The 288,358-nt window shown below is 42.5% G+C and overlaps 2 protein-coding genes across 2 annotated transcripts; one reads left to right on the forward strand and one right to left on the reverse strand.

Moving 5' to 3' along the window:
- Positions 1 to 16,594: 16,594 nt before the first annotated feature.
- On the reverse strand, positions 16,595 to 200,198 carry EBF2 (EBF transcription factor 2). The gene is given in 17 exon segments (XM_054690285.1): positions 16,595 to 19,354; positions 23,025 to 23,192; positions 32,607 to 32,738; positions 32,741 to 32,791; positions 34,326 to 34,503; positions 34,603 to 34,668; positions 35,969 to 36,057; positions 53,307 to 53,433; positions 54,278 to 54,408; positions 55,964 to 56,081; positions 70,953 to 71,034; positions 187,669 to 187,737; positions 195,047 to 195,120; positions 195,624 to 195,679; positions 196,014 to 196,077; positions 197,135 to 197,291; positions 199,666 to 200,198. Coding segments are annotated over 17 exon segments (1,725 nt in total). The 5' UTR covers positions 199,797 to 200,198; the 3' UTR covers positions 16,595 to 19,322.
- On the forward strand, positions 176,888 to 177,515 carry LOC119233975 (acyl-coenzyme A thioesterase 13-like). The gene has a single exon (XM_037496704.2). The coding sequence runs from the start codon at positions 176,999 to 177,001 to the stop codon at positions 177,419 to 177,421; it is 423 nt and encodes a 140-aa protein (XP_037352601.1). The 5' UTR covers positions 176,888 to 176,998; the 3' UTR covers positions 177,422 to 177,515.
- Positions 200,199 to 288,358: the final 88,160 nt, after the last annotated feature.

Here is a 288,358-nt window from a genome sequence, read left to right on the forward strand (position 1 = left end):
TATCCAATAAAAGAGGTTAAATCTGAAAGTCCAACAAAACCAATTCTTGGTGAAGATGTAAAAAACTAGAAATTTCATACTGTGCTGGTTAGGTGTGAGTGAAAATGGGAAAATTTGGAAAGTAATAGCTTTTTTTTTTATCCTTACTATATGATTCATCAATTTCATTTTTCAATGTTACCAAAGAAAAATGAAAATATAAGGACATAAAAAGACATTTGTGTTAATTTCATAGCAGCTTCATTGATGGTAACTAAAATTTTGAAAAAAATACAAATGTTCATCAACAAGTAAATGGGTAAATAAACTGTAGTATATTTATTCTATGGAATACTACTGTTCAATAAAAAAAAAATGAAGTACTGCTGACACATGTGACAACGTGGATGAATCTCAAAATCATCATGCTTAATGAAAACAGACATAAAAGATCACATACTGTATAATTCTATTATATGAATTTCTAGGAGGGGCAAACTAATTTATAGAGGCAGAAAGCCAGCAGCAGTTGCTTGCAGGGGTGGGGCGTGCACATGGTCTGCAGGAGCATGTGGATACGTTTAGAGATGATGGAAACATTTTATATCTCAGCAGAGATGGTATCAATTCACTAAAACTCATCACATTATATACTTTAAATGGATGTCTTTTTATATAAGTCATAATTAATTACAATTGATTGTAAAAATAAAAAAATGTTTTAAACTACACAAATTTTGTAAAATATTGAAACTCTAAACTAGAGAACAAATTTCTGAAATTTTCATGAGACTGTAAAGTGAAAGGGTAAAGAAAGGTAATGAGAAAAAAATATATAGGTTTGAAGGCCAGGTTATGGAAACTCAACATATGATAATCCCTGTCCTCAGTAACAAATGGAAATGAAGCAACAGTTTGAAACAGAAAAGTAGTAAAAAATACAGGTGATGGATTATTTAGAGATAAAGATGGATCTATACATTATATAGTTAATAATAAAGTATAAGTAATTTCTCAATCTGTGTGAAAAATAAAATATGTATAAGGTTAAACATAGAAAACAAAGAAAATAACAAAAAAGGCACAAAGTGTAAAATATGGTATATCAGACATGAGACTAAGTATATCATATATAACATTAAAAATAAATGAATTAGTCTTCATTATATAAAATATTCTGAACTTCTAAAATGATGACAATTTATACACAGATGTTTGATCTTTCTTCCAGTTTTGACTGAAGTGGCCTAAGAACATAGACCACAGAATAGTAGAAGGAAACTTGCAGAATTTCTAGATGTTAGGAAAAAATAATTCAATTCTCTTCAACTTTGAAAAATTGGTGCATATAACATAAGACTGTCCTTAGTTCTTAGGAATGATGACTGGCTAGAAGGGGTAACTACAGCATAACATTCCCACAAGAGTCTCTTCAATCACTGCATCTCAGTGATAATCAATGACAATATATTTTGGAATCCAGAATTAGACAGGTACATCCAGTTCAAAGTCAGCACAATAGTAAAAATGGGTTTATTTGGGCCTCCCTGATGGCCTAGGGGTTAAGTCTCAGTGCTATCACTGCAAGGGCCTGAATTCAATCCCTGGCCAGGGAGCTGACCCACATACAGTGCAGCAGAACCTCCTGCCTCCACCCACTGCTCTCCTCAGCAGTGTATTTCAGTAAATCTGCCTGTTCTGCTCCCCACTGTCTCTGATGAATCCTCTCACCCCCCTGCACCTATGGCCTACACCCAAGTTCTTCTATGCAAAAATAAATAAAGGAAACTTAAAAAAAAAAAAAAGATTTATTCCTATCAAACAACAGGGATTCCTCTTGTGGAAAATGGCAGCCTCAGAGTATGAGTGAATATTGAACAAGAATACTTACTGGAGAAAGGGCAGTCTATTAGGTCATGGTGTTGGGAAAGTTGGATAGTCACATGTAAAAGAACAAAACTAGATACCTATCTTACACCACTCACAAAAATTAACTCAAATGGAATAAAGACATCAGTATAAACCCCAAAGCCATAGAACTCCTAGAAGGAAATATAAGGAGAAAGCTCCTTGCCTTGAGCCTTGACAGTGAATTTTTTGGATTTGACACAAGCAACAGAATAAAAAGTAAATAAGTGGGACTACATCAAATAAAAATAGCTTCTGCATTGCAAAAGAAACAATCAACAAAAAGAAAGGAAGAACAGGGAAAATATTTGTAAGCTATATCACTAACAAAGGGTTAATATCCAAAATATAGAAATAACTCATACAATTCAATAGCAAAATAACAATAACAACAACAAAACAAAAAACACACAAATGATCTGATTAAAAAATATAGGCGAAGGACCCAAAAAGACCTTTTTCTAAAGATACATGAATGACCAATAGAGACATGAAAAAAATGTTCAACATTACTAGTCATCAAGGAAATGCAAATCAAAGCCACATGGAGAAATCACCCCGTCCTTTTGAGAATTGCTATCATCCAAAAGTCAAGCGACAGTGTTGGTGAGGATTTGGAGAAAGGGACCCCTTATATATACCATTGGTGGATTTTATAAATTGGTGCAGCCATTATAGAAAACAGTATGGAGATTCCTCAAAAACTCAAAACTAGAACTATCATATGCTCCTGCAACATTATGTTGAAGAGCTATCTGTATTCCATGTTCGTTCCTGCATTATTTATAATAGACAGCATATGAAGGTAACTTAAGTGGCCATCAAATTATATATATATAACATATATATTATGTAAAAGATATATATTTCATTATATAAATATATGTCTAGTAAAAACATAAATAAGCTTAACTTAAGTTGAAGAAACATCCCACCACATTATCACTTGTGAGGTAGGAATAGCCAGGTGCATCCAGTTCATAAGAAAAAATTTAAGTTAAAAAAAAGAAATATCCTCAGAACACTATACCTCTAAAAGAAGAACATAAGAAAAAAATTAAAAAATTTAATAGAGATAATAAAGCTAAGAATTGATCATTTGAAAAAAATTAAGTATCAAATTACTAAAATTCTAACAAAAATACAGCAAATTAGACCACAAGAAAAACAATTTAGGAGTTGTGTGTGATTTTATGTTGATCAGTTTGAAATTCTCAATGCAATGGTCATTTATAGAGAAAAATTTAAAGAAATAAAATCGACATAAGATGAAGTAAAAATCCCTCATTAAGCAATAATTATGGGTAATAGAAAAAGCTGTCAGAAAATTATCTCTGCCAAAAGCTCCAAACCCCAAAGTTTTTTAAAACAAATTTAACTTTTTTCATGAAAAATAATTCTTTCCTGTTATGTAAGTTACAAAATAATGAAAGTATTCCAATTTATTTTATGACTCTACATATCTCTCAAAGCTTGGTACTTCTAAAAATGAAAAATATAAACCAATCTTACTTTCGACTGGACTACAAATCAAATCCAGCAACTGATTTAAATGAAGAACACAGTAGAATCAAAAATGGCTTGTTGATAGAAAATCTATTGATATAATTCATCATCTTTATAAATCAAAGGAGAGTGAGTCAGAAGATTATCCTACTAGATGCCAAAATATGTTGGATATTTTTTGATATCATTCTTGATTTTAAACAAAAATATTTTCAAAGAAACATTTTAGCAACAAAGAATAGAAGACATCTTTAAGCAGATGAAGAATATCATATGGCCAGTATCATATTTAATGGGGAAACCTGGATATTAAAGTCAGACCTAGATATGTGAGCTTGCTATCATCATGACTTTTTAATATTTTCCTGGACTGCTTAGTCAACAGTATGTCAACAGAAAGAAATATGGAGTATAATGATTGGAAAGAAGAGAAAAATTTTTATTTGCCTAAGAGGTGACTACAATAATATCCTTGATGGACTTGGGCTTTTGCAAACCAAACCCTCCTTATTTTCTGCTTTTTGTGCTGTCTCATTTCTCCCCTGGGGCAATGAGTACACTGCCTTCTATCTGCTTGAAGTAAGGAGAGAAGTTAAAGGCAGACGTAATGGGAAGAAAGAAAAGAAAAACTGAGAATAGTTTAATATGACTACACACACACACACACACACACACACCCCGAAAAGAATCTGGAGGGCTATGACAACAGGGTTCAATTCTCAATGGTAAAATAACAAATAGTTTTCCTTTGTTCTTTTCAACAATTTCCAGATTTTCTACAGTGAACATTTATCACTCATTACCGAGGGAGAGCACCAGGGAGGGATTAAAAATCTAGTTAGAGCCACACGGCTTGTTCGCATATTGTATAATTCATCCCAGTTTGGCTCTGGATTTGTTAAATGCAAGATTTTAGATTTCAGGACCCAAGTTGTGGCTTAATCCACAGATTTTTCTCCTTTTTTTCCCCAAATATGGATTACTCTCTGGCAACACTGAATACTGGACTCTGAAATGAATAATTGTGCTCGGATAACTTCTCTGGTGACTGGAGATTTCTTGGAGTGCCAAATTTTGCGGACTATAGGGCTGATACAATAATAATCTTATGTATTCTATTAATTCTTTGAAATCATAAAAAATTGGGGCTCCTGAGAGGCCATGAAGGAAACACACCCATTCCCAGGGAAGAGAAGCAAATCTGCAGCTGCTAAAGGCTAAGACCCTTGGTTGAGCCTGAGCACAACTGGAAATAGAGAAAAGAAATTGGGACACTAATTTCTTTGCATATCAAGTCACAGGAAAAACTAAACATTTGAATTCAACTTTAATTTCTCTGGGCTCTTAATGTCATAAGGAGATTTAACGTTGGACTTTCATTCCTTTGGACTGAAACACTTCTTTGGACTGTCCTTAGAAGAGGATTGTTGGAGTTTTGGATCTTAGTTTCTTCCTTGGAATTTCCTAACGGGAGGGAGTTTATATTCAAATGTGGTCCCTTCCGCATTACTGATATTCTGTAATTGGGTATTTTTATACTCTTATTTAGCCACATTGTATAATCTCTGAGAAGGGTTGTATTTAAGAACATGATGGGGGGTAGGTGTTGGGCAGAGAAAGCCAAATAGGGCTTTTATTTGCTCTTAACTAAATGAATATACTTTTTGGACCCCTTCACAATCCTGTGAGAGCAAATTGTAAACTGCCAACCTGCAGAAGCCTCCTCTGAAGGAACCATGGCTAGCACTGTGGGGCTGACCTTATGAAGATGGGAGCAGCTCTGTTATATGGAAAATCTCTCTCAGGAAAATGGCCACACCTTGGATGACCATAGCTGAACGGTTAAACTGGGTGGGTTAGGAGAACAAAGAGTTGGAACGTGCTAGGAGAAATCACTTCCCTCCTCTTCTTATGTTTCCACGACTAATACTGCTGGCCCTCCTGCCCCTCAGCCCTCATTCCCAGGAGCAGGAGGGAGTTGCTTGCCCGGGAAATGGCCGACTTCAGAGATGCTTCTCAGTTGGGTGGAGCTCTGTGATCAAAGCCTGTAATAGAAGATTCCTCCTCCCTCTCAGCCTCGATTCTTGCTGAGTGCTCTGCTGTGAAAACTCACACTGGTACTTGGATGGGCTGCCCCAGGGTCTTCACTGACATGCGTTTTGTTCCCTTGAGGTGTAAGGTGGGAATGTTAATAGCTCATTGCAGTTATCAGCCATGATCCCCAATAACCTTTAACAGCAATAAAACCAACACCTTCCTCTTCATTTTCGTGGCTCTGGCAGGTTCTTCTCGGGGAAGAACAGGGAAGTTGTTTGTTTACTCAATAGAGCCTCAGATTTAAAGGATGGATAATAAGTACCCTTACCACACAAAGTTGTGTGGAAAAGTTAATGGATATCAGACGTGAGAATATTGTGTAAATGGATAGCCATTACACTCTTTGGCCAGTGATCATTGCTACTTTTGCATGTGCTAAGTTACAAAGAAGTCAGAGGAGCAGCTAGCAGCCCTAGCCTATCAGCAGAGCTACCACTTTGAATGGCCCCCACTCCTTAACACCCTGTTCTGTGCTAGGCCACTCAAGGTAATATCCCACTTTGAGCACCTCTTGCTTTATTCATCCCGCAACTTTACTCAGGGCATTGGGAAGAATGTGAAGTTCCTGGGATGAGGCTGCGATGTGGGATGCCTGGAGGTCATTGTCATAGAGCCATTACAGAGAGAGAGAGAGAGAGAGAGAGAGAGAGAGAGAGAGAGAGAGAGAGAGAGAGAGAGAGAGAGAAAGGAGTAGCATTTGTTACTATAATGACTTACTGAAGAAGAGTTGAACTGGCTGCCCACACTCTGTATTCTTCTTTCAAGGTTGGAAGGGGCCACAGGTTACCCACTTCCTCTCTTCTAAGTTGATATCTTTGTGTGTCAACTTCCCATTAGCTATTCTGTCGACACCCCGTGCAGCCCAGCTGCCCCGCAAACCTTATCCCCCAAGCAGAGATAATGAGACAGTGCTACTTATATAACCTGGTCTGATTAGAGTCTCAGATCTTTGCACCTCAACAGCTGTGTGTTGTCACCAATGGAAATTTTTAACTCGTCTGCCAATTCCCTGGTCGCCCAAATAAGTGGCTGAAAGAGTGGCTGCTGTTTCATCGTTTATTAGAACAGAATTTAGGTTCTGATAAACCCTAATGCTGAAAATTAGCTCCGAGGAAACTGCTGCTGCAGTTCTTGGTCTCTGGCTGATAGGAACAAGTGGAATTTATTCAGGTGGGTTTTTTTTTATCCTGTAGCCAGTTCAGCACACAAATTACTTTAGAGCTATTTTTAAAAACGTAATAGGACCAATACTTTGGAGAGCCAGATGCAGTGTGAGGAGGATCAGAAAGCATCTATTATGGGCTCGACATTCGTTTTCCCACAAAGTCTCCAATGATATTGAAAATTCTTTTCCTGGTCTTCCTGGTGACTTAGCCACGAGGCTGGAATCCTCTGGGTGCTGGCAAGGCTTGCCATAGCTGAAGTCGTTCTTGGATATTACCAAAGTGGGATATTACCTTTACCTGCAAAGCCTTGTTGGAATTAGCCTTTTGAGATGGGCAAAGTCAGGGACATCTCTGACTTTTGAGGCTGTGAGTTACATTGCGAGGTGACCCACCTCTGCCCCTGGCCCCCCTCACAGGCCTGCAATCTACTCATTCAAAACTTTGATCCTTGAACATTCTTTTGAAGTCTGCAAAGAAATAAGCTTTGCATCCTAGATGGTGTGTGTTCAAGTGTCTCATATCCATTTTAGCTGGAACAAGACAGAAATTTTTTTCAAACACACTCTAGAACTTTCCTTCTTGTTTTAACATCATGGAGCATAAACCCTCTTCTTTTCCCTTTTTTTTTTTTAAGATTTATTTATTTATGCATACAAGAGCTGAGGTACAGGACAGAGGTGCGGGGGTGAGAGGATTCACCAGAGACAGAGTAGGGAACAGAACAGGCAGACTGACTGAAGTACACCGCCAAAGAGAGCAGCGGGCAAGTCAGGAGAGGTCTGCTGTGCCATGTGGGTAGCTCCCTGGCCAGGGATCGAACTTGTGCTGCAGAGGCTGCGAACAGCTTCATGAGTTGCACCACCAGGGAGGCCCTAAACCCTCTTCTGATCTCTACTGACTTCTGACTCCTTTATGAACAATTCTTGGAGGTTGTGATAAATTCTACCCCTTGGCCTTTCACTTTTCTGAACAGAATGATCAATAGATGAACAGAAAACACAACATTCCCAGCCTCACAGGGAAAGGAGGAGGAGGCAACTGGGCCAATTTGTAAGACACAGTTCCCGGCCTCACTGGAACTTACCATCTAGTTGAACAGATTCCTTTATTTTCCCCATCAGGAAAAGCTTTCTTGTTTCTCGCCCAAGCTATTGTTCATTTTGGCCACATTCCTTCTAAACCTTTCCAAGTTCTCCCAAATCTTTCTTTGTTTCCAAGGCCCTGCTTGAATCTCATACAGGAAAACAATAATCTCATTTTAAAGATTTTTAAATTAAAAAGAAATAACATCTTGCTTATATTATTTTAAAATTCAAATGGGAAATCAAGGGAATTCAAGGCAGGGTGAGACTCTGCCTCTGCCACGGCCAAGCTGTTAGACTGCTGGCCAGGCCCTAACTCATTTCAATCTCGGTGAAGGCACTTCTCAAATGTGGACAGCTGCAGGCGAGTAGGCCTATCAGAGACCCAGTATAGAAAACACTTTGTACTGATTTTCTTAAAGTGAAAAGTTAAAAACATCTGAACCCTGTTGTCTTTTTATGGATGATAACAAAAAGGCCTATCATTCTCAGACATAGCAGCAGAGCTCACCATCACCTGAGGCCTCTCCTTAGAACCTGGCCTGCCGGCAACCCAGGTCCACGTCCACCCCTTTCCTACCTGAAGATGACCTGTGGGCCTATAAACTCTCCTTTTCTGTGAGTTCCCCACCTCCGTGAGGAGTAAACAGCTCTTTCTGTTTCCAGACCCTGGAATTTCAGATCTCAGCTGATCCTGGAAGCTCTGTGTCCTCTGCCCAGCTGTGCTTGTGTTACACAGAGAGAACAGGTGCCCTGCATTGCATCTATTTTGGACAAGGCATGGCTTCCAAGATAAAAATGGATTCTCCGGTGGACACAAACCAGGACACTCTATCAACATTCTTTCTGATAACGGCAGACTGGACTTTCTCCCTTCAATTTATCTTTCTATATCTTTTTTTTGTCATCAAAATCACCAGAGGAGAAGGGGCCAATGCTAAATCTAGTTTAATTCTTCAGATCTTCTAATCTAAGAAACTTTAGCAAGCCTTTTCAATCATTCCCTGCTGACGATCACCTATTAACATTTTGTAACTGGAAAGCATTCCCTTTCTCTCAGGGCTGACCCCCTAATGCCTGATCAAGAGCACTAAATTCTGCTAAGTAGCAAGCTCTGCTCTGTTCAGTGCATTCACAGGTGTCATCTCACAAGCTTCTCTCACACCCCCTCATGGTGAGCAGGAGTCAGCCCATTTTGCAGATTAGAGAATGGAGACTCGGAGCAGCCAAGCACTGATGCCATCAAACTGAGATAGAAGAGTCCTTCAAAGTCCTTCCATTGCAGCCCAGCTGCCTGCTGTAGACATCACCAACCCTGCATTCTTTGGAGGCTGACATAGCACCCAGTGCACGTGACCCACTGCGCTGGCACTTGCCAGGATGAAGAAGCACCTTGTGCAGGTCCTAAATGCAAGAAGTTGATTCTGGGACTTAGGCATCAGCAGGCAGTTTCACTTGGCATTTCTATCCTTACTTGAGAAAGGACAGCACGAAGGGACAGTAGCATGTTGATGGGGTTTTCTCAGTTACAATGGAAGACTTTGCTTTTTAGAAAACTAGGTTAGGACATGTTGGGGAAAGCATGCTTCCCAGACTTGCTCCTTTTCTCGTTTCTAGTGCAAACACAGCCCTCTGTTGGGCTGAAAGAATCCAGTGCTTATTAGAGGAACCTGGAGCACTTTGCCTAAGGCTTTGTGTCTGCTTTGCTCCTTTCACGCCTCCTCCAGCTGCTGCCTCTGCCACGGGCTCCTTCTCCTCTGCCACCCTGATGAATGTCAAGGTGAGGCTCCGCATTCTGCTGTCATTTCCCAGGAATGGATGCCATCAATCATCTGTCCTGTGTTCCCACAAAGGAACAGCCTCCTCTTCGCTCACCACATCAAAATATGTCCTGCAGGACAGAATGTTGGTGTTACTTCCTATTTCTCTTTGACTTCTCCTCCTTATGCCTAAGGCCATTGAGAATTCACTTAACTGAACTTTTCTTTGGCATGTTCCATGACAGTATACACTGCCACACTAGAAACTTCTTCTGTTCTCTGTTTCAGGATCACATACATACTGTGTTCTTTCTTTGTTTCATCTCTTCTCCCTTTGACTTTCCTACTGAACAGAGAAGGGTCAAACAATTAAGAAGGAGAGTGGTTATTAGCATGGAAACTATTCTTGTAAATTACTGTAGGCCCATGGCCAGTATAATCAGAGTCAAAATAGAGGAAATATTTAGCTTAATGCATGATCATTTCCCCAGGCCACTGGACATACCAACTCCGCTAAAGCAGACGAAAGGACCAGTTTCTATTGTAGAAGGCTTATTTTATACAAAGAGATTTCTTTTGGGTTTCCCTGCAAAGCCAGAGTAAGTTTCCCAGAACTGGTTCGATGTCTGTTCTCACCTCTTGAGTGAAAGCTAAGTATTTCTCTCTTGCTCTCACTGAGTAAACTCAGCAAACTTAGGGAGGTGATAGGTTCTTGAGTCTCAGCCCACACATACAAAGAATGGTGGAGACAACAACCAGTTGCTCTATATTCTCAAAATAAAAAAGGGAAGGTATCAGAGCATCACGTAGTAGCTGATTTGGGGGCTGATGTCATGGAAATCTCGATGTCCTGGATTTTTCAGGACAACCTCAATTTCAGATATACTTATACTTGACAAGTTATGCATTCTGATTTTTGGCTTACAAAATATGATCACCTTGGTTATAGGTTAGCTGTGCTATGTGAGGTCATTTTGGTAATTTGATTTTTCTTGGACAGTGTCAAATATGACTCTGAATCCTTCAAAACTGCATGTTAAATGAATCATATTATTGAGAAGATACAGTACAGTTACCAGGTGGTTCCACTAATAATTAGAAACACATTTCTATATTTCATAGAACCAAGGAGAGGAAAACATCACCAGGAAAATGTTACATGTGGGGACAATTATTCAATAGGTCCTTGGCTGGGATTTGTGGCTATGAACATAATTCAGAGGCAAAATGAAACACTGGAATAATAATACATGGAGATTTCTTTCATTGATGCTGAATTATAGAACATAGGAATTAACGTTTAGCAAAGCCTTGATTATTTAAGGAATGATGACCCAATTTGTAGAGTACCAAGACTTTTCCTCCCTTTTCTCATTCCCATAGTCCAGTGTTGCTCGAATTTAGAAAGTAGGACTATAAAGGGGGAAAAAAAAATGAAGAAAAAAATCCTTAAAAATCCACAGACTTTCTTAAATCTTTGCACTAAGATTTGCATCGAACTAAAATATTAGATTAAACTTTTTTTTAATATCCAAAAGGGCATGTTTATTATATAAAAAAAGGAATGGAGAAGATGCTTGCACAGACACAAGTGGACAGGAAGAGCTGAAAGGGACAGGCTTGTTAAGAGACGACTACGTAGTCACACAGGTGGGCAGGAGAGTTGCCTAGATTAAATTCTTATGTTTTCATACATGCCTATTTAAAATGAAAACAGTAAAATAAAAGCAATCAAAAATCATAGCATCAACAGATTGAATATTAACCACATTCCTTTGCAGTGAGGGATGTTGTCATTTTGTTGAAACAACTTGGCGCTGTGCAGTTAAGCGGCGGCGAACCAAATATTAGCGATCACAGTGAGAAACCCACACCTCACCACTCCTCCCACAGGACCTCGTGCTCCTCCCCCCGAGCTCTATGAACCCTCACCTGAGGAAAATTGCCTTTCTCCATGTAAATTGATTTTTTTTTTTTCTGCTCCATGTTCTGCAAGTGCAAGAAGACATGTGAAACCACAGTGGGTCAGATACGTTTCTTGCTGGAAAGAGTTGTCGCTAAAAGGACTTAGGGTATTCATTCAGTTAGATCAACTTTTGACCTCCTTTCACTGGTTTCTCATCAGCTATTAGAGGGTTCTTTAAAATATTGCATTTCTAGAAGTGTCTGTATACTGCACAAGTGACACAACCTCTCCCAAAGACTCCCACTTTGGTCTCTGAATGCCTGGAGCACGTCTATTAGGAATCCCTGCCATTGTAAGTGGATCCACTGGAAGGAGCAGCCAACTCACGTATTGTGATGTAAATGGTGCTGTTCCACACCCAGCACTTTCCTCCTCTTAAGTGTTTCACAAACACTGACTAATTAATAAAATCCTCTATTCAGTGCTGCTGGGGGGAAGTTGTAAGGGAGGAGCATGAGTGGTTTTTCACATAAACACATGTTAATTTTTATCCAAAGCTAAGAAGAAAGAAACAAAAATGTCAAGAGTTGAATACTTACTGTGTCTGCCGCTTTCACATTATTTTATTTAAACTTCACAAAATATTTGGCAGGAGAAGAACCTTGGCTAAAAGATCTTCTTATCATTTTTACAGATGGTGAAATTTCAGCTCCTGAAGATAGTTTTCTGATAGTTATAAGGAGTGGGGAGAGGATTAGAACTCAGGCCTGCTGATTCCCAGGGCTCACCCTTTTCCTGCTACTCTGCAGTGCATAGAGTAGAAATTTAGTCTTTTTACTGTATTACTCGTTATCATTTTTATTGGTAACAGCAAGTATTAATTTTTATGACCATAATATTTCAAACATACAAATGTCTCAATCTTTGAGGCAATTCGAGTTCTATGCAGCCATTCTACTCTTCCTTGGGTCAGAAATGGTAAATATTTGGATTTGCTATTAGAAGTCATTCTGGTCTCATTTTGGTCTTAAAAGCAATTTTTCATGGGTTCACACTCTTGGTCTGGTGAAAATATGGAACTGAAAACAATGCTTTCTTTATCCTCAAAAGTCTTACTCATGACACATGACATGCCAGATGTTCTGGTCCATGATAAAAAACATTCTTAATTTTGAATGGAAGAAAGCCGGTCTGGTGATTGGGACACATCCTTTACTCTTTCTTTTCTTCTATTAATGTCATTTTCACTTACAAAGAAATGGGACTGTGGCTTCTCATCCGTATACCATTCCCCAAAAGGAAGAGCACTGAAGAGATATTTCCTGGGCACAAGACCTATGGCTCTATCTTAATTTTCACTGTTGATTCAAAGCATTTCCCTGGGCAAATATGGTTCCCATTGCTGTTCAATATTTTATACACAAAACAGACTGGGATGGGTCTCATTCACTCACTGCTTCCCTTCTGAGCCGCTGGCTGGGAAGCAGCTGGGACAATGAAAGGAAGGTGTTAACTGACCCCCAGGTAAGACCAGGTACTATAGTTCTGCCTTTTTAATTGTAACATGCTAAACTTGAGGTTTAAATAGACGTTGAAATAACCAAAACAAAACAGCAACAGTGATGATCCAGAGGATACTGAGGTTCAGAGCCTGTCCCCACCGTGCCCCGGAAGGGGCAGGGGTGGGGTGCACACCCACTCTGTGGGGCTTGGAAGCACAAGCCATTGTTGAATCCAGTGAGCCTCTGTCACATGTAGGCAAAATACAGACTCGTTCAATTGTTAATTTTTTATAGAGTAACTGACTGATCTGTACCAAGTACTGGTCTAGCTTAAGACTGGAGTAGTGAGGTGAATAGAACAGAAACAAAAGTTCAGCATTTTTGGAGCTTCATACTCTAACGTTCATATGCTTTTTTCCCTTTAATCATATTAACAACAGTATATAACTATATAATAAAGATATATACAAAACACACACACTCTCTGAAATAAGCATTTCTGCTAGCATGGTACATGGTTCTAGACACTCTTCTCAAACTTTTGACAGTTCCAGACGCTGGCCCAGTACCCTGGTACTTATCAGCTGTCTTTTCATTCTTGCCTAATTGGTCTCCTTGCCGCCAATATCCTCTTGCTCCTACCCATAATCCACCCTGTAGTTAGCATGTCTCTCTTTGAATTAAGGCCCTCTGAACAAAGGGTCAAGAAAAAGACAAAACTTACAAGCTAACCATAGATCAAAGGCATGCAAGCAGGGAAGCGGGGGGAGAGCACAAGGGACTATGGTGATGGGTTGCGGGTGCCATGGTGGTGGGGGAACTATGGGGACTACACCTGAGGGGAGAAATCAAATACTGTCCAAAATTAACAGTGTAAGAAAATAAATATAAAGAAATTAATTTTAAAATATCTTGTTACCTGAGGCCTCCCTGGTGGCATAAGGGGTTAAACACAGCACTGTGAAGCTGTCCGCAGCCTCTGCAGCATGAGTTCGGTCCCCAGCCAGCTGGGAGCTACCCACATGGCGCAGCAGACCTCTCCTGACTCGCCCGCTGCTCTCTTTGGCGGTGTACTTCAGTAGTCTGCCTGTTCTGTTCCCCACTCTGTCTCTGGTGAATGCTCTCACCCCCCATACCTCTGGCCTGTACCCCAGCTCTTGTAGACATAAATAAATAAATCTTCAAAAAAAATCTTCTTAACCAATGGCATAGTCTTACAAGTTAAGACTAAACTGTCTGGCATGGTGAGCACAATCCCTTAGGACCTACTTCCATCTAACTCTTAAAGTCTTAAATCTCATCACTCTCTCACATTCAGTGCCTTACAGCCACTCTGAACTTCCTGCAGTTTGGTAAATGTCTAAAGTCTTTGAGATGCACATTTGTGATCAAGAAGTTCAGTGTTGTATCTAGAATAGGAATGGAATGTGTATTCCTGTAAAATCCCCCAATTCCACTTCTGGAATTCCATCTGAATATCATGAAAATCCACAAGGGATAAGGTCCAGAACCAATGAGCAAAACACCCTACCAAGAGATTACACCAGTCAGAGATCTCTTCTTCCTTCATTTCCTCCTATCTTGAGTCTCTTATGTTTATTATATGAGCCATATTATATTATCGACACATTTCATCTTTTTTTTTTTGATTAGTTGACTGACAACATAATCCCTAAGGAGTGGATTCTCAAAGTGATGCTATTTTCTATCATTTGTGACAGATCAGCTACCTCTCCCACATGACAAGGCAGAGCTGCCTCTGGGGATTAGAATTCAGTCTGCTTGTTCACTCCTTCCAGAAGCGTTCGGTGGGCACCTCAGACACTGAACTCGGAGCTCCACAGAGTGTATTGAGATAGATATGGTCCCTGTCCTTAGGAGTTTCATTCTGAAGTGGACAACAAATGCATGCAAATTATGCAAGGACACAAAGGGAGATCAGTTAAAAAAGTAAGTGGGATTGCTTTGAGTTTGATGGCCTGAGTTTGATCCCCAGCCAGGGAGATGACCCACATGGCACAGCAGACCTCCTCCTGTCTCGCCCGCTGCTCCCCTCAGCAGTGTATTTCAGTAGATCCACGTGTTCTGCTCCCCACTCAGTGTCTGTTGAATCCTCTTAACCCCCGCACTTCTGGCCTATACCCCAGTTCTTCTACACAAAATAAACAAAATTTTAAAAAATCTTAAAAGAGTAAGTGGGAAACTTCCATGGTCAGACATCAGCAAAGGCCTATTTGGGTAGATGACAGTTAGCCAGAGGCCTAAAGATGAGAGAGCACCAGGGTGCAAAGATCAAGGAGAACAGCAGTGTTGGGGGGAGCTGGTCATCACACAGAAAAGCATAACCAGGCCTCCCTGGTGGCACAAGGGGTTAAGATGCAAACAATGAAGCTGTCCGCAGCCACTGCAGCACGAGTTCAATCCCGGCCAAGTCACCATTCTCCTGACTTGTCTGTGCTCCCCTCAGCAGTGTTTTTCAGTCACTCCACCTGTTCTGTTCCCCACACTGTCTCTGGTGAATCCGCTCACCCCCACACCTCTGGCCTGTACCCCAGCTCTTGTATGCATAAATAAATAAATCTTTAAAAAAAGAAAAAAAGTAAAGCATGACCACAGTGGCTTTGTGGCTCAGGGATTAGAAAGAGTATCTCACCCACTTGCATAAGGAACACAATTCATGTAGTTTGAAGGCAGAAATGAGATAATCCAATGATAAGTATGCTTATGAGTGTTCTGGTTGAAAATCCCATTTAGGGTCACATTCCTCTAAATATACTCTGTGAATTTCCCTTTATATGTCTTTGTTCACAATGGCCTTCTTATCACCAGTGCTCACCATCAACCTCAATTCCAAAATTCCTTCCATTCTTCAATCTAACCATTCTTTAAAGGCCCAATCCAACACTGCCTCTCCCATGGAACTTTCCCTGACCATCCCAATCCTCCATGTTTCATCTCCTCCAAGCTCCTGGATGAGCTATCTTCTGCGGATTATTTCTTTTAAGGGCATGTGTCTTGCTCTCTTTCTGCGACTTCAGAATAGGCATCAAGTCTTTGTGTTCAGCCTCTAATTCTTTGCCCAGTGTCTGATGGATCAGTTATAACATTTGTTCAACAATTTCCAATCTAAGCAGACCACGCACCTACATCAGAATTCCTTGTAGGCAGCAGCTCTCCTGCCTGCCTGTGACTATGCGGGCATCTCTTAGCAAATCTGTCCCTTTCAAGGGCAGCTCTTGCTGCCCGTTTGTGTCTGTGCAAGTGCCCTTGACCTCCCTCCCTTTTTATAATAAGCCTGCACTTTTGAAAAAAAAAATATATATATATATTTAAAAAGAATTCCTGATGGGTAAAATCCAACACAGAACTAGGCTTCTTTGAGTTTTTATGAAGGAATTTGATCAGATAGCATAGATGTATAGATAAGGACGGAAAGATGCCTAAAGCCAGGCACTCAGACCTTCTCTTCATGAGCATTTTTGAACATTTTTCATGTAAATGAGAAAATCACCAAACTTAAGAATAAATCCCAAATTGAATATTTTCCCCTTCAAAAAAAAACCCATAGTTCCAATCATTTTTACAGTACAAAAATTTTATTTTTTGTTAGGATAATTTAAAGTTTAAAACTGAAGTAGACATATTCATTTTACAAACAAGATATTCTTTCATAAGTAAGACCATTAAAAACAGTAAACAAAAAAAGCTGTCTTTACAAAAAGCTCTGTGCATAGCAACTTTATACTGTATATAACTGACAAAGCAAAACAATAAAATGAAACTATACAGTTTGAAAATGAAACCTTACTGTACAAAAGGTAGAGAAGATAATGGTTTTTAAACCATGCATATTGAAATGTGCAAAGAAAACTGGGAAAAATTACGATGCTATAACCAAAAAATGAGATAAATAATGAAGCAAATTGTTCCTTTAAATGAAAAATCTTACACAGCTCCTCTTACAAAGATAGGATAGAATTTGTCGTTACCTATAGAAATACTTGTATTCCAAGTGGCACAAAATAACCTGGGACAGGGAGGATTCAACAGCAATGACTAAAGAGGAAGAGGACAGAGTTGCTTTGTTTTCAATTTATTAGTACACTAAAAATAATCCTTACACACATTTGTACAATTATATAGATCTGTTGCTGCCAAGGTTCTAGCTGAATGGTCAAGGATGTCTGGTATTTAGTTACACACATTTTTCGGTGTAAAGCTACCAACAAATTCTACAATCATTTTGAAGACAGTACTGCACTCATCTTCATGCAAGAGCAAAATTCACAGGTTCTAAAAGCAATGCTACTTTAAAAAAAACATTTCCTTATGTTGGATTGGCTCAAATCCAGATCTAAACATGCTTAATTTTGTTCTGCCTTCACTTTAGGATGGGAATGTCTATATTCCTCAGATTTCTCCCCACCCCTCAGGTTTTTCACCAGGAACTCCCCTTGTGTGTGTCCCTCTGTTTTGGTGCTTTAAGTCCTGACTCTGAGAATCTGTCACCAATAATTATAAGCAAGTCAGGTTTCCAAAACCTTGGATTCTCGTGTGCATAGAAACAATATTTGGGTCATGTTAGTTGATTCCATAACAGATTAAAGGCAAAATAAGACCAGTGAAGGTTGGATAGGTATGAGCATGTACCCAGGGGCAAACATAAGGGAGGCAGAATTTATGGAGTTGTCCAAAATTGGCCCAGACGCAGCACCAATGTTTTTCCATGACAGCTGCATCAAGAACGCCAAACCCAAGTCTGTGTATAGACTCTACAGTGATGCCAAGGACTCAGCAAGGAGAACCCTGGCCTGGAATAAAATGGCATCCTTATTGGCAGTCCAAATGAGTCTAGATACATCTTCAGGATCACACAGGCTTTCCAAATTCAGCCAATGCTAGCAGATCCTGCAAGGACTTTCCTCCTAAGAGCTAGTCCCAGGACAGAGCCCATCACAGCGCCGGGTGACTGTGCTGCATAAAACACAGATGCCCCTCATCTCTGACCCTGGCAGGATTCTGGAACGCTCTTTCTTCAAACATCAGAAGAGGATGTAGGGCTTTTAACATCCTCTTCCACTTCCTACCCTACTCTTACCTAGAAAATGTGTCAAGTTGGATACATACTATTCCCAAGAGGTTTCAAATGCAATGAAAGAGAAAATCTACAAAGAAGAATGTGGGTATTTTAATATCAATGTTTAAGGGTCCAAGAAACAGAGTTGTCTTCTTCAAACCCTACTTCTGAAGCTCTGCGGTGGGGCAGGTAACCAAAGAAGAGGAGTGTGTGGCTCTGTCAAGGGGGAACTCCAAAGGGGCTGCCTGGATGGGAAAGTCACGTGGCTTTGAATCATCTTTAAGGTGAAATATTTCTTTCTCTGGAATGAAATTTAGAGAGAAATTGTCTGCACTGTTCATGGGGGGATTCTGAGAGCTAATATAACTTAAAAAATAAAATGGTGACTACCAAAGGGGCATAGAGACTATTTAGAAAGCAGACGGAGCTGGGGATGAATTGGTGGACTCGAGTATTCATGTATGTGCATGAACTTGAATCTTTGTTTCTGCATCAGCTTGTCTGTAGGAATTACATGAAGTACATGTTCCATGGATCAATCAAATGATGGAAAAAGAGGGGGATGTAGGGAGGGGGATAAGAGTCTAGTAAGTAACTGTAGTAATAATCACACACTGTTTAAACTTGTTACTACATTTTGCATCATTTTCATTTTACATCAGGAAGAGAAATTTCTTTCTTCTCCAAAAAGGTCTTAATCTCTACTTCTACTTACAATAAGTTACACGTTTATTTATTTAAATAATTGTAAAACATTTTAAAATTTTTCCCTTTTTTGTTTTTTTTTTTAAGAGATTAAACTATAAGCAAACACACATACAACAACATTTTATCATTCAATTCAGGTTTCGTTTTAAGAAAGTCTTCCATGCTGGTACCCTGTTTTGTTCATTTTTTTTTTCTGCATAAACTAAATTGGTATCTGAAAGGCTTCATAGAAAATAGAAACTTTCAACTTTTTTTTCCTACAAAGAAAAACAAATAGTATCCAAAATATTAAGCATGAATTGTTTGCCAATTTTTTTCTTAAATATTTTACAAACATAGGAAGGTGGTTCTCATAATGTTCATAACAAAGAATTGCATTTCTGCTCTTAGCACTGACTACGTCAATGACATCTTTTGTCCTTCCCCACAAAAGGGTGAGTTTGTGTAGCCACCATCAGGGCCACATGAGGAACATGAGACCAGGTGAGATGCAAGCTCCTGGATACCCAAGTCTGTCCATCATGTTCATTTGGGGCCTCAGCTCTCCCTAAGGAGCTCAGAGTGTTTTCCTCATTATTGGTCCATCAAAGTAAGTAGTTTTGTGCTATAAGAAAGCAGTTCTTCCTCTTCTTTACATCGGGGGCACGACTAGTCCAGTCATGGCTGCAAGGAAAAAGGCAGAGAAATGAAATTGGGAGAGACTACACTCAAGCTTATAACCCAGAGAGAGGGACAGGGGGTGGGATTGACAATCTTTACAATCGGAGGAGGTGCTGACCTCAGTGGAGGTGAGAGCCCATTTTCTCCAGATTTGACCTAGCAGACAGGTTATTAGAAGCATCAAAGACCCACCAAGCTCCTGAAATGCAGACAAAGCTCGGTGGATTTTGCTTGAGAGGTCAAGAGTTATGTTTTCTTTTGTTTTATATTAACGGGTTGTATATGTGACATGATAGATATAAACATACAAACTATATTCAATATATGTAGAAATATATTTTTCATCATTATTCAAACAGTGCATAAATGACAGGGTGCCAAATCCCTCAGCTGGAATAGGAAAGAAAACTCCAGAAGCTGATTCCATTGGGCTGCTTACTGGGCATGTATAACAAATCTTACTTTCTTTCCATCCTAAGTTTCAACCCATTCCAGTTGAAATTGGTTTAGCTTACATATTTTTCTGACTAGCTCATCTTCCCTTGGGGCTCGCTGCTGACACGGGGTGTTCATTCACTAGTAGTGAATGCTGAGGCATGGGAATAGAAGGCTTTAGTTCTTAATTTGGGAGTCACCCCCACCTCCATACTTCACCCCTATGCACATACAGTGTCCAATGTCTCCCCATTTGGTCGAAAGAATACAAATAAGGCTATCGGGGGTCATCATGTTCCAGGATTCTCCTTGACAAGGAAAATAAAGCAGGCTCGGCACAATGTGGAAAAATCATGCAGCAAAAGGCACTCCCCTGGCCTTGGCATTTAGGTAAAGAACCCTTAACAATTTTGTCATTTTTGGAAACAGGCAGCATCAAAACTTCAAATCATATCCAGAATTTGATTCCTTGAGTGTTATTATTCGTATGTCATCTAGGGCTTATCAAACATCATGGGGCATTTACTGAGCTGTGATGATTAAACTAATAACCAAATGACCAAAATTCTTCCTGCTGCTCCCCATCTCCACCCTCCCTCGCCCTGCTTTCCTTCCTTCTCTCCGTGCCGCCTACTCTTCCTGGGCAAAATTGTCAGCCATCTATTTCCCTGCCCATACAGCCTTTATTGAATGTTTGTGCGATCTGGATTAAGGTCTTACACAGCAAGCAAAGCCTTAATTATTTTTGCCTGTATTACTATATATTGAATCGATGTAACTTTTCAATAAAGGCAGTTCAATTCTGGACACTCCCTGATGATTTGGAGATATAGCAACCCTGGTAATTATCCCAGAGTGTAGGAGGTTATTTTATTTTACTTTTTTCCTGGAGGGAGCTGAAAAATGAATCAGGCATATAGTATATAATATTATCTTGACAGTCTATACTCATCAACTGTTAATGCCTGATGAGTGAGGTAGAGGGTGGGACAGGGAACACAGCAGACAGCTCCCTGGCAGTGGGGTTCTGAAATTTTCAACTTTATCTCGTCTATTACACTTAAAACTCATCAGCCTCCTATCTAGGGTCCTTAGAGAGATGCCTAAGGAGTTTATTAAAAGGGCAGTGCTGCTGGAAGAACAAGATCTATTGCATGCTAGAAGAACAACATATTTCACAGACTTTCCTTCCTAGTCTCACATTGGGCACAGCGTGGGCTGGATCTAATCACGCTGACCTCAACGTTCTGCCTGTAGAACCTACAGCCAACACACAGAAAGCAGAAGTTGGGCGGGGAAATGGAAGCATTTTCATGGGGTGAGGGGATGCATCGCTGTACTTTGTCCCATTTCTTTTTACATTTGACATTTCATGGGAAAGCAAGACTCTACTCTGGTGAGTTGGAAAGCAGGTATGGGTAAAGGGTGAAGACTCACACTACTCTTGTCCTAAGAGAAATAGCGGCTGTCAGCACACAGGCCCTGGGGTCAAAATGTCTGAGTTCATGTCATGAGTCACTTGCTATGTGGCCTTGGGCAAGACACTTAACGAAGAAATGGCGATCATGGTATGGTCTTCCCCTTCAGAGCACACATGAGGCTGGGACAAGGGCATGTGCTCATGTCCTGCGCATGGTGCTCGCTAATGGTCAGCAAGTATTAGAGATGCTTAGAGTCTTAGAGATGCACCTGGCCTCCCTACCACCTTGGCCCACGTGCTCACCCTCCCATTGTTTCTAAAGAGAAGGAGCTGCCTGCTTACGCACCCCTGTTGTCCAGCATCCTTCCCTCAGTGAGTGGGTACAGAGTTCTGTGTCAGCTGGGATCCCTCCCTCTCAGCATCAACAGACACCTTGGAATGTTGGGCTCTCGGCTCCTGTTCACCTGTTCTGAAATGAGCAGCAACAGGAGACAAGCCCTCTGAAAGGCTCTTTCTGTCAACATCCGCTTCCCTCCTCAGGTTTCCCTCCCAGCAATGGGAAGGAAAGCAATGTCTCTGATGAGAGATGGGGCAGGTGGAGGCCAATGCCTACAGTCAGAGCTACAGTCTGAGCCTGCTTCTCTGTGGACCAGACATCTGGATGAAAACAGAAAATACCCTCAAATGTACGGATGCTTCCAACTAGCCACATGTGGTGGTGGTGTGGAGACCCAGCTGCTTTGTTTAGTGGGAAGTAAAAGAATTCCCAGGGAGAGGTCTTCAGTTCTCCCTTGAAAGAAGCTCTGCCAACTTGCTTGACTTTGAGGAGTCTCATTGTCTCCAAGGACAAGATGGTCACATCGGGGTGCCTACAGGAGCTCGACATGGCCGGAACTGGCAACGGAGCCCTTCCAGGCTTCCCCAGAGGCCAGAGAGCCAAGCACTGTCTCTAGAAGGGATAGGGCCAGCACAGCTCATGCGCTGTGGACCTAGGAGGCTTTTGTTTCACAAGGGGTTAACCAAACCTCTGCCCTTTTTGGTTCTATCCAACTCTATTTGTGGTGGATATTTTCATGTCAAGACTCAGAGGAGCAGCCTAAAAATAATGTGTGTCGTCAGGCACCATAGTGCTCAGCAGTTTCCAATTTGCTCTTTTGCCACCAGCTGCCTCCCATTCACAGTGAGATGATTAGATTCTCATGTACTCATCACATTTGTGTTATGTCATGTCATATTAAATTTTAGGACATTGCTCAAAAATGGGTTTGACAGGTGATATTAATTTTTGTTCTTAGAAACAGTATGTCTTTTTTCCTTTCTTTCTTCCCTACCTCACCTCCCATCAGGCACCTGCTATCAATTTGACTAGCAATGTAGCCAGAATTCTCAGAACTTGCTGGTTGCTCCTGGTGGTTCATGCCCATTTGTGCCACAGGATGTGTGTGCACTGCAGATGGTAAGCTGATGAGGTGCAGGATTCACCAAGTGGCATATGATGTGCCCAGGCACCTTCAGGAAATAGTGGCATGACCTTGTGGGAAGCAGGGGCATCCAGACCCTCCTGGAGGGTATGTCTGGCTCCACAACAGTTAATTCTGGGACCTAGCAGACACGCTGGCCAATTTCTCTGTTTCCCCCCATCTTGCTCTTGGATGAAATACTAGCCCAGTTGTACAAGCTGTTCTTGTCCTACGAGAGAGCACAGCAGAGCATCTCTTTGTAGGCCAGAGACACAAGGGCATGCTGTGCTGTTGCTCCTCCTCTGCCTGCCCATGGCACAGGTGGTGTGCTTACTCCCAGAATGGCACCTTTGCTTACCTCTGAATCCATTTCCATTGCCACTGGAGCAGGCGGGCGAAGGGGAGCCTTGGGGCCTGATGACAGGGGCAAAGGCACTCTTCTGTTTGACAGCAGGAAAAACCGAAGAGGAAAACGGGAGGATGGAGGACGTGCTAGAAGATCCAACAGTGGGGCTTGATGACATGACTGGAAAGCAAATGCACAATCCTTTTAGAAAGGGCACAGCTAGGAGTTAAGTTCTCTAGTACACACGCTGCACACATTAGCTGAGAAATTACTAACTTGTTCCGGACATTGCTCCAGATTCCGGGAATGAAAAAATGTTGATTGAGCAACAGCCCTGCCCTGTCCAGTAGGGGGAGTAGACAAAACAGATAATAGAGTGATAATCCTCCAGGAACCCACACAGGGTGCGGGGGACCCAGCGGTGGAGTGCTCTTCTACCAGGGGGAGCTGGGAGGGCATCGCAGGAGGTGATATTAAAGAGGTCTCAATTCATGAGTAGAAGCCATTGTCTGAACACTCAACACATCTACTCAAACACATCTACTTTTTTTTCACCCTAAAAAGAAGTCCTATCGGGGACTTCCTTGCTTCCTTGGCCACTTTCAGGGCCCTGGAGGTTTGATGTACAGGATTAGTATCTTCTCTGAGAGGCCATCTCTATGGGCCACTTCTTCAAGAAAGAGAAAAGTTTATTACACTAAGGAGATTACCCCTCTGCCTCTGCTTTCAGAGCTCCTGGGAAATGAAGCTGCAATTCAAGCTGCTCTGATGTAATGTGCAGAAAATATCACCAATATTAACAATATTAACACTAAAATTATTTAAAGGAAGCCAAAAACTAAGTGTTTCAATTTCCAAGAAAAATAAAGGCAATTTACACAAAAGTGCTCCACCTTTTAATGTCAGATATGCCACCAAGTTACATCACACAAGAAGATAAATTTATTTTCAATGTTCCACTTGTTCACGAAAGGGGTAAATTAGAGTTCACAGGGTAAAATTATTAGATTAGCACTGTGTAATATAAGGTCAAGTTTCAGGGACTCACTTTTGAATAATCTAGAACTCTAAATTAATTCAGTGACTTGGACAAAGAATTCCTGGAACCGTGATCAAGGCCGGAATGCTTTGTATCCTCAGTGGCCCAGTTACTCCACATAGTAAATTTTGAAAGTGAGGACAGTGAGTGTGACTTATGGTTCAAAGAGCAAGTACAAGGTGAATTAAAGGTCAAATGTTCTGACATCCGGTGTAAAACTCCATCCCGTTCCCCCCTCCATAAAAACATACTTTGGGTTATATATGTTCTATAGAGAGAGCAGTCATACAGCACGCCTTCAACAGGATATCTTTTACAGCTGAATTACACACAAAAAGACTTCAAGAAAAGAACTTAATCTAAAAACTGCTTATCCACGCTTAGTCCTGCTTTAAAGAGCTACGCCTATCTGAGTGAACCTCTGTCTGTCTTCAAGAATATGAATGAAAAGAAAAAAACTGGAAAGAAGGGTAAAGTCCTAGAAGAATCTCACTACCTGAAAATGCAAATAAAGGAGAAACTGGGCTAATTCTAAAAGAAGACAGGTTATAGAGTTACACACTGGGAGTGATTCGTTGTCATAGTTACAAGCAGAACCTGGTCTAGCCTTGACGTCAGCATTAGTGAAATGGAGAGGTGGAGAGGCGCACCCTAACCCTTTCTGTAAGGCACAGAATTAGAGACCAAAGAAAAGCCTAAATATTGCAACCAATTTAAGAAATTAAATGAGATTCCAAAATTTTTTTGTAAAAAAACAGAGACTCAGAAGACAACAGTTCACATCACAGTCTCATCTCTGCCACGCCCCATGAGCCACACAGACACCAAAATGTGCCTTGCTTTCTGAGTCTGCAACAGCAGAACCCTCTTGTACCACAAGTTATGGGGAGGTTTTTATAATGTAAATTAGGAGATACACAAACACTTGATTTCCTGCATCTTTAGTATATGAGTCACTTTTACAAATACTTTTACAAATACTTCTTTTCTAGCAACAGATTCCAACCTAAACAGGCTCATTAGTTCAAATATGTTTGCCTCCCAGTGGAAGCGATGTCACCTCAAGCTTCACTTGTTGCTTTGGGCAACACCACACTGATAAAGACACGGGAGTCGTGGAACAGGCTGCACAGGGCAGGATGCTGCTGAGAGCAAGATCCTGGCCATTTTTATTGATAGCATAATCATAGAGCAGCAGCTACATGCGTTAGGAGGACAAGGAGAAAGGGATGGGTGAAACTCCGGAATGTTATCTCGGGCTTGGGGGACCTGAGTCTGCTGACCATGTTATCAGCTTGATGACCAACTGTTGTAATCGAAACTAGACCCCAGACCCTCGACCACGGTGCTAATCTTATCAACAAGGCATTCCACTGATCAGCTTCTGGGGACCCTTGTCATACTTTGGTCCTTGGCCCCCGCCCCAGGGTGTTCCTGGTCATACTTCATGATGTATGAGTCGGGAGTAAGTTTATGCAACTGTCCTCAGCCCCCCGGCTGTTCCCAGTCATACCTCTTGATGCATACCCTTCCCAGAGTGATCAAGTTTTCTACTCTTGATTGATATGAAAGGTACCTTGTAAGGTTTGGCTCATATGACTGTAACTGGACAGTTCTGACTTTTGTATAGGAATGCAGAACTGCAGGAAACTGTAATGGTGGCTGAACAGGCTGCTTAAGTCTAGCAGACCCACAACTAAGTGACATAAAAGGATTGTTGTAGAGTTAAACAAGCACAAAATCATAGTATGTTTCTTTATAATATTTTTTACAAAATTAAAAAAATAATATATTAGTTTAAGATTTAATGCAACTATAGTAAAAGTCCTATAAGGTATCTTATGTGTAGAAAAAAGATCCAAGGGCATTTTCATAATCATGAAAAATTAAGAAATAACTTAAATAATCAGAAATAAAATTTTCTATGTTTATCCATTTATAGTAACCACACTATCAAAACCAGAAAAATTTGTTAAAAAATTTAAGTTTAAAAAAATTTCTAAGAAGGCACTTAATTTACAACAAATCTACATAAATCAGTTCCTACCAGCATAGAAAGAGGCAGGCAAGTCTTTGGAGAAAAACAGAATTCAAAACAGCCCTGGGTATAGATGAGAATTAATACTTAATAAAGGTGACATTTCAAATTAGTGGACAAGTAAATGCATGAAAACAAGATACTAGCCATTTAGCCACTAAATTTATAATGTTTCCTGATGTTAAACACCAAGGTAAATCTAACTGGATTAGAAGAAATTTATAAAAGTAAAATGATAAAGGTGCTTGTAGAAAAAAATAGGATGGTTATGTAATTTACACAATCTGTGCAACCAAAAAACCTAAACAGAATGTCACAAGATAGACTTGTCACATAGCAAAAACTTCTTGTAGCAGATGCATGTGCACGCTCACACACACATACACACACACACACACACACGGCAAATGGCAGGTTAGAAAAATATTTGCTATCCCAATTTAGATATGTCCATATCCTCGATAGCTAGTACATTTTTGTAAATTGATTAGAAAATGAAAAACATTCCAGCAGAAAACTGAGCGAAGGACATGAAAAGGAAAGTCATAGAAGGAGAAATGGAAATAACCAAAGGACCTTTCTAGACCTATAAACGTTCAAACTGATTAGTAATAAATGCAAATTAAAACAGTAATGAGATGTTATTTTCCACTTACCAAATTGATAAAGATTAAGAAAAAATTAACAGGGCAGGGAAACAGATACTCTTTCTTTTCTAAGGGGAGTAGTAACCTCTCTGGAGGGACTTTGGCAATACATTCCAAAGTGTTATAGAATGTGCATATTTTTGACCTAGTAATTTAATTTGTAGAAATTAATCCCAAAGAGGTAATCATGAATGTGTAGAAAAAAGATCCAAGGGCATTTTCATAATCATGAAAAATTAAGAAATAACTTAAATAACGAGCAATAGGGTAAACTTACATTAAGTCCATACAATGGAACACCAGCAACCATTAAAACTAATGGTAGAGAAGAATATTTAATAACATGGAAGGATATGCCCTTTCAGATGAATAAATCAGATGACATATTAACAGTTTTATTTTTTAAGAAAACATACAAAGCAGAAATTTAGAAGGATGTACTATACAGCCAAAGCTTTCACAAGGTTATCATTGACTGATGAATTATGAATATTCTTAAATTTATTTCTTTTACTTGTCCATGTTCTCAAAAATTCCTAAAATAAACATGTATTACTTTTGATGTAAAAGAAACCAGTAAAAGCTATTAAAATTTAAAAATGGAAAATAAATTTCTTTGGTAAAAAATAACACAATTCTCATCAAAAGGCATAATAGCTTTCGAGAATGTTAATGTCCCTCTTCTATTTTTTAAGACCTTGCTACCTTTAAACAAGGTAGCTACAAAAAAAGCAAAGAAACTAGAAATTCTCAAATTCATGAGAAAAACTTGTTGATTATAGTTAACTTTTAGCAAACACCACAGCTGATAGCTGTTTTCTTAGGATACAAGTCTGCATTGTCGGCAGATTTTTATGGAGCCTAGCTTCCTGCCTATGACTTGATAATTTTGTCACTTCTCTCTTTCATTGATATTATGGCAGAGTCCCATTAGCTGTGCATCAGAGCAGACACTGCAATTTTCAAATGTATCTATCCATGACTGTAAGCCCATACTTTAAAAGTTAACAATGGTTATCTCTGCACAGTAACACAGCCTGTCATCATGTCTTTAATATATAAATACACGCCTTTTAAATTGTCTATAATCAGAATGTTACTATTGTGATAGCATATTTGCTTCTTTTCTGAAGAAAATGACAACAGAAATATATTAAAATATTAAAGAGGTTGCTTTTTATTGTGGGAGTAAGCTTTCCTTGAAAAAAAATAATTTTCTTTGTTTTTTTGGTAATTGACAACGCATGCTTTTATTATACTATTATATACTTAGATATTCAAATAAGTACATAGATAATGTAGGTATTTCCAAATTACATGTATTATCCTCTCTCTGTGCATATAACATAGATTTTTTTTTTTAAGATTTATGTATTTATTTATTTATACAAGCACTGGGTACAGTTAGAAGCACGGGAGGGTGAGAGAATTCACCAGAGCCAGAGCGGGGAACAAAACAGACAGACTGATGAAATACACTGCTGAGGGGAGCAGCGGGCGGCAGGTGAGGTCTGCGCACCATGTGGGACCCTCACCGGCTGCTGGGGATAGAACTGGCGCTGCAGAGGCTGTGGGCAGCTTTGCAGCTCAGTGCTCAACCACTGCGCCACCAGGGGAGGCCCTATAACATAGATATTTTATATATATATATATATAGTCGTGCAATTAAGTTTATTCTAAAGCAGTTTTTTTTTTTGTTTTTGTTAAATAGCTTGTCTTTGGAATTCACGTTGATGCTGAAGCTCTTATTTTTGCAATATAACATATCAATGTAATAATATGGCATCATTTATTTTTCTATTGGTATATTGATTCTTATGTGGCATAGAAGTAGAATTGCTGAATCAGAGAATGCATTCACTAAATAACAAATCATAAAAAATTGTTCTATTGTTGCTGAGTTAAGAGTTTGTTGTATATTTTGGATATAATCCTATATCAGATATGTGTTTTGTAAATATTTGTTTCCAATCTGTGATTTGTCTTTTATTTCTCTTACCAGTTTCTTTGGCAGAGCTTTTTAAAATTTTAATGAAGTTCTACTTATCACAATTTTTTTTCTTTCACAGACTGTGCTTTTGATGTTGCAAATTTACAAAGTCATAACCAAATCCAAGGTCACCTAGAATTAATCCTAAATTATCTTCTAGAAGTTTGATAATTTTGCATCATATGTTCAGATCTATGATCCATTTGGAGTTAATTTTTTTGAAAGGTGTGTGTTCTGCATATTTATATATTTATTTAAATATCTATGTATATAAGAGTAGAATAAAAACATGCATTAAAAATAGAAAAAATATAATCAATTTCCTATCTTCTAAATTTCCTATAAAAATCATTTCACACTCTCAATAGAAAAATGCCTTCATATTTATTTTTGAAAATATAAAAATATTGAAATCTAGGCCATGGTCTAAACTGTGTAAGTGAAGTAGGAATCCCAGAGGACAGGTTGGATCCCTGCCTGTATGGATTCTGTCCCAAACTGTGGATCTGCTTGGTAGCTATTCTGTTGGAGAAGAAGTGGTCCCATGGGTGTTGCAAGCTTGTTGGGTAGACCATCTTTGGGGACACCATTTTAGGAGAGTTAATTACACATGCTCCCAACTGAGAATTTCTCTGGACATCTCTCTCTATGGATAGAGGCCAAAGTACAGGCAAGCACGTCTGGCCCAGAAATCTCAGTGAACATGGGGAGTTAAGGAAAAACCACTTTTCTTCTTATAAGGATTGATTGGCTTGCACAGGCCCAGCTGGAACGCATGGGGCACATATCCTCCTTTGCATCGAGCCATTGCATTTGTTGGCGCTAAGGGGTCTGTCAGCATTTCATTATAACCCCCTATTGTCAGGGGTTTAGAATTCAGCCATAAAAACTTGCACTGAGCTGGAACTTGGCACACACTGCTACCGCCAGGAAGTGAAGTTTGTATGTGAAATTGAAAAAACATCTGTTTGGCCATTTTTGAAGTGGTGTGAGAGCAAAAGCAGTAAAGATGCAGGTTTTTGATACTCTGCATTGGCTGTAATGCAAGTCAACTTGACCGAGAGACTTGGCTTTATTTCTTTTTAATGTCTCTGGCAAGTGATTACTCTATGGCACGGCCTGGCCACATCAGACTAGTTTAAAAAATAAAATGAAAAATCATAGAATGGTGTTTTCAGACACATGCAAGTAAATTGATGAAATGGTTTCCCCTGTTGTTGCTGTTGTTGTTTCTCCCCAGAAAAGTAAAGATTTAGCTGGATGGAAATACAGGTTAGATGCTATTCTAACGGACTCCATGGGGTAGTCAGTATTTTTGCAGTAGGGGAATTTTGTTGTCATGAATGCACAGTTTAGAATCCCATTCTGAGTGTGCAACTCCTTCAGAACCTTCCTCTGAAAATGAAGGTGCAAAGGAGCACAGAGACCCTGTAGCAGCCAAGAGGAATCTCATCACTCTGTTGCTGTTCCCTTTGGGCAAAATGCCTTCCTTTTCCTACAAGAAGTATGCTGGCTTCTTTTAATGGGTGATTTGAGGAGTTGGGGTGTTATTATTTTCCCATGGCAGTGGGACTGAGTGATCAAGAAAGGACAGAGGGAGAAAGCTGTCACCTACTGGAAAGAGAAGGGTCCCTACCTACCAAGGGCATTATCTACTCACAAACACCCAGCAATAAGCACTCAACCAAGCATTTTCATTCATCTTTTCTCTCCTCTCCCCCACAGCTCCTATCACCACACTATACATTTTATTATTATTTATTATTAACCATGTTTGGCCTACAAAAACAAAAAACCATATTACTCAACCTAATACATTTATGAATAAAATTGTGACAATTTTAATCATAGATGTATGCTTGAGTCCTATGAAAATGGCATTTTTGGAAATTGGAAGGTGGTCATATCACATAGTTTAGGCTAATACTATATTAAATATATATTAAATATTTCTATATTTAATATATATTTAAAATAGAACATTTCTATATTTAATATATATTTAAAATAAAATATTTCTATATTTAATATATATTTAAAATAATTTAAAAACATGGTTTTCTGATCTGATGACATGTGTTCTAATCCCAATTTACTTGTATATGACTTACCTAAGTAAGTCATTTCATAATCCTTATATACTCTAAGACAAAATGATAATAACTGTTATTAGTATATCCATGGACAAGGGTACTAGGAGGATCTGACTGGATTCACATGAAAATGCTTTTTTGAGCTGTAGAGTGGAATGCAATTGTGAATGACTCTTGTTGTCATCACATTATGATGCTGGGTTGCCAGAACTGGGGCTCTCCTGAATGCAGACCTCTGGCAGGGACCCTTTTTGCACACAGGGTGCCCTCTCCAGAGGATGCAGGAGACAAACCTTTCCAAGATCTCAGTGGCAGAAAAATCACATTTCTCCTGAGCAACTAAAAATAAAAAAAATGCATAGACATGAAATCTTATAACAAGATTTCTCTCCCTGCCTGACCATCTTGTAATCTTAGAACCAAATTAATGGTTGCCTTGAAAAGATCAAAAGGCATCCATATCAGTCTTGGATTCATCTAATTTTCCTAACCATAGATATTTCTCTCCTCTTGGTTTCCTATACTTTTAACATTCATACTGCCAATCTAACTATTAGAATTCTCCCAAAACATTTTTGGAACAAGGTAAAAGCAAATCATCTAAATAAGCTGCTACTAGATCCCTCATCTAACTGGCCTGGGCCATCCAACAAGACACACACAGAACTCATGTCTCTGAAGCGACAAGATTTTAGCTGGACTAGAAGAGGCATCCTCCACCACCTCTGCTACTGGGTTGCCTCATCCCGCTGCAGAATGTGGGGTGTTGAGAGCATGCGTCAAACAAATAACCCAGAAAGAAGTCACGGGTGAGCATGCTCAGGGACCCACAGACCACGGAGGCTGAGCGAGGCTGCCCGCTCTGCAACTGTGGTGCTCCTGAGCTGCCGTGGAAATGGCCATGTGCTGTCCTTTGACCCGCTCCTGGCACAAGGGACCCACTCTGGGCGCGTCTGCTATAGAGCTTTGCAATAAGATCCAGCATATCAAGAACATTGCACTTGGTCCCTTCAGACTCTCTCTGGCAGCTTCTCCCCTGGCCTGGTGTATTCCCTAGGTAGATTTGAAAAGTACATATTCTCTCTGGCTCCTGGGGCCATTGTGCAAGCCCCCGGGTTTGCCCCCAAAGCAACATGAGTGAGTTTTCATAACTTTCTAGAGCATCTGGCTTGCTGCTAGCTCACAGATTAAGATTAAGAGGTTTCTTCTCTATATATCACACTCCCACAAGATGTCCATTTTCATCTCTCTAGAGGTATAGAAGGGAGGGGAGAGTCATGTAACAAAGTAAGAAGGGAGTATGGGGTCATATACAAAATAACTTGAAGTCATAAATTCTGTGTCTCAACTCTTGCTCTGCTCTACTCTAGCTGTGTGATCTTGGAGAAGTGAGTTAATTGCTGACTTGGAGATAATAACACTGACCTCTGAAGGTCTATGAAGATGAAATAAAACACTACATCTGAAAGCACCTAAGGAAGAGTATATACAATGCTATCTGAAATGGAATCTTAATTCTTTGCCGCCACCTATGCAACCCACATATACTCTTTCTCTGTTAAAAGGGAACGTTTCACTCCTTTTCTTTCTCCCAGAGGCCTTGAATAACCAAAAGAGTCCAAGTCTAGCTAAGGGGAAAGAATGAAAGGCAGCATAGCTGCCAGGACATTGGGTTGCTCTTCCATAAGTGAGTCAAATGTAGGATGCAACTCACCCTCAAAAGGCTGAGTAGTAAAATGCAGAGACAGAGAAGCAGGGAAAGTCGGACAGATTGAGGGAGTACTTACTTCCATAAGGGGAGCCAGTGGGGGAGCCATTGAGAAATCCCGGTGACCCTGGAACGCCCAGGTTGGCCATGGGGACATTGCTGTAGCCGTTCATACTGTTACTGGAGGTGCTGTAGTTGGACTGCTGGGGGTGGAGCTGGAAGAGTAGCCACGTGGAGAGATGCTGCTCGTGTTGCGGATGTATCCTGGACATCAGAGAAAAAGCCCAGATCAATCAGCCAGTGCACACACAGTGCCCCACAGGTACAACTGCATGGGCAGCGTGGTGCCCACACTCTACCATACCACCCACCTGAGCCAGGGCAGCTGACCTGGGGCAGGGGTGGAATGCCCACTGTTCATGTAGCCTTTTGATATCTTCCTCTTTCTTCCCCATCCTCCATAAGGCCACATCCCTGACAAGTCCTCCTTCCTCCTCTTTCAAATTTGTAGCCACTATCTCTAACTCACATCAAAGAGTGAATAACTAATGGCAGAGTGTAGTGACATCTCCAAGTCACATTGCACACAATATTACAGCCCTACAAGATACTAATGGGTATCACTAAAAAAGTTATTCTGTGATCAAATAAAGGTTGGCAGATGTTGCATTCTGATCTAGAGAATAAATAAGCTGGTTTAACTTTGCTAACCTATTGTTTCCAAATTTAAGCCACTGTAGCATCTTTTCTGGGAATGGAGGGGGAAAGGTATCCTAATGACATCTCAAGGGCTGCAAGCGTTCTGCAGATCAGAGCTTTGGGGAGGTTAGTTCAATGTTGTTACCATGCCCTGGGTAAGGATGGGAACATTTTCATTCAAAAAGTGTTGAGAAGCTCATCTAAATGTGCTGTTCTTTGACGGAGGACTTGGAAGCATCAGTAATTGAGTCTGTGAGCAGGATGAAACCCCAGCACAGAGACATCTCCTAATCTATTGTGAAATAACCCACTTCGGATGACTGTCTCCAAAGCTATTTAAGAAATGACCCAAATTTGGAGGAAAAAAAGGTAATAATATGTTCCATCCACACTGCTGCAAGAAGAATTCATCCTGGACATGAGAATGAGGAATTCCCTTCTATTGGATGAATTAAATTAGAAATGAAACTATCCCAAGATTAAGGATATCATTAGAAACAACCACTCCTTTTAGAAAATGAGTTATGACCAATTTAGCATCTTAGTAAAATTAACCTCAGTGACAAAAACCATTAGAAGATACATTTTATGTATAAAAGCACAGTTCACAGTGGAAATATGTTGCTATATATTTATATGTGAGATAATTCACAAATAGAAGTTACCAAATAAAGCCATGCCATTCATACTCAGTTACTAAGAAGAGAAACTGGGTATAATAAATGATAATGACAATAACTCAGCTTCTTGCCGTTATTCAATCTGAGTATCACAGCAGAAAAGTATAAACTTTATTCAAATAATACCAATCAGTCTAGTTTCAGTAAGCCAAAACCTGTCTAAACTCATAATAGTCAACCTTATCCTTAAATATTTCCAATGAATGGAATTCTACCTGGGATGTAAAAAGCTCTAGCTATAATGTATAATACACTACTATGTGTATATTATATGCAACAATGTACTGCCTATAATGCTAAGATAACTCAACATGGATTGTATTGCAGTTCTTGGCCATACATGAATCTAGCTGTCATTTTTTTTCCATTCTGGCAGAAGCAACCTTTTAAATGTATTTTGACTCTGAGAAAGGCTGTACCTTGATTATTTCCCTGTGTTGACTCTGAGATGCTGACCCCGAGCTGGCTGCCATAGGAATTGATTCCCATCATGCCACTGTGAGCTGGAGAGCTGGAGAGAGCTGGGATCTGGCTGGGATTCCTGGGGACACTGTAGAGGGCTTCAGCAATGTCTGCGGCTCGCTTCAAAATGATGTCCTGAAAAACAGTTGAGGTGAGCGTTTTATCCAGCACAAAGAGTCAAATTACAACACAATGTAATACACAATACAGGGTAATAAGATGGGGCCATCTAACCTGATTATTGTGTGGTGTGCCATAGAGGGCCTCCACTAGATCTGCAGCTCTTTTCAACAGCATTTCCTAGAAAAAAGAAAAAAAAAGTGGAAGATAAAGAAAGGGAAAATCCAAAATGGTAAACACTAAGAAAATATATGTATCTGAGTCCAGGCATTCCCCTAAAATGTAAATAGTTAAGAGGTCCTGTTTTTGGTTGAACAGGCAGAATATAAGCATACATATAAATCCCCCTGTAAATATGTGTCTACATGGGATTTATAAATCCCAGCCGGACAAAATGGCAGCATAAATGGTCGTGCTACCAAAACAACCAACCACCAAGTAAGGCTGGAGTTGGTTAAAATGAATAATGTCATCCAAGTTGTATTAAAAACTATTTTCAGATGATTCCACTAAAAAATCTGGTACTCTAATTAACCAAATATTCTTAAAATGATTGATTGACCTGAGTTTAGCTGCTTGCCAAGGAGTTGTCCAGAGTACTGAAATTATCTTGGCAATGCTTTCTGCAAAATTTTACTCTAATAAAGATGAATTCTTTCAATAATATTTCCCCCCCGTTCACTTTAACCAGGGAGAATTAGTAATCAGTAATCCCTTTCCTCTCATTTTGTCTTTTCCACCTCCTGTTTTTTACAGCCTTTTAAATTGCTATTAACCTACTTTCCAGATATCATCTAATTTAATGGTGGGGCTGGGGATTTTTCCAAGAGGAAAATAAAGGTATGATGTAGAAGCAATTGTAGTACTTGGATTTTACTCACCGTACAGAAAAAAGAACATGGTATTTTATAATTCATGTGCTTAGGTGAAAATATAAATGTTCAAATTTAATAATTCCTCATTAATTGAATGTCTAATAAATTGACACATTTTAAAATTTAAAAAGCTAAAATAATGTGCTAGATTCATGATATAACAGTCATAAGCAAGTACATTTAAAAGTGATATATTTCATAGCAATTTTATATGAAGGTGTTTTTCACTTCATTAAATACCTGTGTACATACCAAGTCCTCAATGAATATGTGATTATGGGTTAATGTATCCATGCAATCATGGGTAAATAAAATTGCATTTAAATTCATAGGAGTGAGAACTTACACTTTTAAGCAATTATACTATTATTTATTTTTCATAAAGTTGGTAATGTTTTATAAACTAAATTCTCTTGTAATATGCATGTTTTATAAGCCAATTTTTCATAGATTAATCATAACATTTCTGTGCATCATGTATCCAAAGCTCAGTCAAATTTTAAGGCTTCATGTAATTTTAAGGGGACTAAAATTGTTGAATTTTTCTCAGCTTGCTGAAATCCTACAAGAAGACTTTGATATGTGCATTTCCAAAGCATTTTTACCTTAGCTAATCTCTCAGGATCCCCAGGATGCCGTGGGATGACTTTCTGGAGCCTCTGGAAGCCATAGTCTATGGTGGGTTCATTTAATGCTGAAAAACAAAATTCTTTTCTGAGTATGTATCCTGGTCATAAGGCAAAGATTCTAATTAAGTCTTCCATAGGTAATAGAAAGGCTCTGATATTATCCATCTATGAACATGACAGATACAATCAATTAAGAATTTTTGTTACTGACATGCATTAATTCACACTGATAACTTTAAATTTACAGTAATTTAATGTCTTTCCATTACAATAATATTTCAAAATGTCAAGATTAGTACAATTATTTTATCATTTCTGTCTTAAATACACACACATAATTCTCTGCTCACTTTCATATAATCAGAAATAATGTACTCTCACCAAATCCAAAATTCTTATGAAGAAAATAAAGTTCCTTTATACTCTTTTTCATTCTTTTCCTCTTTTCTTTTCCAAGTATACCTTTATTACCTATTAATTCATCTCCTAAAAGTCACTTTTGCTTAATTATTTTCTTAAATACTTGTGTATATAAATATGCCATCTATGAATTATTCTCATAAGCCCTATTCTTATGCATAATAGACTTTCATAATTTCCAGTTCTATTTCATTAATGTACATTGATTTAATGGCAGGCTCCCCATAAACTCAAATTCCACAGGAGCAGAACTCATATTTCTTTTGTTTTGCCACTGTGTTCTCATTTTGAAGACAGTGCCTAGCACTTAGTAGGCACTTAATATCAGCAATTGTAAAATGAGAGAGTGAGTGAATGGATTGATGACATATTTAAACATTTCCACCATGCTAAAGTGTACTCTTAATTGATTTCTTTCTCTTCCTTTCTCTCTTCCTTCATTTTAAAAATGTTTGTGAGAGAAACCCCACCAACTGGGAGAACATTTTTGCACCCAACACTAATGATAAAGGACTGATCACAAAAATCTGCAAAGAGCTGATGAGACTCAACAACAACAAAGAAAATAATCCAGTCAAAAAATGGGCAGAAGAGCTTAAAAGAAACTTCTCTGAAGAGGAAATGCAAATGGCCAACAGGCATATGAAAAAATGTTCAACATCACTTGTCATCAGGGAAATGCAAATCAAAACTACCATGAGATACCATCTTACACCAGTGAGAATGGCACATATTAAAAAAACTAGCAACAACAAATGTTGGCGAGGGTGTGGAGAAAAAGGAACTCTTCTGCACTGTTGGTGGGAGTGCAAACTGGTCCAACCACTGTGGAAAGCTGTGTGGAGATTTCTGGACCTACTAAACATAGAGCTTCCATATGACCCAGCAATTCCACTCCTAGGTATTTACCCAAAGGACACAGAAACATCAATTCCAAAGAACACCTGCACCCCTATGTTTATAGCAGCACTGTTTACAATAGCTAAGCTTTGGAAACAGCCCAAATGCCCAAAAATAGATGACTGGATCAAGAAGATGTGGTACATATATACAATGGAATATTACTCAGCATTCAAAAAAGATAAACACATGCAATTTGCTGCAACATGGATGGCGCTGGAAGGGATCATGCTCAGCGAAATAAGCCAAAAAGAAAAAGAAAAATACCGGATGGTCTCACTCATAGCAGGAATCTAGAAAACTTAAATAATGGACCAGGAAAATGAAAAACTATAAGAAAGTGAAAATCAAAATCAACAAAAAACTATGAACCAGAGACACTTTTAGGGGGGCGGGGGCGGGAGGGGAGGGATTGGGGTCAGAATGGGGGGCGGCAATTGTATGGGGAATATAACAATAAAATTTATAAAAAAAAAAAAAAAAAAAATAAAAAAATAAAAATGTTTGTGGTTTAAACCTTATGGTTTTAAAATGAGTGCAAAAAGTTAAAAAAAAAAGATACGAAGAATAAATCAGCAACTGCACTCCTGTTAGGCAACAGCAAGCACATGGGTGTCTATTTTCTTTTTTATCCTCCTTTTTACATGTGCTATTGGTCTATCAAAGCTTCACCGTTTGTTTAAAGAAACTATAAAAAATTTTAAATATAGCAGTAAAAATGAAATCATCTGTAATCTCATCATCTGAGAGATGGCCTGGGTTGACATTTTTGCTTATATCCTTTCCAGGTTTAAACACACACATACTTAAAATTATTCAGACATAGTATTTATACTGTTTCATAAGCTACTTTTTATCCATTTCACAATCTATCAAACTTTTCCGCAGGTTATTAAATATTCTTTTATAACATTATTTAAAATCCCTCCATATTTTTCCATGACACGGTCTCTAATTTATTTCAATGACTTCCTAATGTTGAGCATTTAACATGATCTTAATTTCTCACTATTATAAAAATCAGAGCCATAATTATCCTTTGCGCATAACTTTAATTATTTCAATTGGAAAATTGCAAGAATTAGAATTACTGGACCAAAAAATTATGATTTATATTTATAAGGTCTTTCACACATACTATCAAATCAGTCTCAGAAGAATATATAAATTTATACTCCTTTTAGCATGCACTTGGTCATGTTAACTTATATTTCTCTGTTTATCAATGAGGTTGAAGATTTTTTCCTTATACTTGCTGATTATTTTCATTTCTTCTGTTATGAACTGCATATTAATGTTTTTTATACTTTTTTCTATCAGGGGTTAGTCTTATTCTGTTTTTACTTATGAAAGTACTTTATATTTACATTTTTACTACTCTATCATCATGTTATGCTATCATATCCCAATTTGTCCTTAGGTATTATGTGTAACCCAACTGCAAGATCTAGTAAATTCACACAGAAACACACACAGCACACACATGTGTGTGTGCTTATATACACACAGACATGCATATATGAACTCTTAAATTATTTAGCTTATCTGGATTTTCTTTTTATTGAATTGCATCTAGGCATTCTGTTTGTTTCACTGGTCTATGTTTCTATTCTGGGCTGAGAATCACACTCTTGTCATTATAACACATTTAATATTTGATAGTTTAATTGCTCCTTCACAAATAGATTAGTTTTTAAAACCACATTTTTCTGAACTAGACTTAATCTATTTATTCTTCCAAATGAACTTTAGGGAAATTCCTTTTACTTTTTATTTATTTTTATTTTTTACATCATTGTTCATTTTTAAACTATAGTTGCTTCCTCCCCCCAACCCCTCAGGTATAGTCCCCACAGAGTTTCCTTCCCCAAGGCACCCGTGCACCATCATCACAGTCCCCTGTGCTCCTCCCTCCCTCCCTCTGATCCCTCTCCCTCCTCCTCCCCTGCAGGATGTCTCTGATTTATAATTGTCTGTTTTTGTTTTGTTGTGTTTGGTATTGTTATTATTTTTTCACACTGATGTCTTTTTTTTAATTGAGATAACATTGGTTTACAACATAGTATATGATTTAAAGGCACAGGATCACATCCTCCAGGTGTGTGCCACCACAACACACCAAATTTCAAAAACATTTAGCTGCATTAAACCCCTAACCAGAGATACACTGTTTGCTTTATAATATCCCTTCCCTGTCTTTTTAATGTTCTCCTAGTAAAAAACAAAATGTGTTTAAAGAAATTATGGCCTAACAAATTCAATTTTTGCTCTTCATTTCTAGTTTTTTGGAAGATATATATCCCATTTTAATTTAAAGCAATATACCTTTACATATATATTTATGTAAAAATATTTTATTTTTTTCTAGTTACTTGAGTCCTTTGAGTCCCTCATACATAAGGAATTTTGTTCACCTTTAACTTCCCTACCCATTCTCTTTACCTTCCCATGTTTATTGATAGTTTATCAACTTGAGCTATATTACTATTACTATATTTTCTGTGATCTGTAGCTTTTAAACATTTTTATGTTTTCTATTAAGCTGTGTCATCATACTAACAATACTTTAGCTGCTTTATATTTAAATGCTGTCTATTTAATACTGTAGTTTGTTCATTCATCAGTGACTCAGTTCTCCCACAGTCACTTTACATCAGCAAAAATAAGGGTTGAATTCTTCTGGGCTCTTGAAATAAGAGATTGTTTCCCTGACTTCCTCCCACATGAATGACGACTTCTCTGGACACACAACTCTTTGGTAAACATTTTCTATTCAAGGTCAAACTTCTGTCTGTGCTACTTGTTCTCACTTCTCAAGGTGGGGACAGAGGACATCTGGGTGGGGGGCTGCCAGACTCTCTGCCTTTATTTCCTGGTCCTGCTGTTGTTTCCAGGAGGGGAGTGAAGTAGGGTCCAGCCTCTAACACAGCCCAGTCTATACACCAGCACAACAGCATAAAAGTTCTGGCATATTGATGAAGCTTAACTGCAAGCATGAATGTCAGATTTCCTTTATTTTCATGATTTTTTTTTTTTTTTTTTTATAGAGGCATGTTTTATTTATTTATTTATTTGTTTGTTCATTTGTTTTGTTTATACATGCACTGGGTACAGTCAGAAGCGCGGGAGGGTGAGAGAATTCACCAGAGCCAGAGCGGGGAGCAGAACAGGCAGAAGGACCGAAGTACACTGCTGAGGGGAGCAGCGGGTGGCAGGAGAGGTCTGCGCACCATGTGGGACCCTCCTCCGGTGGCCGGGAGCAGCCGGGAATCGAACCGGCGCCGCAGAGGCTGCGGGCAGCTTCGCAACCCAGCGCTCTTACCGCTGCGCCACCGGGGAGGCCCTCATGATTTTTTTTTAAATACACTCTGATATCTTCTGGAGTGGGGGACAAATTAAACACTTGCATTTACATTATCATCTTACTCAGAAACACATGTAAGAATAGCTGTGTGTATAACTGGAATTATTCTATTAACTCCTCCTCCCACCACCTTAGCATTATAATGTCAGAAATTTCTGAAGTTTTTTTCTTTAATAACAGGATGTTTAGTGACTGTAATATTCAATAATGAAAGCCTTTATTACCACGGTTAGTATTTGCTAAAGTTTATTATGCTACGGGCACTACGCTAAGCCTTTTACATGCTTTCACTTATTTCATCCTCATTATAACCCCACAGTGTGAATTTTATCCCCATTTTAAATGCAGTTCCAGCCAGTCAAGGCAGGAGCTATACCCTGGCTTCTCAATCACCAAAACCTGTGCTCTTAACATTTTCAGCTTTAGAACTAGAGATACTGTCCCACACTCCAGCAAGATATGCCAGCTGCCCACCCTGAGTCTCAGGCTACCCTTCTGCGCCCAGAAACTGTACTGGAAAGCAGAAAAAATGTGTTGAAAGTAGTCATGCCACCTCCTGCTTCCTCTCACCCACTCTCTGGATGTCCTTTCACCCCTGCTTGTGCTTCCTCCAAAGCTGCGAGCCAAGGGCTGCAGCTCCAGAGAGAAGTCCAGCCTGGGTTGCCTGACTCCTCAGTCTCCTAGCGTGGGAGCAGGCCCCATCAGCAAACACATACAGCTGCCTTGTGCTGCAGGGCGAACAGATTTGGTGACAAAATGCTCTAAATCAGTCACTACATCATATCTTATTAAACACAGGGTTTCAGTACCTAAGGTGCGGCTGATCTTCCATGGAGAAAGTAAAAGTCCTAGATACGGTTATGGATATCCTCACTCACAGTATGCTGGCGATAAAGTCAGGGCACAGCCCACACGGTAGAAAATCGATGCCCCACCACAGTCTCCACCATGGGCCTTTCTTTCCATTTTCCTGGTTACTCCCCCTTGTGAGTCTCCACTCCCTCTAGCTCTCGAGATCTATTCATCTTTTTCCATGGTCCCTGGTAGCTTGCAGGGTATTTTCCCTGTGGGGCTCTATTCAGTGCTCAGAAGTGAGGTGCAGGTGATGGTTTCTCTCCAGCAGAACCCGTCACACACTGGTACATGTTGTTCTCCTCTACCGCATGGCAGATGGCAAACCAGCAGAACACAGGGTAATGGCTGGTTTCTCCTGCCTGTTCTCACTCCTAGCAGGCTATCTTGACCCCACTGGGTCAGCAATTCATGTTTTAAACTTAGTAAGTGAGGCATGCTCACCTTTTTCCTTGGACTGTTTTGAGGGGAGGCCTCTGCCAGACTTCATGGGCATAAAATTAGTATGGGTTATGTGTGTATCCAATGTGAGAAAGACTTGAATGAAACACACAGTCTTTTATATGCACAGGGTGTAATCACATATACACAATTTCATTTAATTAAGTGTACTTTTGGAGTGAAAATCATTCAGTGGAAACTGTTCAGTTGCCACTAAACCACATAAGGGAGAGTCAGTGGCTCCCCAAGTGTCTTTGGATCATCGAGGTTGAATTGCATCGCCTTCACTTTGGTTCCAAGCTTACTTCCCAACTGACCAGTAGTTGTGCATCCTGGAGATTCAACTTCATTTTGAATCCCAGCTGCCTCCCTTTACCTCCCTGGGTGTGCTCTGACTGTTCAGACCTGGTATGAGCCAAGTAAACCTCATTTAGCTAATGAGGTGCCCAATACCAGCACCAAGACTGTCTCTAAGGGCAACCAGATCGTTAAGCACCATCATCGGTGTGGATTTACAGCCTCTCCGACCACATGGAGTGTGAGGGTGCTGCGAAGTTCTGCCAACCCCTAGGCTGACAGGGACATGAAGAAATGCTGGCGAGGCAAAAACAGAGTAAATTAAAAATATGCTTCAGTCTATAGGCTCTATTTATCTATGTCTTTCTTTAGTAACATAACATTAAGGTAAAAGGTCATATCCCCACTGAAATATAATTTATATTTACCTTTTATTAAATAATTATGGCATGGCATAAAGTTAAATATTACAGAAGCTAATCAAGGGGGAATTCAATAGAGAAAACTCAGACATGAGAATTTCGTCTTTGCTATACATAGAATGTCTTAATCCTCCACTGGGAGTCATTCGGGTTTGCTTAAGGAGTTTAATAATACACATTTCAACTGCCACAGAATCTAAATCCCATTTGGATCAGCCCTGGAAAAAACTTTCATCAATACCTTGAGATTTCATAATATTTCTCCTGAGACCCTGGATCTTATGTGTCATTTCTCATTTTGATTGTGGGGATAATATATGAGGTTACTTACCTATCTTAGACCCAACAAATAGATACAGACAGTAAGCACTGTGTGAAAGGTCTCTTTTATAAGTAAATAGTATTTAACTAAAAATATCTACTGGGAAGCACTCATTAAAAAAGAAAAACTGGCTGGTGTTCAATATTAATTTTCCCAAAGGGTTGATGAGAAGTATAAATTCTATATGATCACTTTCTCTCCTTAACAGGAGGCACAGAGACCAGATAATGCTTACCCCAGCTTATGCTTCTACTTGTTTTCAAAAAATATAGGCTACACTAGCTAACAGTGAAAGAGGACTCTTTGTTAGAATTCTGGTTAACCTTCAACAAAGACAGAATAGACACCGCAAGCAGGAGGTTATTTTTGCCCTTGCCAGTAGAGATAATAAACACAGAGATGGTGATATCAGGGCTGATAGAGTTCCTTTGCCTAAATTAGGGGAGACAAATAAGATGATGGATGAAGGAAGATACCAGTGCTTAATCAGCCTGCAGTGGGGTTGCTGAGGAATCAAACTGCTGACCTGGGTTTCTGCATCACTCATTAGTAGATCTTCAGCTAAAGCCTTGAATGACCATGGAGTCTATGGGGGTGCCATCAAGAGACTAGAAAAGCCTAGAAATCAGAGCCTAGCCTTGTATTTGCATATATGTGCACTTAAGTGCAGCAAAGGATCTCTATTTTTATCAGATGAGCACAGAGCCTGTGGTCCATGGAAGGGGTCTAGCCCACAGAAATGCAAGATCCCTCCAGCCTGACTCTAAATCTAGACCTTATCCCAAAATAAAGCACTGAAAAAGAATCATGCATAAGAAACCTTAAATTGATGTCATGTGATTGCCAGATAAACACCAAAGAGAAAATGGACTTTGACATGTAAGCAGAGGGTATGCTTGTGTAAGGAACACCTTCCCGTGTGGCTCTGGGCAATGAGTTACTCTGTTCACAGGACAGGAAGGCAGGCACAGCAGCTAGTTTTAGGAGGAATTTAGATACACACAGACCAGCTCCTTTCCTCACTTCACCTTTCGGACGCCCCCATTCTCTTCCCTCACAGAATCAATGTCTTCAAAATGCTTTGATTCTACCTTTAAATTCCCACAAAGTCTGCCTTGTGCTATGATGGTGTTCCTTCTCCTACTTCTTTTTCCCAATGTCCTCGACCAATTATCTACCTCCTGCCCTGGTTCTCAACTGCCCAACATTCAAAGAGTGCATTCCATTGGCTTTTTAATGCTTACAAGTTAAAAATTAGTGGAGCCTTTGGTGGAGCTAAAGCCAGCTCTGGCATGGGAACTGTCCTGGTTCCCAACCCCTACCAACTGTGTCACTTTCAAAGCCAAGCGATCTTTATTTCTCTGCAAGGACAAACAGTGTGTTAAATGGCCTCTAGGTCCGCTTGCAAACTCGTGCATTTTATGATTCTATTATTTTATTTCGGGCACTGAAACTCTTCTTTGAGAAATGGAGAGGGGAGGGGTCGTAGCCACAGGCTGTTGAATTAAGTTGTCTTTAACATTTACTACACTGAAATCTCTCCCTTCATCCATTTGTTTCATTGTAGCAAAAGCACCATGTCACCAATTAAAAAAAAGAGAAGAAGAAAGATAATACAGGAACACATTATTAAGAGGTGGGACTGCCTTTGTGGATACAGGAAGAACACAAAGTGAGAACCAGCAGTGCACAAGTGAAAGATTAGATGGAAGCCTTTGATATTTAATTTTAAATGAAATATTAATTTAATATTTAATTACACTTTGGTTTCAAGAAAAACTTCAGCAGCAAGACAGATTGTTTGAAGAAGGGAGTAATATACATGGTTAAGGAGACAACTGTAAAAATTAAAGATAAATTTCAAGGGTAAATCTAAATGCCACAATGGAGCAGTTATGAATATGCTCATGCTCTCTGTAATGTGTATTTAGAATATTATAGCTGAGAGCACCAGGCCATTAAGGGGCTGGGATGTATCTAGTGAAACAACAGCCCCTACTCTGGGGCTTCCAACCGACACATCATTCCTGAGACTCAGCTGAATGACAGATCCAAATTTCACAAGAGGTGGGGTGGAGGCAACTTTTTAAAACCACTAGCTATCAGGAGGGCTATTGATTCAACCTGTTTCCAGTGTGAACAGAGAACAATTGTACTCGGGCCAGTTTTTGATGTTTGAATTGGGTATTTTTAAGTAAAAATCAGATTCATTTCTTAAATGGGATTTTTTTTTCATGATAATGCTATAAGGAAAAAAAAAAGAAAGGCAAAGGGGGTAGGCTATTCACATTCATAGTTCTGCAGGCACATCTGTGCGGTGCGGGCTCTTGAGGGGCCATCATGCCTGGATCTTCCAGGAGGACACTCTGGGAGGCTAGAGATCTGTAGAAAAATCTAGACTTTCCTTTTCTCCTCCCAACTGCTGCCTGTTTTGGCCATTTTCTGTTGATTAACAGATTCTTCCTAAATACTGAACAGTGGTATGTTACCAAGTACATTTTTTTGAGCTAAAATAAAAGACAAAAAGTATCCATGGAGAGGTTGACTGACACGAATTCTTTGGTTTCTCAATGTGTCTCCATTTGCCTACATCTAAATTCAACCTTGGGACACTTTGTCTCCTGCTTCAATCTGTCCGCTGAATACTCACTGCCTTGGCCCTCCACCTGCAGAGCCCACATGCTCAGGCTGCCTCCTCTGTCACCTACAAAAATCTCATTTCTAGCCTAGACCCAGATATTAAGGGCACAATGTGGCAAGTCTTTCCAGAAGAATTCACCTTTACAGAAGGGAAGACATACGAAGAACCCCACCCTCGATCTGTCAGCAGCAAGGATGGTGGCCACATAGAAGTCACCCCAGAAATTCTGTCAAAAGCTTACAACAGTAGATTTTCTTTACGTTCTTTGAGTTTCTATACATAGTACATTTGCTTATGTATGTCACCTCATCTTCTCAAGAAGAGAAATATCTTCCTATTTTTTAAATTAGAGAATAGAAAATTGAGGCTGAAATTCAGGTTTCTAACTCTTGAGGGAATGCAAAGCCCCTCACAAGTTGTCATTCACCATCTATCATTCACCCCAATAGGGACCCCAGAGTACAGGTGTGGCCACTCCGAGCCACCTCCATGCTCACTGACCTGCAGGCCTGTCTGTGCTCCATGGCATTTGCTGAGTAAAACTACTGGGTGAAGCCAAAGAGATGACCTTGGCATAATTTCTTCTAAGAAGCTGCAAGGTACTAGGAAGTAGCTCAGATAAGTGGTTAAGAGTAAAACCTTGGATTGGACCTAGCATGGTGATCCAGGCAATAGGATTCTCATCGAATAAGTGTAGATACTCAGAGACTCACACTCATGGGGAAAGGTGGTTATTGTATAACAGCTTTAAGATACGGGCAGTCCTATGTGCTCCCTAGGTGAGAGATGTGATGACTGAGCCACCAGTTCAACCTGATGATAGAAGTCATAGGAGACTGCTTCACCAGCAATCAAATGTTTAGCCCAGATTCTACAAAGACCCATAGGAACAATAATAAAAAACTGGGCCCAACAAAGCCCATGTCCTCGATGACCCCTATTAGCTCAAACATCATAGCTTTTCCTGGTTTCTGTGGACAGTACAGATTTTATAATTATAGACAATGGCAATTCCACCCCCAAATTTAAGCTCCAGACATTCTCTCCCTTGCATTCTTGCTGCTGCTTAAAGTCAAGATGGTTGAGAAATATCAGCACAACTGACACCCATGATCCCACTGGCTGCCCCGACCTGGCCTATTTTTCTGTATTGCCAATTCTGGGTGGAAACGTCTCTGAGGGAGCAGAGGAAGGGTCTCCCACCCTCAGAGGCTCAGCTAGTGCACTGCTTCCAGCTCTCAAATCTCACTATATCTCATGTTGGTCTCTAAATTCCGCAGAAGCAAGCTACACGTTAGCAACCCGTGGTTGGAGGAAATTAGACCTGCAAAGTCACATGTGTGAAGAAAATGTGTTGTTTTTCAGAGCCCTGATGTTGTTTATGCTGTACTTGGCAGCAACAACCATTGGGAACTGATTACTGAATTTTGGCTCATTACATCAGGTAAGTTACATCTAATAGGCTTGGGTTTATTATGATGGTGCATCCTTGGATACAAGAATCATCAATGGTTGGACCATAGACTAGAGATGTGTGTGGTGGCCAGGAGCTGAATGCCAGGAGGTTCACCAGAAAATCCCTTTCAACCCCCACTATTTGAGTCTCCTTCTAGAAAGTTCTATCTAAGAATAAATACTATTGTGTCATGGTGCAATGACAGTCTCATAAGAACCACCCTATGTGTGGAGTACGTTGCAAGCCAGAAAGTCTCCACAATAGCCTCATGAACAGGACTCAGGTTTCCCAAACTCATTTTTTTGTTGTTTAAAATATAGATTTTCAGACCCTCCCAGAAGATGTGTGACTCAGTATGCCTGGAATGGGGCCAAGTATGATTCTCATGATTAGCCAAATTAGGAGAACACCTATGGGTAATAGTATAATTAGGTCCAAAGGTTTACGGAGGAGGAAAACGAGGTTCAGAGAGGTTAGGTGACTTGATAAAAGGACAAAGAAGTCATCGGTGGCACAGTGGGCACCTGGAAACAGGTCTTCTGAGTGAGTCCAGTGGGTGTCCCCTGAAAACCCTGAAGTCCACTCTGTCCCCACCAAAACACTCTAGGTTTCAAGTGTTTCTTTTCCTCTGGAATCAGGATTGTTTTTTTCTACCTAACCACAGGAACTGAGGTTCTCGTCCAGAGCTATCTTGGCCTCTGAGGCACTGACCTGCAGCTAAGCCTTATATGTGGGCTTGGAGGAGCTGATTCAAGGGGCTCAGTATGGGTGGCTCAGGCTGCCAGGCTGACTGGGGCTCTGCAGGTCTGTCTCCTCACAGGGAAAAGCCACACCTTCCACTCTCCCAGGTGGCAGTCCTCAGCTCTGAAGTAGAGCAGTTCCATCTCAGCCACCTGGGGAAGCCACAGCCTTTCCAATTGTTAAGAGTAAGATTTCCAGTGGGTTATAAATGAGCTTTTCATGTTGTGGCTGCTTGCTCAGTGGGCAAGACAAGAGACCACCAATCCATTTCCTGTGGCGTGTGGAACCCGCCACTGGTAACGCCAGCTACTTGTCTCTACAACCTAAGTCACATGTGGTCCAGGAACTTAAAGGGGGAGGTTTTCATAGTAACCAGCCTCTTGAGTCATCTGGTACAATGTTTTCTGCCCTGATTGTGAATGAATATGCTACCCCATCACCACATTTTCACCCGCTGTGGTCTCCAAGGCTCTTTCTTCTCAAAGGCAGTTTTCTAGAAGTTTCACTGCTTTCCTAACCAGAAGCCGTTTCTCTGTGCCTGAAGAGTTTAGATTACTAATGTGTGCTATTTCAGTATTAAAACATGTATGATATTATTGTGGGTATATCTTATTTTCTTCTAACTTTTAATTAAAAATATGCATTAGGAAATGATAACAGAAAACATACAAATTCAAAATATTGTATATTAGAAGATAGCAGATGAGAAAATATTTGTAAGCAAAATTTGAGAATTAAGATAATTATATCAACACCCAGAAACCACTATGTAATACATGGGTACACTGGCTTCATACCTTACTTGAGTTTTTTTCACACAACTATTCATGTATATATATATGAGAATATACACACACACACCCCTGTATCACAGATATTTGTGACTAAATATATGTCCGCTGTATCACTTTTAAAGTCTTAAAAGTGTTTCAGTTTCAGGATGTTCCATTATTTATTTAATGAGTCCCCTAATAGACACTAAGGATATTTTCATTTCTATAAACAGCTCCAATGAACAGCCTTAAGGCAAACTCAATTATTCCCGAAGTATACATTCCAAGAATTACTGTGTCGAAGGGCAGGTCCACTGTCTCAGCTAAGGTGTTCTCCAGAGCCTCTCTCCTCTCCCCCTCCATTCTACAGGAAGTCCCTACTCTTCTAATTTTGACAACTTGGGTATTTTCATTGGCTTAAAAAAAAAATCTTTGCATACTTGACAGGGAAAAAGTGTTATACTGTGCTTGCCTTAATTTGCATTTATTTGACTATTAATGTAGTTGGGATTTTTAAAAATATGTTTATTATTTAACTGTATTCCTTCCTGAATTAACTCCTGATACTTCTTGCTAGATTTTTTTCCCTCCATTATTTGTAAGATATCTAACATTCCCCTCTTTATCCACAATACATACATAGTAGGAGACAAACACTGGGCGTGACAAACTTTTGCTGATCAAATGGATGAATTCTTTTATATGTAAGATAGAATGCCATCTATAACAAATACGTTGCAGTTTATCATTTTCTTTTTGATTTAATGACTGGCATTTTGAGGTGTAAAAATTTTCCTCTTATGATGTTTTCACATATTTTGCTTGCTGGTTTCTGTTTTTGGTGTTGAAACTAGCAAGCCTCAAGATGATCATAATTTTTTATATATAAAGCTTCTTCAAATAACTACATTTTTAATTAAAATATTTAATAAATATGTTTCAGTTTATGATGTCAAGTTAGAAATTTCACCCTTTTTTGATGCTTAATTAGTCGACCCAATATCATTTGTTAAATATTCTACTTTTCCACATTAACGTGAGATGGTCCTCCCCTATACAAACACTTATGCATTTATTCTTCATCTGTACAAAACCTGCTCATTTGTAAATTTTCTCTTCTGCTGCATGACATTTCTACATGTTCCTACAAAGTCCCATATTCTTTTAATTACTGAAACTTAAAGTAGGTCTTAATGTCTGGTAGGGCGAGGCCCTGTCGTTTTTCAAAATTAAAGGTCCTGTTTTTCTCTTTTTCAGGTGAGTATTTATAATGTTTCCCCAAACATTTTGTTGGTACTTTGATTGGCATTGTGTTAAATTTCTTCATTAATTGACATCTTTACAATATTAAATCTTCCCACCTCTCCGCCAGCTGGAAGTATTTTGTCCTTCCTCTGAACTCCCTTAGCACTTTATACCTTTTTAAAAATCACTTTCCAAACTATACCCACCCAATTTTTCAAACTTGAAACCTGAGAGTCACCCCCTCCCCTTCTCTCCCCAACTTTCACCCTATCTAATCAATCATCAAGTCCCGTCAATGCTACCTCCTAAATTTCATCCACTTCTGCCTGTCCCCACTACCAAGACTCTGGTCTATGCTGCCATCATTTCTGGCCTGGGTCACAACACTGGCCTGCAAATGACCTCCCTGAATCCACCCTGGCTTCCAAATCATTCTTTCTACTGAAACCAGAATGACCTTTTAAGACAGATCCCAGCATTCCCCGGCTGAAAAATATACCAATAGCCTCCATAGTACTTGAGGTAGAGCCCTCAAAACAGGACTTGACATACCCTGGGTCCAATCCGCCCTCCCAGCTTGAATCCAGCCTCTCTATAGCTATTCTTTCTGCCCTGTTCATAATAGCCACCAAATATATCCCATGTTTTTCTTTTCCACCCCAGGGCCTTTGCACATGCTATTTCTTCTGTTTGACCTGTTCTTAGTCTTTCCTATCACCTTAGATTAAGAAAGTCTGATTCACTTGGCATATATCAACAGTATCCTATATAAGTTCTATTTAGTGCTCGTCACATTTGTAATTCTTGTACAAATTAGTCTCTATAATAACAACACTAATAGTAACCATAAGAATATCAATAATAAACAGTTTTGAAATGCTAAAATACAGTCACTCTCTATTCCAAATGTGTTACATGCACAGGTGTTCTAGACCTGGCTTAGACCATTTCATGAGAGCAAGTTTATAAAGTTTTCAGAAATTTTGTGAGCTGGTTGATGTGATATTGATAGTTTGCAATCAGCCATAGCAAGAGTATTTGCACCATGGAAATCAGTAAATGCTACAAACCAGTACTGTCCTGGCCCCTGTCCCTACCCCAGTTTTCCCTGGAGAGTCTGTTGTTAAACCTTTACCAGCATACCACAGTTATCATACACTCTAATATTCAGTTCTCACCACAGCTCTGAGGTAGGTAGCACATTTTATAGATGGGGAAGCTAAGAAATTAAGTCACTTGCTAAAGATGTAAGAGCTACTTAGTGGCAGGTCAAGCTGTGAGTTCAGGCAATCTGACTCTGGAGCAAGAACATTTCAGCTTTACATCACTACACCTGAAGGTCAAGGAGGAAGAATCCCATCAGGCTGTTTTGCGCTCCATGTCCCCAGCACAGAGCAGAGTGATAAGCACTGGCTGTGTTCCATCAACATTTGCTTCATGAAGAAGTCAGTAATGTCTAAGCACATCAAGAAAACAGCTATTGACCAACACTACATAGCTAAATAAGAGGCATCAAGTGGGAGGGCCAGACATTTTGAGTTCTTGTTCTGACTTCCCCTTTAATTCAATAGGCAATTGTGAGCAAATAATTTCTCCCTGAGTGTCAGTTTTTTCATCTGCCAAAGAAGGTGCCTGACCCGGTGAGCCTCAATATCTTGTTATCTCAAAATTCTCTCCTGAATTTACATCTAACATAGCATCTATTATTTCACAGTTTTGTGGACTCTTGTGCCAGCCTCTGTGTTTCCCACTGTGGACCAATGCCTCCTCTGTTTAGTCTAACAAGTTCCTACTTTACTTTTGAAAGGTCACTCTTTTGTCACCTCCTATGGGAAGCCCTCAGTGATTCTCCAAAGTCAGACACTCTTAGCACAGTGTTCCTACAACCCTTTTTGCTTATACCTCTCTTATAGGATTCAATCCAATTACTGTAATCTGTAAGTATCTAGCTCCCCTGCTAGAACTATAAGCTGTTAGAAGCATAATGATATTACATATCTCATCAAAGAAATTTCAAAACATGAAATTCTAAATAAATATACCAAAAAATTACCTTTTTTCCATCTATTCCTAACTAATATCTAACTAACCATCTATACTTAAACAAGCATAGGATGCTGAATCCAAATGAGAGGATATAGTATAGGATGACAGTAATAGAAATTTGTAGCACTTTATTGACATATGTAGCGAGATACAGATATATTGAAAAATATGATATCCTAGTTGAATCATGCCCTCAGTTGTTCCCCTAACTCTGGTTTTCCTAAGATAACACCTTCGAGTTTCTCTCCCTGGCAGAGAGATGTCAGATCAAGTCCAAACGCCCATACAAGACTTTCTTTGTTCAATTGTAAAAAGTGTGGTAAAAGACACATGACAAAACTTAGCATCTTAAACCATTTTTAAGCGCACAGCTCAGCAGCGTTAAGTCCATTTCACATAGTTATACAAACCACCTCCAGGACTCTTTTCATCTTGCAAAACTGAAACTCTACACCCATTAAACAGCTCCCATTCCTCCTCTCGCCAAGCCCTGGTACCATTCAACTTTGTCTCTATGAATTTGGCTACCCTCGTGACCAGACAGCACTTTCAAGCTGTTTTACGATCCCTTCCCTGTGCCCGGCTCATCTGGTAGGCTGGGTTATGGTCAGAACTCCACCCACATGCACTGCCAATCCCTCCTCTTCTGGGAACACGCTCACCTCACTCTCTGAGGCCTCGCACATGACATTTCCGTAACTGGAACATCCTTCTTCTCTTTGACTCTCCAACTCCTCCCCCTCCTTAAAATTGTCAGCAGCTTCTATTTCCTGCTGGAAGCCCCATCTCACCATCTAGTCCATGCTTAACTTTCCTCCTGAAACCTGTGTTCTATTCACTGGAAAATTCAAATATTTTTTAAATTTACTAATTAATTCTCCAGTGCAAAATACCACTTCCTCCCCTCCCCCCACCCCAAAGCTTCTAAACTTCCAAGTAGGGACCATGTCTTACAACTCACCTGTACCTTCCACTGAGCAGTAGATACTAAGTAAGTATTCAACAAATGTTGAACCAATAGATGATTTCTACTTTCATAAAATTTAAAAATAATTTGAATCACTCTGCTGCATCAATGAGCAACATTTCTGAAGGCTTTTCAAGACAGTTTGGTTAGAGCCAGCTACTTGGTATAATTTTACATCTGATTGCTTGGATAAAAGCATTATAACAGAATCCACAGTCATCTCCCAGACCATGCAGAAGTTGCTCAAGTAAAACAGAAATTTTGAATTGAGCTACACTTTTCCCTTCGATGCCTACTACCCAGGCTTTTTTCCCTACACTGGTAAAAAGACCTAGAAAAATTAGAAAGATTATAAAGTGGAGCAAGTGGGAACTACAGCAATGGGAAGCCAGAAGCTAGTGACGTTTGGTATCATTTTCTCACCCACCTGTGTAAATGAACCTCCCCGGAGCACCTTTGCAGAACTGTTTGGATTTATAAGATAATGTCACTTCCACGACTCCAGGGATGTGCCGAGGAGGAGTCTGCACTCTGATGGCATGAGGGGTGATTAGCTGAGGAATGAACAGGCAGGGAAATAAGATACCTATTTCACACGTTATCACAGAAGATACTGAGGACACGCACATCTCCCACTGATACTCCCTGGGGAGGTGGGGCGGACCGGAGCACTCGTGGGGGTCTACACAGTTCTCTGTCCTTTCCTTCCTACCAGCCCAGTTCACGTCTCTCCCACCCCCTGCGCCCACCTCACCCCACCTCTACCATCCCCTCAGCTCCTACACAGCTACACTCTCGCATATCAATTTGGCAATTTCCATACCCAACTTAGTACTGTTATTTATCTTTTTGGAACATATTCTGTTGTTTTTCTCATTATGAAATTGGAACATATCTTCTTTAGAAAATTTAGAAATTACAGGAAAATAATAATGTTGCATAACCCAAAGCCAACTGCTATGAATCTTCGGTGTTTCCAGTACTTTTCTATGGAGTTATGTTATATAATTAGACTTTATATCTGTAGACACTGCCATTCCGATTTATTTTTTCTCTTATCATTGTAGTATAAGCATGCTCCTTATTAAAATTTTTCCAAAACATACTTTTAACAACTTAACAATATTTCATCATTTAGTTAATCATTATTCTATTTTCCAATATCTAGGCTTTGTCAAATTTTTCACAATGATAAATAATACTGAAATGAATATCTGTTTTTTTAACAGGGTCATGCCTGCAATAAGGTAACACTTCTACCTCTTTTAATCCTCAGTGCTCTGCTCATTGTACATACTCAGTAGGATGTGTTCATGCTCCTGCTGCAGGAATAACCGGTTTCCCCAAATCAAAACAATCTTTGGACCAAAGATGGAGAAACAAGCAGCTTTTGCCTACCTCGCTCCACACAAGCATAGTCCCAAACACCACTTGGAGGCCATCAAAAAAGTTGTCTCCGATGATGATGACCATGGCTCCTCCTGTGGTCCAGCCTTCGCTTGGGCTGATGGCTTTGATGCAGGGGGTAGCTGAAAAGATACGAAAGAGCGAGTCAGGTCTGCCCTTTGGTGGCTGAAGTCTGGAGTTTTGGGGAGTGGGATGCCTTGGAAAGCTGTTGGTCATTCTGAGAAGTTCAAGTTGAGTGTTGCTGACTTGCCATCATTCCCTAATTGGTTGTTGGTTTTCACCAGGTCATAAAGCCTAATGAGTTGACCACTATGCATGAAAAAGTGGAACACTTAGCTAATTGTGCAAAGGGTGTTTTTAAAACTGTTGTTTTTTCCCATATTTTTATAAGTTGATCACACTGAAAAATGTGTAAATCCCTTTTCTCTCCCCACCTCCTCTGCCCCAAGATGTCAAGATTTACAAGGCCTGTTAATGTACTAGAGAAAAAGAAAGAGAAAGCAAAATCTCTCATGGTAGAAGGTGTTTTTCAGTTGGATAAAAGACAAATTGATAAAAGACAAAATTGTCAAGAGACAATTTTGAGTCACTTTCCTAACTTTGTAGGAAGGATTTTCCCTCCTTCTTCCATATGTTCGAGGCCTCTGGACTTTACATCCCAACAGGAACCCAATATGGTTTTCAGGCCATAACTAAAGTCAATCCATCACTCCATTTCCAAAGTTGACAGGGTCAAAGGTGGAGGAGAACTTTGGCAGGACTCCAAAAACATGAGCCCCCTTTGAACAGCCGGTCAATCACATCCAATCAGTCAAGAGAAACTGGATGGGTTCCTCGTTCTGAACCCTGGGATTTTCTTCTCCCCTTTCCATGTCCACTGTGGGAGAATTAACACCACTCCAAATTCTTTACTGATTCAATCATATTCTTTCAGTTCATTAATTCCTATTTAAAATGATACAGGACACATTTTAAGGGCCAAATTGGGGTAGGGGCAGGTGGGCAGAACGCAGCAAAAATCACACTAACTTAGTCACCGGTTTAGTCATTCATTTTATATTTCAGGGTCTTCCTACACCAGTGAGTTGAGCAGTGTGGAAGGAAGGAGAAGAAGTTAGATGGAAAGTACTTCGGTTTGTCAGTTATCTTCCTCAATAGACTTTAATTTTTTGGACAACTTGAAGTTTAACAGTTACCAGTATTTCTAATTACTTTAATGCACTTGGAAAACTACCCAGAACAGACCACGATCTCTTCTTGTCCAAGCAAACAAAAATCAATTAGTGTCAGTTTCATTCTGCACATTGTTTTGTTTTGCCTACAATCTGTTTAAGGGCACAGCTGACACTTATTCATACATGTCTGGCACTGTAATGTTCCTGTTTAACTAAGATGTCATAAGACTACATTTGCCTGAAATGCCCATGTAGCAAAAAGGAAAAACACAGAATGGTATGGAAGTGACTGGAAGCACAGGGGCTGGGCCTTGGCCGGGAGGTGTGTGGGGCTGCGGCAGTGAAGGCGCGGTCGGTGTTTACACCTTCATTTTCAAACCCACACGGTTTTGTGTACTTTCTCCACTCCTACTCAGAAGCATAAATTTGAGATCCAAACAAGGAGATCCATGGAGAACTTCATTTGTCTGCCCTTCTCAGCCCAGACGGCAGACAGACCTACCTTCGGATGGGTCCAGTCTTCTGGCTCTCCGTCCATGCTTGGAGTTGTTATGAACAAACATGTTGTCAGAAACAGCCAGCACATGTCCATCCACATTCACTGTTGTTGACAACACAACCTGCATATTTAAAGTAAAAAGACAGAGAGTGGTGTAGCTAGCATCACAGGAAGTAGTAAATGCACCAGAATTCTCTTTTGCCAGACTTCCATATGGCTAATGAGAGGCAGAGCAGAACTTTGGGACAGGGCCATGCTCTTGGCATCTCAACAGGTTATCTTCCTCCTGGAATGATGGCAGAGACTCAAGAAAAAAAGAGGCCCCGCTTTGCCCATGTGTTGTCACCTATTTGTGTTCAAACTATGCGCAGGTGACTAAGTAGGGAAACTGGCCACCTGCCAGTTAGTTCCAGAAATCTAGTCTCCTCTCTAGGACTTGGACATCGTTCCCAGCTGACCCTTGAGCTGTAGGGACCACAAGGAGCCGATTGTGTGTGACCAGGAAGGTAAGGTCTATTCAAACTCCAGCTGGGCGGTCACTTCTCCAAGGCTGGAGTGGACGCTGCACTTGTGATGTGTACTGATGTAATGCTGGGCACAGGCTTGTTCCCGTGGACTAGAGGGAGCAGTGGCAGGGACACTCAGACTGACGGTGAGGAGATAAGGTTGCTGGAATTCAGTGTTGAAACGCAGGACACTTAGTATCTAACCAGAGGAAAAGGAAAAGAGGGGTGTGGAATAGGGGGAGAGCAGGAATTTAGTCAGAACTGAACTCAACTCCCACATCTGTTGCTTCCTACAGTGTGAACTTGAATTAATCTTTTGATCTCCATTTTTCTCAGCTGTATCACATCCACAACAATGCCTATCTTGAAGGGCTAAATATGATAAAATAAGTAAAAGCTGAGATGATACATGTTAAAGCATTTGTGCAGGGCTGGGCATGTGCCAAATTGGGAGAAGTCTGGGCTCTACTTGTCTCCCCCAGTCTTTTTTGACCAGTCAATAGAATAGATGACCTTTCTCATCGAGCACCGCACATAGTCTCAGTTCTGGGGGAGCCTCTACAAGGAGGACCCAGAGGATGGGTATCAAAGTTACAAAGCATGGTCCCCCACCCTCCAAGAGCTTACTTGGAGACTGGAAAACACAGCTAACACATGAAACAAGTTGCACACTGAATGCGATCAGACTGAGTTATCTGTGTGGGTGGCAGATCAGGGGTGGGGGAGAAGTTCAAGGAGGCAGAGACCAGCCAAGGCAGGAGCAGTCGGGAAAGCGTAACAGAAGAAAGTGGACTTGAGCCAACCCACCAACGTTCTTGACCCAGGAAGAGGGGTCATCCCAGATATGAATCTGCTTCTCAGCTATGCATGGCAATTTTTTTTTATGAGAGAGGAACATATATATATATATATATATATATATATATATATACCTCTTGAGGATAGCACTGAGCACGCACAGGATACAGAGCTATGTTTAAAAATGATAATTTTAAAAACAGAAAGTAAACTTTAGGTGGTGATCACATTGTAGTGTATACAGATGTTGAATTATAATGTTGTACACCTAAAACTTATATACTGTCATAAAGCTTGCCTCACTTAAAAAAAAAGACTCTTTCTGTCTACCCCCAAATTAAATTTACCAAAATTCTACCTCTAATTTTTCTATTGGTCCTTCTTTATTTATTAAATGATTTAAGGGGAGGAATGGTGTCCTTGCCTTAGATTCATGAAATGGCATTAAAAATTATTTTATTATAAATAATTTCAAGCAAACAGAGATTAGCAGAGTGAATCTCCAGGTAGTCATCATCCAGTTTCAAGATTTCACAAAATATTGCCTTTTTCATTTCATATATACAACCAACCAATCCCCACAACCTGTTCAGTGGTAGTATTGAAGGTTGTGGGGGTTTGTGAAGTGTACATTCATTGAAAAGCATAATTGTGCATAAAGCAAATGCACAATTTGGACAAATTGATGCACCCAGGCAGTCCATACCTTATCGTGATACAGAGCCTTGCTTTCTCCCAGGAAGTTATCATGTGTTGATTCTCAGCCAACCCAGCCCAGCCCCAACTGCCACACCAAGGCAGTGGGTAGGGCTAAAATTTTTTTTAACCTTAAGTAAGAGTTTTATTTTATTTTTTTTTAAATAATAAATTTTATTGTTATATTCCCCATACAATTGCAGCCCCCCCATCTATTAGAGGAACTATTTCTTTGTTTTTGATGGCATCTTTTAAAATTTGTTGTATATTGTTAATGTACTAGATTTGGAAGAATCCCTAAAACCATGATTCCACAAAGCATTTCACCTAGTCTGGCGCCATCGTCATGCCAGTAGTATATGGGCAATTTTACATGGACACAAATGAGTTTCAAGCATTCAACTCAACAACATCCACTGAACAACTGCTGCATGCTACATATCATGTCAGGGTCTGGGAATTCAAAAACAACAGAAGATTGTGTTCACACGGGCTTCCTGTCTCCCCCGTACTTCAGTTCCTCACTTGTGACTTCATTACATGGGCAGGTGTGTAGTTCTCCATCACCAACTCTTTATGATATCAGAATGAACTTAAAGGAGCCTCAGCTATTGTTCAGGAAATCACCATCAATATAACTGCTCATCATTTAAGGGTGCAGCCTGTCTAGCTTGGAGGGGTTTTTCAACTGTGTCCTTGTAAACATTTCAGAGTCTGGGGAAAGTCCTTCCAGAAAGTTCCCCTTTTGTGGTGGCCACCACAAGACAAAAACCTCCAATACTCTCCTCAAGTGCACACAGGCACAAGTTCTTATCAGGGTGATCTCAGCAAGCACAAGATGGCGTCATAGTCAAAGCGAGATACTGGCTGAGTTTCCTGGTAACAGGGTTAGGGAGAAGGTGGAGGTTGGAAGTGTTCACCTCTGCACATGTGTATCCTCCAAAAATATCAGACAACAGAAAAAAATGATGAATGAACCACTTTTATAAAACCGCGTGTGTGGATTTTCAAAGACGTGACTGTCATCTCTAGGGGAAAAAAAATATAAAACAAAACAAGAGTGGGAACTTCAGGCTTTAATTGCTGATGAACGATAGTGGGGAACCCTGACCCCTCGGAGGATTACGTGGATGCAGAGAGCACTCTAAGACCACTTTAATTCATTTCACAAACTTCTTGTCATACTGTACTTTTATGCTCCTCATGCATTCCTGCCACAAAATCCGGGGTTTTCTCCAGCCAGCTGATTTCATCATTGTCCATTTGGGTGGAGTAAGACTGAGTTCCAAAGTGAACATTTCCCGAATGACATACCCTGATGGTTCAGATGCACTTCATTATTTTCTATTAACAATGGAAATAAATTTTAATCTTTTGCTGGCAAGCACTGGCCTCTCATGACAGCAAGGGAATTAACCTGAATTATTTCAGTGTCTGCAAAATTTATTACAAGATTTTAAATTACGTCCAAATGTATGTGCATGTATACATATATATATACATATATATACATATGAGAGACACACAGAAAAGTTCCAGTTTTTAATATTTCAGGTATCTTAACTTGGGAAACATCTAAAAGAATTTGCTAATCAAACTGAATTTGCAAAATGTAAAGGATTTAATTCATAACCTTCAGCACATGAACTCAGTGTTCTCCACACTGACACACACACAAATGTTGATTTTCACATATATGTACTCTACTTCCATAGTCTACTTCAAACTACATTATAGAGGTAAAGATACATCTGGTGCACTCAAAGTTTCGAATTTAACTTCCTTCACTGTTTTCTGATGAATGATGACAACACTGATATTATTCTATTCAGAAAAGTTAAAGTTTCTGAATGTTTGAAGACTAAAGGAAGCGGAATGTGCATTCCAGCATCGTCTCACTCCCAGGCCTTCCCCTTCCACAAGCCAACTTCTTTCCCCTAGTGAGTATTTCCTGGGTCACAAAGGCTGACCTTTTCCATCTGGAATCAATCAGTCAACCCCTGACAACTTCCTGAAACACCTCACTCCATTTCCTGTTCTCTCCCCCTTCTTTCTTTCCCCCTGGTTTGCTTCACTCTTCAAAACTGCAGGCCACAGCAGCTTAATGTTAGAGGGTCAGACACAGTTAGACTCCAAAACACTACACAAGGACACCTTTGACCTTCAAAAATCTTTACATCTTAGCCAAACAAATCAAGGTCAACATTTCTTACCATTACCTTGTTAACTATTTGTATGCATCTTTGCCAACCATCTTGTAATCATATAGCCATCAATACCATAAACGGGTCTGTTTTAGAAGTAGCAAGCTTAGTATTGACAAAAGGTGCCATGGAAGGTACCCGAAATTAAACTCATCGGTACTGTAACAAACACATGGGGAGTATTCTGTACACAAGAGCTTCCACGCCTCATCAGTGCCTTCTATCCCCTAAACCTGATACCTACTCTTTTCTAAAGCTGTCAGACCCTCTTGGCACTGCCATTCTGCTGGCACAGTCCAAAAGGATGCCAATTAGGAATACAGATGTCCATAATTTGTGTGGGATGGACCCTCAGTTTTTGCTGTGACACTAGTGACAGCTTTCATTTGTTTCTCAGAATTGCTGCATCTGTATTTCAGCTCTAACTTCCAATAGGGGAGCCTGCAGATCTCAAAATTAAGCCATTGTGGAGGATAGCTCCCCTCAACTAATACATTTCAATCCAACACAAAAGCGACAACCAATTATGCTCATGAAAATAATATTTATGATGTGTTACCTTCAAGCCAAGGTTCCAAGAAAGAGAAGTGGGGATCAATTGAAATTACATTTTCTTAAAAATGAAAGTGCTTTCTCACTTTTTGCAATTTCTTATTTTGTTTAGTGTGATCGCTAGTTTGGGGGGGAAGCCAGATCAGTAAACAGAGAACGACTGGAGAGAGACGGTGCAGGTTCCATTGTGAATCATCCGATTAAGCAGCAGTTGTAATTGATAATACAGCACTAACAGCATGAATAAAAAGTGTGTATCCCCCCTTGAAAAATACAAGGTTCTAGGAACAAAATCTACAAATGCGCGAGCAATCTGCTGGAAGTACTCATGAAAACTCATTGGCTTTCTGAAGTTCTCTATTTTTCTTCTCATTATCCAAAAGTGCTCCTGTGCCCCTCACTCTTAATAATTTATACAAAGCAGGAGCTGAGTTGTAAAGAGCTCTTTCCTGCCTGTAAAAGACCACAGTGAGAGTTACCCATAGGTGGACACACCAGTTAATCTAGATGTCTAGATTCAATTTTCCAATCAGGGAACTATTTCTTCCGTATCAGAATGATAGTATGTGGTATACTTTTACCTCAATGACTTCTTCCTGCATTTGGGTTATTTTTCTCTCCACTCTGAATTTTTTTTTTTTTTACTGCCTCTCCTTCTCAAAGATCTCACATCATGAGTTAGTTGTGTTACATAAGTCAGAGGAGGCCCAGCTTGGCTCTTACTCCGGCTAGTCTTTCTCAGCTCAGACCCAGGTGTTCTGACAAAGACCCTGAGTCTCACAGAGGAGGGTAAAAGAAAAAGAGAAGTCAAAATGAAAAATGTGTGGAATGACTAAACGATCAGCTCTTTGAAACAGAAGACAATCCCAATGTCTGTAGTCGCTGGAGAACATTTACATTGGTTTGAAACCTCTCTCTATGGGTAAGTGTTTTTGCTTTGAAAACACACCAAAATTCTACCATTAGTCAGAGACACATTTCCCCTCCATCTCAATGAGGGTCATACGCCTCCTAGCTGAATGTGGGGCCTTTGGTAGTTTAATCTCAGTAAAGCTGCAGTGCAGAGCATTTACAGCACACTCAATGTTAAAGACTCTCTGATACCTACTTACAAACATGCATGCTCCCAGCTAAATAAAATGGTCTCGAAAATTCCTGTTATTTTGCCAAGTATGGAGAAAATATTCTTTATGATATTTTACATCTGGAAATGGAATTAAATTCACAATGTGCTTTTCCTTTATAACTGTTCAGTTGCTATATATGTTATTTCAGCTTTCCCAAAGCATAACTGTTATGTGGGGTTTTATTTTCCACCTGTGGAAGGCGGAAAGGGATACGGAGACTATTAAAGGGACAGAGAAAATCAAGACAGATTTCTGGTTGTGTTGGGCAACCAAGTCTGGGTCTGGATTGTAAGAAGAAACACTATGTTGGTGTTTGTACACAGTGGCTAATTCTCACATTTGACACAGGGAATCTGATGAAACAATGTTGTCTAAGCCTCCATTCATTTAATCCAGGCTGACAACAAACAAACTGGCTACTGCAAATTCTCCACACCACTTTATTCTTGGCACACATCATATTTTCAAACCAGTTTTAAAGCCCAGAGTCTTCTTTATTACTAGACTCCAGAGTCTCCAAAATTACCTTTAAACACCTACCCCACAAGCATGGGTTATGTCTTTTCTTTTTTTAAGGAATTCCCATAATTCTTAGCAATCTCTGTTGTTTCATATTCCCTAAGGCTAAATTTTCTGTTCAGTTGAGTATCAAGTACTTAACAAGAGAACAAAAGTTGACTGCTATTGAGACTGATGTGGGGCATTCTGGGGTTGCTCACATCAAGGGAGGGGGGACTGTGGCACTGATGACCAAACTCCTAAGAAGACACCTAAGTAACCAGACAGGGCTACCTTTTGGCCAACCAGAGATATTTATTGACACTCCCTGGCACAGTGCTACAATGCTATGGAGGCTTACAATAAACATCATCACCAGTCCAAGGAGCTCACCATGCAATTGATAAAGCATAAAAACAATGCATGGAACCAGAAATATCATATATGTAGCACTAAATTCTGTGGTCACTATACACTCTAGGAATCCCGATGGGAAAAATAGTCTGAGCTGAAAGCAATAACAAACATTCTCATCAAGGAAATGAGATTTAGGATAGGCTTTGAAATTAGGATTTTTCTGCCACTTGAAACAATTCTAATTAGCATAAGGGGAGTAGTATGCAAAAGAGCATCTCTGCTAGCATATTTTGGCAAATTTGGCTTAGGATGGATACCTTTTAGAACTTTGGTTTTTTTTTTTTTAAAGATTTATTTTATTTATGCATACAAGAGCTGGGGTAGGCCAGAGATGTGGGTGTGAGAGGATTCACCAGCGACAGAGTAGGGAACAGACAGGGAGATTGACCGAAGCACACTGCTAAGAGGAGCAGTGGGCGAGTCAGGAGAAGTCTGCTGCGCCATGTGGGCTGCTCCCTGGCTAGCCGGGGGATTGAATTCGTGCTGCAGAGGCTGCGGACAGCTTCATAGGTTACATCTTAACCCCTTGCGCCACCAGGGAGGCCCTAGAGCTTTATTTTTAAGAATCAATTCAATGTGCCCAGAAATCACGTGGCAGTATTTTTATATCAGTCTTTCACGTCATCAGAGTCCAAAGATTACAAACCTGCTTTACAGTTAAATTTCTCAAAAGCTGTAGATACTTGCTACGTCTACCTTAGCTCATCTTATTTCATTGAACCCACTGCTTTTCCCATCTAAAATGTATGCCGCACGAGATGGTTATGGTCACGGTCAGTATTTTACTCACAGACAATTTAAAAGGCACAGGGAAGCCTTAACATATTTGAGGCAGTTTCTGATTTGGCGTGGCCATACTCTTCCACCAAACTCTGTCCCCTAAGGACCTCATGAAACACCTGTTGAACTTCAAAAATCAGGAGTAAAAAAAAAAAAAATCAGGAGTAAGTAAGTACCAGAAGTAGCTGAAGCATCTATGCCCTCTTGTTGTATAACTCAGCTTTTCTTCCCAGGAAGTTCTATCTGGTTGTTCTGGAATGTGTTCATAGCTACGGCGGTCCAGAATCTCCTAAACTGTTTGGGCATTTAGTCTTTGTTTCCACCAAACTGAAATCTGCCATATCCTTCCCCAAAAGTGATGTAGGCAATGCCTGCTTTCAGATGCCCCCCTATCTCCCACAAATAACTCAAAACATTTCTTGTTCTGAGTTGGTCAGAAGTGGTCAGAATTTGATCAGAATTTCTCACCATCTTGATCCTTGCCTCCATTTGAGTCATGGAAAGTCAGGGATGGGGTGGCAGACGTTTATCCCATCAAATAGAGAAGAGCTTGAAGTAAACCACAGAAAGGCTTTCCCAAGCTTAAAGCATGAGAATACTCATGCTTGGACCCTCAGAGGGTCTTTGGACCCTCAGAGGTTTCTTTACCTCTCTTCAAATAGACAATATGTCTTTTCTTGGACTCTCTGGTTTGTTTTATCAGATAAGGAACTCACCTGTTGCTCAGAGAGGACATAAGTCAAGTGATTTTCATGAGGTACTTTAAAAACTGCTGCTCAGTAGCCCAGCACCCTTTGAAAAGAGATGAAATCACAGAGCAGCTGGCACAGCTCTTGTACGAAAAGATCTGAGCTGAAGAAACCTGCAGGCAGCTGGAGCTGTATTAAATTTTTACCATTTGGAGTTCATTTAAACTCTTGTTTCCCTCAACGGGTGTGAGAGAAACATTTAACATTTTTTATTTAAGGAAAATAGATGGTGGTGCCATTAAAAGGCTTTATATAAGAGCTGGGGGTTTAAAAACTCATAAGGGGTTGTTGGATGGATCTTGGCCCTGCTCCAAGACATGAGTAGCCCTGCCCTTTGCTCCTGCGCCATTTAGTCATGCAGACTAATGGCTATCGCCCAGCTGGTGGACTAGGTGTCTCTCATCCACATTCATTTCCCCACTGTTCCTGTGTGGCTGCTGCACCCAGCTTGTCCCACTAGCCAGTCCTCAGCCTCTCACCTCCTCCAACTCCCCCGGGATGTCAGTCAGTCCTCACATGGCTCACTTCCTTTCAGGCTGTGGAATGGATCTTTGGATCTTCCCTCGCTTCTCCCCACCCCCAAGCCTGTCTTCTCTCTTGCTCAAAGGTCTGACACACCTGTCAGGTGTGTCCTCATCAAGGGCCAACTCTTCCCACATTCCCTTTCAGTCCTAGAAGATACCTTCCAGAAGGCCCATCCTGAGACTGTGTGCAGACCTTTACAAACACAGGACTTTATTATTTTTAATGATTATAGCATTGGAGATGCTGCCAGCTCTGGAATTCCCTAACACGCAAGTTGATACTGCTGGATAGTAGGAAACCCCAGCCATGCACAGTGGTTGTGTCTGTTTTTAGCTTTTTTACTTATTTATTTTAAGATTTATTTATTTAAGCATACAAGAACTAGGGTACAGGCCAGAGGTGCAAGGGGTGAGAGGATTCACCAGAGGCAGAGTGGGGAGCAGAACAGGCAGATCTACTGAAATACACTGCTGAGGGGAGCAGCGGGCGAGACAGGAGAGGTCTGCTGCGCCATGTGGGTATCTCGCTGGCCAGGGATCAAACTCGTGCTGCAGTGGCTGAGGATAGCTTCATAGTGTTGATGCTTAACCCCTTGTGCCACTGGGGAGACCCTTGCTTATTTTTTTAAAGAGTCCTTTTGGCGGGGTTGAGGAGGGGAAAAGAGAGAGGTAGGAAGGGATCAGCACCTAGACCTCTAATCTTCCCAATCTCAAGTAAATGATTTGCTGACATCAGTGTCCTATTAGAGCTGATGTGTGCAAGACTATTGCATACATCAGAAGACTATTCAGAAGCACATGCACACTTGCTATTATTCAAACGGCGGGGTCTTTCAGCTCCCACATCACTCGCACTTGACCACACTGCTGAGTTCTGGCAGGGAAGACAGACACGGCACTGCGCTGGGCCAGTGCTTCCAAGCAGGTCACTTCCAGAAGCACAGCTAGGCTCTGTAAGTCACTCCTTTCTTTCACTTTTCTTATCTCCCCACCAGGATGTAAATCCCCCAGGGGCAGGGAATTTTACCTGTTTTGCTGGGTGATGTATCTCCAGCACCAGATTAGTGCCTGGCACGCAGAATTCCCTTAATAATGTTGGTTGGGTGAATGAATAAATGAATGCAATGAGTCTCTGTTTTCAGTGTGACTTGGAACAGAGCCAGCTAGCCTATCTATGAGAGTGATTTAGCAACAATAGCCCTGATTGTTGTCAACTTCTACTGTGTTTTAGAATTTGAATGTGGGAAATGACAACATGCCTAACTCCTCCTTTTCTTGGTTTGACTTTCTTGGGGTTTTAAAATTGCTTGCTCTCCACCCACAATACATAGAAATAAAGAATGGGGTTCATTATGTCATAACAGTCCTGTCAGCTTAAAGCAGAAATACATTACCTTTCCTTCTCTAAGCTGTTAATTTGGATGTTACACCTAATTGTTTCATTTCAAGGAGGCAGGAGTGGTTTTCTGCCTGCATGGCCCATGGATTTACATACTTTGGGGGGGGTGGGGGGGTTCCCTGAAATATTTTCTTTTTTCCCCTCTCTCTTAAAAATTCATTGAATAACAATGCATTGAGCATTGTACTAGGCACTAGGGAAATATACAAAATAAAACATATTAATACCCTCAAGCAGCACACTGTCTATTAGAAAGACAAACATTAATCGCAAGACAATGTGATCGATGGCAGAGCAGGGGCTTGTGGAGAATGGCAAGTTGGCACGGATGGAGGAGACAATAACTCTGCCAGGAAGAGTCAGAAAATGGCTCACAAAGGAGGTGACACTCAGGGGTGGTCTTGAAACATGAGGAGGAGTCACACGTTGGATGAGGGTGACGGGTTCTCAGGCAGGGGGGCCAACATGTGGAAAGTTTCCAAGATATAATAGAAATCAAAGAGGTGTGCCTGGTGAGCAGTGGGCATATGGAAACATCAGAAGATGGCGTGGAGAAGAGCCGCCTGGTATGAAGACAGCTCTCAGCCATGCCCTTTTAAATAGAAGCTTCTGGCTATGGATAGCACAAATGTGTAACATGTTAAGCAGAGGGGTGATATGTTTTAAAAGCTAACTTTGGCAGCAGAACTGAGACTGGATGAGACAAGGATGGAGTAGAGGCAAGGGCGGAGCACAGTTTCTCAGCAGAGAGAGATGGCTTTAGCAGATACTTAGAAGGAAGAAGTGACACTTTTAACAATCAACAAGGAGGGGCTGGTTTGGAGTACGGAGTTCAGCTGTGAACATGTGCTCATTAGTCATCCCAGGGAAGATGCCCAGGAGGGAGGTAGAGCTGAATGTCTGCAGCTCCCAAGTAGGGTGGATCTGAGAAAATGGATCCAGGAGTCATCCAGAACAGATGGCATTTAAGCCAAGAAAGAGAGATCTTCAGCAAAAGTTTCAAGTGGGGTGGTCTGCATTGTAATGGTTAGATTCCATGGAAGATGCCCATTCATTGTTAGGTGAATTTCAAGTTTTTAGAACAGAGGTGTATGGAAACCCTTAGAAATGTTTCAAGAGGCCCAACAACCTCTGGAATTTTAAGCAAAACTTAGGTGTAGCCATTTGTTAGGACAAAAACTATAGCTTTTACCAGATTCTCAAGGGAATCTGAGCCAAAAACAGGTTAAATTCATTGTGTTTTGATATTTTATATGACCACGATACTTAGGACGCCACCTTAATTAAAGGAAGGTTTGACTTAGGCTAGGAAATAAGTTGATAAAATATTTTTTTCTCAATTGATCATTTTCAGTAAGACAATTCAGATTCCACCAGCATTTTGGGGGTAGGAGAAAGAGGCAATCAGAGAAAGGAGAGCTTAGGTGGATTCATGATTTGATTAGAGACATTTTATATTTCTATCCATTGAGATCAAAGCCTCACAAAAGAATACTTCAGATAAAATCTCTGATCCTATAATAAAAGTAGAGAATTGAGACAATTCTCTTCATGGTTTACCATCATTACCTTTGTTATTCTGAATGAGATATATATTCCAGGAATTCCTAAGTTACCATCCATTCAGATCACTCTCCCTAGCACCATGATTACCGGCTATCTCTGGTTTTGTTTCATATTTTGAACTTGATCCAAATTTCTCACTTGACTGTTATAGCACATAAGCCTTTCTCCATAATAGCCTTCTCTGTGTAAGAGAGCTTTCATTGATTTTATTATTTCATTTAATATTTCATTTAATAGAATCTGAGTATAGTACAACAGTACAAGAGTTGCCAATTCTTTTGTACACCAAAGGACACTATCAAGAATGTGTGAAAAGTCAATAAGAAAATGAGAAAAAAATGTTTGCAAATCACATTTCTAATAAGGGATAGCATCTCAAAAATATAAAGAACTTTTAAAACTCAACAGTTAAAAAACAACCCAACTTAAAAATAATAAAAGCATTTAAATGAACATTTGTCCAAAGAAGATATATGAATGGTCAATAAATAAATACATGAAAAGATGCTCAACGTCATTAATCATTGGGAAAATGTACATCAAAACCACAATGAGATACCACTTGACACTCACAGAATGGGTAGGCTACAAAAAATAGAAAACAAGTGTTGATAAAGATGTGGAGAAAATGGAACCTTCATACATTGTTGATGGGATTACAAAATGGTGCCACCACTGTGGAAAAATTTGGCAGTTCCTCAAAAAGTTAAAGATAGAGTTTCTGTATGACCCAGAAATTCTACTCTTAGGAATATACCCAAGAGAACTGAAAACATATGTTCATCAAAAGGAAAAAAAGCAAACTTGTACAGAAATGTTCATAGTTGTATTATTTATAATAGCCAAAAAGTAGGAACAACCCAAGTGCTCATCAACACATGCAGAGATAATTAAAACATGGCATAGTCTTACAATGGAATATTATTTGGCCATAAAAACTAACGAAATATTGACACATGCAGTAACATAAATGAACTACAAAAACATTGTGCTAAGTGAAAAAAGCCAGGCATGAAAGGTCACCTATTATAGGACTCCATTTATATTACATGCAACAGACAAATCATAGAGACAGAAAGTAGGATCAGTGGTTGCCAGTGACTGGGGAGAGAAGGGAATTGGAAGTTACAGTATTTCTTTTGGGGGTAATGGAAATGTTCCAGAATTATATAGTGGTGATGGTTGTACAATTCTGCAAATATATTAAAAGCCACTGAACTGCATACTTTAAAATGGTTAGAAATGTGAATGGTATGTTATATGGATATTTCCTAATTTAAAAAATGCCAAAAAATGCTAATTTACTTTAGCTCTGTCCCAGAACTAAGACAATCATAAAGTCTACAAACTTCTTAAAAATCATTTTCCTTGTCTGTGCAAAAGTCAAACATTTTTACATGGGATGACAATTTCACATCATCTTGAGATTAACAATATAATCTGTGAAAAACAGGTACATAGAAAAACCTCACTTAGTAAATAACTGAAGAAGTAAAAGAAATACTAGCATGATTTGCTTAGTGAGCACATCCCTCAAATTTGAGATAAATAAAATGACAAGGCATTCTAATTAAAAGCCTCTTCAGTATGAATGTATTCTCTTTGGAAGTGATGGCAGAAGAGGGGATGTAAGAAAACCAAACTGCCAACTTCCTCACCCTGCCTTGTTCCTTTCGGAAGTGAAAGGGTCATTGGGGTGCTGTGGGATTTTTTTTGAATTTCACTCTTCTTTGGACTGAAAGTACTTGCATTGCATTTGGGGAAACTGGGTGCCACCACATGCAATGTTCCTGCTTGATCTCCAAGCCCACTCATTTTATTTCTACTTGCCTTCCTATCACACAGCGGGGGGTGGGGGGGGGGTGTAGGATGGAAAGGAGCAGCTTCGCTTTGGTAAGGGAGGCCAGTCATAGTGGCACGTAACGAACAAAAATGACCTGATCCCAGCCTGATTATCTGATAACAAGGATGTGGCAAAAAAAAATTACAGAAATCTTTTTTTTTTTCAAAGTAGCTGTCACTGGCCTTCTGAGTGCCCACCACCTCTATTAACTCTTTGGTGACTCCATCCCTACCTTCTTAAACCACAGAAGCTCTTTGAGTGACAGGCAGGAGCAGCTACTTAATTTGTGGGGTCTGGTACAAAAAGAATACATGCAGCCCCTTGATCGGAAATTATTAAGAATACAAAAAGGTAAAGCAAAGCTTATACCTCACAGCTGCATACGGTGAAAACCCATGGCCTGGTGGCAAGAGTTTGTCAGACAGATCCCCAGGTTCCTGGCTCCTCCACCTCTTTCCTGTGATTAGAGGCGAATTTCGCAAACTCCCCAAACCTCGCCTCCCTCACCTGAAACCTGAGGCTGATTACCCCATCTCTCAAGTTGCTGCCTGGATTTTTTTTAAGCCTCAAGCTCAAATACTATGGTTTAACATGTTTTAATTTTCAGGAGGGGGGAAGGGGAAGGGAGCACTGTGTATTTTGATTGGGCATGAACGGCAGGAAAGGCATTTGGTGGATTAAATAGGGGTCCTTAGAAATTAAGGCAAGGGACCATGAGGGGCTGTAGTTGCTCTCATCTCCAGCCTGACACACTTTGCCCGGCTGTGTTTTTATTAGCTCCTATCCCCAGTACATCAGTGGCAAGGGTGATGAAACCGGTGGCAGATTTAACTGCCAGGCAGCTGGGTCACTGTCCCGTGGGTCTTGTTGTCATCTGCAATCTTAAAGTGACCACGGCTGTTTGGGCTGCTGCTTTCCAAAGGACTCGGGGAGAGAGCACTGAATAGTTAATAGGAAGAAAAGGGAAGGAAGAGGCTGTTGCTTGCAGAAAGCACAGAGAAGCTGCTTTGAAAAATCCCAAGGTGGCTGAATATCAAGAACATGGCTCCTGCTGTGGGCAGCTGTGTGTGCGAAGGGCAGCCTGGGGGCTTAAAATCAAATCTCCAGCCTGGGTTGGTGCCCTCCTCTGGGGCACTGGCGATGGCCACAGAAGGCCTAACCACTACAAAATGAAGACCCCTCGATCCTATCAGATGAGGGTTATCATTTAGAGTTGTCTGTTCTGATTGTTAGCAGCAGCAGAGAATAATGTTTTCTAGAGAAAAAGAGAAAGTGCTAAGGAAAGGGAAAACAGGATGACTTATTTAACAGGAAAGAACGGCAGGCCCCTTACCTGAAACCTCCTCATGTCCCTTGGGTTTCCTGCTGTTTTCAAACAATTCTGATTGCACTTGAGGAAAAATTTTAAAAAGAATCTGTGAAGAGAAAGCAATGTGTTACATTTTTAAGTAAACGTTTTTTAAAGAGAGCCTCTATCTGCATTGTATTTGATTTGATTTGAAAGTGATTGGATTTCAGGTCTGGGGAATTTCAGTTGTCCTGCCACGAAAGAGCATGCTGACCCTCTTGCAATTTTGCAAATTCGGATGTTTTCAGTTGCAAGCCCTGCGCAGCCCATGCTCCCTGGCATTTAAGCACTATGAAGTGGTTCCCAAGCAGGGTTCTGGGGTAGACACCCTCTCTGAGTTGTGAGGGTGCTCTCTCCAGCCTCCCACACCCCCCGCCCCCATAAAAAGGCTTCAGAAGCAGCAGTGACTCCTGCCGTGCAAAAATGTCTTGCTTCGGGGTTAAAAATGGCATGGCTTAGGCTAGAGTCCCAGGGTCCCTGCCTTATGTGGCTCTCCACCAGCCACACACACTCACACCTCACACACAAAGGGCGTCTGATATTTTCAACCGATGTGCATAAAATCAAGAAATGACATGTTACCACCCAGTCAGTCTGCGCAAGCACACACTGGGGGTTTTACGGTTCATAACAATTGTGAATATCCTCTCAGATGTTCTATAGGTTACCCAGAAAAAATAAGCAGGCACAGAATAAGAGTCTGAGGTTATCATTCGTAAGACTTATTCTTAAGCCGATATTCTCTTAAATAACCTATTTGTATAATTTTAAAATCAGGCATCTTTCATCAGACAAGTGTATCAGCCAAAAAAAAAGTAGCCTTCTCAGCCATTTACCTATTTAATGTTTGGAATTTTTTTGCAAAATACAATAAGTTTTTCATTTCACTTGCAGAGTCCTTTTCCTTAAAAAAAAAAAAAAAAAAAATCCAGCTTTTGCAGCGTTAAAGTCCCAGGTGAGCTAGGCCTATTTCCCTTTCTGTTACTATGACAACGAAATTTTACCGCAGTCCCAAAGTCCCTTCAGAACTCTCACATCCATGCCTTGAATTAGAACTTTAAAGGAAAAGATAGACATTTTTCCCAGGATTTGCCAACAAAAATAAGTAGAAATCAACAATGCTTCAGAAAATTCTATTTTAAAGCAACGGCTAGTGAGATGCTCTCACTGAGACCTTCTGTTTATTTTTATTTTTTTAATGATCACAAAAGAATTAGCAAGGACGCCAATTAATTGTATTTATCACTTAAAAAAAAAAAACCATGGAAAGATAAACAGTCGCTGATGAAGGAGGGGAGAAGGGGAATCATATTCTTCAGAGTGTTTTCTGTATTCCAGGCTCTTCTGCACTCAATTTGTTAAAAATATTTGACCGAGTGTTCCAGACCCCGTCTATGAGAAAGGTTGGGTGTGAATTTGGAAATAACAGCTAAATATTTTCTCCAATATTTTATATCATCTGCTTTTCACGTCTCCCGGGTGGGAGGTCAGGTGTTGTTTCCTGGGCCCTGAAGGTGGGGGGGGTCTTTATCGGGGTGCCTCTAGGTGACAAAGCAGAGAAAAATGTTTCCTAGTGCTTTACTCACTGTTCACATCCACAACTGGCTTCTGCTTTCTAAAGTGCCCTGAAATGTCTGCCATGGCCTCGGAATGCCTTAGAAAGGCTAGCTGCTTTTAGTTACAAAAAGATTGGTCAGAATTCCAACAGTTTCCCTTTTTAGGGGGAAAGATTCCTCCGTTCATGCATTCCTAGCGGAGTCAGCCACGGCCACTGACAATGCACTGAGGTGCTCTCAGGATGCACTTGAACTTGCCTTTTTCTCGCTGGAGTCTTTCCAAACAATGGCCCCCACCCCATACCACAGGTCCCTCCAACACCCCCATTGTTGATTTATATCTTTTCCCCCACAGAAACCAGCAGAGAGCTTTTTCCTTACTAACTCTTTGATTTGGGGAAAGTTTTGCTACAACTGGGCTCCCTATAAAGCCTGCTGTGTGTTAGTCCTCCCCTTGCTCACCAGCCCCCTTCTCTGAAATATACCTGGTGAAAACATTAATGTTCAGGAAGGTATTATTACATGAATGGTGTGGTAGGTGGAGATAAATGTTTTCATAAAATCAAATTGATTTAGGGAAACAAGGGGCCTGCTGAAAGGCTTTATTCACTTAAAATTAGGACCCTTAACAGTTTTTTGGAAGGAAAACATCCAGCATCGACTCTTTCCCTGGCCTGAGGTCTGAGAGTGCATCCTACACATCAAGGATATAACATTCTAGTTCACAAAGGGGAAGAGGCAGGTCAAGGAAGGAAGGTGAGTGAGTGGGTAGAAATTCTCTACAACAGTATTGTGCTTTCTAAAAGGAGGCTTCTAAATGACCTGGGTATTTGATAAGTAAACCTCAAAATTAATTAAAGGAAGTTTTAGAGCTTACTGACATTCATTTCTCCTCTTCCTTTTACAGATGTCTTCCACCCCTCCCCACGGCCCCCTCCACCCATCATGCTCAGGGTCTTGATACAGACCCTTTACTAACCACACTATCCATTAACCAGAGTAACTTGCAGGGAACAAATCCCCTGGGTCTAGATCCCTCCGAAGTCAAAGCTGCCTGGAAAATGTCAACTCTCTCTATTCCAAAGGGGAAACCAAAGTGAATTACAAGATTCAGGCCAAATGTACAGATCCTCATCAGGATGGAAGTTGTTATTCCACTTTCTCCAAACATTGTTGTCAACATTACTATTATTACCAGCTAGGGTGGTTCGCTCTGCAAGGCTTCTGATTTCATTGTTTAACACTGACCACTGACCACTATTGGTTAATCTTTGTTTTAGAAAGAGGAGTAGAAAGGTGGGGTCAAAATGTGAACTCAAGCCCTCAGATTGCAATTGGATTCCTAGGCCAACTGAGGCAATATAATGTAGCAAAAGACATTCCCTCACACCACAAACATGCACTAAATGCTCCTTGTGTGCCAGACTTGACCTGCCTCAGCTAACCATGTAACCAAGTCACCTCACTTCTCTGTTTGTTCAGAGGAAGGCTTAACTGGATCATTTCCAGCATTAATATTCTACCATTGCAGGGGAAATGCAGAGTCGAAAACCTCCCGAGAGGGCTACTTTGGGGGAAGAAACCACTGAAGACTAAAGACCATGACTTATGGAAGTTCAAGTGGGGTGGGAACGAATAGGTCTGAGAGAAAGGTCAAACCCACTGATTAGACACTGTGAATAAAAAAATTAGTGGGGGCAGTTGATGGGCACTAAATGGGGCATCTTGGCTGACCCCTTGGCCAGAGTTGGTGGTACCCCAAAGGGCAGATTGTCTCTTAGGGCCCTTCCTCTCTGCTTCTGAGGCAGGAGAAGGTAGATTAGGAATATCACAGATCAGAGCCATCTCTGTCCCTGCTCATCATCCTGTGTGGTCCAGCAGCTGAAGGGTCCAGGGGTCACAGTGGGGAGGGAAAGAAGGCTTGCAAAAGTATACTTCTTGCTATGCTCCGAGCTACGTGCTTGAGATACAATGCCTCATTTATTTCTCACAACAACCCTAGGAGTGACAAATCATCTCACAGCCAGGAAAAACAAAGGCACCAAGAATTTCAGAAATTTGCTCAAGATCACACAGCTTGTAAGTGGCAGAAACAAGAATTTTAACCTGAGTCTTCCTGCACCAATTAGATTGTGGTGATGGTTATACAACTCTGTGAATATACTAAAAACCACTACACCGTATACTTTGAATGGGTGAACTTTATAGTATGTAAATTACATGTTTAAAAGAGACTCAGAAAACACAGGCTGAAAAAAGGTGAAGGAGAGCAAGAGGACTGTAACACCCCGAGAGGAAAACATTAAGTCAAAGATAGTCACAAGGAAGCAAGCAAGTGCTTAATACTGAAACCCTCTGCTGAATTCATTGATTCACTCATCTGATCAATAGGCATTCCGTGTGTAGTTTGTGCCATGAGGCAAAAGAGACAGACAAAATCCTTGCCCTCATGAAGCAAATAACCAAGCTGTTTACAATATGTTTATTTGGATTCTGAGATGAGTCTGGAGACCCCTCAATATGGTCTGAGTACCTAGAACCCAGGAAATCACTTCCTCCTCCTCCAATTTCAAAACTCAGCACTTCTCAAGAATGGACCAAACAATGGCAACTCTAGGCATATCCTGAACCCATGACAAATGAAAACCAAGATTCCGACTGGATACACAGTCTAACGCTCAGCAGAGCTAAGGTCCAGCGATGTAGGCAACAGAGAGTCTTTAAACCACAAGAAAAGCAACTACTTAATATTCATGACAGGATCTGAGATTATAACCAATGGCCTGACTCCTCTAAAAGCCAACGTATTTCTCCAGACTTGTGGAAGAATCATTCAACTTGCCTCCAACTTGAAATCCAAAGATCTAGTACCTTCTGAAAAAGAACAATGTAAAAAATCTTTAGGAAAGCATAAAAGCTTCCTTCAAAAAAATATATTAGATAGGGGATGTATATCAGAGGATGTAAACTTAGCATTGGTAACAGCTACCATTATGCCATGCCCTACTCTGTACAAAGTGATCTGTAAATGATCTTTTCACTTTGCAACTTAGTTCCTTATTCCCTTAAAAAGTCTAATTCTTCCTACCCTGGGAACAGCTCTTTTGATGACATGAGCATATCTTCTGAACCATGGAAGTGAAAATACCAAGACTGTCCCAGGGCCACAAGCCATATCTTGTTCTCTGTTTGCAGTGATGGCCACATAAGCACATAAGCAGCTAGAGTCACTGAAGCCTGCGCCATATTGAGAGCTGATGCAGCCTCTCAAACCATATAGGTGCTTAAAGGTCTGTGTCTATTGATTTTTGAGAAAGACACATTTTATCTGGATTAACTGCTAAACCGCTTTTCCTAGAGTCCAATAAATTAAAATATAATTGGTTTCCACTCTGTGTGCATGCTTTTGAAAAGAAAATAACTCTTTTTCCTTAAAACATTCTCCTACCCTTTCCAAGAACTACCAACTACAGGGATAGGTTGGTTACATCAGAAGATCACATTTGAAAGGAATGGTAGTTGCTTCTCTTCTCCCAGGTCCTTGCAAGCTCACATCCTTCAGGGAACAGGACAGAGTAAAAGGCAATTCTGGATGCACATACCTATTTTCTCACACCCTGAGTGAGAAAATAGGGAATATTGAGGCACACTGCTCTGTATGGTAGGGAAACTCCAAGGTGATTGGTTTCTGCCTGAATCAGTGGAAAACATGACAATGACTGTCTTTAGTCTAGGTCTTAACTCTCATATTTTCTTTGAACCCTCTTATCACAGAGTATATATTCTTCCCCCCCACAAAAGCTCCCAATAGAATCCAAATCCAAGCATCTGGAATAAGGTGAAGGGCAACCCTGACTTTAGCTCGAAGATAATACGTCTTGATAAATCTCTTGATTGTTGGGGTGTCAGTTCAGACTAGAAATGGCCCTGAAACTCTGGACCTTGTGAAGACTCTGACTCAATTACACAATAACAGAGAGGCTCTGGAAAGGTCAAACTCCCAACTGACTCCTGCTACACCCTAAAACCTTGACTGCAGAGGGTCTGAGAATGCTTAGTACTTTAGATCTGGTTAAGAAAGATGGCAGCTGACACAGTAATCCAAGAAGATCCATGGAAAGGGAAGATAATTTAAAATTTTTGACTAGTTTCTTTAGGTTTAAGCCAAAACTCATTTTTATAAGCTGACTTTCCATGTATTCCATTTTTTAAAACAACCTCTTAAAATACAAATACATGATAGTGCACGGTGAAGGGTGCATTGGTGAAGGAAATTCTATGGGGACTACACCTGAGGGGGTGGGGGGAAGCAAATATTGTTTAAAAATAAACAATGATGTAAAAAATAAAAAAATAAATTTTAAATAAATTTTTTAAAATACAGACACATGAGCAGGGTAAGGATGGAATCTTTACTCTTCACAAACATTCCTAAGAAAAGGATGTGTGATCATTAAAGTTTATTCATCTAAAATAAATGAATTCACCACAACACAATGAAACGCCATTTCAAATCTGATACTTCAGTCTACAGAAAATTTTTAAGCAATTAACTTTCTCACTTCCAACTAACTACCATCAATCTTTCTAACTCTCCTTACTAAAGACTAATTATAATGATGATTATAATAATAACAAGTAGCCCATACTCACTGACCTGATATTATTTGTCATGTATGATTTCATTTAATTCACTCTAAGAACTAAAGAATTAAAAATCCTCATTTTATAGAGGAGATAAACAAATCTCAAAAAGTTTAGATTAATCACCAAAGGTCAAACAGTGAGTATGTAGAAGAACTAGGAGTAGAACTCAGATTTGTCCAACTCTTAGCAAAACACTGCTTTGGAGGGAATTTGGCCAAACTTCCTTTGAAGGAAAAGGTGAAACACACACCAACCAGCTACCCTTTGTTTCAGGGGACCAGGCCTCCTGGATCTGCATGGGGGAGCGCATTGCATATTCCAGTTACTCTGGAAATGAAAGTGGAGTGTTTCTTCATATTACAAAACATAAAAAACAAACAAAATGCCTATCACTCCTGTCAGGACTGCGCTCTCTAGAAAGTCTGTGGCTATTTGGGAGGTGTGCAGACGATGATTAGTAAGTCGGTCAGATATTCAAAAAACAAGGGATCTCAAGAACCCTAAGGGCGCAGAGATGTCACAGCACAAATGGCTAAAACCCTTCACAGGAAGAATGTTAGAGAGTGCTCAAGTGGATGAGAAGATACAAGGTCACTTGTCTGTCAAGACTATGGAGAAATAAAAGCCAGAAGTCAAATGTGTAACATAAGAAGTTGAATTAAATCTCAGAAAACATTTTTTGGGAATCAAGTCACCAAAGTTAAATTGTGAAAACACTACCCAAGGGACAGAGGAAACTCTCCTACACTGGAGATTTTTAAATAGACCAGCAGGCTAATTCTGTTGGCAGCAGATAATTTCAATTCTATATGGGGCAGCTTACTGGGTGTTCTGACCAAGCCATTTCCACATTTCCATAATTATTATCACCATCATTATCATTATTATTACTATTATTTGCCTGTTTAATACTAATGGTAAAAATGAGGAGCCTTCATTTTCTCCCTCGGTAACATGACCTCCTGGGCCAGTTGTAGGATTAGTTTTCCATGCAAACTATTTGAGTACATGACTGTGCAAAGTCGGCTTTTGCTAGGCAGGCCTATGTTCCCTTCCCCTGAGTACCCCCTTCACCCCAACTGCATTTTTAAATGGCCCATTTCCCAAATAAAATTAAACCAAAGAGAGTTGCCACAAATTCAAATCTGGCTCTCTCTGTACTTTTTCCTCTTGCCAATATTAGCACATCTCCTACTTCAAGAATTTCCCTTAGTTTTTAGGGGAAGATATTTTTAAAACACAAACACACACACACACACACACACACACACACACTCACCATTGACCCATTACAGCAGATTACAGGAAAAGAACAACCATAACAATAAAAACTGGTGGGTCAAATTCTTTATCACTATATTTAGTAAACTATGGCCAAGTAAAAAAAAAAGTTTCAGAACTACATAGATGCACTCTGGTACCTAACTGGCAACAAGCCCCATCCAATCATTTTCTATTCAGTGTTCACTCCAATTACAAGGTCCTGGAAGTGACATTTCAGTTTGGCAATAGATCCTTCGTTACCAAACACACTGCCTCCTGAGTCGGGTCTGCTGTATTCATTTAGGCGCCAGGAGGGAGCTACTTCCCCTACTGTGTAATTCTGACTCTGTATCGACAGATTTCATTTCAAAGTCATTTCTTGATTTCTTCTGAAGTGAATGTCTCCCATAGCTCAAGTGGCAAGCAACTGACGGTAAACAACCACCAAAGTGCAAAAACAGGGGCCACTCTGCTTCTCCACTTATTTCAAATTGCAGTTTCTGAGGACCCGGGGTTAGATGTCGGAATTTTTTTTCTTCTATGTTCAGACACGTCTTCACTCTCCTGAATTCCATTACTTAGCACCATGAGGCTGGTTGGGGAAAAAATCTCTTAGGAAAAGTCCTTGTTTTTGCACTCCGATGAAAATCTGACACCATTAATGAAAATAATAATTGAACTCTTTGGGCTTGAATCACAATCAAACACAACACTAAAAGCGTGTTTGTAATTCCAATTGTTCTCATAAAATATCTTTGGCGGGCTCTTTGCAATGTGTACAATTCCATCTTTTCCTTTTTTTTTTTTTTTTTTTAAAAAAAAAACCCAAATCCTCTCTTTTGTCCTACCACTTCTTCTCCCTTCGGGTCAAGAAAAGGAAAAAAGACTAAAACTGAAAATTTACAGACTCACTTCAGACAACATTTTTCAGCGAGACTTCAGAATTAGCAAGCAAATCTGTGTCCCTTTCTAACGCCATGACTACTCGGGTGAAGTAGAGAAATGAAGTTATTAGTCAGCCATCAGCTTAATGGGTCCTTCCGTCCTATTTCCTTAGCGCCCCTTCTCCCCTTCTGCAGCCTTCCCCGCCCTCCCGGTGCTCTGCCCTCCCCACGAAGCTCATCTATGCTACGCTGAGCAGTGAACACCAATTACACCAAGAGCCCTTTGCTGCTGCCTGGTCCGCTGGTTTTACTGTTTTGCCAGATGGTTGAGGCCAATGTGTAAAACTCTCTACCCTACCATTAATTCATAACTCGGTAATAACTTTCCCACGGCTCCAGGAAATTGAAATGAAGTGCAAATGTGAATATTTGGAAAGGGAATCAAGGTTGGACAACTATTTTACACCTGCCAGAAGAGATGCCAGTCAGACAAAAAGATACCATACTCTATACGGGCTGGAATGTGACTTTCCTAAAACAAAGGTCCCAGACCTAGCATGCAACAGCAGATAAAGAAGAAGAACCAAGTTCAGAGTTGGGGGTCCTCCTAGCATCACTTTCTCTTTGCAGTTTTAAGCTTTATACCTATTGTGCCTATGGGTCTGTCCACTGATGACCTTGAGTTGGAGTATCTTCGTAATGTTATATTCTTATGACAGAGTTGTAGATTAGCAAATATGAGTACATTCTCTTGCTAAGACAGGACACCATCCAATGTTTGTTAGCATCATTAAACTAAAACTGACTTTTCACCTGCTCCCATACCATATGCAGCTGCAAATTTTTAAATTAAACTATGAAGCCATGCATAAATTTACATATATTACAGACTAGCCTCTCCATTTAACATGCAAATGTACTCCAATGTTTCAGAACACCTTCTGTCGCTAATTAATTTGCTGAATTATAATTAGACTAATCCTGCATAATTAATAAGCACAGATTTTTTTTTAATTTGTAAGCAGCTTGAGGAGATCATTCACTTCCTTCTATAAACTGCTAAGTAAGTGTTAAAAAAAAATCTGGAAAGAACATGTGTGAAAAGGTATGTTTGATGTCGCATACAAACTCAAACTAGCGTGGAAGATACAGAAGTCAGTATTGATAAAGGTGCATATTTGAAGCCAACATTCAAACAATCAAAAAAAATTCACATTCAGAGGATGGGGACTAATTCTCCTTTTGTCTCCTTGTATATGGTGTTTTATTCTTTGCCTTCTTTCCGTCGGATCTTCCAAGATCACAGAGGCGGGAGAGGATTAAAGTAACCGTATGTTGTATTAGGAAAGATAATGATATTAACACTCCACTGTATATCAAAACACTCTGTGCATGCTGGGTGCTTATAAGCCCCTTTGATGGTATTTGGAATCATTTTCATTTTGGCTGCCAAAAACACCCGAGATCCATCTAGTGGAAACAATTAAGTTCCATTAGTGCTGTATCCATTCGGTAATGATTACAATGAAGGGTCCCTCTTTAATGCTGAAGAGTAGAGTCTCCAAGAAGCTGTATGCATCTGTGCACTCGGAAATGTAAAACTATATAGTTTTATACCCAAGCTTGATGCTTCATTTTGACCAGGAAAGTGAACCAGGATCAGCATTGCTCAAGCTATGGCTACATGACTTGTTAGAAAATTTCAAGCAGGGCTGGAATATGAAAGGCCAAGGTAAGCTTAATAGATAGTCATGCAAATTGGGAACAAATCTAGAAAGACAAAGTGGGAAATGAGTCTGGCAGAGGAAGTTATTAAACCTTCAAAAAGAGGAGAAAAGTAATTTTAAAGAAAATAGAGAGCTCCTTGGCCCTTCCACTCAACTAAATCATTCATATCAACAGCCAAAAGCTTGTTAGGCCAAAAGGATGGGGCCACTTGAAATGTGCCTGGCTTCCTAGTGCTGCGATTGAGTGTTTTATAGTGACTCTGTCCACAACAGAAACTTCTAAAGAATGAGAAAAGATTTTCTCAGGCTCATCAGCATATCCAATATAATATCTTCCCCCTCGTCAGCCAACAGTTTTTTGGACAACGCTAGGACATAAGCTAGCTTGGGACCTGAGCAAGGAGTTCAAAGTTGCACTAGCCCCTCTGAGGCCAGTGGCCACAGCTGGAGCAGATGCCAGGGACAGGGCGGGGGAGCAGCTTTTGCTTCTAGGGGCATTTCCTTCAGATTCCTTCTCTTCTTATCTGGCGTGAGAACCGAGGGCAACCACCTCACGAGGCTGTTGCATTAACTAACCAGAGTGAGAAAAATATTCTGAAGGCACCTGGAAAAAGACCGCCACAATTTTTCTGAGCTAAGCAATGTTATTACTTGGAGCGTTTGGAAACATAAGACATTTGGACAGTTTTTCTGAGCCAAATCGCAGCCTTTGCCATCAGTCCCCATCTGAAGAGATTAAACGGTTCAGGAAGATTTTGAAAAGCCTTAAAGAAAGGGAGCTTTTTGTGCCTTTGGTAGTTACTCAGAAGGAACATAACAACAGCTGGAATAACAATAGCATTTAAGAGGCTGAAATTATTTTCTTTTAAAAGAAAATATACAAATGGCCACGGAAATCTTTAATAATGTCTTCACCTTTCGAAAAAAATCATTTTAATGAATTGTGCTCGTCTTTCAGGCTCCCCACATCCCGTTTTGAATGTTATAGTAGGAAACCTGGTTCCTCCATAGCTGTCAGAACGTGTGTGGGTCTGTTTTTCTAAAGCAAAAAAGTGCTTCATGGTTAAACTCCCAGTGAAAAGGAGGCTGCCCCCTTCCCCCTATCAAGTGGGGGCGGAGCACTCTACCTGCTACCTGAGGAGGTAAAGTGAGCCAGAGTTCACACACGGGCCAGTCCCATGTATGGATAGGCAAGTGGTTCACTTTTACTTTGGGCTTTTTTGATATTTTCTACTGCTATGCCCAGTCAATTTTAATATACGAGTGGGAGAGAGGAGAGGAAGCAATTGTGATCCATGTGGAGTTAGCTTTTGAGAAATCTCTGAAAAGGAATCAGAAAACTGAGAGAAATAGGGAGCAAGAGGAGGGGCTGGGACATTTAAACACTAAGGTACAAAGCAGTCTGTTAATAAATGTCCATCTTTGGTGGGTGGTTTTTCCCCTCCTATATACATTCCAGGAGATTCCTCTGATTTTATTTTTTGGCAGGAGGATTTTCCTACATGAACATCACTTCTAATTTATTCTTGTGATTTACTCCCTCCTCTCCTTTCTCCTCTCTGTCTCTCTTGGTCCCCAATTCAGGATGATACGTTGTGCTTTCTCGGAGCTACATAAAAGTTAGTGGGGGGCGATGAGTTGGGAAGACGGGGTGACTAAGAAAAGAAACCCTGATATAATTACATCAAAGCTTTCTTTCATCTGAAAAGTGTGCCGGCTTGCCTCCACTCTCACCATGAAGACCCATATTCACAGTTAATATAACCTGCCTGCCAAAAAAGGAAGAAAGGAACAACGTGGACCCTGACAGGTAGCAGGTGGTACATATGGAATTATCATTGGCTATTAACACCAGGTCGGGTATCATATTAGCCACTTCCAGACTGCATTTGCCAAACCCACATAAAAATATAAAACCAGGTATTTCAATACTCTGTCGCTCCCTTAGCAAAACAGATTTTCTTATATTACTCATAGTAGAGTCAGCAGCTTTCATTAGAGTTTTTTTAACTTTTTTTCTTAAAGGAAAAACTAAATCAAACCTAGATGATATAAAAGAGAAACTAGGACAAAAATCAGGTCAAGAATTTGATACAAAAGGCAATCAGATAAGGCTAATAATATTCCAGTGTTGTCGTTTTAGCAGACTATGATTTTATTAGTCTAATCTCAACCAAACATGAGGTTCCAAGAATCTGCCATTATTTTTTTCCATTCAAACTTTATTGATTCTAAAGTCTTTATTAACTCTATGGGAATCACTAACATTTTAGAGATTTTCAAGTCATAGTGCTGAAAATGGAATCTTTCTTTTAAAAGCCAATAAGAGATTTTTATCTGTTCCACTGGTCACTGTTATCTGAAATACCACTGTATTTTGCACTGACTGTGGACATTTCACAAGAGACGGAGGCCACTGACTATTCAATTACCATGAGTAAGATAACCAGAATCTTCTCTTCCTTTCTAATTTTTCTTTTCCACACATAACATACTGTGGCTCAGCAATATGCAGGACTACTAGAACAAATAATTTGATTTTTAAAATGGGGCTGAGATATAAAGTCCTGCACCCCACTAGAATTACTGGGATTTCTCCTCCCAGGTTTAAAGAAATTTTCAAGTGACTGGGGCAGATTCACATAACACCCAAAAGTTAGTACCAGTTTGTTTAAATCAAAGCCCTGAGTTCATTTTAAGGTTTCAGAAACCCTGGGCTGGGAAGACCTAACTCAAACTCTGGCCTTCCGAGAAACTTCCAAACTGAGGAAATATTTTTTTCTTTTTTTAACTTGGTTTTATGTTACACAATGTTTTATAAGCCCAGACTATTTCTAAAGTTCATTTTCAATACTGATTCCTGTCCTCCATTAAATGAGATTTAGCCTTAAAGGCTGCTACAATAGAACATGTGCCTACAGTAGGATCACTTGAGACCATATAACCACGATAACTTAAATAAAGAAAACATTTCTTGGGAAAAATACTGGGAGTTGGGGGGACTTTTCCCTTATCTACTAAGACCTTAAACTTATAAATAATTCAGCCACTTGTTTTCCTTCTTTGGGAGAGAGATCATTCTTATTGCTTCACCACACACACACACACACACCTAGGAGAGAGAGGACGGCACAAAAAATAGATACAAAAGTTGCATCTAGTTCCCAAAATTCAGTTGAAACACTCAGTGCCATTGGCTTTCTGACCTTCCAAAACATCTTTGGAACAACTGCTAAGTCAAATCACCCACCACAAATTCTTTTAGAAATGTGGCAGAAAAGTAAATAAATCACCAAAATGTTAACATCATGGTGGTGAAGAAAGGCCTGGATAACCCACACACTCAATATCGAATAATCTGCAAACACCAGAGACAAGGCTTTACCGAAATCAGCCTTCCTTCATTGGCTTATGGTCTTGGGCTGGTGATTTCTCCCCACACCACACAGAGTGGAACGCAGCCATTAGAGAGAGAAAAAAAATGGCTTCCCTGGGGGACGCCCACAGCTGCCCCGGAAGTGAAACTTCTCACTCTTCTCTCAGAGGCCACGGAATCTGTTCTGCTTTCTCAGGGAGCTGCCAGGACTCGCACAGGCAGCAGGACACGGTCCAGGAGCATGGGAAAGTCACGGCCACGCTCCCTGGGGAGGACGCACAGAAGGTCTCGAGGCCACGCTGGGAGCAGGGCCGCTCCGTCCAGCCCGGCCTTCTCTGCCGACCCGGACGCCACGTCCCAGGCCCGCCTCTCCTGGCAAATCCATCTGCGCTTGCCACCCCCAGAAATAAGGCTGGTCCGACAGCATCACAAGTAACTCATCTTGTCTCATGCATGAGTCAGAATTTATTGACAACTCTTTCGACCTGAATTGAACTACAATTGCACCGTTCCTCCTGGTGGAATCCTGTCTTGAACTAACACCACAAGCTGAAAAATCAGGCCCATTTTTTCATCACTCCTCGGCTTGCCGCGATGACTGCAAAATGGTGCTGAACAAAGACCCAGGCGGCTACCCTGTGTCTAAAGTTCTTTATTTTTAAAGGAAAAACAAAAAGAGATGATTTCACTACTCCCAGTAACATGACTGCTTTAAAGATTTCTTTCTTACTTTTTTTTTTTAATAATTCAAGTTCTAGGCTCATGAAAACGTGTTCCCCTCTCCCTGCTTTGTTATCCAAGGTCTGTAGGAGAGGGGCGAGCAGGGTGTTTGTAGTTCAAACTTGATACAAGTCCCCTGAAAAGCCCAGTGAAGTCTAGTACGTGGTCTTTTGCAGCTTGTCCTAATCTTTATTATTTTGTTAGGAATATATTCTATCTTGAGACTGGCCAAGATTATAATAACAAAGCCTTTTTTGGTGAAGGAAGCTGGTCTTCCCCTTATGCGTGGCTTTGCTTCCTGTGGTTTTAGTTATCCATAGTCAGTTTTGGTCCAAAAATACTACATACATTAATATTGAGAGAGAGAGAGAGAGAGATCACATTCACGTAACTTTTATTACAGTATATTATCATAATTGTTTAACACAATTATTAGTTATTGTTGCTAATCTTTCACTCTGCCTGATTTATAAATCAAGCTTTATGATAGGTATGTATGTATAGCAAAATCTGCATATACATGGGGCTTGGTACTATCTCAGGCATCCACAGGGGGATTTAGAACATCTCCCCTTTGGATTAGGGGAGACTTCTGTATCACAATTTAAAAAGACATCAGCGATAAAGCAGTAAGTGTATTATTTTTGCTCTTAACACTTAACCTGGGCTGAATGTTTACCCTTCTCCTAATGACATGACTCATTGGAAAGTGAAGATAATACCATCAACTTGTCATGGGATCTATAAAACTAATCTCCCATGCTTCTGTTAATACCAATAATGCAATGTAGGAGGCAGTGTGATCCAGAAGAAAAATTTAAGAATGAGAAGATCATGCTCAATCATTGCCTATATTCCTGAAAATATTTTCACCTCTCTGGTTTCAATTGCCCACTTTCCCCACTCCATACACACTCCCTCACATATCTTCCCTGTAAAATTGGGTAATACCTCTGAGAAATAGTGGGAGAATTACTTAGGTGCTTTGGGAAACAACTTAAAACACCTTTTAGAACTTTCTTGTGAAATAGCAGATATTGTTAATGTCCCTACCAGAGAGTAGGCCTTCTGGTAAATAACCATGACACATTTAGCAAATTGTCTTTCTACTCAGTAAAAATGGTCCCCTTGCGAGCTCATGCAGGTGACCCTCTACCCAAAGGGTTCCGTTTATTTCCAGAGAATAAATTACCCAGCAGGAGGGCACGAAGGATAGCAATTAAGTCGCCAAGTCAAGAAGGGATCAATGCTTACACTTCAGGGGTTAAACTAAGAGCTGATTACATCAGGAAGGAATTCATGTTCTGTATTCAGCTGTAAAATAAACTGGGAGTTCTATGTTTGGTGTCTGAAACATCTTTCGAAACACTAAATCAATTTAATATCAATAATTGCCAGATATATGCTAGATTAAATGAACCGACACAGATAGCTTTGTTCAGAGAGAAAACAGGGCCAAATGGCTTTCATTAGCATGACTAATCCCGAAGTTCTGTGGCTCCATAATCAGATGGCTAAGCCTGAATTTCCAATCTTTGCATATATAGTTTGGCACAAGACACTATAATTCCAGCTACCCTATACATCCGTGCCGAACATCAGGGCAGCGAGGTGACATTCAAGTGCCTGTGGTAGCTACAACTGTGCCCCTGGCACTCGGAAACACTCCAGATATACTGAAGATAAGGCGCTTGCCCTTCAATACTGGGCTATGGCTTTTCCCAGGCTGGTTTCTGGGGTGCTTAGAAACACCTGCTTTGCTCTTGGGAGGGGCGGGCAATCTTCACAGTGGTTTCAAAAGCAGGCCTGCTTTCACAGTTCTCAGCAGCCCTGCAATGCTGATCATTTTCCATTTGCTGCCACTGCAGCACCGGACAAAGCCTGTGCCTGGAGGTTTGGGGGCATTTGCACCTCAGCCCCTGAGAATACTTTCCCTTTTTGAAATCCTGACATATCTTTCTTCCTTGTAACTCTCTCAATTTTTAAAAGCTATAATTATGACAAAATTTATCCCTAACCAGTGCTATGAATTTTAGAATTTCTCCAGAGCACTCTTAACTAAAATAAAATGGGCTCAGAAAATCGGGGTGTAGGAAATGAGTGAGGGAAGGTCATGAGTGTGACATGTGAGGCGGAAAAGTCCCACCGTGGGCTCGGGGACTTTCACAGGCATCACGGGAATGCGAAGGAGAAGGTTAGCAGAGTGCTTGGAATCTGCAGAAGGGGGCTCTGTGGACCTTCCCATGTGTTGGCCTGCTTTCTCTAATTCCCAAGTGCACTCCTTCAGCCCCCCACCCACCATTACATCACTTCAGCCTGTCCTTGGGAATATACTTCATCAGGTGCTTCTTAAAGTACGTGTGTGTGTGAACTGCTAGAAGCACAAAATAGTTCTTCAGGGCCTAATCGCTGGGCAGCCAAGCCCCCAGATAGTCTCCTTTGGAGGTCTGTGCAAGGCCCGGGTCAGAGCACTGCCTCTGAATCAAATGGGCTGTGGGGCCCCAAATCCCTTCATAGCTGCTATGGGGGAAGGAGAGAGCACTCAGCTTTTCACTTCCGTGATAGAAAAGAAGGTTGGTGGGGTTTTTTTGTCCATATGGAAAATGCCTTTTAAAGTCACGTATGACTATCCCCACACTTGGATTTTGAAATTCTTAGACACCGATTACAAACGTTCCTAAAGTGCATGTCTGCACTGATATCTGCAGTTAGCAAACAATTCCTTGCAGGCTGGACTCTCCTTTGCCATGTATGTGTGTGTGTGCGTGTGCGTGTGCGTGTGCATGTGCATGTGCGTTGCTGACTTTAATGGTTCTGGTAAATGGCTTCCCAATTTACCATGATTTCAAACTATGCCTCAACCTCCTAATCCAGAAGGTGTTTTAGGGAATACTGACAGTCTGTTAAGAAGGGTGAAGAGAGTTACCAGTCCTTCTACTTCAAAGCAGAACCACCAGTTGAGAGCTCCGTGTCCCCAGGTTTCAACAGACCGCCATGCAATGTGTGTGGAAGACCCCTCATCTTCTCCATATGGTGTCCTGGTGGAGAAGTCGAGTTTTCTGTGAATTCCCTGGACTAAATCAAAGGCAGGTCAATGCACCCGCTGTAGATGCCATTGCAAAAGGAAGCTGTTTAGGAAAATCATGGCTGCCCTATGAAGACTCCTACCTCCCACGCCTTTATTTTAACTCTTACTTAGCTTGCTAATGTTCTTCCTAAATCATACTAAGAAATAAAACACTATTGCTTGGTTTGGATGATGATCAAGTCTCTTAGGAAGTATCCCAGAGAGACAGAGAGATTCTCGTCTCTGGTAGCTGAGCATCAGCCTTTATACCCTGACTTTGACAAAGACGACATATCTTCCTCTCTGTGCATCACCTCCTCCCATTCAGTGTCATATTAAGAGTTTTCCTTTTGGGCCTCCCTGGTGACACAAGGGGTTAAGATGCAACCTATGAAGGTGTCTGCAGCCACTGCAGCACAAATTCGATCCCTGGCCAGGGAGCTACCCACATGGCTCAGCAGACCTCTCCTGACTCGCCCACTGCTCCCCTCAGCAGTGTATTTCAGTTGGTCTGCCTGTTCTGCTCCCCGCTCTGTCTCTGACGAATCCTCTCAACCCCCACACCTCTGGCCTGTACCCCAGGTCTTGTATAAATAAAGAAATCTAAAAAAAAAAAAAAGTTTTCCTTTCATCAGAAAATCTGCATTGGTCCCATGCTCTGTGATGCTCGCTGACTCCTTGCATGTATTCCACTTTGTGAACAACCAGGCTTCAGGCCAATGTCCAGCTCACAGAGCAGTGAGTCCTTTCCACATGTCCAGGCTGTTTCCTCAGAGATATTATCACCACTCAACCCAGACAGGAGTTTATGATTTCGTAGCATGACTTGAAAGCATACTAGAAAGTTGTCTTCATCACTTTTAAAGAAATCTGAATTCGCCAAACCACTCTATCAGCATAAGAAAAGGATCTCCAACAGACCAGAGCAGCTTCTGCGATCAAAAAGGAAGTCCATAATGATCTTTTCAGGTCAGCAAAAGCATTTCAAAGTTCCAGGATTTGGGAAATGGGACCCTTTCAGGCCTGCGATGCTTTTGAGTGTCAACTTGCAGGATTATAAAGTAACTACTTGTTTAATCAACATTGATCTAGGTTTTGCTGGGAGGGCATGTTTGTAAATGTGGTTAACATCTACACTGAGGTGACTTTAAATAATGCAAATTACCCTTGATAATATGGGTGGGCCTCACTCTCTTAGTTGAAGACCTCTTAGTAGTTGAAGACCGTATAGTAGTTGAAGACCTATTTCCTGGTCTGTTAGTAGTTTGGCCAAGCCTGGTCTGTTTCCTGGTGGAAAATGGACATCCACTAGTTCATTTCCATGCCTGATCTCCATGGTGGAATATGTCAGATGGGAGTAAATGAGACACCTGCGTGGATTTTTCTTCCTCTTTTTCTCTGTTAACGCAGATGAGACATAAGCCATTAAAGACTAGGCTTCTAACAGTCTTCCATTCCAGTAGCATGTGGAAAATTTAGTGTGCGCCACCTCAATGCCAATCCCAGGAAAGCAGGATCTATGTTTCAGGAAACCACACTAGCTATGTATTTTCCCCCTATTTGAATCACCCGAAAGAAAAACAGACTCTATCCCTCTTCTTTTCCCTATTAATTATGGGAAACCCCTTTCTGAAAGGTTCTGAAAGTTTGATTATTAGTTGTGTGGAGAAAGAAGGTCAAGTTATGTTTCTATATTTTAATTTTCATTGAGTGGAATAAACATGTTTGGGGTTTATTCTGAGGAGCATAGGCCAGGTTTTATTCGTGAAGGGTTTTTCTAATTATTAGAGTTATGCACCCTTCTGGGAAAGCAGGGGATTTCTGAGAGAAGGAAAAAAGTCCCACAAAACTCAACACACTTCAAATGTAGGTGGGCTGTAATCATAGCAACGCCATGTAAACTCACTCTATTTAGGAGTTAATTCTAATTGAGTACTTTTCAGTCTGATATATTAATATAGGTGTTGTAAGGCCACAGCAGCACAAATAACAGTGGTAATTCCCCATTTCTCACCCTCATCTTCTAATCCAGGAATTTTCCATCCAGGCAGAAAAGTGCCTGTTTTTTGGTACTGTTATATTCTTTTGTGTCTTCAAGTTTTTCTAATGATGGAAGTTCTCTCTAAAGAGAAAATTTCCAGTTGGTTCTTGTATCAGTCCACGAAAGAGTCCACAAACAATTCTATCCATCCATCCATCCATCCATCCATCCATCCATCCATCCATCCATCCTCCAGGAAATTTAAGCAGGAATTAGTGCTGTGATCTTGTCATTTTGATTGGACACACATTTGTGGTTAGAAGAACCTGCGAACCAAAAATCTGCATGAAACAGTCAAGGACACCAACCTCCAGGCCAGCTCTGGACACAAGCAGGCATTTCCGAAAGCATTTGGGATTGGACTTTAATCCAACCATCCATCTGTGGCTGAGGACACTGGACCTCCTATAAGGTTTTTGCGAAATAGCTCAGAACTTGTGTGACCTCATGAAAACAAAAATTACTTGAAATTGAATAGAGTTGAAGCAAATGAAACTTCAAGCTAAATTTTTATTGAAATTCTCTCCATTGTCAGCCGACATTTTCAATTTTCATTTCCCTGCTCATTCCATTTTGCCATAGAAACTTGAATGTTTTCATTGAACAGCAGCCAGCGAGCACTGGACTGAAGGGGCACACTATAAATTTGGAAAAATAAATAAATGCTTCAGAACTTCCACTTGAAAACCACAGCTAAAAATGAAATCAAATCTGACCCACCCCTTTTCTTTTAAATTGTGGGAACAGGCTCAGTCTGCCTCAATTTTTAAACCCATATTAAATTTTACATAAGCACCTTGGAGATCAATGCATGGTCTGGTCTAAAACAATTGTGGAACCTTTGACTCATACTGCAAGGTTTAGACAACTCGCTCCAGAAGGTATCATCTCTTCTACACCATATTCCTTAATAAACATGTGTGCTTAAAAAATAAAAAGGGAAGAAAAATCGGTTTATGGGCAGAGGGAGAATAATTCACTCCAAATTGCTCCTTTGATGAATGTGGACAAAAGAATAAAATTTGTCACCCAGCTAATATTACCATCAATATTTTGTCCAGCTACATTCCTTCCAATTTAAAAACAGTTCAATATCCCTTTTACCTTCAAGTAGCAGCACTTAATAAACAGTGATGGATGGTTTTTATTTTTGTTCGCATTTCAGTCTTCCCTGCTTCTGTTACAAGGGGACTATTTTGCTTGGGGGAAATGTAGATCTTCCGTCTTTCTTGCATTGACATGCATCCCTCAAGGAAAGACGGCCATATTTAATTCATAACCCCCATCGGCTACACAAACATACAACTTCCCATCAATTAGGCAACACAGAGATGTTGTTAAAAATCAATGAGCTTATTATTAAATATATTTTTTTTCATGTAGCAATAATAGTTATTGCCGCACTATTGTTATTACTGCAATGTCAGCTGTTTAGGCAGTTTTCAGAGTGTTTGATTGGTTTTGATGTTGCCAGTGAGGCAGTCTATGAAGCCAGGGATCGAATCAGGTGAGGCCTCCGTTTTCTGTCTCTGCCATGTTTTAGAAGTCATCAAGAGAAGGGGGGAAATGAACGCTGCAATGGAAGAAACCTCGGATTGGAGGCAGAAGACCTGGGTTCTAGTCCCAGCTTTGCACCTCTCTAGGCATGTGATGTTGGGTAAGTCCCTTCTCTATTCTGGGCCTTAGTTTCCTCATTTCTAAAAATCAGAGGGCTCTTCTACATGATGCTGAGGTCCCCCTGCATTCTGGATTTGAGGATTTTTTTCATAACTATCACTTCACTGGCACAGAAAATAGAACAAAATTGGTTCAGTTCAGCAACTCTTAACTGTTCCTTTTCAAAGTATTCTTGATTAAAAAAAAGAAGAAGAAGAAGGGAGTAGAATGGGAGAAACGCTACTAAATCTGGAACAGACGTTAAATTGATCCAAAAACCAAATATGCCCATATTTGTGTTTTCATCCTTGTTGTGTGTTTATTAAAAATAATTTTGATATTTTGACACATGCCACTACTGCGGGAGCCTCCTGCCTACAAACAGAGATGTTAAAACTGTGCCAGCACATGCAAAGGTTAAAAACAACATTGCACAGATTTTGGCAACTACATCATATGCTGTCTGGCCGCAGCTGATCTGAACTGAGTCCCCCGTAATTACAGGAGAAGGTGGAACAGGTTTGCTGCTAATTGGAAAATTCTGCAAATGGCAGCACTGAAGTAAATTGACAGTCGTTAGAATATTAGCAAAATGAGAGTACTGATTAGTAAAAAGCTCAGATGCAGACTTTTTTTTTTTACTGCTGGATTCTACTGGCAAATTGATAATAAAAGCTGAACTTAATAATAACAGCTGTTATTTGACCTGGTAATATTTTTTTTAATCTGTTGCTGTTCCCAGACCAATAACACATAAAGAAGGTCTGTATCCACTGTTGCAAAATTATTTTGAATCCCAAAAGGTATATTCAGACTCAGTGAAGGGAAGCGGTGCTTAAAGGGGCAGCCCACCAACAGTCACGTCCTAACGAAAGCGCATTCGTTGGAGAAGCTCTTCACTGTCCTGTTGTCCCCGCCTTCCCACAAGACACGCTGGCGTGTTCACGTGTCCTGTTCAAAACTGGCCCTGAACTGTGCTTCCAGTTCACTTTAAGTCTGTGACTGGCAAATATGTCAAAGTCAACTTATTTTTACTTTAAAGTGGATAGGAAGGAAAGTTGGGCGGTGCAAGATCTCGGGGCATCTATCACCACTGAGTTGTTTGGTCTGACTAGTTTTTAACCACTGCAGGCAGAGAAATACAGATCAGAAGGGTTTGGGAATGGACATAGTAATTAGACAGGTTGCCATGATTCCAAGGAAAGGGGACTATAATTTCACCATTCACAGTTCCACATTACGCAGACATCCATGCATATGCCCAGGAGAATTCCATTTTGGGCTACTCTGATCCACTGCTGCTGGGAGTATAAATCGGTACAATCTTTCTTGTGGTATGAATCAGAAGTCTTAAAAATGCATGTGACCTTTAACCCAGCGGTTCTATTTTAAGAGTTTGTCCCAAAGACAGAGTCATGGACTTGCCTAACGCTTTACCTACGAAAGATGTTCCTTGCAGCATTGCTTATAATAAACATAATCCCAGAAACCACATCTGTCCTGAAATATATAATTGACTATGTGAGATAAAAGAATATCACTTAATTATTTAAACTCTTGTAGGAAATTTAATGATACCGTAAGATAACTTTAAAAATAATACCAAAAAAAAGTTTTCAAAAAACAGAATGCCAATGAGTAAACATAGGCTAGTAAAGCTTTTAAATATAGAGCAAAGAACAGGTACAAGAGCGGAGGAGGGATGATCAAAAGGATTAGTGGTTTTTCCTGAGTTGAGGGGTTAGGGGGCAGTTTTCATTTTATTCTTTCTTGCTTGACTGTAGTGTCCAAATACACTGTTTCAATCAGAGGAAAATACATAGATCCTTTTTAAAAAAATAAAAATCTCTATTGTTTTAAGTACAAATTCATTTGATGGCGGTGGGAACAGCCGAATTCCTTAAGTCAGGTTCACCTCTTTGACTTAAACTTGTGCTGTCTTACCAAGTCCACCTTCCATCAGTGTCGGAAAAAGACCTGCGGAGAGTAAATCTTTCAATTCTCGGTGAATTCACACACTCTCACACTTTCTTCTGACATCTAGTCTCTGAAAACACAAGGTGAGCGAAACTTTAGGCTCTTGGAGCGAGGGATTTCCTTTTAGGACGTTGGACTTGATACCCTGGCATTGTTGTTTTCTTCTGCCCTTATTGTGATAGCGCAGAACCTCATTTATTTTGACTCTGTGTAGAAGGAAGTCATTGCAATGTTCTTGTCTGCCTGTCCACTAGTCAACTGTAGGGGAGAGAGGGTTGAACCCCAAAAATCCAAGTCCGGCCCCAAGGCCTCACAAAATATACACTGTCCGTGTGTTACAGCAAGTCAAGTTCACTCCTAACTAGATGCTGTCATGCTGCATGAGGCCCTGTTGACAGATCTCTGCATATTTAACTGAAGCAACAAAACGTTAGTGGCTTGTGCTCTCACGACACTCCCTGTACTTGAATATCAGCCAAGAACTTGAGTGAGGTTGCAACATTTCTGAGCTGGCCTTAGAGCACGCCTACGTTTGCTCAGGCAGAGATGGATACACTGCATTTCTTAGCAGGTCTGCTTTTTAAAAAAAAAAAAAAATTGTATTAACAACCTATGGCACCATTGCCAAAAACACAAAATTCCAAAGGCAAATCCCCTAAGTTCCCACACTGCCAGAACTGGTCCAGCGAGGCCCTGCCCGGGGACCGTAAACTGCCACAGTTGCTTCTAGCAGGGAGCACAAAGCCCACCCCATTAGCTTCAGCCAAAGGACCAAGCAACTTCCAAGCTGTTTCTCGCCAGGAGTGTGGGTGGGCAGCGGGCAGGATCCCAGCGCGACAACTACACTCAATTGACTGTAACCCAGAAATTTTTTTAAGTGGCTTTTTTGGACAGTGGTACCCAGAACCCTCCCCCCAGACCCCCATCCTTCATTCTTCCTAACAGTTATGCATCAGGAAAACAAAGCGATGAGAAGGGGGAGGTGGGATGTGGCTGCAGCCGGTGTGTGCCAAATACAGTTAAGGGTGGAGAGGGAGGTAGGATTGGAAAGGGGGGTAAAAATCAAGTCACTTTCAATCAAGTGTCACACCTTTAAATAGTGGTTAAATCTTTGCATTATGCAGCTCATCCCTTTACAACATGGGGTTCCCTTAGAGAATTCCCTGTTTACACTGGGAATTCCTCCAGGGCCGCATCAATAAAGCTGAACAGATGTCAGGGTGGAATGCCAGCGGCAGTGGCTGTTGTCAGGGGTACTGGGGAGGGAGGCACAGAACAATGAGAGAGGCATCTGCTACACAAAGCCCTCACGCGTGGGTCAGGTTCTGCCAGTGTGTAGAGATTCCACCCTACCCTTTGTCTGGGCACATTGCCTTTCTTGTTTCTCTATGACAAGGGTTGACACATGTCACCCGGCCCTATCAGGAGTGTTATTTGTTTGCCACTTGCATATGCACCAGTGTTCCTGACCTCCCCCGCATCTCTGCAAACGCATTGAGCAATGCTGCAACTCTCCAGCGCTGCCCCAATCTACAATTTCATTATGCACTTTGAGTCGAAAGTGGGATGTAGATGTCCTTCTTTTTAATTAAAAACATGATTGATGAGACTTAACTGACAGTAGGAAATGCAATTTAAATATTCCTTAAAGAGGCACTAACCCTGTTTGTGTGGCCAGCGTTGAGTTGTCTCCAAAGTTGTTACCAGCAGGAGAAAGGAAATTAAAATAAAAGCCCATTCAAAGTCGGCTGGGCTAGGGAAGGGTGGTAACGTTAGACAGCATCTGCAGCCCTGTAACCAGAAACTTATGCGCATTAGGAGCTAATGTGAGGTGTTACTCTGTAATGGTAATGTTCACTGCGATGAGAGGCGGCAGATGAGTGGAGAAGAATATGATAGGAAATCTTGTCAAAGCACGAAACAACTGATTCACCTTATTTTTCATGCAACAATCACTTTCTAAAAGACCTTAGACTGAAATTCTGTATTTGCCTGCTCTCCAAAGGTGTTTTTCCCCTTGCTGTTGTGTGGTAGGATTTCTAGTCCTGTCTCTTCTCTGGAGATGCTTCCCGGCGCCTCCTGCCCAAGTTCGCATCATAAGAAATGAGAAAAGTCCTCAGGACCTGCGAAAGACGGCGCCTCTGTGGCCAGGACCTAGGCTGCAGTTCTAAGACACGCAGGAAAATGTTCACAATTTTTTTAGACGGCCTTCTCACATTATTCCCTCAGTGACTGCTAAACTATTAGGGGAAATTATGTGAACCACGACATAGAGACAAATCAGTGAAACCCCAAAATGCAATAGAGACAAGAGTAACTTTTCCTAATTACAGGACCTAACGTTGGTATTTTTAATCTAGAAATAATGGATGAAGTGGAATCTTGGTCTGTACCAAAAAAGTGTACTTAAATAGTACCAATAATAGCAGTTTAAAATTTATTTTCAGGATAACTGGCCCCCCTACTTTGTATCATTCACAAGGGGATTTTCTTGTTGCTGTTTCAGGATGTTTTGTTTTGCTTTCCATGGAAATAGTTATTGTCTGAGAAACAGCAACTTTGAATTTTAAAAAAAGAATATTTTCCTGAATGTATATACGAGAATAGACTAATCTGCACCCTGGAGGCCCACTAAGAGTGTAATCTTCAGGTGTTTTTCTTGCCTAAAGATTTTAGTCTAGGTTTTGGAACTTCCGAAAAGGGCAGTAGATGCCACGGAGTATAGTTCTTTTCCACTTAATTCCTGGTTTAAAACGGATAAAAAGGAAGCTTTTATTGAAATGCTCAGATTAGAGGAAAGGGGTTACAATTGGAGTTGATTTTTTGTGAGTATTTAACTAGCAAAGGTTAATTAGAATCATAGCAATGAAATGTAAAATAACAGATTCTGATCAATTGATGAATGAGGTGTCAGAAGGTACAAGAATTCACCTTTGGGAGAAACATATTAAAAATGAAACATATTCACAAGCCATAATGTCTTCCCTCTTATTTAGTTTATTAACTCTAGCAGCTGTAGATGTTTTTCCATTGATGAAAATGTACAGAAAATGACGGCCCCCAAATCTACCAAAAGGAGCACCAAACGGCTACTCAATTTCCCCGAACACCCATAAAAAAGTTAACAAAGTCTCCAAGACCAGACCCAAATCTTCCACAGTTCTAGCTTCTGTGTCCCTCTCCTGTCCCCCCCTCCCTGCCTTCTTTCCAAATTAAAATTCAGATTCATTTAAAAGATAACTGGTTTTGAAATTCTGGGTTTGCAATGATTAAAACAGGGCTTGTGGTCCCCATTCTGGATTTATCAATTCATTAGCCCTGTATCAATTTCACTGTTGACATGGCTGAGGGAGCCGGGGAAAGACGATCACAAACACTTTTCCTTTCTCATTTGATGGTACCGGTGAACAAACAGATCTCCCTGTTTGTGGCATCGATGTTCTTTGTCACCATCAACCACAGTATATTATGTTTATATGTGTCCTTCAGGCATGTCACAACAGTTTGGCATTCTGAGCGGCTCTACCATTGTGTACATTAAATAGTCATGTAGTTACATTAAACAGTGGGGAGTTCACACTTCACAACCACTCAGTGTTTTAAAACAGATGTGGGCTGTCTGTTGTCAGACTCTAGTGGAAAAGCTCAGAAAGATCTTGGTGGGAATGCAATCTCCAAATGATTGAGGGGCCCCCAAATTTTCCACTCAACTTCCCTCATCCCACCCCCCCCCAATCTACAGGGCGTGGGTAAGAAGAATTAGGGAGAAAGACAGAAACAAGGTGGGGGGAGCAACAACTTTTTATGTCTTATAGTACAGAGAGCTGAAAAAAAGAATTCAGAATTCGGAATAGTTTGTGGCATGGAATATTTTGAGCGGGGTGGGCTTGCAGGGGTATCGTGGGATTTACTGACAGGAGAATTTTTGACAGTTGATGGACAGATGAATTCCGTCATGGAAGCGTTAGTCGAAAGCGGCAAGGCCAGATGGAAACTCACAGCTTGTCTTTAATATTAATTTTCTTTTTTTTCAGGAGATCAGAATTCCCTAATTCCCTAAAATGTTTCAATGCATCTTGAGGTATTATTTTTCAGATGCCTTTCTCCACCTACTCTTAGTAAGAGTGTTCCTTTGTGTTAATGTTATTTTTCCTCCCTTACTTTGAAAAAAAAAAATCTTAGTTCGTCCTCTCTTCTTTCCTTTCTTTTTCTTTCTTTCCTTTTATTTTCTTTCTTTCTCTCATTCATTCATTCGCTTATATTTATTTGCTTGACTTTTAAATTTTTTGATCTAGTTGTACAGTTGCTAACATTATTCCCTCACTTCCAGCAAATACAAACAACAAATATCTTAACCTTGGGAGATACTAAATTCAAGCATGAGAAATGCACATGGAACAATCGTGACTTTGAGCTATGGTCAAAGCTATGGAAGGGGCTAATGATAAGATTTTCTTGATGGCTGAATGAAGGACAAAACTTCATGTTCTCAGGACAGAAGGGGCAATTGCTTGGGGGTGTCCATCCTCCAGACAGTTAAGAATTAAGTCGTCTTGCTCTCTTCGGTGATACTGAGCTAAGACTCTGCCTAGTTCACTGATATAGTTCACTGAGTGGTGCCACACACGTCACCACAATTTCTTGGGACTCAGTTTCCTTACTTGTCAAATATGAATGACAGGGCAGGGAGCCCTCAAGAAGCTCCAGGTCTCCCTTAGGATGCTACGAGATTTCTAAGGGGAGAATTTGCTGAGAATTGACTGCACACACCAAGAAGTCGTGCTGCCTTCTCCCCTCAAGGCAATCTCTGATGGAAACTAAGGGGGGACAGTGTCCCCACCTTTCAGTTTACCTTCTCACTGCTATTCCACACAAAACATAATTACTGTGAATTTTTCTGTTGTAGTGACTTGGTTCTTTTCTTTTTTTTAAAGATTTATTTATGCACACAAGAGCTTGGGTACAGGCCAGAAGTGCGGGGGGTGAGAAGATTTACCAGAGACAGAGTGGGGAACAGAACAGGAAGATTGACTGAAGTACACTGCTGAGGGCAGCAGCAGGCGAGACAGGAGAGGTCTGCTGCACCATGTGGGTATCTCCCTGGCCAGCCGGGGATCAAACTTGTGCTGCAGAGGCTGCAGATTGCTTCATAGTTTGCATCTTAACCCTTGTGCCACCAGGGAGGCCCTGGGTGACTTGGTTCTTAAGACAAATGTCTAAAAATAAAGATGCTAGTAACCAAGGATGATAGTCCATATTCAAACAAAAGCTCAAATGCTCCTAACTCCTCTGTTCTGTGACATTTTCCCCCTATTTCCTCTACCTTACAGCTCTGGATTTATTCAGGTTTAGAGCATTACTTCAAAACTCAGAGCTATTTCTTTCATATCTGTGTATTATCTATTTTTCTAATATGATTTCAAGTTTATTGTAAAGAAAATTAACATAGGACAGTTTTCCCCAGGGTTTCCTTATATACTGCTTTGGTTATATTATAGCCTGATTCTTGTGTGTGTGTGTATGTACATGCACATGCGTGTTAATGAGTTAGTTTCTTGGTCAACCAGAAAAACCTTTTACAATTAATATAATGAAAACACTTAGTGAAGCAAAAGAATTTGAAACAAAGCAATGGATTGTGGTTTGTTGGTGAAATGAAACCGGGGCTTCCCTTATCGGTTGAAGAAGCACTTCTAGCCGCCTTGGAAACTTGTAGGTAAGTGCTTATCGCATTCTGATGTGGCCGCTAGAGAACCAGGACCAGCCACTTCACTCTTATTTCTCTTCTCTGTGAAGCAGAAAAATTATCCACCGAGACGGGAGGAAGGTGACATAGAACGCACACAATAACTTTAGATGGGCTGGGCTTCCAGAGGACAGACCAACGACCAGTGGGAATAGATCTGGCTCAATATATGAAAAACTTGCTAAAGGAAAGCACTGCCCAAAATCAAAATGGACCACCGTGTGAGGCATGATTTCTCCATCATGGCTACTTATCCATGTCAAGGATACCGTAGACAATTGCACGACTAAGCAGGTGGGACTGGACGACATCCAAGCGCCTTCTAATACACATAGCTGTATACTTGAGGATGCCAAGACACAGCACAGGTAGCCAATAGTTCATTTCACAAACACACTTGGAAATGTCCTCATGAAAGAGCAGAACAGGGGAAACCTGAGGGGGGATCCTCTGGACAGCACCTCATTAGACTGAAGAAGGCAGTGGAGTAGGGGTGAGCAATAACTTATGTCTGAAGAATAGTTTACAAAATACTTTTTTATATATGTCTTTTGTGCCTCACAGCAACCTGTGGGAATTACTAGCTGTGCGCTTTACTAGCACAGCAACCAAGGAGGGGGAGATAGGTGACTTGACTGCACGAAGGCCTGGTGGCCAGTACGTGGCGAGTGCAGGCAGGAACCCCAGGCGGGTGCCATCCTGCCCCTTGTTCCCTTGGTGCTGTTCTTTCCAGGATCTCAGCACAGGCCTCTCTTAGACTCCTTATTCCCCCCAGCACCCCATAAATATGCACTATCACTAGCCTCAGAGACTTCCTCAGTTAATTCAAGGGAAAAGAACCTCTGTGGTTGTTCCCCTCCATTCTTTCATTTTACAAAAAGGGAAACTGAGTCTTACAGAAGTCACCCCATAACAGGCCATCTAAACTGAAAGCTGATTTCTTCTTGGTTCCTCAAAGAACTTAAAATAGTTTCCTGCCCACTTCACCAGGCAACTAATGATTCAAACCAGGTGAATGCAAGAATAATTTTATTCATTGCATTTTCCATGTGCCTCTTGAGGGAAGGCATGTGGAATACGTATACGTAGAGTGAGCCCTGCAACCACCTCTGCCTCCCCCTTCTGCACACCGTGGGCTAGTAAACGCTTGCTCGATATTTGTAAGGCTGACAGCGGGGATTATTTTTCCCATGTGCCAAACAACTTCATCCTAAAGGAAATATTTTTACTCTGGCAAGATTTAATAACAATTATAATGATACTTTAAATTTATATAGCACTCTATCTCTAAAACATTTTTTCAAGAATTATTTCATTGGTTAGTTGATAGGGCATGACACAAATCTCATGGGTATAAGGAGTGGACAGGTAGTAATGGCAGGAGGAGAGATTGCTCCTCCCCCGTCCCTAGGGCTCCCCACTATTACTGAAAAGGGTAACTGGAATCCCCAAAGATCCTGGGTCTCCTTCTTTCTGCTCACCTTTCCCATCTGATATTTGGGGGGAGGAGCACTAGAGAAGAAGCAAAGGAGTCTGGGACACAATGAAGACCATGGCTCTTCTCTCAACTGACCTCCTACCCTGTGCCTTGTGCCTTGAAGGAACATAAAAGACACCCAGGTGGGCAGAAGATCCCGCCACAGTCCTGACCACCGGCTGCCCTCAGAGGGACCAGAGGCACGTCCACACTGCGCAAGGCTCCTGTCCTCTTGGTCTCCATCTTCACAAAACTACCCACCCTCCCAAACCATGATTCTAACATTCCAGTAAGTTTGTTAAAATGGATGGAGGGTTCCCATTCCTACAATGGCCTGTGGTTTTAGTCCACTTTCGTCTGCCCTGTGGTTTAATTACATGCCACCGGTTCATTCAGCAAATGTTTCTTGAATGCCTATTATTGCCAAGCACTGTGCTAGAGGATGGAAACAGAAAGGCATGTTCCTGTCCTCAAGGAACTCATGGTCCATTGGAGAGAAAATGGTAAGATGACGTTGGCGCCCTAAGATAGAAGTGAGCCCAGGATGCACTGAAAACTTGTAGAGAGAACGAGGAACCTTCTCAGGGAACGCAGAATGGTCTGCAAGCATACCCGCCCGTGTGAAAACTAGGCCCTTCAGAGCTGCCTCCAGCAACCTGTATTTTAGTGTAGCCTTCCCAGCTGAATTTGGTGTCTGTCTTAGAGAAAGGAGGTCTGGGTAGACGGTAAGCTAAAGCAGGCACTTCCTTTGAAGAAAGTACAGTTAAACTGCCCTCAGTATAATATTTGGTCCATTTTCAGTCCTTCATCTGCAGGGTAAATGAAACCCACAAGAACAGGAGGTGTTTTCAGAGAAGCTAGAAACAGAACATTGGGCGTAAACCTGATTTTGTTGTTAAGCATTTGATTTCTTTAGCCTTTTTAAGAAGTTGTGTGTCTATGTTTGGTTTATTTGTCAGATTATTTTTTTGGAAAATGTTCACAATCTGCAGTTTTGAGAAATGGGCAAAAATTTTTTTTTTCTTTTTCTTTTTGGAGAATGGATAAGTAAAAGCACAAGCAGGGGTCCGGGAAATAGCCACTAGGCATGAGAATGGTGTGGGCTTGTGGGTTCACTGCTCTGCAGTCGCTCTGGGCACCCTGGCACATGTACACTATGCAACCTGACACTACAAAGGGCTCGCATTTCATGTCTGTTAATGTGCACATGTTTCAATCTCGGGATATGTTGAAAGATTCTTCTGAGGGATTTATTATGCTCCAGTGCTTGACATGAGAAAAAAATTATATATATATATATATATATATATATACACACACACACACACAAACACACATATACACACACACATACTCGCATATATATGTAATAATGTGCACTATATAAGCTATATATTAAACCCCATAAATGTTTCTTGGATTAAAATGTTACCAATACATTAATTAATTGCAGCTGTTCCCTTTCCAACACCCTTGAATTAGGGCAGCAGTTCTGACATAGTGAGGGGATTTGAAAACTATTTCCTCTGCTTACTTTCACTTTCTCAATGCTCCCCAAAACCTCTATTCTGAATTCTTCTCCCCCTTCCAGGACTGAACTCTTACCTGCAAGTTCCTAGATCCTGAAACAGGCTGAAAACTTTCCACCTAAGTCTGGCTCAGGACTGCGAAAAGCTGCAGAGTCCTCAGCCCTGTGCCTAGAACGCCTTCCAGCTGCAGTGTCCTGGAAATGCACTGTCCCTTGCCCTTGCAGGGAGCAGCATTCCTCCAGTACTTGGGGTTTTCAAAGCCTTTTACAGTCATTAGTGAACTGACATCCATCCCTGTGGGGACTATCCCCCTTTTAGAGAGGCTCCATGGAGATTAACCCAGGGCAACGTCTAACCCTGGGGAGGAACCCCCTCCCCAGGCCGCCTCAGAGATACATATATGGCAAAGTCACTCTTGAAATGGAATGGAAAGCCTTTCCTAACTTGACCTAAGCCTAAATTGGAGATTCTACACATATCCCCTTTCCTTGATAATTAAGTGAGGAGGTGGGGCTGTGAGACTCAGCACTGTGGCCACGTCCCGGTTCCTCCCACACTTCCCAGGGCCGCGCTGCCTCCCTTCTGGCAACACAGAACTGAACGCCTCGCCTGGACGTGCTACCGCTGGCCACAGGTTGTTCTGTGTGTGTTCAGTGTTCAGAGGACTGAGGGTGTTTTGTAGATGTGTGGGTGTGCTGTGTGTGTGCCTCCTCAGTGAAGGGTAAACTACTACGAGCACGGGATTTTTCTCCTTGGATCTTGTCTGAAAACTAGAGTTCATCCTCATGAGGAGCTTCACAGGGCTCTTTCTCTTCAAGTCCATGCACCTCCTTTCAAGTGTGTAGGGTAACGGCCAAATATTTGTTTCCTCTGTATTGTAAAGTAGGATAGACTTCTGAGACCATCTGGTGGAAACATCTCATTTAACATGGAAATTGCCAGACTCTTACTCTCTCTGTCCTTTCCTCTCTCCCATCTTGCTAGCTCATATTCCTGCACATGGTTGGCCTTCAAAAAAACAGATATTGGCTGCTCTAGTTTTAGAGACCTAGCCTCTGGGTTAGGGGCCAACTCTGCACCTCTTAACACAGTAACCACTGGGTTTAGCTGGGAAGCTAGACAACCTTAGAAAATGACAGTTCTTCTTATGTAATTCCCAACCAAAACATGAAAACACTATGAAAGGGTCCTATTTTGATCTAGAATATTCTTCTCCTCCTTCCCATTTCTTGTTACAATTAAACAAAGCAGAATAAGATGCCAAAGAGTCCTGGCGGCTGCCCCCATATCTTGAGGGGTCACAGATATCCTCGGGAGTTTTCACCCAGAGAAAAGAGACCTAGAGAGGAGAAGGCTCTTAGACTCAGGGCCCCTGGCCACACCCCAAATGAGTTCTTTTTTTTCCCCTTTGGAAAAAATCTGCCTGAAAAAATGAGCTTAAAAAAAGAGGACCTCTCCGTTAAAATAATCATTTTATATAATTTTCTATTTAAGTTATGCTTAGCACCTGTTATTTGCTCATATTGGGTACTGTATGGGGATAAGGGAGAGGCACAGTCAGGATTCCAGTTCTCTGAGAAGCCACAAGCTAATGTGAGCAAAAGACACAGATGACAGAGTACTAGATAGAAACATATAACTTGAAGTTTATAAACAACTGTGTGATCCAGCAGTCAGCTGAAGTCATCATTCTTGTTTTCAAGCTAATAAGAGCATTTACCACCCCTTCTCTCCTTAGAACTCTATTATATTGCCTGGGGTAGCTAGTTCATTCCTCAAGGATGTCTGCCTTCTCCCATTGGCAAGGCTAGACATGGTTTTACAGGCAGAGGTCAAAGTATGCTGTTTGAATCCCCCTCAGCATCCAGCACAGAACTCTGCATGTGGTTGGCTTTCAAATATGGTGGCTCAAATATGATGCGATGGCCCAGCCAGTCAAAGAGCCAGGGCTTTGGTAGTGTTCTGCCAGGCAGCCTCTGTTTGATAAGACAGGATGCAGGTATTAGGGCCTGCTCTTGAGAAATTCTTGAACAACTCGGGCTTCAGATGTCTCCAATGGACTAGATTTTCAGGCCGAGGGTTTAATACCTGTCCACATTGCTTGCAATAATCTTTCAATCATGTGTCGTTCAAACGCACAGCTGCTCTTCCTTTCCTCCCACCACAGACACCTCTGCTCAGAGCTTCCCTGGACCTGTGACCTCGCTTTTGGACCTTGTCACCTGGTTTCAGAGCCTGCACAATTCCAATTGCTCTCTCTGTCTCAAGCCAGTTTGTCAGTTCTCTTCTGCTGTGACCCAAACCTAAACACAATCCTACCTCTTATTTCACATGAGTTTCTTTGGGGCTGTATATCCCTTAGACTATATCTGGATGCTGGTTCAGACCAGGGAGTTTCTAACACTTCTCCCATCAACAATTCTGTGGGTTGTTGACTTCAGGGCAAGCTAAGGGAATTAGGGCAGAGATGCCCTCCTCTTCCTGCATTTTATCCCCATGTAATTCAGATTCTTGGCCTAATAAAGCTTCTTACATGACCTAGCTAGAAAAGCAAGAAGAGCATGCTTAGGTTGACCCAATACTAAAGGTCTCTTATCCCAAAAATGAGATACAGGAGAGTGGCATCATTTATTAGAATCAGCTATTTTGCTATTTCCCTACTTAATATCCCTTTCTGCTTAAGCTGTGTTTGGCTTGAGGGATACAATGAGAGTCTGTGGAGTTTATTTCTGATAATGCAGTCCCTTGAGGGCCCTTGAATAATGGGTCTATAACTGGGGCCATGGCAGGAAATATATAGAGTTGGAGGGAAGGTGGTTCTGATTCCGGCTCTGTTAAAATTTTAATAATGCTGGAGGGTCACTAAATTGATTGGGGGAAAGAGAATTTATATTCCTGGTGTTCTATAAGGATTCAACACTCCTAAGCCTTCTGAAATCATCCTTTTTTCATTCCAATAGTGAGAGAGACTTTTGCCATTAATAAAGAACACTGAAGTGTGGTCTTGGGATGAGCAAGGGGTTGAAACTAGAAGAACTTCCCAAGGTAAGGGAGAGGAGCTTGCCATGTTAGTGGTTTGCCTACTGAGGAAAAGGAAGTCCCCACAGACAGAAAGCATCTCTTCCGCTGTCTGGTATGATGGGGAAATGGTTCCATTAGAATGAATCATTCCTGATAAGGAGTTCTCCAACTTTCAGAATCTACTATTAAAGTGTTCCCACTTAAAACGGCCAACTCTCTTAAACTTTTATTAGCAAACATATTTGGGATGAGGTAGTGGCAAACTAAGAGCAAAATCCCATTGGCAGTGGGACACAGGGCATGTGCGCTTAGGGTGGGGGCATACCAAGGAGAGAGAATATGAAAGAAACCGGTGTAGAAACCCTTGGAAGCAGGGCCTGCCCCTTATTCATGACTATATCTCCAAGGTATGTACAGTACCTTATATTATACTAAATATGCTTGCTGAGAGAGAAGTGACTGGAAAGACATGGAAGAGGACCAAAGACTTTCCAGTTTTCCCAACTGTCACCTGAAATGGTGGATAAGGGGCAGTATCTACTAGTGGGGAAGATTTCTTCTTCTGAATCTTACAGAGATGGCATCATTTTCACATTTCTCTGCCCTAAAACTATCCCATTTCCACTACCTAAGCCAGGCAGAGTCCCATATCTTTTTTATGAACCATGATGTTCTTTATACCCAATATGTCAACCAAAGTAGAAACCGAGAGGCTTATTTTTGCTCTCTGCTTTATTTTCACATCCAAAATTTTGTTCATTATACCTCAAAATAGCTTGTCCTTACTCTCTAGACCCACGGCTATGCCCTCCTTCAAGCCTCCATCACTTCTTGCCTAGATTAGCCAATACTCACCCTAATTGGTAGCCTGGCCTCCAGGCTCTTGCCCCGTGCCCAGTCCACGATCCACGCTCTAGCTCTAGTCAAATGTGCAGTCAGTCAGCTCACAGTCCTGCTTAAGAAATTTTAATTCTTGTCCAGTCGCCCCCAACACCACTGCATTGAGACCAGAGCCCATATTCCTTTACTTGTGATAAGTTTCTTAAAAATCTAGAATTTCCCTTTCCTCTTCTCCAAATGCAATGTGAGCCCTTTGGAAGCTTTGCAAAGTGTTACATACACCCCTTTCTCTTTCACACATGCTGCTGTTCGTTTACCTGGATACTGTTCCTCCTGCCTTGGTGACCCCTGTTCATTGTCCACGCTGTCTGAGCCTCAGCTACTGTAGAAGTTATCTATGATTTACTTTATTCCAAAGCTGAGTAGAGAGAGGCCCTTCCTGCAGATTTGGTACTGAGCTCTGATCTTACATGTTCTTTCACAGTCTTTGTTTCTCTCATCTGTTTCTCCAATGGAGCTGAGACCTTCTGGAGAGCAGGGACTATGACAATCAACTCTATTCATAGAACAGAGAGTCTGTTATATGGGAGGAGTATAATAGATGTTTTTAAAGGGCACAAGCGATGCCAGCAAGTTCTTCCAAAGAGCTTCGTTGGCCAAGCATGCGTGCACACATTCGCTCATGGAGTCATTCCATAGGCCTCCTGCACTTTGCAGGCAGGTTCAGATTAGAAGTTACTCCTCAGGGACCTGGTTTTCTAAGTGGCTTGATTTCTGCTTAGTCTATCTTGAAGAAACCAAAATGACAAGATGCAGTGTCTCTTCTGCCACATGCACTCGCCCCAGCTCAGGGGTTCTGTGGATGAATGAAAACTCTAACGTGTTATTTCTCTGGAGAGCAGGCTTTGTTACTCTGGGGAGACAAACCAATTCCACAACTTGGAGCAGGCAACCACGAAGAGCAGCTTAGAGAGCGACTGGTGAGAGGCGCACCTCTCCCAGCTACCCCTCGGATCCTGAGGAAACAAGCCCCACTCATTGCTTCTCCTTCCCCAGTTACAATGTCTTGTGAGGGATGGGCCCAGAGTCCCACTCTAATTATGCCCTGTTTGACTAGGAATCCAGCTCCTGATAGCATTCCTAAATCTCAAACTGACGAGACATTTACAACTACATTAAAAAGGAAATGCTCTTTGCTGTGTGCCTTCAAGTGAGATAATTGTAAGTGCTTACACTGTTGAGGGGCCTGAGGCCCTTCCCAAAATGACAGCACAGAACCATGACTCATAATGTAAAGGAAATAGTGTTCCCTCCTTGAGTCTCTGAACACAAGGGAAATAAAACGAGCCTTAACTGAAAGATGAACATATCGCATAGAACTCCTGGGTTTGGGACTTGGGAGCTCTGGAGTCTAATGCTGCACTGGCCCTGACTGCTTCCTCCTCCCTGTCTCTGCATCTTCCTTATCTCAGCCAGATTGTGGCTTTAACCCAAACTCCAACTAGACTTGCAGACCCCTGGGCTTCTGGGAGGTAATGGCAAGTGATCCAGGAGTCTAAATACACTCTCCAAACCATGGTTAAATAAATAACAGGTCTTGCACAAATATACCATTCCACTTTTAAATATTTGCCAGCATCATCTTTATCACCATGACGATCAACACTGTTACTGAGTGTTTAGCACATGCCAAGCACTATCCAAATGCTGTGTACACATTAACTTATTTAACACTCCCGACTACCTAATGAGTTACATTAGCATTATTCCTGTTTTTTAGACAAGAAAACTGAGGCACATAGGGGCCCAGAAACTTGCCCATGATCACACAGCAAGAAAGAAGTGGAGCAACCTCTCTCCAGCAAGCTATGTAACTACTACATTATGCTGTCATCACCATTTCTCAACTAACAGTTCTTAAAAGTACCCTTATAGGGGCCTCCCCGGTGGCGCAGCGGTTGAGCGCTGGGTTGCGAAGCTGCCCGCGGCCTCTGCGGCACCGTTTGATCCCCGGCTGCTCCCCGGCCACCGGCCACCGAAGGAGGGTCCCGCATGGCGCATAGACCTCTCCTGCCGCCCGCTGCTCCCCTCAGCAGTGTACCTCGGTCCTTCTGCCTGCTCTGCTCCCTGCTCTGGCTCTGGTGAATTCTCTCACCCTCCCGCGCTTCTGACTGTACCCAGTGCATGTATAAACAAAACAAACAAACAAATAAATAACATGCCTCTATTAAAAAAAAAAAAAGAACCCCTATAATATGTAGAGAATCTGATTTAATATTTTTTCTACTTAACAAAAGTCCTCTGTGGACCCAAAAGTGAGCTAAGTAAAAAGTTTACAAAAGCGACTCCCCAACAAAACATTCCTCCTCTTCATGTTTAAAGGGGGACCTCTTCATGACATCCTTTCAAAATGCAGAAGACACAAGAAGCCACCCGTACCTTAGCGCGAGTGATTTCCATCATTCCTTCATTAGCAGGAAAGAAAAAAATTCAAGGACTTTAGAAGGATACACTCAGAAGGGGGTGGGGGAGGAAGACTTAGGAGTGGGGTGAAGGAGAAAAGGGAGATGATCCTGAAAAAGATGGAAAGTGACCACATTTGGTGACAGTCAGGGAAATCGAAAATAAACTTGGCCTACTTCACAGTTTTGCCCAGAGCTGGCCTGGGGGCATTCATCAGTACCACACAGAGTGACATTTTTGGTGAAATGTTTTCAAATCAGTTAAGGGCTAAATCATTATTTCTAGAAATATTAACCTCATCACCTTTTGAAATAAAAACTGTACCATTAAGCAAGAGGTCAAGCAGATCTGGGATTCTACTCGAGGAAAGCAACAGAGCATAGATTGTCAGTCTAGAAACATATTAATAAATGTCATCTGAACACCAACTTTGATAAAGGGCCGGTTCCCTTAATCAGAGCATTTGAAATAAGCTGTCCCACTGAGCAGGCTGTTTTCCCCTTTCATCACTGACTGATAAATAATAGAGTGCGATGTTCATTACTTTTGCAAAGACCACTTTTTCTTTAACTCATGTAATGGCTTCTCAAATTCCCTAGTTTGCTAAAAAACAAGATGGCTGCCATCACTGATGCCCAGCCCAGGTCAGACTTTTACACTTTTATTACAAAAATAATAGAAATGTACGGTAAAAATGGCCTTTTTAAAATTATAATAAAAGGCCAGACAGCCCATGCAGAGTTTTAAAATATGTTTCTGTAACTTTGGTCCTCGGAAGCTAAATGTACCCATGTTCCAGAAGGTTCCTCGTTGCTGAGACAAGTAGCCAAGTCACCTTTGGCCACTGTCCTAAATATCTCATCTAACTAGGTAAAAGGGGGACAAAAGGAACCATTGATGAAACCGTATCCATTACTGCATCAGAGTATTGATATGCAGGAGTAAAATTTACTGGAGACAAAAGGAGAACTAATAGATTGGGGTTCCTTCATGGAGAAAGTAGTTAAAGTCTGTCTAAACCGTTAACCCAGGGTCAAAGATGTTGCCATAATTGTTCATCATCTGTTTCAAGCATAGAACTCCACAGTTAGATTTGGGCAAACTTTAGGTCATCTTTTAAATAATTTTGGTGCTCCAAAGTATACCAGAAATATCAATTCACAGGCCAGTTACCAAGTGGAGACAATCCTCCAAATTTTAATACAAATTGATAAGCAGAAACCAGAATAAAAATAAGTGTAATTCAAAACTGAAATGAAAGTAAAAGTATTTTTCTCCTACCCCCCCATCATTATCCCAGCCCAAAACAAAGTATTTTTCATAGATTTTCAAAGAACAACAACAACAAATCCTTGAACTCGCTGTATGCCTTTCTCCCCAAATGAAAACCAAAAATAGATGCTGCTTTCCTAATCTATCTGATTTAGAAATTATTTGGCATTTTTAGAAATTAATTTTTCCAGGCAATTAAATTAGCCAGTAATTTGATATCACCATCTTATTTCATTATATAGAACACATGCTGAAATGACACACAACCTCATTCTCATTTATAATTTTTGCAAATTTAGTACTCGTAAAAAGGTGTTGGCTCGACAGTGCCAGCAACTAGAATCTTCCCTGCTGGCTGAGAGAGCCTAAGGAGCTGGAGCCCAGGCCCATCAGGCTGGGATTACCAGCTGTGAGAGCAAGAGCAAGTCCCGCTTCGCACAGTCCTTTATTCTCTGCTCCAGAATCTTAGTTGGCCCATCCAATTGAACATGATAAATGGCGCCACCACTGGATAGAATCCACCCCCTCACTTCCCAATGGCCACCTGGTATTTCTATGATGCCTCTGTCCAAAGAATTTTTAAACACTTTCCAAGTCATCTAACTCAATTCTCCAATCCTTTTACACAAAGACAGATCTCTGCAAACCTGGAAATTCACTTGGGAAGAGCGAGGACACACATGTAGCTAGAACAGAAGATGAGTGAGTTTTTACTTCTCTGCAGCGTCCAAGGATTCATTGTTATATTCTACCAAGGGAAGAATGAAGTTAAAGATTTCTTTGGGTTCCATATGTTCCTGGGAAGAAATGAAAGCACCGAGCATTTCATAAGGAAGCAAAGGCACAGGAAGGAGACGCAATCACTTTAAGCACGTACTTAAGACAAAAAAAAGCAAGATCAAGATTAACATTCAGGGTTCATCTTAAATAGTACCTTTGTTTAATCATATTTAAAAATATGAACAATTTGAAGAGTGTTCAAAGGGTGCCCTCTTAAAAACTACACCAGAACAACAGGCAATTAAATTAGGAGGGTCCAGGACAACTTGGGGTATGCACTTACCCTATATATGGGGGATTTACAAACCAGTCAGGCAGTGGTTGGATTAAGAACCATTACAAGTCATTTTAGTCTTTGGTTGTTCTCCCGCCCTCCTTGCAGACTTTATTAGTCTTTCCCCAACTCCTATGTTTAAAGTATCTTTCCAAACCAGCCCTTCTATGCAAATCATACACTTCATTTAAAACCCAAATGAATGTTCATCACTTCCACACAGTTCTTTCTGCGTAATCCAGTTCTTTCTGCCTAATCCAACTCATTCCATTGTTCACTTCAAACAAAAGCCACCAGTTATTCCAAAAACAAAATAAGGATTATTCAGAAACAACAGAAGAGAGGACATTTTTGGAAATGTGTTGACCCAGATGCGCAGTCCTAAATCCAAGGCTAATCATTCCCTAAATAACCTCTTGGAGGACCTCAGTTCCCTGCATGAGGAAACAGCATCACCTCCCCTGGGAGATACAAGGCACGTTGGGTCCTGTATTTTGCTGATTTGTGCATGCCTGGGCACTCTTTCTAGCTTCTCAACCTCAGTTATAGTAGATATCATATAGCATGGCTCTGACAGAATGTTTTGGATTTTTTATTCTTGTCCTATTAGTATGAAGTTCCTTTCCTAGTTAGGTTTTAATACCCTGGAAAGCTGGTATCTGTCTTGTAGTTTTTGTTTCCACTACAGGACAGCTTCATGCCTAATTGACAGAATTAGGACAAGAAAACAAGCAAGCAAATGCCATAAAGATCACCTAGTCTAGCTGCAGATCAAGAACCTGAGGTCCACAGAAAGTCACCTTTCCCCGAGCTCTCCAGTCCTAACAGAGACTAGAACAAGGTCCCTATTCAGTGCCTCCTTAGCACACACTACTATGTTATTTCTTTACTGCAATGACCGGACCATAAAAATTTGTTTATGAGACTGTCCATCCACCATATTGGAAAGTTTGGGAGGGCAAAAACTCTGTAGGATTGACTGTCACAACCTCAATACATGTCCATAATTCATAATAAATAATATATGTTGGTTTCAATCAACTTAACTGTTGGTTGAATGAATGACTGGAAGACTGAATGAAAGATGGTTTTCCTTGAGATTACTAGATTTAATTGGATGTTTAAGATTTAGTCAGGAGAGAAGAGATAGAATCTTCTCTTACCTAGACAAGTCATGGGAAGTAGATGGGTGGCTGCTTCCTGGCTTCTACTCATTTTACAGACTGATTGTGGAGCCTATTCCCACTGTACTTCCAGCCGCATGCCAGGTAAGGGGGATGGCATGGAATTTAAAGTCAGGGCAAGTGATCCAACTGAGTTGGATCACAGAGTCTCTGCACCACCACAGCAGAACACTGAGCTCTCAGTTTCGATTCCCCATTACAAGTAAGGGAGGGCTGGCCCGAAGGACTGTAGAGACCCCTCCTAACCCCAGTACTCACTGGCCCTGAAGCCCACTCACTGAGCACCCTACAGGTGAACAATGACCCCCCAGGCAGGGTGACATGCCCCGCAGGGCTAGACGAACAAGGGATCCTGCTTTCCACATCAGGGATTGACAGCTCAGCAGACAGCCTCTGATTCTCCCTTCAACTGCTTCCCGGTGGGAAAGTAAGCCTCACAGTAGCACATTAGGTTGAATATTAAACAGATGGGATGCAGATTTGAGACCTCTTAAAGGTTGGGGTTTTTCCTTTTTTTTTAAATAAGCTGCTGTCAAGGTGTGTTAGTATCTCTTTATTTAAACAAGCTCCTTAGTCTTGATACACAGAGCTGGCACTGAAAAAAAATACATCGAGTAGAATAAATAATCTATCATGCTAGCAACATAATTATAAGAACATATGTTAGCTCGAACTAGCTATATTCTAGTCATATTAAGGGTATGTGTGGGAGAGAGAGAGATGGCCCAAAATAGTTCAGGCGGAGGAAGAGTGATAGTGGGCTATGTGGGAACCCAAATTGCTCTCCTGGAGCTTCCATTTTGGCACCTGTAGCTCCCGGAGGGCTGCTGGTGGTGGTTTCCTGCTGTTAAACATGGCCACATGGGCCTGGAGCTCCGGGGGGGGTCTTGCTCAGAGGCCCCATCTAAGCATGCAGGCCAAGAACAGAGATGAGTGTTCCTGCTTCCCCAGGTCTTTCTGTGCCAAGGCCAGAGATAAATGGGTCCAAGGGCAAAGATCCCCAAAAGGCCAGGGCAACAGGTCTTGGTTTTCACAAATGCCTCACACTCTGAGATGCTAAAGAAAAAAAATCCACATATTTCCACGGCCTTTGTCAAAGGGGCCAATAGGGGGGTGGGGGTGGAAATTATATAGTTCCCTCAGCTCCCCTTCTTCTGCTAATGTTAATTTTACCCACATGCGCCAAAGCCCTACTCAAATCTCTCTTCTCACCCCACCCTACCCTTCTGCTAGCCCTGCTCCCTACCCTCCAGGGAACTCCTGCTTACCCCAGGACTCCTACCCCTGTACCTCCCCACAGGAAGCCTTGCCTGGTCCCTATGGGGCTTGCTGTCCCCTGGTTATTTGCTGCCATAGCACCCTGCAGTTCTGGATGATACGAATACTCATCGCACTTTTAATTATACCATGTCTGTCTTCCCCGAATGGATTGCTGCTCCGAAAAGGTAGGAACTGTGCCTAATTTGTTCACCACAGTGATGGCTGCGTTGGCTCTGGGACCTGGGGTCCCTGCTCTGAGGACACAGACACGGCGTGCCAGTGTGTGAGCCAGCTGGAGACAAGGTGCCCTGAGAACTGCCTGGTGCTGGGAGGACCAGAGAAGGCTTGCACAAGAGGGCCCAGTGCACACGTATCTCCAAGGTGTGCACCTGGGGCTGAGGCAGATGGGAGAAGCCAGAGAGCGGGCTCCGAGTTGGAGACCAGGGCCTGGCGGGCACTCAGAGTTGCTGCTAGATCCTTAAGTAAAAGGCAAATGCCGTCCATTGTGTGCTCTAGGAAGTTAATTCCAGGGCAGAAGGGGGCCTGGCTGCAGGAAAGCAGCTGTGAGGCCATTGTATGTGCCATGGTGAGATGGAAGGCCTTGGGAACAGAGAGAAAGGAGACGCCTCAGAGACATGTTGTGGTTAGGATAATGTATTTTTTGAGACTCAAACATTAGACGATGAGGGAGCCTAAAATGTTAAGGACATAATAGAGATTCAGGAAACATTTGCCAATATGTAAGATTGTAAGATACCTAGTCGTGTGTCCGTGAACATGTAAAAATGCCAGTTTTTTAAAAATGTCATTTATTTTAACACATTTTCTATATCTTTGTGGGAGTATATCTTTATTTTTAGATAGTCTATTATGTTTTTAAAGGAAAACAAATAGATATGACAGAAGGAAAAAGGAGAGCACTTTGGGGGGTCCACTGTTAAACCCTCAATAGTTTTATCCACAAACCATGTTCAAGGGCACATTCACCTAACTTTGCATCAGGTTAGAGTCATTTCAAAGCTATCCTTTGGGCTACTCTGAAATGTGACTTTCTGCATTTGGTGAGTATAGATAGGAAATTGAGGCACTGATGTGTCCTTCCTGTGCCCGAGGAGCGTGGCACCAAATGGCAGGATATGCAGGTGGGTCTGCAGGTGGAGGGAAGGAGGGCAGAGCCCCCACCTCTGACCCAGGAACACCAGTGAGGGTGGACAGGCGGGTTGGGGGTGGTGCTGCCATGGCGACAGGGAGGTTAAGCGGTCACCTGCACCCCAATTCTCATATCATTTTCATTGTTAAATGCTAATATTTAAACAGTACTTTTTTCCCAAGATGACACACAATCAGGACTGAATATAATCCAGACCATTATGTCAACAGCATTGACACAGAACATATGATATTTGCGTTTGTCCCCAAGGAGACACGGCTGCTCATGCAGGGAAGGAAAGCGGGAATTGACACGTTACCTCTGCTGTGCGTTTGCCAATGTCCATATTGACAGATTGGAACTATTGGGGGCGGACCACATTTATTGCTACATCTTACATTACTCTTCAAACATGAGACAGGGAGGTCAGAGGACACATCAAGAAGTACTCACTTTTCACTCTTTGAAAGAAAGATGGTGCTGGGGGTTTTGTGGCCAGGCTCTTTCCCTGCCTCATGACTGGAACCCACCTTTGCTAAAACTGCCATTTCACAGGTGGTGGCCCACGGATGAGGATGATGGTACCTTCCATGAGAGCACACAGGATATTCTGCAAAACACTTTTGGGCATATTTCCTCACGATCATCTAACCAAGGGCTCTGAATACACTGACTCATGATTATCTTCCGAGGGGAGGATGAGAAACCCACATCTCAGGATGGCAAAGTGTCTGTCCAGTGTCCCACTCCTAGCTGGAGCCAATGACTTTCCCACTTCTGCCCTCTCAGCTCCCGCTGCCTCCCATCCCCGCCGCCTACAGAACTCCAGGATTTGGCTGGGCCCCTCACATTACTTAACTACACTCAAGGCTGGAAAAGAAATAGAGGGGATCGGGTACAAACACAGAGGCCCACTCCAGCCTTCCTGTTAGTTAAGCCAAATAAGACAGCATTAAACTCAAAGACTGTCCTGTAACTCAAGTTCTGCCTACAGCCAAAGAGGAGACTGCTAGGTGGGGTGAGGAAGAGGAGCAGAAACAAAGCAACTGGGCTGTCCCCTCAGCCAGCGGAGAAGTTGGTTTGAGAGAGGGTGAGGCTGCCTTGCTGTCTGACTTCCTAGGAGCCCCCACAGGGATCACGAGCCAGCACGGTGATTCGGCCTCTTCAGAAATGCCCCAGTCCCTTCTAACTAAACAGCAAACGCCAGCTGGTCACTTGTACCTGGGTCCAGCCTCCCCAGCACCAGTGAGTCTCCTGGCAGAAACAGCCAGTCCGCCCGCAGCAGGAAAAGGTAAAAGTAAATAAACGCTCCCTTAATCTCCCCCGTAGATTGGAACAATCTGAACCAACCTGTAATTTCATCCAGACATGCAGGGAGAATAATTTTTAAAGCTTTGCTAAACACAAATGCACCTCTTCTCATTATGATTTCCCCAGCATTTTTTTTCTTCCTGCCCCCTTCTCCAACTGCACTTTATTCAATGAACACATCTGCATTCCTGCTCTCTCTCTTTTTTTGGCCAGAAACTCTATACAACCTTATCACTGACACCTCTCTGCAGTTTCAAATTCCAACTTTGTGCCAAATCCCCATTTCCTGCTGCTTAATTTCCATTCATTTACTCTTGTTTTTGCTTCTTCTGCCATTCCCAGCATGGACCAGCTCCAGCCCAGCTTCTTCTAATTTTTTAAGGAAGGCTCCCCATCGAGTGCTATTGGAATCTGAGCCTCCACTCCATGCCAGTGACTGGCCATTGTTTACACTACCTAACAACAGTTGCCAATAGGACTGCTTCTTTCCCGTTCTTTGTTTCCCTCCCAGAGTGTGTACACTAAGGCCCAAGAGAACTTTTCCCACATATGGTGACCCAGTAGGTCTAGTTTTATTATTACTTCAGTAGAATCTGAAGTAGCCTCTTTCCATCTCTTTTCTGGGAGGAAAAATAAAATAAAATCAGGTCTGGAAGTTCTGTTTCCCCGACTCTGAGCGCATGGTCCGCCTCCACCCGTGCTATACAGTGGGGGGGCCGCGCCCTTGGGAGCCTCATCAAGTGAGGCAAAGTAAAAGGACAAAGAAGACAGTGCCAGGAGGAGGAAAGATGCTCAGTATTTCTTGGGTTCAGGGATTTGTTGAAATTGTTCTGCAAACCCAAGGTGGATTTTTTGGCTTCCAATGGGAACAACTCATGTTTAAAATATTCTTTTATAAGCAAATAAATTGCAGTATGGAAAGGTAATAGACATTTTTCTTACCAGAGTGGAAGAAAATTCTAGTCTGTTGTTTTGGGGAGGGTTTTGTTTTGTTTGCATTTTGTTCTTCTTAAATCCATAGCTGCCTTTCCTTCCACCATCACCACAGATATCTCTGCCCCCCAAGTCCCAGGATCTCTGTTCCCCAAGTTCTGTTCTCCTTCCTTTCCCTCTGGGTTTCACAACCTAAAATTACATCTCACAGCCCCATCTGAAACGCAGCATCCAAATGGAAGCGTTAGAAGGCAGGCCCAAGGACATCTCAGAAGCAGCAAGAAAAGAAAACCATCAGTTGTCACAAATACTTAAAGGAAGATGGCCACTCCTGGCAGCCCCCCCTCCCATTTCTCTGCCGCAGACCCAAAATTGAGGAGCAGTTTCCCTGGAATCCCACGCTGAGGCCTCTTCGGCCTCGTGATATAAGGTTCTCCTATGATGCCTGCCTTGGCTGAAACTACAGTAGGACATTTTGTGTCCAAGAGGAAACTGCCATCCCACCAAGTCTGAAATGTTCTCAGACTCTCTCTTCCCCAGCCCTCACAGCAACAATATCACTTCTCAGGAGAGCAGAGGGAAGGTGCCTTCTCTCAAGGTGGTAGACACAGTGGTGCCTCCGAATCATTACTTTTGTGTCAATTTACTTTATTCACATTTTAAGAGCAAAGTCATTCTTTCAGTGTAGCTGAGTTGGGTTATCCTCATGACCAAAACAGGCCAGTAGTTTCTCAAGTAATTTAATATGAAGGCCTGGAAGCATTTCACAGATTTTTTTAAGAGAGAGAGACGTGTCATATCTCAAAAACTAGAACAAGAATTAGGTAACAGTGGTCCACTCTGCAGATGAGAACCAAGAATACAGGGCTGTACCGAAGGGCAGGTTTAGGACAAAAGAAACACAAATGATCCAAATCCCAGCCCATTTGACTTTCCTGGTTTCTGGTAGGGCTACTCTTGAACCCGTTTACTAACCAGAAGCATTGAACTTCAAGTGTCTGAGGTAGGAGGACTGCGGAGAAATTCATTGGCCACCCAGGGACTATAACCATCCACCCTCACTCTGTCCCTCAGCCCTGGGGCCTCCACACCCTCACAGGCAGATTCAGCCCTCGTTCCGTGGCGCAGACACACACAATAATATGTTCTCAGTGGAGTTCCTGAGCGAAGGAAAGTCTATCAACACATGGACAGTCTGTTTTTTAAGAAATGGGACTTCAACTGGAAGCACCAATCTGCACCTCAAGGCAAGCTGTGGTTCTCCTCACAGCTGGCACAGGATCCCTGAAGCAAGCTTGTAAAATAAGCAGTGTTGCCCGTTGTTCCAACAATGGAAGGCAAAGCAAACCACTGCCTCTGAAAATACACTTCCCCTACAAATAAACAAATAGATGGCCAAAGTAAATAGCCATCAGATCTCCTCAGTGTAATAAATGAACGAGCAATTGAAATTGGTAGGGGGGGGGGTGCCATTTGTTATATCTGTAGTCAACATGGACACCACTGGAAAAGTTCAATTTATTGTAAATTTTCTGCTTTGCAGGGGGGTACCTGTTGATGCTCATGACACTGGCTGAATCAGTGAGAGAAGGTATGGTCCCCTGAAAGTGGTTTGCATATCCAAGGCCTTTACTCTTGGACACTGTTTCTTCTCTAAAGCATCATCAATAGAGGGAGTTATTCGATTGATCAGAATTGATCTTCCGCCAGTGAAGATTCTTCAGAAAATTAGAATGTAAAACTACTTAAAGCTGTCTTCTCCATCTACTTCAGCTCCCCAGTTTTATACTCTTAAAACTATCAGTGAGGATAATGCTACTGACATATACAACCCCAAACCTCATAATATGTATGGCATATGGTAGAGTCAAGGTGTGTATGTGAATACCCTATTGTACTTTACATACTAAAAAGAAAAATAGCAGAAAATTACAATTAAATTAGAAAAAACTGGAGTATGTATGAAACAAGCTTGGGTGACATGGTCCATGAAGATTCATCATATTATCTCCTCCACTTTCATGTGAGTTTGAAACTTTCCATAGAGAAAGTTTAAAATTTAAACTTAAGGGATGGGAATTCAATTTCCCTGGAGAAATTAAAATAGATTTTATAATTTGCTATTTATGAGACATTTGGAGGAATCAACAACATGGAGACTCCCCTCATTATGATGGCTTTTCTAAACTTTTTGAACAGAAAAGAGTAATTAGTATTTAGGAAGGCACCCATGCGCCAGGGAGTGTACAGCTGAAAATGGATGCAGGTGAACTGCTGTAGGTGTGTGTTCTGCCATTGATGAGCAGATGAAAAATGCACTCACTTTATTCTTATAAAGTTAAAAACTCATGGTTTGTTAGCCCTCTGTAGATCACCACCTCTCCAAACTTCCCTGAGCAAACATATAAAATAAACCATATTTTCTATGATTCGAAAATGGCCTTTCTTCTATTGCCCCCTGACCTGGGTGTAAGAAATACAAATTCACTGGAGTTATCAAATTTCAGCACAATAAAGGGGGGTGGGGGGGGGTTTTCACTCCTAATCCCAAACGCAAATCCTATTTGTTGTCTGCTCCAATCAAATATATATTGTGAGCTAACCTGTTTCTATACCTGAAGTGCACAACAAAGAAACAAGAAGGTGTTCTAAATCTTGATTCCAAACCTTAGGCAAGACACATGTCCTAGAGGACTGTAAGCAATATAAGTGGAGTATTGGTGGTGGTGGCTCTCTGTTACACCTGGACCCCAGTTGTGAAAGGGTGTTCTTGGATAACAAGCTAGTCCCAGGCTAATAGGCCCCTCTAGAAAAATAAGAATTAGTAAATATGCTAAGTCCCAAGAGAGGGCAACTCTTTCGGATCAGCCTCTATTAACCAGACATATCTGACTTTAGCCCCTGAACCTAAGGCTGTCCATCCATCACGGTTAACACCACACACTTTCTTGGATTCACACAGCCTGACCCTCCAAAAAAATCCTGCAAGTGTATGACATCAACATGTTTTCCTCAGCTAACAAGCTTCTCTATTCACCAGCAGCCAAAAATCTTAAGTGGCTCTTAAACAAAGACAGCCCAGTGAAGAATAATGATGTCAAACCCAAGCAATAGTTTCGTGGTGTGAACACAAAATCTACAAGACCCAAGTTAAAAATGATTTACAGACAGTTTGATCAGAGTCAGATGTAAAATGGTGTCTTACTGGAGACAAGCCAGTAGTTATCAGTCTGAATCCCCTACAACAAGTGATGTCATTAGTCAGAATCAATACATTATGGAGACAATTTTTTCTTTTGTCTCTTGGCCCAGGGAATTTTCTGTGTTGAGTTTCATCACTAGATTGCCAGGCACTCATATTACAAAGTGGCTGACAGGAATCACAACCAGAACTCCCTCACGTGGCTTTGGAAAAGCAGGGGGAAAGTATAAAGAACAAATCCAATTAAACACAGGAGACTTGGAGTCACAGGTTCAGCGACTTTGTTAGCAGGATTACTTTGAACTTGGCGATCCCATTTTTGTTGGTTATATCCCTTTTAAGGTCATGATTTTGAGCTCTCAGGTGTAACAGTATCAAGGGAGATGCTTAGTTCCAGGTCTCCTTTGGAAGAAATCACCTGATTCCCTTGGCTTAAGTAACATGGCTGATGTTACTTAATCTGATGAAGGCCCAGACTTCCAGCCTTTAGCCTCAACACCCTCATTTTCATCCTTCCTGACACTGATAGGTCCCATTACCCATAAAATCTTCATGTCCCTGCTCTCCATTTTAATCCCCAAAGAATGAGTAGGATCTGGCCCTGTCATGAGAAGGCAGCTCTGTAAAATTCTTCCCAGGTGCCCAACATGTGAATAGCACTTTTTCTAACATTAATGTTGTCAAGGATATTTTGAATCATAACCTTTGTCTTTTAGGATCCTCCAAAGTGCTCTTAAAGGGTATGATATAGAATAGAGATAAAATCACAGAAAAACCAAAGAAAATGAGGCTTGTTTTCTTATTGCCTTCAAGCTCTTCCTAAAGAAAAATTCTCTATTCAGTCCCATGTGTGACTCCAACACAGGATATTTTTCCAGCTCACTGGTATTTCATAAACACCATTTGTTGTCATGTGGTTAAATTAAAACTGAGGATATCAAACATCAAACAGTATGTTAATGTCAAGTATGCTTGAATAAATAGTAAGAGTTCAACTGAATGGAATATGTGGATTGCTAGCTAATTAAGCAAGAAGCAGGTGTGAAAAAAATCTAATTTAGGCAATTTTTTATAATTAATAATGTTTACTTGTAGTACCCTTCTAATGGGGCTCTAGTTTAGCCTCTTGTGAATTGCTATGAGTTTACTCCAGTATTTTAAAATTATAATTGAATGGAGAATTTTACGAGATATCAGGTTTCTGTACTGGTGATGAAGTGCTATGTACATAGAAGCTTCTTGACAGTACTTTGTATCAATAGGATCAATTAGAAAATCACTCCCAGCAATTAAAATTTAAAACACACACAAGCATACATCCACACCTAAAGGTTTTCTTGCAAAGCCCAGCACGAGTGGAAGAGAAAGTGAGCTTGGATGAACAAATGTCAATGAAAAGACCATATTCAAACCTACCATCGGATGTGGGTGAGGAGGGCTTGGTAAGTATCTGCAAAGAGCAGCAGGGGAACATTTTGTTACAATTAGGAACAAAAAATTAAAATCATATCTAAGCTGCCCTGGCAAATTGCAGACCACCAATCAATTAATCCAAGTATACATTTAAAGTTGGTTTTCCGTCCAAGAAGCCAAATGGAAGTAGAGGAGGAGAAAATGTCCACAGATGTGAAAACAGACCTGGAATATTTCATGGACGTGACATATCTACTGCATTTAATTAAAAGAAGAATGCATGAGAACAATGTATCCTTCTCAATCCGGCTGAGGGAACAAAACAGGACTGGATTAGATAGGACAACTGTAATCTCTAGAGACAGCCCCATGTTTAATGGGAGCGCCACATGTTTGATACGTAGGGAAGTAAGTGGGTGTCCTGGACACAATCCACTATTCATCATAATACCACAGCCCTGTTCATTCCCAGAGAGGAGACTTAAAACCATGAAACCATATGTAGAATATTAAAAATCATTTAACGTTAAAATGCACATTAAGAAAGCATGCACTTTGGTCAAGGCTGCAGTCCAAGAGGGAAATCTCCAGTTCAGTAGATAATGGTTGTAAAGGTAAACTGAGTTGTACACACATGCACACACACACGCACATGCACACACACGTGGACTTTCATAGAAACTGGGTCCTCATCTCTGCAATGCTGCTTTTTATCACTGTTTTCCTTACTGATTTCTATAGTGAGGTCAGTATCAATAATTGATGGAGTGATGATACCTGGATACCAAGGCATCAGTACATGAATTCATAATTAAAGATGAGAAACATACTGTTCTCTCCCACCAACCATCATTTGGTATTAAAATATATATATGTGTGTGTATATATATATATATATATATATCAGATATCAGATATTAAATTGTTTCTCAGAGTCAATAACCTTACTATATGTTCATGGTCTTTTCATTGCCACTGAATTAATCACAGTCCTTCCACTAACCACATGGAATTTTATTTCCCATAAGAGCGATGTTTACTTTGGTTTATTTTGTTGGAACTTAGAGTGCTTATTCAGTCTATAAAGATTTAGTGTAACATATTTTGTTAAGCAACATTAAAAGTGCTCACTGACAGATCTTGTCTTCTATTGCTTTGCTTATATGCAGATTCTCTGGGCTTTTGATCTCGGCTAGCTCACCGACAAGGGCAATGCTGGGTAGCTCTAGTGTGCATGGAAATGTTACTGCCTTTGAGAGTGAGCGCTCTATTTATTTTCCTCAGTTGCCAAAAATAACACATGAAGTGAAAAGTGAATGCCTTGAACTTGGGTGCGCACCCAGGGAGAAAGCCTATGTGTCAACTTCCAGCTAAAGAGGACAGACACCAGTGGTGGCACTTACTTATACTCCTGGGCAGCCTGAGCTTTACCCTTCTGACTTAGAACAGAGACAACTGCTACACAGGCCACCAGAGGACATTAGAGTGACCGATTAAAGTTCTCACCTCCTTCCCCATTCCAACCACAAACTCAGTGTAAGAGCCTAAAGTCATTTCTTGTGCCTGTTGTCTCATTCCCCAGGTGGAGGACGTGGAAAGGATTTACCACAAGGGCAAATGCCCAGTATAACAGAAAGGAAGTCAGAGGTCACTTCTGCCCCAGAGCAGGCTAGGGGTGACTCCCTCTGGCAGGACATTAGCCAAGTGCTGGCCAGTGTGCTGGGTGGACACAGAGTGACTCGCTCAAGAATGACTAGCTGGGGAGGAAGGTCTTTGGGGGTATGCAGAAACAATGCATGGTGAGAGACGCCACGGACAAACAGGGGTGAGGAACTCCCAGCCACCCACACATGGACATATTCTACCACACAATAGATCAGGCTGTGTCCTTCTCAAGAAGAAAGAGAATCTTTGTGCAAATCCTGAGGCCTTTAGAACTCTTTTCAAATCACAAAGGAGCTACATCAGTTCTGGAGAATTTTATTAGTACCTGGCAACATAAAAACATGTAGTAATATGTCCCTGGTCCCAGGGAGATGCAGAAAGGCAGGTGCAGCGATGAGGTGGAGGCCGCAGCTTTCCCTCCACACTCTTCCCACTCCAGCTCCAGCAACTAAAGTCCCTAGGAGACTCTGGGCCACAAAGGAAATCACTTCCTGGACTCTGCCCTTACCATCATGTTTAACAAACAACAATAAAACTTCGATCTAGGCAGAAAGAAAGGGAACAGTAATTTCCAGAAGGTAATTGCAATCTGAGAGGTTTGCTGTAAATTACAGGGAAGTGGGCTGATGTTTCATTATGTAAGTAAGGTATGAATGAGATAGAGGTTTTGAAACTGTCTTTATGAATAAACCTGTGTTCCTGCTCCACATCCTGATGAAAAGTTGCCTTGTTCCATCTCCTCTATGTTCCTGCGTGAGACTGAGCTGCCCTCCACTGTTGCTCCAGCTTCTTGCCATTTGGGTGATAACAGAGTCAATAAAACAAGGTAAATTTGGACAGTGAGCATGTTGCTGCATACTAGATGACAAGGAGATTCTCTAGACCAATACAGCAAGGCTTCAATGAGCTTTGCTGCCCTTCCTGGTGTGTTATTGGCCAGAGATCATTTTCTGTAGCCTGGACTGTCAGGCGATGGCCTGCGAAGACATCACCCTGAGTAGATATAATTTCTTAAGCCAATATCAACAATAGATGGGAGAAATACTAATGGATATGCTGTAGCAGATATACCTCCAACAGATGGGGAAGAGGCTAATCAATAAATTCATCTTCAGTAATGATGCAAGAAAATATGCAGATGAATCTATATATTGGAGGAGGATCATTTAGGTTTCTCGGAATAATAATAATTTAGGTTTCACAGCACATTGCTGGGTGGGAGTTGACATAGAGTGGAGGCTGGAAATGAAAAGATGTTATATATTTATTAAATCATTGCTAAGGACAAAAGCTAGAGGCAAGAACTTGGGACTCTAGTTAGGGCTTAAAAGTGAAACAGAGAACACAACGCTTTTTTGAATAGAGTTGGGACATTGGAACATTTTGTATGCGTGCTAGGGACAAGAGGGAACATTCAATGGCTTAGATTGTCACCCACTTCCTATGAAAGGCAGCAGAATAATGATTCAAGCTGAAGCTCTGGAGTCAGACTACCTGGGTTTGAGTCCTGCTCTACCACTTACTACCTTGAGCACACGTCTTAATTTCTCTAAGCTTTAGTGTACTCACATGTAAAGTATGGGCAACGAGAGAGCCAGCACATAGGTGTGTTACTGTGAAGATTAAATGAGGCGGCTCCGTGAGCACCAAACAGTGTGTGCACTCTCGATGTGCACACACATAGCTTGTAAGCTCACTGTGTGCATACACAAAGAGTGTGCTTACACTGTGTATCTTAACTGAGAGAATCAGGACAAAAGTCTTTTTAAAATATATGTATGAGCTGCAAATACATAGGCTATTCAGGGAAAGAAGGGGCATGTGAGAGCTACTTAAAAATCAGTGAATCGGGCCTCCCTGGTGGCACAGGGGTTAAAGTTAGCACTATCAGGTTATCATTAGCCACTGTGACAGGAGTTCAATCCCCAGCTAGGGAGCTAACCCACATGGTGCAGCAGACCTCTCCTGTCTCGCCTGCTGCTCCCCTCAGCAGTGTATTTCAGTAGATCTGCCTCTTCTGCTCCCCACTCTGTCCCTGGTGAATCCTCTCAACCCCCACACCTCTAGCCTACACCCCAGTGCTTGTATGCATAAATAAATTTTAAAAATCTTTTTTTTCTTATTTAAGATTTATTTATTTATGCATACAAGCGCTGGGGTACAGGCAAGAGATGCAGGGGGCGGTGAGAGGATTCACCAGAAACAAAGCGGGGAGCAGAACAGGCAGACGGACTGAAATACGCTGCTGAGGGGAGCAGCAGGTTGAGACAGGAGAGGTCTTCTGCGCTATGTGTGTTGCTCCCTGGCAGGCTGGGGATCAAACTCGTGCTGCAGAGACTGAAGATTGCTTCATCATGTGGTACTAAGCCCTTGCACCACCAGTGAGGCCCGAATTTTAAAAATCTTTAAAAAAACTAAAATCAGTGAGTCATACAATTTAAAAGTCCTCTTCGCAGGGAGATTAACATCACTGGCCTATGTATTCTCCCTGTATCAGAGACTCCTCCTCTGGACACATCCCCAAATCAAACCTTGGAGAATCAAGAATCACCCAAGAATATTTAAGTTATTTAATATTTAAGAATAGTCAACCAAATCCGTTGCTGGAAGGTAATGAAATCCTCTCCATCCCACATGTGAATTGCTCCAGGGTCGCTACAGCTGGCTGTGCTTCTGGTGGGCAGCCTGGCCTGGGGTAAAGGAATCCATCAAGGGGTGTGAGCTAGAAAGAAGCTCTAAAATCGATCGCCTACTTCAGAATGTGGAGGCCAGATGAGACTCTGGTCTCTGGTGATCTGTCTCCCCAGGCTTCTGAGGGCAGGGCGCTGGGCCTGCAGATCCCCGGAACCCTACCAGGCCTGGGCTTTTTCCTGGTGGGTGCAGGGCATCCATGCTGGGAGATGGGTTCTAAACTGAGACTTTTAAAGGGCAAAAGAAATTTTAAATGAAAGTATTCTTGGTTAAGCAGAATGGAACTTGGGACACAGTAAATCCATGTCGCCATCCTACTATTTGAGAGTTTTTTGTCACCCGTGAGTCTTATTTATTAAGGCTCAGGTTTGGAAATCAGATGCATCTGGGTTGCTGAGTAACCAACAGGAAAGTAATTTCACCTCTCCTGTAGAGATTTCCTCATCTGTTTAGCTTAGATGATGACAGTACCTATTTCTTAGAGTTGTGGCAAAAATTCAGTAGGGTGAGGTACTCAACAAATGTTGGCCATTATTATAAATTATGCACACACAGACTTTTAAAATGGATTTGGGGATCTTATTATCAGGAAGGAAGCAGCCACACAAAGGTGAGATGGGTAAGATAACAACGTCCCATCTGCACCACCCTCTTCTGGCTCTAGTCTTTGGGATCAGATCGCAGAAGAGAACGCTTGGAAACTGGGGTGGGGGTGCCAACGACTTGCTTCACTTTCAGGTAAACCAAGGAGTTGCTGCCAATTTGACTGCTGACTTTCCCATCTAGGGTGGCACCAAAGTCTAAGTGAAATGCAGTCCCCTGCTCTTCCATTTGCCTCGACAGGAGCCTTCATCTGCTCCGCCTTCTGGGAGTACATGTCGGTCTCGGAGCCTGGCGCTGAAGCAGGTGCGGGCATATTTTAAGCTCCAGCAAATAACTTTAATTGAGCTCTCCTTAGACATATGAACCCACAGAGCGATTTTTTTCTCTCTTCTAATAAAAAAAGACCCACAACAAACCAGATGGGTCTCAATCTCTCCCCAACACCCCCCTCCACACTCATCAGGCTCCCCTAATAAATCTTTTAACTCTAAAGAAATTACCTTTCTTGAAGTGGGTATTATACTTAGTGGCAAGTCTGTGGCCCAGAAGGATGCAGGTTGCAGAAATGAGGTCTGCAGGTCCTGGCAAGGTTGGTACCTGTATTATTACAAATCCAGAACTTTGTATTGTCAACTGCTTCCCCTGTGCCTGTTCCCATTACTCCTGATTTGCTGACCACCTCTCTCCTGCCATTTGAAATCCCACCTTTCATCATCCTCACCTAAACTGAAATCTCCACCTTGGTGTGGCCCTTCCAACCCTGCTGGCTAATGTGGAAGGATCGAGATAGAATTCCCTCCACCAGAAGCCAGCTTATTAATTCCTTGGCAATGTGTCCAGGAAAAGTGATGATAAAGGAAGCCAGGCAAGGCAGACCAGAGCACAGAGTTCGGTCTCATTTTGCAGATGTGTGTTCTCTCTAAATGTCCCGTGCGAAGATGGCAGCAGGAGGAAGAGAGAAATACAATGTGAATGGATTCCAGACCCCCCTAAAAAAAAAAAAAAAAAAAAGACTCCAAGAATTGCCCCGGGCAAAAGAGAAGCAACACCCTCTGAGTTCTGATTTATGAGCACTGAATTATTGGTAGGAGGGCCCAGAAGGAGTCGTTTACAACAGAAATTATTGCAGGCAAATGTTGGTTGGTATTTTAAATCACTCACTAATATTGATGGGTTAATGCCTGTCATACTTGCTTAAGGGTCATGGGGGGAAAAAACTATCTTCAACTTGTTACAGGCTGTGTATAGTGATAGATACACCTTTTTGGCTTTTGTGTTCCCCTGCCCCCCCTCCAGCAAAGCCTGCTGTATTATTTATGGTTTTCTGAGTCACTGGCTGTAGCCTGTATCTGGATTTTAAAAGGTTGATTTGCAAAAAAACAAAAACAGGACACCCGTCTAGTGAGGCTGGTGGGAACGCAGCCGCCTCTCACAGTCCCCTCGGAGGACCCTGGGCTATGCTGCGCCAGGGGCCTGGGGCGGCCAGAGCCAGATGGCGAGGGCGTATTGTTCCCTTTTTGGTGATAGTCCTGCTGTGGCAAATAAAGTTAAATCAAAAGGTTAGTGCTCCGCGAGAGGGTGGCGGAGCAGGCTGCAGCTGACAAGGGCCAAGGATGCAGAGCAGTGAGGACGCAGCGGCTGTTCTGCCCCAGTGTGAGGGAAAGGCTCTGCCTGCACAAATAAGGGGTGAGGTGAGCCAGGAAGCGCATGGTTTTTTCCTTCTAATGGGGCCTGAGGAGGAGCCGAAAAACACAGACCCCCGGTCCATCCAAGACCAGGAATTGAAGGGATACCAGCCATTTCCTCTGGTCAGAAAAGCTCCCTCTGACTCTCCCCAACAGTGCATTCCTTGGGGGATGATTTGGAGGTAATTTGAGAATGGGAGGAGCACAGTTTGGGAGGGTTAAATGCTCAACCCCCTGAAGAGCACAGGAGCGTTTCTCATGGCACATAATGCTTTTGACACAGAATTGTGAATTAATTCACAAAATGTCAGAGCTGGAAAGGGTTTAAGAGACTAGGGAAACCTCCCCCAGTCCCCTTTGGATGGACACAAAGGAGGCCAGAGAGGTACAATCATTTGCTCAAAGTTCAAGGTCATACAACATGGAGAGCCAGACCAAGGGTGGACACCAGAGGGACACACCAGAAGGATGCGTGTGCAAGGAAGGAGCCAAAGTGTGCAGGATGTGCAAATTCACAGGCTCCAGAAAGTGTGCACATTTTAAATGATTGGGAGATTTTTTTTTCCAGAAAAATAAACAGATACAATATTAATAGAATGCAATACTGGCATATTTTTAATCACCTTTTTCATGAATCATGTTTGAGCCTGATCTGTTCTCTCCCTTTCCACCTGCAGGGGTGGGTGATTCCCTCTCCTTCCTGGGCTCCACTTTATGTGCCAACTGAAGGCACATCTTGAGTTCCTCTTTTCGTGGCGTTTCCAAAGCATACCATGTACCCATGAGGCCCACAGTTACCAGGGTATGGAACACAATTAGGCGGTCTGCAAAGCATTTGTTATTTACCTGTGAGACCCAGGACGTCCTTCGATGCCAATTGGTCTCTCAGGTAAATATGAACTTGGGCAGACTTTTTAAAAAAAGGTAAAAGCATTTGTGGATTTTAAAATACGCATTCCATCCTTTTTTAGTTAAGTGGCTTTCTCCACCTTTCCCCACATTAGTGCCCTAAATAGACTATTAATTCCACATTTTAAATACTTTTGATACTGTTCTAATCTAGATCCTATTTACCTCCTAAGGGGCAGAATTTTCTCCTTCTGACTTTTACTGGCTTGAGTGCACAGCAGCTACTGTTTTTGTTAGGCAATATTTTGACTTCCCAATGAAAATTTACTTAGGAGGGGGTGTTATTCCAAAGGTCCAGAAAATCATTTCTCTACCATATATAACTTTTTTTTTAAATGCCTGCTATATTCCCACTAAGCAAATTGTCTTTAAACTCTCAAACCACTATATTTCCATCCTCAATGCAGATTGGTTGGCTTACTTTATGTCTTGAGGCCAGTGAAGTTTTCCATTCCTTACCAAAGAATGTGAGGACCGAGGACCACATCTCTGTCTGGTACTCAGGGGAGAATGATAGATTTTTCAATTCTTGCTAAAGATTGGGAAGAGGCAGCTGAAATCACCCGTCAAACTCCAATTTTACCAATGAGCTCACTAGCACCCAGATGACCTGGCCCAGGTCCCAGCTGCAGTGGCCAGGACGGACCCCTCCCCAGGCCGTGCTCCTGCCGGCACCTCCCACTGACTTCCGGTCACACTGCTCCTGCTCTGGGCCACAGTGACTTCATTCTGCAGACCTGTCCAGCACCAGAAAGCAAGAGCAAATGAGAGATTTGATCAAAGTCCAATGCATCCCTTTATACTTAGTATGAGCTGAGAACACCACTAGAGAAATCTAGGCATCAGAATAAAAAAGCTCCACCCTTAAATCTGGGGAAATCCCTGATTTGGAGATTAGTAAGAGGCCTAGAGCCAGAAAATAAATAATCTTGCTTTAACTTTTTACAGGACACGGACTAAACAAATAGCTAAGTTAGAATTTTGCTATCCAACTATATGATTAAAAATAAACATGTTTAATCAATATGACTTTTCTAACAACGCACAAGTATATTCACAGTAAAGTAAGTAGGTTTTGGATTGCAAATTCTCATGAGCCCCTGCCCACCTTCCCACCACCGCTCCACTCTCCACTCCCACTCCAGCCAAAAAATACAGTTTTTCTAGAACTGCATTTTTCTGACATCTTGTGAAGTTTGAGGTCCGGGGAGACTTCCCATTTTCCACACTCAGCACTTTGAGGGCCATCGGGGTCAAGGCACCAGTATTCCCAGAAGATCCCTGATAGTTCATCCAGAACAATCCACTACCGGCCACTCCGCCCCTCTAGTTATACTAGCTGACACCAATTTCTCAAATTAGAATTACCTTTTTTTGTTGCTGTTGTTGTTTTCTACCAGAAATACAAAACAAATGGACTAATCAGAGAGACTACGAGGTTATAGTAGTTCCAGACTCAACTCTAAATCCCATTCCTTAAACACCAGGCACCCGAGTTATAATAAAACGAAACTTTACATCCCAGTCTCAGAAGCTTCTGTTAACACAGGAACTACTGCACTGAACTGAAAATCACATCTTCTGCTCAATCCTGTGAGCAGAGACTACAGGGGAAAATGAAAGAAACGATACATGTTTCAAATTTTACAGCAGTTTACATCATGCAAAACTGAAAGGGCCTTAGAGGTTTCAGTGTCGATAAAGTATAGTTGGTACAGAATCAGCAATCTCAGGGAAACGGGCCATAGGCAAATAATGTTACATAGGCAAACAGTGAAAGCAGAATCGGAGACCTTCCTTATCACTTCTTTTTTTTTTTTTTTTTTTTTTTTTTTTTAAGATTTATTTATTTATTTATTTATTTATACAAGCACTGGGTACAGTCAGAAGCACGGGAGGGTGAGAGAATTCACCAGAGCCAGAGCGGGGAGCAGAGCAGGCAGAAGGACCGAAGGACACTGCTGAGGGGAGCAGCGGGCGGCAGGAGAGGTCTGCGCGCCATGTGGGACCCTCCTCCGGTGGCCGGGGAGCAGCCGGGGATCGAACCGGCGCTGCAGAGGCTGCGGGCAGCTTCATAACCCAGCGCTCAACCGCTGCGCCACCGGGGAGGCCCTCCTTATCACTTCTTCATGATAAAATTCAGATGCAAATTTTTACTGGTTAAATAATGTCATAGAGTTAAATAGACATCCAAGCATTCATAAATTAAGTAATATGCTTTGTGGGTAATTAATGTACTGATCATATACATTGGCTTTATTAAATGAAATGTGTGAAATAACCTGCTTTATATCACTTTTTAAAAAATTGTGCTATACAGTTTTATATAAATAAGATATATAAATAAGATTCCAAGATTATTTCCTCTTAGTGTCTGCCTAACTTAAAACTGCAGGATCATGTTAAAGGAGTAGAATTTTTATATTTCCAAGCACTATTTAAAAAAAAAAAGTTTTCACTTCTCCATAATTCAAACTGATCCTGAGTTGTAGAAATTGGCATTGTGCATACAATTACTGAGGAGGATTAACAGACAGAAAATCATCACAGAATCTGAAAATTCTGTTTAAGCAGACCTGGTGACTGGTGAATTCAGATCTGAATTTGCACAGCTGCCAAAGGAAAGTTAAAAATTACATCTAAAGGATGAACAGCTGTGGTTAAAATTATGCTGCAATGTTAATCTTTACGAGCTTCTTCGATAGGATTCAAACCAATGCCAAAAATTTCCAAAGAGATTCCTTTCACAGAAAGAGTCAGAGTTGCCATGTTCTTAGGTTTTTGTCTTCCTTAAAATAAAATAATAATAAATTGAATTACATTAAAAACTCTCCTCAAATGAAAATTAAAAATCTGACTCTGTTGCATCATGCTTTTTATGAAGATGCATTAAAATGTCTTCATTGCTTTTAAAGGATGTGGTTAAAATTATTAAATTATTATTAAATCTAGTTCTCAAAAGCCACTTGCAGCTTTTTTCCATGTTCTTCCACATGTTATAATGGAGATCCCTAAAATTTTGCCAATTTGGCAACAGGTCTGATAGATGGTTATTAAGCAGTGCTCGACTGTCGAGCTTTCTAACTTCCATAATATTTTGTAGTCCCCTATAGAATCCAAACTACCATTCACCATCTTTAGAATCACTCATAATGTTCTGGGCAAAACCTTAGGAAAATGACACAGAGTTAGTGTTAGCTGCCAAGATACAATATATTTCGACTGAAGACTAATAATATTTGGAAACGATTTCCTGTATTTCTTTCTACTTATTTGTTAATCTGATATAGTTTCCAGGGTTTGGAATGTTGATGCCTTTTGTGTTCTAAAAAGAGATTAGGGGTTTCTTAGAAAAAAAAATCAACTTTCTTTCTCTAGCTTGAGTCTCACTTAATGCAGGTCTTATAAACCTTCTAAGTAAACAAAAATGTGCTTGCATTAGTGGCCCTTGCTTTGAAAAAAAAAAAAAAGAAAGAAAAAGATTGGCCTTTTCCCTGTAAATATGAACTCTTAAGCCTCTAAATGATTTGCCAAACCGAATCGGATAATAAAGGGTTTAAACTTTGCCACTTTGGGGTTAATGTGAAAGGCTTGTCAACATCAGATTGTTTAGACATTAAAAGGAACGCACTGTGCGCCTCCTTTTAAACTCCGTGTTCACTTGAGTTGCGGCTCCCAGTGAATTTACCCAGCTGTAAGTGATTCCAGATGCGCTGCAGTGACAAGCTTCAGTCTCAGGGTACTTATTCATTTCACATTAAAATCTCATGTTCCCAGGTCTGAGCTGTTATCTGACTGAGATCTGATTAGGGAATACAGCAGAGGCATTTCCAAACCCAGAGCCTGCCCTCGCTCCCTGGCACGGATCTCTGACCATCAGGCACCTCAGTGCAAGGGAGGGGCTTGAGGAGGTGCACAAAGCGAGGGCGGGGGCTCAGCTCTGTCATTTCCATGTCACAACATCTGCCCAGTGCCTCCATCAGGCTATCTTACTTAATCCAGGATGGAGCGGGAGATTTTGCAGGCTGGCTACTTCCCCAATTGAACACAACCACCACCCCTCAATTAAAAGAAGGTAGGGCCCCTAATTTGGTGCACTGTCTAGCACAGCACCCAGCATGCAGAAGGGCATCAATCAATGCATGAGTGATGATTGATTTGCCAGATCTCAGCTCCTCAATTCTTTCTCTTGCCCCCAGCTATGTTCAGACCATGACAGAAGAAGGAAAGGAAAGGGGCCAATGGAGGAGAAAGACACAGCAAGGCAGGCAGGGCGAGGAGGAAGCACCCAGTTTCACTGGTCCAGTTGTGCCTTTGTTCTGTGGAAAGGCAGCGAAGGTCCTTGCTGACCTCGAACATGAATAGGGCACGTCCGTTCTGTTTTTACTCCTTTACCCGAAGTGCCAAAGTATAGACGCCATTGGCTGACGGATTCTTCCATGACACATGTCAAAGACACATTAGGGGATACAGAAATCTCAGGTGAGTCAGGGACTGTGGACAGAGACCGAAGATAATGAAGTAGAGGTGACGAGAAGGCTCCCCACCTCTGATACCCACAGAGAGGGAACAAATGAAGGAACTTTATTCTTTTATTATTTTCCCTCTGGTCAAGCTTTTGGTTGGCTTTGGGTTTTTCTGGTTTATTTGTTTGGGGGCTTTTTGTTTTGTTTCGTTTTGTTTTGTTTGCCCCACTGTTGTCACTTTGAAGAGGTCGAGAGAGCACCATAAGCCCTCAGCTGATCGACGGTGGTCACAGGCTGTTGGGCAGCCCCAGAGCCCATCAGAGGCTCCTGTCACTGGACTCTCGTCACACTAGAAGCCCCAGAAAGCATGCGTGGAATATTGCAGCCCCTCCCCATGTGCTCAGTCTCCCCCAAGAGGAACAAAAAAGATTCAAACTCCAGATTCGGGATGGAGAAGATTAAAAAGTCAGGGACGCCCCAAACTCACCTTGTGGGGGGCTCCAGTTGGGGGAAATGAGCGGCCACATGGAAGGATAGCAGCGGCATTTGGTTTGGGGGTGGGCAGATTTTCTTTTATGACTGCTAAATGCCTGCCTTTCTCCCCAAGCAATTACAGTGCTGTTTCCCATCAAGATGGCTGTTAGCAGCAAATCTCCAAGTTGCTGCAAGTAAATTAAGAATGCTATTGGCAGCGGCTGTGGACAGTGGCCTGGATGGTCATCTTGGTCATTCTCTGATGGCAGTGAGGGCCATGGCAGCAGTGCTCTGGGCTGAGCTGGGTCTAAAAACTAAAGAAAAGAAGGCAGCAGCCCTCCTGAGACCAAGTGGGCACAAGAGGGAAGCTGCATCTGCCTGCTCACTACGGGCTCAGAACACGAGGGCACCGAGGAACTTTAACTGTCCCCTATGGCATGTGCTTGCCCAAGGAAACATAGCCCAGGCACCTTCCTCCAGCACCCTGAGTGGTATCAAATGCTTTCATTACAGTTAATTAGGAACAACACAAAGGGGCAATTCGGTGCACAGTGGACACAATTCATGTAGTAATGAAAGCTCTTAAAAGTCGAGGCCAAAGATGCTGGTTTGACAGGGAAGGCAAGACTGGCTCTGACATTATGGGGAATCTCACTCTACAACCTGCATTGGCTTCAGGCTGGAAAACAGACTTGCCACCCTTGTCCCTCCTTGTGGTCCGGAGACTTCCCAGAACACCGGTGCCTATTGTGTGTGGACAGACAAACAAACCTCTCTCTGCTCATTCTGTCATTTTCACACCCATGTCCCACTAAACCATCACTAGCCACTTGCTGTGTGTCCCACAGAAGCAAAAAGCACTTCCTCCATGACAGTGTTTGGGGGTGAAATGAGAGTAAATGATTTGGGAACGTTGCCAGGGTGTTGGGAGGCCAGGTGGGTTCTGTCCTCCGAGGGCAATGTGTGCTGGGCTAAGGAGCACTCCCCGCACCGGACAGGCGCCGTGTGCCAGCTGCAGACCCGAGCCTGCCCCCGGCCCTGGAGTCACATTGTGTCATGCCACACAGCATTTGGATCAGGAGGCGGCTGTGGCGTGCTGCGTAATATTTTTAAAAGCCCATTTCCCTGTTCAAGGGGGAAGCAGGTGGAAAGCAGAACCCCTGAAGGGCAGATACTTTGAAAGGCCCCACAGGCAATTCTCCAATAAAAGAGCGAGCAAAGCTGGCATATATCCCAAACTTTCAAATTGACCTTCTCCCTTGATCTGGGACTTAATGCCTCCAAACCAAACTAATTCCAAAAGTCACCTTCTCAACTTCTCTGCACTATTTTTTTTTAAACAAATGAAAGCTCAGGTACAGGCTCCCCTCGCAGCCCTTCTGACGTCCTTAGCTGCTCAAATTAAATCTGAATGGTTCGTCTCTTTTTATTATATGATGGGCCATATGTCACCAAAATAAAAACCCAGCTGAAATCCCAGTACAGATAAAGGGCATGAAAGGCTGTTCCGGCCACAAAATAGAGACCCTGTTTAAATCGTATTAAACAATAACACCTACCCCACTATCCCCTTCCCCCTCTGGAAAAAAAATTCAGGAAGGAAATTGTGGTTAAATCATCTCATAGTTTGGCAAAAACTTCTACCTCTGAAAAATGAAAAGAAAAAAAAACTTCGTTCTGTGCTGGACTCACACAGGCTAATAAAAAGCAGGACTGTATCACTTTGCGCTGTAGCTGTCAAATTCTCAGGAATGAAAGGCAGATCCTGACTAGCCAGTCCCTGGAGTCCGACCCCCTCAGACCACCAAAACAGGAACTTGGGGTGGGGTGGGGGCATCGTTCATCCCACCCCAGCATGCATCTTGTTGGTTGCTTTGTTTTGTTTTAAATTTTTTTGGTTTTCTCCTGCACTTCTCTTTTTCTGAATAAAGTTTCCACTGTTCTTCTGGGCACAGTGAGAAATGGAAGGGGGTGTCTGGGGCTGCTGCTTTATACAGCTGTGATCCTGCTTTCTGGCAAAGATACTGCTCATGACAGTCACGGAAGTCCAGGCATGGCCACAATGGTATGTGTGTCTTTAAATTAAGAAAGAAAGAGAGAGAGAGATCAAAAAGAAAAAACATTTCCATTTCACAGGGTCCCCCAGTGGCCTCAAATGCTCCTCCTCCACCATCAAAAATTCATAAAGGGGATCAGCATTCTTTACTGAATGGATCCCAGTGGCACCATAGACCTTGTTGGGGAGAGAGGCAATAAATATCAAATTATACACCTCATGGGAAGAAAGGACTGAAGACTCCGCTTCAAGCCCTCCACATGATCCCTGGGGGAGCTGGGTCCAGACTCAAGGTCCAGCACAGAAAGGAAATGGGTCAAGTGTGTCAATTTCTAGACCAATGACCTTTGACTTGCTTAATGACACCAGGAGGCCACCACACACACAAGAAAATGTCAAATGCCTTGAAGAAATATGTGGGGGTTGTGCTGCATTTGGGGGCCACAAGAAAACTTCAGTCACAGCTTTGCAGCAGGGGGGTGATCCCCAAACCTCCTCCACTGCCATTTGTCCTTGGGAAGATTTGATCCAGTGAGTGGTAGAAAGTCCATGAGCTGAGAATTTCAATTACTACCTACTTTGGGTCCCCACCTTCAGGAACCACTCATCTTTAGTCTGAAACTCAAAGAACACTTCTTGACTGCTCCACTCCCCGGCCTTGCCTGCACAGAGCCCTCCATCTCCCCACTAAGCCGCCAACACCTTCTTCCTCACACCCACTGATGACCTTCTCTCTGGCTACCACCATGGGGTGCTCAGCAACTTGTGCACACAACCTCGATGCTTTGCTGTCTTGCATGTGCTCTTGGTATTGCATTTTCCACCACCTCCCGCTACTTCTAACTTCTCACCATCAGGAGCTCCCTGACTCCACTAACCCTCCAGCCTATTGCATTGGATCACAGGGGTTGAGTCCATGCTTTGTCATCGTGCAAATTGCTCCAGAGCAAAAGAAAGAAACTGGGTTCCAAAATGAAGTTTACAGAGCGTAGGGCACTGAGCAGGTTGGTGGGGGAGGGGAGAGATGAACATATGTGTTCAGATAGCATGGACCTGCATTTTCCCACTTTAAAAGTGTGTGCGCTGACTCATTTAGTAAATCACATATAGATGAGGTATTCAGCCCTCCATTCCTTAAATTGAGGATCTTGATTTAAATTCTCACATCAATCTAAAAGCTAAATGCAAATTAAGAGTCTCACAATTGCTTCATAAAATAGAATAGGTGGAGTCTAATACAGCTCATGGACTAAGCTTCAAGTAATAAATAAATAAGTAAAGCACTTGCCTGCACTTGTCCCTGAGGGAGAACTCAGTAGCTCCGGCCCCTCATATTGTAGATGACATTGACCCAATTAGAGTTTGGATGGGCATTTTTAGCTCTGACTCTCAGACACCTGGGCTGAGGTTCCCATTTGTGCTTCAAAACATAAGTTCTTCTTCATACTCTAACTTTCTGAACTCTACTGCCAATTCCATGAGCTAGTTCCTCAGATATTTGCTAACTGGTAAGTGGCAAGAAAAGTGCCCAGAACACCCACACAGAACTGTTCTTTCTCCCAATTCCCAGAAATTAGGCTGGGGGGACTGAGCCTAAGCTCTCCATCCGTTCCACCCCAGAGCAACGGCTCCCCCACAGTTAGCAGGGGACCCACTTCTTCATCCTTCACCCTCTTCCTTGATTCTTGTCCCTCCTTAGTACGTCTGACCCTCCTCCACCAAAAAGTGGGCATGGGAAATAGAAGCTTGCAGGCTCCATGGGTGAGGACACAGAGCCGCATTCTAAATGCAGGCTGGGAAATTGCGTGCAGACCTCATTCATCTGTGTGGCACTGCCCTGCAAGGCCATTAAAAGGCTGACCAGTGACCTTAAATCGTTAAGGGGGTCACACACTGACATTGTAGGATCTAACAAGCACCTTTGCTCTCTCCCATCTACCTGCATAGGGGGGGAAGTTTTCTATTCTTTTTTTTTTTAAATTAAGGTTAGTTTAAATTATTTTGGTTTTTCAGAATATGGAACCAGTGATTAAATGAAACAACACACAAGGATGATGTATGCACAAACCTTTTGTGTTTATAATCTATCACGCTATTATAATATGTAATACTGCATGTAGATCCATAATTACACATCAATATATTTTATATTGTATGTTTCTATTTATAAGCTTAATTTTATAAGCAAGATAGGTACAATAATCCCAAGTGTATAGTGAAAAAAATGATACTCAAAAGGTTCAAGGACTGTTTTACAAATCACCTCACTAATATATAACAAAACAAAACTCACACCCATATCCTCTCCACATGAGTGAATATGTTCACTATGCATTTTTAGAAGCAAGAAAAAAATGTCAGAACTACTCTAGGTTAAAAGTAATTTTGAAATGGTGAAGTAAGTTATGTCAAATTAATTCACTAATATTTACTCATTTAAAAAAGGATGTAGACTATTAAGAGCATGGAAAATGCATATCACTCAATATGAAAGTTAAAATAACAACACAAAATGAGGCATATCCTAACATGCATAAAAATATGCTTATAAACAAACAAAAGTGAATAGCAAAAGAGAAAAAAATTATACTAAAAAGTAGAGTGCTTTAGTGATTTTTTTTCCTTCCGTTTTCCAGGTTTTTCTTTGGTTTTGCTATTTCATTCTATAACTGAAAAAAAAAAAACAAAACTGAAGCACAAGTCTCCTCTGCAAGCTCAGAGCCGCCTCCCTAAGAACACATCTCTCTCTTTCTCCTAGCTTCCCTGCCACTGCCTTCCAGCACCCAAGTTGGGGATGGGACTGTGGGCTCCACACCTCCACACTACCAGGAAGCTGGACTATTCACAAAAATTCTGGGCTCAAAGTTTAATCTCCAGAGCTCACCACAGCCCCAGCTTCCTGAGCCCCGCGCTCAGCTCTCTGTATAGCCCCTGCTTGTCAGGGCCTCCTGGCTTATGAATTATGAAAGCTCACTGGGTGTGCCCACTGGCGCATGGGGATCAGCTGAGGCCGAGTGCTGGAGCACTAACAAAGGATTTCCCCCCTTGGTATCAATGTCAATTTAAAAATCAAAAACTTTGTCAACTTTATTCTTCTGTGTCAGTGGGGTATTGTTTAAAAGTTACCCCAAGATAGCAGTTCAATGATTGTGCAAAGCTGAAATCAAATTTAAGCACTTCTTTAAAGGTGGATGCATTCCTTCAACACTTGCCTCACTGCTGCTGAGCCCTGGGGCTGTCTCCTCCAATAGTGTACGTGGTGGGGCCCAAGGTCCAGGAGAGTGAAGAGGAAACCCCCCCAAGACAGAATGCAACTTGGTGGGTTTGTAGATGTACCTTGATATATGTATCTATGTCAGTATATATTGAGTATAAATTATTTCTAGAAATATGAGATCAAGGAAGAACTGGGTCTCTGAATTTATAAAGGTTGTGAGGCCCAAGTATTTCACAGAAAAGTGCAAAAATGTGGCTGTTCACTGGAACAATCCTGACTAAGTTAATGTGAGTGTCAGATTCACACACCGTTGCATTAAACATAATTAAAAACATATGTAAATGGACCCCAAAATCCAGGTTTACCGACATTTACAAGCAAACAAGGCACAGGGCCTGAGAAAACTCAATGGAACCCATCAAGCCCACTCACACCCCATTTCCAGGCGATGAAATTTGTTTCTTGATGGCTACATTTTGGGAATAGCCCAGGGTTCTTTCTTCGGGCAGAGGCTGTTAGATTTTTACAGAATGAGATCTGCAAAGCCCAGATCTGCAGCGACCCGTCCTGGGTGTTCTCAAAGATTTTTATCCACCCACTCCCTGAAACTGAGAAACTTCTCAAAAAAATGTAACTTCTGCCAAAAAGGAAAAAAAAAAAAGCAGCATGGTTCTACAGTAAGCAAAGGGAAAGGTAGCTTTCTGCTGCCTCCAGACCTCAAGGACAGTAACATCTGCATTTAAGGAGAATTGTTTAATATTTAAAAAGTGATCAAACAAAACTGAGCAAATCTTGGGCTGTGGTGGAAGGAAAGCTACTGAGCTGGGAATCACCCAGTACAAGTCAGGCCTCCAGTGGGTCCTCAACACTTTCTAGGGCTCTATGTGATCATTTCCCCTTCTCTGCCAATTCCATAGAAGATCCTTTATTCATTTGTATTAGTTTTAATTTTTACTATTTTTTTAATTATGTTTATTGTGTTAATGTTGATTTATAACACTGCCTGTTTTAGGTGTACAAGTTCACACATCCACAAATATATGTTGTCACACCACATCCACCACCAAAGCACTAATACTCTTCCACCCCAATCCATTGAAACCCTCCTCTTTTTGCTCTTACCATGCTCTCCTCTTCCTTCTCCTGGAAGCTTCAATTACACAGTCAGATTTCAAGGACTTGTTTTATTGTTGTCTGTTCCTTTTCTTTGTTTTTCATATTCCACATGAGTATCTTTCTCCTTCTGACTTACTTCACTTAGTGCAATTCCCACCAGTTCCATTCATGTTGTTTAAAATGGCAAAAATTCATCTTCTATTTATAATGGAGTTAGTATTCTATTGTGTATCTTACCCAAAGTAAAATACAGATTTAATGCAATCCCTATAGAATTTCCAACAGCTTTCTTCAAAGAAACAGGAGAAACATCACTGAAATTTCTATAGAATCACAAAAAGCCCCAAATAGCCATAGCAATTCTGATTTAAAAAAAAAAAAATCAGAGCTATTATGTTCCCAGACTTCAAATTATATTACAAAGCAATAGTAATCAAAACAGAGTGGCCTTGGAAAAAAAATAGACACACTGAATGCCCAGAAAGAAATCCACACTTATAAGGACAGTTGATTTATGACCAAAAAAAAAAGCCAAGAATACATACTGCGGAAAGGAAAAATGTATTCAACAAATATTACTGTGAAAGGACAGCTGCATGCAAAAGAATGAAACTAGACCACTATCTCACACCATACACAAAAATTAATTCAAAATGGATCAAAGACTTGAATGTAAGACCAGAAACCATAAACTAATAGAAGAAAACACAGGCAAAACACTCCATGACTTTGACTGCAGGGAGGTCTTTGGGGAATTGACTACAATGGCAAGGGAAACAAAAGCAAAAATAAACAAATGGCACTACATCAAATTAAAAAGCATCTGCACAGTGAAAGAAAGTATCATTAGAATGAAAAGACACTTACCAAATAGGAGAAAAATTTTGCACATCAAATATCTGACACAGGGCTAAAATCCAAGCTCTACCAAGGACATACACAACTCAATAAGAAGAAAACAAATACCCAATTAAAATATGGCAGAAGAGCTAAAAACAAATACTTCTCCAAAGAGAACACTCAGAAAGCCAACAGACTCAAAAAAAAAAAAGAAAAAGAAAAAGAAAGAAAGCAAGCCAACAGACTCATCAAAAATGCTCACTATTACTTATGATCAGAGAAATGCAAATCAAATATATCACCTCACACTCGTGAGAATTGCTTATATCAAATAGACCAAGCATTGGTGAAGGTGTGGAGAATAAGGAACACTCATAGACTGTTGGTGGGAATTTAGACTAGTCCAGCCTCTATGGAAAAGAGTAGGGAGGTTTCTCAAAACATTAAAAATAGATCTACCATATAATCCAGCAATTCCTCTCTTAGGCATCTTCCCAAAGAATACAAAAACACTAATTTGAAGGGATATATGCACTCCTATGTTCATTCTAACACTAGTTATGATAACCAAGCTATAGAAACAAAGTATTTAACAACAAAGTGCATAAGACATAGCCTTTAAAGTGTCTAAAATTCAGCCTTCTCTGAAAAAGCTACATGTAAGTAGCTACATATAAACTATATATTTCTTCTATATTCAAATTTCTTCACACATAAAATAGATGTAAAATGTCAGCGCACTCCACCAGTAAACTCAGGTAGTAGACCTCCAGACATCAAGGTAGGACAAAGGTGCAGGGGGTTAGAGAGGTGTCCTGAGTCATCCTGGCCTTAGTGATAATGTCAGGCACCCAATTGAAAAGCTAGACTTCTGAACAGAATAAAATGTTAGAATGTGGCCACAAAGTAGCTGTGTGACCTTGGACAAGTCACTTAAACAATCTGGGCTCACTTTCCTGCTCTGTGAAGATGTACATTAAAGGCCATTCTCAAATCCCTGACATTCACTGAAAGACTATTCTGGTCCAGCCAAGAGAAGAGATGTTAAGGGAGGTGGGAAATACTGGGAGTTTTACACTGAAAACATAGGTAAGGTCTTTGAAAAGTTTCATGTGCTCAGAGGTAACATGTAATACAACCTTAAGCTATACAGTCATTCATACAAATCATATTAATTGAGGAACTACTGACATATGCATGATTCTTGCCCTCAAGAAGCTTATGATTCAGTGTGGCAGTTTATTTCTAAACCTATCAACCACCCTCTCAGAGGCTTACCCATACCAGGTTGGGTCCATCACCTACTTTGCCTTTGTGCATGTTGTCCATGCCCTCTACCTATTTAAATTCTACCTGCATTTCAACTCCCAGATCCTTTGGGAAGCTGTCATGAAGGGTCACACCATAAAGTCAGTCTACTCCAATGTCACTCTTCCCTAGGCTACAGTACATTCAGAAGCTCTGTTGAATATGAATCGTATTAACTTATAAATTGCTGCAAAGTGTCACAAAATTGTCACTGTAACTAAGACAGTATCTCCCTTTTTGCCACGTCCCCCAAGGCACCAAACCTAGCAGTTTCTCAGTCTATATACATTGCTTGATGCTTGACTATCTGAAAATCTCAATTAAACTCAAAGGAGTGGGTTTTTTAATTCACTTTTTATTTATGTTTATTCACTTTTTTAATTATGTTTATTGTGTTAATATTGATTTACTAATGTTAATGTTAATGTTGTTAATTTTGATCTTATTTTTTAATCTTTTTACATGGAATTAATCCACTTTCTTAATGTGGCATATCAACAAAAACAAGTTTATATAAGTAAACATTTACTGATATCTTAACTGTGTGTTCAAACACTGTGGTACTATTATTTTCTCCTTATTTTAGGAAACTAAGGCACAGAATGGTTCAGTAACTTGGCTTGGTCACACAGTTGGCAATTAGTAGAACTGGGAGTTGATCCCAGACCATCTCCAGAGTCCTCCTCTTAATCACTGTATGAGAGCTGGCTCTCCAGGTCATTTAAGCCTTCAGACACCAGCAATTATACTACCTATTATTTGCTAAATACTTCTATTAGAACTTTTATGCATGGTCTCACATCTGAACAATTCAGATAAAATGTATGAGGAGTATTGCCTCTGTTCTTCCTCAGTAACTGAAGAAACCAAGGCACACAAATGTTCATTTTATCAAGCATAACTCAGCCAAACTAGCACCCAGGTCTCCGGGCCTTTGATTCAGTGCTTTTATATCATACTATACTTTTCTATACCAAACTCTGCAAGACTCCTGCCCCCATGCCAAGGCCTTTCAAAAAGCTTCTACTATGTTCCCTAGAAGGCCTTCCTCCTGAGGGGATGTCCCAGCATCAGTATGACCTGCAGGTGGTAGCTGTACTTCTCCAGACACATCATCAACCACACAAGTATATGTTAGTAATACATCAAAAATAATAACAAAATCTCTGGAGGTCATTTACCAATTTACTAGGTTTTTCTTTTCATGGTATAGGGAAACTTATAACTCACTGAATTCTCTTATAACACAGGCACATTCTAAGGTCAGCATCATAATGTCCAAGGGTTTTGCAAGAAATCTACTACCTTAGAATCACCTGCCCCTCCTAGCCTGGCACCTTTTATCTATAAATCCCTCTGGCCAGCCACTGAATAAAAGGTTGGGGAGTGAGCAGATGGGAATATAGGGAGTTAGAAACCGCCCCCAGCCCCCCGACCCTGGGGCCCTTACCACAGTTCTGAGAGCCCTGGACACATCAAAGACCTGCCCATCGAGCAAAAACAACCAGAGACAAGCAGATAAGCTTTGATCTTGCAAAGGCTCCATTAGTCCCTGTGCATCCGTCATTAGGATTTCAGCCACTGATGATGAACTCTCCACACACATGCAAGAAGCATTCTACATAATCACACGTGCATCCATTTAAATGCATTTCACAAGTCCATGTACACACATATGAATGTTGACATATGTATGAAGTCACATTTTCCAATCTGCCAAAAGTTATCTCTGGGGTGTCACCATTTGAATGGAGATATATTATGCACTGGGGAAAAGAAACAAAGGAACGGGAAGGCATGATCTCAGCTTTCAATCAATCAGTAAATCTATCAGCTCATGTTTACTGAGACACTTCTATGTAGCTGGCACTATACTAAGTTACAGAAATAGAAAAGTAATGTGACAGTCCAGCAAGGAATGTCTAATCTATTTTGAGAGAAAATTATAATAATAACCAATTTCAGCTTGATTTATAGTCCATCGATTTCAAAATGCTTTCTCAAACACCGTGGTTTTAAGACATCTACCACTATACCCATTTTGCAGTTGAGAAATCTAAGGCTCAAAATTGATTCTCCCAAAATCGTGTAACTAAAGTATGGAAGAACAAGAACTTCAACTTGGCTTTTCAAAGTCTAAATCCACAGCTCTTTTCAAGAAACCACCTGGGTTCTGCAAAGCAAGATAAATACATGAAAACCAAAATAGCAGCATCATATAATTTAGTTATATCAAATTTACTATATGAGACCCAGTTATGAAGGACAACTGGGATACAGAGGAACCAAAACTGGACTTAGAGTAAGAGAAACTAACTTCAGCTACTTTCTGCTAAAATATATGGCCCTGGGCCTCCCGGGTGGCACAGCGGTTGAGCGCTGGGTTGCGAAGCTGCCCGCAGCCTCTGCAGCGCCGGTTCAATCCCCGGCCGCTCCCAGGCGACCGGCCACGGGAGGAGGGTCCCATATGGCGTGCATACCTCTCCTGCCGCCCGCTGCTCTCCTCAGCAGTGTATTTCATCAGTCTGCCTGCTCTGCTCCCCGCTCTGGCTCTGGTGAATTCTCTCACCCTCCCGTGCTTCTGACTGTACCCAGTCCTTGTATAAATAAATAAAAATAAATCTTAAAAAAAAAATAAAATAAAATAAAATACATGGCCCTGCAAAATCCTTTAGCCTCAGTCTTTTGTAAAATGGGGATCATGGCAGTCAATGTGGTAAGCAGCACCCCAGAGGGCTGTAGCAAAGCATAAAGGCAACATGTGTGTGAAGACACTTTAAGAGGAAAAGGAATACTTGAATGTGACTCATTATGTAAGGGAGGTAGTGCTGGCGGAAGGGGGCTCCCTATGCTGGGGGTGTTGACAGAAAGAGAGTTCATCATACGGGTCAATGCTACATTAGAGCAGGTGTCACTATCTCCCCTGTGGCATACTGGCAAGGCTTTGACTTGTAACACATTCAAATCTAGAGATCTGTGATGCAGCAAACTTGCAAAAGAGCAAAACCTCATCTGATCCATTTCAAATGATGAGATAATACATGATTTACAAACACATTGTTTGGCACATGAAGCTGCAATTCTGCAACAATTCTGTAAACAAACATCCACCTGACCAGGAGGTTCCAGGAGATATAGATAGTATGTAGGTATATCAAATAAAAATGATTCCCACTTATGGCAATCAAGATGTTTGCAGGCAACTCTCTCTTGATTTATAAGGACTTTAAATTTGTGACCCAGTCGCTTTCCAGCACTCCTGCCATAAAAAAGACACAGTATATTCCATGCAGATAATGGGAAGAAGGGCAGGAAAGGCTCGCTTTCCACAAGTTCAGTGGACTTGGCTTTCTGCTTCTAAGAGCCTTGGGGTTGCCTGTTCCTGTACTTAGCAGTAAGTCAATGTGATAAGCAGCACCCAGAATAGACTTGCCAGGAAGCCTCCTACTGAGAGTTAATGGTTTTCCTCTTCTCCAGTTCACTTGCCCTATGGGTCAACTTCTAGAGTGAAAGCTGCATTAGGATTAGCTTGGGAATTCAGCCCCTGGTGGCTTTCTCCTGTCCTCTCCGCCTCCAAAGTTTACAGATAGAAAAAGAAGCACAAGGGACTATGGTGATGGGACTATGGTGATGGTTCACGGCTGAACTGGTGGTGGGAATTTCATGGGGACTACAACTAAGAGGAGAAAGCATACAAGCATACATTGTACAAAAATGAACAATAATGTAATATATATATAAATAATTTTTTAAAAAAAGAAAAAAAGCCCAAGGTCAGAAACAAGATCTAAATATGTCTGAACACAGTAGGAACATAATAACAACTTAACAAAACCAGTTTTACACAGTCAGTCTAATTGTATAAATCAGTATTCATATACATAGGCATGCATATAATACCTACAGTGTGCTGGGGTGTGCATGTGTGCGTGCACGTGCGCACACACACACGCACACACACACAATGACCATCATTCCCAGTGGCACCTTCATCAATAGACCCATGGCTATGCCACTTTGTAAGAGTCTATTCAATAATATCTTTAAAAGAAAGTTTAAAATGCACAATGTGGAAGACATCCAAGAACCCTCCTCACTGTCAATCTGGGATGAAAAATCTAAAGCCAGATTCAATCAGCTTGGGGCTAAGCACCCTGTCCAGTTTCTTGATAACCATGCTGTAAGAAAATAGCCCATAGTTATCCCAACCAAATCTGTCACCTCCAGAACTGAACTCAAACTCTCCACATTTTCAGGCCAAGAAAAGGGAAAAGGACTCTCCTTACCACAACAACAGACTAGCCTGGAAATATTAAATTGACTCAGCCCATGTTTTATTAGACACAGCTTAACAACTCTGAGTTTACAAAACTCAGCCAAACAGCATCAGGCTTCAGCATAAACTTTTGCTAACTAGCCCACATAGTTCCCATATGCTATGAGATGTTGTTTGAGCCAACTCAGTACCTTATAATTATAAACACACGTCTTTCGGCTCTTCTGTGTATTCTTCCCAGGCAGAACGGAAATATGTCACTTAAATTAGCACTTGGAGTATAGAGTGGGTGCCAAATTTGGGTTAGCACAAACAGGGTAAATAAAGCAGCACCAAATTAAAATGGTAAAATAAACTTCTTTATGCTCCAGTGGAAACTGCTAAGTCCTAGCTGAATGGCAGCTAATGGGTCTGGGAAAAGGATATCCCTCAAACTGTAGCTCTTGGCTTTTGAATAAGGTTTTCTCATCCAAGGATCGCAAAGCAATTTCTTGCAAAGCTCAAGTAGTGTGAAATAAAAAAAAAGGAGATGCTATTTCTATTGCAAACTCTTTTGCTATCATTTTCTTTATCATTCCCTTCCAATAAAACCAAGAAGGTTTATATTTTTATCCTTACGTAACTCATGAGAAAACGGAAAGATTTTAAAGGAGTAAATGAAGGTAGAGAGATCTGACATAATTTGGCAAAAGCCAGAGCTAGAAAATGATGCAAAACCCAATCACAAAAAGTCTGTCAGTGAAGAGCCTTTGTACCTACTCTGTATATCACAACCAAGTGCCTGCTGTGTTCCAGGTACTGACCTGGGAGATTTTATATATTTTCTCATTTTTCTCTCCTCCACAAGTCTCTTATAGGAATTGTCTCTATTTTATTTATGAATCTTGAGGGTACTCTGGCACCAAAAATGGGGACAAAGTAATAATGAAGGAACTAATAGTGAAGGACTGTGGAAACGAAAGGGAATATTCCCAACAAATTTATTCATAATGACAAATACTAACTGGAAACAAAAGACTAAATTAACTGTGGTATATATGTGGTATATATATATGGTATATATATGTGGTATATATATGTGGTATATATATATGGTATATATATGTGGTGTATATATGTGGTATATATATGTGGTGTATATATATGGTATATATATGTGGTATATATATAGGGTGTATATATGTGGTATATATATGGTATATATATGTGGTATATATATGGCATATATATGTGGTATATATATGGTATATATATGTGGTGTATATATATGGTATATATATGTGATATATATGGCATATATATGTGGTGTATATATATGGTATATATGTATGTGGTGTGTATATATATATATATATATATATTTATATATATATGGTATATATGTGTCCCGAGTTACACATCTCTTAATGATGGGGGTCTGTTTTCATAGTACGCAAATGTCACAGAGTGTAACTGCACAAACCTAGGTGGTGTAGCCTATTGGGACCGCCATTGTACACGAGATCTGTCATTGACTGAAAGATCTTGAAGTGAGGCGTGACTGCATTCATGCCATGGGATATTACTTGGCACCAAAGAGAAAGAATTATTGATAGTTACATGAATCTTTAAAACATTTTCTGAGTGACACAAACATTCCAGAAAGGAGTACATTCTGTTTGGTTCCATTTTTATAAATTTCTAAAACAGAATAAACTAATCCATGGTGGTTAATTATCAGAACAGTGGTTATTTCTCAAGGGTGAGTGGGGACAGGACTTGGTTGTGAAGGATCATGAAGGAACTTTCTGAAGTGAATGGAAGTTTCTGTATCCTGATAAGGTGTTCTCAATCTCTATCTGATAGAGAACTCTTTTACTAGTGGTTTTTTTCAAAAATAGTTTTTTTCTTATTGTCATCTATGATAAAATGGTTTGCTTCTATTTGACACAAGTAATTTAGCACAATTTTGTCTTCACATCATCCCTTTTCTGCTCTTTTTCTATAGTATTTCCTAGACATTTAAAATAATAAATTCAGCTTTTAACCAGTTTTGTGTAATTATATTACATTTTCATTATATAGCTATCTTCCTTTTAAGTAACTATTTTTAGCATTCATGTTTAAGTTTGAGCCATATTTGTATTGATGTCTCTATTTTGATTGGTTTTAGCATTCGCACAAATTCCTTCATGTCATATTGTCTGCACTTTAGAGATTTTAATTTTGCTTTGTTTTTCAGAAGTTGGATTACATAATCAATAATCTTGTCAGGAAGGGTGCATGGGTGCTATATTTTCTGGCACTTTGCATATTTAAGAGTCCTTTTCTAAGGTCTTCACTTATGAAACAGTGACTCTAAAACCCCCTTCTACCTCCAACTGCTTAGGTGATACCCGGTGGATTTTGGCTGTCGCTGTTGAAATGGGAAAGTCTGGCAATACCTTGGTCTTCATTGATTATTCCTGCAACATAATGAGCTTTTAAGACCTGCATAGGTTTCAATACAGAAAAATATTCATCTGTTACATTTTTTGTCTCTTCTGTTGCATTTCTTTGTCCTTTCCTTCAGGGAGAGCATCTCAAGTTTGTGCTCTATTCTCCTTGGTTACTGTGTGGAGAAGGGATTTGGAGGTGGTTTGGAATGGAGGCAGCAGGGAGAGCAGTTAAGGTGGCTTTTGCAGACTTAGACCAGGGTGGTGGTAATAAAAATGGAAAGAAGCAAATGCATTTGAGATACATTTTAGAAGTAATTTTTCCAAGTTGCCCTGCCCTTTTTTCTTTTCTTTGCTCTGTAGACTTTGTCGTAAAAAGGCAGGAGACATCCTAGGGAGAAGTTAGTCGGCGGCCATTTTGGACCAGAAATCCACTCACAGATTCTCAGTGCATGGAAACAGCAGGAGGGTTCCTAAGGGCGGGCATTTGCAAAGTACTTTAAAATGTATACAGTACTTAATGTCCTACCTGAGTGTCTTACCACAGGGTAGTTTATCGTGCAATAGATGATAAAACTACGATGGTGCGTGATTCAATGGCTTGCTTGAAGTTACCAATACGTGACAGAATCATTGCCATATTCTGTTATTGTGCAGTGGACTTGCTACTTAGCTAGTGTAGTCAAAGCCTTAGGGATCTGCAGAGACTCTGGAGTTATATTGGGGTGTGGTGAGGTGCAATGAGAGGTCGCAGGTACCTCAGCACATTGGTCCTGACCCCCAGGCCCTTTACATTAACCAGAGCACTGTCCTTTTACCGATACTATTCTTTTTAAATTTTAAAAATTTATAAATATGGAAATTTTATTTTAAAAATTCTATTCAAATGGAGAGTGCCGGCAGAATTTTACAATGATACAAATGGAGAATGTTGGCAGAATTTTACAATGATACCTGTACACTCAAATTCTGTCATTAACATTTTACAAAACTTGTTTTGTCGCTATCTATTTATTTCTGCTTCTCCAGCAATCTGTATTTTGTTTGTTGGTTTGTTTGTCGATCTCAAGTTAAGTTTATTACTTGAATGATCTCAGGGTAAGTTTGAGGTATTAGTCATCAGCACACTCCCCAAAGAACTCAGCATGCATAAATTAGAATTTAATATCTGTTTATGGTTCTCATTTTTCTTTTAAGTTACAATTTATATATACAACAAACTGCACAAATATTAAGGATACCATTAACTGAGCTTTGACAAATGGAAACACAACACTTGGGTACCTATCAAGGCTAAAATATTTTTGAAAAAAATTAACCTATAGTAAAATTAAAAGAAGATATATCATGAGAAAAGTTTCGAGATGAAAAGCAAAGGAAACAAGGTCAGTAAAAATGGAGAGCAAGGGAAAGAACAAGGAAACAAAAATGAAGCAAGATGACAGATGTAGGACCAGAGCCATCAGCTCGAACAATAACAGTAAATAAGTTAAAGTCTCCCATTAAAAGGAGATTGAATGAGATATTCATGTTGAATCAAAAATATATTCAACCATATGCTATTTAAAAGAACAGCCACATGTTCCATAACCCCATCAATTCATTATAAATCACAACTTATACACTGAAAATGGATGAATTTTGTAGTATGTCAACTAAGACTCCATAAAATTTTTCAATAAAAAGATCAAGTCAATGATAACAAATAAAAGTATGTGCAAAGAATATAAGGCAAATATGAACCACAGGTCTCAAAACTAACAGTAGACAAAAAAATTAAAGGCAAAAAGCACTAAGCTATACAAAAAAGATATTTTATAAAATAAAAAGAAATAATAATAAGCACTAATATTGACATTGATAATATGTAATGATATGAATGTAAATATCATATATCAAAATATATACATTTTTCAGGTAATAGAATTCCAATAACAAATCAGCAGAAAGATAATTATAACTAGAGATTTTTATAGCCCTCCTCTTTGGCTGATAAAATAGACTAAAAGAAACAAGTTTAGAGAAGTTATGAATAGCATTAATAAAGTTGGGGTCTTTTTTAGGGAGCCGAGAAGCAGAAATTATCCAAACCACATTTTCTACCCAAAATGCAACAATTCAAGGTAATCTCTTCAATTTTACCAAAATAATTGGATCACTTAGAAGTCAAAACTGTAATTTGAGTACTTACAAACAACAATTTGAAAAAATATATATTAAAGCTCATGGAAACTCACAGCCAACACGATAGCCAGAGGAAAATGCATGACTCCAAACGCTTCCTTTGACTCAAAAAAGAGAAAAAAACTAAAAAGAGAAACTAAATATTCAATCAAGAAAACTTGAAAGAAATAAACCCGCAGCAAAGAAGAAGATGGAATTAACAGAGATGAAACAAAACTATAATTAAGTAGAATTAACAAATTTAAATAATTTAAATGCAAATTAGTAAAACTTCTGCCAAGCATGATAATTGGAGGCTTTAAAAATTGAAGGAAAATACTATGTATAACTATGTGCTAATATGTATGAAAATGCTAGCTAAATGCACTATTTTGGTTTTTGGGAAATACTGAATTTCAGGGAAAGAAACTTCTTTGAGAAGTAGAAAATATAAACTGACAACAATTGCTATAAAAATGCACACATTTCCTTGTGACGTCATGTGAGCAGAGATTTTGTGATCATGCAGGAGGAGGTAAAGCCTCATCAGTGATGAGGCTGAGAGGGCCTTACTGGCTGTGTGTGCTTGCCACTCCCTCCTGGCTCCCCTGCTAACACACACACTACTTCATGCTATGGTTTCATTCCTCTGAGGTCGGCAGGTCCCAGAGCTACATTCTCTCAAATTATCACCACTGTTTACGCAATTAAAAACAATATTTTTAATCTAACAGACCAATTCTAATCATCTTCATGTGACATGGGGCATAAAAGAAAGAAGAGCATTCGAAGTTGGGTGTGGAAGCCTGAGACCTAGTCCAGCTATTCCACTAACTGGAGTTGGAGCAGTACCTTGGCCTCAGTGACACATAAGGTCCTGTTTGAATATGCTATGACTCCACGGAGCTGGTTTTCAAACAAACCTGAGAGAAAGAACAGCAACGTTGGCGCCAAGAGCAGTTCCTCTGCATATGTACTTCTACCTTCTTCCCCACCCTTCCTCACCCTCCATCACCATCTCAGGAAAGACTGGACAAAATCTGGAAAAGTCTGTTCGGAAGAAGGACACCTTCTTCCAGTAGGATCTGGACACCTGCTATGCAAAATAAAGGCAACACATAATCCTACTTGCCAGGAGCTCACAATTATCATGAGGGAGATGCAACTGCCAATGTCACACCACACAGAAAGGAAGAGAATTAAGGGACCAAATGCATGGTTCCAGCAATAGGTGTGAGAGCAGACAGACAAGGATATCAGCATAAAGAGGAGTGAGTGAGGCAGAGGCATGCAGAAACAAAACTTGAGTTTCCTTGCACAATTTGAGGAAATACATAAGAATGTCCAGTCGTAAAGGAGACAGGCAAGCTGGAGAATGGTTAAGAAAGTGCATTTCGAGTGGTTATGCTGGAGTCATAATTTGAATAATCTCTGCCTCATGATTCAGAGGATGGATCCTCCCGCATCAGCTCCTCTTGGTGATGTTCTGCTTTCTTCCCATTTATTTGTAGTACTTTCTGGGTTGTGTTTCAGAGTGTCATTTAATGTCATTTTATGACTCCCTGGTTGTAAGTGTCTGAGTATTACAGGGCTTAGAGATTTACAGCCTATTTTAAACTCAGATAATGATGTTTAATTTGTTATTGGCTGTGTAAAGGTTAACAAAGATATAACTCAAATGATCATCTCAGGGATAACACATTACAAGAGGGCAATTAAGCACAGTACCTGGCATTACACAAAAGATTGATATCTCGCTACAGGAGTGCAGATGAGTTCTGATTTCACAATCCAGGAAATACACGCGTCACCACCATCTCTCTTTGAATAAACAAATAGCGAGTCCCACTTATCAGCACCACTGAGTAACCAGTAGGGGAAGAAAACACTTTTCAAGAAAAAGAAAGATTGACATGCAGCCAATTTCTTATGGAAGAGCCGGAGAAGAAAGAAACTCAGTATGCTAGAGAAAATGAAGTTGATGTACTCAAGTCAAAGATTAGGTTCCCTCTTAGTTATAAACAAACAATGCTAAAGGGCAAGCAAAACAGACAGGGATCCTTGAGAAGGGGAAGCAAAATAAATAAAAACATCAAAGCCAAATTGTTATTAAATTGTCTCTGAAATGGAAAATGAAAAGCAATCCATTGCAACTATCATTTTTGTCTATTTTCTTCTCCCCAAAACACCTTTCTATAATGATTCCATCTGCATTCCATAGGTTTTGGTGCCAGTAAAAATATAAATAAATAATATCCTTAAAACTCATCAGATAAAGGGCTATTTGTATTTCTCAGCTAGCTCCTTCTGGAGTCAGCTAACAAATGTAGCATGTTTTATGTGAGGTCTCATCTGACAGATGCCCTTTTTATCTACCTCCTAAGAAGACTTTTTTTTCCCTATATTCATTTTCCATTCCTTTCCTTTCTTCCCTATGCAGTTCTGGTCTCTCTACATCTGAGTTTTTAATTTCCTCTTTTTTTTTCCCTATGTATTTCTGGCTTTTTTGCAGGTTCTCATTCTGGGCCTCATCTTTTTTTTTTCTTTGCCTTTCATTTCCCAAACCTTCCCCCAAGTGCTCACTCACATTCCCTCCTCCATGAGTGTCTGCGTCTCTTATTTCCTCTTCCACCTGTCCTATCCAGTCTGCCCACCCAGGTCTACTTTTAGTTTTTCCACCACCATTTCTTCAGCAATTCTCTATTCCCTCACCTTTTTCTTCACCTCCCACTAAATTACTCCAGTCCCACTGTTTGACTAAAGCCCTCTCTCCATTTGGACCAAGACATCTATATAAAGTCTCTGATATGAATGTTCTCCAGTTCACTTGACCTCATAATTGACAGTGCCAGCATCTCCAAAACAATGAATCTGTCCACCATGGCCAAATACTCTTGAGCAACCAGAAACTCACAAACATAGAAATTACAGATATCAGAATGTTAATTTTCTGGTATGTTTTTAGAGTCCTGGAACCTCTTATATCACAGGCAAGTGATAGCATGGCATTTTGAGTCCTTACTACCCAATCCCACTGGGGATTTGAGAAGGCCCAGCCTTCTGTTTGTCTTTACTTTGTCAAGGGAAAGAAACAAGGGCTGTTGCGTGTGGTTTGCCTTTGGGCATCACATTTTGGGTCAATTGACAAAGAAACACAAGTGCTATCTACACCATTGTTGACATTCATCAAGTAGCATTTATGAAACCCAAACATATTTAGCATCTAGTGCATGCTTTGGAAGATGGAGAGACACGGTCCCTACTGTCTCAGTAGTTACAACCGAGAAATGGGCCCTGCCGGCAATGCCCATCAGTGTTGAGGCCAAATTATATGAGAAAAATCAGAGTCAAATCAATAACTAGCCTCTGTTGACACATAAATAAATGCACTATTCATTTGTCCCTTTAATCAACTGGCTGTACCTTGGTTCTACAAATCCTAATAAATGGACTTGTTAGTGTTGCATAAGGATGTGTATATTCTAGCAGTCTTGAATGTCACACTAGGGAGTCAAGCTCAGACAACACTGTCATATGGAAACACCTGGGATCAAGGATAACGCATTAGTTAAGCAAACTAACCTTGAGCTTTTGGAACTGAAATATCAACAAAAGGATAAAATAAACGTGCAAATTGTTCTTCCCTGTGGACATTAGCCAAGCGTTTGTTCTTTAGCCAACAACAATCAACAGGCGCAACACAACTGTAAAAATGCCAGCCAAGGAGCTAATCCAATAAATAAAGAAAAACCCTTGCACTGTGGATCGGCCACCAGTGGTCACGCTGTGGGAAGCAAGCAGTGAATTCGAAAAGAGGGGGAAAGTGGGAATAAAAGTCAGACCTACCTCAGGGAGGAGCCTGAATTGCTAGCATGAATTCCAGATACATTTTCTTTTGCATATGATTCATAGCATGCAAAGCAGCCATGAGGAATTTGTGGGTGCCTGAAAAGTTGTCATAAAACATAACTCAGTGACTACTCAGTGCCTACCACGTGCCAGGTACAGTGGCTGGAAGGGGCTGGTTTTGCCCTCACTGGTCCAATCCTGCCCAGTCCTGCACAGCCATTTTCCAAGACTGGGGTAAAATGGGTCAGTGTGTGGTAAGACTTGCTCCAATCTTTCAAAAAAACTTAAATATAGAGAGAAACAAGAAGGGAGGAGGAAAGAAGAGAGGAAAGAAGAAAAATAGGTGGATAGAAAGAGCTCTACCTACATATCTAGAAGAATTATTTACCAAACACTACCAGTGGTGAGTCCAAGGTAGTAGGCTTTTTTCCTTATAATACCTGCATTTTTAGATGATCTTTCTCCGTTAAACAGGGAATGTGTATAAGAGAAAGTACATTTTTTGAAAATTTTAAAAAGGAACTGCTTTACTCAATTTCCCTCTCCCAAGCCTGTTCCCCCTGCAGCCTCCAGGTGCTAGAGGTGCTGTTCACCAGGGGACACCAGAAGCAGGAAGGGTGATGCCTAAAAGTCACCTGAAATCAACAGAATTTGCTAAGATTACCATGAAAAATAAGACAGTTGCCCTCTTTGAAGCTAGTAGATAGAAGAACATTTTATCACCCAACTATAGCATTGATGCGGCAAGGAAAGTGTTTAGAAAAAGAAAAATAGGGACACAGAACATGAAAACCGCTTTCATGCCCCAGCCAGCGCCAGCCCAGGAGCCCACTTGGAACCTGGAACTCATGTGCCTGGGGCCACATGAGAAAGTCAGCCCTGGAGGGGTGGGCTTGATGGGAAATGGGTTTTATTTTGTTGTTCAGTTCTTGGATCGGGGTGTTGGGAAAAAAATTATTGATGAACTACTTTGTCATCATTAAGAGTATTGCTGACACGCTCACAGCAGGCCCACTGCGAGGCAGGCAGCGCCAGTCTACCCAAGGCCTTTTGTAGCAGAGACATGTGCTGTGCATTAGGCAAGGTGTGTAAATTATGCCAACCCAAGTTCTCCGGCGCAGGCCGGGTCTGAGAAGGCTGCCTCCTTCTCCCTTCTGTGTCTATTTCCCCACGGCACTTGCTCAAAGCAAGTGGTGCTCCTCGGAGAGAACATTAACAGGCAGAGGCTCTGGCTTGGAGTAAATATTGCAGGATTGAAATGCGGAGGGAATTATACTTCTTTCCCTTGCAGACTTTGGAGTGCTGGGTGAGAAATAAATAATGAGGGTAATAATGGGCCCAATTCTTCCCGGCTGCGCCTCTCCCCCTGGGTGTGCAGCATCTTCTAAAGTCGGAGTGTGGCTGTTGTGGTTATGAATTCAGTCTTGGAGCGACAGGACAGCCAACCGTGTTTGGGGGAGTAGGTGGCTAGAAGCCCGGGACAGCTCTTTGAAAGCTTTCATCTGGGAGGGTCTCTGCCATTGCTCAGCCTCCTCTTGTAGACAAGAAGGCCAGTAAGCAAAGAAAACCCCATTTGTTCCTTCAGAGGGAATATAGAGCTAGCTGACCTCTAGGAGACTATTCTGTGTTCCTTCTTGTCTCCTACTCTGGGAGTCTCTTGAAACTTAAATAGAAAAGGTGCTGGGAGGGTTGGAGTGCCCTGTGATGGATCCCTAAGTGGGGAGCCCATCCATAGGCATGGAGCTCATGGGCAAATCAGCTAAAGGCAGCCAGCAAGTTCAAGCTTCCTTTATGAAGGTTCTGAAAGTCCTACTGCTTCTCTTTCCTCACCTCTATTCAATTACTGTTAGATTATTTAATGTGCTAATTTTCATAATTTCTCTGGTAGCTCTTTCTTCCTCCTACTCCCAATCAGCTCTGCCAGAGAGGGTGCTGAGTGCCTAGGCAGTCAAAACAACAGGTAGGTCAGATCAGTCTCCTGCACTTGAACTTCTGGAATCAGATCCAGCCTCTGGAGGATGGAGCCTGCAGTTGTGTTTCTGGAGTGAGCATGGTGATGGGATGAGCGGGTGGGGGCATCTCTCCCTGGCCAGGGCAGGCTCAGGGTGGAATCTGAAGCAACTCCAGGAGGTGTTCAGGGTGACTCTCACTGCAGGAAGCCTGCAGGTTGATGAGGAGGCAGGACTTAGAACATCGGCCATCAGACCAGGGGGACAGACAGTTTCCCCCGCCTCTGCCCCAGACATGACCCCCAGGAGCAGTTGAGAGTCAGACTTGCTTTGAGCCTTGTCCCGAGAGAGCAAATGTTATGGACCCTTCCCACCACCAAATTCTCCAATCCTCTGATCTGAACCCTACATCTCCTGGCAAATCATCTCTCTGGCGAAGCACCAAGAGAACAATTAGGGATTAACCAAAGTGCTCTCTCTTGCCAGCAAGAGCCTGGACTCTCAGGGGACTGGGGGCCGTTTGTACCCGAGCTCTTTGTCTCTGGAACTCCTCATCTTTGTTTTCCATCTCGTTAGGAGAGGCATTTTCCTCCCACTGTGCAGAAGCCTTTTGCTTCTAGGTGTCATTTAATTATTGAATTAGTATTTTTCCCATGTCTAAAGGCCTTTGGACAATAATGACAAATTAGGGGGGAAAGGATAGTTTTAATGTCTACTCAAAATAAAATCAACATGCAGTTTGTTGTTCCTGCTGGTTTCAATACCTACAACTCCTTTACACACTGGCTTTTCGGGGAGCACAGCTTTTATTCCAGTGTCTTTATACTGGCCCACAGTTGGTAAAATTATTGTAAGCAAAATGAACATGGTCAAATGTTATTCTTTTTAATGACACCAAACTTCCAGCTGTACTCTAAGTATGTATTACTTAACTTTGAGATAGGACTAAGTGCACAGAGGTCCCCTATATATTGCTGTCCACAAAAACTATGCCACTAGAATTAAATAATCATTTCTTAATGATTAGTCCCCTAAAACTCACCACACCCCCTCACCATTGCAAATGGAGTTTCAAACCCGGGGCTGAGCTGTGCCTGTCACAGCTCAAACTGAGCCCCACTTTACCCCACCACATACAGCCTTGTCATAAAAAGTAAAACAGAATCAACTTTAATTTCTGCATTATCTGGAACAATGAGGTCATACGCCACAGTCCCAGGGGGCTGCCAGTATTCCTTTGAGGTGGATAAGAGACATGAAGAAGATAATTGAGGCACGAGAAGAAGACAACCCGCCAGAAACACAAGTTTAATGGCAAAAAATCAAATTAAAGTGCAGGATTTCCTTCTCTTTATCTCTCGCCCCTTTACCAGGTCATGATAAGACCCGTGGAATGTTGCTGAGAAGTTACTTGGATGTCAGAGAACAGCTGGGCTGATTTTTTATAAGCGGGTGTTTCCTACGTCCACTTCCACAGCGACAACTCTGTTATGAGACAGAGTGTCCGGGGTGTTTTTTCTTTTAGTGAAGAGTTTCAAATGTTACTAGGAATACAACCATTGGAAAAACTGGGGCATAAAACATGTCTTTCCCAGTGTAGCCACAATTTAATCTGCCATTTAAAAATGGTCAGAGCCTCTGGATGAAGTATCCTGATTCCTCCTTAACACAAGGAAACATGCCTCCCCCCACCGCCTTCTGCAGAATAAAAACTTGTTTTTACAAAGGGCTACGAAGCTTTGAGTGTAGATGAATTAAAATGTTGAAACATAGTCTAGGGCAGGTGATGAAAAAGCTGGTTCAGGTGATCCTCCTTAGGAACATGGGTTGTAATTTCTTTAAGAAAGTAGAATAAAGGTAGAGAATAATAAAAAGATCTGGAGCCTCAATCTCACAATCTGACCCCTGACTGTTTTATTTCCTCTGCTTGTTGCATGCACACAGACAGGCACATTTTACAGATCAGCAATATGCGGTCTATTTGTTCACTAGACATTTTCCCACATTGTAGGACACCTCCCTAATTTTTTCCACTGGATGCTACCAGTGTAGCAGATTTTGTGTCATCATTGTTTAATCATTCTCCTCTTTGGGAAAAGGTCTAGGCTGCTCAGTTCTTTACTATTCTAGGTAATAAATAAACAATGAAATGAACATCTCAGGGATAGAGGGGTTTCTTTATTTTGTTTTGTTATGATATCCCCTGTGATTCTATTTTTAAATAAATATCCTCCCATGACTGGGGATAAAACTATACTGTCCAGATAATTGCCTTTTTTATTTTTTTATTTTATTTTTAAATAAATTTTTCTTTTTTTTTTTAGATTTTTTTTATACCAAGAACTGGGGTACAGTCAGAGGTGCAAGAGTGTAAGAGAATTCACCAGAGATGGAGTGGGGAGCAGAACAGGCAGATGGACTGAAGACATTGCTGAGGGTAGCGGGCAAGGCAGGAGAGGTCTGCCACGCCATGTGGGTATCTCCCTGGCCAGCCAGGAATTGAACCCTTGCTGCAGAGGCTGTGGACAGCTTCACAGCGCAGTGCTCAACACACTGCACCACCAGGAAGACCCTTTTCTTTAAAAACACCATCTCATTGCCAGTGCTCAGCAAGGGCGCTTTTGCTCAGAAGCTCACTGGCAAGACTGATGTTGGCATGTGTAGGACCTGGCATGCTGCCAAGGGCTCCTGCCTCTGTTTCTAAGAGACTGGAAATAGTATTTTAACATTGGGGTTGTCTCTTCAGAACCAGAATAATTTCTTCTTCCCTTTAGAATTCATAGGACTCAACAATATAAACATAACAGTACCCACTCAGCATGTACTTTGCAAGAAATTGATGCAATCACCACCAGAAAGCATCCTCTGGCCCTTTGCTCTGTTGTCACCTCTTAGGAGTCTGCAATGAGAGCATGGTCTTCCTCAGCAGAAAGGATGGATAACTGAAGCAGCAGGCCTTTCAGAGAAGCCATATTGGCAAAGGAATTGATGGACTTAATGCACAGATGCCTTAAGAAATATCCCCACAAAGGGCCTCCCTGGTGGTGCAAGGGGTTAAGCATCAGCACTATGAAGCTATCTGCAACTACTGAAGCGCAAGTTAGATCCCCAATCAGGGAGGTGACCCACATGGCACAGCAGACCTCTCCTGTCTCACCCACTGCTCCCCTCAGCAGTGTATTTCAGTCAATCTGCCTGTTCTGCTCCCCACTCCGTCTCTGGTGAATCCTCTCACCCCCCGCACCTCTGGCCTATACCCTAGTTCTTGTATGCATAAATAAATAAATCTTTTTAAAAAAAAAAGAAATATCCCCAATGAGAAATGAAGCATAACTTAAAGACAATGCCTTGCTCTTCTGAGCCACACCTCTTCGATGGAGGCAGCTTCTGTGCCGATCATTTTCACATCACCATGTTCTAAATGATTGGGTCAACAGGGAGAGAGCTTGGCCTGTTTGTGAGCTGCCAGGATGTCCTGCCTTCCACACTGACTCACTCGAGATCTTGGGTGAATCCCTGAGCACACCCTGTGGCCTCTGACATTCTCCATTCACAAAATGTGAATCACTTTGGAGTCAGATTCCTTTGGGAAACCAGAGAAGCAATTTGTTTCATCATGTTTTCCTGCCAATATTGTCTTTTACTGTTTGTCCTCCTCTACTTCATTTGAGTTTTGAGTTGTGTTTTAAAAATCATCTAGTCCAGGGTTGACTTATTAAAAAAAAAAAAAAATGGATACTAAAGCAGATCCCTCAGAAAACAAAAGCACAAGTGGAGAGTGCGTGGAGGCCCGGGCTTACAAGGGCTTCCACACCCAGGGGGAGCGGCCAGCTGCAGGGTTGGGATGGTCCTGGATTCCTGAATCTAGACCCCGTTAAGGACCATGGCTTTCCTATGAGCTTGGAATTTTTGCACAATACACATATACATATATTACAGAGAAAGCAGCTCCCTTCCACAACCAAACACAGCCTGGCATAACTTGAAAAGTATGACACACAGGTTTCCTAAAAAATAATTTCACCAGATATCTCAGCATTTTTTTCCCCTGAAAAAAAAAAAAAAAAAGATATCACTGCATAGTTTCCAAGTGAAATAGTTTTAAATGTCCTACATTTGGGCTGTTCACAGAGGCTAATATTTGAATCCACTTGGGAGACTGTGTCCCCAATTCCAATGCAATCATCATGACCAGCAGGGCCTGGGAGATCTTTGAGGTCAATATCAGTTTTCACAAATTACGCACAAGATGGACTTAAGTGATACACGGGTGTGGGTCTGTTTTTACAAAGCAGGGTTTATAGCCCATGGCCAGAGGCAACGAAGCCTTTCTAAGGCCCAATTCTTGGGAAGTACATGGAAAATCACTGTGTTCACGGGCTGCATTCACACATTCACCTGCTTTTTCTGCAGTTACCTTCGCATCCTCCCAGTCTGCATTTGAGCACTAAGACTGCAAAACACATCCTGCCTTTTCACTGGGAGACGCCTCGGCTGAGAAGGACCTGCAAGGTCATGCCCCACCTCTTCTGAACTGATGTTTGAGCTCCTGTTCAAGAGCAAAAAGCCTGCTGTGCCACAGAGTGACAGACAGGGGTGGTGGCCCAGACAGTCGGCACATCAGCCTCACAGTTAACCAGTAAAATACCCACCAAGATAACTACAAATAATTAAATAATAGAGGAAAATCCTCTATTGAAAAAGTATAGTAAGCGCACTGTTAGGATAAGAATTAAGGAATCATAGTTTTTGTATTTTTTTGTGCCTGAAATTCTAATGCTAATATTAAATGAGCCACATTTTATCCTCTTTGCTTTCCATATCCCAAGCATTTGTTTCCTTAGAAACCAAACTGGGGAAAAAAAAAAAAAAACCCTATGTAGAAATGCATAGATAATTGTCTATCCCCAAACAAATTTGTCTTGATTCTATTCATCAATCTCTCAAAATAAAAACTAAAATAAAATAAAAACAAGGCATGATATATGTATAAAATTGTAGGCAAGCGTAGTTAAGTCAAAGAGTTTACAATATTTTATAAAGCGTGCTCAAAAACTGAAAACAAATTTTTGATTGCTTATATATTCTGAAGTGTTTCCTGCCTACATATCCTCAGAAGTCCCAGGAGCTTTCCTGGACACATGGAAAATTTCAAGTTGAGCCATTTTTAAGTTATCCATGAGTGAAAGAGGAGGGGAAAAAAAAAAAAAAAAAACAGCACAAGGAGTGGGAGTTTGAATTTGTCATAAAAAAAAGAAAAAAGTTATTTTGTTCTTTCTTTCTCTTTCCTTGAGTTATTTGACAATGACTGAACATACTTTCCCAAGTTTTTTCTATTTTTCAGAAAGAAGAGAATCACCTTTGTGCTTAAGCCAAGTATGAACATATTCAGTGTGTTCTATACAAGTGAGCACCAGGGAATTCTGAAGGCAGGTCTAGTGGAACTGTACAACAGCATTACCAGACACAAATGATAAATAACTGCAAGGATAGGAAAGCCAGGATGTACTTAGTACCTATCACTCAAAAAAGAATTTTATTTTTTTAATTATGTTAAAGCATTTGTCACAAATAAGCATCTAAAAGGTAGCAACATTTACAGAAATGCAGACACTGTGAAACACTGGCCACTGGGTACTGACTGGGGTTGCCTCTTCCAGCCGTGACTCTCTCTACTGCCCCCAAATTGAAGGTTTCCGAGGTCTTTTGCAAACAGCATCCATGTGGTATCTAGTATAGCCCAGTGACCACGTGCCAGTAACAGGCGGACAGAGAGGTATGGAAATCTTGGGTGTTTAAAGTCAAAGAGTTGAACAAATTAAGTAAGAGGTAGGGGCCAAAGCCATCTTGCAGGGAAACACCCCACTCAGAAATTTAGTTACTGGCTTTATGTGCTGAGTCTCCCATAAATATCCAAGGATTTGCCGACATCCTAGTGCCAAGAGGAAAAACATGCATTGAAAGAGGGAGCAAGAGAGGCCAGAACATGGAATAATCTCTCCACTGGCCGCCCTCCACTTTAGATACTGTTGGCTGAGACTCCTGTTAAGAAGGAATGGAGAAAATGGATGAGTGATCAGCCTAGCCAGGAAGGGGAGAAACTTTGCTTTTATAAATAAACTTGTCAGGGAGATAGGCCACACATCAGAAAAGAAAGTCGGGGTAAACCTGAAAGGACAGGGGGCCTGAGGTAATGGAGCCCTCCTGTCTCCCCTCTCGGCTGGGCCAGAAGGCCAGGGGAAACCGAATATTAGCATTGTCTGGCCGTGGTGATTTTTTCCCTTCTCATAATATAACTTTGTGAATATGTTTAAGAGAGTGTCTGCTGTTATTGGTCTAATGAGCTAACTCTGAAATCTGAGCTAAAGACAGCTCCCTAGTGGCTGCTCACTGTTCCACAGACCGAAAGGAAACTCTTTTCAGGGGCCCATCAGGGCGAACCACTGCTGACAGCTTGGAACGGCACAACACACAGATTTATTTCACAGACAGCCACAGACAGGAATTTAGCACCCTGTGCTGGCCTCCTGCTTAGTGGAGAAGGTGTTAAAATGCAACCATGCAGAGCTCTCCCTTGAACAAAACCCAGTAGCGACTAATCAAGCGGTCACCCGTCCCCGGCAGAAAATTCCGGGCGCCTCGCAGCTGAGCACCGCGCGGGAGCACCGTCCCGACAGCTGCTGCTCCGCACCCGCTGCTCGGGAGAGCTGCCTCCGAAATCGCTAAATATTTTGCATGACCTTTCAACTTACAAATTAATTGATTTATAAACAACGGTAAATGTTATTTATTTATTTATGACATCTTGGAATGCCTTGCCTCGATTTAAGGGCGCAGCGCTGCCGAGAATATTCCCTGAGGCCTGACGCTGCAGCAGACCCAAAGGGCGGCCCTGGCTGTCCCCCCTCCAGCGCCTGCCTGGTGTGAATGTAAAGGGAAAAGCGTGTGGAGACCCGCGTGTGCCCACACTAAGCAAGTCCATAACAGCATGACCTAGGGAAAAGAGGCATGTGAACTTTGTTTGATGCATCTCCATGTGTGTCTATGTGTCTGTGTGTGAATACATGCGTGTACAAATGTGTGTGCAGTATCTGTGCATACACAAGTACATGTGTCTCCAAGGACTGTCCTCTTCATCCTGTAGCAAAAGTTAATAACCCCCCACTGGTGCAGACTGCTAACAAGTGCTCACCAGTTGATTGTGGAAGCTAGTTAGGGATAAAGGCAAACTACATTGAGCAAAGCCATGGAAATTGCATCTTGGTATCTGGAGGAACAAGGAAATTACATATAGCTGGCAATATTGTTCCTATTGATTATTTCACTAATCTTATTCTCACTCACACATGCTGTGGTTTCTTATTTTATGTAGAGTTTATGAAGCAACCAACGTGTGTTCTGATCAAAGGAGGAGAAAAGCATATAAGGAGAAAGAAGAACAAGAGAAGACAAATTTTCCTTTCAGAATTTCTGTGCTGGGGACCAGCCCCTTTTTCCCTCATATGAAATTCCATCCTAAATGCTGCCCTCACCTATCGTATTCCTGATAAACACAGCTCTTCAGATCACCTCTCTTTCTCCCCACCCCAACTCCTAAAGTTCACCAATCAAGAAATGCTAATGAGCAGATACTCCTCAGCCCAAAGCTAGAAACTCAGCCACACGTGAGGCCAAAGGTAGAGCCACATCAGCTTGAACAATGCCTTCCCAAGGGTGTTGACTCAGCGGCTGCAGAAGTACCTAGGAGTGGCACCAGGACCCTGCCCAGGAACCCAAAATACATCTTTACAGAACCCAGTCCACACATGTTGCCTGGGGTTCCCTGGGGTTCCATCCCATCAGCATTCTTGATGTTAACTGGAGGATAACATCTCTTTTGATTTTCTTTTAAACCAATGTGTTGTCAATTTCTGGGATGCTTGCACAGTCACAAATGGCTTAATATCAATAAGAAACTGATGCCCAGCAAAGGCCCTGTCTCAGCGCTCCTCCTGCAAAGCAGCTAACCTTTTCCCACCTCACTGTGGTTAACTTCACAAAGGGAGCCTTGAGAGAACCAGAGCCCCAGAAAAACTGAAGCAGGGAAAGAAATCTCATCACCTTAGGAAGCCAAACCCATATGCTCCCATTCCAAGACAGAAAAGAAAAAATTATGCCCTGTTTATTTTTCTACTTCTCCCACTTCTTTGCAAGCATATCTTTTTCCTACAGCTTGATTGTCATCGATTTTAGTTAAAGAAATGAGATTTCATTTTAGTCCTGCAGTCAAAAGGTGTGTGTATACAGGTAAAGGGGGGAGATAGGAAGCCACAGGTAAGATGTGCGAGAGGAATTTTCTAGGGAAGGTTGCCCTCTATGTATATAAAGAAGTGCATATAAAGTTCATATTATACTGACTAGTAAAGAGAATATTAGGATTCAAAAGGGGGGGAATACTTAGATAAATGTACATCCATTTAAATGAAAATAGTGATTTTAGAAATACTATACAAAGAAAAATATAATAAAAAATAAAATACAAAAAATATAATAAAAAAAGGCTTTGAAATCAATGGAGAAATTTTTCTTAACCCCAAATTGAAAATCATCTTAGGGATTCCTGATGATTTCCTTCTCCCCCTCATCTTCACTCCTGCTGTCTTCCTGAAGTGAGTATCATCAAGCAAACATGCCCTTTAATTTCTGTGCATGTGTTTGCATTCCAAGATAAAATCTATAAAAACAGAGATGAAGTGTGACATTCCAAGATGGACAAATAAGGTTATATTAGAGTTTTTATTCTCAACTTACATATATTCATTCTGCCTTTGAGTTATTTTCCATGTATGTGTCATTTGCCAGATTTCGAGCAGGTTGAACTAATGGGGTACCAGGTAGAAGGAAACATCCCTGTCTCTTTGCTCGTACAGCCTGTAAGCGAGAGCGTCTCACATCTCCACCCTGCTCTGGAAACATTAGACTTGGTCTTCCACGATGAGATCTTCCACCACCCGTTCCTTAAACAAACATTCACTGTTAACTATGTGTTTGGCATTATTCTAGATGTTGGGGCTACACCAATAAACAGACAAAAACCTGTGCCCTAAAACCCAGTTTAGTTGCAGGAATCAGAAGGCAAGGTGGACAATCAGCAAGTACAGAAGTAAAATATGCAGCATGTTAATTGGTGAAAAGTGTGATAAGAAATATCAGCCAGGGCTGGGGTCTGGACTAGGAAAGCGATACTTCACAGAAGTGACATATAAGCAAAGCCCCAAAGGATCTTTGAGCCAAAACTTCACACTGAGATGTAAGTCCCAGTTTAAAAGTGGATGTGAGGGTGGTTTCTCCATTTGTTTTTTTCACTTCAATCACAACCAATGGTAAAACAGCTGTATTTCTCCCAATTTTTCCTCAAGAGAGCAGATTGTGCTTCCCCACACTTATTTCTGCTTCTTTTCCCACTGAACTTGCACCATTTGGTCCCTGCTGTCTTAACAGTAGGTTCCGTCATTCCTTTAAGTAATATTTGCTGACTGTCTGCTGCGTGTCAACATTTTGAGGAAGAATTATCATGCTGGTGTAGAAGCCACATTTATGATGTCACATGGCTTTCTTCTGTTCTAATCAGTGGTCCCTCCCCTCCCCCATCCTACTTACTCTCCTTTCCCTCTTCAAGCAGAAACATTCAGGGATTCCAGTTCAGTCCTTGAGATTTTTCATTTCAGGCACTCCCCCCACCAAATTGTAAAGAGATGTGCTCCAGTCTTGACAATTCTGATTCCCTGGTTTTCTGACACACACCACCTAAAAATCACATTTCTAACTCACTATTAAAAAATCAAGGCAAGTCACAACAAGATGACTCCATGCAATTTTGTATCACAGGTAAAAGAAAACCTTGTCGATATGAAATCAGACAGTGTAAAATTCTCTCCCAGAGGAATCTGGCATTATTACATCCCCCATCAATCATGGTATTATTTCTCCAACAACTGTATCAGATGCAGCATCCAGATATTGCTATGTCATCTTACCAATTCAGCAGGGAAGTCAGAGACCATTATAAATAATTCCAGGCCCACCAAAATCTAAACTCTTGCAGAAGATTTCCAAGTTCTTGTTTGTTTCCACAAGTTCTTATCAACTCTCAAAATTTCAGGACCTCAGTATTGGTTGAATGAAATTTAACTTAAACATTTATGTATGACCTGTACATAAACATTTAAGAGAAAACTCTATGAATTTGACTCAAGCATACATGAAGAAATATTATATACCCTTTGAAATATAATAATACACAATATGATAATAGATTATTGAAGAGACATACTTTAAATGTGAACTTATCCAATATTATTCCTATTTTGAACTTTCAATTTAATGACAGGCAACAATTGCCTCCAGCCATATCATGGAACACTTACAGAGAATGTCTAGGCAATTTTCCAAGTATCCAGGGTATAAAGATAGATGCATACACTGAGGGATTGAGCAAAGCCTCTATCTTCTGATTTTACTGCATTTTTTCTTTTTTTTTTTTTATTGGCAGAGATTTTTGGTTTTTGTTTTATCAGGTAATCCCAGTGTGGGTAAAAATTTTAAAAAACCAAGCTTAAGCTTAAGTATAGATACTGGTTGAACATTGAAATTGCCTTTTCTTTACCCCTTGGCACCATTAGGGGAAAACATCTCCCCCTTTCTACTTCTCCTCTCTCCTGCTCTTCTCCCTCTCCCATTCCTTCCCTCTGTTCCCTGCCCCCTCCCACATACACACACACACACACACACACTAAAAAGTGGACTGAAGGTTTCAATTTCCCTTAACGCTTTCCCTTTGTCCCTGTCATGGACCAAAGCGAGAGATGTAAGGCTCCTGTCTTAGCCCTACGCAGAAAATGCCCTCAGTACATCCACCTTATGGACCTTATTTATAATCCTCTGTAAATTCGCCCAAAAGTCATGAACTACATAATACTAATTCTTATAGGTTGACATATTTCCCTGATCTTTCATGAGCCACATGGGGAAACAGTTTTCTCCTGATCTGAATGAAGAAGAAAAACAGTGATCCTAATCAACCATTTGCCCTTAGTGGCTTCCCTAAACAAATCTGGGAAAGCGCTTAAAGGCTTGGGAATAACCATGACCCTGCTTGATGCACTGTAATAACCCTACCTAATTATACTGATATAAAAACTAATTGGAAAGATAGCAAATGTCAGGGTAAGATGCAAATCGTAGGGTGTTAATTGCTGAACAGGTGCTGGGATAGAATTAAATGAGCATTCTGATTAAAAGAGTGGAGGAAACAAATGTGGACCCCCAATACAAACTTGGCCATGTGACTTCTTCAACAGTCCATTCCACCAGGGAAAGGTCATGGTGCTGTGACCTCTGTTTTGTGATGGGAGGACCAAGAAAATAATAGTGACCACAGAAGAAAAAACAATCTAGCTGCAATAGCAACATGACTTCTAGAACGGACTGCTTAGCTTGAGCCCTAGGGATATACAATGCATTGTAAGAGTTCTTAGCTACCGCGATAAGCCTTGGTAGAATCAAGAAGGCATAAATGCTCACCTCTCCCCAGTCACGAGGCCATGCTCTTCCACCTGAACCAGAAGTTCTCATATCCCACACCACCCACCCCCCACCCCCAGTGTGGCCTCAGTGCTCAGTGCTAGTGGGTGCTCACTACACATTTGTGGGTTGGCCAAGCATGTGATTCATTAACTGAATCAACAGCATTATTTGCCTTCATTAGGTTGAGACATTAGGAGAGCAATGGCATTGGGATGGGGTGGCATGACATGGAGAATGCACGGAGGCTCCAGTTGCCATAAGCTAATTGTTCTTATTGCAAATGGCATTTACTGATACTCTAGAAATCCAAACTTTAAACTTCATTTATAAAAGAGATCCCCTCTTCATCCTGCATATCAATGAAGAATGCTTCTTCACAAGCTTCTGGTGCGTTGGTTAAGCTCTTAACCAACCATCACTGAAATTTCTGGCATGTGGCAAAGCCTGACCCAATGACGCCTGCAGGCCGTGTCCTTCATGTGGGAAGTGCCCCTGAGGGTGGTGGCTCTAGATGGATGCTGGGTGACAGGAGATGGCAGTTCCTTGGCACTAACAACATGGCCCCTTCCCAGCTCCATGACACACTATTCCACCACCATCGAAAGAAGCCTTTTTCTTAAGTCCTTATAAGCCCCTACACGAGAAGAAATGCTCTATGTCAAGTCTCTAATATTTTTTCCAACATTCTACCACAAATAACCTAAAGGGGAATTACTCCATTTCCAGGGAGGATGCTGTAGCTTACATGTTCTTTTCTCCCAATAGCTTGCAGGTCTTTGAGATTTATGATGGCAGAGTCTAAGCCGGTACAGAGGGTGAGGCAGCACAGTCCTGCTCTGTTCCACCGATATTTCTCACTCCACCCTGTCCCAGGATAGAATAGCAATTTATTTACTGGGCTTACTCCACGCGGGGGCCTCTTTCCCCAGTGTCTGCCAATCGCACATCATTTTGCCTACTTATAATTTGGGTTTGGTGATACAGATTAGGGGCAGCAAGCCACAGACAGTAGCAAAGTTAGTTCTTCTAATGCAGACCTATATCTATTAATATTAGAATAGATTGCCAATCAACCCAGTTTGCTTCCTTTTATTTTTTTTTCCTTTGTATTGAATCAGTTTGGCTTCTACTTATATCAAGCAAAAGAAAATGATACAGCAGTTCCATTAGACAATGCTCCAACTCAGCAACCCAATTTCAAAGTACAACAGTGGATCTCCCAAATGCTTTAAGAGGGAAATGTGGCTACAGGGGGCATGGGTGAGATTTCACCTTGTTTATTTATGCTTTTATAAGGACACTGAGAATAATAATAAAACAGGATGGGAAAGAGAAAATTTTTGCTTCAGCATGGAGATGGGTGGGTATAACCTCCTGGCTCTCTCCTTTTCTTTGATCTTAAGAAAAGCTCACTCTCTCTTGTTCACTTTCTCTTTAAGGAACAAAAATAAACTGTCTCCTGAGTAATAAAGTCAAGACACTTGCCAGTAAAAATTGGTTAAGGTCATCACTTCTGAAGGTCAAATGAGTTTTAGACAAGATGTCATGTGGGATCGCCATTCAGCACATTTAGTTAAATGGTTAAAAATAATAAAAATAATGACAGTAGTGGAGTTACTTTAAAAAAAAAAAAAGCACAGAAGTCTGAGAGAAAATGAGAGAACCAGATGTCTTGAAGGAATGCTGGGAAACGGTTAAGAGAAAGATTTCTCCCACCCCAAACAAAAGCTTCCCGGAGGATCTTTTGAGACTTGCTGTCAGTATCTGATGTCGATGCAACATCGTATATCTTTTTTGTGTTTTGCTGTGGGGTTTCTTATTTATTTATTTTATTTTAACAAAGAAGACACGATAGGGAAAACTTTTTTAAAAGGATGGCAATTCAAGTTGACCCCAAAGTGAGCATTTCCCCAGGTCCCTGGTGCATCTGCCTTGTCTAAAGATCCAAAAGACACCAGAAGTTATATTGCTCCAATGCTGGATTGGGATAGAAAGAGCGAGCAGCCTCATGCTCAGCTTTTCTGAAAATGATGCCATCGATTTAAGGGAGAGAAATACCACAATCTCTCAGGCTCCAAAGGAAGATCGCTGCCTTTTATAAAATAGAGCATGAGCAGGTCCAAGCTAAGAGGCTGTTACTGGATGCAAATGAGCTCTCCAGGGATGCCTCCGTGGCTCCAAAAACAAACTCGGAATCCACACGGACATGCAGGCGAAGGTCCAGGTCATGTCACATCCTTTCACAGGGCGAAGTGGGCAGCCGGGCCTGGTGCTTTTCATGATCCATTCTCTTTTCCAGGCCACTGCTCACCCACAGAACCAAAGTCTCTTGTGCCAAGGGATGCTTTAAAACTCCAGTGAGGCCACAGCAAGATTCAAGTTCCAAGTATTGCTCATTGCCAGTGACAATTAGAACAATCTGAAAATGTTCCTCCCAGAAAAAATACTCTTTTTTGTTGTAACAGGGGTGTAAACGCCAGCCAATCTCTTTTGGCACCCAGAGCTGTAAGAAGTGCTTTCACTGTGCCACCTCTCGACAAAAACGCCCTCAATGAGCATCCTCTAAGGACCAGCTTTGAAAAGGGGTTTCGCGTATCAGGTTAATGCATGCACTTGGCACGGCCCAACTTTTGCACCAAGGCTCTGGGGTATGGGGTGATAAGAGCCAGGTTCTGTTTGTTAACGATAAGGCAATTATTTCTTTGGTACTTCATAGGGAAGAAAAAAAAATCTTACAGCAAAGATTCAAACAAGGATCCCAAGGGAGACAACGGAACTCTGTAGGTTGGAAAAGTTTTTTTTTTTTTTTTTCTCCTTCACAGGAGCAAACAAATGGGCCATTGAGAGCAACAGAACAGCTAAGACTAAGTTAGGGACGAACACGCTGGCACTTGGCTCCTGCAGAAGTCCTCGATAACTTAGCGAGGGCAGACTGCCGGTGGAAGGAATGAGAGAGAGAAAAAAAGACAAACAGAAAGTGGGAGGAAAGGAAAAAAAGAAAAGGAAGAAAGTAAAAGAGTGAGATGAAAGCAAAGAGGCAAGAAAGAGAACAAAGGAGTGGGGACCCACAGGAAAAAAATGAACACACTATGTCATGAACGGCACCTCCCATGTGTGAAGAGATGGAAGCAGCCCATGAACTTGCATGGGTAACAGCAGACTCTGCTTTCCCTGACCCTGAACTGAAATTTTCTTCCATTTTAAATCTAGTCAACAAGTCCCAAAGCTATGATAGATCTACAAGATTCCCTGGACTGTCGTTAGGGTCCGAGGAGAAAAAAAAAAAGGTGTGTGTGTGGTGGGGAGTTAGCCTCCCCTTTGCAGGCGTAATGTTTAAGAGGGGAGGACACGTGATTTTTACTTTAGAAAGCAGATCCTACCATTTATTCTCCAGGTTTCACCATTAGCTGGGGTTTCCTAGTGTTCCCTGGAACTCTAACGTGCAACAAGTTCAGGCCTCAGATGCCAGGTAGCTCGCAGGAAGTATTTCTCAAGGTCATCACATCTGATTAACAGCTGAGACTTAGTTCCACTGCCTTGAGGGTCAGGTCCAGCCTGACATTTTTTCTGACACAGTTTTGCCCAGCTGGTTCTCGCTAAGCTCTGTAAAACTTAAAAAATGGTAGGTTGGGACTTCTCAAAGAAGTATGTCACTGAAGCTTCATTTTTAGTTTCCTACTGGGGGGGGACATATATTGAGGAGACCAAGATATTCTACAAGCATCAAGAATCCAAAAAACTGGCTTTCTGCTTGCTCATCCCCCTTGTCCTCAGAATTATTCCACAGAACCCCAGTTCCATGGAACTATAAATCCTGTCATCACAGGAGACTAACTTCCAGAGAGCAGCGGACCGTTGGCCCCATGACCTAAGAGGGAATCTGCTAGTCATGGCCTTGCAGATGTGGGTGGGCGGCAGCTGAGCCCATACTCATGATAATTCCCAACAAGTATGCCAGCATCACAGGTCAGCCTCGTCCAGTGATAGAAATGGTGCGAACTCAAAGAACTCTTCCTCCTGTCACAGTCTCCAGGTGCTTGGGTTTACCGCCAAACCTCGTCTCTGTCAAAAAAAATTTCTAAGCCAACATGTCTCCCTTGCCAGGAAGCAAGGAGACATGCCTCCCTGATTGGGGACTTTCTTTGTGCTAGATGAGGTTGGAAAACTTCAAAATGGTTATCACACTCAAAACCGCCAGCTCGACCAGGGACAAGGGACAGTAGAAGCAGCTGTTTTTAGCAAGACCCAATTTTTACCCTGTCATCCAAGATAGGGGATGTTTCAAAGCGTGGGGGAGGGCTGCAGACCCCCTCCTCTTTAGGAAAGAAGCACTTTTACCCCGCAGGAAGGGCTCAGGGAACTCCAAAAGGCCCAGGCAGGTGCTGAGCATTGGGAGTAGCAGAGTCAGACACACAGGGTGGAGAGAGATGCTGAGCAAGAGGCACCCCAGCCTTCACCATGCACAGGCTTACCTCACAGTCTGGTTAATTTGCTTCCTGTCTCAGTGATAGGAATTAGACAATTGTTTTAAAAACGCAGAAGCCACCGTAAAAATAGAAAATTATTGCTTCCTGTCATGACCAAATATTAAACACAGTGCACACCTAATGGCTCTATCCCTCCCCAGGGAAGAAGCTTTATGAACAATAAAATCCCAACAGACTTCCACTGTTTGGGTTTGGAGGTCTCATTATGGGCTCACTGATCCAGTACAATTTACAAGCTCAATGGACTCCACTCAAAGTGAAAACCGCCAACCCGGAGTTATAAACAGAACACCTACAGTGAAACCAGCATTTCATTCTTCATCAGGGAATGAAAAAAAGAAAGGATTGAGAAGAAAGGTATTAGGGTACAAGATGCTCACAGAAATAGTTCTGACTGCCTGTATTAGAGTCAAGATTAGATACCCAGGCCTCCCTGGTGGCGCAGCGGGTTAAGTGCAGTGCTGTGAAGCTGTCCACAGCCTCCGCTGTGCCGGTTCGATTCCCACCCGGCCAGGGAGATTCCCTCATGGCGCAATAGACCTCAGTCCTGTCTCTCCCGCTGCTCCCTTCAGCAGTGTATTTCAGTTCTTCTGCCTGTTCTGCTCCCCTTTCTGTCTCTGGTGGATTCTCTCACCCTCCTGCGCCTCTGGCCTGTACCCCAGTGCTTGTATAAATAAATAAATGTTAAAAAAAAAAAAAGATTAGATACCCCACTAGAAATGCAGGGCAAGGAGAAGAAAGCAAGGGAGACCCTAAAACCATGGGCAGGAGGAAAAATGAACAAAGGAAACGGGGCGTAATGGGGACAAATAGTGGGGTACAAAGGAAGTGAGGGGAGCAGAGCGGGATTTTAAATCTGCCATTCCTTTATCTGCACAGGTCAACTCAAACGTGACATCAAATTTTCGAAGTTGGATTTTTTTTTAAGTTCACTAAATTACCCAGATATATGTCTAAATGGTGGTTATCCTTCATCTTGCGACTCAACATCTGGATGATAAAATGCATTAGCCACTCTGTATTTACTTGGGCAAGCACCGAGTGGGCTGTTAGCGTTAAATCGAAGTTAAGTCTGGCTCTTGTTCAAACGTCAGCCAAGACCAAGCAGGGAGAGTGGAGCTTCCCCTTTACCTTTAACTCGGTGCAATTTATCACTCAAGCCTAAACAATTCCACATGTTTGAAGAAAGAGACTTCAGGAATGCTGAACAAAGGCTTTCAGGGAAGGAGGGATGAAATTGAACAGGAGAGGGACAGTGGACACTGAGCAAAGCAATCCAGGGGAGGCGACAGGTCCATAAAACCAGGTCTAGACAGAGCATGAGACCAAGGCACTAAGAGGTGACAAAAAATAGAGAGAGAGGAAACAAACGCTGGGGAGGTGGGGTCTGGGTGGAGAAACTGGCAAAGACATGGGGAAAATGCTGATGGTTCCCAGTAATGCTCCCTGCTCGCCTCTCAACCTCCTAAATGAGTCTCCAAAGTGTGAATCAATTTCCACGTGGACCAGATGATGAAGAGGCCCACATGGAGGTATTAAAAAAAAACCTAAAAGGAGGAGCCCAGGCATGTGCTAATGGGCTGTGGAGCCAGCGATGGCACAGGGCAGCTTTGCACATCATAGCTCTCCCTCCCCAGACCTCAGTCTGTCCTTCCAGATTCTTCAGATAAGAAATTGGATTTGGGGCCTCCCTGCTGGCATAAGGGGTTAAGATGCAACCTATGAAGCTATCCGCAGCCACTGCAGCACGAGTTCCATCCCTGGCCAGGGAGCAACCCACATGGCGCAGCAGACCTCTCATGACTCACCCGCTGCTCCTCTCGGCAGTGTATTTCCGTCAATCTGCCTGTTCTGGTCCCCACTCTGTCTCTGGTAAGTCCTCTCACTCCCCACACCTCTGGCCTGTGCCCCAGTTCTTATATGCATAAATAAATAAATCTTTAAGAAAGAAAGAAACTGGATTCGGCAGAGTTGCCAGATAAAATTCAGGATGCCTGATCGCTTTTGAATTTCAGACAAACAAATCATTTCTAGTACAAGGATATCCCAAATATTGTTTGGGAAAGGCTTTATACTGAAAAGGCAGTCACTGCTTATCTGAACTTCAGATTTAACTATGAAATATAATTTTAAAAAACGCATTCGTGTTTACCTGACATTTCGACTTACCTGGGCATTCTCAATTTTTGTTTGTTAAATCTGACAACTCCAGATTCAATGAGAGGGAGGAAGTGAAATGAATGGCAGAGGAGTAGTCAGACCCAGTTCTAATGTCAGATTTTACTACAGTCATTATCATAGTACATGATTAATAGCCGCTTCAAGTACTCAACCCACAGTCGTTAAAACATGTAGTATGTACAACTTTACTCCTTCTGATGTAAGAAAAAACCTTTTGCAGAGGAGAAACCAGCCACGTGAGAAATTAGTGATTATAGTGAAGTAAAATTCACAGTGCTTAGGGGGTGAGGACTCCTCCAAATCATCAGTCTAGTCAGAAGTTTCGCAGTTCAGAAACTACATACACCAAGGGACTGTCACTGTTCCCGCCCCCTCCTTGCAGAGACCACCTCAGTTCATCGTGGGAGCCAGAGTTCTTGTCTCTACTCCCTACTGAGTCTTTGACCTGCTTTCTAGATGGCCTCTGAGCTAGTTGCTCATCAATTGGGTTTTCTCATCTGAAATCTGGGATGACAGCCCACATTATACAGCCCACAGAAATAGCTAAAGGAGTCATGTGGTTAGTTTTAAATTAATCAGGAAAATGCCTTGCACATTTGTGCAAACTGGACCCAATACAAAAAAAAAAGAAAAAGAAAAAGAATGAAAAAGAAAAGGTTCATCCTTTGTCTCCATAGATACCTACCTTGGAGCTTTCTTGGGGGGCTAGATGAGAATAACAGCATTTGGAGGTAGAATGGTACAATAACCCTGAACATACCACCATTTTGTGAGTTCTCTTTTTCTAAAGTCCTAACATCTTATAGGCCTTAAAATATGGAGGTGTTAACCCCAAAATGCTGGCCTAAATCCAATGGTTCCCAAGCCTGCACATTCTTCCATTCCTGCCATCATATCAGTAGGATTAGGAATTTCTCCTTTATTTCCTTCTCAAAAGCTCCTGCTATATGGAAGCAGCTGCAGTGTTTCTCATCATCTCTGGCTCCTAGGTGGTCTTCAGAGGGCTGGGAAAGTTTGCCTTCACTAGAAACTTTGGGTTTCAAACAAAACTTCCTGAAGGACAATCACTGAATTAATTTCCCAATCTAGTTGATGAAATGCTGACTCCTTGTAGCCTTGGGTCTAGGCTGCCTGACATGCTTTAAACCTCTTGTCACTCAACCACTTTCCTTTCTGATCAAATGCCCCCTCCAAATGCAACTCTAGGTCAATATAAAGAACAGAGTAGTGGGGGGGCCTGAGAGCTTTAAGTACTCCCCGCCCTGTGTGTCCTTGCTCTTTTGCAAGCTGCAGGGCTGCTGCTACGTTCATTCTTGTGGAGGGTCCAGACGCCGGAGAGTGATCCACCATGGGCTCCCTTACGCAGAAATTGATGGAGGTGTTGAAGGCCATGAAGCACTTCCAAGGGTTTGATAGAATTTTGGAAAAGATGACTGTCGTCTCTGCTGATCCTGGGAAAGTGATTTGTGAATTGAAAGTAGAAGAGGAACATACCAACAAATTAGGCACGCTCCATGGAGGCCTGACAGCCACCTTGGTGGATGACGTATCAACAATGGCTCTGCTATGCACAGAAAGGGGAGCACCTGGAATCAGTGTGGATATGAACATAACGTACATGGCACCTGCTAAAATAGGAGAAGTTGTTGTGATCACAGCACATGTTCTGAAGCAAGGAAGAACCCTTGCATTTGCCTCTGTGGATCTGACCAACAAGACCACAGGAAAATTAGTAGCACAAGGCAGACACACAAAACACCTTGGAAACTGAGAGAACAGCAGCATGACCAAAAGAAACCCAACAATGAGTAGCAGGTGTAAATTTGATGTGAACAAATGTAGTTTTCAAAATAAATTAGCACAACCAGAAAAAAAAAAAAAAAAAAAAAAAAAAAACAGAGTAGAGCAAAGAACAATTCTTACAAGATTTTAATCAACAAACAATCTAGTTGAGTCCTAATGGGTAGAACTCTAAATCGGCGTATCATCTAAGGCTATGTGTCTTATTTCCCAACCATGTAGTTTGTTTACTTCTTGACTAGGTCTAAAATAAGCCCAGAAGAGCTTATCTGGCACTGTTTGCTCAAGAGTAAGAGAAAGAAAATAACTGAAAGTTCTATAAGATTCTCATTGAGTAACCATGTAATCTTATAGTCTTTTCCAAGCTCCCCATCTTTGTTCCCCAAAAAGCCAGCTAGACAACTTTGTAAAGACATACCTTTCCTAGAAGCCTATCACTTCTTATTTGCAGCACAGAATACTGTTCTACTCTTTTTGCCTCATTCACTTCCTGGTAATTCTGCTATTTAATTGTATCACAGTTTCATAAGGAAGAAGCTATAAGTTTAGCATAGCATACCATTTTCTATTCTGAATAACCCCATATATCCAGTTGACCCTCTGATTTCATTAGGAAATCAGGGAGACCTGATTTCATTAGGATTCAGGGGACCTATGTAAGCACTAAGAATGAGAAAATCCAAGTAAAGCTGAACTAGTTTTGATTTCTCCCCTTTCTAAAGAATTATTCGTAAAAGACTTGGATTCTGGCCTCAGAGTTTCTGTTTTCTCACAAACATCCAGGCTACTAAAAAATTCACAGATTGCCAGATGGTACAACAGCAGTTCTTTGCAAAGGATCTGAGCTTTCCAGTGAACAAAGGATGGGTACTCATGGGGACAAGTGGCAACATCAGCAAAAGCTTTGGAGTGGTGGGTGGACTGGGGGTAGAGTGCAGGGTGTGGAGAGGTGAGAAAAGGGGCCTTCCCCACCGGTGATGGGTATGTGACAGGGAATGTTTGACCCTCGGCCTCTGCTGGCGGTGGGAGGGTGCACGCCCAGAAGAAGTTGAAAGAAATGAAGTCAGAAATGAAGATGCTATTATGAAAGTAACATAACTTGAAGTCTCTGCCCATCTTCCCAATTCCTGCTAGTATAAGGTGATAGAAATAATGTCTAAATTTTGGCAAGTAAACTAATAAATTCCCAGAGACACAAAGAGGAAAGTCTTCATAAAGAAAAGTCACATTTTCCTATAGGGCCCGCTCTCTCCATTCTCCATTTTCCAATTCTTTCTCAGCATTCTCACTCTGAACTATCAACTCAACCATACATTTTACTACTCAAACTCCTTTGATGGTGCCTCCCTGGTGGCGCAGCGGTTGAGCACTGGGCTGCGAAGCTGCCTGCAGCCTCTGCAGTGCCAGTTTGATCCCTGGCCGCCGGCGAGGGTCCTACATGGCGCACAGATCTCTCCTGCTGCTCCCGCTGCTTCCCTCAGCAGTGTACTTTGTCAGTCTGCCTGTTCTGCTCCCCGCTCTGGCTCTGGGGAATTCTCTCACCCTCCTGCACTTCTGACTGTACCCAGTGCTTGTATAAATAAATCTTTTAAAAAAAAAAAACAAACTCCTTTGATGTCTTCCCATTGCCAACAAAATAATGTTAAATATTTTTGTACAGGTTTAGAAAATTTTGCAAAATCTGAACCCAAATAATCTTTCTAACTGCTCTTCCTGTCCCCTTTCACACATATCCATGCTGGTCTAAAACTGTGAGTAAATACAAGAAGTTTGCTCCTTTCCATTTGCCTTTTCCTATACACTCTCCTCCTAATCCCTTCAGCTTCAACTGCATGCGTCCTGCCTACCTGAAAATCATTCCTCTACTTCAGGTCATCTATAATTTTTATCTCTGCCTCCTTTATGACACTTTTTACATTCTATGGTGTGTCCCAATTACTTCTCTGCCCCATGGTGTTTTCATCTAAACTATAAGCTCCTGATGGGGAAGCCTTGTGTCTATTCAATCTTACTATCCCTAAAGACACCTTGCAAAGTCTATGATATAATATTTACTGAATGCCTTGCAACGCTACATATCTGCTCTTGGCACTGTTTTGTATGTATCTGCCACTGGAGGATAAGATTGCTAAGCAGTTGTCAAGTACATGTACTTACAGGAAAAGTGTTATATGTCGTGGCAAAGGACTCAATCATCCAAATTCTATGACAGCTGGCATTCAGGGATTAATCTGTCAACTAATATTTACTGCTGAGTATCTGTAGTACCTAAGCCACTGAACAGACACTGTGGGAGAAACTGGGAAAAAAATTGCTGCAACTTTTTATAAAGCATATATTCTGTCACGTACTCCACGGACAACTTATAAACATAAGTATATTTGATACATCTCAGTGGGAGAGGTAGTATTATTAATACCATCACATACTAATAAATATTAGAGATAAGACTTAAGTGACATATGGTGTCTGACAACCAAGAATAGCTGGAAAGTTATGGCAAGCCCAACTAGGTAAAAATACCACTCGCTCACGCTAACAAGAGCAAGCATAGGTGACCAGTGGCAAATGACAAGACTTTGGCTACAAGAATTGGTATGTTGGAGGAGGTAGACTCTGAACTAGGTCTTAAAAAAGGGATAAGATGGGCCTCCCCGGTGGCGCAGCGGTTGAGCGCTGGGTTGCGAAGCTGCCCGCAGCCTCTGCAGCGCCGGTTCAATTCCCGGCTGCTCCCCGGCCACCGGAGGAGGGTCCCACATGGCGCGCAGACCTCTCCTGCCGCCCGCTGCCCCCCTCAGCAGTGTACTTCGGTCCTTCTGCCTGCTCTGCTCCCCGCTCTGGTTCTGGTGAATTCTCTCACCCTCCCGCGCTTCTGACTGTACCCAGTGCATGTATAAACAAAACAAACGAACAAACAAATAAATAAATAAATAAATAAATAAAAAGGGATAAGATTTAAATTGGGAGGGTGTTTGGGGTGAGTTTGAAGGTGGCAGAGAAATTTTGTGTGCAAAAGAAGAGAGGAGGAAGTATTTAAGGTGTATTTGATGAAACAACCATTTTGATTCTATTTTCAATGATGAAGAAAGGAATAAAGAGACTAGAAAGCTGGGCCCTATCTAACATCTCTTATTTAGTCTTCAGAGCACTTTTCAGTTTGTAAATATATATTTCTTTGTGTGATTACTTAAGCTGTCAGATCCATGAGCATAAGAACTATGCCTACTATTCCCTGGTGGTCTCTTGATGCCAGGAGTTCACAAATATTTGCTTAATAACTGAACAACAGAAAAAATTACTATATGAATGGATGATGGATTGAACCAATGATGAGATGACTAAGCCAGTTTATGTCAAATCCTAAAGCTCTGCCGGTCCAGAAAGATTGGTCAGTCAAGCAGAATATGTATAATTCTTACAAACTAACCCAACTACAGAAATGAACACCATCACTTTTCAGTACCACTTTTTTCATCATCAGGAGCAGAGTGATTTTTTCAAGAGAAATTTTCCTTTTTTACTTCTTGGCTCAGACTATCACCCAGAGAAGTGTTTCAATGCAAAGAGACATTTTTATCTGCAACAGCAAGTAGCAGAGTTCCTTTTCTTACTTGTCTCCTTAAAAATGGCCAAGAAACTAGCAAAGGTTTTACCAGAAGACATAAAAGAATGATGCATTCACTTTAGGTAGATGATCTGTTTCTTTGGGTTATTTTAGTGAGAAAATCTCAACCCTTCCTAAGGGAATGGAATTTTCACTAAAAAAAAAAAAATAGCCTGGGGCCAGACTTTTGTAGGCTCTTCATAGCACTGGGCTCCCCTACACTGGTGATGGGGAGTCTGAACAGAGAAGGCACATATTAATAGCTCCTATAAATTATTAATGAGCAAGGAAGATGCATTAGCATGCCTGACACCCAAACCTGGGCCCTCAGTTAGAATCAGAGAATTTAGAGCTTTTAAAGGTCGTCACTAACCCAAGATACTTTATATTGCAGATAAGGAAACTAGGTCTGAGTGGCATGATCTCTAACATTAGACATCTAGCTAGGGAATTATCTGGATACCCAGAAGTGAGTATCCTGACTCTATATCAGGGCCATTTCTGCCACACTGTGCTGCCTCTTAGTCACACTAGGGATTGATATTCTACCAAATCTGCCACAGCTGAATGTGACTTGTGTACTTGCAGATAAATGGCACTTCAGGAGCCAACAATGTCCACCACTTCACACAGAACAGGTCCCCTCCCTAAGATTCCTATCAGTTCTTCCAGGCTATGCTCACCAGGTCTTCACATTCTTTAATAAATCCAAATTCTGGAGTTCTTCCCCTTCCTCTATGCCAAATCTTTTTTCTGTAACTCTCACCCACAGAGGCACTCCAATTGTACTACTGAAGCAGGCTGTGACCTTGGCCAAGTTATCTGATTCCTTAAAACTAATGTTTTCCTCCATAAAATTGAGACTTTTCTCAACCACTGAAGATTAATTAAGCTGATTTAATTAACAAAAATTGCTAGCACAATGCCCAGCACACAATAAGTGCCAACTAAATGCTAGAGAAGTGTTGAATGTTGGTCTTATCCATCCTTCTCAGAGCCAGAATTGTTCGTTCAAGATGTGTCATTACTGACATATCTGGTTTATCCATTTCTGCGGAATATCCTGAAAGCTGTTCTGAGTGGCCTAGGATTGTAGGAATCTGCTAGATTTTGTGGATATAAATGGAATGAAAAGCCCAACTCCAACTGTTATCCAAATACCTCTTCTATGTCAAAAGGACCAGTGAGGTTAAAAGCAGACTCTACACCACAAATCAAGATAGATTAGTACGGAATTTGTTGGATGAATTCACAAAAAGAAAAACCCCATCATTCAGGATTAATGCAATACCTTCTGGCACATGTGGAAGGTGAGTAACAACTTTACTCCCCACAGTTATTCTGTGAAAGTTCCCATCACACAGATGACACTTTCCTGGAGTTAAGTGATACATCTGAGAGAGGAATAGCAAATACCGTGAGAAGGAAAGCGGATCCAAGCACATGCTCCAATGGAACGAGGTAGTCAGTGAGGTAGAGAGAAGCAAGAATAGGAGACATCAGATGGCAGTGGAAGCCAAACAAGAAGCCTGGGCCAAAGGCGAAAGCAGCCGGCAAAGAAGATGCCAGCAAGATGGCAGAAGGGGAAACTCCATTTAAAAAAAAAAATTGAGCCATACCCATTAGAATGGCAACTTTCCAAAAAAGAAGAAATAGCAAGTGTGTTGGTGCAGATGTAGAGAAATCGGAATCTTTGTGCACTGCTGCTGGGTATGTAAAATGGTGCAGCCACGGTGAATGTGGTATGACAGTTCCTCAAACTACTATATCATCCAGCAACTCCACTTCTGGGTATAGACACAAGAGAACTGAAAGCAAAGACGTGAAGAAATCTTTCTATGCCATGTTGGTAGCAGCACTACTCACAATAGCCAAAAGATCAAAGCAACCCAAGTATCCCTTGACAAATAGCAGTAAATAAGTATGGTATTTGTGGGATATTATTCAACTTAAAAAAGGAAGAAAATACTAACACATGCAACCTAGAGGCACTTCAGGATCTTATGCTAAATAAAGTAAATCAGACATAAAAGTACAAGTGCAATATTATATAAGGCACCTAGAGTCACTAAACTCACAGAAACAGAAAATAGAATGGTGATTGCCAGGGTCTGGGGATGGGGGTGGGGTGGAACAGGAGTTGCTATTTAATGAGGACAGAGTTCCAGTTTTGCAAAATGAGAAGAGCTCTGTAGATGGCTGATGATGAACTTGTTCAACAAAATGAACAAGCTTATATGCTTAAAAATTATAAAGATGATAGCTTTTATGCTGTGTGTATCTTGCCACGGTTTAAAAAAATTTTTTTTTAAGCAAAAGGGAGGATAATACCAGGAAAACCCCTCATGGACAACTAGCCATCAGTTATTTTTGAGTAAACCTTTTAAATGAGGGTCACTCTGTTATTTGTTTGGCTTCTTAAAAAAGAAAATAAACAAAAGCATATCAACATGTAAAATGGTTCTTCTGGGAATAGAGCTCAGAAATGAGAAGACCGAAGTCCCAAGACATGTAATTGCTGTGTTTTGCCAGAATATGTCTGTTTTGGTTATTTATAGTCCACGATAAGTGAAACCACCTAATATCTGCCTTTCACTTTTTGACTTATTTCACTTAGAACAATCAATTCAAAGTCCATTCAGTCTGTCCCAAAAGGCACTAGCTCATCTTTTTAAATAGCTAGTAGTATTCCATTGAGAATGTAGCCACTGTTTCTTCATCCAGCCTCTGTCATTGGGCACTTAGGTTCCATGACTTGGCGATTGTTACTAGTGCTACTGTGAACACAGGAGTACAGAAATCTTTTTCTATTACTGCTTACATGTTTTGAGTAAATACCTAGCAGAGGTGTCGCTGGACAAAAGACTGGGCTATTTAGCATGTGAGAAATAGTTTGGACCTGCCTCTTTAGTAGAAAATATTCTACCTGTGTGCACTGGGTCAGAAGCTGCCTATAAACATTCAAAAAGAAATTGTGCCCTGTCCATTCATCTGACTTTTTAAGGGGTCACAAGAACAGGAGCAGTAAGGAGTCTCTTTATTCTCCCACATCTTCCCAAAGACCACCAGATTATCCTGAGACCCAGAGATTCAGTAGCTATTCAGAGAAGCTTTCAAATAAAGAAGGGAGTCTTAAAAGAGCACAGCCTCTGAAAAGCAAGGTTGAATTAGAGCTTCCCTCTGAAACCACAAAATATAAATCAGTTTGGGCCTTTTTATTTCCACAAACAAGTCTTAATAGACAAGATTTAGGCTGAAGACCACAACAAGGATTATGCTTTTATTGCTGTTCTATCTTATTCTGTTCTTTTGTTTTTGTTTTTTCAGATAGGGACTTTGGAATTTTGCACTAAAAATTAATAAACCTACTCCCACTCTACACACATCTGCACGCAGAAGGAAGGATCTTTTGGAAGCCCATGATTCAGCAGCTGTCTTGCTGGGCTATGTGCTGGCCTGGCTTTTTGGAGAGGGGTGTGTTGCTGGCCAAAAATTCACAAAAACAACTGAAAATCAAAACTAACTTTGTATCTACAGAGATCATGACAGGGAGTAATTAGCAGGGGAAAAAGTCCCAGTCTGGGGCTAAGATTTAGGAAAAAGAGAAGTCCTGATGGGGGATGCCCCTTTGTAAAAACCAATAGTTTTCACTTAAAGGCCCATAAGGCAGTAAAAGCTATTTTTCATATTTCAAGCAGCCTATTGGAAACAGAATATCTGCCCAGGATGTGGTCACATGGGCTAAATGAAAAGTCAAGTTGTTTCATGTTTGAGCTGGAAGTTTATTAAGTCAGTGTGGTAACACTGGTCGTCTCATTGGAATCAAAAATTCCGGCCATTGATGAGATCAAGGGCACTTCTGGGATAAGATTGCCTTCCCGTTCTGTTATGTCTTTTGGTTAATAAAAATAGAATTACAGATGAATTATCACATATTAGTTACAGTTTGGCAGGCAAAATCTTGCAAAATCCTGAATTCACCAAGAAAAAAATAAAAGGGGTGCATGGCATTGAGAAGTTGGGGAGCCACCCTTGCGCATCCCTTTCCCCTCCTCCATTCAAGGTGCCTCGTTCTGAGGGAATACACAGGCTGCTGCAGAGCCAGAGTGGAACGTGCCTGTTGTGTGAGAAAACTCCAAGAGAGACGGTGTAAATTAACTGCATCTGGTTAGATCGAGTGAGGCGGGGGAGGAGATAATTAGTTGGCATTAGAGGAACAAGGGCAAAGAAGAGAGTTCTATATTTACTCAGAGGAAATCCAAAATAGACTACTTTGTACCCGTTTGGTGCTCGTGGGGGATTTTGACATCTCCAAGTCGGCAGACACTGAACCCAGAGACCAGTCCCCTGGATACATCCCCCTCCCAGAAATGGAAACCTGACATCATCCCTTTTTATTTCCATAAATGAAGGTAATGAGGTAGTGAAGGTAAGCCCAAGAAGACATTCAGAAGCAATAAGACAAGGCTTGAGTGAGGGAATGATATCCCCAAACAAAAGCCCTGCAATGAATAAGTTGAACAAATGCATCTGTTTATAATAATGGGTTCTCTTAAAACCTGATATCAGTCAATTTACAGTACCCTTTGGTATGTATGTTTCCATGTGTAGACACATAACATTTCGGAAGTAACACATATTTCAAGTGATGCAGAGACATCACGGGGCTGTTTTATTGTGCACAGGATAGTAAAAATAAATGCCACAGTCACATAAAGCTCCATAATATGCACCAAGATCCAATTTCCACCTTCTCCAAAGAATCTAAGGCATTTCAGCACAAACAGGGAGGCATCTAATAGGAAAATCTTTCTTTCTCCATAGAGCAAGACTACTTTCCTCAGTAGCATATATATTACATAGGAAGAAAGCGTGAAACATCCTGCTTTATCTGTGAGTGCAAGTTATATGCAGTTTTTTTCAAGTAAGAACTGCTTCTGGGTACAGAGCCATTATGATGTAAGGGGCAGGTTAGCAGTCACAGGTTTGCAAATATTTCCAAAGGTGGTTTATGGGGTGTTTATTACAAGAAAAGATGTAACCATCATGTGGTTAGAGGTACCTTCATAAAAGAGAAACTGAAGTTAGTAAAAAAGGTTAGAGGAAGATAGTGAGCTCAGTCTTCACACTGGAAAGGACTGAATCTGCCTCTAGGCTGCTCTCCTATGTTTCAAATCCCTCCCACACCCTCCAAGTCCAGGAGGGCATTTTGGGAAGTTGAAGAACGATGTGATGTGCAATCAGCACATCCAGCTCATGTAAGTTAGGAGGGGGAAGGAAAGAAGTGGAACATGAACCTAGAAGCAGGGACAAGCTCAGCTCCTGCAGCTGCACCACCATGACAAGTCTCTTCACCATTCCCAGGATCAGCCCTCCTATCAAATGAGAAAGACAGCAGACCTCAAAGAGTTCTTGCCACTCTTTCATTTTAAACATCTACGCACTTTCAGAAAAGCCAAAGAAATTCCAAAGAACTCCCTAAAATGGGTCTCACCGAATTCCTAAGATGACAAAGTCACCACACACATTCAGCAAACATTTTATATTTTGTTATCATGCTCTTCCAAGCATTTTGGAGAAGACTGCATAGTCACCATGGATATCTGAGGAGCTTTCTGAAACCCGCAGCTGCAGCAGGCAACATCCTCCAATCCACCAGTACACCATGGAAGAACAGAGATGTTGAGTGCTTTGTTCGAGGTCAGAAGCTAAAACAGGATTGGAATTCCAGCCTCCTCATTCCTAGGGCTATGCTATACTTTCCACGAAGAAACCAAGCTGGCTTTCTGGGAAGAATGCCAGAGGTTCCATTCTCCCAACTGAGAATTCATTGGAATATTGGAATAACAACTTTGGAGACTGTGGTCTCTCCGATCCATTTCAGGACCTGACTACAAACGTGAAAACCCAAGGAAAGGAGCAACAGGGAATTATTCCGTTTTTTAACGAAAGAGAAAAAATTAGGGGTGGGAATTTGGGATTTCTTAAAAATTACATGATTGCTGGAAGTTAATTTGGTATTTCTTCATTGGTTTGTAAGTTCTGTTTCCAATCACAAAAACAGACAGCTGAGAATGCCTAAATCACATTTCAATGAATTAGCATCATGTCCCAAAGAATCTTTCCCACTCTGAATATAACAGAGAACCCAGAATGTAGTCCTCTGTGGTAGAAAGGAATCTCCCTCCATGCAACAGAGAGCTTGGCTTCATCCCCTAAACCGTCATGTAAATTGATTGTCTTCAACTCCAACAGCAGTCACTAAAAATGATAAAGGGATTGCTGCTTAACTTGGGGTACCCTTTCTGTTGCATCACTGATTAAGGCCCGACCCTCCAGATGGGAAAGATGGTATCTTTTACTATCCACACAGCCCTTACCAGGCTGAGGTCAACACACCTGGAAATGAATCCTGTCATAGATTTAAAGACGCAGCCTCAAAAAGGGAGACTCTAACTTCTTTCAAGGGGACTGAACAAGAAAATGCAAGCTGGACTAGCTTGATGATAAGACACGGTCAACCAAGTAGCCAAACCCAAGCCATTACCACTCAGGGTTGAATTTCATCAAGGAAGGAAACCAAACCATGTTTTCAAAATCAATTTTCCCCCTACCTGTCGATGATGACAGGGTCTGAAGGAGTCTCATTTCGGTTTCCACAACTTTTCTTTTCGCAACATCGACTGTAGATTGGGAAGGAAGGAAAAGAATAACAGAAATTTGTTAAAAATCAAGATAGTACAATGCGCATGACAAATGTAAGAATGTTCATTAAAAAAGAAATATTCTGTAGGTAGCCTCTCAACTAGCAGCTGTTCAAGAACAGAATTTAGAGTCATATTTAAGAACAATACTGAACTTGAAGTTGAGCAATACTCATTCAAATTCTCACTCTGTGACTTTTAACCTGGATAATTCTCAGGAAATCACATATTTTTTTATCAGAACCACAGACAGTTGAATTTTAAGATCTATAATTTCACTTTAGCCCCTATTGATTGATTTTATGAGTGTATACTTTAGGTCTTTATGCCTCAATAAATATTTGAAGAAAGAAGGAGAAGGAACATGTATAAAATAGACCCCCAGGTAACTCCCTGGATTAGTATAAACCTTATTTACATAACACTTATTTTCCAGAAAGTTCAATGCAATTTATAAACATTTATAAACATTCATTCATTCATTTCCGTCATTTTCTAAAGATGGAGGACAAAGAAAAGAACTATGATGCACATTGTATTATATGAATAGGAAGGAATGAGTTAGGGAGCTGTCAACCATATCACCAATCATTTTCACCAAGTCCAGAACAGAAAGGGGACCCAACATGGGAGCCCCAGTCTTGAACGTCTGCTTCCCAAGATCACCATGCAGCAAAGTGCTGGGTACTTAGTAGGTGCTCCAAATATGCTTGTGGAATTGACTGAGAGGAAGAGAAAAAGGAGAGCCCTAGAAAAATAACAAAAGAAAGGAAGGATGCAGAAGGACCTAAGCAGAGTGCAAAACATTCCAATCTGAAGGTGGTTGAGTGGTGTAAACCTCCAGTTACAATTCCGAGGGACGTAATATACAGCATGATGATTATAGTTGACACTGTCCCGTATGTAGGAGAGTTAACAGAAGTGTAGGTCGTAAGGGTCCTTATCATCATAAGGGAACAAATTACTTGTGTTTTCTTTTTCCTTTATCTTTTGAGATAATGGCTGCTAACTAATTATTATGGTAATCATTTCATAAAATACGTAAATCAAGTTATTATGCCATGCACCTTATATTTGTACATTGATGTCTGACAACTCTATTGAAATAAGTAGGGATAAGTTATATACCAAAAAAAAAAAAAAGTAAGTAGACTCTAAGTAATCAAAATGTATGAATTAAATAAAAAACACTCCAATCCAAAGGTACCTTATGAAATATGTACATGAATGTGAAAAGGACAAAGGAAGCTCAGGGGCTAGGAAGTACCAGCAGGCACCTCCCTTGTTGCTCGCCTGCCTGTCTGTCAGGACAAGGAATACCTCTCAGCTGGGTGAAAGAAAATGGTCCACAAAAATCTAACTGATTGAGAATATAGCCTTGATCTGGCATATAGGAAAAATATTATCATCCACACTGGCTGGGAAATATCTCTTATAAATGTCAGCAATAAACAAATTATATGTAAGCATAGTCTTTCCCCTGATAGATTCTCTATAGTCAGATCAATCCAGCACAACAGAAAGATCACTAGAGGGGGAACCAGGCCTCTAACATCTGACCCACCACTCTCACTAACTAGCAATATGAATGTCCTCAGATCTCTTTAACCCCTGGGCTTTGCCTTCCTTGTATATAAAATGTAAATGCAGCTCTAGATCATCTCTAGACTTCTTCTAGGTTAAGAAGTACATGGGACTGGGCCTCCCTGGTGGCGCAAGGGGTTAAGACACAACCTACCTATCTGCAGCCACTGCAGTACAAGTTCAATCCCTGACCAGGAAGCTACCCACATGGTGCAACAGACCTCCCCTAACAGGTCCGCTGCTCCCCTCAGGAGTGTACTTCAGTCAATCTGCCTGTTCTGTCTCTGGTGAATCCTCACACCTACCCCCTCTCACCTCCCCCACTTACCTCTTTAAAAAAAAAAAAAAAAGAAAGAAAGAAATACATGGGATTATGAGGTTCCCTAAGCACCATTTAAAAGTAATGACAGGGTAAGTAAAAGAGGAGCCATGTGACAAGACAGGCCCAAAGGCCTGACATCCACCAGTCATAGGTTTCTTTTATGGTTCTCTGCTGTCCACTTGCCCTCTGCTCAACCACAGAATCACAAACAAATATTATTGAAAACTTTTAAAATCTTCATCTCTCACTCAGTGAGCAATTCTACCATTCTCAAAAAGTAAAATTTACTTGAGAGCAGCTGAAGAATTTTCACGAGATGGGTGCAATGAGGTTTTAAGAAATGTAATCAAATTAGTAGGAAGCAAAAGGAAAATTGTCTCAATTTTTTAACACCCAAGTTTGCTACTGGGAATTTCTGAAATAATATTTTGCCTTTGAAATTATATTAGGTCTTAACTTTTAAAATTTCTATCCATCCCAAGATTAACACCAATAAAAATGCTGGCCAGCTGCTCTCCCACCTTTTCTAAAGCACTTGTCTCTCTTCCCAACTCTCTATCCCCACCCACTTCATCTCCACCTCTCCTGTTTCTATTGCTTACTTCGGCAGAATACCTCTGCAGGTCAAGCAAGGCTTTTTTCTTAGCAACACAATTACAAAAACCCCATACATGCTAGTTACACAAAGGCCTTCAAACTCCACTCTCCTAGACATCACCAGCATGTCAACCTAACCCCAAATATGTGCAATGTTGGGTACAATTCAATTACAAGAGCACACACTGTCAGGCAGTGCCAATCTGTTTGGTTTGAGTAGGAATAATTTTGAAGAGACTGAGTAAGTTTGCAAAATTGCTTAGCTGAATTCAGCTGCTTTCCACGGGGATTTTCTCTGGAGGAAAAGAAAAACAGATAAAAATGTAAGCCTGGTGCCAGCACAATACAACGTGGGGAATCGACTCAGGGAAGGAAATGTTATTCAAGGAAAAATGCAGAGAAGCTAGGGCCCAATCTTCCATTGTTTGACAGCAGCTTGCTTAAGCATAATCTCTAATGTAGATGTTCAGTGCAGAAAAGATGTAAGTTTAGAAATAACTGGACTTGGGGCCTCCCTGGTGGCCTAGGGATTAAGCCTTAGCACTATCACTGCTGCAGCCTGAGTTCAATCCCAGGCCAGCGAGCTCACCCACATGGTGCAGCAGACCTCTCCTGTTTGGTGGGCTGCTCCCCTCAGCAGTATATTTCAGTGGATATGCCTGTTCTGCTTCCCATTCTGTCTCTGGTGATCTTCTCACTACCCCCACCACACCTTTGGCCTCCAACCCAGTTTGTCTATGAAAAAATAAATAATTTTTTTTTAAAAGAAATAACTGGACTTGGGCCTCCCCGGTGGCGCAGCGGTTGAGCGCTGGGTTGCGAAGCTGCCCACAGCCTCTGCAGCGCAGGTTCGATCCCCGGCTGCTCCCCGGCCACCAGAGGAGGGTCCCACATGGCGCACAGACCTCTCCTGCCGCCCACTGCTCCCCTCAGCAGTGTACTTCGGTCCTTCTGCCTGCTCTGCTCCCCGCTCTGGCTCTGGTGAATTCTCTCACCCTCCCGCGCTTCTGACTGTACCCAGTGCATGTATAAAACAAACAAACAAACAAACAAATAAATAAATAAAACATGCCTGCATTAAAAAAAAATTAAAAAAAAAAAAAGAAATAACTGGACTTGGTGGTTTTGCCCTATTTGAGCCCTTCTAAAAATTTCTCTGAGTCAAAGCTAATTCTTTTTTTCTTTCTTCCTTCTAAAAGTCTTATCAAGTTGTCCTAGTTAGTATTTATTGGATTCATAAATAGCGCTCAGTCCTCATGCCAGCAATATTAACATAAGCAACGGGAAGTGGAAAGGGGAAGACATTCATGAACCCAGCTGCCAAACCATCACTCTGGAGTCAGGTATGTGGATAAATGACGCAAAGAAACTGGGTCCCTGAATTATTCAGACAGCAGACTCCTCTCTCCCCTTTGCTGTGTGGACAAAGCCTGAGTAACCAACTTCAGGTTCAACTAGTCTAGTTAAAAGATTTGTTCGGGTCACTTTCCAATGAACAATTCTGAAGTTTTTGACAAGTGTTTTTACAAGGGAATAGGACTTCCAATTAGGAAATTAAACAAAGAGAAGAGGAAATGGAAGTTGGTACTGGTTAGCACTGTATTCTTAACTCCCACAGAGAGACTCAGAGGTGCCTTTTTACCTAATGAATGAAAATGAAAGCTCTTCCTCTGCTCCTGTTTGGCTTAGTTAGGTCTGTTTTATTTTTGTACCTAATTTTTAGAGAAACTTTTGTCTCAATTTGCATACCGTTCTCTTGTGCCCTCCACATCTCCACATGGAGCCTTTGGAAAGGGAAACAGAAAAAATAAAACAAGTTGGGGAGGAGAACTGGAGAGGAGGAAATACGACAAATTTTATCCCAATCCTGAATCTTACCTGCATTTTTCAGAAGAAAAAAAAAAGAGAGAGAGAGAGAGAAAGGTGTAAGAGGTGACTGGAGAAGAGAAAAAAACACAGCCCAGGACTGGGTTGTCCAGTCAGCCCAGCTCCTGCTCAACACAGAAAATGTGCCTTTTCCCCTCCAAAATCGGTATTAAAATTCAACCCTCAACTTTCAAAAATCTGTCTCTAATTTCAAACTCAAATAAGCGCACAGCATGGTGGCTTTTGTTTTGTTTTCTTCTCCCCAACTCCTCCCTGCGATTGCATAACAAAAGTGTCTAAATTCACACCATCTGGCCGATAAAGACACTGGCCCCACTGGCCGGCTGGCCCATCTGATTAGGGCCCTGTCTAGCCTGCGCCTTGTGGCGAGAAGTCACAGCTGTGGGGTTTGCTCACGCTCAATACAACTCTGTTATTAGCCAGCTGTAGGCCTTGAGACGACTTCTGTTCAAATTATAATATCTTTTAACCCTCTGAGCATTGAGGGCACAGAGGTGACTGGCAGCGACATAACAACTAGATTTCTCCTTGCTAATAACTGGCAAAATGAACTAAAGCAGGCAAGAAGCAGAGACAACCTGGGAATGGAGAAAAAGTTATTCCTGAAGAGATTTATTTTGTCGCACCCCCCCCCTCCAAGCTAAATACCAATTTATGAGCTTTTCACTAAGGATTACAGAACATAAACCCATTCAAGGAAATTCCCAGGTATGCCCAAGAACACCAAGCAAGTGACTCTAAATACTGTGTGTGCAATAACCATTGAGAATCAGGGCAACTGATCATCTTTCAATTACTGACTGTTATAACTGGCTCTGAAAATGTGGGAGAAGGAACTTTTATCCCTTACTAGGGAAATCAAGCAGCTCTGACTGACAGATTGAATGAGAACTTCCCTTTTAGGTACAGCCAATATTTGCCATCACCCCAGTTCATCTCCCCAAACACACACAAACACACACACACACACACACACACACACACACACCAGACACAGTACCCAGCCAATGGATCATTTATTTACCCACAATTAATATTTACTTTAAATCCTAGTTTGGGAAGAAAAAATAGCAGAGCATCATCCTAAATCTCAAATGCAGAGAAGTTACAGAACATTAAATTTTTATATTGTGTTACTAATACAGACTAAACTAGAGGCTTTAAAAATTGATGCCGCTACTTAAACAGCATAAAATGAGGAGGATTTGATTGGGCTTAAAAATAAAAATGTCAACCTTAACTACAGCTGGATGGGGTGTAGGAGTATTATTTACAGAGATAGGAATAATTTGTTAGACAATGGGCCAGATTTTTGGTTTTCTTTTCAGAAGATAATCTCTCTAAACCAAGATATTTAAAAGTATAAAGAGGAATAAAAATCCACCCTCCTATTAGCCAACCAAATCAAAGTGTCTGGCTATTTAACCTGGGTTGAACATGCAAGTTCATCTTGGAATTGTATTTTCTTTCTGAAGGGCTCTGTCAGGGGCCGTGGGTTAATGAAGTAGCTATTTCACTCACCACATCGCAGAGCGCCTTGCTGGGCTACTCCAGCTCGGCCCAGGAAGCCTCGGGTCCCCTAGCTGAGGCCACTGGCAGAGTTGAACTTTGCATTTGGCAAAGTTTGTTTTTCTAATACTTGGTCAAAACCAAAATAAACACGCCTGATTGTTATGGTTTCTTCTCTACTGGGGAGCGGAGGGGAGGGTTAGACACTGAGGCCGGGAGCTGCCCAAAAAATAGTCTAAACTAAATCAGATGCCCAGCTACCCAATACTAGCAAGTCCGAGGTTGGAGAACGGTCACAAAAGCAATAACAGAGTGAGGAAGAATTGAGATTTTGTTCCAATCATAGATCTTGGAGGAAGAAAAATGAGTATGGGATAAATACTTAAATTTTTATAGTAAAATAACACTCTTTGCCCAGAGTTTCCTTTATATATACTGAGATGCAGTAGGATCCCCAATGCTAAGTCGGGTCCCCAATGCAAAGTCGGGTCCTCAACACTCAATAAACATTCACTGAAAGAATAAGTAAGTATGTATGTGGATGAAGTTCTTCCATTTCTTAAAAAAAAAATTTCTTAGTATAAGAAATAATTCAAAATACAATGGATTGATGGGGGGCGGAGGCAGACGTGGAAAGGTGTAGAAATTCCACTGCGCCTCTGACAACTTGCTTATCCGAATTCCCTGTTGGTCCAGACCCCAGGTCTTCCAGAGGGGGTCCTCAGCTGGCCCTTCTCACTGCTGCTAGTGAAATGGACTGATACATCCATCCGCTGTTCCTCCTGACCTAAGAAACTTTCCTAATCCAAGAGCCTTAGGAGAAGTAACTCCCTGGAGAAAGCGCTCCGGTCACTGACAGGTGCCTGAGCTTTGGCGGGCGAGGGGGTAGATCGCCCACAAACAGGACGCTCAACCCACGGCTGCCCCTCACCCGGACTGCAGTCCACCCGGTGCTTTGATTCCGCAACTCCACAAGTGACCCCTCCAGGAAACAGAGCCAGACGCACGGGACCCGAGCAGTGTGATCCTCTCCGCACAGCCGACACCAGTTCGCGGAAAGCCCGGGATCCCAAACCCGTACCCAGCCCTTAGCTGGCTGCCGCCTACCGCTGGGCAGCTGAGACTTTCCACGTGGCGGGGAAACTCCTCAGACGCCAGGGGGTGGCATCCTGAGTGGAGTTCCTTTTCAGTCCTAACCGACATGCTCTAAAAAACTTTCCTTTAAGGAGTTCTAGTGAACTTGCCCCGGCCACGTGCTCCCGACAGACCTCTCCCCCTGCGCCCCCTCCCTCCTGTGAGTGGGTGCCCGGGGATGGACACCCGCGAGCTCGCCGGCGCGGATCAGCTGCCCAGCTTGTCGGCAAAGCCCGCAACGCAATGCGCTCTTACCTGCACATCACTTCGTGTGTCAGGAGAACTCGGCACATTTCTGGATTCTTATTTTGTCCCTCATAAGCTATGGGCTGCAAGGAGATGGGAGCAGGAAGGGGAGGCGTGGAGGGACAAAGAAAAGGGGACTTTAAATCCAGCACAGAACCATGTTTCCCTCTCACTCCCACTATTTCTGTCCCAGCTCCCGCTGGCAGCCCAGAACCTAAGTTGTGGCCTGGTTAAGTCCAGCGAAATAACAACAGAGGTTTTCTCGGGTGAGGACATACTTCTTGCAGAGGAGAATGTTTGGGGAAACTGAATGTCCCACAATCTCTTCCTCTCCTTAAACCTTTGCTCACCTAACCCAACATCTCCACCCCTTCCCCGTCCCCCCAACCAGAAAGAAACGAGACACCTGGGTAGAGGGAGAAAGGGTATTTTTTCCCCCCAGAGTGGATAAGGTGCGAATTGATGGGGGAGCAGGTGAAGTCTGACCCAGGAGATTGCGTTGGGTGGGGTAGGTCAAGGACAGGCAGAGGATGGAGAGAGAGAAGCAGCCCCAAGGAGGAGTCGTCGAAGGGCCCACCCCGCTCACCTGCTTGGTGACCGAGTCAATAAGTCTGACATACAGGTCCTGCTCGGTGCGGACACCTGCGGGGTAGGGAAATGGATACGAGTCAAGGGTCGCGGAGCCCCCAACCCCAGGCACCCCAAAACCGTCTCCCCCGCGCGGCGCGGAGACCTGGGCAGCGGCTCCAGGCTGCGGCGCGCACGCTGAGCTGTCTCGGCGGGGGTGGGGGGTGGGGAGTTAGACTACCTAGCGCCCCCCGCCCCCGCCGCCCTGCCCGCGCCTCCCAAAAGTCAGCTCCCCACTCCCTTGCCCCCAAACTACAGCGCCCAGGTCTACTGCCTTCCTGGAAAGCGCAAGGTGCCGGCGAGGCGCGGCCCGGCTGCCACGCGCCCGCCCAGTCGGCGCAGCGCTCACCGTTGCTGTAGAGAAGCTGCAACTTGTAGTGGGTGCCGTTGTTGGTCTTCTCGTTGCCTTGTTCCTGAAAAGACAGGCCGCCTTTGAGTTGCTTGTTTACAAACACCCAAAACACCCAAAACGATGGCAAGAAGAGAGCGCGCTTCCCTCCCGCGCTCCCAGAAGCCTTTCTCTGGCTCACCCCGCGGCTTTGAACAGACCTCGGCCCAGCCCCCCAGGGTCTAAGGCAGGAACGTCTGGCGCTGGCCGGCCTCCGACACTTGCCAGGCTCGAGGTCGCTTGACTTGCTCCATCCCTCTGCGCTCCCGCTTTAAAATGCCCGCAGAACGCTGCTCTCCCGCCGCACTAGCGGACACCGCGCCACCACTGCCCTTAAGCCGGCCCCACCCAAGACCGCCACGGCTCTGTCCTCCCTCAGGAAGCTGCCAGGCTTCTCTTGGCAGAAAGGTAAGGGGTCCTGTCTATTGGCAGGACAATATTCCAGCCTCTCGCGCCAGGACCGGGGCCTCCGGGGGCCACCGAGTTCACCGAGTTCGAGGCCCAGGTGGAAGAGGAACTCGGGGAAGCGCAGCTCTAAAGTTTGCATTGTAAAGCTGAGAAGACAGACCCTGGGCGGGCGAGAGACTCTCCCTCCCTAGCTTCTTTTGATATCAAACCTCGCCCTGAGCCCGGGCCTAGGTTGCAGAGAGAAGGCTCAGTCGGGAAAGCGCGGCTAAGGCTGGGCTGTGCGTTTCCGTTCTGTGCCATTTCACCCACCCACCGGCGCTGGAAGGCGCAAAATCATTATCATTTTTTAAATGACTGCCCCGGAGAAGGACAGCGGCGGCTTTGGTTATAGTTTTAAACTATGCTCCAGTGGGAAGGGTATTCGCCCCGAGCGCAGTCCAAGACTCAGAGGCTCCCAGCACAGAGCCCCGAGCGCTCCTGCCGCGGGTGGTGCGCGAGTGGCGACTGGAGGAGGTGCGGGGAAATCGATTGATTTAGAGGTTGAGGTGAGAAGCCTCGATTTATCATCCCTGATGATGTGAGGGGAAATGTGTTGCGAGTGACAGATGGAATCTTTAGTGTTTTGCAAGGAGGTAGTTATTAGACCGCCAGGGGAACAGAGGGACTCCACTTACTTTGTCGTTTTCCACAAAGTCTACGAAGGCTGTGCGCTCAATCTCCACCGGCTGCCCCTGCCTGTCATAGAGCGCCAGCACGAAGTGAAAGAAGTTGGATTTCCTCAAGTTGGAGGGAGGCTGCTTCTCAAAGTGGGCCCGAGAGAGAGCGACTCCACTGCATAAGAAGAGACACGAGGTCACCAGGCACAGGGTTAAGAGAGAAAGATACCTTGTTACCAACGCACCGGACCCTGCAGGGGGTCAAGGGCGCAGGTTCAGAGTCCTGCACTCCACCCCACCTATCTCAGTTCAGATTGAGAAGACCGGACTCCTCGCAGTAGTTGCAGTGGCCTCGGGTGGCAGGTGGCAAGCACAACACCCCCAGCTGCTACTGTCCCTGCGGTCCAGTGTCTGGACATCCCAGCACCAAGAAGCTCACTGTCTGGCCTTTAGTGAAGACTTGAAGGATCCTGACCACAGATGGAGGCCCTGAGCCATTCCCCCAAAGAGCAGCCCAAGTATTATCAGCCCTGTCACCCCTATGATCTCCCTCAAGTGGCACCAGTAACTGGGTCAGGACTTAGACCTGAAATCCAGGGTTAGGACAAAAAGTGCCTAGTTGTCTTATAAGAGGTGACCTTTTTACTTCATCACCATTGAGTTGCCTGTCTGGAGCTAGTGCCCACAATGCCACCCATGCTAACTCAGAAAGGCCAGGGTAAGAATCCCCTGGGGGCAGGATGGAAGACTAGAACCCAAGTCTCTGTCCTACCGGAAGAGGCCTCACCCCGATTCCCTGCTCTCCCCAAAAGTTGCACCTGGGACAGTGGAAGAGAGGAATCCCCGCCACCAGTAATGGGAGTAGGAGTGACACTGGGAACCCCAGTTGAGCCTGGAGAAGCTAAAATGTTATTAAGAGGCTGAGTGAGTCCTTGCCTGGGGCTAAAGGGATCCCCACTCGGATTGTAGCTCCAGGCAGTACCAGCCAAACCCGCTGACCACCAAACCCGTGTTGGAGGCCCTGGGAGATGCAGTCAAGCATAGGGAGCGTGTGCACACATCTCCCCGCCAACCTGTCGGGGCCAGAGACAAACTGGTCGTCAGATCACATTTAACAGGAGACTCAGGGGCCCAGGCCAGCGCACAGATGGCTGGAGCTGCCCTGTGGCGCGGGGGTCTCCTGGCCTCCTGTCCAGCGCGGGAGCACTTTTACTCATTTGAAGAGTGTTAAATATTAGTTACACTCCCCCACTCGAGCGGCCAGCTCCAACTTTAATTATTGATCCGCGGAAAAGGAGGGAGGTGTCTTTAAGTTGCTCGGTTAAGGAAATGCGCCCCGGCGCCTGCCCTTCGGTACTGCCTGATTTCCCTCCGCCGGCAACCCAGCGAGTCCCCGGACGGCAGCGAAAAGCCTCGATCCGGGTTTGCCGGAGGGTGCGGTGCGCCCTGGGTTTGGGCCGGCGGGTGGGAGCCGCAACCTGACCTGGTTCCCAGAGCCGCGCGACTTTTGCTTCCTTCCCTCCAAAGGTGGCGACTGGTTCGTTCTATCCGGGACACCTGGACACGAATTCTGACTGGGGAAGGAAGAACTTCTCCGCCTGGTGTCCGGACTTAGAGGGGGGTGACCAGCAGGACGGATGGGGTGACTGGGGTTGTGGGAAGAAGTTAGTGAGCTCTTTGGGGGGGACAGGAGCTGCCTTTCGGCAAACAAGGACATGACACCACAAATCCCAGCTCAGCAGTGGTGGTGAGCGAGGGGACCAGAATGTCCTCGCAGGGTGGCACCTTGAATAAGGCATTTCCTATCTCAGCTCACCGACGCTAAGAAACAAACTCAACTTTGGAGACCCGCAAAACTCGAGGTTGCCCATCCCTGCCTTTCGGCGCGCCTCCTTCCCGCGCCTTCTTCTGCGGCTTATTCTACTGTTATTCCTTCCTCTTCCCTTTCTCACCCCCTCCTCCAAGCGTCTGGACCACTGTTTTATCTCTGGCCGGAACCCTCCAGCCTGTCTCCTCCTCCCAAAGCTCCGGGCCTCTTTGCCTTCCCAAGCCGCGCTGCGGCCTCTCCATTGACTCCAGCCGCCGCCGCCATCCAGCCGCCGGGCTCCCGGCCTCCAGGAATCTTCCAGCAAGATGCTGGAGCAGAGGCTCTCGGAAGCCGCGTGGCGAAGCCAGGGAGTCGGCGGCTCTCCGCGCGGCTGCGGCTGCCAGCCCTGGTCCTCGCGCTGCGCTCTCAGCCCGGCCCGCCGCGCAGGGCTAGGGGCTGAGCGGGTAGGCGTCGGATGCTGCTTGTAATTTTCCCTCCCAACGAGTTGTCTATAGGGGGCAAACCCAGGCAGTTAAAAAAACTCGAGCGCTTGCTGCGGGGTAAGTGCTCCCTGACTGCAGCGACTTGCCTGCCCGAGGGCGAGCCCCAGCGCGCTGCGCCTGAGCGACAGATGGGGGGAGAGCGAGGGCCAGGGGAGGGGGGAACAGGGAGAGGCAGAGAGATCTGGGGACCGAAAGGGAGAGACTTTGCGAGCATAATGATCGCGCAGTCGAGTCCTTACCTCTGCGCCGCGACATTAGCGTCCACTACGCCGACATTCCGGACCCAGGACCTGACCGAATCCATCTCGGCGCCCAGCGATTTCTCTTTCAGAGTTGGTCCTCTTCCTAAAGTATCTTGAATCCCAAACATTTAAAAAGTCTGCTCTACGGTCGCTTTAAAAATAAGAGTTACAACACAGTCCTCACTGTCCCCAAGGCTGTCACCAAAGCGTCTCCTCCAAAACAATCCAAGGGATCAAGTGCCGAAGTTTGAGCCTCTCTTAGAAAAAGGGGGGGGGTGAAGAGAGAAAAATAACGGTCCTTTGCTTCTGGTCAAGACAGTCGGATGCAAAGTTTGGGTTTTATCCTCCGCAAGTTCAAATCTGCCCCCCCAGGCCCTCTGCCCTAGGTCGCTCGCATCCTTCCAGCGGCAGCGCAGCCTCCGGAAAGTGCACACAATTTAGAAGCATCACCTGTTCTGGGAGAAACAGGAGGAGATTGATGACTACCTAATCTCGCTCCTTCCTCCTGGTCCCCCCGCCCTGCTCCTCCCCACCGCTCCAATTTAGAAAAAAAAAAAAAAAATCCCAGCAGGATCAGTTGTAAAAGGAAGGGGAAGACCCAGCGCCGAGAGGAGGCGGTGGCTGCAAGCGCCGCGGAGCCGGGCTGCAGCCGCGCGCGGGCCCCATGAATGGGTTACTACGGCCCGGGCCTGCGGAGGCGGAGCCGCGGCCAGATAAGGAGCCTCATTTGCATGGACGCTCGGGATTGGCCGGCGCCGAGCCGGCCCGGCCGCCGTCCCCCCGCGGCGCGCGGCGCGCTGGAGGTGGCAGAGAGTCCGCGAGGTGAAAGGGGACGAAGCCGCGGGCGCTGCGCCCTTGCTGCCCCCACCCCCGCGTGCGTGCACGGGATGGGGGGCCCCCAGATCACCCCTGCAGCGGGGTAGCCCGGCCCTGCGGAGGAGACGCGCGCGCTCAGTCTAGCTGAGCGAGCAGGAAGCCTCCATGCATCTTGCTCCTGGAGGTAGATTTTTGCAGCTTGCCAGGAGACAATTTCCTTGCCCGTGCTTGGAGCTGCACGTTTGTGCAGAAGAGGAGCGTGTGATCACATGCACTTCATGTTTTGTGCAAACGTTCCCCAGAGCAACCCAGTGCCCTGAAAGGCTCTCCCCTAGTCTCCTGGAGTTACGTGGTGACACTCATATTTGGTGTGCGGTTTGCAAGTTGTTGAGAGAGGTGAATGTATGAATGAAAGCAGGGGAGGGGTGAGGGTGGAGATGAACAAGGCTCAAGTGCTGTTCAAATAAATAGTGTCGGGGAAAACGGTCGAGAAGCTAAGGAAAATACCCCCAGGCGGACGCGAGCGGGTGTCGCACCAGTGCGGATGAGAGGTTGCTGACAGATCGTGGCAGGCTGGGGGCGAGAGCTGCCCGGTGAAGTCCCAGGGGTCCATTCCTCTTTTTCCTTCCCCACCAGCCCGGGTTCGCCAAGCCCGGGGTAGCGCGCAGGGAGCTGGGGGGTGCAGGGATGGGCAGCGGGAAGTCGCGCAAACTTTGCCCACCGAGCGCGATCGCCGCTGGGCTGGCGGAGGCTGGTGTCCGGGAGGCGTCTGCAGCTCCCCCAAACAGCTGAAACGCTAGACGGCTTTTTAACTACGCCGGGCAGCTCGCGGTGCCTATTAAAAATCCTCCTGGCTGGGTGTTATTTTCTTGCTTCTTCCTTTGTATTCTGATCTGTGCATAGATCTGCTGCTGAAATCTAGAACACCAGCGCGAAAACAGATTTGAAGACAATGAATGCAAATCTGTGCTCAAAGACCATCTGCCATGGAGACAATCAGCTGTTCCACAGTTCCAACGACTGAGCCCGAGCCACTCGGCCTCATTACGCAGAGGGCCTTGGCGAAAGCCTGGATTACATTTAGGAGATTCCTTGCTCCCCTCCCCCACCACCACCACCACCAAAAAAAAAAAAAAAAAAATCTTAGGACTCAAATTTGAACATGATCTGATTCCCGACCATGTCCCATAGGTGTAGTTGAGCGCTCAGGAATGAACTGCGAGAGTTTGCCGCTAGAGGACACAGCACCTTGCAACTCGTTTGCCTGCGCCGACAGGAAATTCACACTTTCAGAAAATCCAGTTCCTTGAGAAAAAGATGGGTCGGTGCCTCCGCTCTATTCCTGGGGCAAACCATGACCCCAGATTTCGCAGGCGAATGTCGCTCAAGAGGAGCCAGTCTTCACTGCCGAGACTAACTTGAAAATTGATGGGAACAGGGAACTGGAAGAGGAGGAAAAGTAACAGTGGGGAGAAAGCACGGACCTTCTCTGCATAAACCTGGGGTCCGGGCATTGGGGTAGTTGATTTAGGGGGGAAGGTTGCAGAGAACGTGAAACCTCCCTCTTCTGGGTGGTGTCCACTGGGGTACCCTTGACCCATGGCTCTGGCTTGGTCCTCCCAGTTCGACAAAAGGGACAGCAAGGAACAATGAAAGCCAATCGAGCATTCGAAAATGGGCCGGGACCATTTTCTAAAAGCCAAGTAAAACAGGAGTTGTCCAAAGAAAGGAAGAGGGTGGGAGAAAAAATTGTAAAACTTACTATCTTGTTTCAACTGAGCAATTCTCTATCATCTGCAGGTTTTATGGATAATTTCGATCACTTGCAAATGCTAAGCATGCGGAGTCTTCCATCCCAGCTCTTTATAAACCTCACTAAACCTCCCGCCCCCATTCCCGCAGGCGATCTGCACCCAGGGAAGCCAATGGCTCCGGCTCCTAGATGGAGAGTCCTGAACAGCCCGTGAGCCTCTCCCGACGTGTCGATGAGCCTGGCGATTCTTTTCTTTCACGGGACCTATCTTCACCCTGATGCTGTCCAGTAGAGGTACCGAGCTTAGCCGGAGGGTCAGCGTGCCATGCGGGCCGGGACCAGGCCTGGTCCATCTGCCCTCAGGTCTGGGCTGGCTGGGGTTAAAGGGCACAACCCGGGTGAAGGACGCTGGCCGCTCTCTCCCACAACAGCTGCCACCCAAATTATGCCCCTCCGGGAACGAGCGAGCTGGTCATTTCTGCTGATTCCCTGCAGCCCGCCCCAACCAGCGTGTTGCGCCCGACGGGTGCCCCCACCCCACCTCCCAGGGACAAGTTTGGGGGTCGTGGTGCCCTGCCTCGGGTAGTTTTGAGGAGCCATAGCCTCGTAACTTTAGCCTTTCGGGAAGAGAGAAGCCACACTGCACCCGGCGCTTCTTCCCCACGGCCGCGCGCGCCGTCGCACTGCTGGGGACCCCAAGGACCGTGAGCTGCGGACACCCAAGTTCCCGAGTGAGCGCGGGGAGGGGGCCCGACGGGGCAGAGAGGTAAGGGAAGCAGGCACGGACCCAGCCAGGCGGCGCCTTGGCCTTCGGGGAATCGCGAGCGTTCTGCCAACAGAGTCGGATTTAATTAGATTTGTGCAGGTTTGGGGAGAGGGTGGCCACCGAATCGGCCACCCGCGCGAAGAGTTGGTTAGTAATGGAGCCAGGGGCGGCGGCTGCGCCTGGAGGGCCGCTCCATCTCTATAGCCTCGGGCTCCCCCGGAACAAACCTCCTCTCTTGCAACTCGCAGCACAAAACCCGCCCGAGCCGCACCCGGCCAGGCGGGCGCAGCTGCGGCCCCGGGAAGCCCGGCCCCGCGGGGTGTCGAGCCCGCGCGCGCCTCTCCGGCTCCTGCGGGCGAGCTTCGTTCCGCGCCTTAGCCGGGTCGAGAAAATTCCAAGATGAACGTTATTGAAATAATTCACGACAATCTACTTAGGCAAAACTGGAGTGAGGGGTATTCCGCCGTGCACCCGGCGCGCTCCTTTGTTAACTCTACCTAAACGAACCCTCCGGGGTTGGTTTGTTTTTCTGTGGGTGTTTCACATCTGCACCTCAATGCGATACGTTCCTTTCCTCCGGATTGGCTTCAGGGCCGGTTTGCCGGTTCTCCTTCAGTCCAGTTTGTAGTGGACTCTTTCGTACATTTTTCTTAGCCCTTGTTCTGGCCTCATTCTCGTCTAAAAGGGCCATAAGGTGAATTCAGAGGGGTTAGTAAACCTCCCCCCACACACACCCCATTACGACCTGACCTTCACACACACACAAACACACACACACACACACAACCCACGGCGGTGGCTGAGTCTCCGCAATTAGAACAGTCTAGCTAATGCCCAGGGAATTCGATCCACAGGGACAGTCAGACCGAATTTTGTAAATGAAATAAGTGGCAACCCTCGTAAGCCTTCTTCAGACGTGAATTGTCCAATTTGTTTGTTTAACTGGAAACTTTGTTCTTTATTCGTCCCAGTAGAAACAGCTTTGCTTGCTCTGTCAGATTCCTGCAAGATATTTAGCTCACAATTCTTTGTGAAATAATTTTTTAATATTCAACTCCACTAATTCCCACTCCAAATACCAACTTTGACACTTTTCTTATGGTAACTGGACTTGGGTGCATCATAAAGGAGAATGAGAAACCACACTATTGATGAATGCACCAGGTGTATTTCAGGAGGACTCCATGGTCTGTTTCAAACAGTTCCCTTTCAGGACAACTTGGTAAGAACTTAGATTTACTTCTGGGCTGTTTTTACGTGGTGCACGGGGGTTCCAGAGGTAACAGCTGCAGAAGTATTAAACATTTCATAGACACTTGATGTTGCACCCAAACCGGTAGGGTCACTGCAGTAAGTTTACCCAAAATGGACTGAAGGAGCCAGAATTGGCTCTACCCCTAACCCTTAACTCCAGAAAGTCTGCATCCTCTTTCTCCCTTCCTTCCCATTCCCTATTCTGGGTGTCGAGTGAGCAAGGAAATCCCCAGTGGAGGCATGGAAGCAGAAAGGTCAAGAAAACAAGTTCTTGAAGCAGCAGCAGTATTGGGGGGGTTAGAGCTGGGCCAGCTGGCTGCTAGGGAATAACGCTCCCCCCACCCCATGTGTGTAGGAGGCAGGTGATGTCTAGAGTAGAAAATGTCCCCGTCTAGGGGGCCAGATTTCTTAGACAGGTAGCATGCACCTCAGATCATTGGCTGGGGCTGTGCTGGGGTTATCCCCCACACACACACTGTTGCCTCGTCCAGGAAACCTGTGCAGGAAGGTGATGGTTTCCTCTCTGCCACCATCTTACTTAAGGCACAGAGACCTAAGGACACTTATTTACACACATTAAGAAACCTGATCAGCAGGAGTCCAAAGGACAGAAGGGTAAAAACCTAGAGGCCTCTTGGTAAAAACCAAGAGGCAAGCGCCTGGTGCCCAGCACTTCCTGAGCTCCAGGCACTGCCACTCACTTTCTCACCCTTCAACCTGACAGCAACACTTTCAGTAGGATTTATTTGCCCCTATTCTACAGATGAGCAAAATGAGGACGCAAATGACAAGTGATGTCTCAGTTGATAAACAGGGAGCAAAGACCCACCCCATTGTCCAATGTTCACCACAGTGGGTGCAAGATAGGGCCTTAGAAAGAAAAAGTTAAAAGTGACTGTCCCTCCTTTTTTCTGGAATCTCAGTTCAGTTGAGGGGCAAGATAACTGAAGAGCTACTCTGAAATGCCCCCCTCCTTTTCCTGGTGGAACCTGCCCCCAGCCAGCCGGCAGGGGAAAGCCCCCGGGACCTCCCAGCTCCCACCCGGCTTGCAGTGGAGGTGTGAGCGATGTGTTGATTATTCATATTTTTGCGGAGCGTAAACTCCGCCGCGGCCGGCGCCGCCACATTTCACACGTCCCCTCACGTACACACATGTACACGTGCTCACCCTGGGGCCAGGCGCTCACACAGCTCTGTGCATGCGTGGAGGGGGAGATGGCGCCCCTCCTAGGGGATCCCCTCCTCAGATAGGGTAAGCGTGACAAAAGGCTCCCACTCAGTCCCCCACAGGTCTCCTCTTGCCCCTAGCCCTGCCAGAAACACACCCTTGGCTCCCAGACTCAACATTCTTCTCCAACTCCCCCCTCTTGGGTTATGTGGAGGGCGGAGGGGGGGGTATAGCTACAAATATGGCACCAGCTAGAATTTCATTCCATTTGGCACCAGGCGATCTCCTCCGCGAACACACACCACCATCACCTCCTCCACTCACACCACACACCTCAGGTGGCAAGATTGAAAATCGAAGTCACTTGTGTAAAATATATGCTTTCAAGTAATCTTTCACCGTTTAAAATGGACTTCTCAGGGCCTTCCTGGTGGTGCAAGAGGTTAAGCACTGCACTATGAAGCAATCCGCAGACTCTACAGCACGAGTTCGATCCCCGGCCGGCCAGGGAGCAACCCACACGGCTAGCAAACCTCTCCTGCCTCGCCTGCTGCTCCCCTCAGCAGTGTATTTCAGTCAGTCTGCCTGTTCTGTTCCCGGCTCTGTCTCTGGTGAATCCTCTCACACACACCCCGCATCTCTGGCCTGTACCCCAGATCTTGTATGCATAAATAAATAAATCTTAAAAAAAATAAACTGGACTTCTCACAGCCCGCAAACACTGCTCAAGGCCCAGGAATTCTGCTCCTCCCCTCTGCACCTCCCCTGAAGAGAAGTAGTGGGTGGAGGGCTCATGGGACATGGAGCCAGTAGGAACCGCAGAACCAGCAGGGAAAACGGAACTAGCTGGTTGGGCCGGGCAGCTCTGTCCTGCCCTCGAAGGAGCAACATAGCTTCCACTTACTCTGGCTTCCAGAAGAATACAGACAGTGGTCGCCGAGCTTGGGGGTCACTTGCAGGAAACTGTTCCAAGGACACGAAGCTCCTGGAGCTCGTTTGGGGCAACGCTTGCTGCGCTGAACAGGGGGCGCTGGACCCAAGGCCACAAACCCCGACCACTCGCGACCTGCGGTGGCCTGGCCCCCGGGGAGCTCCCGCTGCTCCGGAGAAACTGCCAGCCGCTGGGTCCGCAGACTCAGACCAGAACCACGCCTTTACTGCTGAGGTCTTGGGTATTTGATCTGAGTCATTTGAGCCTCAGTTTCCTATCCGGTAAAATGGGAATGTTTTTCCTCTAAACCTATTTCCTATTGGCAACATCGGGGCTATTTATTCCCTCAGAGTTCATTTGCCTTAAGGATAAAACAGCTCAGGCGAAAGTACTTGGCACAGAGCAGTGTTCACAAAACGCTGTTTCCTTTCTTTCATCATCTGCATCTGTAAAATGAACTAATATCTGCTCCTTGTAACGCGCAAGGTCCTTGTGAGTCTCCTAAATGATTTTTCCCCATCCACCCCATCCTCACCCTGCCTGTGTGAGCTCCTTGGGACGGGAATTCCGATCTCCTCTTTAGAGCAGCCTGGCCCTGCACGAGCCTGGTTTGCGCAAAGGGCATTCAGTCATTTTCATTTTAACGTGGGATTACACCTAGAAAAGCTCTTTGGAACCTGTTTGGTGTCCGCGGGTGTCAGAGGACACGGAAGCAGCCGAGTGGGGGCTCCATCCCGGGGAGGGACTGCTGCTTCCCAGGGATCTGCATGGAGACTCAGTGTTGCCTTTTTCTGTCGAAGATGACAGGTCGCATTCAGACGCGAGTGCAGTTAGTTGCGCGACCGCTACAGGCAGGCCGATGCGCTGAGATCCTGGAAATACCCAGAGAATTGAAGAAAATCTTAAGAAGTTCTGGATTACAATATGAAAAGCTACTGAGAATTGCGGATCTACAGAGCTGGAGAGTTGCAATTTCTTATTTAAGTAAATGTCCTTGGGTTTGTGTGACAAACACCAGTTGATGGTTGGTTCACAAGAGAGCTCAGACCCCTCCCCCTCCCCCCCCCCCCCAGTACCACCCTACCCTCCAGCAGGAGACCCACCCTCCTTGAACTTCCGATCTCAGGCTCAGCATAGCTGAATTTTTCAGAATCCGCAGTCTTGGAAGGTGTGAGGCAGGGAAGCAAAGAGGCAAAAGAACCGAGATAAGCGAGTTTGGCAGTAAAGGGAGAGGGACTGACAGGGGGTGAGAAAGCTTCCAAATTTTTCTATTCCTTGGTACTAAAGCCTCATAGAAACCTCTTTTTAATTGCATCTTTTATGAAAAAGGGATGCATGTTTACTGTAGAATATAGAAAACAAACAAAAACAACAGTGAAATTCATTGCCACTCCAATAGCAAAGACATAAAAGAAAAACTGTTGTTAATATCTGAATAGATTTTCTTCCAACCTTTCTTTTATACATATTTCTGCATACTGATGTATAACCTCTTGACTCACTTAATATAGCATATTTCTCGTATCAATAATTTTTTCCTACAGTAACATTTAACGTTGACATATAATTTCATTATCCAGGAAAGGTACCTTGTTTAATCAGTCCGTTATTGTTGAATATTTGTTTCTAATTCCTCACTATTATAAACAATACTGTGATGAACATCTTCATAGCTGTAGCTTTTCCTATATCTGTGATTTTTTCCTTGAGATTAAGTCCTAGAAGTAAAATTGCGAAACCAAAGGCTTTGCATGTTTTCAAGCCCTGATACAAATTGGCAAGTTGCGCTCTTGAAATGTTAAATTTACACTTCCCTTTGTACCCATCTCCAGCCTTCCTCAATACTTGGAATTATTTTCTTATTTAAAAAAAAGTACCTATTTGATAGAGAAGAAGTGGTTTTTGGTGTCTTTACCTGTATTTTATTTATAGTTCATAAATTTCCAATAAGAAGAAATTAGTTTTCAATCATTGTTTGAGCACTGCACAACTTTGGAGAATTGCAATTTCTTATTTAATTAACACCATTGCATTTTAATTTATGAAATATCCTGCAAATATTTCCCATAATCTTTATTTACTTTGATTTTATTTATGGCAGTCTTTTGATTAATTTCATTTCGAATGCTGCACCTAATGAAGTAGATGACTAACACAACTAAAAGTGGCTTAAAGCAGTAAAAACATTTAATTACTTGGCATAATAAGAAGACTGGTGTAGATGGCCCCAGTAAAGTGTAACATTCACTGATGCCATAAATTACCCTGGTTCTTTTGCTTTTCATCCCACTGCCCCCCACCTTTGTATGTTATTTTCAATCTTATGTTTTCTTCTCATAGGAGCTATATAGTTGAAACAAAAGCAGAAATCATAGTACCCTGTCAAGACTGGAAGCAAGAGGAACAGAGGTGTCAGAAGATTCTGCCACTTCCTATAGCAAAATAAGAGCTTTTCCAGAAATAGTTCTATGTCGTTCTAGCTATAACAAAGTCACACTGCTATCCAGAGTCAAATGGGTAGCTGAGAAAGCAAGTCTCCACTTTTCCATCCTGAATATGATATGCCTTGCAGAAGGGGATTGAGAATGGCAGTTACATTACATAATCAATCAGCCTACTACACACACAGAAAAGGTATTTTTAATTTGTGTGTAGTTAAATCCACCTTTTCTTTTGTGCTATCTCCTTTTGTCACTCTTGGTAATTTTCAGATAATTCTTCCTAATTCCAAAATAATGTAAATATTGACCTAAATCATCTCATGGGTTTTCTTTCTCCACTAATGTTTTTTTCCTGCAATGAATAGATTTGTTCATTATGGTCTTGGCTCCATTTTCAACAATAAGCACCAAGATTTTAGACCAATTTAAATAGAAAATTAGTTACATACACAGTTAAATATTTAAGTCATTCATTCTTTTATTCAAAACATATTTGCTGTGTATATATCAGCTGTATGCCATCTGGAATTTATTTTGGTTTGTATTATGAGGTAGAAATCAATCTTCTGTCACCAAATTGTTAGTTTTACCAATAGCATTTATTAAGTAATTCATATTTCTCCCAAAATGTGAAATGTCACTATATATCTACATTAAATATTGATATTTTGAATTTATAATTGGAAATTTATGAGTAATTTACTGGGAAAAGCACATGCTCCTCCATTTATTCATTTTCCTTTCTGTCCTACAAAGAAATTTTATAGCATTCTTCATATAGATGCACAAAAATTTTTGTTTAAATTATTCCTAGGTAATTAGTGAATAAATTTTTTTCTATTATACTTCCTAGCTGATTATTGCTGAAATACAGGAAGTTGCTTATTTATTATAAAATCAGTCATCTAACTTACCTCTTATTAGTTGTAGTTTTTTAATTAACTTGATTAGACTTCCTCAATAGACACTTATGTCACCTAGTTAATGATATCTTGATCTCTTTCTTTCTGAAAAGTACAACAGAATTATTTTACTTGTTTTATTGCATTGGCTAGGACCTCTAATATAATGGCAAATAGAGTATTGGAGATAAGCCTTGTATAATGCCTAAATATTGTGATTATTCTTGTAGTCTGCTTTAATAAACTATTGTGTCAAACATTATTAAATAAGTGTTTCTCTTAGATTACTAAGAATTTGATCACAAATACTATCTTAATTTTATATTTGCAGATATGTGGTGTATGTGGTCAGTTGACAACCTATTATTTATTCCCACCCCTTCCTGTGTGCCTTCCTGTTCTCTGTTATGTACCCTCCTATGTCCTATAGGTCACTTAAAGGATTAAAAAAAAAAAATCTGGACCACTATCTTAGGCCATGCTACAAGTTATATAAACAAGTTAGTACGAAAAATAAAAGTCTGAGGCATCTCTTTGTAATCTGGAAGTGTAGAAAGTTTTCTTAAATAAGACCCCAAAGTTCAAAAATGGATGGAAATAATCATATAAAAATAGAAGTATTTCTAACTTAAAAAGTAATAATACTGACAAAGTTAGAGAGAAAATCAAATTATTAAAATTTCTGAAGATATGATCAACTCCAACAGCAATCAAAGAAATGCATATTAAGACTACTGTGTGACATACCTTTAATTCCATCAGATATACTAAAATTAGACAATCAAATAATACCAAGTTTTTGGTGCACTATTGAAGGGAGTATAAGTTGGAATAGTCTGGAAGCATGAAATAAAAAACAAGACAACACAGGGCCTCCCTGGTGGTGCAAGGGGTTAAGCACCGCACTATAAAGCAATCCACAGCCTCAGCAGCATGAGTTCGATCCCTGGCCGGCCAGGGAGAAATCCACATGGCGCAGCAGACCTCTCCTGTCTTGCCCGCTGCTCCCCTCAGCAGTGCATTTCAGTTAGTCTGCCTGTTCTGTTCTCCACTCTGTCTCTGGTGAATCCTCTCACCCCCCCACCCCCCATCTCTGGCCTGCACCCAGCTCTGTATGCATAAATAAATAAATCTTAAAAAAAAAAAAACAAGACAACACAAAATTCAAAGATGCAACAATGGATATGAGAAGTTATCTCAGATATTTTCTGCTATTATTTAAATTTTCTATATCATTTGCATTTTCCTCCATTTAACTAATGTCTTACTCAAAGCATTGCTTATTTTCCTGCTGAATTTTCAGCCTTGGAGACTATTTTTGCTAATGCTTCTAGTGCTGCTGTTATTTATGTTGATGATTTGCCCATTTACCTTGTATATGGAGATATTAATCTACTGTCAGTTTTATGTGTTACAGATATTATCTCTCTTTTTTAAGATTGATTTATTTATGCATACAAGACCTGGGGTACAGGCCAGAGATGTGGGGGGTGAAAGGATTCACCAGAGACAGAGTGGGGAGAACAGGCAGATCGACTGAAACACACTGCTGAGGGGAGCAGTCGGCGAGTCAGGAGAGGTCCGCTGAGCCATGTGGGTGGCTCCCTGGCTGGGGATTGAACTCGTGCTACACTGGCTGTAGATAGCTTCATAGATTGTGTCTTTTTTTTTTTTTTAAAGATTTATATTATTTATTTATACAAGAACAGGGGCACAGGTCAGATACGTGGGAGGGTGAGAGCATTCATCAGAGACAGAGCAGGGAACAGAACAGGCAGACTGACGAAACATACTGCTGAGGGGAGCAGCGGGCGCCACAGGAGAGGTCTGCCGCACCATTTGGGACCCTCCCCTGCGGGCGGGGATCCAAATGCCTGATCCACCAGTGGAGGCCCTTCATAGGTTGTGTGCGCTACCAGGGAGGTCCATGATTAGCATTCTTGAGCAATTTTGCAACAGAATTTACTGAGAGCAAGATCACCTTCTGAGAAGTTGTCTGTCTTGAGATGAAACTGATGAGCATAATAGCACCACCTTTCTGTACCACCTTCTTTTTTTCTATAAATTTATCTCAAAAAGTCTTTCAGATAACTCTTCCTTCATGGCAACTTTGAAATAAAACTTTGACACAGGCTTATAATTGTTTTTCAGAAACATTGCTTTAACAAAGGCCCTAAACAGTTTTCAGCTTTTCAATTAGACAACATCTTCACTAGACCAGAGTGCCTCTTTGAGTAATTTTTGGGAACTGTATGCTTCATTGCAGTTCTGTTTGGTAACAATTCCCAAGAATTGTTTTGGATCCTTTCACAAAATATTGACATTCATTGTTAGCCCCGTGTTTCCTCTATACTCACTGAAATGTTAATTGTTTATTTTTTTTTTTTTGAGAATAAATCTTTTCTTTTTTTTAAAAGATTTATTTATTTATTTATACAAGCACTGGGTACAGTCAGAAGCGCGGGAGGGTGAGAGAATTCACCAGAGCCAGAGCGGGGAGCAGAGCAGGCAGAAGGACCGAAGTACACTGCTGAGGGGAGCAGCGGGCAGCAGGAGAGGTCTGCGCGCCATGTGGGACCCTCCTCTGGTGGCCAAGGAGCAGGGGGGGGGGCAGCGGGGAGCAGCGGGGGGCAGCGGGGGCAGCAGCGGGGGCAGCGGGGGCAGCGGGGGGCAGCGGGGGGGGGGGGCAGCGGGGGGGGGCGGGGGGGCGGGGGGGGGGCGGGGGATCGAACCGGTGCTGCAGAGGCTGCGGCCAACTTCGCAACCCTGTGCTCAACCGCTGCGCCACCAGGGAGGCCCTGAAATGGTAATTGTTTAAAAGTTCTTTTAAAGTGTTATTTTTCCAGTAATTCTATACTCGTTCAACAGATTGATCTCTCCTTTTTCAATAAAAAAAAATTATCAATTTTCTTTATGTACCTGGAGACTATGTGTTCAGTTTTTGCTCTTCCTGCTGGGTGGGAAGAGGGTCATTGAGTAACCTGGACATTTCTGTGTCTCAGTTTCTTCATCTATAAGATGGGATCATGATGCATTTTAGCTTTATTTGCTTTTATTCAGGTAATGGGAGTTGAGAGGGAGCCTTATGGGATTTTATTCAGTTCCTCCAGGACTCAGTGAAAAAAGAAAAGTCTAGAACTATGGTGTATTTTTTCTTTTCCAGATTTATGCTCCATGGGCTCTGGAGACTAGGCAGGCAGCCACAACTAGAGATCCTGTACTAAAGAGCTTCATCTTTCCATCCGAGAGTTTTATTTTGATGTTTATTATGACAACCCCTGTCAACTGGAGCAGTGACTTTTATAGAGGGAGCCCTGTGCCCTCATTAAGGTCAACGTCTGCAGGGCCCACGCCCTGTTTAGAACCATCCCAACAGATGACTGTTATGAGTGATAGCACAGTCCCCTCCCCCTGAGAATCTGGCTGCACCCATGGGGTTGAAAGGAGAGCTCCCTACTTCATCTCTAGTCCTGGATGCTTTGAGTTAGGTTGTGCTGGGTGGGGTGGGGAGGGGGATAACTTCTGGTCCTGAGGTAACTTTTCATGCATGAAATGAAGGCACAGGAAACACCTGTTTATGCAGACCTCTTCCCTCCGTCCAGTCTCACTATAATGTATCTTAGAAAGAAATTCCTTCGAGTGGGTTGTATGAAAATAGCACCTTTCTCTAGTTTCCAGCAATAATATGTCTTTTTATTATAATACTTTTTGGCAATTTCAATAGAATTTGGAACATGGGCTCAGAGGACTGGAATCTCTTACTCAATTCTGTAATCCCAGCACCTAGTAAAACATAAGTGTAAAGATTGTGTGTGATGAAAGAGAAATAAATTATTGAGGTCATCACATCACATCACATCATCTCAATAAATTATTGAGGTCTAAAGCAGGGCCCTTTTGACAATGAAAGGAGATACCAGCAGGAGGATCACCAGATCAGCAGGTCCTACTTAAATAGGACAGTCCCTGGCACAGCAGGATGGATGGCCACCCTCTGCATAAGGGAAGGAAAGGAGAAAGAGAGGTGCCACACAATAGCCATAGAGTTAAAAGGGATTCAACCACATCCCAGGGGAAATATTCCCCCTCTGGAGACCAGGATGTCTAGGCCCACCTAGAGCTTAAAGGGAAAGAAGCTCAAATTCTTGAAGCAGGGGGCCTCCCCGGTGGCGCAGCGATTGAGCGCTGGGTTGCAAAGCTGCCCGCAGCCTCTGCAGCGCCAGTTCAATGCCCGGCTGCTCCCCGGCCACTGGGGGAGGGTCCCGCATGGCGCGCAGACCTCTCCTGCCGCCCGCTGCTCCCCTCAGCAGTGTACTTCGGTCCTTCTGCCTGCTCTGCTCCCCGCTCTGGCTCTGGTGAATTCTCTCACCCTCCCGCGCTTCTGACTGTACCCAGTGCTTGTATAAATAAATAAATCTTTAAAAATGAATAAATAAATTCTTGAAGCAAATCACTGGGAGAGAAGAAAATGGGGCCCCACCTGCTTCCAAACCATGTTTCTCAGTCTCGTATATTGGGGATATAATGCCACATAATGGGCACTGATTATGGGGAGGGATATACTGAGTCCTGGAGAATGGTACCCCATTCTTACAAGATATTGTCTTGAAGCTGGCCCCTCAGTCACTTTAGCAGGCCAGCAGCTTCTGGGAGTTGGAATGTACGGATAGTGTCCAGGGGTTCCCTGTTCATGTGTCTGCTGTTCCACTTGGAAGATAATTCCCCTGGTCTGATATGATTTTCTTTTAAAGATTTATTTTATTTATTTACGCATAGAAGAGCTGTGGTGTAGGCCAGAGGTGCAGGGGAGTGGGGGTCTGAGAGGATTCACCAGAGACAGAGAGGGGAACAGAACAGGCAGACTCACCAAAATACACTGCTGAGAGGGATAGGGGGCAAGACAGGAGAGGTCTATTTCGCCCTGTGAGTAGCTCCTTGGCCCGGGGATCGAACTCATGGTGCAGTGGCTGCTGATAGCTTCATAGTGCTGAGATTTAACTCCTTGTGCCACCAGGGAGTCCCCTGTGTTGGTGTCTCAGTACTGTGGAGCCCTTGAGGGCCTCCTTATTAGCAGGTGCTCTCTGGTGTGTGCTAACTTGTGATCACATTTCATACCTGCTGCAGTGGCTCCAACCATACCTCTTTCCCGGTTCTCTTTTTCCCCAATATTTCTCTTGCCAAGGCTCTGACAAACCACCATTTTCAACTTCCCATAGTCCATATATACTCTTTTTTTAAAAAAAATCTTTATTTATTTATGCATACAAGAACTGGGGTACAGGCCAGAGGTGTGGGGGTGGGGGTGAGAGGATTCATCAGCAACAGAGTGGGGAACAGAACAGGCAGACTGACTGAAATACACTGCTGAGGGGAGCAGCGGGCAAGTCAGGAGAGGTCTGCTGTGCCATGTGGGTTGCTCCCTGGCCAGGGATCAAACTTGTGCTGCAGTGGCTGCGGCTAGCTTCATAGGTTGCATCTTAACCCCTGTGCCACAAGGGAGGCCCAATCCATATGTATTCTTATTATTCCCCCACCACACACAGAATGAAACCAGTCACATTACCCAAGCACTTCCCATTGCGAGGAACCTCCCAGTCATCACTCTTCGAGGCCATCCCCTAGGAAGCTGCGCTAAAGCTAGACTTTGACTCATAACCATAGCTTGCTGGCCCAACTGCGAAGCACACCTGGCCTTTTTTCTCCTCCATCAGCTAGTATAAGGAGCCACCCAGCCTCATGCATGTGAGTTGAAGGAGCAGCACTGCTGCAGAAACAGCGGTTTGACCCAACAGTGCATGCAGCTTTCTGATGCTCTCTTGCCTGGTATGTGCCCACCCCTGTGCGCACCACATCCCTCTCACAACACATTGCTTCTAGCACCCCCAGACCTTACGACCTGGTGGGTCAGAGAGAACCCAGCTCGTAACAGGTGGGTTCTGGCTGCATGCATATTTCATGTCTTGTGACGGGTAACTCTCTCTCTACTAGGGTTCAAAAGTATTACAAGAATTGTTTTCCAACTACATAATTCTCTGCTATAGATGGCATGGCCTTACTCCAGAACTCTAAGGTTATATACTGTGATCCCCCTATTGGGGTGTTCCATAAACTCCATCTGGAATCTTTTTATTATTGATGTATAATTGACACATAACATTATATTAGTTTCAGGTGTACAACATAATGATTCCATATTTGTATACATTACAAAATGATTACCGCAACATGTCAAGTTAACATTTGCCACCATACATAATTAGAAAATATTTTTTTTCTTGTGATGAGAACTTTTACTCTCTTAGTAAGTTTCAAATATGCAACACAGTATTAACTACGTTGCACGTTATATCTCCATGACAAATTTATACCTGAAAGAGTCCCTTTTGGCCCTTTCACCCTATCTCTGGCAACCACTGATCTGTTTTCTATATTTATATGTGTTTCACATATAAGTGAGATTTCCCAGTATTTGTCTTTTTTATTTGACTTATTTTATTTTATTTTATTTTATTTTTAGATTTATCTATTTATGCATACAAGAGCTGAGGTACAGGCCAGAGATGCAGGGGGTGTGAGAGAGGATTCACCAGAGACAAAGCAGGGAACAGAACAGGCAGACTGACTGAAATACACTGCTGAGGGGAGCAGCCCGTGAGACAGCAGAGGTCTGCTTCGCCATGTGGGTTGCTCCCTGGCCAGCCAGGGATCGAACTCGTGCTGCAGAGGCTGCGGATTGCTTCATAGTGCAATGCTTCACCACTTGTGCCTTCAGGGAGGCCCTGTTTGACTTATTTTACTTGGCATAATGCCCTCAAGGTCCATCCATATTACCACAAGTGGTAAGGTATTCATTCTTTTTAAGGGCTGAATAATACCTCTTGCATATAAACATATAATGTTATCTACATTATTATGAAATAAAATAATACATATTACTATTAACTTTTCTTTATCCATTCATCCATCCCTGAGCACTTAGGTTGCTTCAGTATCTTGGTTGTTATAAATAATGATTCAGTAAATATAGGAGTGCATATATCTCTTCATATTAGTGCTTTTATTTTCTTTGGATAAAGACCCAGAAGTGGAATTGCTGGATCAGTTGGCAGTTCTATTTTTAATTTTTGAAAAACCCCCATAGTGGCTGCACCAATGTACATTCCTTCTCATAGTACACAGGGCTCCGTTTACTCCACGTCCTCGCAGCATATTATCACTTGTCTTTTTGATAATAGCCACTCTCACAGGTATGAGGTAATATGTCATCATGACTTTATTTGCATTCCCTTGTGATTAGTGATGTTGAACATCTCTCCATGTATCTGTTGACCATCTGTATGTCTTCTTTGGGGAAGTGTCTAATCACATCTTCTGTTTCTTTCTTTCTTTTTTTTTTTTAAGATTTATTTATTTATTTATTCAAGCACTGGGTACAGTCAGAAGTGCGGGAGGGTAAGAGAATTCACCAGAGCCAGAGCGGGGAGCAAAGCAGGCAGAAGGACCGAAGTACAATGCTGAGGGGAGCAGCGGGCGGCAGGAGAGATCTGCGCGCCATGTGGGACCCTCCTCCGGTGGCTGGGAGGCAGCCGGGGATCGAACCGGCGCCGCAGAGGTTGCAGGCAGCTTCGCAACCCAGCGCTCAACCGCTGCGCCACCAGGGAGGCCCCCATCTTCTGTTTCTTAATCAGATTGTTTTTGGGTTTTGGTATTGAGTTGTATGAGTTTTTTTTTTAAAGATTTATTTATTTATGCATACAAGAGCTGGGGTGCAGGCCAGAGGTTGGGGGAGGCGGGGGTGAGAGGATTCATCAGAGACAGAGTGGGGAACATAATAGGCAGACTGACTAAAATACACTGCTGAGGGGAGCAGCGGACGAGCCAGGAGAGGTCTGCTGTGCCATGTGGGTAGCGCCCTGGCTGGGGATCGAACTCATGCTGCAGTGGCTGCAGACAGCTTCACAGATTGTGGCTTAACCCCTTGAGCTATCAGGGAGGTCCAAGTTGTATGAGGTTTTTATGAGACATTAACTCTTTTTCAGATATATTATTTTGTAGATATTAACCCTGAGACATTAACCCTTTTTCAGATATTTGCAGATATTTTTGCCTGTTCAAAATTAGATTAAATTTTCATTTAACATTTTGCTTGTCCATTTCCTTCATCATAGAGACCACTGGCATCCTTTGATGTCACCGATACCTCTGGGGTCTGAATCATAAGGTCAGTGCCATCTCTGCATGAACTTCTGCTGGACTGAAGTGACTTTTTACCCTGGTACTACCAGAGTTAGCAGCCAGTGGGAAGCAGCATCCCTGGGTGTGGAATATGTTGCTTCCAGAACCTGAAACCCACAAGAGATTATGATTTTTTTTCGTTGATGGGCAGAGCAATAATTTGTCCTTCACTTTGGAGGAGATGCCCCATCATGCTCCTTTCTACTGGGTCCATAAAAACCCACTGCTGTGGAAGATCCTGAATCCTCACCAGGCTTACCCCTCATCCTCTGAAGCACAAATGTCTTGCCATATCTGTTCTTCTGGTCTGATCAATAGGATGTCACTGTAGTAGACCAATGAGAGGCTTGGAGGGCGACCTTTGCACTATGGCTGCATATGATGACACTTTGGCTCCTCTATAACTGTCAACTTTGGAACCTGGGTCAAAGGGACCTCCAAATGTGTGAATTGTCACCTTTTCCCAGGGAACAGTTACTCGAATAAATAGCCACAGATCTCTTTAGAAAAGAACTTTGATAATGATTGTAAACCATGGGTTCTATTCTTCTCAGGAGTCTTCTCTACTTCATTGTAGGTCCCAGGTCTGCACAGACCTGGAAACCAAGCAAGTGACATTTATCTGGATGGCTGCCTCAGCCTCCTGGCAACCCGTCCATGGTTTCTGTTTATTCTCTAGATGGAGCAATACCCTTGGTTTCTCATCTGCCTGGGTGAGGGAATGCTGGTAGTGAATTCAGGGATTTCAAGTACAGGCTAGGAAAAAGATGTGACCACCAGGGGACAGTAGCACACAATGAGCTTGATTTGTGCTTTGACAGGCCATTGCTGGGGAAGTCCCTCAGGGTAGAACTTCCTGAAACAAGGGGCAAAATCCAGAGGGGAATAAAGCAAAATAAAGTACCTGGGGCCTAACTGGTGGCGCAAGGGGTTGAGATGCAGCCTGTGAAGTTGTCCTCAGCCACTGCAGCATGAGTTCCATCCCCGGCCAGGGAGGTACCCACATAGTGCAGCAGACCTCTCCTGCCTCACCTGCTTCTCCCCTCAGCAGTGTACTTCAGTCAGTCTTCCTGTTCTGTTCCCCACTCTGTCTCTGGTGAATCCCCTCACCCTTCGCACCTGGCCTGTACCCCAGCTCTTGTATGCATAAATAAATAAGTAAATCTTACAAAAAAAAGAAAGTACTGGAAACTCACTCAACAAAAGGCAGGGAGTCTCAGTGGTGGAGAGCTCTGAAGGAAGGGCAGCAGGGTCTTGTACAGCCACAGGGTCTGCCCTGTCTCTGGCTAGAAGTGTTGGGTACAGATGTTTTGCAGTCTATCAAGCAGGCAGGTTCTAAGTGGCTAAAAGTGTATTTACTTGGGGCTATATTCAAAGCAATTGTATGCCTCACATTTAAAAATTGTATCTAGAACAATGCCTGGCACAGCATATGTATTCAGTAAGTATTCGTTGATTGAATGTAAATTAATGGGAAAAAAATGTGTTTGCCACAGGCAGCTAATGAACAATAGGTCTCAGCCTTACTACCGGACAATACACAAAGGCCACCTTTGGCTCATTTATATAACAATACCACATTCCATTAACTAGCTCTCTCACTCCCTGGGTCAGGCCTTCTGACTGATACCCTGATTTTGCTGCTAATTATAATCACTGCCTTCACTTGGTCTCTTTTTTAGAGATCTTAGGCCCATTGCTATGGCAGTCCAGTCGTTAAACAGCAGCCCCTGTGATCTGCCTTGGCCTCAGAGGTCAGTCCTCTGAATTTCCCAGTGGTGCTGGCCCCACCCTCACCAACACACTTACTGCTTTGGTGAACAGAAGGCCCTCCAGGTGCCCTCCCAGGAACGCGGTTGACTGGTGTATTTTCCACCCTTGGATAGTGGGCCCACCTCACTGAATCTCCCTTCTTTCTTTTCCAGAAGTCTTAGCAATTCTGGCATTTCCAATTAATTTAGTAACAGCCATTGCTTTATACAAACATCCGCAAACTAAGCCAAGTGTTTAGGCAATGGCTCTCAGAGAGGGACAGAGCAAAGTCTTCCTCACAGACCTCACAAGGAACCAGCCCTGCCGACACCTTGATCTTGGACTTCCAACCTCCAGAACTGTGAGACAACACATCTTAATCTGTGGCATTTGCCATGGCAGCCTGGGTGGACCAAGACAGCAGGCCATGACAAGTAAAGGAAGTCGGTTTTAGAGACAAAGGGGTGAGCAGATTTGCTGACTCCCCAGCAATTGACCCTGTCAAAATTGGAGACCAGAGGGAAAACACATGACTCCCCAAGTTCATTTATCTGGTTCAAAGTACCGAGCAAAGGGGCCTCCCTGGTGGCACAAGGGGTTAAGACACAGCACTATGGAGCTTCCCACAGCCGCTGCAGCATGAGTTCAATCCCAGGCCAGGGAGCTGACCCACAGGGCGCAGCAGACCTCTCCTGTCTCGCCTGCTGCTCCCCGCAGCAGTGTATTTCGGCTGGTCTGCCTGTTCTGTTCCCCACTCTGTCTCTGGTGAATCCATTCACCCCCCCACACACCTCTGGCCTGTACCCCAGCTCTTGTATGCATAAATAAATAAATCTTTAAAAAAAAAAACCAAAGTACCCAGCAAAGTCCTCCTGCCTGTGCCAGCGGCGTATCTAGTGACATGGACAGGGTAGGAGGGGGAGTGGGCAGGGAACGAGGTGGGAGAAAAAGCAGCAGGACAATGGGAGCTAATATGAGTCCTTTGGCTCTAAAAATGATGAAACACCCTTCTCTGTCTTAGTGACTCCCAGTTCCCCAATAAGGTGCACAGCCCTTTTCAAGCAGCAGAAAGACCACTTCTCAGATTCTGTTTATTGAGTAACCAAGAAGAAAGTGTGATAACACAAAACATAGAAAACTGAGCACAAGCTTCAGTGTTTGTGTTGCACTTTCTCATGTTTTCTGAGCACATTCTTATCCGTGATACCATATTCGACTTGCAACATCCCTGTAAGTGATAGAAAGAAGGATCATTCCCAGCTAGGAAATGAAAAACTAGGTCATAAAAAGTTTAAGGGGTATGTCAAAGACAAGCAAATAGCAAAACTAGGCTTAAAAATTGCCTTTTTTTTTTACATCAGTAATTCCATAGACCAACATTCGTCAGAAATATTGTAATATGAAGTAATGGTTGCCAGGATATATGTTACAATGTTCATGCTTTCCATCAACTTCATGGCTGTCAGATAGAAGGGTAGGAAGAAAACTGTGATTTTTCCAAATCTGTTATTCACTGAAGGTGGATTTGGGGCTTAAAAAATATACCCAAATCAATTTTTATTTCTAAACATTTACAAACCTTTAAAAGACTTATATGCACCATTTTTGTCCATAACAAATATTGCTCACACCCTGATTTTGAAAGGGCAGCAAAATAAGTTTTAGTTTTGTGGTTAACTGTACTGCCTCAGTTTTGTCCTTGCAACTGCTCTCTGCAAATAAAAGGAAAATGTGGTCACTGGGAGTTCATGGACTATACAAATCTATTTTGAGCCTTTTCCAAAGGTAATGGAGAAAGCCAACATTTCCGCAATCTGCCCCAGCTGATTTGACTAAATAATAGCCAACAGCCAAAAGAAATACAGCTTTCTTCCAGAAGGGATCAGAGAGAAGATTCCCCTCACAGCAACCCTGCAAATAAACCCTGGCCCACAATTTTATGCCTTAGATGAAATTGGGAAGTGGCATGGATATAGTTCAACTGCAGTTGAAACATCAAACAGCACCTGTGGCTGTATTTCTTCAAGGGGTGTCCTGGAGCAACAGTTGGGATGCCAGGAGATGCCTGAAGCTCACCAGCCAGTGGTACTGCATTCAGAGCCTTCGGCAAAACAATTCCTGCCTAGAGTTAAGGTAACAGATGCCCAATTACGGTAATGCATAAGAGTGGAGAGCAATACAATAATAGTTCAAACTGCCACCACTTGGAATTTGTTTAACCAATATGAAAGAGACAGGCAGTCCATGGGATTGATTGAGATGAAAAGCTTGATAATAGCATTTAGTAGTGACGAAGTTAGATGGCAGACAGGATGAAGCTCATCACGCTCACGGAGCCAGAGTCCCGGATTCAACTCTGTTGTTGACTTTCTTCTCCCTCATTATTGCTTACATCTCCCCAGTTATTCTGAGCATCTGGAAGCACCTAACATGCAGGAAAGTCTAGGCAAACCCATCCAGGTCCAGAAGCTACTAGCAATGGCATTTCCCCACACCAAGGGAAGCAGCGCTCTATACTTCTAATATTTTATATCCCTTATGGGTTAAGACTCTATAAAAAGAGAAATTAAACATTCCCTGATATACAAGTAGGGCAGGAAGGTGAAGAGAGGCTTTTTTGACAAAGAGGCAATGAGTAGTTAGGCTGAACTGTCCCATAAGGTAACCATCAGCTGCGTGTGACTTCCAGTGCTGGAAGTGTGACTAGCACAACAGATAAGCTAGATTTTCAATTATATTTCATTTTAATTAATTGAAATTTAAACGGCCACATGTGGGGGGAGAAAACTGAGTTAGGGGAAGAGAAATAACAGAACTAGCAAAATAGTTCATATTTCCCAGCAATCTCGATGTTAAGTTTCTCATCGGAGTCTCATAACAATGCACGTTGGGCAGGATGAGTAGGTAATATTATCTGCATTTTACACAGACATAAAAAAGATAAACAGATTCATTTAGAGTCATTAAGTAGTTTATAATGGAAGCATGCCTCTGACTCACAATTTCTGACAATCAGCTCAGAGCTTTATCTTTGAGAGTTGTTTAATAATGATAATAATAATGCATTAAAGACACAACTAATATTGCGGACTGCTCCTTACATGGGGTGCTCAGTGCTTCCCAGCGTTTGCATATTGTGGCATCAAAGAAAATGATACTGTGGCACAGTATCAATAATAATCCGTTACATTCAATTTGCATTTTATAATTAAGATAAAAAGAAAACGTAAGGTGTTGATATCAAATGTTGGCTTTGTATGAAACTTCCAAATGTTTCATAAGAAACTTGAGCTGGCTTCTTAGATCTTATTTTTTAATACCGTGTTTTCTGTTTAAAATGACTGTGCAGGAATCTAGAAAACTTAAATAAGGGACCAGGAAAATGAATAACTATAAGAAAGTGAATATCAAAATCAACAAAAAACTATGAACCAGAGACACTTTTTGGGGGGTGGGGGGCGGGAGGGGAGGGATTGGGGTCAGAATGGGGGGGTTGCAATTGTATGGGGAATATAAAAATAAAATTTATTATTAAAAAAATAAATAAATAATAAAATAAAATAAAATGACTGTGCACTGGGCCTCCCCTGGTGGCACAGCGGTTGAGCGCTGAGCTGCGAGGCTGCCCTCAGCCTCTGCAGCGCCGGTTCGTTCCCCGGCGGCGAGGGTCCCACAAAAAATAAATAAATAAATAAATAAATAAATAAAATGACTGTGCACCAAGGACTATGGTGACAGTTCATGGGTGATGTGGTAATGGGAGATTTATGGGGGCTACACAAGAGCAGAGAAATCAACTATTGTACAAAAATAAACAACAATGTAAGAAAATTTTAGAAAATGGCGGTGCACAATTCCTAGCACATCTTTGTAATAGTGTTCTCCTGGATGGTGAATGGTGTTCACCATGAAAGAGAAATTGTGCCCAAATAGGTCACAACAATTTTAAGTCATTTTTACAGTCAAAAAAGGACAGCAGTTAAAATTGTATCTAACAAATCAGTAAGGTCTTTCATTGCCAGATATGGCATTGATATTTCTTATAATAATGCCAGCATCAGCATCGAGCCCAATCAAACTCTGTGTGTGTGTGTGTGTGTGTGTGTGTGTGTGTGTGTGTGTGTGTGTGTGTGTTAAAAGGAACTTTATTGGGTGTCAGGGTTTCAGATGAGGTCCATGAGGATGTCGTCCTCCATGACACTGGGCTGCAGCCCCAGCTACGGTACCGCACCCCAGGGACCCCTGTTCAGCAGCATCTGATCTGGCAGTGGAGCCCATGGGGGATGCTGAGCAGGCCAAGGCTGGGTAGGTGGTGGGTGCAGGAGGGAAGGCCCCAGCTGCAGCTACCCCAGGCCCTGATGCAGTGGGGGTAGCAGGGTAGGGGCCCCTGGTGGCTGAAGGTGGTGGAGGGAGACCTGGTGGGGAGTTAACCCTGTCTGGGTTAGTGGGGGGTCGAGGAGGAGATTCCAACAGCTGGGGATTGGCCCCAGGGTTCTGAGGCTGAAGGATAGGTCTAGGAGGGGGTGCGCCAGGGGCTGCTCCAGGACAGCCTTGGGGGCTAGCTGGGGGGGCCTGGGCAGTACTTTGGGGCTGGGGCTGCCCTGAAGCTGCAGAGGCCCCTACGAATCAAACTTTTTAATAGCAAGCATTTCAGCCTCACGATGAGATCCTCATTGCAGAGCCTGAGTGCTGTGATCACAGCCTCTCCGTGGGGTTGCTCGGAAGACACTGAAAAAGGACACGTAGCCACAGAGAGACAGAAACTTCTGAATTTGGTAAAGACAGAGGTTTGGATCCTCATCTGAAGCTGAGCACACCAGCAGCACCTGTGCCCGGGCCAGGCCTCCTCCCCTCCAGTGTACCGAGCCACCAAGCCTGCCACCAAGACCTCGTGAGTCCTTGCCTGGGGTGCACAGGAGCCTTCAGTGACAGCTGCTACTGATTTTGATTTCAGAGGTTCAGACCAAGCAGGTGATGCCTTCAGCACATGGCAACAGAACAGGTGCCACGTCAGTATCAGGCACAAAGGCACCCATCACAGTCCACACCTGCAGGCAGGCTGACTGTGAACCTTCACCAGCGCAAGGGCTGAAACCACACTTGGTTTATTGCTGTGCTGTTACCATCATGACACCCCTAACAATTTTTTAACAGGAGATTCTGCATTTTCTTTTCACACTGAGGAGCATTTATGTCACTGTCCCACAGTCACAGCTCACTGCCTAAGACTGGAAGCTGGGGTCCCCTAGGAGATCCTTGTTCCCTTGGAGGGGTGCAGTAGCTCACAACTAGCAGTGGGAAAACTTGACAATATGCATTTAATACTTAGAGTAATCCCACGAGGCTGTTCCTGTTATCATCCCCATTTTAGAGATGAGAAAATTAAGGCTTAGAAAGGCCAAGTAACTTCCCAGTAGCCGAACAGCTCTAGGGAGTCATTGACTTCCACACAGTTGCTTGGCTCAGAGATTGAGTTCCCAGGACTTCCAACTTCTGTCCTGGGCTCTTTCACTGAGTCACCATTACTAATGCCAGATCAAGCAGCAAGGAAAACTTGTCTACCAGCTGGGAATATAAGAAAATATTCCAGGGCAACACTGGAAAGTTAATTTTTTTAAAAGTCATATTGAATAAACCAAAATTCAAGATGCTTCTCTGTCATAAACACAAAATACAAACTAAAAGTTGTTCCTGACACATTCATAGTACCCCTAAGATCGGAAGCATAAAAACTAATGGACAATTTGGAGCTGATAAGAATGGAAAGACTGACCCAGTAACTTTCCAGGGAAGTGACCACACAATCTTGAGCCACACGTGGCCAGTCCCTCTCACATCTATGCCAGCGCATACCACCACGCACGGCCACTACCTCACGTCACATGTTTGGCCTGGACACAACCCTGTGAAGGTCTGAGGTAAACATGGACATGCACTTGCCTTTCAGTCATGCCTGCACATACATGTTTCATATACACACACAGCCGGGCACTGGATACATACATGTGTGAAGTTTTATGCACATCCATACACATATCCATGCACACACAGCATACAAACACATGCACGAGCATGCATACCTGTGTGCAAATGCACACAATGCACACAGAGGTACATGTGTACACACTGATGTGTATACAAGTATATGCATGCGCAAAACACCCACGCATGTGCGCATATTTAGTGTGCATGTGTGTACACTACACACCCACACATGTACATACACATGTACACAGACACATGTGCAGAGTGTATGCACATGCATATGCACAATATACCCATTAATGCTTACACAGTGCACATGAACACAGACACATCTGTATAGCGTAGAACAGGCATGCACATGTGTGCAGACACACATGCACACACGTATACCATATATTTCCATGCATGTATGTATGCATGCACACACACACACACATGCATGGCCATGGGGCTGCCACCCTCATGGGGAGCTGTGGTAAGTTTGGTCTGGACACCACAGAACACAACTCTCTTTAACCATTGTCCTCTGTACAAAAACAAACTCCCAGCCAAGACTTGGTTTTCTTTCATGACTTGCAGACAACTTCCATCTGAGTGCTGTCAGGGTGTCTCTTGGACTTGACAGACCAATTGTCAGAAGCTGCTGCCACTTCTGTGAGCTGCTGCAGGTGTCCTGAGTGGGTCTGTTGTGACCGACATCATCAGTCAGAGGATTCCTGTGCGGATCCTCTGAGGACTTGCATGCAGCCTGCCAGCACTGGGGGACTCGGCACTCTGCTATGTTGCTCAGAGAGTCAGCTCTCCTGAAATTGTCCATGGCCATAGACCCTCTGTTTCCTGAGCCTTGGTGGGGAACAAAGACTTTAATGGCAAGTTTTATTAGTGATGTCTCCTGTGACCTACCTCTGGGGTAGGTCAATGCTATTAACCTCATTTTACAGAGGAAAACACACCAAGAGAGGCCAAATGCTTCTCTCAAGGTCACACTGCATGTGCAGAGCACAGGAAAGATGATTGGCCCCAGTCTATCTGGTAGACCAAGGCATGAGGGTTTATATCGCAGGACTCCAGGGAGGCCACTCTGAAGGTCCCAGAACTCAGATTTCAGGAGGCCAGAGATGAGCAGGGGGCAGCATCCAAAATTTGCTCTGCTGTGTAATAGACACCCCATTTCCTTGCTTGACCCCACTCCTTTGTTCCCAGCTCCCATCTCCCCTATGTTCTGTTAGCTGGGTGGAATGTTCCAGTTGTCCAAATGTAACTAGACTGTGGCTCCTCAGGAACTTCAGCAGCTACAGAGCCTTCTGGTGTCAGCAGCCAGAGGGCAAAGTCTCCACAGAAAAGTAGATTACATCCTGACTGGATTTTTCTCTGATGCTGAGATGCACATGTGTCCCCAGCTGGATCACTGCTCTACACGACTGGGGAGGGGAGGGCATTGCATTGCCAACTGGACAACCCATTAGTCCCCCAGCACTTTGTACGTGGTTGGACATAAACAAGAGACTGGTACCTACTTGTGTAAAGGAAATGAAAGAACAAGGCAAGGCTAAGACCACAGAGGTGCCAAGTGGGAAAACACAAAAACAAAAGGCCACAGACCTCAGCTCAGAAAGCAGGTCCCCTCAGCCCAAGCACGCGTCTGTGCCTGGCTCTCCCAGGGAGCTTTACAACTGGTGTGCCAGCTCATGTGCGCTGGTAACGGTGCATCCTGGGAAGGAGCCCAGGCCTGGGTGTGCACCACTGAGCTTGTGAATGTCAGCTGCCAGAGGCACGCACATTTGCCAAATCCAATTTGGCCCTGCCAATTTTGGAGGTTCCCAAGAATATACACACCCAGACTCCCAAGCTTGTCAACGTGGCAATGAGCACTTCAGGAGGTGGCCTACAGGGCACCCTCAGTGTCCTCTGCTTACAACTCTCCATCCGCATCTTCCCTGTCTTCTTCCACAGAAACCCCCTTCAGCAACCCTCCATCCACACTTGTGAGTGGCCAGCGCGAGGGGTGGAGAGTGCACAGGCTTGATTGGTGTCTGTTGGAAAGTCCCTCCCTCCTCTGGTCAGACATGTCTTTTCTTAGTCGCTTGAGTTGCTTTAACAAAATATCACACACTAATGGCTGAAATTTGTTGTATCACAGTCCCAGAGGCTGGAAGTCTGAGATCAAGATGGGCAGGGCTGGTCTCTCTTGAGCTTCGCCGTGTCCTTGTTGTGTCCTCAACAACTTTTCCGCGTGTGCACAGTCCCTGCTGTCTCTTTGGTGTGTCCAGCACATAGACCACAGGGGTTTGAATCCAGCCCTGCCACCTTCTGGCCATGTGACCTTAGCCTCCAGGGCACTCTTCAGCCTCAGTTTCCTCATGTGTCCAATGGAGAAGAGGATGGTCCAAGGAAGGCACTGCCTCCTCCACTCTGCCATCCCAGCAGATCCGCGCAAACCAGCTGGTCTGAGCGTAACTGCAAGACCAGAAGCCACAGCATTACCTGGTAACTTTTTAGAAATACCAGATCACGGGTTCATCCAAGACCTGTGACATCAGACACAGAGAGAGTTGGAGCGCAACAGGTTTTAACAACCTACTACCTGGGGACTCTGATGCAGGATTGAGGACCATGTTTCTAAGCTGCTGTTGGCTCCATCCCCATAGCTGTGACTGGTTTACAAATAGCCAAGTCTAATGCTAATCAGATTCAGGGAAACATTGCTGCAGCTTCTAGAAGAGAAGCTTCTTGGCCCCTAGGAAGAAGTTCTGGAACACTAGCCCGTGTTCCTGGGAATGCAGAGGCTATAAGCTCAGAGAGACGAGCCCTGCCTGAGACCCTCCCTCTGCTGATACGCAGCTCCTGGAGCCAGGAAAAGGCCTCCTCTTTCAGCTGACAAGTCAGATTCCTGTGCCTTGCAGCCAAAAGAATCCTAATGATTCACTTGCTAGGATTGCAACGAGGTGAGATTACGCACGCAGAGCACTTAGCACTGCTTCTGATGCCCTGGAAACATTTGGTGTGAGTCTATCATTATTATCATTATCATTAATAGTAACATCATTTTTAACATCTAATTCATTCAGGCTGCATTAAAACTGTTATCTTGACCAATTCTAATCCTCCAACAGCAAGCACACACCATCATAATCTTTAGTTTTCTGAATCCCACCTCCCTATTTTAAGCCCCATCTCAAATGGAAACTCTTCAGAAGCTCTTGAGAATTGCTGAGACTTCTCCAGCCTCTCTCCACTCAATGCTGGTTGTATCCCTTTCCAAGCCTTAGTCTTACCTGGATTGGCACCGTTCATGCCAAGTGGGGCTACTGTACAGACCTATAGAGCCAGACACTACACAGCCTCCTGGGCACGCAAAAAAGCCTCTGGGTCATGCCTTCGCTTTCCCCACCCAACTAAAGTGCAAGTTCCTTGCAAGCAGAATCCAGGTGTCATTTCTTTTGTTTCTCCACAAGACCTAGCAGGATGCTGCTGATATTAACAGAGCACCCAGCAGACACCATGCAAATACTTTACCATATGTAATTCCTACAACAATTCTATGAGGTAGTTATTATTTTCTGTATTCCTCAGGCCACACCAGCATAGATGTTGTCTGGACACATCAACAGACCAGAAACAATTGTTGGTGAAGGTGTAAAGGAAAAGGAACCCTCGTACACTGTTGCTGGGAACACAGACTAATACAGCCCCTATGGAAAACATTATGGCGGGGTTCTCAAAATATTAAAAATAAATCTACCATATGATCCAGCAATCCCACTTCTAGGTACTACATGAAGAATGCAAAAACACAAATTTGGAAAGAAATAGCAGTCCTATGTTCACTGCAGCGCTGTTTACAATAACCAAGTTATGGAAATAACCTAAGTGCCCAAAGGCAGTGGGTCTCTATCTATAATGGAATACTATACAGCTATAAAAAGATGAAACCTTGATTGTGGTGACAACATGGATGGAACTCGAGGGGGTTATGCTAAGTTAAATGAGTCAGGAGAAAGAAAAAAAATCAGATAACAAAGGAAAAAAAGAAAAAGAACAGACAAAACCCAAACAAAACAAACTCTTGAAATTTGAACTGAAGCTTCTAGAGGTGCAGGACTGTTGGTGCTTTGGTGGTCGGCATGGTGTGGTTTGAATGTACTCTACTAAATCATAACAGTGTTGTAAACCAAAGTTACCACAATACAAGCAAAAGGATTAAGTTCAACTTTATGGAGAATTCCACACCATCCCAGATACCCCAAAGCATTCGGAGAGGCACCGAAAGTGTGACTCATCTGTGCTCTGTAGGTCACTCTCTTGATTGACTCCTGGCATCTAGTATCTTCTCCCTCTCATCTCCCTTAAACTTTCCCACTTCCCTCCCCCATCAAGCTGTCCCTGCAATGGTCAAGTGCAAGTGTGAGGACTGCAGGCATCAGGAGCCTGGCCCATGTCAGAACCTGGGCTGGAAGTCACCACCCTGTGTTGCCGCCAAAGCCCCAGATTCATGTGCTAAGGAGGTCACACCACAGACTTGCCCCACCTGACTTCCTCACTTGTGAATGTGCTGTCTCTCTCCTTGCAACTTCTATTCCTGCTCCTCATACTGAGACTTAACCCAGCCGCCAGCTGCCAGTGTTGGGAAGCATAGACCAGTTTGCTCCATCTCCTGTCCCCTGTTTCCTGGGCCTTTATTACCTTTATGGCAATTCTTTCATTTGTTTCCTGCCAACTGTTAAACGCTTCTAGATCTTATCTGCTCATTGGGAGACACCACACTCTTCTCTGCTCCCACCTCTTCGGAATAACTTCATTTCTCATTTCGTTGAAATTACTGAGTCTTATTTTCCTACCTCAACCTTCCAGTCTCTCCAAATCCTCGCCTCCCTCTACCCTAACACTGAGGATTCTGCAAAAAACAGAAGTGCTGCCTCTTTTCCGAAATCAATCCAGACCCAGCATCTCTCAACCCCGCTGAACCATGAACTGTCAACTCTGCTTTCCCTCTTGCTCTTCTTTCGGGATTTCAACTCCTCCATAGTGTCTACACTTCTTACTGTTTTGGAGTCTGCACGTCCAACATCAAGATGTCAGTATGTTTGACTTGTCCTAAGCTCTGTCTCATTGGCTCAAGGATGGCAGCCTTCATGCCGCATCCTCACATGGCCTCTGTCTTAGGCCCCATCCCTGGCGACACTTGTCTTCTCATAAGGACACACTCCTACTGGATTAAAACCCCACCCACAGGAACTTCTTTAGCCTTAATTACTTCCTAAATGGTCTTATCTCCAAAGACAGTCACATTGGGGGCAATGGATTCAATATGGGGGGACAGAGGAGGGGCACATTCAGTCTGTACTACTGGTATGATAAATACTCTGTAGAAAACAAATATAAGATTGGGTGTGAAGTCACAGGGTGAGGGTTCACACAGCGTGAGGAAGACCTTTACTAGGAAAGCCATGGCCTGATGAAGGAGGAGACATCTGTCTCAGCTCTGTGCTGGCAGAGATGCGAGCCTGGAGCACTCAGAAGAAATTAGACAATGGAAGGGGCTAGCAGTTCAGCAAGTACAATTCCAGCATTTTCAAGCAATTAAAGTCCAAAGAGATAAGCAGTAATTTGCAGTTGTTTAGCATATAAGCCTCTCACACTATGCTTCCAACAACATTGTTCTGCAAGTATTTATTCCAATCTTTTATCGTGGAATATTTTAAATAAAAAAAAAGTGGGCACAACAGCACAATGAACTGTCCTCAAAACATTGCTAATCTTTCACTTTTCTCCTGAAACATTTTAGAATAAATTCTAGATCTGGTTTCCCCCATAAATATTCCAGTCTGCATTACCAGCGAATAAAGGAGAGTTCTTTTTTCAATCACCTCTAAGTGTTGTTGTTATCCTTGGTCAGGTACTGGCCCCCAGCTCTGGCTGACCCACACGTAGGAAGAGCCTGACTCCAAATCTGCCTTCCCGGACTCCAAATTCTGGGCTCTTTTTTTGGCTACACGGCTAAAGTGATAGGAATATCTGCCAATAGCTTAAAAATCATTTCCCTAAGTGTATAACATAATTAATGAGCTAACACTTATCTTTTTTAGGAACACAGTAAATGTTACAAAAATGAGGAATTGTCAGTATTTCTTTTTTGCCGTCTGCTTCAAAAAAATAGTTGAGCATGGAGTGACAGAGAGAAGGGAAATCTTCTAGTAGAAACTGAAATATCTAGGTGAAGAATCAATAGGCCTTGTGTTAATTTGCCTTCAGGATATTGGTGTTAAAGCCAAAATCTGTCTCCTTGCCAGAAGTGGAGAAGATTTGCCTGCACGAGGGCGCCATCTAGCGGGCATTTCTGCATCTCGTAGGTGCAGCCCCGCGGCCTCTCAAGGTTTCTCTACACAGTGCCCTTAAGGTAAAAACTGATTTTAATGGGAAAAGCCTATTCAAGAGGCTCAACCATGGCTGGGCCACTGCCAGGGACTCTCCTCAGAGGTGTGTGACGTTAAAGAGATATTTCCTGGACATTTCTACACTACAATGGCAGCTAATATAGCAAACTCTTAAGTCACTCAGAACACAGGGAACAGGTGATGCTTCCAGCTGGTTACTCTACTTGGTGAAATTTCTTAGCCCTTAGCTCCACCCGGAGTGCTTTTTTGTACCAATAACCTCTGAAGCTCCTGGGAAGAAAGAAAGCACTTTCCAAGCTCCTTGAAGGAACCAAGTGATATTTATCCACTTGAATATGCTTTGTGCCCTCCCAAAATCTGTGTCTTAAAGATAGATTCTGTGAGTAAAATAAGTTTTCTTTCTCAAACTTCTATTTGCATGGGTATATTTTAGTTAGGATAATATTTCATTGTTGGGGGGCCTCCCTGGTGGCACAAGGGGTTAAGATGCAGCACTATGAAGCTATCCATAGCCACTGCAGCATGAGTTCTATTCCCAGCTGGCCATGGAGAAACACACAGGGCGAAGCAGACCTCTCCTGTCTCACCCGCTGCTCCCCTCAGCAGTGTATTTCAGTCAGTCTGCCTGTTCTGTTCCCCACTCTGTCTCTGGTGAATCCTTTCTCCCCCACTCTCACCTGCACCTCTGGCCTGTACTCCAGGTCTTATATGCATAAATAAATATTTTATATATATATATTTCATTATTGGGAAAGGGTGCAGTTATAGAATCTTATCAGAGTTTGATTAAAATATGGACTGTCTCTAGGAAAAAAAAATTCACATAGACAACATTTGGGTTCACTGCTTCCCAAGGGGGTTTAAATACCCTTCACTAGAGAACAGGAGTCTGTAGGGTCCTCCTTTGTGAGGAACAGGGGGATTTCCTCCACCCTCTGGGTTCTTCATGGGCTGAGCTGGTCAGCAAACAAATTAGCATCAGATTAGTAGGGGAAAGAGAGCAAATGTAATTACATACAACGGAAGAATTTACATGGCTCTAAATTCTAGAGTAAATGGACAGACTGGGGGCTTCTCTCCTGAGCTATAGAGTGAGAGCAGGGCCTGAGGCTTCAGGAAGAAGAGAGGGGGGTATCTGAGAAGGGCGGACTTCCTGTGACAAGCCCTGCCTCTGGTGTTTGCCTTCCCTAAAATAGGCTTCTCTGATCAAAAGATTATTTCTGGAGATGAGCCTAAATCCACGATATCCCTGTTCTTGAAGGTAATGTTAACAATTTCTCTTAGGACCCACAGGGCCTTCATTGACCTTCATTGTCCTAGGTGCCACATGCCAAGATGATATGTAGAGGAAAACTTGCCCTGGGCATCTTGGGAAAAAACTCTCTGAACATTTTTGGAGAGACCAATCCCTACAGGTTCATAGCCTTTTCACCATCTAGAATTTCTTTTCAATTTGTTTTTATTCAGTAAATCACTGGAGTACTTGCCAGGTGCCAGGTACTGGGCTTGCTGCTGAGCATATGAAAATAAACAGAAACAGTCCATGACTTCCAGAAATGTCATTCCATATTCTCTTCTTATTACTTTTCCTTCATAGACTCCATGTCTTGAAAGGATTTTATTCATAAACCTTCCATTATTGCTTATTCTCTATTTGTCTTTCCACAAGATAACAAATGTTATTGCCATGAGAATCTAGTTATTTAGAACCTGGTATACAGCAGGTGCTTAATAAATGTTTGCTCCATTACATTGAATTGAGTCAATAAAATTCTAGTCAAAGGAAAAAAATAACTAATATTTAGAGATGTATCATAGATAATATTTTTCCCTAACAAATAAACTGATTTCTGACAGGCCTTTTGAAATACTAAGAGCCATGGGCTAAAAACTCGGAATCTGCTGGGGTTTTTTCCTATGGGAAAATATAAACTGATCTAGCATGTTAGTCACTAAAGTCCCAAGAAAATAAGAGAAAACCTCCCAACAGTTTGATGAGGCTAAATTTACATACATAAAATAATAACTTGATGAAGAATTTATATGAACAGAAAATTTTCGTCAATGAATATGGATGTTAAATGCTCAAAAAATATTTATAAACCAAATCAAGCCATATATTACAAGGACAATATATTATGAATAAGTGGGGATTATTTCAGCAATGCAATATTTATTCAATAATCAAAAAAACTGGTCAATGCACTTTGCCATCGAACAGACAATATGATGCAAGTGGTGAAAATGAAAAATGTGAACTACTTTAGAAAACAGTTTCTTACAAAGGTAAGCATATACTTTACATTCAACCAAGCAGTTACACCCTTAGGTATTTAACCAGAAGAAATGAAAATCTATATCTACATACAGACTTGTACACAAGTGTTTACAACAATAGATAAAAACTGGAAACAAGCCAATTTGCACTAATGAATGACTGAACAAAATGTGCTATATCCCTACAACACAATGGTAAACAACTATAAAAATGAATAAAATCTTGATACACCAAACAATATGGATGGATTGCAAATTAATTAAGTTGAGTTGAGAAGGTCAGACCAAAAAAAGTATTTATCGCCTGTCTCACATACTATACAAGTCTAAAAAGACAATTATGGTATATAGTACCAGAAATCAGATTAGCATTTTCCTGGAACCAAAGTTGGGAGATTGAATGGAAAAGAGCACAAGGGAATTGTTTGGGGTGATGAAAATAGTCTATATTTTGATTATGGAAGTGGTTATGTAGGTATTTAAATTTGTCAACACTCATTGAAATACAAATTTTAAACAGGTGCATTTGTTTTACGTGAACTATTTCTCAATAAAATTCATTTTTAACAATTACAATGAGATATCACTCACACTCTGAGTGTGAAAAACTTAGCAACCCCAAATATTAGCAAGAATGTGGTGCAACTGGAATTCTCGTATCCTTTTCATGAGTGTATAAAATGGAAAAACCACTTTAAAAACAGTCTGACCATTTCTCATAAAGCTAAACATATACTTTCTCTCTGACAGAACTATTCCATTATTACATATGTACCCAAGGAAAATGAAAACATGTCCATAAAAAGACTTGTATATGAGTATTTCGAGCAGCTTTCAATATAATAACCCCAAAGCAGAGACTACCCAAAATCAAATGGGAAAAGAATAGACAAATTTGGTATATTACTAGAATGAACAGTACAGAAAAGAAGTATCTGCAATGGACACATTCAATGATGTAGCTAAATCTCAAACACATTATACTGAGTGGGGGTAGGCAGTTATAAGAGTATCGTTATGTCACTATGTAAGAACTCTATAATAGGCAAACCTGGCTTATGGTGACAGGAATTGGAGTAGTGATTCCTATGGGGTTGGAGTGGAGCAGAAGGGTACACAGGGAGCTTTCAGAGTGATGGGTCTGTTTGCTATCATACTTTTGGGTTGGGTTATGTGGGTACATATGTTTGTCGAGTTTGTCAAAATTATTGTTCAATTTTTCACTGAAGAGCTATGAATTTCACTGCATGTGTAAATTTTCCTCAATAAAAAAAGACATATCAAGCTCACCTCATGTCAAAATTTTATGTGAATTTGATTATTTTAGAATATGTCATTTAGGAGGTAATTTGAATGCTGAAAAGATATATGACAATACTGTGGAATTACCATTATTTAAAAATGTTTAATGGTGGTATGTTTTATAGAGTATATTTTTAGAGCTTCATTGTGATGTTTTCAGATGAAATAAAAAATAAAATTTAAAAACTGCCAACAAGAAAAAAAAGACAACATAGAAAAAAGCCTAGAAGGAAATATATCAAATTCTTCAGATATGATTGTGGATGAATTTTTTTCTACTTTTGGGTTCCTTCACCATCCTCTGCAGTAAATATATTTTATTTTGATAAAACAATAGATAAACACAAAGTAAAATTTTATAAATGGGCAGTGGATTAGATTAGAGGTCAGTAAACTTTTTTCTGTGAAGTACCAGAAAGTAAATAGTTTAAGCTTGGTTTCTGTCACAATACTCAGCTTTCTTGTACAAAAACAGTACCAATAATATAGAAATGAATGGGCATAGAGCTTTCCAAGAAAATGTTATTTACTTTATTTATAAAGAGACACCTAGCAGCTGTAGTTTGCTGACCCCTAAATTAGATTATTCTTGAATTCCTTCCTGACCTAAAATTGTCTTTTATCTAGGTTTTCTGCTCTGGTTTAGTTGTCACTAAAATTGAATCCCTATCAAAGCATTTAGAGTTTTTTTGTTTGTTTGATTGAATTTTAATTTTTTTAAAGATTTATTTTTATTCATGCATACAAAAACTGGGTACATGAGGGGTGAAAGGATTCACCAGAGACAGCGTGGGGAGCAGAACAGGGGGATTGACTGAAATACACTGATAACTGCTGAGGGCAGCAGTGGGAGAGACAAGAGAGGTCTGCTGTACCATGTGGGTATACACCCTGGCCAGGGATCGAACCAGATAGCGCTGAGACTTAACCCCTGTGCCATCAAGAAGGCCCTGAATTTTAATTTTTTTTTAATGAAGTACCATTATTTTACATCCTAGTTTTTTGACAGTATAAGATTGCTCCCCGTGGGTGCAGTCATTGTATCATTCCCACCACCAGAGCACCCACAGTCCTCCACCATGCCCATTGTGCCATCAGAGTATTTGACTGGCACCAGGCTGCTAGTCTCACTGCAGGCTCAGGACACCAACAGAGCCAGTAAACCTATAAAATGTATAACCAGCAAGAAATTGCATTGACAAGAAAACAAAACAAGTCATACCTCACCCCCCAAAGTGGGTCTTTGAGACTGGACCTGTGCTTTCTCTGCTCAGATAATGCAAACTGCACTTGACCATGTGCCTTCATGGTCAGAGCTGCCAGAAATCTGTTCCCATCAGGCATGTTAATGGCCCCTACATTTTCCTGTTTCATTTCATTCTTTTTTTAGACATTTAATGAAAATAAATTTATTAAACTCTAGCAATAACTACAAAGTTAATTGCCAAATAATTATTAATGCCATTTTGCATTAACAATAACATTAGAGAGTAGGTAGAGAAAATATCAAGCAAGAATATGGATATTTCAAAATGATGTTTTATCAAATCCAAACTGGCCCAAGATGGCATCAGAGGTGATTCTCTGCTTTGCTACCAAGAGGCTCATCTAAAAGTTAGCCAGACCAGTACGACACCAAGGCAGTCTCTTGGGGATGAGTTCCTTGGCTTGGGGTAAAAATGGAATCAGAGACCAGCACAGACTGCACCAGAGGGACATGGAGGAGTCCCGTGCTTTATTAAGCAAGAGTTAAGTGGAGAGAATCGCCTGAAGCTGTAGCCCAGGGTTGGAGCCGGTGTGCAACTGCAGCACTGCAGCTAGAACTTTGTCGAGGCAAGGGGAAGAAAGGGCTCTCTGGGCCCTTCAGTTCCATCATGAAACCCCAATTCCAGTGTCCTGCTTCCAGGGAGGTGCCAGAGACTTTGGACTCTGTAAGGACAGATGGGGACAGGCGTCACTACAGCCACGGAGGGGCAGAATCTTCAGTACATTCTAGGAGACAAGATTTCTACTGACATCTTCAGGAATAACACTCCCTGGTGATGGGCAGGGCATGAGCTTCACAGTCACTGGCAACATCCCTGCCAGAGTCATGGCAAGGGCAAATGTCAGACGGCTTGCCCTGACATTCTACAGCTGGGTGTTGACTCCTTTCTGAGATTTAGAGATGCTACTTGCCAATCTATTTCTCATTCCAGTGTAACCACCAGCACTGTTTCCTTTTCCTTACAAGCTATGAACCACTATAAACACAAGCAATTAGGAAGGTAAAACTGGACAACTGGAGCATTTTATGTGGACCATGCTGAAAAAAAAAAAAAAATGAGTTAGTTCAATAGAAACAGCAGTCCAAAAAACAGCAAGAAAGATGTTAGGAAAGTTAGGGAAAAAAATGGCAAATTCAGGTGTGACGAAATAAAGCAATAAAATGGGGGGGGGGTGGCAAGAAGAGTTTGGGGGCAATAATAGGCATGCAAGTAGAGGAGATAGGTTGTTCTGTGAGATTAGTAGAGAAGCCCCAGATGACCAATGAGTGACTAGGACTTTTAGTTACTTGCTTCAGAGGAAGGAACTAGCAAGAACCGGACAGGGAATCAATGTCATTACCGAGCATGTTTGCTTCTTAGCAAAACCCAGATTCCTTGGGGAGCTTGAAGCAGTGTGCAGAGAACTTGGAAGAACTATGAAAAAGGAGCCAAGACAGGACCCAGCAGTGTGGAGGAGGCCAACACTGTGTGTGTGTATGTGTGGCCCGGGGGGTGGGCAGTGGGGGGATAATGCAGCCATTTTAGCCAGATGGGGAATTTGAAAGGTAACATCAAAAGAGACCAAAAGGCTTTCCTAGATTAAAACCCTCCCTTTCCTGGGGCCTCCCCAGTGGCGCAGCGGTTGAGCGCTGGGTTGTGAAGCTGCCCGCGGCCTCTGCGGCGCCGGTTCGATCCCCGGCTGCTCCCCGGCCACCAGAGGAGGGTCCCACATGGCGCGCAGACCTCTCCTGCTGCCCGCTGCTCCCCTCAGCAGTGTACTTCGGTCCTTCTGCCTGCTCTGCTCCCCGCTCTGGCTCTGGTGAATTCTCTCACCCTCCTGTGCTTCTGACTGTACCCAGTGCATGTATAAACAAAACAAACAAACAAATAAATAAAACATGCCTCTATTAAAAAAAAAAAAAAAATTTAAAAAAAAAAAAAAAAAAAACCCTCCCTTTCCTGAAGCCATCATTAGTGATTCGGGCACAATTCAATATGGCATTTTGAAAGCATTTGTTGATGCCCATTTTTTTTCAAAGCAAATCCCTTTCTAAAGCATCTAGTACTGCTAGTTACAGGGAGTTTATCCAGTCACTGAGTGCAACACATCCCCAGGTTTCTAGTTAGGAGTTCTGCACAGGCAAAGAATAACAGAAGATGCTTGGGCCAATCAGGGCTCTGAAATGATGTCTGCTTGGCCCGTTTGCCTGGACTTCAGTCTGAATTCCCAGTTCCCATGCCTTTCACCCCATTTGCCCCAAAGGCCCATGTCCTGTGCTGACCTTCGCCTGCTTGGCTGTGTTCCCAATGCCTATGTCAGCTCTCATCATTCGTGGGTGTCAAAGTTCACCGCCTATTTCCTGCCTTCCCCAATCCTTGGCGGGATAACATCATGAATGTACAAATATTCCAGAGTCATGCACAGTTCTAGCTAAAGCCACATTGTCCCGTGCGGTCTAGAGTCTCCAGCTTTCATACCCCACGCCCTGGATTCTTAGCAGAATTAAGCCTGGGCTTCCCACACACCTGGGAATCTGCGCCTTCTATTGAGGGTCTGGGTTCAGTGGGGTAAACATCACATCTGGACCAGTGCTCCTACCTAAGCCATGACCTGTCAGTACAGCTCCCAGCCTCTGCAGTCTTGCCACTGTTATAAGCTGTCTGTGTTCTGGACCTCACTCAACTAACTCACCATAGCATAAGAGTGACACCTAAAGAAATGGATTTCTTTAAAACAATCTGAGAAGTCCCGATTGTTTCCAATTTTGTAGACACTTCAGAGGATAAGTATGCTCAAAACAATAAACAAATTCAAAGGATGGAATCTTGAGCATTTTTTCTAAGGGTGACATTCTCAATTCAGCCCAGTGCCTTGGCAAGAGAGCGCCACCTAGTGGGAAATAAGCTGTCTCTCATGGAGCTGCAGAAAAACAAAATGGAGAGAAAAAAAAATGACATGTATTACAGATATTGCAGATGTCTGAAATCCCACAAGGACAAATTACTCTGCTAAAAACAGAAAAACATCTAATTTCTTGAGTGTACAAAATCATTTGGTAAAACTATTTTGGTGCCTTTTCAGAATGAATATATTAATACATTTTCAGGTAGACAATCATGTACTTTGTTAAGATATTACATAATTGAACTTTATACTTCCTATTTTTAGGCAAAAATGCAAATTACAAGTTAAAAGTCTTTAATAGTTCTCTAGTGAAGTAAATTATCCTCACTATATGTCAGAGAATCAAAACAATGTAGGCTAATTTCCTGCTTTCCACAGCTTCCATACAGTGATTTTTAATATTTATAGTGATAAGCCAAAAGTGTGGTTCCCCTGCACCTAAGAGTCAATTTTTATACATGAATGTATGTCTTTAAATCCAAATTCCTGCTCTCTAATGCCAGTGACTCGGATTTGCTAGTCTGATTTGGGACCCAGAAACCTGCAATTTGAACAGCACATTAAGTGATTCCAATGCTTCTGATCTCTTAACAGGCTTGGAAAGAGAGTCTGTGACATGTGAGATGTCACAAATACTTGTGAATCCTTAGGAACAATAAAAGTGTGTGTATTGAAAGGTATTTTGTGCTTGGAAAGCTAGCAGCCCCCATGTCATCACATGTACCAACTCTTTGCGATCAGCACATTGATAATACACAACAGTCCAGGGCCCTCACCCCGAGGTCAGAATCAACATTCTACATTCAGTATTTCCACTGGGGAACCTTGTTGCCTGCCTGATATCTACCCCCCAACCACCCAGACCCAATCTCAGAACTCGGATGTTTTGGTTTGTCTTTCCACCACTGAGCCCACCTCATCTGCAGGTTCAGTTCCATGATATCCCCAAGGAGCCCTAAACCCCCTTAAAAGAGTCCTCTAAGCACTGACAGCCAGAAAGGTGAGTTCTAATCTCCTTAAATATCTCCTTAAAGCTTAGAGAAGCAAACTGGATTCTCTCCAAAGTAAATTTACCATTTCAGAGAGTACAAGCTCCTGCTTTCAACCAATGACACACTCTTCAAATATGCATATACCAGTATCTTCCAATCCGTCTTCCATGGCTATTTAAAGCAATCATTATCAACCCTGGCTGTCATTAGAATCATTTTAAAACCTTTAAAAATTTCAATTCTTACCTCCCATCATATGCAAAAGTTAATTTAAAATGGGTCAAAGACCTAAACAGAAAAATTAAATGAGTCTAAACTGCTTCCTTTCAGGAAGTCCAACCTTATGGAGTTGTGAGAACAGTCAAAGATTTAGCTAAAAAGATTTAGCCCGGTCCTCCCTTGCAGCTGGGGTGTGGACATGCCACTTGACTTGACCAGTAAGAGGAGCCCATTTCAAACTTTATAAACAGCAGGTGATGCAGAAAGGTAAAGGCAGCAGGGACATCTCCCTGGGGCAGTTACTGGAATCTCCACTGTAACTTCCCAGGGCAGTGGGGCACATGTTGTGGCATCTCGTGCTGAGGAACATTAGCAGCCCGACTGTCCACACAGCTCAGTGCAATGTGGGACCGGTCCCTGCTTGCAGTGTCGCTCATGTTTTAAGGTGTTTAATTAATTCCTAAATGAGTCAGAGTTGATTCTTTTTTTTTTTTTAATAGAGGCATTTTATTTATTTATTTATTTGTTTGTTTTGTTTATACATGCACTGGGTACAGTCAGAAGCGCGGGAGGGTGAGAGAATTCACCAGAGCCAGAGCGGGGAGCAGAGCAGGCAGAAGGACCGAAGTACACTGCTGAGGGGAGCAGCGGGCGGCAGGAGAGGTCTGTGTGCCATGTGGGACCCTCCTCCGGTGGCCGGGGAGCAGCCGGGGATCGAACCGGCACTGCAGAGGCTGCGGGCAGCTTCGCAACCCAGCGCTCAACCGCTGAGCCACCGGGGAGGCCCCAGAGTTGATTCTTAAATGAGTAATGTTATATTCTTTTCCTTTACATTCAGACGTTCTTTGTCTCTATTCTCCCTCACTGTCTAGCTTCAGCCTGACCATTTGGACTTGATATTGCTGGTATGAGGCACAGTAAAAATCTTCATGCCCTCCTGACAGCTTTGTGTCTCTTCCACTGGCTTTACACTGCCTCTCAGGGAGCCCCATAGCCTTGATAGCTGAGGGCAAGAGGAACAGGAATGCTGGTGTACCCACTGAATGCCAGGGTGTGGGCATTCTCTGTGGGCACAGTGTCACTGTCCATACATCTGTATCAGTCTACCCTCTGCTCAGTTATGTGACCATTCATTCATTCAACAGGTATTTCTGATGCCTACTATGTGCCAGACACTGTTCTAGGCCCATGAAGAAAACAGTGAGCACAACAAGGTCCCAGCTTGCATGTGACTTAGATTTTTATGGAGGAAAGACAGATAGCAAATTAATTTCAAGTGGTGATGACAGTTAAGAAGACAATCAGAGAGGATAAAGGGGAGACAGGTGATAGCTTGAGGGGGTGGGCTATGCGTCTCAGCACGGATCCAAATGGTGGGGGGATGACATTTGATCTGAGGCCTGACTCTTCAAAAACCATGCAAAGGAAGATCTGGGAGAAGAGCATTTCAGATAATGGAAAAATAAAGAGGATCACAGATTCTTTGCCTTTGTTCTCATCAAAGGATGGGAATTTATCACTCTAGGTGAATCTGTCAATATAGTTGGGCTCCATAACTGCCTTGACCAAATAGATTATGGCAGGATTAATGGTGGGTCCATTTCCAGGGCTAAAGAAGCCAGCAGCTCCCCTTCTGTATCTTGAGACTATCACTCTGGGGGGCCCCCAGTTATCAGGTGAGAAATTGTCTGACTCTCAGTTCTCACCACCCAAAGAACCCCTGACAGTACCTGGAGAGGGAGAAGGGCTTAGCTGCCCTGGTCTTCTAGAGCCTTCCAGGCATCCCTGCTCCAGGACAAAAGTGTGAATGAAGTCATCTTCCAGCCTCCAGACCAGACCAACCATGAATACCAGCATGAGACTCACATCAACACCACTTGTGATAGAAAAATTGCCCAGTCAAACCCTAACTCCAGTTCCTACCCACAAAATTGTGATAACTAAAATGCTTGTTTTAAGTTGCTAAATTATAGGGAATCTGCTATGCAGTAGCAGCACTTCACATCAGGGAAAACTAACACCTGACTGAAACAGTTCAGAGAACGGCTGTGCTAAGTCTTCAAGCAGGAGTGACTTTTGTCACATTCAAGGAATCAGAATAAGGCAAGTGCAGTTGAGGCTAAAAAAGGAGACAGAAGATAGGAGATGAATTGGGATGGTGAGACAGAGGCAGAAGGTGCCCGGCGGGCTCTGCGGTGGGTGGCCATTGGCACGATTTTAGTCGTTGAGTGATAAGGTCTAAAATTTGCAAGTTCTTTCTGGCTGTTCTGTGACAAATAGGTCGTAGTGGGGCAAGAGTAGCCAGACAGCAACCAACAAGGAGGCTGTTGCAATGGATGACTTTACCAGGTTGGGAATTTGATCCAATATGTAGAAACTTACCTTGCAACACTGTCCTCAACCTCCTGACCTTTATTCCAGTTCAAGTAACTGAACCTCAGCCTTATTTCTGCAACTTGTCCTTCAATTTGCATCTCAGCTTTGCCACGGGTGTCCCACGTCAACAAGGCCAGGAAGGAAGGGAATCCATTCTCTTTTTGCTGATTCCTTATATAGAAGATTACCCATTGGGATGAAAGTAACTTATTTGGTAATGCAATATTGTGATTTATAGAAAATAATTATTTTGGTCATTCAGAGGACCAACATAAACTTCTCAGCTATTTGGTCTTTATCACAGTTCCAGACTCGCAGCTCTCAAAGTGTTGGCATTCCTAAGTGTTGTGTGTAATAAAGGTGTCTCTTATTTTAAAGGTAACTTTTGAAAAATAACTGTGGTCAGATTGCCAGGGAAACCAATATGAATAAAGGGTGGAACTTCCAGGGTCCCACCCATGCCCTCCAGGGAAAGGAAATGGACCAAGAGGCAGAGTCCTTTTGCTGATAGCCAATGAGTTAACTGATCGTGCCTAAGTAAAGAAGCCTGGGTTGGGGACTCGTGGGAAATGGCTTGCCTGAGAGAATGTGGAAGCGCCTCGCTTTTCCCCACACTTCGCCCTGACATCGCTTCCTCATGGCTGTTGATTTGCATCCTTTCATATTCTTTGTAATAAATCGGTGATCTCATGAATAAAGAGGTTTCCTGAGTTCTGTGAGTCATTCTAACAAATTAATTGAAACTGAGGAGGGTATACTGGGAACTTCTGATCGAGGACCAGTGGGTCAGAAGCACAGGTAATGGGCCTCCCCTGGTGGCGCGGGCCGTTGCGCTCAGGGCTGTGAAGCTGTCTACAACCTCTGCTGTGCGGTTCCGTCCGGCCAGCCAGCGAGGGTCCCCCATGGCGCGGCAGACCTCTCTTGTTGCACCTGCTGCTCCCCTCAGCAGTGTACTTTGTCAGTCTGCCTGTTCTGTTCCCCGCTCTGTCTCTGGTGAATCCTCTCACCCTCCTGCAGATCTGGCCTGTACCCCGGTTCTTGTGTGTATAAATAAATAAATAAATAAATAAATCTTTAAAAAAAAAAAAAGAAGCACAGGTAATAATCTGGGTTCGCGGTGGGGCAACTAAAGTCTGGGAAGGGTTGTGGGGGCCTTTCATCTGTAGCTGGTTGGTCAAAGTCCAGAATTGTCCGGTATTTGTGGCTGGCCCCAGAAGGGCAGGGTGGTCTTAAAAGTCTGAGTCTTTAACTTGTGCAATTTGAGAGTGTCCGGGTAGACAGCATCAAAACGGAGTTGAATTCTCAGTCACCCTGGTGTGCAAGAATTGCTTGTTGGTATGAGGAGACCCACCCCCGTAACCATCACCATCACCATTGCAATGGAGCAACAGAGAGCACCACCTACACAGGGGAAAACAAATGTGTTGGGCAGACTTGTTAGCTGCCCCGCACACAGGTAGTGCATAGGTAGTAGACTCCTGCTCTACTTTCCTCCATGAAATAGCCCTGTGTTGAAATAGGCCTATTCCCTGTGGAAATGACCCAAGGTGGCCAAGTGCTGCTGTGACGGGGAGTCAGTCTGCCTTGTTCTGGGAGTCAGCATTAGGAAACTCCCTCTCCTACTGACATAAGCTCCCTCTTCAGTACCAGAGTGGTAGGAGGTCAAGAGTCACTCAGAAAGGACTCTAGTGCTGTTACAGAGCAACCCCACAGGGGAATAGGATGGCCTAGCTGTGAGTCCTCACCCACGCTTAAAAAATCTCAGACCAATACCCAAAGGCAGGCACACACAGGAAGGTTAATAAAAGGCTTATTTGCAAGGGAAATGAAAAGATGGGGAGCAGAGAGAGATTAATTGGTCAATATGGCCTATGGGTAACTCTGCCTAAGTAGATTCCTCAGGTGCACACTGAAGGCAGGCAAAACCCATCTCCCCTCCAGGCCCACGTGTTCAGTTTTACTACAAGCCTGGCTGCTTAACTTCACCCTTAGTTCCCAGCAGCCCCCTTTTGGAAGTCAAGAGTCATGGCAGATTCATACATGATGGGAGTTGTCCTCGGTGCCTGGGATCTGTTTGTCATGGAGGTTGGAGTGGAGTCCAGAAAACATCAGTGGGTGGAGTTCATTCAGGACATACTCTTCCCTTAACTGTTTCACAACGTGTTCATTGAGAATGTGACCTGTGACTTTTCACTTTGTATATCTCTGACACATAGTTTGGTGCCTTGATACAGTCATCAAACGACTGAGCAGATTTGAGACTTGATTCTGGACCTCAGGTCACTGCAGTCCTGCATTTCCAAGCTGGACTGGTGGAGGTATTTGAAGCCAGCATCCCCCCAGTATGTCAGCCCCGTGCTGGACACCCCTAAGCAGTGCTCAGGCAGTGCTATGTTGCTGCAGCCTGGAGCAGGCATTTTAAGGAGAAGTAGAAACCAGAGACAGAGCGAAGATAGTCAGACCTTCTCATCTGGGGAGTTGGTGCTGTTTCCAATGAGCAGCTGTGGCAATTAGAGGTTAGGGCAGGAATTTGAATTGCTATTGTGCTTCACTCTGCAAGCACTGGAGATTTTTCTGGAGCGTCCTTTGTGATACTAGGTGGCAATGATTTGGTGAACTTAGCATGGGTAAATAATTAAGCTTTTCTTTTCTTACTGTTCCTGTTCCTGTTTTACTTGAGTCCACCATTTGCTATCAACAGAAACACAAATAGAGAATAATATAGGGGTGAGAGTCTCAGGCTTTGGATTCTTAACAACACAGCCAGCCTACTTCTGGGGCCTGTGACCAAGCTATTCTTCCTGCCTCTGCCTCAGTTTCTTCTTCTTGGGCTTTATCGTTCATCATGCAGCCTCCATTTCTTTTGTCCAGGTGATACCATAGTCTGGTGTGCAGGAGCAGGAAGGAGCAGACCCTGGAGCACAGCAAGGGTAGGCTGATAACTCCTATTTTTAAGTGCAGGTCTAATTTCATCCAGACTATGTCCTGCTAAGTGCAGTACCATTTTTTCCTTAGCTCCTCACAGGTAGAGGACCTGGTAGAGGGCTTGCATTAAGATGATAAAATCTCTCTCACCTGAGAACCTGCATCTTCAACTTGGCAGCAGCTTTTAAGCCTCTTGCCATTTATTTACACCTCCCTCAGCTCTTACCTGACCATGTTTCTTCCCCCCCTCCCCCAGCTTTGGGGAATTATAATTGGTATACAAAAAAAAAATGCATATGAAGTATACAACTCAGTGAGTTCAGACATAAGCAGATTTCTGCAATTTATTCATCTTGTATAACTGTAACTTTACACCCACTGAACAATAGCTCCCCCACCCCCAGAACCCCCATTCTCTTATTTACTTCTATACACTTGACTAGTTTAGGTGCCTCAAAGAAGAGTTGTGCAGTATTTGTCATTCTATGACTGCCTTTTTCCACTTCCCATAATGTTTTCCAGGTCCATCCATGTTATACTATGACAAAACTTCCTTTTTAAGGCTAACTAATATTCCATTGTATGTATATACCATGTTTTCTTCATTCTTTCATCTGTCAATGGACATGTGGGTTTCTTGTTTACCCTCAATCCCCAGATTTCAAAGGCTTTCAAAGGCAACTTGACAGGCTTACTCTCTCCCCAGAGGCCAGAACACATCACTACCCAGAGCAGGGGCCGTGCAGGACCTTCCTTCCAAAGGCTGCAGGTCGGAGTATGGACTAGACAGTCATGCTTTTCAGGTCACATTCGGGAATGGGTCATGGTGCCAAAGGTACTGGCCAGGCACAGAATCTGGAGTTCTAATCCCGGGAGATGTCAATAGAACCACAGGAAGTTGTAGCACCATTTCAGATCCACTCCTCTCCCATTGGTCAAGATTATAAAGCAAATCCATTGGTGGAAATCACAGACTCCAGTAAGACCTAAGCTTGAAGTGGAAGCTCATCTTCCACGGGGCTTTCAAAGGCAACTTGACAGGCTTTTCTTGGCCAAATGTGGCTAGGTCAGCTCCAGTCACTCTAGATGGTTCCCCTCCATCTCCCACAGATACTGAGCTCCTTCACTACACTTCTTTAATAATGTTTGCTTCATGATAAGTGCTGAAAAGATACAAAAGACAGAAGGAAAAAAAGGATCCATAATCTCACCACTAGGAAACAACTTTCCATTAGGTTCTTATCTTTCCCGCCTTTTGGCCGAGTGTAAGTTTTTATGCAATTAAGAGAATGCAGTATATGAATTATATATCTTAAATGTTAAACATTATTTGAAATACAGAAGTAATATACATTCACTGTAAAAAGTTTGAAAAGTTTATAAAGTGTGGTGTAGTTCAGTGGACTGTGCTAGAAGGTTTCTAGCACTTGAGTAGTGGGCATAATGTGGTAATCCACATTTGAAAAAGTGTGAACCTGAAATCCTAAAACATATGCAATGTTGTAAACCATTGTTAATGCAATTATAAAAAGTCTGAAAACCTTTTTAAAGTACAAAAAAAAAATGGGCCTCCCTGGTGGCACGAGGGGTTTAAGACGCAACCTATGAAGCTATTTGCGCAGCCTCTGCACCATGAGTTCGATCCCCCGCAGGACAGGGAGCTACCCACATGGCTCAGCAGACCTCTCCTGACTTGCCCACTGCTCCCCTCAGCAGTGCACTTCAGTAGATCTGCCTGTTCTATTCCCCACTCAGTCTCTGGTGAATCCTCTCACCTCCCACACCTCTGGCTTGTACCCCAGATCTTGTATGCATAAATAAATAAATCTTTTTAAAAAATTCTCTAAAAAAAAATAAAAAAATAAAATGCAAAAAAATGAAGTAGTCACCGTTTGAGTTCTGCTACCCAGAGGAAATCATTGTTAACATTTTGGTTTATTCCCTAATTAAATTACATTTAATTAGGAATATTTAATTTAATATTAAATTAAAATATATTTTAATGGTATCTCATACACTTGTTTTAAAGGAAGATTCCTAGACCACAAGCCCCAGGTAGACAGTAATAAAATAGGAGCTTAAGAGTGTAGGAAAAGTATAAACAGCAATTGCTCTTGGTGTAGGATTAAAAGGTGGTTTTTACTTTCTTCTTATATTGTCATAAGTTTGCAAATCCTCTACAATGAGTACTAATTTAGTAATAAGGAGGGAACTAAATTATTTAAGAGAGATATCCTAAATCATAGATATTTTTCAAAGTATGTTTTTCTTCTCTTAATTTTTCCCACCCCCAAGCCACTTTTATAAATTCTTACTTTTCTGGAAGAAGTTTTTGATGAAGACTCTAGCAGTCTAAACACATTAGGATTTGCAAGGAAAGAAGGTTAATAGCATGAAGGAAAATATCCATCATCTCAGGGATACTTCACCCTAAAGGACCAGAAGGGCTTAATGCCCCTACAGGGACACACAGGATTTGAGCGGTTAAATGCTACCTCCATTCTTAGCCCCAGGACAGGCAGAAGCATCAATAAGGCTACCACATGAAAGAACAAAAGAAACAAAGAGAAGATATCTAGGGAGAAACAGCCTGGGAAGAACAGAATACACAGGGAATTCTGGGGAACCAAATGGATAGAAAATAAACATTTTATATTTCTGGGCTCTGGCAGACTGTGACTCAAAAAATGATCACTAGATGTCAATAATTTTTTAAAGTAACATGATGACCACCAGGTGGCATATTAGTTTGTCAAAATTAAAGCAATTAAAAGTAAATTATATTGGCAAAAGAATAAACAAATAGATCAATAGAAGAGATTAGAGAGCCCAGCAATAGATCCACATAAATATAGTTAGTTAATCTTTGACAAAAAACCAAAGGCAATATAATGGAGCCAAGTCTGTTTTTCCAACAAATGGTTCTAGAATATCTGTACATGCACATGCAAACAACCGAATCTAGACAAAGACCTTACACCCTTAAGAAAAGTTAACTCACAATGGATAACAGATATAATTGTAAAACACTAACCTATAAAATTCTTAGCAGAAAACAGGAGGAAAACTCATTGGCCTGCATTTGGCAATGAATTTTTAAATAGGACACTGAAGACATGAACCATAAAGAAAATTGATAAGCTGGGATTTATTAAAATTAAAGCCTTGTGCTCTGAGGAAGACAATGTTTAAGAGAGTGAAAAGATGGGACCCAGGCTGGGAGAAAATATTTGCAAATTACGTATCTGACACAGGATTGTTATCCAAAATGTATGAAGAACTCTCCAAACTCAACATGAGGAAATCAAACAACCCTACTTAAAAAAATGGGCCTAGGGCCTTCACAGACACTTCACCACAGAAGAGACACAGGTGGCAAATAAGTGCATGAAAAGATGTTCTACATCACATGTCATCAGGGAAGGACAAATTAAAACAACAGTGAGATTGCGCTACACACCTATTAAGGTGTCCAAGACCCAGAACACTACACCACCAAATGCTGGTGAGTATGTGGAGCAAACAGGACTTCTCACTCATTGCTGGTGGGAATACAAAATGGCAGTTTGGTGATATCTTTCAAATACTACTCTTACTATCTGATTCAGCAATTGCACACTTTAGTATTTACCTACAGGAGTTGCAAACTTATGCCTGCTCATGAAAGTTCATAGCAGTTTTTTCATAATTGCCAACACCTGAAAGCAACCAAGGTATCCTTTAGCAGGAAAATGGATAAATAAACTTTGATACATCCAAACAGTGGAATATTATGCAGTACTACAAAGAAATGTGGAAAAAAATGAAGCTAACATAAACATGAATTATTAAATGAAAGAAGTCAATTGAAAAGACTGCATACTATATGATTCCAACTATACGACATTAGAAAAAAGGCAAAACTATGAAGATAGTGAAAAGGACAGTAGTTTACAGGAGTTAGGGAGGAGAGGGATGGGTAGACAGTGTACAGAGCATTTTAAGGCAATACAGTGATGCTGTATGAAACTTCAATGGTAAAATCCTTACACACTACTGGTCTTCAAAAAATGGGAGTCTTAGAATCCCACAGAGAGGACTATGACAGGTACACTGGGACCCAGACCCCCAATGACATCACTGAAATAATTTTAAGACCACACACTAAACTGAGGTGGAGTTTCAGAACTCTACCTGCTAAGTTGATGAAGTCATGCTATAGCTAATCCAAGATCAAACAGAACAATTAATTATGTAGTATTGAATGAACTGATGAAGGATGACTATGACTTTTTTTTAAGATTTCTTTATGTATTTATACAAGAACTGGGGTACAGGCCAGATGCGAGGGAGGGTGAGAGGATTCACAAAAAAAAAAAAAAAAAAATCCTTACACACTAGTTCAAGCCATAGAATGCAAAACACCAAGTTTGAACACTCATGTAAACAATGAATTTTGAGTGATTATGAGGGTCAATGTAGGTTCAGCACTTGTAGCAAATGCACCAATCTGATGGGGGAGGGAGATAATGGAGCGGGAGACACCCCATGTGTGGAGTATATGGAAAATCTCTGTTTCTTCCCCTCAACTTCATTATGAACCTAACACTGCTCTGAGAAATAAGTCTTAAAAAATAAAAATAAAAAAACAAATTAAATTGTTAAAATAAAAATCACTAACTCCTGCCTGGAATATGAAATTTTTAGATGCAGAAATGATTAGTTGAACACCAAAAATATAAACATGAAGATTATCTTGATCTGTGCCCTCTACCTAGAGGGCATAGACAAAAGTGTGGTTTTAGCTAATGATCTTAACCCAGAGTTTTTAATAGCTAAAATGAAGCCATTTTCATGTAGAACATATGAGTATCAGTCATGAAGTTGTCATGACAATTATGAACAGGGTCTCCCTGGTGGCACAAGGGGTTCAGGCACAACACTATGAAGCTATCCGCACCGCTGCAACACTAGTTCGATCCCCAGCCAGGGAGGTCACCCATAAGGCACAGCAGACCTCTCCTGACTCACTCGCTGCTCCCCTCAGCAGTGGACTACGGTCAGTCTGCCTGTTCTCTTTCCCACTCTGTCTCTGGTGAATCCTCTCACCCCCCACACCTCTGGCCTGTACCCCAGTTCTTGTATGCATAAAATAAATAAATCTTAAAAAAAAAAAAAAACAATTACGAACAAAACATGTTCACCATGGTCAGGAGAATGGGAAACAGGAAACGCATTTCCTGGACCTGGGAAGGAATTGAGGTAGAAGAATCACTGAGGAAAGACCCAGCTGTAGAACTCAACAGAAAGGATGGAAGCCATAAGGATTCCTGAATTTCAGCCCAAACCAAGAAAGTTCTTTTCCTGCAGTTCTTCTAGATTTAGCCATGCTTGAGTTCGTAATTTTGCTTTCTCTTTAAGCTCACTGTATTGAGCAAATTTTCTCAAGAATGGGTGGATGGTGGTAGATTTTGTGACTCTGCTTATCGAAGAATGTGTTAACTTCCCGTGTGAAATAAGTTTTACTAGATATAAAATTCTCAGAAGAATGCTAGAGTAGCTGATTCTTTCCTTTTTCTGGCATTCAGTTTTGCAAAGGGCAACCTATGACCAGTCTGGCTTTTTCCCTTTTAGGACACCAATTTTTAAGTTCAAATTAATACATAAGATTGGGTTTTTTTTAAAGATTTATTTATTTATATACAAGAACAGGGGTACAGGTCAGATGCACGGGAGGGTGAGAGGATTCACCAGAGATAGAGTGGGGAACAGAACAGGCAGACTGACGAAATACACTGCTGAGGGGAGCAGCGCTCAAGGCAGGAGAGGTCTGCCACACCATGTGGGACCCTCCCCGGCCAGCCCGAATTGAACTGGCACTGCAGAGGCTGCGGACAGCTTCACAGCGCAGCGCTCAACCACCTGCTCCACCAAAGGGAGGCCCAAGATTGTTTTCTTTATCCTTGTCATTAAAAACTTTTTCCAGGAGGTGAGATGCTATTTTCATAAGCTGACTCCTTTTGAACAAGATGATTGTTTTCCATTTACACATTTGCTTTTTTTTCCAAAAAGTTTTCCTCAGTTGTGTCTTTATTCTGTTTCTTAAGGCATCCCTATAAACCTTGGGTTGGAGCTCCAGATTCTATCATCTCTATCTATTCTTTTAATCACCTTTCATAGTTGTCTTTCCCTTTGAGTCTCTCAATAATTTGGCAGATTTGTTTGTCATATCACTGAATTAACTTATTTACTGTATCAATTTACACTTTCCACTTTCAATTAAAGGTTTGTATTTTACTATTTCTCTGATTACCTTCCTGATCTAAAATTGTCATTGACAGCAGTGAAATATCTTGAATCAATTCAGCTTACACAATTAGAAAATCTATTATTTCACATACTAAGAAATTCTCAGATCATCAGCTGGATATTAGCATGAGGTACGCAGCTGCCAACCCAATTACATCATGTAGGAAGTTACCATGTACTCTTTGCTGGCCCTCAGGGGAATCATTGCCCACTGCCACTGCCAAGCCCTTTGATTGAATTATCAATTGAGCTACATGAAAAGATGTAATCCTGGGGACCTGCAAATGGGCTCTTCCCGCCTCTGACTTTCCCTCAGTAGCTCCTAGAAAGGATGGTCTGATCTTTCTGGGAAGCACAAGGACACAACGCAGTTCTCCCCAGCAGCCCTGCAATTCCCCAGCCCTCCAGCTCTCTCTGTGTGTCTCTGTATTGCATGTGCTGAGAGCAACACTAATATGAGGTGAGGCCTGATGAAGTAGAGTGGTGATCCTGCTGTGGCTGAATCAGAAAGCAGCCTCTGAGAGGTGGCTTCACCATTCTTGAGTTGGTTCAAGCATAGAGTTTTTGATCCCAAGTGAGGGCTAAGAGGTATTCACTTTTATATCGAGTAGGCAGCAGACTGGGCTTTCATTGCAATTCCCTTGACCTTACTTTTGATACACACACCTTCCAAATTCAAGCACTCGGCTGGTTGTTACTACTAGTTTACAATGGCTAGCAAGTTTTGGTCTTATTCTGTGTCTGCATTAGATAAACATTCTCTTTATCTGAACTTGCACTATTCAGAAAATGTGCTACTTTCTTGCAGAAATATTCACCCCATATCTGACCTCCTCCAACCTAAAAACAGGCAAGCCCACGCCAGTGAGCACATGAAGTCCCCTGAGCCAGGTGACAGGGGGTGGAGAGCCTTCAACCTCCCACCCTCTCGAGGGATTGAGTCCTCCATAGTCTTCATGTGAGATTCCTCAGGGCACTAGCAATGTGGTCCTGGGTAGAGAGAATCACTGATGCTTTTAACAAACTATTTCATTACCGACTAACATTGCCATAAAAGACCACTGCGTGGTGCAGAGGGAAAACGTCATTGTAACTGATACCACTCAGGGATGTTGTATGCAGCCCACAGAGACACACTAGCCAGTTCATCAAGTGTGATGTAATGGAAACTTCAAAATGCTTCATTTGATTCAGAAATCCTTAGTGATTTTTGAAGAATATCTTAGTTTTTTTTAATTTTCAGCAAAAAGTTGACATTTTAGGTAGCTGAGGAAGCTCTATTTTTCTTCCCACTTAAAAAAATTAGGTTCCCATCCTATAATATGGTATTCAGCATGTTTTCCAGAAAGAATTAGATTCAGAATATCAAGAGGTGAGTATATTTCAGCGGGAAGCTGGGAATTGTGTCAAGTACGCCCATGCCGAAGGGCTTTTTCCAGTCCCTTCTTGACCTGTTCTTCTCTCATCTCCCTTCCCAGAATTACTACATTCCAATTTTTGTCTATGTAATATCTTGGAACACTGGGGCTACAATACTGATGACCTTGGCCTCCGACAACTGACCAGAGCAGCCAATTTTACTTGCGATAGAAGAGTCTACAGGCCGAGCATGAGTGATAGATAATGATGGACTGAAGATTGCACAACACGGAACTGAAACCAAGCAAAGACGGGAAGAGTGCCTGTACAAAAAGAAGGTACACCTCATTCTCTCTCTCTCTCTCTCTCTCTCTCTCTCTCTCTCTCATCCTCCAAAGTCTGGCAGCTGGTAAAGTTTGCTCTCACATCATGTGTCAGTGATAACAGCAATGATCTCATTATTTCTTCATCAAAATAGCATTTTTCTAACATCACCAGTGGCAGAAACCGGATTAAAAAAGAAAATTGCACTAACCCAACAACCTCTGATTTATTTTTTCATCCAATATGCACGCTTAGACCAAGTTTTACATACCTTTACCCCCTCCAAAATAGATGCTGCTGTCTTATTTTGGAAAAATTAGGGTGTAGTAAAGTGCATTTGTTTATATGTAATTTACTCGCAATTGTTTGTTGGTGCAGGGGAGGGACTGCAAACTTCAGCCTGCAGACCAAATTCCGTCCATGATTTTGTACAGCCTGCAAGCTAAACATGGCTTTTACATTCTTAAAAGAGGAAAATAAATCAAAAGAAGATTATTCTGTAGCATGTACACCAACAAAGTTTTATTAGGATTCTGCCAGGCCCACTGCTCTCTTTTCCCGGCAAGGCAGCATCCTGTGGGCTCCAAAGCCTAAAATATTTATTGCCTGGTCTTTAAAAAATTTGCCACCAGCTATGTGACAACTTTAAGATAAACAAAAATAAATAAGGAAAATGTTCTTTTGCATGCCATTAGGATATATTACATTAGTAAGCAACGTAATGGCATTCCACAGAGCAGAAACAATCTTAAATCAAGGATCCAAATTACAAACACTCATTTGATTTCACTTACAAAAACTTAGAAGGTCAGAGACATCTGGCAAAAGTTGGTGAGTCAAAGCTTTAGAGAAGGCAAAAGAAGTCACACACAGTTTGTAGGAGGTGGAAAACTCCTGTCGACTGCATTCAAAGGTGCCAGGTAAGTTTACTTCTTTGTTTTCTATTGCTGTAACTGCTCCCTTTTTCCGTGAAGTAGAAAAGGGTGAAGAGTGAAAAGGAAGGTTGTACAAACTTGCCCAAGAACTATATCTCACTCTGTTCTAGCTGTACATTGTTTTCTTGGGGTTATTTAATGTCTTTCAGGTAAAATCATCTTCCAAGACTTCCTTTTTCTTATACCTCCACTTGCCCTTCAGTTTTGTAAGGAACTGCTGAAATGAGCTTAACTATAGAACAAGAATCTCAGATTTAAGGAGTCCTTATGTAAGAGTTAAAGTTTCTTGTCCCCCTGGCCGTTGGGCACCCAGCTCAGACCTCTCCTCCCACTTCCGCCATCTTGCTCCAGCTGTCTCTTACTGTGTTACAAATGCTCTCAATAGTGTCTCTCATCCCCTGACTTGGTGGTCCACCCACAGCCTCTGCCACAAGTGTCAGGTGCCTGGTGGGCTCCATGGCAGATTTCCTGGCTGTCAATTCAGCCACTTTCTGCATTCTTCATTGTTTGGGACTCGACATTTCTCCAGTCAGGAAAAAAAGTCTCAGCCCTGAGGATTTCCTCCTCAGGCAGCCTAAGACTAGGGACCTATGCACCAGCCAACTCTTCCCTCATAGTTATCCAGGAGGGGTAGGGGGAAAGCAGAGACCAAAACCACTGCTCCGGGATAGCCTTAACTACCTGGGTGTGTTTATCCCGGCCCTCGTTCAAGGGAAGAAACTAGTACACAGGTGTCTCATGACTTGACTTGCTATTTTTCTCTTCCAATCTGGTAAACACGTCCCTTAGGAAATGACCTACTTTCTCTCAACCTAAGGTGCAAACATCCATAGGTGAACCCTAGCTCCCAGATATAAAGAAAACATTAGAAAACAAATATTCCCTCTTCCATAATGCCTGGCTTGCAAAACTATTATTTCAATATGGAATCAATGAACTCAGCTTTTGAAAATCAAAACACATCAATAGCTTTTTTATTCCAGGCACTAACCACCCTCACTTTCCCTAGGGTTTAGCATTAATGATGGGGGAACATGATTTACAGGGGTATGAAAAACATGTCTGTTTAATATTTCAAAATACATTTCCTGTTATCCATACTAAGTGAAAATCTTTTGTAAACATTTTCATTCTTAAAAAGAAAACTATATGACAGCTCAGCAGAATATTTGGACTCAGCTGTTGTGTAAGTGTGCTTGAGCTACCATAACAAAATACCAGAGACTAGTGGATTAAACAGCAGATATTTATTTTCTCAGAGTTGTAGAGGCTGGAGGTCTAAGATGTCAGCAGGATTGATTTTTCCTAAGGCCTCTCTTCCTGGCTTTCAAACAGCCACGTTCTCACTCTGCCTCATGTGGTCTTTCCATGCCTATGTCTGTGCTTAATCTCCTATTCCTAAAAGAATAGCAGCCATGCTGGATTAGGGTCCACCCATATGACCTCATTGTAATGTAATTACTACTTTTAAGGTCCTATCTCTAAACATGATCACATTGGGAGTTAAGGCTTCAAAATGTGAATTTGGGGTGGGAATGCAAACTGCTCCAGCCAATATGGAAAGCTGTCTGGAAAATCCTTAAAACACTAAAAATGGATCTACTATAGGATCCAGCAATTCCATGCCTAGGAATATAGCCAAGGACACAAAAACATTAATTTGAAGGGAAACCTGCACTCCTATGTATATTGAAATACTATTTACAATAGCTAAGATAAGGAAACAATTTAAGTGCCCCGAAACAGACAAATGAATCAAGAAGATGTGATATATATACAGAGTGGAATATTACTCAGCAATCAAAAATGATAAATTCATGCCATTTGTGGCAACACAGAGCTGGAAGGGATATGCCAAGTGAAATAAGTCAGGAGGAAAAAGAAAAATATCAGATGTTCTCATTTATAGGGGCAATATAGGGCAACTGAACAAAGGATCAGGAAAATGACAAAACTTAGAGGCAAGCCATCAGTCTGAGGTGTGCAGACCAGGAGGGGGAAGGTGAGGGATCAAAACAGGAGAGGGAAGAGCACAAGAGGTATAGTGATGGTTCACCAGTGCTGAGGTCATAGGAGAATTATAGGAACTACACATACACACATATATATACATAAATGGTGGGGGATGGACGTGATTCCAGCCATAACAGCTGTCAAGTCCAGGATCAAATGTAGATTTCATCTATTCATATCAAATGAAGATTACTGCTGCTAGTACATTTCCTACGAAAGGATTTCAGAAGTACAAACTTCAGTTGCCAAGTACGGGTTGATACTTTACTTGCCTGCCAGTCTCTGGATATTGTCTGAGCTGAGGTTCTGGGTTGGGGAGGGAGCAGCAGTGACAGGGTTCATCTGAGCAGGGGTTCCCCACCCTGGCTGCACATCAGAGGTACCTTGAGAGCTTTAAAAACAATTCTTTGAAGTGGTGGGGAAAACCCCTTATCTTGACAACTGCCACTGAGCTCCTTTTAGGGAGGGACCTTCTGTTTAGGAAAACATCTTGAGATACAAAGGGTGGAGAGGGACAGCCCCCGAACACTCAAGTTAGTCTGGGAACAAGTACTTAACTATTGTGCATAAGAAATAAATTGGAATTGGGGCAGGGGAAACAGGAAAAAAAGCAAAGAGAAAGGAGCAACATGGAGTGGAGGAGAAAGTCAGGCGGACAGAAGAGAGGAGTCTGGAGAGAGAGCAGGAATACCCAGTGGTGAGTATAGCACTTATCTACTGGGGCTCTGGAAGGTACCCCACCTGCCATAGATGGGGTAGCTAAACAAAAGGAACTTGTCTCATAGTTTTGGAGGCTAGAAGTTCAAGAAGCAGGGCTGGCGTCTCCTGAGGGCTGTGTGAGGGAATAGTCTGCTCCAGGCCTCTCTGGCTGGCTGGCTGATGTTCACATGACGTTTCTCACTGCGGACGTGCCTGAACCCACGTTTCTCTTAGAAGGACACCAGTCAGATTAGATTAGGGCCCACCCTCACAACCGTTTTATAACTGGCCCTATACTCTTCCATTCTAAATGGGCTAGGTTTCCAACATATCATTTGGGGGTGAAGAGAGGAACAATTAACCCATCACAGTGGGACGAAAAGGACAGAGTAATGTCTGATACTAAAGGCAATTGTTTGTGTTCTGAGAATAAACCTCTATTTCATCAGGGTCAAGACTCTTGGGATTCAAAGTTCTGGCAGCCAAGAGCTTCCGTCTGTGTCAGCCTCCCCCACTGGTGGAAAGGTGAAGGACAGCGATTAGAAACAAAGTAAAACTCACCACAGTCCAATCATGGGCCCTCAAGAAGCAAAATTATTTTCCCACCAGATAATCCCATAAAGAAAGGCAGTTGCCATCTTACAGTCAGTGCCCATCAGCTCTACAGAACCTGAATCCTAGGACCCCAGAGTCTTTCTGAAGTCCCCAAGATGAGTGTGATGCCAGTTACAGAAGCAGCATGGTCCTCTACAGCAGAGCAACCCAGTCCTACCTGTTCCCTTCAGATTCTTAGATCCTTTGCTCTTGCTGCCTCCCCAGAGCGACACTTGCAGGGTACTAGTAATAGGGTTGACCCCATTTTCAAAATAGAATTCCTTTTTCTCTCCAAAATGATGGCTGAAGAAGAGGGAGAAGAGGTCCTTTGAAACGTACGTTGCCTTTTTTTTCCTGTCTGATTAACTAGTCTTGCCAGAGCATTTAAGTAGGTTTTAGAGACAAATCTTCCACTGCTATTTTTGCAACATTTCACATGACTGACAGATGACCAAGATCTGCCTACACTTTGTGCTGCCTTCAACTATATTTTATTTTACTTTTTTTTTAGGTGGTGCTTGAAAACAGAAGGAAAGCCAAATAATCTATTATTAAGATAAACAAAACCGTACTAAAGTGGGACAGCTTGTAATTGGTAATATACTATTGCAGTTGGGAGAAGAGTCCTTGGGGAACTGAACTGAACTTTGATTTGTACAGAGGTGACTGGGTGTTTCAACAGGAGAATGAGGGAGTTGGGAGAGAGGTGAGCTGGGGCTTAGTAGAATTAGGAAAGTGAAAATGACAGACAGGGGGAAGTAGGGGTTGGTCTCTGTTGCTTACTAGAGATTATCAAGTTAGGCTCCTCCCCTCCCACAGAGGCTAGAAGTGGGGGCTGGGGGAGGGATGGAGCAGGTCTCCAAATGCTGGCTAAGGCAAACAGTTTTTCAGCAGTTCAGATCCTGCACCTAATTCCAATGTGAGGGGTTACTGCCCACACCAGGCAATCCCCCTGACACTATCTGGGTCAATTCTGACACTATTTTCTTAGCAATAGCATCAGAGCCTATGAGGCAAGGGTTCGTCTAGAAATTAATTGTTCACCCTTCACTTCAGATGCCAATCACAGAGGGAGGATCCAGTGACCCCCCTCCTGGTTTGATTAATTAGCTAGAGCAGCTCACAGAACTCAGAGAAATATTTTTGTTATGGCGTCACCCATTTATTATGAAAGGCTGTAGCTCAGGAGCAGCAAGATGGACATGATGCCCCAAGGGTGAGGTATATGGACTGCTCTCGAAGGGCCGCAAAGCTTCCAAGTCCTCTCCATGCACCCCACTCGCAGTCTCTCCATGCACTCACCAACCACAAAGCTCCCTGAACCCTCAATTTTGGGGTTTGATGGAGGCTTCTTTCCTCAGGTTGATGGAATCATTTGCCATCAGTAACTGAGCTCAATCTCCAGCCTCCCTCCCCTCCCAGGAGGTGGCGGTGGAGTGACTGAAATTTCCAACCTACTAAGGGCAGCCCCCACCCCTAGGTTGCCTTGGGACTTTCTAAAGGTTGCCTAATTAATATAACCAAAGGCCCTAATCACTGTCCTCACTCAGGAAGTTCAAGGATTTTAGCAGCGATGTGCCAGGAAAAGCATAAATCCCAGTATCACTGTGGTCCTGATCCTTCTGAGACTTTTAAGTCTTTTCAAATTTAGGGGGTGTTAGGACCGACCATCCTAGGGATGCAACCCTGATGTGTTAGAAAGTATGTTAATTTTTGTTCATGCCTTTAGAGGCCAAAATGGAAGCTGAGGGAAGGGGAACCTGGTTAGAGTTTGGTGGAGGGGAGGCTGTCAGTCTCCTTCCCCTGAGAACTTGCTCCAGGCCTCACTCCTGCCTGATCAGAGCAGACAAGTTCCAAAGTGTGACAGGACTCTGTCTTCACTTCTGTTGTGTTTTTAAACACACATTTAAAAAGCAAGAAACAGCCAGTTCAAGAACTGCGTGCTTGGCAGCAACCATGGCAAGGGGTATACAAGCAGTCACCTGCAATTCTGCCGATGGCTTCGTTGATTACTATGAACCAGAAGCAACCTCAAAAACAACTGAACTTGCTCCCCAAGCCAGAACACTAACTCGATTATTATAATTACAATGAGATAAAAATCTGCAAGTTCTACTGTAGGATCCCATGCATATAAATAACACTCTCAAAGTCATAGAGATAAGAGATGACTGGCTGACAAAGGTTAAGGACGGTGTGGAGAGTAGGACTATGAAAAAACAGCACAAGAGCGATGTCCCCATCTGAACCCCTTTACAGTGGTCCTGGCATAGTCCTTTTGCAGGCGGAGGTGGAACAATCCTATGTCTTGATTGCAACACTGTTTACACACTGTCCACATGAGGTTAATGCCACAGAACTATGTACACACATCATGCCAATAGTAACTTCCTGCTCTTCACATTGTACTATAATGTGTAAGCTATAGCTATGGGGTCACAAAAAGACAAATACTGTATGATTTTTGCCTGCATGAGGAACCTATAAGTAGACAAATTCATAGACAGACTGTAGATTACACAACTGTATCTGTGCTCTTTGCTAATAAACAATTACAAACACACACATATATACAATTATATATATATAGCAGAATTTAGTCTGATACGTGTTTTTCTGGGAACGTACCACTTGATAGTCTCTTAACTGTAACTTTTAAAGCTGCTGATCCCTACCAAAATGACCTCATGATTCCAATAAAACCAAATTAGCTTAGATCCATTCACAATAGGTGCCCTTGGCATTTTTCTGCCTCAGACCACCTCTCTCATGCTTTATCAGAGCTTTCATAAGGGTTTCAGTTGGGTACTTGTTAAAACACTTGAACAAGTTGATAGATTGTGTGTGTGTTGCCTTATGTTCCCTACTCTGAGCAGCCATCCCTGACCTCCTTTTTTGAGTCAGTGTGACCATTCCTTCCCTTTGCAAACACAACCTTTCTGAGAAAACAGCCAGCGCTGCATAGCTATCTCTCATTTGCTAGTCATTCTCTGTGTGAGACTCAAACTCCTTGAGGCCAAGGACCTGATTTATCTGTGTAGCAGCAGCTCCAAGCACAGAACTAGAAAGCCTTGGAGTGATGGAATACTGGAATAAGGAGGAAACATATGATGTATTATCAAGTGACACAGTGTGTCCTTGTCATGCACAGTGCAATGGCAGACAAAATCTAAGACCCCATATTAATATATTTTTGAAATATATATATTGATTTTAACAACCAAATTTAAGCTCATTTAAATTGTTATGACATTTTCTGAAGTTTTTTTGTTATTGTTTCAATTTCCATAATTGGGACCCTTTTGTTCAGTTCATCTGTTTCTTCAACAAGTGCTGGAGCGAATGTGGAGAAAAAGAAAACCTATTACACTGTTGGAGGGAAGGGGGATTGGGGAGCCCATTATGGAAAGCCATCTAGATTTGCCTTAAAAGTTAAAAACAGAGGGCCTCCCCGGTGGCACAGCGGTTGAGCGCTGGGTTGCGAAGCTGCCCGCGGCCACTGAGGTGCCGGTTCGATCCCCGGCTGCTCCCCGCCGGAGGAGGGTCCCCACATGGCGCGCAGACCTCTCCTGCTGCCCGCTGCTCCCCTCAGCAGTGTACTTCGGTCCTTCTGCCTGCTCTGCTCCCCGCTCTGGCTCTGGTGAATTCTCTCACCCTCCTGCGCTTCTGACTGTACCCAGTGCATGTATAAACCAAACCAACAAACAAACAAATAAATAAATAAATAAATAAGACATGCCTCTAGAAAAATTAAAAAAAAAAAAAAAAAGTTAAAAACAGAAATACAACTTAGTGACCCCACCCTTGGGCATACATCCATAGACTAAGTAACCTTCAACAACAAAAAACACGTATGTTTCATAATGTTCACAGCAGAGTTATTTACAATAGCTAGCACATGGAGACAGCCTAAATCTCCTTCAATGGATGAAAGAATCAAAAAGATGTGGCAAAAATATATCATGGAATATTACATAGCCATGAGAAAGGATGAAATGCAATCATTTTCAACAAAATGGAAGGAATTCGAAAGAATGAAGTGCAGCAAAGCAAGTCAGAATGATAAAAATAAATATTGGACATTCATGTTACAGACAATTGAAAATGTAAAACACTTTTTATTTATTTATTTGTTTTTATTATTATTATCTTTTTATTTTTTACATCATTTTTCATTTTTGCACAATGTATGCATTTTCATCTTGGTTGTATTCCCCATACAATTCCCACCTCCCTTATTTTGACTGTAATCCCTCCTACTCCCCACCCCTGTAGTGTGTCTCTGGTTTATAGTTGCTTGTTGATTTTGATTTTTACTTTATTATAATTAGACTTTTCCAGTCCCTTATTTAGGTTTTCTAAATTCCTGCTATGAGTGAGACCATCCAGTATTTTTCTTCTTCTTTCTGGCTTATTTCGCTGAGCATGATCCCTTCCAGCTCCATCCATGTTGCTGCAAATTGCATGAGTTTATCTTTTTTGATTGCTGAGTAACATTCCATTGTGTGTATATGTACCACATCTTCTTGATCCAGTCATTTATTTTTGGGCATTTGGGTTGTTTCCATAGCTTAGCTATTGTAAATAGTGCTGCTATAAACATAGGGGTGCAGGTGCCCTTTTGAATTAATGATTCTGTGTCCTTTGGGTAAATACCTAGGAGTAGAATTGCTGGAGCATATGGAAGCGCCATCTTTAGCCAGTTGAGGAATCTCCACACAGCTTTCCATAGTGGTTGGACCAGTTTGCACTCCCACCAGCAGTGCAGGAGAGTTCCTCTTTCTCCACAACCTTGCCAACATTTGTTGTTGCTAGCTTTTTTTTAATATGTGCCATTGTCACTGGTGTAAGATGGTATCTCATTGTAGTTTTGATTTGCATTTCCCTGACTACAAGTGATGCTGAACATTTTTTCATATGCCTGTTGGCCATTCTCATTTCCTCTTTGGAGAAGTTCCTTTTTAACTCTTCTGCCCATTTTTTGACTGGAGTATTTACTTTGTTTCTGTTGAGACTCTTCAGCTCTTTGTAGATTTTTGTTATCAGTCCTTTATCATTAGTGTTGTGTGCAAAAATTTTCTCCCAGTCGGTGGGGTGTCTGTTGAACAACATAAAACACTTCTAAAAATGACTAAACATCAACAAACATCCTGAGGGCTCTGAAGTTAAGCGGGAGGGAGAGGAGGGAAGAGAAAGCGGACACAAGGATGGGGGATCTTTTAATATCATACATTATCAAGAAAGATTTTGGGGCTTATATAAAGAAGTGTGAATAAAATAAAAAGAGCAGTAAGTTAGGAAACAATATCTATAATATTTCACAATTTTTCGTTTAGAAGAAATCCACTCTGTGCTCCCAACAGGATGCAGTTCAGTCTGAAGCACTAACATGAATTAAATGCACTGGCGTCCCTGTTCCCACTCATGAAATGCCCAGGACTTATGCTCGAATCAATCATTTTGATTTTGTTGAATGCTAAAATATAGCTTCAATTTTAAGTGATTGCCTATAAATGATCAGATCACAATTATTTTGAGGATGCCTATGGCCATCATTAAAGTGGGAATGGCAGTCATTGCAATGGCCAATGTGGTGGACAGGAGCGAAAATCCCTCCCTGCCTGCAATGGACAGAACATGATAGTCAGGTAGAGGTGACCAAAGGAGGAACAGGTTCAGAGTCTGAGGATTTCCTGACTGAGGGGGTGGGGCTGCCTGTGCAAGGCTGTAACTCAGGCAGAATTCCAGGCCGGTCAATAGCCCTTCACTTCCAGGAACATGTCCCTCATGATTGGTCATTTTTCAGTAACAATAGGAGGTAAATTGCCTATTCTCGGCCCCGTAGGCCAATATCCTTCTTACAATAAATATTTTGCAATGTCCCTTTTACTAAACTAACATAAAATTAATAGTTTATTTATGCTATCTATACACATTTTTTAAAACAATGCTTGACCTTGGAGATGAACAGTAATGTAAAATAAAATAAATGGTATCTAATTGTGTGAGTGTTTGAACAGAGTTATATTAGAAAACATATTAGTGACAAATGCTTGTGGCCAGTTGAAGTCACTCTGAACCTAGCAGTTACACGTGCAAACTGATAAATGTACATTTTACTGATGATGCCAAGACCACATATGACCTCATCACTGGTAATTAGGAAGCTTCCAGCGTGATGAACAACTCTCAGTGAAGTTTTTTTATGAAATAGAGGACAGCTATGACCCTGTGATTCCACTGATAGGAGATACCTAGAACAGACAGGTTTCACAGAGACACAGGTAGCTTAGAGATTATCAGGGGCTAGGGAGAGGCGAATGGGGAGTTTGCTTCATAGGTACAAAGTTTCTGTTTGGGATGGTGAAAAAGTTTGGAAATAGCAGTGACTATTGCATAACATTGCCAATGTCATTAATGCTACGGAGAGTGGTTAAAATGGCAAATTTTCTGTTCAGTAGTTTATCACAACAAATAAACATCCCACAAAAAAAGACTTACCAAAGAAGGGCCTTTTTGTTTACATATAAAACGGAGTTGGATCCTAGTGACAATTAACAGTAAATGGACTTTCATGTAACATGAATGTCCCATTGGACATTTGACAGTTTGACAGCCATGCAGGACAATTCTTTATCCTGTGGGACTGACTGCCCCACACTGTCAGGGTGTCTGGCTTCACTAGCCAACCCCACCAAAGGCTCTTAGAGCTCCCCTTTGTTGTGATAAGAAACAAAGCCCCAGGCCTCCCTGGTGGCGCAAGGGGTTAAGCACAGCATTAAGAAGCTCCTTGCAGCACAAGTTCGATGCCCGGTGGCCAGGGAGAAATCCACATGGCGCGGCAGATCTCTCCTGTCTCGCCTGCTGCTCCCCTCATTGGTGTACTTCGTCAGTCTGCCTGTTTTGTTCCCCACTCTGTCTCTGGTGAATCCTCTCACCCCCTCCCCCCAGCATCTCTGGTCAGTACCCCAGCTCTTGTATGCATAAATAAACAAATCTTTAAAAAAAAAAAAAAAGAAAGGAAAGGAAAAAGAAACAAAGACCCCCCAAGTTCATATTGCCCATTTAAGAACCACTGAGGTCTAGGACTTGAGAGGCTGGTGGGCTGTCAGGGTCGGGGCCCAGCGCGTGCTGCAATCCCCAGGGGGGGTCGACGTTCTCCACCCGGAAACCTGCACAAATGCGGTTCTTCGGTGGATTCGCCTGGATTCGCCTCGAGTCCCGGAGAGCGAAGGAAGCAGGATGCAGAAACTGTGACGCGACAGCTCTCCCAGCTCCGGTCCCAGCCCCGCGGGCTCCGGGTTTCCCGGGCAGCAAGACATTGCCGCCCCCTCCCGGACGGTGGCGCTAGAGAGCCTCGAACAGGCCGCGGTACTGCGGTTGCTCGGCCTCGGCGTCAGGCTGGGCTGACTCAGCCATCTGCGGATGATACAGCAATGCTGCTGACTGTGACGAGGGCAAGAACAGCTACTATTTATTGAATAATTAGCAAGTTCTATACTATATTTTGTCATGTAATTCTAGCAACCTATTACAGGTGAGAAACAAGTTGCAAGGAGCTCAAGAAATCAAAAATCATTGAAACAATGCAGGGGCACTGTCTCAGGGATTTCTACCTGCAGATCCAAATCTGCTGGTTCTGAAGACACCCAAGTGGGGCTGCCCCCGAACCCCTCCCCTCCCTGCGGCTGGCTGGCGGGGACATCAGGGAGGAGCCCACCGCCAGCTGGTGGCCATGCAGGGGGTTCAGCCACTTCCCAGGCAGCAAAGGACTGCACCGCCCTCTTCTCCCTTGCGTTTCCTCCCACCTACAGGAGTCAGGTTCATGGAGGGGCACATAGCCCACCCTGATCATGCATGATGTCCCATCAAGGACCTAATGACTAGAGGAGCAGGGATTTCTCCCAAGAGGCTAGAAGGGAGGTGTTTGGTTGACAACTGCCTGGGGAACTGGCTTCTGCTTTCATGCTGCACATTTGCCTACGAGACTTCCTCCAGATCCTGCTTGGAACCTCAAACACAGACAGAAGCAGGACTAAAGATCCCCAGTGTTCCCCTCCACCCCTTTACAGTTGTCTGAAAAGACACCTGGGGTCAATTCCTCCCCAGAGCACCCTTTGCTGTAAACCCTTAACCTTAACCCTTTCCCTGACACATCCCCACCCCCCAGCACTGGCAGGGGCTCCCCCTGCAGTGAGCCACCCCCATTTTCTCTCTGTATATAAGGTCTTTCAGGACAGAGGCTCAATCATCTGTGCCCTTTTAACCCTTGTCCACATTCCTTTGTAATTAATACAATAATTAGGCACAGAACACTAATAATTAAGGCAACTGATTTGTGTGTTTTTTTTTTTTTTACACTTTCACAGGACCTCATTTGGCCCTCACAGCACCTTCCAAGCAGGCATGATTGTTATCTCCATTATCAGATGAGGAAATGTGAGGCCTGAGTCACACCCCTGGCATGTGGCAGAACCTAGTCTTCAACCCATGTCCTCACCCCAATCCCCACTCCCTCAGCGAGGGAACTAGACATCTGCTGCTGTGAGCCTCTGAAAAAATCATACTATTTGAGAGTATAGTGTCCAAAGCACTTTAGCAGTCCCTTTAAAAAGGAACAAGATTTTATACTTTCTCCCAAAGTATTAAAATAACTTCACACCTATGAGAATGTTTAAAGATTTTTTCAGGAAGACTCACAGAGCAGGTGTTAAGTCACCTGCTGTTTTACCAGAGACCACAGAGAAGATCATCGTTATCACTGGGTCCCATTCAGGTTCCTGATCGGGGAAGGAGGTGAAGAGACAAGCTGGGGTGGCCCCATCCTCTCCTGCCCCCAGGGTACTCTTTGGAACTAAGGGGCAATTATAAAAGAAACAAGACACAGAGTTCAAAGACAGACACAGATACCCAAACAGGCAGGGCAAGACGGGTGAGCCAAAATGCTACGCAAAGCACTTTGGAAATCCTGGGGAATCAAAGTCAAACTTACTTATTACTTATCTCTAAAGAAGTTCTTGGAGTCAGAAGCCAGGAATTGGGAAGTTATGCTCCAGGTGGGGGACACTCAGTGTTCTCAAGGGCCAGGCTAGCTGGACTATCTCCATTGTCACCCAGGGTCTTGGCATGTTGAAATAGAAGAGCAGAACCACCAGCTTTATCACCGAGAGCAATGCACAGAGCTAGATGGAAAATCTAGAGCCAATCACAATTCGAAGGAGCAAGCGAACAGAAAAAGGCAGAGGTGACGGCAGGCCAGATGGAGCAAGCAGATTCTGAGAAAGCTGATTCCAAGCAGGTAGTGGAGTAGGATGCCCAGGACAGGTCTCCTGGACCACCTCTCATCTCTTTCTCCTACTGTTCATGCTCATGGGGAAGGTTGTGATAGCCAGCAGTATGAACCAGCAGTGTGCGCAGCTGACTAGAAAGGAACAATAAATATACAACAAATAGGTGTTAGCACCAACCAAAGAGCTCATCTTCCAGACCCTCTCAATGTGCAGGAAGTCAGATGATTTCGAGAGAAGTCATGTTCAGAATGTTTATGTTCTGGTTGGTCTCCAACATTCGAAGTTGAGGAGTTATTATTCTTTTCTCCTGAAGCCTTCAGATTCTGAGTCTATGGGAGCTTCTAGAATTTTCAGATGGAAATGCTTCCAGAGAGAAGATATGGTCACCGCACACCTCTGTTAAGACTGGGCCACCAGCTGGAGCTCAGATGAAACCTGGATATGTGTGTGGGAGACCTCAGAGCAGGCTCCTCTGTCCTTGCTTTTTCCTAATAACTTATTCTTTCTTAAATAACTTTACAAGTAAATGAATAGAACATCAAGTAAAAGAAAATGTTTACCCACACTATTGACACTCTTAAGTTGAACTGGTTTTCATTTGTTCAAATTTCTTTATTCAATTCAGTGACTTGTCTTTTCCATGTAGCTGAAATAGAGCAGAGGATAATATATTCTTTATCACTTAAAATTCAATCATGAGCACTTCTTGTGTTGTTGCAGGAGCCTCATAATTGTTGGTGACTCTGTGTCCTGACACAAGGTCAGGCACCACATCATCTACCAATCATTTCCTGCCGCGAGTATATTCTAGATGGCGTTCAATCTAATAGCTAGTCACTATTGTCCTCAATGTTATGATGAACATATTAGTGTGTTGCTTAGAGTCCAAGCCCAAGGGAAGTTGAGGGTGAGGTGCTGGTTATTTTCAGGCAGTCTTTTGCATGAGATGACACGCAATGGGGAGCAGGCCTGTTCTGACTTTGTGGGTAACAAGAAAATGGAAGCTGCAGCGTTTGTTCCACAGCTGGTCAGAGGCACTACCTCTAGCCCTTCATGGGGAGGGAGGAAACAAGCAGAAGCAGAAGGTGTCTTTTTGAAGAAAGTCTGTGACACCAGGGCCGAAGCGAGTTGTTTCCTGGTCCAGCTGTGAAAAGCAGTAGAAGGTGAGGGAAGCTGGGGACAAAGTGCCAGCTGCTGAGTGTCTCGGCTGAGCGTGTCCCCACCAGGCAAGAGCACCAGAAGCAGTTCTAGTCCTTAGCATGTGTGAGATGCTCTGAGTCCTCCTCACGGAGAAGTCAGAGAAATGATTGAGGGCTATGAGGGGGTTGCTTGAGGTCATCAGTCATGCCTGTGGGCCAGGACTCCAAAACTCACAGGCACCAACATGAATGGGCTCCCCTCAGTGGCCACAGCCAGGCAGCCTGGGAAGATCCAAGATCAGGCATGTCTTCTTTTGGATTATTTTCCTAGGGTGGCTTCCTAGAAGCAGGAGTCCTGGGTTAAAGGGCACCAAAATTCTTTTTCCCTTAGGGATTCCCAGGGCCAATTCTCAGGCCCAGCTCCATGTTCTTTCCTTCCCTGTCCCAGTCCCAGGATCCCAGTGTCTTTCATTTTCTCTTCTTGCTGTCTCTACTCTGCCTCTGGGGTCAACTCTCAGTCTGAGACCAGGCCCTTCCCAACCCCCAGATGTCTGCTTTCTCTTTGCCTCTAAAGACAAATCATGGGTCCACTTATTTTTCAAACATCTCTACAAGGATAAAATAAGGGAACCATGGAGACATTTACAACAAGAAAAAGGTACATGGGCCTCCCTATTGGCGCAAGGGTTTAAGACGCAACCTATAAAACAGTCTGCAGCCTCTGCAGCATGAGTTCGATCTCTGGGCAGGGAGATACCCACATGGCGCAGCAGACCTCTCCTGACTCGCCAGCTGCTCCCCTCAGCAGTGTTTTTCACTCAGTCTGCCTGGTCCTGCTAACACTTTGATCTCAAATTTCTAGCCTCCAGGTCTGTGAGAGAATAAATTTCTGTTGTTTTAGGCCATCCAGCTTTTGGTACTTGGTTTTGGTAGCCAAGAAGATAGGGCCCACTAGTGTTGATATCACTGATGGGACACTGGGAGGCTGGTTCTGAGACTGTGGAAACTACTGGAAAACAGGGCCAAATGCCTAGAAGCTCCTGCCTCTATTAGAATGGAACATGGTTGTGGGCTGATGCTGACAGAGACAGTAAGCAAAACAGAAGGCTTCTGTCTTCTGGGCTCCCAGCCTCCTCCTTGTTTTCTCCTTAGCCGATGCCTTTGTGGCAGGGAGTTGCTGTCGGGAGAGAAGCGCTGTACTTAGCCCGCCATCGCAGAGCAGACGGCAGGTGCATGAGCAGCCTCATAACCAGCGCGGGGTGTGCAAGCTTGGGTAGCGGAAAATCACATCTTTATTTTCATCAGCCTCACTCTGAGATCTAGCATTTCCTACCCTTATGAATATGGGCCAAAAATAAATAGATAAAACCACAGTGATATTAGTAGTAGCTGTAATTCTGTCACTAATGTTTTCATTGCTCATTAGAATTGCTACAGATATTTCAGATTATCATTCATGCTCACCATGACTACTTTAAAATTATAGTAGGTGTTAGACTTGCTGCTAGATCTAGTAATTTAATGTGCTAATAAAGAGGCAAATATATTATGAGCATCATTTTATTTTTCAGTGTTTCCATAGCTGTATTTAGTATGTTCCTTCCTTTTGCATTCATTTATTATTGTATCTTAGGCATTAAAATTCTTTGAGAGAAGACGGACAAAGACTTTCCCAGATTGACAAAGGGGCTCATGTTACCAAAAAAGGATGAAGAACCATTAGTAGGAGGGAGGATTGGAAAAGCAGAGCACAGAGGAGTTTCAGGGCAGTGAAACTGTCCTTGTGTGATATTATAATGGTGACTATGTGTCCTTTTATATTTATATCCAAACCCGCAAACTATATAGCACCAAGAGTAAATAAACCCTAATGAAATAATCGACTTGGGTAACAATAATGTGTCAACATAGTTCACCAATTGTAAAAATGTACCACTTTGGCAGAAGATAATGAGACTGGGAGGCAAGAGGTATAAGGAAAATCTCTGTACCTTCCTTCAGGGTTACTATCAACATGAAACCTCTCTAATAATGTTTAAGTCTATTTTAAAAAAGATGATGAGGGTCTCCCTGGTGGCGCAAGGGGTTAAGACACAGCCTATGAAGCCATCCACAGCCACTGAAGCATGAGTTTCATCCCCGGCCAGGGAGATACCCACATGGCGCAGCAGACCTCTCCTGACTTACCCGCTGCTCCCCTCAGCAGTGTGTTTCAGTCAATCTGCCTGTTCTGTTCCCCACTCTGTTTCTGGTGAGTCCTCCCACCCCCTACACCTCTGGCCTGTACCCCGGCTCTTGTATACATAAATAAATAAATCTTTAAAAAAAAAAAAAAAAGATGATGAATCTCTAACAGAGACTGATTTTTTTTCCTTTTTATTCCAGAAAGTGGACCTCATCAAATAGTGACACAAACACTGAATTAATAGGTAGTGGGTGAAATTCTTTTCCAAACATAAGAAAAGATGTGATTGGGAAGAGAATTGTGACCCAGCTTTCTTTGGTGTGAGTGGGAGACCCCACCTGCTTCCCCCTTGGGCAACTGTTGGTCAGTAAGGAGGCTTATCTTTCCCCTTCTCCAGGGACTCAAGTGTGGGTCACTGCTTTGAGGCAGGCCCACTCCACACACACACCATCCACATCCCCTCGCTCAGATGGACTTTGCACATAGCTGGACACTTGGCTGTTGTTGTCTTTAAATTCTGAACAGTTCTAAGCAAGGGACACCTGATTCTCATTCACAGCAGGCTTCACACAATAGGAAGCCAGTCCTGCTCCCAGGAACTGTGCAGGCTGGACTTGAGCATTCCAGAGAGTGATGATACGGCAGAGACTGTGCTTCCATTCGTCACATGAATTAATAATTCACTTTTGCTATTTAATAAAAGCCCAGCCTCACCCCATTGATTTCTCCCTAATTCTCGTAATGGTTTGTTTCTCTACCCAAGGAAAGGAGTAACAGGTGAAGGAAGTGGGGTTTTCTATTATTCAGATGTTCTTGGTCCCTTTGAGAGCTCCAAATTGAGAAAACAATAAAGTGCTTTTAAAAACAAAGTTTGACGTGACTCCCGATGTAGGGCAGGTCAGAAATTTGAGACTTCTATACAGGCTCCAGGGTGGGAGGGGCTTGCCTGGCTATTATGGTTCTGTTTTTTAACATTTCTGATGGTAGCTACTGTCAAAGTCCAGAAACACAACTTTCTAGGCATCGATGGTTCATCCAGTCCCTACAGTGTGGGGTTCAAAGGCTCAAGCTTGCACCATCCACAGGAAGACCTGCTCCCACACCTGCAGCAACCTGGGAAGTTGGAGTCCCTTCTGCCCACTTCTAGACAGGGCCACAGAACAGTGGGGAGATACCCAGAGCCCTAGCTGCAGCGACTAACCCCTCGGGTTAGAATTTTACAAACAAAACGAAACAAAACCAGCAGCCCTTTTATTGTTTCATTGCTTACTTCAACAGGCAAGTGTGTTGCCAACAAAGGGATAATACATCTCAAGGTCACATTTTCAGCCTTGCTCTCTTCTTTCTGCAATAATAAAGTCCACCTAGAATTAAGCTGTCAGGGCTGCAGTTCAAGGGAAGCCATCAAGGGAACTCACAGGGCTATGAGGTCCCCTCAGCCTGGATCTGATGCCTTGCCTCACTTGCTCTTCATCTGGTCATTCGAGCATACTTTGGTGAGTGGATATGAACACAGGTCCTAGAGCTAACTCTCCTGCTATCTGGTCCAGCAATCCTGCCCGAGCTTTTCACCACACTGTGCTTTAGTTTTCTTGTTTGTGGAATGTAAGGGGTGAAGATATTTACCTCACTAGGGATGCCTTGAGGATGAAATGAACTAACTTATGTGCAGTACTTACAACAGGGCCTGCACTCTGTGAGTACTCCATGGGGGCAGCTTGGGAAAATGGCTGTAGCTTCCCTATATCTCTCCAGGTGTCCTGGGAAGCACAGGGCATGGTCACTGTCTTGTGGAAATATGGTATTAAATTATGCCTCTTAGAACCTTGGGGGGAATCCAGTGAAGGGTATCATGGCAGCCGTGGGAGATGAGGATTGGAGGGAGGTGAACAGGTGGACTTTAAGTTCCTACCTCACTTTTCTGGTTTATACACAGAGTCTGCAAATAGGATTTCAAGATTAGATTCCCAAGTCTGCTCCTGGTACCTAATGTCTAAATGCAGACCCAGGGATGCATCCAGAAAACAGGTAAGCAGTCCCATATGGCTGAAATGTGGCAAGGTTTTGTATGAGTCAGGGTCACAGATGGAAACAGGTTCACATTCGAGGGTTATGAGAAGAGAGTGTAATGCCATTGGTGCGGGCAGTTTAGGGAAGCCCAGCAGAGATAATAGGTTATCTTGAGCCTACTACCTCAAGTGATATCACCTATTATCACTCATGGGCCTGTGGAGGGGAGGAGAAGGAGTGTCTGGATTTCCAAGAGTGTGGGTACCCGAACAGGAAGTGACAGCTCCCTTGTAGAGAGACGCAGCCAATCTACCACACCCAGTAGAGGCAGAGTCCAGAAAACGGATCCTCTGAGAAGACATCTTCTCAACCTTCAGCTCCCTCCAGTGGCCTCCCAATGGCCAAATCAACCGGAAGCCAAAGGGCAAGGGAGCTTGTCTATATATTGACACAGCCCCAGGAGTGTGCAGGAAAATAAATATTTAACAAGTTCTGAGGTGTGTGTGTGCGTACATGCAAATGCTGATTTGTAGGTTTGCCAATTTCCACGGTGTAAACATTCCTACCGTTTGTCACTAAACATGCATTTAGGAAGAGGCGTGCCCCACAGGCACAAGGCTGAGGCAGACCAGACAGATGAGCTTCTAAGGCACAGAGCAGCCTGGAGATGGCTGGAGAGTGGATCTGGACAAACGAGGACAAAAAATCATGACCAATGCCTGTGCCTTAGCTGCCATCATCAGGCCCAGGGCTCTGACATTGGATCAAGGATGCCTTCATCATCTCATCAACAAAACTGTTTTTATCAAGGCTATAAGGAATGGTTAAGTAGGATAAGATTCAGCAGGTGAATAGAATATGCTAGAAAGGGAACGAGATGGTCTGAGAAAGAGAAAAATTTCTAGGCTTAGACTGAGAAATGTCTGAATTCATCAAGGATAGCATGTTGCCAATAAAAATCAGTGCCAGCGTGAGGAGGGTGGCAGTGAAGTTGTGCTTCTCCAACTTCAATCAACTTAATTTGCTAGCTCACCAGTATCCTATGACCAGTTAGGGGTGAGTCCAGAGGATGATAGGAGGGTGACACACTAGAAACAGGAGTCCCAGGGGTATGGCCAGGACATAATTTACCATCTGGCATGTGCTCTGGGTCTGCGAGGTCAGAGTACCATCCTGTTTTCTGCTGGCATGGGCGTGGCCACAGGGCATTAAACCAACTGTTCAGGATCCTGTGGGGCTGAGCCATCGTTGAAGAGAGTGGGGTTCTGTGCTGTTAGGACCAGCTACCTCCTGCCTGTCAGACCCACCATAAATGGTCCACCCTGACCTCATCACTATCCTTGCCAGTGTCTCAAATTGTCCTTCCAAGACAGCAACATCATGCACTTGCCAAGTAAAAGTGCAGTTGTAGAGCTGATGCAGTCACAGAACCAGGTCCAAAGATGACTCCTGTTACAGAAGAAATGGTACAAAAATGGATCTTCCCTTCTCTTCCCACTCTGCTCTGCATCAACTGTCTCTGTTTTCCTCTTAGAATGATGTCCTGCTGAACAGGTAATGTTAATGTGCATTGACAAGCCCGCCTCAAGATTTGAGATGATTCTAACAGCATCCACCCTATTCTCTATGGGAACTGAGGGTAGGACAGACACCCCCATCAGTGTGTCAGTGAAGAAAACAGAAGTGTATGGGGCCTGCAAAATTACCCTGGGACTTAGAAGATGCAGCACACACCAGAGAGGAAGCGCATACTTTCAAGCGCTGTTTAGTTCCTGAGACAGAAGGAAATGCTGGAAAACAGACTGCCGAACAAGTCTGAACAAAAATGAGCAAGGACTAAGATGTCGATAGATCTGGTTGAAAGGCAGAAAAACTGAAATGGAAATTAATGGGGTGCAAAATGAAAAGGCAAAATTTCAATCAAAAATATATAATCTGCATTATAGTCAAAAAGAAAGCAAACACAAAGTGTGGAACCAAGCTTAGCCGAGGTTTCGCCATTTTGTATATCCTCCACCTTGATATGTTAGTCCTTGTACTGCCGCATTCCGGAGAGAGTTTCAACAGTCACAACCCTCACTCCTCTTGGTGACGAAAAGCAGACCACCCCAGCCACCCATGAGGGCAGGCCTATCCATAAATGGGACAGCATCTCTAACTATAACCGCGCATGCCAAAATGCCTTTGTAGTAGCCAATGAGTAATTGCAGCTTGTTTCAAAATTCACGCCTGCTTGTGACCTTATTTAAGACCCCTGCTTCCTCTGTTCAGGGATCTCAATATCTGCCACTGCGTTGGTAGGTGCCATGAGCCCAGACTTGAGTCTGTAATAAACTCCCTTTTGTGTTTGCATCAGCTGTCTTTGGATTCTTGGAGGCTATGCTCGCCGAGTCTGCTGATCTTGGGCACAACAGAAAGCATTATCCAAATATCCAGAATAAGTTTGCCAAACTTTATGAAACAAAAGGAATACAAGGTGAATACTAATAGAATAATGACTAGACAAGAGAGATCCACATATGGCCAGTTGTCTTGTCTCTGAAGGAGAATTAGGAACCAAGGAAACAAAACCAGAATTCTAGTTATGTGATAAGTAATAAAAGGGTTCCTTTTTGGGCCTCCCCGGAGGTGCAGCGTTTGAGCGTTGGGTTGCAAAGCTGCCCACAGCCTCTGCAGCGCCGGTTCAATCCCTGGCCACCAGGCGAGGGTCCCACATGGCACGCAGACTTCTCCTGCCGCCCGCTGCTCCCCTCAGCAGTCTGCCTGCTCTGCTCTCCCCTCTGGCTCTGGTGAATTCTCTCACCCTCCCGTGCTTCTGACTGTACCCAGTGCTTGTATAAATAAATGTTTAAAAAAAAAAAAGAAAGGGTTCCTTTTTTCCTTTGAAAGAAAATGTATGGAACTGTACGGTAGACATAGTGACTAAAAACTCAGATTCTAGAGCGAAGAGACCTAAGTTCCTATCTCAGTTCTATTTGTTGACCTCCTTTGAGTCCTTGAATCTCAATTTCATCCTTGGCAATGGATAACAGATGTCACCTCCTAGGGCTATGAATAGGTAAGACATGGACCACTTAGCACTGGGCCTGGCTAAAAGCATCAACATATCAAAGGGGCTCACAGAGGATTAAGCAAAGTTAATGACAAGAAACAATCCCCCTAGATCTACATGATAGTGCTTGTAAATAGCAAAATTGAGGGAGAAATCTTATAAGCATCTGTGGGAAGGAAAGGAATAAAAGCCATCTAACTCCAGATATCTCCTATAAAAGCATATTACATGCTAAAAGAGATCCCTTGATCTTTTGGCTAAGAAAAAGCATAAATGCTGAAAGAAGACCACTACGGTTTGGAGGAACTAACGGTGTTAATCAAGATGATGGACTAAGTCGCATCCTGTACAAAAAACAACAAAGAACAGTCTCAGCTACTCAAGGACTCACAATGTGTATCCCTTCTCTATATTTTCTTTGTTTTGTTAATTTTTGCTTTTTAATTGTTCTAATTAATTAATAGTTCTAAATAATTAATTAATCATAAATTATTTTATTTTATATGAGGTAACAATTGGATACCCCCATTTAATTTTATCACCATAGTGCACCCCCCACAAAATGAAAACATCCAGAAGGAGAGGCAGGAAGAGGGGACAGGTAAGAACATAGAGGGGAGAAATCACAACGGAATATGGTGGACTATGTGTGATTTGGTGCTGGGCTTTCTATCTTTCTTAAGATGAATACTGAAAGGCTTTTTTACTGAAGCAGAGAAATACAACAAATAAAAACTCAACAAAGATTTGTGTGTGCTGTAAAGAATGGATGGTGTGTATTAAAACCTGTTATATGTCAAATGAATTCTAAATAATTATTGGAAATATGACTACAAGAGAAAATGCAAATGTCAAAAATAAGTAATTTTAGGGCCTCCCCAGTGGCGCAGTGGTTGAGCACTGGGTTGCGAAGCTGCCCGGGGCCTCTGCGGTGCCGGTTCAATCCCCGGCTGCTCACCGGCCACCGGAGGAGGGTCCCACATGGCGCGCAGACCCCTCCTGCCACCCGCTGCTCCCCTCAGCAGTGTACTTCAGTCCTTCTGCCTGCTCTGCTCCCCGCTCTGGCTCTGGTGAATTCTCTCACCCTCCCGCGCTTCTGACTGTACCCAGTGCATGTATAAACAAACAAACAAACAAATAAATAAATAAAACATGCCTCTATAAAAAAAAAATTAAAAAAAAAATAAGTAATTTTAACAAAGATGCAACTCCACTTATACCAACAAAGATCAGAATGGAAGTAGATGGAAATAAAAGCATACTAAAAATTTCATCTTACTTTGGAAGAAATCAATAATTCTGTTTCATTCTAGTCATTGATGATAACAAAATTATCAATCAAGGATATTTTTAGAAATATGAAAAGTGGGTACTAGAGCAATTTTTAAATACCTTTTGAATTAGGGTAGGCTAACTAGAAAACAAAAGATTCCCATAGTCTCAGTGACATATCACAGTAAATTTTGCTTTTTGTTCATGGCATTTTTTTGGACAGATAACGGGCAGATAATATTATTCAACTTTTAAAAGGAAGGAAATCTGCCACATGCTACATCTCAGGTGAACCTTGAGGGCATGATACTAAGTGAAATAAACAAGTCACAAAAAAGACAAATACTGTGTGATTGTACTGACAGAAGCTACCTAATGTAGTTAAATTCCTAAAAAAGAAAGTACAATGGTGGGGGCAGGGGGTGGGGGCAGGAAGAAAGGTGAGTTAGTGTTGATGGTTTCATAAGTTAGAGTGCTGGTTTCTCAGGATGAAAGGGGTTCTGGAGACAGGTGCTAGTGATGGTTGGGGAACAAAATAAATATTCTTTTTTTTTAAAGATTTACCCATTCATGCACATAAGAGCTGGGGTACAGGCCAGAGGTGTGGGGGGTGAGAGGATCCACCAGAGACAGAGTGGGGAACAGAACAGGCAGATTTGCTACAGAGCAACCCCGATATAAAAAGGGTTGCCTGGCTGTGGGTCCTCACCCGCACGCTTAAAAGGGACTTATTAATACTCCACTACAGGCACACACAGAAGGTTAATAAAAGGTTTATTTACAAGGGAAAGGGAATTAAGGAAATGTACAACTCAGGGAGAAAATAGGGAAATAAAGTCTTTAACGCGTCCTAGCAATCCGCGACCTGGAAATGCAAAGGCACTCTCAGAGCTGGCCAGACGGCTGCGAGCTGGCGGAGAGCCAAAATGGGGGATCTTCTCCAAAGCCCACAAGTCCGGTTTTCCAAACCTGGCTGCTTAACCCCACCCTCAGGTCCCAGCCACCTTCCCTTGGGTGGTGATGGGATTTGGAGTTCCCAGTGTCTTTGGCTTTGGCCTGGGGTGGGGTGGAGTCCACAAAGCCTGTATGGAATTAGCTTTAGGACATCCTTTTCCCCCTAACAGATTGACTGAAATACACTGCTTAGGGAAGCAGCGGGAGAGACAGGAGAGGTCTGCTGCACCACGAGGGGGCTCCCTGGCCAGTCAGGAATCAAACTCGTGCTGCAGTGGCTGTGGACAGCCTCACAGGTTGCGTCCCAACCTCTTGGATGGCATCTGGATTTTGAAAGCATACCCATCACTCCCTAAGGAAGGAGAGCGGTCCTCTGCGAGGAGACCACACAGCCCTGTAGTTTGCACTGAACCCCCCATGCACACAGTTGGTTTGCGCTGAGCCCCTCAAGCACAATGGGAGCAGGAAGGGCTCCACCGTGAGACCCTCACTGCATGCAGAAAAGTGAGAAGGCCATTCAGCTGTGAACACACGAAGAGCAGGTAGACTCTGAGCATCAGCCATCTGGTTACTGTATGTTTGTGCATCCTCCTCCTTTCACAGAAAAGGCACACACTTCTCCAGCAGCAATACTGCATCAGTCAGAGTCCAGTCAAGAAAACAGAAACTAGTCTAGTATTTTATCCAAGGAATGCAATTCAGGGACTGGGTGGTCACGGAATCCTTGGAAGGTCTGCAAAGCAGAGGTCAGAGAAAACTGGCTGGTTGTCAGGAAATGACATGCAGAAGCTGCGGGGAGCCACACGCAGGATCTCGGGTATGTGAAGCGCCGACCCAGGCTATGTGGGAGCTCCCATCGTGGAAGCTGCCACAGGCCTCATGTGAGGCAGAAACCAGCTGCTGCTGCCGGAGGGACTTGACCTTCTTCTCTTCCTTCCTCCTAGTCTCAGAGTACTTGAGGGATTCTGACATACCACTGCTGAGAGGGTGGCGAAGATGATGATGAGCTGACAGCAGACCTTCTAGATCCCTGCACGGGAAACTGCAGTCAATTCTTGTTATCTGTAGTCTCGTTCTATAAAGTCAACTTGAACAATGAATTATAGAAAACCCAGCCGGTGCTCCTAGGGGAAACTCAGGATTAAGTTTCTGTGAGCTTCTGTTCATAACATTTTCATGGACCAAGCAATACTAACTTTATTTTATATGTGTCTCTGTTTAAAGACAACTATTAACATTGTTAATTCATTAACATTGAACTCACCGCCAGCAGCACCAGCAACATTACAACTCAAGCCTGAAGGACACTTACCCACAAGGACATCACAGCCTTCTGAGAATTAGACACCACTCTCCCACTATGCTTGGGGCCATTTGAAGCTGAGAAATCACCAACAAAAGGCACAAAATGCAAAAACCATCCATTAAAAGCACCCCACAAAGGGCCCGGTTTACAAGATGAGATCCGGACTGGAGGGCAGGGAGTCACCCTGTTTGACATCTATTGGGAAGGCACTTTTCGGGGAGGTTCAAGTTTTCTGCTGCTCTGCACCAGTCTGGGAATGACCACGAAAAGGCCTTGCATGTTGATTTTGAGGTTACAAATAAATTTTAGTTAGTAGGTAAATTCATAAATACAGCATCCTTAGATGATGTGGCTCAGCTGCACAGGTCACTGGAGACAGAAAAGAAAGGAAATAAAGCACTAAAATAGAAAACAAACAGCAAGATAGCCATCAAAATACTCAGCTTCCTCAAGGGAAAATGAAGAATTTTGAAGCAATATTGATCCAATTTCAGAAAATATGAGAATATTGACAAGCGTGTTAGTTCCTAATATTCCCCCACAAACACCCCAAGAGGAAAGTTTGTTCATTGATCAAGGGATGGAGAAGGTGAGCTCCTTTTCCCCAGCAAGGGGATGCAGAGTCCTTATGGGCCAGGAGAGGTGCCTGGGGTCATGTGCAGATGACTTCTCTTTGCACTAGGCACATTTGCACACCAGTCTTTTTGCACATGCTACCCTATCACTATCTTGGGCATGGAGAACTTAATAAACCACCCTACCTTGGTTCCTGTGTGCAAGAGTAGCTCTGAGGCTACACATGGTCATTGGAGAAGGTGAGAACAAGATCCTTTCTCTGTCCATGTCTTGTTTCTCATTACTGAAGGCCATTGACTCCCACAATTGCTTCCTGCTGAGGAGGGTGACATCTTCATGTGGAGAGTTGGAGAAATAGAACTTTCCAATCTGTACCCTTAGGTAGATTCCAGATCACTAGGGAAATTCTAATTTTTTTGAGGAAATCAGAAGGTTTGAAGTTGTTTTGATTTGGCATTGCAATCCAGGAATATTAGACTATGTTAATAGGCCTAACTATTATATGGAGATTTAATTACAAAAGCAATTCAAAAAAATTTATAATAGGTCCTCCCCTGGTGGTGCAGGCGGTTGAGCGTAGTGCTATGAAGCTGTCCACTGCCTCTGCAGTGTGGGTTCCATCTGGCCCACCGGAGAGAATCCCACATGGCGCGGCAGACCTCTCCTATCTCGCCTGCTGCTCCCCTCAGCAGTGTATTTTGGTCTGCCTGTTCTGTTCCCAGCTCTGTCTCTGGTGAATCCTCTCACCCTCCTGCGCATCTGATCTGTACCCCAGTTCTTGTATGCATGAATAAATAAATCTTTAAAAAAAAATTCATAATAGCAAAAGAGAAAATATAAATAACCTAAATGTAATAGGTTAATAGAAGGCTGTAATAGAAGACTGGCTAACTAAATTATGGTACCGTTGTTAAATAAAATACTATGCTGCTTTCAGCCATACTGTTGTAGAATGATACTAAATGTCTGGGGAAAGGCTCATCATAATAGGCTAAGCCCACAAAAAAATAGAAAATAGTATATACAGTTTGATTGTGACCTACATCATAGAGAAAGGAGATAAATATTTCTTCCTTGTGATTTATTTGTGTACCTAGAAAACCCAATGAAATCAATAAAAAATTCCTTCATGCTTAAGAGATTTTTATTTCAGAGTTAAATTAGATATCTGGTTAAAAAAATAAGTAAATACAGAGGTACTGAAAAGATTGTCAACATCATAGGTCATTAAGAAAATTCAAAGAAGACCCAATGTACACTAATGCAGACCCAGTAAAATGGCTAAAACTAAAATGTCTGACCACACAGAGTATTGGCAAAGACTATGGAAGAACTGGAGCTCTTTTTTACTGCACATGGGAATGCAAAATGATACGCACATTTAAGAAACTGTTTGCTAAAAATATTAAGCAGTACCTCTCATAAGACCAAGCCATTCTGTTGTAGATGTTCAGCCAAGAAAAGGAAATCATATGCCCATGAGAGGGCTGGTTCATAGCCATTTTATCTGTAGTTGCCAAAACCAAAAACAAGCAAATGTCCATCAGCAGGTAAATGGATAAGCAGAATCTGGCCTGTCCATATAATGGAATACTAGACAGCAATAACAAGAGATGGACTGCTGGTACCAGATAAACATGGATGAATCTCCAAATAATTATGCTGAGGAGACAAGCAAAAAAATAGTATATACCTTATGACTCCATTTATTAACAATTCTAGAAAATGCAAACTGAACTACAGTGCCAGGAAGCAGAAAAGTGATTGCCTTGAGTCAGGGACTGGCACCAAGGAGGGACGGCTGACAAAGAGGCATGAGGAAGTTTGGGGGATGATGATTGCATGTTTTTATAAATGTATACATATGTCAAAATGTATCCAGGTATACCATTAAATACTTATAGTTTATTGCATCTCAATTATACCTCAATAAAGCTAGAAATATAAATAGTAAATGTAGCAACCCAAATACATTGTCTTTATATATGAGGACTAATGAGTTAGAAAATATAATGGGAAAGGCCTCATTCAACATCCCAACACAAAGTATTAAATAATCTAAAATAAATTTAACAAGAAGTATTTGTTCATATAGTGTTAGCAAGCATTTTATGAAATAATGTGTTTGTGATTACATACATTTTGAAAATATTTGGAACAAAACACATTTGAATAAATGAGAAATCACAATATGCTCCCACTTTGTTGGAGTAGATGCTGGAGGTGCTATCCAGATCCCTCTTGAGAACCAACGTGCACCCCATTAGCTGCTCAGTGTTGGTGGCTGATGGCTCTTAACTAACTTGTTCTCCAGAAATCTCCTTCAACTGAACTACCTCTCCAGGGGTCGTTCTCAGGTAATCACTGACCAATACGAAGGAGGAGGTTTTAAAAAGTCCTGTGCCCTTGCCTCAATTTGGGACAACTTAAAGTTCCATCCTAACACCAGAACTCCCTCAGGGGAGCTGAGACCTTGTCGTGACCTCAGTGCAGCTCAGCTTCCTCTGCCCAACCCCATTACCTTCACGCCCACAGAGGTACTGACCTACGGATCCACCCTCATAAACCTACCGCGTCCAAGTTTCCCTCAGCATCTGCTTCTCAAGGAACTTAATCTGCAACATAGGTGAGAGTGTCCATTATACCCAAATTAAAATATACATTTAATACAATTCCTCATCAGAAAAAGAGAGGAATAATTTTATTAAGTGAAAATAACTAAGAGATTTTGAAGGGGAAAAAAAACAACAAAATTGGACTTGAAACACCAGAAATTAAATTTTATTAAAGAGCTATAATACTTTAAATAATGCTAATGATACAACAGTGGGGAAAAAGTCAATGAAACAAAAGAGAAAATACTGCATGCAATAGAAGCAAACTTCCAGGATGAACCTCCCATTCTCTACTTCCTTGGCCTTCTCTTCCCTCAGAATATGATTCCTTAGAACCCCTTTTAGTGGAGGTTGCTCATTCTCTCATGTGGACATAAAAGGTAATATTAGCATTTTCTTTCTTTTAAAAAAAAATTTATTTATTTATGCGTACAAGAGCTGGGGCACAGGCCAGCGGTGTAGGGGGTGAGAGGATTCACCAGAGACAGAGTGGGGAACAGAACAGGCAGACTGACTGAAATACACTGCTGAGGGGAGCAGCGGGCGAGTCAGGAGAAGTCTCCTGCACCATGTGGGTAGCTCCCTGGCTGGGGGTCAAACTCGTGCTTCAGTGGCCGCAGACAGCTTCATAGCTTGTGTCTTAACCCCTTGCCCCACCAGGGAGGCCCAATATTAGCATTTTCTTAACTAATAATGCTATCAGGACAGTATTTTTACTTCCTCCTATAAAATCCCCCCCTTGTTTTGAAGTTCATGCTATTTTATTTTTCCTCCTTTTACCCTTCTCATTAGTAATCGACCATGCTACCAAGTAATCTACCAAGTAATCTACCATGCTTCTACACTCAGTTAGCATGTTGATATGTTGCCTTCCTCTCCACCTTAGTATCTGGTGTCACCTTAAAGGAATTCAGTAGTTGGATTCAGGGAAAGAGAAGATAGGGCCTTATGGACATGTTCCAAGCCCCACACTGATTCCACTAGGAACAATTTTGTTGCTGTTGGTTCCTTGGCAACTTGAATTGAGAGGCAGAAGGGGCGATTGCCAGGACTGATTTCTCACTAATTTCTAACATGAAGTTGTAAACTACCATGATCCTCATCTCCCTACCTTTGAGTGTTAGCCTAGATTTTCTTCATGCTTCACTCCATAATCCAATCAATCTTTAACAGTTATTATTTCACAAGAGTCACTGGAGAGTCCCTGGCTTCTTATCACCCCCTCTGTCCTGTTCAGGCATTTATCAGTCTGTACGTTGTTTTAACAGACTCTCTGGAGTCTCCTGGATTTTACTCTCAATTCCTTCCAACTCATCCTCTGTGGCGATGCTAGAGGAGTTTGACTAAAAGATAGATTTCACAAAGAAAGTTTTCTGATAAGGCATTTCACCCTCGTCATGAAGTCTAAACTCACTGGGCAAGACCACAAGGCCCCCTGTGCTCAGCTGCCTCTTCAATCCCCTCTTCACTCTTCACTCCCCATGTTCCAGCTACAACAACTTGCCTAAAATTTTGTCCCATACCCTGATGTGTCTGCATATACTGCTTCCTCTGCACATCCACCCTTTTCTCTCTCCACACCTACTTTCCCAAGAAGCATTGATTACTCCTGCCCAGGAAAAAAAAAAAAAATCTTTATTGTCGTTTATGCATATCAATGGCACTTACTGTGCTCTAACGAAACTGTCTCAGTGTCAGCGTCCCCGACTACTAGGTCATCAACACCTAGTATTCAGGCAGGTTTGAATGATGTACTGTCATTACATCACCACGCCTATTGCACAGTCCCTGGCACAAAGCGTATACTGACAATCAATGACAGAAGAATATGAATGAAAAAACATTGGGCTTGGATTACAAAATCTGAATCCCAATCCCAGGTCCACTGCTTACTAGCTAAAGTAAGTGGGTGATATTCTTAACTATTTTCATACATATTTACTTTCACCTGAAAAATAGAGTGATGGCTTCTCTACAGGATGGTACTAAGTAACAAATGAGATAATGGCATAAAATGCATAAGAGCATATGTATGAAGAGCACACAATTAAATTTCATTTCCTTCCTGTCTTTCCTCCTTCCCTTTTGCCCTCTCTCCTTCCATCTCATTCCTTGCTTTTCCTTCTCTTGGTTCTTAGCTCACCTGCGTCTTCCTCATGCTTTTGGAAACAGCAACCGGAAGAAATAAATCCAACTTACTTGGACCCAACCATCTCCGGCTCCAAAATGTTCCAACTCCCAATCCATGACTCAGCGAGTGCTCATCTCATTGTTGCTGCACCTTACTAAATAGTTGACCTTTTAACTCATCTGACAAGAAAAGGTTGCTAGAAACAAACTGATGTACTCATCAGGGTGTGTCCTAAAATCATCCTTATAAGAACCGCTGAGAGTCTAAGCACTTCACTTAACAAATCTTGGAAGAAAGAAGCTGTGGAATTAATAGCCAAACCCAGCTCCATCCTTAATAAAGTCCTGACCACTGACTAACATGGTCATTGAAATCTAGATGCTACTTAACATTACATGAATGGAACATATAGGGTGTTTCAAATTATTCCAGAGATTCAGAAAAGAAAATAGACTGGAAAAAGATAAATCACCAGTGTATTAAATTTAGACAAATCTATACCTATGCCAGTGTTTCCTGGATGTTCATCAAAGAATGTGATTTTACAACATAGCCCTGTAGATTATATCCTTATAGAGAAACAAGGATGACACAGAAGGCTTAACATGGAAGATAAAAAAGGTAGTAAAGACAACTACAGTTAATAGTGAGCTAGTATAGCAAAACACAAAAGAAATTAAGGAACTAGAAGGGGAAGGAAGAGCCCTTCTCACTATTTTATTTAGCTACCTCCTATTTTCTAAATTAGGAGAAAAAAATAACAGTACAGCAGTTCTATAAGGATCATAATCTACTTCTCATTTTATATTCCAGAAGACTGAGTCTCAAAGAGATTAAGTAACATGTCCAGCATCACACTGGTAGACATCAGTCACATCAAGTTTCTAAACTAGTTCTAACTCCAAAGTCCTGTCATTTCTAATCTTTCAGACTGTTTCAAATAAAGTATTCTAAACACATATGAAATTAATACACCAGGTTGAATGAGGTTCATCTAACTTTTTTGGTCATCATCTGGCAGAGAAATATTTCAGAACATCCAAAACTATTAAGAGCATATTTCCAATTCTAGTGCAGCATGAAAGCCATCATTCTGTCCTAATAAGTGAAAAACTGATCAAACTGAAAATCAACAAGTCTTCTTAGATCTGTCAGAGAAATGAGGTCACAATGCAAATTGCTTGGAAGACAGATGGATCCAGATAATCACAACTTATCAGAGCAGGAGCCACCATAGGAATCAATGCAGGTATGGAAAACTTCAATTTCTCTGAAGAATTACTGGTGGTTCATAGTGGCCAAGTCTGAGAGTAAAAAACTAAGAGGACATAGTCACTGGGAGACCCCACTCATTTGTGGATTTTCCTCCTGGAGCCCTACCTGGTTCTCACAGTGAAGATCAGAGGAAAATCCTCTTGTGCTTCCAGCAGTAAGGGGAGAAAAGGAACATTCTGTTCTTAATATGGTCTGGCTTTAGGAGAAACTATTTAACCAAAATCTAACCTACTGAGGTTTCATCAGAGCCTAACTCACCTGGGGGTAGGGAAATACCCAATTCTAGCCACCTCTGGTCATCACATCCCACTTAAAGGGGAGGAGAGCACCGAGACGCACTTAGGAAGTTCACAACCTCACGGGCTCACTAAAAGACTAAAAGCTAATCATAGAAGTCTAGAATGCTTCCCTCCCTTCCCCACCCCACACCACTAAATACCTGTTTACTACAGTCATGTGCTGTTAAAGAACATTTCGGTCAACAGTGGATTGCACATAGGACAGTAGTCCCTATATAACCTAAGCATGTAAGATTACATCATCTAGGTTTGTGTAAGTACCTTCTACGACATTCACATAATGCTGAAATCTGAGATATTTCTCAGAATGTATGCTGTTCATTAATACCTGTATACGTCCTTTTACCCAGTAAAATGTCCACATTTCAGGCAAAAATTACAAGCAATCCTAAAAGGCAAAAAACAAAACAAACAAAATAACAACTAAAAGAGAAAGCATCAGAACCACAGTCAGACATGGCAGAGATATTGGAATTATTAGCCCAGCAATTTATTTATTTATTTATTTATTTATTTATTTATGAAGATTTATTTATTTATTTATTTATACAAGCACTGGTTACAGTCAGAAGCGCGGGAGGGTGAGAGAATTCACCAGAGCCAGAGCGGGGAGCAGAGCAAACAGACTGAAGTACACTGCTGAGGGGAGCAGCGGGCCACAGGAGAGGTCCACGCACCATGTGGGACCCTCACCCAGCGGCCGGGGATCGAACTGGCGCTGCAGAGGCTGCGGGCAACTTCGTAACCCAGCGCTGCGCCACCGAGGAGGCCCTAGACCAGCAATTTACATGATTAATGTGCTAATGGGATGAATGGAAAAAGTAAATGACACAAGCCATGCTCTAATCTTTTAAAGCTCTCTGTGAGAAAGGGACACACTTCGTATTGCATGTCCCAGATTGCAGCTAGGTTCCAGCAGTCATTCACATTCATGCCCGCGCGCGCGCGCACACACACACACACACACACACACACACACACACACACACTTAAAAGAGGTAAGTTAGAAAAGGAAACACTGGGTGAGGGGCTGGCAAAGGTGTTGGAAAAAGTAATTTGAAAGGGAGTTTCACAGCATTTCACCACGTGACTCAGTTTACATTTTGATCTATGTAGACATAGATTTGATGAACTCCACATAAACACTGACAGTTTCCTTACAAGGCTAAAGTGTGGTGTGGTCGCGGCCATTATCTGGAAGTTCAACTTCAAATCTATTTTTCTCTTGAAAGCCCCTAAATTTCTGTAAACTACCTGAAGTCCTTAAAAAGCTTTACTTTCTTTTTAACAAATACAAAAATTCACTCTTGTTAGTTTACTAAGTGCCAAAGGCAATACAACCTATATTTAAAAAAATGTTACATCAAAACACAGAGGCTAAACTGTTATGGAAACACTGGCAAAAAGAGTTGAAAATGGGCCTCCCCAGTGGTGCAGCGGGTTGAGCGCAGCACTGTGAGGCTGTCTCCAGACTCTGCAATGTGGGTTCAATTCCCAGCTGGCAAGGGAGATTCCCACATGGTGAGGCAGACCTCTCATGTCTCACCCGTTGCTCCCCTCAGCAGTGTCTTCAGTCCTTCTGCCTGTTCTGCTCCCCGCTCTGTCTCTGGTGGATTCTCTCACCCTCCTGTGCCACTGGCCTGTACCCCAGTGCTTGTATAAAAAATAAATAAATAAAGATTTATTTTAAAAAAAAAGAGTTGAAAATAGTTACCACAGAGAAGCCATGATCA

Source organism: Talpa occidentalis, unplaced genomic scaffold (assembly GCF_014898055.3).
Source record: "Talpa occidentalis isolate TD23 unplaced genomic scaffold, MPIMG_talOcc4v2.1 talOcc4.8, whole genome shotgun sequence".
NCBI lineage: Eukaryota > Metazoa > Chordata > Mammalia > Eulipotyphla > Talpidae > Talpa > Talpa occidentalis.

What these genes read in the sequence shown, in the direction of transcription:
- LOC119233975 (XM_037496704.2), top strand. Translation starts at nt 176,999, where the DNA reads ATGGGCTCCCTTACGCAGAAATTGATGGAGGTGTTGAAGGCCATGAAG.